Genomic DNA, 255718 nt, shown 5'->3' with positions numbered 1-255718 from the left:
CGTCGGGGACCCTGGGCCTGAGCCGGTCGGAGGGGGCCCCAGAGCCCCTGCCCCCTGGCCGTGTTGTTGGGGAGGGGTCTCGGATGCAGAGAGGAGCCAGCCCAGGGCTTCCAGAAGCTCCAGGTCATGCGGGGGGGTCCCCGAGGCCGTGGCCGGACCCTGCAGCCCAGCCCTGCACCCCTCTGGGCCTCGGGCGCCGGGCGGGGGCCCGGAGCTCCCACACTCAGGCCACTGGGCCTCCAGTGGGGGCTGTGAGCGCCTAATTGATTCAGAAACCGAAGCTGATAGGGCTCAGGCCCGGCCCTAACTCTTCCCCGCCGCCTGCTTGCGAGCAGAGGGAAACTGAGGCAGGCAAGGCCCCAGGGAGGACAGGGTGGGGGTGCGGGAAGGGGCCGGGGTGCAGGGACCCGGGAGCCATGGCAGGGCTCAAGGGGAGGGGGAGGCACAGCGGGTCGGGGCACAGGGACAGGTTGCACTGTTGGAAGGGGTCGTGAGGGCAGGCGCCGCCCACTCCCCCCCCCAGCAGCCCGGGAGGGGAGGAAGCTGGAACCCCACTCGGGCCCCCTCACGGTGGATTCCGGCTCTGTCAGCACTTCGTCCCCCATTGGTGTTATTCCGGGGGGGCTGTGCCGCTCCGCCCCCCGCCTGCCCCCAAGACAGCCCGCAGCCCCTCCCCGATCAATACCCATGGATCTCCACCCCCACCCCCAGCGCATGCCGAGCCCTCCCCGAGCGGGGCCCCCAGCCGCCCGCCCACCCCGGGACGCCCCGCAGAAGGCCAGGGTCACGTGCCAGAAGCCACGCGGGCAGCCGTGGGCAGGCCCAAGGTGGTGGAGCCTGGACCTTGCCCCCCGCCCCGCGCCCCCACCCCAGAGCCAGAGCCAGGCAGGCTGAGGCCAGAGGAGGGGGGACGGGGAGGCTGCCACGGGAGAGGGTCACGCCCAGAGCCTGTCTGGTTGCCAACGGAAACCAGACATGAGGTAATGGCCAAGATGAACTTGAACTTGGCTGGAGGTGGGCGGCTCGGAGCTCAGGCGCCACTTCCTTGCGATGGCCCAGCGGCTGCCGCGTTGCCTGGTTCCCGGGGGCGCCAGAGACACGTGGCAGGGGTGGGTGGCAGCCCCCCCCCCCCGCTGGCCCTGGAGTCAAGACCCGGGTCTGAGCTGCCCCCAGCCGGCCCTGGAGAAGAGGGAGGGGGGCCCGAGCCGCCCCCAGGTCCCCTGTGCCGCTGCTGGGCAGCTCCAGGCTCAGCAGCTCCTCTGTGAAATGGGGCTGGGGGTTCCTGAGAGCCAGGCTAAGGGGTCCGCCCTGCGCGGGGCTGGGGGCGGGGCTTGCCATCTGCACGCTGGTCGCCTTGGGCAAGTCTGCTGCCGGCTCCGAGCCCCTCTCTTCACAAAACGGGGGGGGGGGGCGGGAACCCTGGTCCAGGGCTCGCTGGGAGCCCCTTCCCCCCGGAATGTCTCCCCGAGGGTTAGCACGTGGACACGCAGCCGGCCCGGCGCACGCTCCCCTGTCTTCCCCAGCCGTGCGGGCTCCCGAGCCCGTCCCGGACCGTGGCTTCCCGCAGCCGCAGGACTGCCCCTCGGGGATCCCGATGCGGTGTTTCTGGCAGCCTCGCCCGCCGGGTCGGGGGCGCCAGGGCCTGCCCACGCTGACCACGCGTCTCTCTCTCTCTCCCTCCGCCGCCCAGTCCTGGTACCTGGGATAACACGGTCCTCGCCCCGCACCCCTCCGGCACCCCAAGAATCCCAGGGGGCAGCACAGCCGGCCCCCTCCGAGCAAGCCCAGCCCGGCGGCGAAGACAAAACAAAACCCACACAGGCGGAGGAGAAAAACCGAACCGAGACACGCGTTGGGGAGGGGCCAGAAAGACCCCCACCCGCCCACGCCGCCCAGCCCAGCCGAGCAGGCAGACCGCCGAGGCGCCGGACTACAGCGCTGCCCCGCGGCGGCGGCGCCCGCCTGATCTCCGCACCTGCTGCTCCCACAGGGCCGGGACGGAAGCACGCGCGCCCGCCCGCCCCTCCCCCGGCCCCGGCCGCCCAGGTCCAGGTGAGCACCGCCCGGCGCCCGCGCCCGCGCCCGCGCCCGAGGACCGGGCCATCGGGACACCCAGCGACGCCGCCTCTCCTGCGCCATGGGGACATCGGCCGCCCCCACCCACACCCCGTCTCCCCGTGGATGGCCTCGGCGAGAGGGGAGGCGGGCACTTGGGGCGGGGCGCGGCAAGGACCCCAGCCGCGGGCAGCCGAGACCTTGGTGGAGGGCAGGGGTCGGGCAGAGGGGCTGTGCGGGGAGACGGCCGGCGGCGCGCGCCCAGCGCTGGGCACCTGTGCCCCTCTTCCGCCCGGGACTCGCTCCTGCTCGCTCTCTCGCTCGCTGGGGGTGGGGTCTGCCCGCCCTGCCCGTCCTGCTTGGAGAAGTCTATGCAATTGACACCCCACCCGGCTCGGCGCCCTGGGGAGGGACCCACGTTGCACACACTGTAAGAAATGCACTTTCCCAGGGCGGGGCGGGGCGGGCCGCGGGGAGGGGGCGGTGCCCGTGGGAGGGGAGGGCCGCCCCCTCCAGGTAGCCCCTGGGGAGGAGGCGCCAGAGCGAGTGGTTTAAGTGCCTGACCCCACCCTTTGTCCCTCGGGACACCGAGTGGCCACGGCGCAGCCCCGCCCATCTCGCCCCCCCCCCCCCGCCGCCACCTCCAGCCATCGCTGTGCCCCACCCAGAGCTAGAGATGGGACCCCAGGGGTGGCGCTGGGCGCCCGGCCTGCCCTGCTGGGGCGCCGGGGTGGGTTCCGGGGCAGCCGGCGTGCGCCCCCAGCCTCCTCGGCCAGTGCCTTACATCCTGGAGCGACGCCCCCTGGGGCCCCCCAGCCCGATGGGGCCACCGTTTGCACTTTCACCCCTCCACCCAACGGGGCGCGGCCGGGGGTCCCAAGGAACTGAGAGGGGGCGGGTGGGGCAGAGCGGACCCCTGGGCTCTGGCGGGAGGGGGCGGGGCGGCGCCGGCGGGGGGAGGGAGGATCGCACGCGTTTTTCCGTTGAGCTGCGCCTAAAACACTAAGTGAGGGACGCCGGCCCCACCCGCACCCCCACCCCTCCTGGCGGGGGAGGGGAGGCCGGCGAGGGGCACGAGGTGTCCTAGGGCCTGGGAGCCCGGACGCGGGGACCCCCTCCTGGCCTGGCCTCTCCCGACTTCCCGCCGGGCAGCGCTGGGGGGGGCGTGTCCCCGCCCCCGCCCCTCCTGCCCCAGCGGCCCCCAGCCGGGCCTGGGCGAAGCCCCTCGTCCCGAAAAAGGTCCGAGACCCCGGCCCGCGCGGCCCCCCCCAGCGGTGCATGGTGCTTGGCGCGGGAGAGCGCAGCCTGGCTCTCGGCGTCCGCGCGACGCGTGCATGGCAAACCCGGCTCGCCCTCCCCGCCCGGCTCCTCCTACAAAACAAAACAAAAAAAAAACACAAAAACAAACAAAAAAAGATACAAAAAAAAAAACCTGAAAAAAAAAAAGCCCCAAACCTCCCTGTTTCCTGATTTGCACGGATTTCTACCACTTGAGGTGCCTTGCCTTGGAGACGGCGCCCGCGCCTGGGCGCCCAGAGCTGCATGCCCGCTCTGGTCCCGGCGCCGACGCGACAGACGCCGGCCGCGCGAACGGATGTATTTCTGTCCATAAACAGAAAATAAGAATTTTTTTTTTTAAAAAAAGAACAAAAAAAAAAAACTGAGCTCACAGCGAAGTCGCAAGGCAGCGGCCCCCACCCGCCCGCCCCCGCCGCTGCACCTGCTGGCCACTCCCGGTGCTCACCCGCCGCCCCCGCCCCCGCCGGAGCCCCCCTCCGGCTGGTGACTCCCTGGCTCAGGGTCCGAGTGCCGCCCGCGCCACGCCCTGCGACCCCGCCCTCCCGCCCCAGGCCCCGCGCCCTCTGGGTGGGGGGCGGCTCTGTCTTCCAGCCGTGAACAGCAGGTGTCGGGTAAGAGGCAAAGACCTGACATATGCAATACGTGTCTGTCCGCCCGCGCGGCCTGGCTGCGGGCTGCGGGGCTGCGGGGGGGGGGCGCCCGGCCCCGCGCCCGCTCGCATCGTCTCGACCTTGACCTGACCTTCGTGTTCTTTGTCTTTCCATTCTGGTTTCCTTTGCTTTCCACTTGACCAAAGCTAAGACAATAGCCAGATGGGGGGTGGGCAGGGGTCTCCAAGCGGCCTGGGCCCTGGGGAGTCCGGGGCGGCCTCGCCCGCCGCCTCCGCCATCAGACACGCAAGCCCCGGCCCTGGGCCGCGTGGGCAGCCCAGCCAGCCTCGGGGGACGGAGCGAGAGCTGGCGGGCGGCGACCTGCTCCTGGGCCCGGACGCCCTCCCAGGCGGCCTGCGGGACCCCCGCCCCAGCTCGGTCATGGGGGAAGGGGCGTGCGGAGGTTTTGTTCTTGTGTGAAACAAAGATCTTCCCAAACCAGGCCCCGCCCCCGGGAGAAGCTGGTGGGCTCGCGGAGCCCCCGCCTGACCCCGCCGTGGGTCTGGGGAAGGGGCACGGGGAGGCTCCCCCCACTCTATGCAAATGGCCCCTCCCCCCGCCCGGTCCAGAACCCAGGACCGACAATCAGTGGGGGGCAGCGCCGAGGGGGCCCAGGCGGGCGGGGGGCGCCGCCCCCTCCCCCAGACCCCGGCCCGGCGGCTGGCGGCGGCCTCTCCCCCGGCGGCCCGGGCCTGGACTGTAGACACGCACATGTATGCAGAAGCGCACGTACGCGTTCTGGAAGCTTCTCTCTCATAGGTCCCACGCGGCCACGTTTGACTCCGGCTTGCACGTCGCCCTCGGTCCCCCCGCAACCCCCCCCCCGGACCTGTCCGGGAGCAGCCCCTCCCCCACCCGTCCGTCCCCCGTGGGGGGGGGCGCCGAGCGTCGCCAGCAGGAGTTGCCGCGATACCAAATTCGACTCTTGCTAAGCAGTGCCTGACACTCTGCTGGCGCGGCTCGCCTTCCTCCTCCTCCTCCTCCTCCCCCGCCCCCGCCGGAGCGGGCAGAGGCCGCCCCCACGGCAGCCCCGCGCTCAGCTCCCGCCCCAGACACCAAAGCCCCCAGCGGCGCCCCCCCCCGCCCACCGGGCAGGGGCGCTGTGGGGGGGGCTCCCCTCCCCGGGGTCTTCGCCCTCCGGGGTCCTGGGTTTTTTGGTTTTTTTATTTGTTTCCATTTTGTATTTTTCTGATATTACCAGAATAGTTTACTCTGTTTCGTGCTTGCTACACGCGCGCGCGCACGGACACGCACGGACACACACGCAGACACGCGCGCACACGGACACGCATGCACACACGCGCCCATGCACACAGCCACACGTGCACAGCCACGCACACACGCATGCGCACAGACACGCTCACATGCACACAGGCACCGATGCAGACACGCGCGCATGCGCACAGACACGCTCATGTGCCCACATGCCAACATGCAGTCACACACGCATGTGCACACGCTCACATGCAGTCACGCACGCGCACAGGCTCACACGCATGCGCACACAGACACGCATGCTCGCACGCAGTCACACACGCATGCGCAGATAAGCGCATGCACACACACACACACACACACACACACGTGCTCAGCGACTTCCATCCGGAGAAGCCGCCTCCGGGCCTGCGCCGCCCCCGCCGCCTCTGCCCGGCGGGGAGGGGCCGGGCCCGCGACCCCGCGACCCCGCGACCCCCGGGCCGCGCCCGCCCTCGCCCCGTGTACTCCGCAGTCAGCCCCTCCCGGCCGCCCTGCCTAGGTACCATTTGCAGAGAGTCTCTGGCTGTTACGTTTGTTTCCCTATGCAAAACAAAAAAAAATGAAAAAAACGGGGGTTCCATAAAAGATTCAATAAAAGGCAAAAAAAAAAGGAAAAAAGAAAAAACTGTATAAAAATTAAACAAGCTATGCTTCGACCCTGGCCTCCGCGCCTGCTCTCTGGGCTCCGTCTGCGCTCCGTGGGTCCCCCTGGGGGGCGGGCGCTGCGCTGGGGGGCGGGGTCGGGTCGCGCCCCGCCCCGCCCCGCCTTGGTGGGCGTCCGCGCGGCCCACGCTGTCCCCCTCCTCCGGGAAGCCCGCCAGGTCTGCGGAGCACCTGCTGTGTGCCAAGCCCAGGGGCTCGGCCTCCACGCAGACTCCAAGGACGGGGCCCTGCATACAGCTGGCGCTCCCTAAGTGCGCGGGATGCCTTCTCTGTGTGTCTCTCCTGGCCAGCCCCAGGCCCAAGTCAGCCGTGGCGGCAGCACTGAGCCGGCCCCCAGCCCGGCAGGGGGGCGCGGACAGGGCCTGGGGCGCCCCCACGGCCCCCACTGTGGCGGACGCAGGCCAGGGCCGGAGCCTCGGGAACTCCAGGGTGGGAAGTGGCGGAGAAAACACGCGTGGGTGGGGTGAAGGGGCCTCAGCGGGGGCCGGGCAGAGGCCGGTCCAGGTGGCGCCAAGCTTGGCGGGGTGGGGGCGCCTCACGGCCGGGGGTGTGTGCGGAGTTGGGGGCGGGGGTCTGCCAGCCGCTGGGTCGCTCAGGGCTGGGCCGGGAGCCCCATCGGAAGTGGGGCAGCCAGGACTCGAACCCGTGCCGGCGTGGGTTCCGGCGCCGCGACCTAACCTGTGCCGGGGTCCCGGCTGCTTCCTCTGCGCCGCGGAGGGCCCGGATTCTGGGATGCGAGGCGGGGCATCTCTGGGGGGCTGCCTGGAGGAAGAGGGGGGCCTGCGCCTAGAGGCGCCCCCCAGCTCCAGCCCCCACTCGGTTCCGTCTCTTCGTGGTGGAGACAACCCCCCACCCCGCCCATCTCCCAGGGGGCAGCGGAGACCCCTGCAGCCCTGAGCAAGGGGGAAGTGGGGCGCCCTCGCGTGGGCGCCGGGGGCCAGCCCCCCTGCTGTCCTCGCGTGGGTGGGTGGGGGGTGACCCGGGTCCCCTAGGAGTTGGGGGAAGCCGGTGCGGCGAGCGAGGCCCCAGTGGGGTCTGATCGGCCCCCGCATCAGACGGCGCGGCCTGCAGTGACCACGGAGACCGAGAGGGGGCGCCAGCTCGGCCCCGGGCCCAGGGGCCGCTCCACCTTCCCGCCCCGCCCTCCGGCCAGCGAGGGCGTCCACGGGCTCTGTCCTCGCGCGGGTCCGCAGGCTGTGGCTGACAGCATTGCGGGGGCGGGGCGGCAGGCGCAGGCGCAGATGCGCCCTGAGCGCGCACCGTGCGCCCGGCCTCGCCGCTCCACCGCGCTCAGGCCCTGGCCAAGGCCCCGCAGGCGGGCGCGCGGTGCGGGGGGACGCGGGGGACCCTCCGCGGGGAACGCCCTCCCCCGGGCGCGACCCGGGCCCCAGCCCGCCCTCGCGCCGCAAGCGCCGGTGCCCGGGCCGCGACGGGGCGCGCGCGGCGGGGAAGGGACGCTCTGCGCTCCAGCCGCTTTATTCGGGGTTCCCGCCCCCCGGTTGGGTGATCCGGCGCCGCTCGCCCAGGCCCAGGCCCGCCCTCGGGAGCCGCGGCCGCCCGGGGCGAGGTCCAGGGCCGGGAGGGCTGGGGGCAGGCGGAGAGGAGCCGGGGCGCGGGGAGCCCGCGGTGCAGGGAGCGCGAACGCTCGGCCCGGCCCGACCCTGGAGTCGCCCGGCCGGCCGGCGTCAGGCAGAGGGCGCGCAAGGCGGGCAGGAGCAGGTGCAGCTCGGTGGGGCCGGCATCCCGGGGGGCTGCCTGGAGGCGGCGGAGGCGCCCTCACAGGGCCGTCTTCTTTGTTTTCCCGTCGTCCCCGAGGGCATCTCTCCCCTGCAGCTCCAGGCCCGGGCCGCCCTCTCCGTCCTGCGCTTCCTTCCGCTTCTTCTTCTTGGATTCTTCGCTGGGGGGGCACAGAGCGCACGGTGAGCCCCGCCCGCCCCCGGGAGCCCGCGTCCGAGTTTATCTGAAGCGGGGCCGGGGGCACCGTCCATCCGCTGGTCCCAGACACGGCCCGGGCCGGGAGGAAGCCGCTCACGTGGGCGCCCGCACAGCCTGAAGGGGAGTCCGGAGGCCAAGCCAGCGCCGGGCCACGCCCCCCATCCTGGGGTCCGGGAGAGGCGGCCCCCGCACTTCCTCTCCTGCCCGCACGCACCCCTGAGCCCCCCCACCACCAGAGGGGCCGCATCTGGAAGCGGCGGAACCAGGGGAGAGGGCCCGGCGCTGGGGCACAGCGGGTAAGGCCTCCGCCTGCACTGCCCGCATCCCACATGGGCGCCGGTTCGAGTCCCGGCTGCTCCACTTCTGGTCCAGCTCTCTGCTGTGGCCTGGGAGAGCAGTGGACGATGGCCAGAGTGCTGGGGCCCTGCACCTGCGTGGGAGACCCGGATGGAGCTCCTGGCTCCTGACTTTGGATCGGGCCGGCTCTGGCCATGGTGGCCATGTGGGGAGGGAACCAGCGGGTGGAAGACTCTCTCTCTCTCTCTCTCTCTCTCCCCCACCTCCACCCCTGTATCTCTTTGAAAATAATAAATAAATCTCAAACAAGACCACAGGCGCCAGGCCCCCGCCCCTCGCTGGACGCCACCATCCGCTGCGGCCGCCCAAGGCCAGGGCGGCTCGGAGGCTGCGATGGAGGAGGAGCCGATGGCCAGCCCCGAGCGGGCAGCAGCAGGGACCAAGGCCCTGGGCCCGGGACAGCGGCAGGAGCAGGAGGAGGGGCGGTGGCGCAGAGCCCCTTCCCGCCCGGCGCCCGGCGCCCCTACCTGAGGTCCAGGTCTTGGTACGGGTTGCTCTCCACCCCGAAGGCCGCCGCCTCCTCGTCCTCAGCTCTGCGGGCAGAGGGGGGCGCAGCCTCAGCCTCGGCGCCCCTCCCCCACTCCGAAGACGCGGCGCGGGGCGGGGCGGGGCGCCCACCTGGCCTTGGTGCACCAGATGCGGTTGACCAGCAGCACCACGAACACGAGGAAGAGGAAGCCCACCACGGCCGCCAGCCCCACCAGCCACGGCTTCAGGCGGCGCCCGGAGGCTGTCGGGGAGGGGCGGGTCAGGAGGGAGGCCGGGGGCCCACGGGGGAGGGGGTGGGGGCTTCCAGGGGGCCCTGCCGCCGCCTCCTCCCGCTCTCCCGGGCCTCAGTGTCCCGCGGTGGGAAATGGGGGCGTACCTAGCCGTGATCAGCCCCGCCCCCTTACCCTCCTGGGCGTCCACGGGCGACAGGAGCAAGGCCCCCAGGACAAGGAGCGTCCCCAGGGTGTCCATGGCCACGCGCAGAGCGAGCGGCGGCGGCAGCGGGGCGCACAGTGCGGGGCGAGCCCCAGCGCGGCCCTGATAAGGCGCAGGTGCGGCGGGGGCGGGGCTGCCGGCTCCCCCTGCGTGGTCACCCCCAGGACGGCAGACTCTGAACCTGCGGTAACGATTAACTCGGGGCGCCCCTGTCCCGGCGGCTCGCCCTCTCCACCCCTGTGCCGGCCTCGCCGCAGGCCCCGCAGCCGCCGGCGTCTCGCGGCTTGGACGGCAGGGACTCCCGGGACGGATGAGTCAGGCCCGCCCCCCGCTTTCCCCTTGGCCCCCGCTTGATCAGATAACCCGGCCTCTCCCCGGGCAAAGGGAGACCCCACCCCACGGGCCACGGGCGCAGCCAGGGCCCAGGCACGCGGCGGGCAGCCTGATGGGAGCGGGGCGTCTTTTATGGAGCGCCGACTGTTTACGTGGTGCCTCCTGTCCCAGAGGAGTCAGGATGGACAGGGCGGGGCCTCGGCCATCGCGGCCGGGCAGGTGCGGGGTCTGGGGCTCCCAGGGTGCTCCGGGCTCCCCTCTGTGGGCTGCGGGAGTCGCTGGTTTGTTGTTTTTTTTTTTTTCCCCTTAAGCTTCTGTTTATTTATTTGAAAGCCGGAGTTACAGCGAGAGGGGGGACGGGGAGCAGGGTCTTCCTAGGCTGGTCCCCTCCCCAAACGGCTGCGGTGGCCAGGGCGGGGCCAGGCGGGAGCCGGGAGCTCCCTGCGGGTCTCTGGCGCGCGCGGGTGCGGGGCCCGAGCCCCTGGGCGGTCGCCGCTGCTCTCCCGGGGGGCGCGGGGTCTGAGGTGGAGCGGCCGAGACCCCAGCGGGCAGGGGGCGACTCCTGCGCCCTTCCCCGAGCCCCGGAGCGCGCCGGGAGCCGCAGTGTGCACGGGGTAGGGGGCGCGCACGGCCGCGGGGCGGAGAAGGCGCGGGCGTCCGTCGCACGGGGGTCCCGGGGCGGCCGCCGGCCGCCGCCTGAGGCTCCCAGCCCCGAGCGTGCCGGCTCAGTCCAGCCTCCACAAGGAGCCGCGGGCTGGGGGGTCCTTGAAGGCGATGGACGGGCGGCGGGGGTCCCGGGCCGGCGGCTCCGCCGGCGCCCCCTCGCCGGCCCCGCCGGCCTCCTCCTCGCCCCGCCAGGCCAGGGCCAGCTGCAGGTCCAGCTCCTCCAGGTCGTCGCCGGCCAGGCTGGCGCGCAGCTCGCGGGGGCCGTCGTCCTGCTCCGGCTTCGGGCCGAAGGCCCAGTCTGCGGCGGGCACCTGCTCAGGGCGCCCCGGCCCCGCCCCGGCCCGCCTGCCCCGCCCCGTCCCACCTGGCCCGCATGGACCCCACCTGCCCCGCCCCCTCCGCTCGCGCCCCACCCCGTCCCCTGCGTGGCCCAGCCCCGCGCCCTGCCGGACGTGCGCTTGGGCAGCAGCTCACCGGCCAGGTCGTGGGCGAGGTCCTTGATCAGGTGGCCGACGATGGCGTAGGCCACGGCCACCACCAGCAGCGTGGCCATGAGCAGGTACAGCGCGTACCTGGGCAGGCGGATGGCGTCCAGTGGGGGCGGCCGGTACTCCTCATACAGCGGCGGGGCCGCGGTCCAGCCCTCGGCCGCCGCCGCCTCCTCCGGCATGGCTGCTGCCCGGAGCGGGAGAGGCCCGGAGGTGACCCACGCGACGGAAGTCTTAGAGGACTTGAGCTAAGAGGATTGATCGGGGAGCTCCCATCCGGCCGCCATCTGCCCGGATTAAGCACCTAGCAAATCGCCTCCGCCCGCAGGCCCCTCCCTCGCGCTCCTCCAGCCGCGGCCGGGCCTCCCCGCAGCTGTCCCTACCCCAGGGCCTTTGCGTCTGCTGCCCCTGCCCCCTGCGAATGCCCCTGCCCCAGACGGACGCCCCTCACGCTGCATTGAGGCGAGACCTGGAGGGGCGGGGGAGGGTGCTCCTGGCAGAGGGCAAAAGCCCCGAGGCGGGACCCAGCCCGCGGCGTCCGTGGAACCGCGGGGAGGCCGGCGTGGCCGGAGTGGGGCGACCTGTGGGGCTCAGGCCCGCCTCGGAGGCTCTCGCGCGCCCTCTGGTGGCTGCTGCAGGGAGCGCGGAGGGCCGCTGGACCGGCGCTGGGTGTGGGGCCGGGGGCTGCCGGGGGTCGGGGCGGCCCCTCCGCCCCGTGCGGGGGCTGTGCCCCCTGGGGAGCAAGCGCTCCGCATCTCGGTGGCTCCCAGCGCCGCGCGCTGCTCTCGCTCTTGCGGGAGAAGGGTTCGTCTGTGCGTGGCGCCGGACCCAGGCAGTGGGGGAACTGGCCAGCGGGCAGGCAGCTCAGAGACAGCGGGTGGACAGGTGACAGGGTCTGGAGGGGGTCTCACCGCCTCTGCCCTCATTCGGGGGCCCTTGTGTCCTGCGGGCGCGGCCGGGCGCGTGGCGAGGGCACCTGTGCCGGCCACTGCCTCCCACCAGTGCGCACCAGGGAGCAGGTGCTGGCTCGGGGGAGGTGACCCCCGAGGGGCAGGAGGCAGCTCGGGTGCTAGGCCCCTGCCACCCGCGGGCACACCTGGGCTAGTTCCTGGCGCAGCCGTGGAGAGGAAGCAGCGGTGGGCGCGCCTGCTCTGTCCCCTGGGTGCGGGGACGCCCCCCACCCCAGGCCCAGTCCACATCCGGGCTACTCTAGATTTATGGGTTTCTTAGACACACAGGGGGACAGGAGGAGACCCCTCATCCCCCAGTTCACTCCCTAACTGCCCAGGGCCGGGGCCCTCCGGGGTCCCCACCGGGTGCCGGAGCCCAAGGCCTTGGCCATCATCGCTGCTTCCCGGTGCAGGGGGCCTGGGGTCAGACTCCCCCCAGGGATGCCAGCGTCCAGCCGGGGCCCCAGCTCTACCCGAGAGGCGCCCGGGCTGTGTCCCCGACCCGCCTGCACAGAGCCTGGGGAAGCAGGGCTGGGGAGGGGGCGGGCTGGCTCCGAACGCCCCGCCCCTACCCGGCGGTCCGATTCCCCCAACACACGGGAGCCTCCACTTCGCAAAAATAATTTAATGTTCCGCGTGGGCAGCACCCCGGCCGCTCGTGACCCCACCGGTCCAAGCAGCGCCCACCTCCCCAGCCCCTGCGGCCCATTCTGGGCGGAGCCCGAGCCCCGTAGCCCCGGCTTCCCTCCAAGCTGGGCCTCGGCCCCCGGGTCACCCCGTGTCCCCCACGAGGCCCCGTGCCCCGGAACTCGCACGGTGGAGCCCTGTGCCAGGCCCGGGGGGGGGGGGCCGCAGGACGCACAGGTCCGGGGCTGGGAGGGGGACAGCAGCGTCTACACCTGGGGAGGCGCGGGAGAACCAGAACCTCCGGGGGCGAGGCCTGGAGCGGGGCGTGAAGGGTCTGGGGCGGGACCCTCTGGGGGCAGGACTGGGACCCTCTGGGGTGGGGGCGGGGAAGCTCCAGGACACAGCTAGACGTGCTCGGGGCGGGGCTTGGCCGGTCCGGGCGGCCCCTCTGGGCGGGGCTTGGCCGTTTTGGGGGCGGGCCCCTCTAGGGGCGGGGCTTGGCCGGTCCGGGGCGGCCCCTCGGGGCGGGGCTTGGCCGGTCCGGGGCGGCCCCTCGGGGCGGGGCTTGGCCGGTCCGGGGCGGGGCTTGGCCGGTCCGGGGCGGGGCGGGGCCGGTTTGGGGCGGGGCCGGCCTAGCTCGCCCCCGCCCGCAGCCGCTCCAGCCCGTCCGCGTACTGGAAGGCCGCCCCGCGCTCGTGCTCGTACAGGTCCAGCGCCACCTCGCAGCTCTCCCGCACCACGCGCTCCGGGTCCGCCGCGTGCGCCCGCAGCGCCTCCAGGCAGGCGGGCTGGGCGATGGCGCCCAGGGCCTCGGCACACTCGTGCCGCACCATCGGGTTCTCGGCCGCGCGCGCCAGGACGGCCGCCAGCTGGGGCACCGCCGCCTCGTGCCGCAGCTGGCCCAGCACGTAGCCCACCTCGTGGCGGAGCAGGGCGCTGCGGCAGCGCAGGCCTGCGGGCGGGGGCTGGTGTGAGTCCCACCCCCACCCCGGGGGAGCCCCGCGCCCGCCCCACCCCCACCCCGGGGAGCCCCGCGCCCACCTCACCCCCACCCCCGCCCACCCCCGGGGAGCCCCGCGCCCACCTCACCCCCACCCCCGCCCTCCCCGAGGAGCCCCGCGCCCGCTCACCCTCGGCCAGCGCCAGGGCCGCCGCCTCGCCGCCGGCGTTGCGCAGGGCGAACATGGCGCGGTAGCGGTCGAAGAGCGGCCTCGCCTCGTCCAGCAGCGCCTCCCGCAGCCGCCCCACGTCGCGCTCCTCAGCGGGCGGCGCGGGGTCCACGGAGAGGTAGGGCCCGGCCGCGGGCTCGGCGCCCTGCTGCAGCCACTCCAGCCGCCGCACGGCCAGCTGGCACGTCTCGGCCACCTGCGGGGGGGGGCCAGCTGTCGGCGCGGGGGGCGGGGGCCCAGCTATCCGCCATGATGGGGGGGCCGAGCTGTCGGCATGGGGGGTAGGGACCCCAGCTCTCCGCCATGATGGGGGGGCCGAGCTGTCGGCATGGGGGGTAGGGACCCCAGCTCTCCGCCATGATGGGGGCCGAGCTGTCGGCGCGGGGGGCAGCGGCCCCAGCTCTCCGCCATGATGGGGGGGCGAGCTCTCCATCACCGCCAGGGCCTGGCGCGGTCCTGGGTGGGCGAGGGCCCCCACAGCTGTCTGCCATCGCTGGGGTGTCTCGGGGCAGGGGTCAGAGGCGCGGTGCGGTCCCAGCCGGGATGCGGGGAGCCCTGGACACGACCGGCCACGTCCAGGACAGGGACGGGCGGTCTAGGGGTCTGCGCGTCGCCCGCCGTCCCCCACCCCCGGGCGTCCGCGGGGCGGGGCCTCCTCACCTCGGTCACGGGGTCCGTGGAGTACTGCTTCAGGAGCTCCAGTACCGAGGGGTCGCCGATGGCCCCCAGGGCCTCGCCTGCAAGCAGCGGCCCAGAGCTCAAGGTGGCCGGGAGCCCACGCAGCCCCGCCCCCTCCCGCGTCCCCCTTCCAGGGGGCGGCGCCGCCCCGCCCCAGGCCTGCACCTGTTTCGTGGGGCACCGTGGGCTCCCGGCCCGCGACGCGCAGCACGGCGACCCCGCCCCCGGCCCGCCCCGGCCCGCACCTGCTTCGTGGGGCACCGTGGACTCCTGGCCCGCGCCCCGCCCCCGGCCCGCACCTGCCCCGCACCTGCTTCGTGGGGCACCGTGGGCTCCCTGCCCGCCCGCCCCGGCCCGCACCTGCTTCGTGGGGCACCGTGGGCTCCTGGCCCGCGTCGCCCCGGCCCGCCCCGCCCCGCCCCCCGGCCCGCCCCTGCCCGCGCCCCGCCCCGCACGCACCAGCCTCGTGCCGCACCATGGGCTCCTGGCCCGCGTCGCGCAGCACGGCGGCCAGCACGGGCACGGCGCGCGCGTCCTGCATCTGCCCCAGGCAGTAGGCCAGCTCGTGCTTGAGCAGGGCCGAGTCGTCGGCGAAGCCCCGCGCGATCCACGCGATGGCGTCGGCGCCCCCTAGCCCGCGCAGCGTGAACAGCGCCCGGAAGCGCGCCTGCAGCGGCTGCCCCGCGTCCAGCAGCGTCCGCCCGATGGCCTCCAGCTCCTGCTCGGTCACCATGGCGCGGCCCCGGCGAGGTCTGGGGGCGGGGCACGAGAGCCGGGTTGGAGGCGCCCTCGCCCACCCACGGCTGCGCCTCCGCCAGGCTCCATCCTCCCGGCCTCTCCCTTCCCTGATGGCCTGTGGCTTCCCCTGCGCCGGCCGCTACGAGCAGTCCGCTGCCGCCTGCCCGGGACTCAGCCCCCCGGGGGAGGGGAGCAGGGCGCGGACGCGGCCGGGGACGCCCACCGCTCTCCTCCCGACCACGTCTGGGTTCGAGCCCCAGCTCCGGCGCCAGCAACCTGCGAAGCGCACGCTGGGACACGCAGCCGCCTCCGAGCCGGGCTCACGGCCCTCCCCACGCTACACACCGGCCGCGGCCCCAGGAAGCCCACTCCCCCCTGGAAAGGGGCCGCCCCGCACCGGACCCAGGCACCCACGGCCCCTCCAGTCCGGGCCCCGGACTCGCCAGCGCCCGGAGGGAAGATGGCCGGCCCTCGGGGGCCCCCAACCCCCAGCCGACGAGGGCCCCTCGGGCGCCGTCCCGTGCCCGCTCTCACGCCCAAGCCCCACGCGCGCTCCCCGCCGTTGCGACCCCCGCCCCGGCCCGCGAGACGCAGACCCCGGCGGCCCGCACCTCCTCCGGCCGCGGCGCTAACAGCCAGCTCCGGAGGTCGCCATCTTCCGCGCACGTGACCGGGGCGGGCGGCACCAATGCTCCCCCCGGGGGGGGAACCGAGTCAAAGGACCCCGCGGAGGGGGAGGGCCCGGAAGCCTGACTCGCCAACAAGGGCGGCACTCGAGCCGCCACAGCAGCACAGTTCGGGACTCGTCCCCCAGCAGCGGCAGGGCTACGTGGGCCCCGTCCCCGGAAGCAGGCTTTGCGCGTCCTCCCCGCCGCTCATGGTTTCGCCCACTCAGCCGCAAGGCTGGCGGGCGCGGCCTGCGACGGAGCATGCGCGGCGTCCCGGGGCGTGGCCAGGCCCGGGGCGTGGCCAGGCCCGGGGCGTGGCCAGGCCCGGGGCGTGGCCAGTGGCGTCCACCTGCGGGACGGGCGAGCCGAACCATGGGGTTTGCGGGGTGCAGCAGGACCCTGGCCAGTCCGCGGAGGTCTTTAGGTCCAGGGCCTTTCGGAGGAGCCCGTGGTCACCGCCATGGCGGATGGCCCGGACCGTGCAGACCCTAAGATGAGGCTTGGTGCCGGCACTGCGCGCAGACCCCCACCCCGATTGCGGGGGGCGGCAGTGACCCCCCCGGCCTGGGCCCCGCACCCACATGGGAGACCCCCTGGAGTTCCCGGCCCCTTGCTTTTATGGGCGCAGTCCCGGATGTTGCAGGCGTTTGAGAGGCAGGGTTAGAGACGGGGAGAGAGGTCTTCATCCGCTGGTCACTCCCCAGATGGCCGCCTGGCGGGGCTGGGCCTGGCCGGAGCCAGGAGCTCCTCCCGGGGCTCCCACGCGCTTCCAGGGGGCCACGCACTCGGGCCATCAGCAGGGCGCTGGATCGCAGTGGAGCGGCCGGGCCTCGACCTTGTGCCCTACGGGATGGCGGCGCTGCTCGGACACTGCGCCGGCCGCGGCTCTTTTTCAAGAATTGAGGGAAATTAACGCAAAACCTGAGAATGCCAAGAGGTCAGTTTGCGGGGAGCTGAGCCCTTGCCTGTGTCCCCGCGTCCCGCGCCAGTGCCCGGCGGAGCCCTGGAGGAGCGGAGCATGCGCCGGGCGCTGGGCCCTGCACCTGCGTGGGAGGCGCGGATGGGGCCCCCGGCTCCGGGCTCCAGCCAGGGGGCGGACCACAGGTGGGTGGGCCCCCAAGGAGCGGACCAGCCCCCAGGGAGCGGACCACGGGTGGGCGAGCCCCGTGTCTCCAACGCTGCCTTTTAAATAAATGAGGGGGCTAGTGACCGCGGCTTCCGGCTGAGGCTGATGCTCCTGGGGACCCCCGCCCCAGGGACCCCCCAGCCGCACGGCTCTCCCTGGGGGCCGGAGCTGCAGGAGGCCGACTCGGGGACCCCCGAAAGCCAGGCAGGACACCCGGAACCGGGCCTCCAGGCCCCGCAGAACCGGGGGACACCTGCCCTGGGCCCAGCTCCGGCCGCTCTTGCCCGTGGCCCCCGTGCACCCGGCCGGGCCCCTGGTAGGTGCATGTGGGCCAAGCCCCCCGCCCATGGACGGTTCCCGGCTGTCAGTCACAGCCAGGGGCGGGCGTTGGGAAGCCCCTGGGGTCCCCCCACCCGGGGCTCAGCTCCTGGCGCATGCGCACCCGGGAGGCATGGGGCGGCCCAAGTGCGGGGGTCCCCGCCTCCCGGGGCCCCGGCCCCTGCCTTCCAGGCGGGGACCACTGCTCAAAATGCCTCTGCCATCTGGCTTTCAAGGTTATTTTGTTTATTTGAAAGGCAGAGTGGGGGGGTTCTGTCCACTGGGTCACTCCCCAGGTGACCACAGCAGCCAGGGCTGGGCCAGGCCGAAGCCAGGAGCCCGGAGCTCCATCGGGGCTTCCACGCAGGTGCAGGGCCCGGGGCTCGGGTAGGGGGTGGGGGCGTGGTAGGGCCCCCCCGCTGTGCACGGGGGGGGGCGTTTTCTTGGGAATTCAGCCGCACGCGGGTGAGAGACCTTCCGGGGCTCCCGGCCAGGACACCAAATAAACCTTAAAAAAAAAGTATTCTTTTACTACTGCTTTATTGAGATGTAAACCACAGGAGTCGCGCGACCATCCCCACGTCGACATGAGAGCTCCCCCCAGCCCCGTCAGCACCCCCACCTCCCCCCCAGCCCCGGTCAGCACCCCCACCTCCCCCCCAGCCCCGGTCAGCACCCCCACCACTCCCAGCCCCGTCAGCACCCCCACCTCCCCCCAGCCCCGTCAGCACCCCCACCACTCCCAGCCCCACCAGCACCCCCACCTCCCCTAGCCCCGGGCGCCAACTGCCTGGGCTGGGGGTCTCCTGGGGGTCTTTTGCTTTTTTTTTTTTTTTTTTTTTTTTTTAGCAGAATTGAGCCCTTCCATCCTCTGGGTCACTCCCCAGACGGCCACAGCAGCCATGGCCGAGCCGGGCGGGGCCGGAGGCTCCTGCACTCTGGGCGCCACCCGCGGTCTCCCCAGGCGCATAGCAGGGCGCCGGCCCCGGAGGGCAGCGGCGGGACTCAAAGACCCTGCACCGCATCCCCGGCCCCCGTGGACCCCGCTGACCTCAGCCCCGCCTCCCGTGGCCCCCGCTGGCCGCAGCCCCGTCCCAGTGGACCCTGCTGGCCTCAGCCCCGCCCCCCGTGGGGCACCGCTGACCACAGCCCCACCCCCCGTGGCCCCCGCTGACCTCAGCCACGCCCCCGTGGCCCACACCCCGGCTCTGGCTCTGTTGCGGCCACGGCTGTCTCCCAGAGGCTGTGGGGTCAGTGGCCGGCGCCTGGACCCCGCGTCGCTGCCCCTTTGCGCGTGTTCCTGAGAGCTCAAGGTCAGATCCTGGACTCAGCTCCGCGTCTGCGTTTCTGTGTTTCTTTACGCATTTGAAATGAGGTTAGAGAGAGGCCTCCCGTCCGCTGGGTCACTCCCGCATGGCGCCCACAGCCGGGCCCGGCCAGGCTGGAGTCAGGAGCCGGGAGCTGCCCCCGGGCTCCCACGCGGGTGCCGGCCGAGCCGCGGCCCCTAGCCCCCCAGGCCCACGCAGGTGCAGGCGCGGCCCCCCAGCCCTCCAGGCCCCAGCAGGTGTGGGCCGAGCCGGGGGCCCCCCAGCACCCATGCCCCAGCAGGTGCAGGCTGAGCCACAGCCCCCCAGGCCCACGCAGGTGCGGGCGCTGCCCCCGAGTCCCCCAGGCCCACGCAGGTGCAGGCCGAGCCCGGCCCCCCAGCCCCCCAGGCCCACGCAGGTGCAGGCCGAGTCCGGCCCCCCAGTCCCACGCAGGTGGGGGTGCGGCCCCCCAGCCCCCCAGGCCCACGCAGGTGCAGGCGCGGTCCCCCAGCCCCCCAGGCCCACGCAGGTGCAGGCCGAGCCCGGCCCCCCAGGGCGCAGCAGGGAGCAGCCGGGGCTCGAACCCAGGCCCTGGAGCAGGGCTTTGACCCGCCCCCGCCTGCTTTGTGCTGCAGCGCCCGGGGCGAGCTTGAGGAGCGACGGCGAATGAATGAATGAGTGGATGGACGAATGAATGAGTGAGTGGATGAACGCCACGGCGGTCGCTCGCAGCCCCGCACGCCGGGTTCCGCCTGCGCCCGTCACGGCGGTGAGCGTGTGCGGTCCACCCCGCGCCGCGCCCGCCCTCGGGAGACCCCCGCCCGCCGCCCCGCGCCCCGGCGAGCCGCTTCCGGCTGCGGTTACCCTGGCAACGCGTGGCGCCTCGCTTCCTGTATTGATTCGAATCGCCGCGACGTCACGTCCTCCCGAGATGCCCCGCGCGCGCAGGCGCAGTCGGGCGGGGCGGGCGGGGCGCGGCGGCCGCCGGGGCGGGGCGGGGCGTGGCCGGGGCACGCAGCGCGGCGACGCGGGGGCGTGGCCGGGCCGCGGGGGCGCGCGCGGCGGAGGGAGGGAGCCGGGAGGCCGCGGACAGCGACCGCCGCCATATTAGGCACCGCGGAAGCCGGGGTCCCGTCAGCGGGGCCGACGCGGGGCCTGGCGGAGCTGCGGGGGCCGGAGGCAGGTGCGGCGCGGCGACGGGAGAGGCGGGGCCGGCGGCAGCCAGCGAGCGGCGGGACTGAGCCAGGTGAGGCGGCCGCGGTGGGGGACCCGCCCCCCGGGCCCGAGGCGCGGGGGGCTCGGCCGCGACCCCCGGGGACTCCGCCGGCGGCGCGGGCCCCTCAGGGAGCCCCCAGCCCCGCTGAGTGCCGCCGCCCAGGCTGAGCGAGCGCCGGCGACCTCAGCACCCCTGCGCCGTGCGCCCCCAGCCCCGACGTCGCGGGCCGCGCGGCGGGACCCCCGCCCCGACCCCCGCGGCCGGCCCCCGTTGTCCTGCTGCAGCGTCAGCCGGGCCCTGCGCCCCGGGACCGGTCCCCCCCCCCGAGCGAGCCGGGCCCCCCCGGCGCCCCTCCGCGCGCGCCGGGCCCCCACCTGTCACACCTGCCCCAGGTGTCCGCTGCGCCGGTCGCCTAGAGCCGGCCCGCTCCATCCAGCTGCGGGGGGGGGCGGGTGTCCGCACCCCCTCCGCCGGCCGCGACCCCAGGCCTCTGGCAGGGGCAGCCCCCTCCCCAGTGCACCCCTAGCCGCAGGGGCGGCCCGGTGGGGCGGGGGCTGGGCGGAAGGGCCCCTCGGGTCGGTCCCGCAGTGGTCTCCTGTGTGCGCCCAGTGACAGCCGCCTGGGGTCTCCCGGTGCGGTGCCGGCCTCTGTTAGGGACGGAGGGGCCGGGCGGTGCGGGGCGACCTCCCGGGTAGAGTCGGGGCGGCGGGGGTTGGACTGGGGGCTAGGGGCTGGATTGGGGGCTAGGGGTCCTGGGGCTGGATTGGGGGCTAGGGGCTGGGGCTGGGGCTGGGGCTAGGGGCTGGATTGGGGACTAGGGGCTGGGGGCTAGGGGCTGGGGCTGGGTTGGTGCTGTGCTAGGGGCTGGCGCTGGCGCTGGGGCTAGGGGTCCTGGGGCTGGGTTAGGGCTGGGGGCTAGGGGTGCTGGGGCTGGGGTTGTGCTGGGGGCTAGGGGTCCTGGGGCTGGGCTGAGGGCTAGGGGCTAGGGCTTGGGGACTTGGGGGCTGGGGCTGGAGTTGGGTTGGGGCTGGAGTTGGGATGGGGCTGGGGACTGGCGCTGGGGCTGGGGGCGCAGTGCCCCGAGGCGGGCACAGGTAGAGCCGGGCGGCCCCGGGGCCGCTGCGCGCCGGGACTTCCGGGTCTGCGAGGCCCGAGCGGTTGTGGCCTGGGCAGGTGCAGCCGCGGGAGGTTTGGCCCCGGGCACTGGGCCGTGTCTGGGACGTTGGTGGCTGTCAGCGGGGGGTGCAGCCGGCCTGGAGCAGGTGGGGTTGGGGCCGCCCCCCCTGCACCCTGCAGGGCCCAGCACGCTGGGGGCCGCGGGGGGGGGCGCTCGCTCCTCGCTGTCTCCCGTGGGCGCCCTGCGGGACGGGGGTCAGGCACAGGGGCGTTCCCGCCCCGCGCGGCCCTGGGGGGGATGCTGGAGTGTGGGGCCCACTCCCCGCCTGCGGCGTCCCGTGGTGCCCTGCGGCGTGTGCGTGGAGCTGCGTGTTCCCAGCGCCCCGTGGAAGCCGGGTCCCCGCAGCCCCTGGCGACCTCTGACCCCTCAGCTGCGGGGGTCGCCTGCTCCACGCCCGCGCGTCGTCCGTGTTTGGGGCTGCGTGCTGCTCCGCCGCGCGCCTCCCCTCCTCTCCCTCGGCCTGCGTGGGCAGAGGCGGCTCTGTGCCCTGAGTGTTGGTGGCCAGGTGCAGTTTGGCCCGGGCTCGGTCGGGCTGGGGGCGGCAGGCGGGAGGGGCGCCGCGGGACCTCGCTCTGTGCCCGCAGTGGCCACAGTGAGGAGGGGGCTGCGCGACCCAGAGTGCCCCCGGCGGCCCGGGCAAGGCTGAATGAATGAATGAGGGAGCCTTGTGCGCCGCTGGTGGCTGCCGGCCTCCCCCGAGGGAGGGCCTGCTCCTGGTGCCTCTGGCCAGCCCCTGCCCCCCAGCCCTGGGCACAGCCCTGGGTCTCCGGCCCCTCCCCTCTCCCAGGGAGCCCAGCAGAGGCCGCGCCTGGGGGAGAGGCTGCCTGGGGCCCCTCCTGGCCCGGGCGGAGGTCTTGTGGGCTGAGGCCGGGCCCCCAGGTCCATGGTGATGGGCAGGAGGGGCCAGGCCGGGTGGGAAGCAGGTGGGCGCGAAGCTGGCTGAGGTGGCCCCGCGTGGAGGGGCGGCCACGCTGACCACGGCCTCCCGCCGCCCCCGCCTTTCCTGGGCCTGGGTCCTGGCCTGGGCGCCCTCAGGGGAGAGCGCTTCTCTCCCGCCCCCCGCCCCAGGCAGTGGGCAGCCGGTGGTCAGCCGGGCAGAGATTCGGGGGGGGGGGGCTGTGTGCCCTGGCGCCGGCCCCCAGCGCAGGGCCTGTCCTGGCTCCGCCTTCCCGCGCGGGGTCGCCCTGGTGCCAGCCAGCACCTCGGCCGCCCGGGAGTGGGCAGGGAGGGCGCCTGCCCATGGCCCTGGGAGGCCCGGCTCCGCCGGTGCCTGGGAGAGCCGCCGGGACCAGTTTTTCCGGGTGAGCGGGGCCGGGAGGACTCCGGAGAGCCAGGGTGCGCTGCCTCGGGCAAGGCCGGGCGGCGGAGAGCGCGGCTGGCGCCCTGTGCCCCCTGGGGCCCTGGGACGCGCGTCCCCTGGTGGGACGGGCCAGCCCCGGGCCAGGGCGCGACCTCTGCACCCGCCACTTGGTGGGGGGCCTACAGTGAAAGGTCCCCAGGCCGCAGGGGGCGCGGGGCTGCCCGGGCGCTGTGGACGCTGGGCGGGGCGCAGCCCGGGGTGTGGGAGCCGCCAGTGTCCCCTGAGTGGCCAACCGTGCCCTGCGGACCTCGGGGTTACCCCCAGAGGGCCGCGGGGGGCAGGCGGGGCGGGGAAGTCCCCCCTCCCCGGGTGCAGCCCCGTCCTGGCCGGCCCTGCCCTGTAGGCCACTTGACATTCGCCAAGTGCAGCCCAGTCGGGCTGCTGATTCTGCGAGGTCCCTGAGCGGTCTGGACCCGGCTCCCCAGCCCTGGGAGCCGTGGTGGGCGGAGCCCTGGGCCTGGGAGCCCTGGTGGGCGGAGCCCTGGGGCCTAGGAGCCCTGGTGGGCGGAGCCCTGGGCCTGGGAGCTCTGGTGGGCAGAGCCCTGGTGGGCGGAGCCCTGGGCCTAGGAGCCCTGGTGGGCGGAGCCCCAGCCCTGGGAGCCCTGCCCTCCTGGCCACACCCACTTCCCAGGGCCAAGGCCCCGCCCCTGCCCGCCTCCTGGTCTGCGCCCCTGCTAGAGGAGCCCCTTCTCACAGCAGCCGGGGTACCCCCACCCCTGGGTGCTGGGGCCGAGATTCCGCCCATCTCTGCCGCCCGGTGTGTGTGTGTGTGTGTGTGTGTGTGGTTTTTGACAGGCAGAGTTAGACAGTGAGAGAGAGACAGAGAGAAAGGTCTTCCTTCCGTTGGTTCACCCTCCAATGGCCGCCGCGGCCGGCGCTGGGCCGATCCAAAGCCAGGAGCCAGGTGCTTCTCCTGGTCTCCCATGGGGTGCAGGCCCAAGCACTTGGGTCATCTTCTGCTCTCCCGGGCCCCAGCAGAGAGCTGGATGGGACGTGGAGCAGCCGGGACTCAAACCAGCACCCGTGTGGGATGCCGCCTGCAGCGCTGGCTCCGCCCGCTGCGCCACACACCAGCTGGGGTCCTTGGTTCTAGTCTAGAAGTGACGGGCAGCCGGGCTCGGCGTCCTCCCTGGGGCCACCTCTGCTCCGCCCCCGTGCCCCCCAGGAACGCTTGCTGGGCACAGCCCCTCCCCCAGCGCGCCCCCGTGCCCCCAGGAACGCTCGCTGGGCACAGCCCCTCCCCCAGCGCGCCCCCGTGCCCCCCAGGAACGCTCGCTGGGCACAGCCCCTCCCCCAGCGCGCCCCCGTGCCCCCCAGGAACGCTCAATGGGCACAGCCCCTCCCCCAGCGCGCCCCCGTGCCCCCAGGAACGCTCGCTGGGCACAGCCCCTCCCCCAGCGCGCCCCCGTGCCCCCAGGAACGCTCGCTGGGCACAGCCCCTCCCCCAGCGCGCCCCCGTGCCCCCAGGAACGCTCGCTGGGCACAGCCCCTCCCCCAGCGCGCCCCCGTGCCCCCCAGGAACGCTCGCTGGGCACAGCCCCTCCCCCAGCGCGCCCCCGTGCCCCCCAGGAACGCTCGCTGGGCACAGCCCCTCCCCCAGCGCGCCCCCGTGCCCCCCAGGAACGCTCGCTGGGCACAGCCCCTCCCCCAGCGCGCCCCCGTGCCCCCCAGGAACGCTCGCTGGGCACAGCCCCTCCCCCAGCGCGCCCCCGTGCCCCCAGGAACGCTCGCTGGGCACAGCCCCTCCCCCCAGCGCGCCCCCGTGCCCCCCAGGAACGCTCGCTGGGCACAGCCCCTCCCCCAGCGCACCCCCGTGCCCCCCAGGAACGCTCGCTGGGCACAGCCCCTCCCCCAGTGCGCCCCCGTGCCCCCAGGAACGCTCGCTGGGCACAGCCCCTCCCCCAGCGCCGCTTTCCAGGGAGTTCCTAGAAATGTCCCAGCGCCTCGTCTCCCGCTCTGGAGCGGCTGCCTGTGTGGGTGGGCGCCGCCGCAGCTCCGGCTCCTGCGGGGCGCGCGTGCTTGTGTGTGCGCACGTGTGTCAGTGTGTGCACGTGTGTCAGTGTGTGCACGTGTGTTAGTGCGTGTGTGGGTGTGCGCACGTGCACACTTATCTGCATGTGTGTCAGTGTGGTGTGCGCACGTGTGTGTGCGTGTTAGTGTATGTATGTGCACGTGTTAGTATGTGTTAGTGTGTCTGTGTATGTGCACGTGTTCGTGTGTCTGCATGTTTCTGTGTGTTTCTGTGTGTGTGCACACATGTGTGTCTGTGTGTGCGCGTGTTCGTGTGTCTGTGTGTGCGTGTGTTTCTGTGCGTGTGCACACGTGTCTGTGTGTGCACGTGTTCGTGTCTGCGTGTTTCTGTGTGTGTGCACACGTGTGTCTGTGTGTGTGCACGTGTTCGTGCGTGTGTCTGTGTGTGTGTTTCTGTGCGTGTGCACACGTGTGTCTGTGTGTGCACGTGTTCGTGTCTGCGGGTTTCTGTGCGTGTGCACACGCGTGTCTGTGTGTGTTCGTGTGTCTGTGTGCACGTGTTCGTGTGTCTGCATGTTTCTGTGTGTGTGCACACGTGTGTCTGTGTGTGTGCATGTGTTCGTGTCTGCGTGTTTCTGTGCGTGTGCACACGTGTGTCACTGTGTGCACGTGTTAGTGCGTGTGTCTGTGTGTGCGTGTGTTTCTCGCGTGGCGCCCTCCCAGCAGCGCGCAGTGCCCGGCCGGGGAAGGGGCTGCCCTCACCGTCTTGCGGAGGCCTCGCCGGCTCCCGGTGCCCGTGTGTGCGTCCGCTGCTGTCACCGTCGGGCGGGAGACGCCACCCCTCCTCCACCCCCACGGGTGCCTGCGACAGCAGCGTGAACCCCGCAGCCGCGCGCTCTGCCCAGGGCTCTGCGTGGGTGCAGGGACCCAGGCACCCTGAGCCCGCGCGGCCGCCTCCAGGGTCTGCGTCAGTGGGCAGCTGGACTCGAACCCTGGCCCCGGCGGTGGGCTCCGCGCTCTTCAGTGGGGACCTGCGGTGCTCCCCGTGGGCCCTTGTGACCCTGCGGCTCCTGGGGCCGGCCACCGCCTGGCGATGGCAGCGTGTGCGGGGTGGGGGGAGGCAGTGGATGTGGCCGGGAGAGGAGCCCCGCCCGCCGCGCCCGGACCCGGAGGTCGCTGACTGCGCATCCCTGACCCGGGCCGAGGGCTGGCCAGGGACCCGGCCACTCTGCGCATGCTCTGCGGGTCGTCCCCTGCGGCTGTGTCGACGGCGCCCCCTGGTGGCTGCTGTGGGCGGGCTGTGGGGACAGGGGCCGCGGGGGGCCGCGGGCGTCCGCACCGACCAGCACCTGCGCTGAGCTTTGCCCCTTTGTGGGTCTTCTGTCACCAGCCCTGGGCCGCGCCTGGGGGCTCAGGCCCAGGACCGGCCGGGGGTGCCCGGGGACAGTGATGGCCCTGGGGGGCGGGGCAGCTGGTCGAGAAGCTGCGGCCAGGAGCGCCGTGTGCGGAGCTGCCCAGGGCACTCCGGGCCAGGCCACTGGCCGCGCCACCCTCCGGTCCCCACACCGGTGCAGACGGCGGAGTCTGGCCCGAGGCGGGGCTGCTGACTGCCTGGTCGACAACTCCCTCTGAACCCCCCAGGCCCCTCCTGCCACCTAGGCTGGGGGTGAGCGTGTGGTGGTCAGAGTGGACCCCTGACCCCCGCGTGCCAGCAGCCGGCTCCGGCGCTGACCCCGGGCCCCTCCCTCGGGGTCTGGCCTGTAGCCGGGGCTCCCTGCAGGGGATGCAGAGCGGCCCGGCCACCCCCGGCTGTCTCTGGCTGCCCCCTCCTTCCCAGTGCTGACCTCGCCCCCTCCCTCCCCCAGGTCAGCTGGGGCCCGCGGGCCGCGCCCCGCCCGCCATGGACCAGGACTACGAGCGGCGCCTGCTGCGGCAGATCCTCGTACAGAAAGAGAACACGGTGCCCTGCGTGAGTCCCCGCCCCGCCGGGCCCCGCCCCGCCTGGCCCCGCCCCCGGCCGGGCCCGCCCGCGACCAGCCGCACGGGGGGCCCTGAGGGTTGCTGGGCGAGGCAGAGCAGCCGGAGAGGAGCAGTGCGTGGTCCACGGACCGCCCCTGCGGCCCGTGGGGGCCAGGGTGGCCTTGGCTGGGCCAGGCGGACACAGGGCAGCGAGGGGCGTGGCCCAAGAGCCAACCTGCGCTTTCTAGGGTCCCGCCCGGGGCAGCTTAGCCTGCAGGGATGGAGGCGGGGGCGGGGCAGAGGGGCGGGGCCTGGCGTGGGCGGGGCTGCACTCCCCGTCTCCCTGCTCCAGGGCGACCACCGGCGCCTGTGCCTAGCCAGCGACGCCCGGTTGGCTTCTTGGGTTTTCAAGGTTTATTTATGTATGTGTTTGTTTGAAAGGCAGAATTAGAGAGGGAGGTCTCCATCGCTGGGTCACTCCCCACATGGCCGCAGCAGCTGGGGCGTCCCGATCTGAAGCTGGGCGCTCCACCCGGGTCTCCCACGCAGGCGCCTTAGCAGGGAGCCGGGTGGGGAGTAGAGCAGCCAGGATCGAACCGGCGCCCCTGTGGGATGGCGCCGCTGTGGGCGGCCTTTACCCACAGCGCTGGCCGCCCCTCCTGCTGCAGTGGGAGGTGCAGGGCGGACCCCCGGGCTGCTCTGGGTGGGGAGTGGGCTCGCGCCGGCTTGGGCTCCCCTCGGCCTCAGCCCCTGCATTTGCGGAGGGCTCCACCTGCTGCCCCCATGCGGGCCGGGGGGCGGGGTCCCAGGGCTGCACAGGCCCCGCCCCTCCTCCATGCGGGGTCCGGGGGGCGGGATCCCAGGGATGCACAGGCCCCGCCCCTCCGCCATGCGGGCCGGGGGGCGGGGGCCCGGGTCCCAGGGTAGAACGGCCTCGGCCCCACCGTGCAGGTCTCGGAGCTGCGGCGGACGCTGACCCCCGCCAACTCCCCGGTGTCCTCTCCCAGCAAGCACGGCGACCGCTTCATCCCCTCGCGGGCGGGGGCCAACTGGAGCGTGAACTTCCACCGCATCAACGTGAGGGCGGGGCCGGAGCGCAGGGAGGCGGGCCTGGGCGGGGCCGGAGCCGAGGGGCGGGGCCTTCACGCGGCACCTCCGCCCCTGTCCCAGGAGAACGAGAAGTCTCCCAGCCAAAACCGCAAAGCCAAGGACGCCACGTCGGACAACGGCAAGGGTGAGGATGAGGAAGGTCTGCGGCCCCCCCCCGCCCCGCCCTGCCACGCCCCGCCTCACCGCCCCGCCCTGCCTCACCGCCCCGCCCCGCCTCACCGCGCTCCCGCCCCGCAGACGGCCTGGCCTACTCCGCCCTGCTCAAGAACGAGCTGCTGGGCGCCGGCATCGAGAAGGTGCAGGACCCGCAGACGGAGGACCGCAGGCTGCAGCCGTCCACGCCCGAGAAGAAGGGGCTGTTCACGGTGTGTGTGCGCGTGCGCGTGTGTGTGCGTGTGCACGTGTGGGTGTGTGCAGACGGAGGACCGCAGGCTGCAGCCGTCCACGCCCGAGAAGAAGGGGCTGTTCACGGTGTGTGTGTGCGTGTGTGTGCGTGTGCACGTGTGTGTGTGTGCAGACGGAGGACCGCAGGCTGCAGCCGTCCACGCCCGAGAAGAAGGGGCTGTTCACGGTGTGTGTGTGCGTGTGTGTGCGGGTGTGTGTGTGTGTGTGTGCAGACGGAGGACCGCAGGCTGCAGCCGTCCACGCCCGAGAAGAAGGGGCTGTTCACGGTGTGTGTGCATGTATGTGGGTGTACATGTGTGTCCGGGTGTACATGTGTGTGCCCGTGTGTGTGCGCCTGCCCGCCCGGCGCCCCCACTCAGCAGGCGACCCCCCCCCAGTATTCCCTCAGCACCAAGCGCTCGAGCCCTGACGACACCAACGACGTGTCGCCCTACTCCCTGTCCCCCGTCAGCACCAAGAGGTGGGCGCGGGGCGCCGTGGGGGGCGGGGGGAAGAGGGTGCCGGGGGAGGGGGGACTGAGCCCGTGGTGCCCGGGGATGGGGGACTGAGCCGGCGCCGCCCGGGGACGGGGGACTGAGCCCGTGACGCCCGGGGACGGGGGGGACGGGGGACTGAGCCGCGCCGCCCGGGGACGGGGACTGAGCCCGTGACGCCTGGGGACGTGGGGACGGGGGGGGGGGGGGACGGGGACTGAGCGTCGCCGCCCGCAGCCAGAAGCTGCTCCGGTCCCCGCGGAAGCCCGCGCGCAAGATCTCCAAGATCCCGTTCAAGGTGCTGGACGCGCCCGAGCTGCAGGACGACTTCTACCTGAACCTGGTGGACTGGTCGGCGCTCAACGTGCTCAGCGTGGGGCTGGGCACCTGCGTGTACCTGTGGAGCGCCTGCACCAGCCAGGTCACGCGGCTCTGCGACCTGTCGGTGGAGGGCGACTCGGTCACCTCCGTGGGCTGGTCCGAGCGGGTGAGTGCGGGGCGGCGCGGCGCGGGGCGGGGCGGCGCATCCCCGGCCCGCGTGACGCCCGCCGCCCTCCCCCAGGGGAACCTGGTGGCCGTGGGCACGCACAAGGGCTTCGTGCAGATCTGGGACGCGGCCGCGGGCAAGAAGCTGTCGGTGCTGGAGGGGCACACGGCGCGCGTGGGTGAGGTCCCCGGCGTCCTCCAGGCCCCGCCCGCCGCCCCATGCCCCCCCCTCCCCCACCGACCTGGCTGACCCCCCTCCCCGCCCAGCCACCGCCGGCCCCGTTCACCCCAGCACCCTCTTCCCCGGCCCCGCTGACCCCCAGACCCCCTACCCGCCCAGCTGACCCCGCCCCCCGCGCAGGCGCGCTGGCCTGGAACGCCGAGCAGCTGTCGTCGGGCAGCCGAGACCGCGTGATCCTGCAGCGGGACATCCGCAGCCCCCCGCTGCAGGCCGAGCGGCGGCTGCAGGGCCACCGGCAGGAGGTGTGCGGCCTCAAGTGGTCCACGGACCACCAGCTGCTGGCCTCGGGCGGCAACGACAACAAGGTAGGGGGCGGGGTGGGGAGGAGGCTCCGCCCCTGGGCGTGGTCCAGCGCGCGCCCTGCCCCCAGCTGCTGGTGTGGCTAAGGACACCAGGGCGGGTGAGGGTGCCGGGAGGGGAGGGGAGGGGAGGGGAGGGGAGGGGAGGCCCCGCCCCGGGCGTGGTCCCAGCGCTGCCCCTCCCCCAGCTGCTGGTCTGGAACCACTCGAGCCTGGCGCCCGTGCAGCAGTACACCGAGCACCTGGCGGCCGTGAAAGCCATCTCCTGGTCGCCGCACCAGCACGGGCTGCTGGCGTCGGGCGGCGGCACGGCCGACCGCTGCATCCGCTTCTGGAACACGCTCACGGGCCAGCCGCTGCAGTGCATCGACACGGGCTCCCAGGTGTGCAACCTGGCCTGGTCCAAGCACGCCAACGAGCTGGTGAGCGGGGCGGGGCCGGCGGGCGGGCGGGGGCGGAGCGGCCAGGACCCCGGGCCGGCGGGGGGGGGGCGGGGGCGGGGCATGGGCCCAGGACCCCAGGACGGCGGGGTGGGTGGAGGCGGGGGCGTGGGCCCAGGACCCCGGGCCGGCGGGGTGGGCGGGGGCGTGGGCCCAGGACCCCGGGCCGGCGGGCGGGGGGGGGGCGGAGCGGCCAGGACCCCGGGCCGGCGGGGGGGGGGGCGGGGGCGGGGCATGGGCCCAGGACCCCCTGTGGGCGCGCGGAGGCGGCCCAGGCCCGCCGTGACCCGCCCCGTGCCCCCGCGCCCGGCCCAGGTGAGCACGCACGGCTACTCCCAGAACCAGATCCTCGTCTGGAAGTACCCGTCGCTGACCCAGGTGGCCAAGCTCACCGGGCACTCGTACCGCGTCCTCTACCTGGTGAGTGGGCGGGGCCGGGCCTGGACCTGGGAGTGGGCGGGGCCGGGCGCGGACCGTGTCCTGTGGGGGGGGGGAGTGGGCGGCCCCGCCGACCTCGCCGACCCCGCTGCCCGCCCTCCCCGCCCCGCAGGCCATGTCGCCCGACGGGGAGGCCATCGTCACCGGGGCCGGGGACGAGACCCTGCGCTTCTGGAACGTCTTTAGCAAAACGCGGTCCACCAAGGTACATGCGTGCGCGTGCGCGGCAGCGCGGGCTCGCCCCCCCCCCCCCCGCAGCGGCCTCAGTGTCCCGCCCCGCCCCCCGCAGGAGTCCGTGTCCGTCTTGAACCTCTTCACCAGGATCCGGTAAAGCCGCGGCCGAGGCCCACACGGACCCACGCGCACGCGCACTCGGCTGGCGCAGCCGGGCGGGGGGAGCTGGCCCGGGACCCCGGGACCCCAGGAGCCTCATTAAACGCCTGATTGCACCGCGGCCGCCGTGTCTGGGGGGAGCGCGGGCCCGGCCCTGCGGCCACGGCGCGAACTGGGCGCGTGGACCCCGCCCGCATCCCGGACGCGCGAGCCGCAGGCGGACGAAGCACTGGACACGCGCGGGGACTCGGGGCCCGCCCGCGCGAGGCCGGGCGCCTGGGTGTGCGCGAGCCGGGGCCCGGTGACTGCGGGGGGTGGGCGCGGACCCCCGGGGCGGGGCCCCCGGTGGGGGGCCGGACTCCGGGGCGGCGTGCGGGCCGGGCGCCCCGGGAGCGGACGGGGCGCCGGTGCTCGCGGGGTTTTGTTTACATCTCTGTGGTGAAATACACTGACACGCAACCCACCCTGCGCGTGACCGTGGGTCTGTCCTCGGGCGGCCCTGTGCGCCGTGCGCCGCCCCGCACCTGCTCCGTGTCGCTGGCGGGTCAGGCGGCCACGCGGGCGTGGGCGGGGCCGGAGCGCTGGGGGGCGGGGCTGGGGCGCTGGGCGGGGCGGCGCTGGGGGGCGGGGGCGGGGCCAGGGCGCTGGGAGGGCGGGGCGCTGTCCCGCGGTCCTTGTTGCCCGGCACCCGCCGGCCTCTGCCTGCGTCAACAATGGCCCGGAGGCCCCGAGCGAGAGCGGCCCCCCGCGGCTGGCGTGCGGGCGCCCGCAGGCGGCCATGCAGACCCCCCGGCGCGAGGCTGCCCGGCCCTACGTCCCCTCCGCGACCCTCGAAGTGAGCTTCCCGGCGCCGCTGTCCAGGTGAGCCCGGGCACTGGGGGCCGCCGCGCCGAGGCTGCGGGAGGGGACGCGGCCCTGGGGCGGAGACAGCGCCTCTGTCCCCGGCTCCCCCACCCCCACCCCGACTTCCCACTGCCCCGGATGGCGCCCCCCGGCGGGCACCCACACTCGAGGCTGCTGCGGCTTGGGGCCAGCTGCGTCCCTCCCGGGGGCTCCGTCCTGGGGCCGCCTCGCAGACAGCCTGACCCCCGGGCTCCCGGGACAAAGGGTGCGAGCGCCCCAGGTGTCCGTGTCTGGCGCAGCCGGCCCCAGCACGCGCTCTGGGAGGAGCCGCCTGCAGCCCACGGCTCTCGGTTTTCTGTTTTTTTGCGGGTTCTGTCCACGGCCTCCTCCCCCAGGAAGCCTTCCAGGCTACCAGCCCAGGGCATGTCCCCCGGGGCCCATCACAGCTCCTCTGCGCCTGCCTCGGGCCCCTCGCTCCGGGTTCACCTCCCAGCCAGGGGTCTCTGAGAGCCCGGCCTCCGCCTCTGCCTCCGCCCCGGAGCCTGGCAGCCGCGTGGGGACAGGGGACGGCCTGGGCAGGGGTCTCCTCGTCCCCCGGAGCTGCGCGGGCCGCTCAGCCCCCTGCCCCGGCCCGCAGCGACGACTTCCTGTCCCTGGAGGGCCCCTGCTGGTCCCCCGCCGTCCAGCAGGCCACGCGCTGGAAGTACACGCCCACGGGCAGGGACGCCGCCGGCCAGCTGTGCTACACGGGCCTGGCGCCCCGGGGGCCCCGGGAGGACTGGCGCGCGCTGGCCGGGGCCCCCGACAGCCCCTTCCGCGAGGCCCACGCCCGCTGGCACGGATGCCACCGGCACCGGGAGCGCAGCCTGCCCGCGGGTGAGTGCGAGGCCCCGCGCCCGCCCTGGGCACGCGCCGCGCCCGCGCCGCCCTGACGCCCCGCCCCGCCCGCCCGCCCGCAGCCTACACCCAGCACCTGCGGGAGGCCGCCTGGCACGACCCCGTGGTCCCCGCGCAGTACCTGCACCCCGGCGCGCGGTGGGGCAGCGCGCTGTGCAGGGACCGGCCGGCGCGGGGCAAGGAGTATGGTGAGGCTGGGCGCGCGGGGCCAGGGGCGGGCGGGACCGGGGGGCCGGGCCGCCCTGACCCTGCCCTTGGCCGCAGAGGTGCGCCGGAGCCGCTTCGGGGCGGAGCCGCTGTGGCGCGCGTCGGACTACGTGCCCTGCCTGTCGGCGGCGCAGCGGCCGCCCTACACCGCGCAGAGCGTGCGCCACTGGGGCCTGGACGCCCACAGCCCCTCGACCGGGCCGCGGCCCCTCCTAACGCCCACCCTCTGATAAAGGCCCCGAGCCCCGCGCCAGGCGCCCCGCCTCTCCCGCCGCAACGCAGCCTCGGGACGGCGGGGGGGGGGGGGGCAGAGGCCGCGCGAGCTCGCCGCCCCCGGGGGGGGGGGAGGGTCCCAGGCACACAGGAGCCAGGCCCGGTCCTCGCGCGCGCGCGCGCAGCTCTTTATTGGCGCCCTGGGCAGCACCGGGGGAGCCCGCGGCCCCCCACCCCCGAGACAGCGCCTGCAGCCGTGCGTGGACGCGGTGCGCAGTGCCAGGGCTCGGCCGGGTCACGGGCGCTCGCCGGGCTCCCCTGCAAGCCAAGAGAGGGGGCGTGAGGCGGCGGCCGGCGGGGACCGCCACTCCCCCCCCCCCGCGGGTCCTGGGACTCACGGCTCCGCAGGCGGATGGGCCAGACCAGGAGGCTGCACAGAGACAGGGTGGCCGCTGCGCCCACGCCGCCGGTCACGGCCACCATCACCCAGTGGTAGAAGCCCACGCAGGCCTTGCAGCAGAGCTCGGAGCTGGGGGCGGGCGGGGGCTGAGCGGACCGCGGCCGTGCCGCCCCCGCCCCCCGCCCACGCGCCGCAGCTCAGCCCCTCCGGGGTCCCCGGCTCACCTGCCTCTCCCTCCTCGGGCTGCTGGCCCCCCATCGGCGCCCCCTCCCACCGTGCCCCCCGCAGCCGCCGCCAGAGGGCGCGCGCCCGCACGGCTCCCGCCCGCGGTGCACACCTGCGGCCCGCCCCGCCCCTCGCTGCACCTGCCGCCGCGGGGCCACCCGCCCTCTCCCCAGGGGCACTCACGGGCAGGGGTGCAGGCTCTGCACGGCCATGACGGCCAGCCCGTTGGCCACCTTGTCCGAGAAGCTCATGGCGCCGTACACGAAGGCTCCGCTGTGCTGCGGGCGCAGGGTCGGGGGTCAGCAGCCAGGCGCTGGCACCCCCGCCCGGGTCCCGGCCCCGGCCCCGGCCGCCAGGCTCACCGTGTACGGCCCGATGAGGTCGGCGGTCATGGCCAGCGAGGTGACCAGGATGGTGGCGCAGCCGGCGCCCAGCAGCACCGCCGCCGCGTACACGGCCGCCCCCATCGCGCCGGCCAGCGCCACCCAGGCGGCGAAGGCCAGGATGGCCAGCAGGCCCAGGAAGTAGGTCAGCTGCGAGGGCCGCGCGGTCAGCCGGCGGGCGGGCGGCGGGCAGGGGCTGCCTCGTGCGGGCCCGGCCTCCCCGCCCACGTGCGCACGCCCACTCGCCCTGCTTCCCGGAGCCCCGCCCGGCCCCGCCCCCTTCGCGGGGCCCCGCCCACTCACGTTCCTGCCGATGCACTTGTTGATTGGCTTCATGAGGAAGGAGGAGAAGAAGCCGCTCAGGTACATGAGCAGGGGGATGGTCGCGATGAACTTCTGTGGGGGCGGCGCGGGCTCAGGGGGGCGCGGGAGGGGGCCCGGCCAGGCCCCGCCCCGCCGGCCCGCCCGCCCGCGCGCGCGCGCACCTTGGGCAGGTGCAGGGAGTAGGTGAGGTACATGGCCATGTAGGTCTGCGACAGGTTCACGATCAGCCTGGTGCTCATGTACAGCAGACCGACCTGTGGGCAGAGCAGCAGGAGGACCGCCCGCTCAGGCGGCGGACGCGCGCCGATACCGCCCCGCCCGGCCCCCCGCCCCGCCCCGCCCCGCACCTGGTAGAAGGCCGGCTCGCGGAGCCAGTGCGTCCAGCGCAGCGCGGCGCGCGGCCGGGCGGCCAGCAGGGGGCTGTGCTCCTCGGGCTCCTGCAGCGCGGGCCGGCGCCGCTCCCGCGTGCCCACGTGGAACAGCAGCGAGAACACGGCGCCCACGCCCACCACCAGCAGCGAGAGGTTCTGCGGGGCGCGCCGGGCGGTCAGCGGCGGCGGGGCGGGGCCTCCGCCCGCGCCCCGCGCTCACCCGCACGCCCTGGGCCCCCGCCCGCGCCCCGCGCTCACCCGCGCGCCCTGGGCCCCCCGCCCGCGCCCCGCGCTCACCCGCGCGCCCTGGGCCCCCGCCCGCGCCCCGCGCTCACCCGGAACACCCGCACGTCCTGGGCCCCCACGCCGCCGCCAGGCGCGGGCCCCGGCTGTCCGGCGCCCTGCAGGTGCAGCAGGAGCCAGGCGGCGCCGAAGACGGCGATGTTGGCCACCACGGTGAAGGCGTACCTGCGGGGGCGGGGCCTCAGCGGGGGCGGGGCGCCAGGCCACGCCCCCCGGGACCGCCCCTCTGCCCTTCCATCAATAAAGGAATCTTTCAAAAATGCATGCATCTCCGGGTGCGCGGGGCGGGGCGGGGCGGGGCGGGGCGGGGCCTCGGCGGGGCGGGGCTTCCCGGGCCCGCCCCGCACCTGAGCGCCGTGAGCTCCACTTTCTCGGCGTCGCTGGTCACCAGCTCGGGGATGAGGCTCAGGTGCGCGATCTGCGTGGCCGCCCAGCCGAACTGGAAGACCACGATGAACGGCCCGTAGTAGAGCAGCGCCGCCCACTCGGGCGTGGCCGGCCCGCAGCCCAGGCACGGGCTGAAGATGAAGGGGAAGGAGAGCAGGACGCACACCGTGCCTGCGGAGGGGGAAACTGAGGCACGGGGCCGCCCACGCCCCGCCCAGCACTGCCCCCACCCCCGGTGGCCTGCAGGGGCCGGGCAACCCCGCCGCAGCTCAGGAAAGACCCGGGAACCCCCGCATGGGGTGCCCACCAGTCCCCCCGGGCCGAGCCCACCCGGCCCAGCCACACACACACACACACGCGCGGCCGACGCACCCGGGCCTCAGGGCCTTTGCACGCACTGTCACGGGGCTGACTGGAGACGCCCCGCCCCCCACCTCCCGTCCTTCCCTGCCCGACGTCAGCCTCCGCGGGCTGGGGCCGGGTCCTCCCAGCCACTTCCTGTCCCGGGACAGAGCGGACGCCTGGGTCAAGCAGAGCGCGCTACGCTCCCCATTTCCCAGACGAGAGAACCGAGGCCGGGGGCAGAGCCGCAGAGCTGGGCCCCCGCCCCGTCTTCCCGCCTGGAGAGTCGGGGGCCGCGGCCCCGGCTTTCCCGCTCCGGGCCCCAGCGGGGGCCTCCGCCCAGGCCCCACCCCGCAGCCCCAGAATCGGGAAATGAAAGCAGAGCCGCTGGGGGGGGGGCGCCGGATCGTGGACCCTGGACTCGCGGGGCCAGGAGCGAGCCCAGGCCGGGTTAACCATTGCCGGCCGCGCGGGGGGCCGCGTGTCCGACCCGGCCGGGGCTGCGGGAGGATTAGGAGCTAAGGCGCTGGGTACGGCCACCTGCAGGGCCGGCATCCCCCAGGGGCGCCGGTTCGAGTCCCAGCTGCTCCACTTCCGGTCCAGCTCCCTGCTGGGGCCTGGGAGAGCAGAGGATGGCCCAGGTGCTTGGGCCCTGCACCCATGGGAGGCCTGGAGGAGCTCCTGGCTTGGATCGGCCCAGCTCCGGCTCCCACGTCCCTTGTCACGGAGCCTGGGCTCCGGTGGCCCTGGCATCCAGCCGACGGGCACCCCGCGAGGCATCGGGGGTGGCCCGAGCTCTGGAGCCCGCGGGGGACCTGGCAGGACCTGGCTCGGCTGCTGGGGCGTTCCCTGCCTCTCAGACCACGGAGTGTTGTAGAAGTGAGTCGTGTGTGAGGCCGGGATAGCGCTCGGCCTCCCACCACACTCCTACACACCCTTCAGAACCCCAGGAGGGTCCCGCAGCCCCGTGGGCCCCGTAAGGGCAGCGGCGGCCTCCACCGGCCTCGGGCTTGGGGTGAAATAGAGAAGTGGGCGCCGTTGCCAGGGAGACCACCCTGAAGCCACCTTATCAGGGGCCACCCTGCTTCCTCTGCGAGGGAGCCTCCTGGGTGCCCCCGAGACCCACCCTGGGCGACCCCTCCACCTCCTGGGACCAAAGGAGGCTGCCCCCTGCGGACGAGCCGGCTGGGAGCTGCCTCAGGCCCTCTGCGTGTGAACCACGGCCCCCAGCAGGGACCCCTCCCATCCGCCTCACCCCAGCAGTGTCTGCCCCAGACAGGCCCCCCAACCCGCGCCGCCCCGCTGGGGCCACGCCCCCACCGCCAGCACCCAGGGCCCCTCCGCCCTTATCGGTGTGCGCCCAGCAGAGGCTGTCCCGCCCCTGCACCCCATGCCCCTGCCGGGAGAGGCAGAGCCCCGCACAGACCCCCGCCCACAGCTCGGCCCCAGGCCCCAGCCTCAGTCAGACAGAGCTGTCCGGGGGGCGGGCAGGCCAAGCCAGACAGACTGACGGAGGGGGTCCTGGGCCATCAGACCCAACCCAGGGGCAGGGCGGGCGCCGGGGGTCGGACAGACCAAGGAGGGGGCCCTGGAGGGTCGCCCTGGCGCACGGGGGGCCCGCAGGTCAGACAGCGGGGCGAGGGGTACGGGGGAGCTCCGCAGACGGCCGGGCGCCGGACAGACGGACAGACGGGGGCCCAGGCACACCGGCGAGGGCGGAGGCTTACCGACCAGGTGCCAGGCCTTGCGCGGGCCGTAGCGGACGCAGCGGCCGGCGGCGCGGTCGGCCTCGTAGCCCACGAGCGGCGTGCACAGCCCGTCGGCCACCTGGCCGAGCAGCAGCAGCAGACCCGCGCCGCGCGAGCTGTAGGCGCGCACCGAGTGCAGGTAGAGCAGCAGGTAGGTGAACCACATGGACGCGCACAGGTCGTTGAGGAAGTGGCCCACGGCGTAGCTGAGCCGCGCGGCCACGGACAGCGGCCGCGGGGTCGGCCCCGGGCCCATGGCGCGCGCTCCGCGCTCGGGGGGCCGCCCGGGGGCCCCCGCCGCGCGCCGGGCTCGCCCCGCTCCGCCCGCGCCCGCGTCCGCGTCCGCCCCGTCCGGGCCGCCCGCGATCGCCGCTGCGGCCGCGCCCGCCACGGCCGGGAAGCCGCGGCCGGGGTCAGGCGGGGCGAGGCGGGGCCGTGCAGGGGAGCGGCGGCCGCGCCCGCCAATCAGGCCCGCGCGCCGCGGAACGGGCAGCCAATCACGCGTCGGAGGGGCGTGGCCTCGCGCGCCGGCCCGGCCCGTGCTCGGGCTCCCCGGCGGGTGGTCCTAGCGCCGGGCGGCCGCTCGCGGGGTGGGCGGGCCCCCCGCGCCGGGGTGCGCCCTTCGCCGTGGGCTGGGGAGGGGGCGTGCAGCGGAGCAGCGGGCGCTCCTGAGCCCGCCCCAGCCTGGGTTTGGGGTGGGAGCCCCGGGCGCCCTGGGGGAGCGCTCCCCTGCGTGGGCGCGCGCACTAATGAGCTGGTAATTAGGGCGACAATGATACTAATGGGATAACGGTGCTAAAGCCGCGGCCCGCCGTCCCGCGCCCGGCGCCCACGTGGCGGCCGCGGTGACTCAGTGCCCTGTGGCCCCCGCCCGCCCTCGTGCAGCCGCGCGCGGTTTCAGTTTCCCCTCGCGGGGAGATTTGGGGACTGGGATCCGGATCCGCTGCCCCGGGCGACCCCGCCCGCCCGGCTGTGGCAGAGAGAGAGAGAGGGAGAGACCCCTACCCAGCTGTGTGGGGTTTCCCCGTAGTCCCCATTCTTGGTGAACTTTTTAAGAAAATCTGTGTATTTTCATTTTATTTGGCAGTGGTTCGGTGCCCAGATGGCCGCGTTGGCCCCGGGCTGGGCCAGGAGCCAGCCCTCCATCCGGGTCCCCCACGTGGGTGGCAGGTGCACACTTGGGCCAGGGGGGCCGCCTCCTGGGGTGTGCAGCAGCCAGAGCTGGAGCCGGGGCCGGGCCCAACCCGGGGCCCACTCGCAGCTCAGCACTGCCCCAAGCAGCGGCCCCCCCAGTCCCTTGAGGGTCTCAGGGCCATGCCCAGCCCTGGTGAGGGTCTCACGGCCCTGCCCAGCCCTGGCACAGGTCTCACGGCCACCTCCAGCCCCGGTGCGGGTCTCGGGGCCACGTCCAGGCTGTTGTCTGTCCACAGCCTTCCCCGGCCCTGCGCTGCCCCCTCAGAGCCCCCTCCCCGGCCCAGTGCTGACCCAGGCACTGGCCCCAGCAATTGTCCACCCCAGACAGGAGGGGCAGACCCGGTGTCGCCAGGGAGCAGCAGGGAGGAAGAAGAGGGAGGCCTGGGGGAGGGGCCAGGACACAGATCCCAGGAGGATCAGGACCCCAGGGCCGCTCCCTTGCACATTCCCGGAGGAGAAGGAGCGAAAGCTGACTTATTAAACAGCGGGGGCGGAGGGGGCGGCGCTGTGGGCCTGAGGGCTCAGCTTCCCCCTGCGGTGCCACATCCCACGTGGGCACCGGTTCCAGTCCCGGCTGCTCCACTCTCGATCCAGCTCCCTGCTGTGGCCTGGGAGAGCAGTGGACGATGGCCCAGGTGCTTGGCCCCTGCACCCGGTGGGAGACCCGGATGGAGCTCCTGGCTCCTGGCTTCCGCCCAGCCCAGCCCTGGCTGCTGTGGCCATCTGGGGAGTGACCCAGAGGGTGGAAGACCTCTCTCTCTCCCTCCCTCCCTCTCTCTCTCTCCCCCCCCTCCCTCTCGCTCTCTCTCTCTTTCTCTCTGCTTTTCAAATAAATAAAGTTGAAAAAAACTAAAAACAAAAAGGGAGAACAGGAGGCAGCCAGGAGGAGAGCGGAGCCGGCGCAGAGAGCCCGTCCCGAGGTGGGAGGGTGAGGCGGCTCCCGGGGGCAGGTGCAGGGGGAGGAGGTGGGATGTGGTCTGCGTCTCCTTGGAGCCTGGTCCCGGCCAGGGCAGGGGTCCCCGAGTGTGTGGGGGGCTCGGTGGGGCCTGCAGGATCAGAGGGAGGAGGCTCAGAGCCGAGGGAGGCGGCAGGAAGGAGATGGGCACTCAAGCCCCAGGGTAGGGGGGACGCCTGGGTCAGCAGCGTCCCTCGGCCTTTGATGTGGGGCGGCCGCGTCCCGCTCGCCGGAGATGGGGGGTGTCGGATGTCCCGGGGGAGGGGGCTCCGGTCGGCCCCGGGCGCCCCCGCCCCCACCCCGCCCCGCGCTGGCTTTGATGGGGGCAACGCGGGAGGGGGCGGCCGCTGAGGCGCCGGGCTCTGTCCTCAGATCTGAGGGGCCGGGCCGGGCCGGGCAGGCGGAGCCGGGGCCACACCCGGGGTTTCGGAGGAGCACGCGCCACGGAGCTGGGGGGCGGGGGGGGGCGCGGCCCCGCAGCCCCCTGGCCTCGGCGCTCCGCGTGCTGGGCGCTGTCCCGGTCCCTGGGGAAACTTCTGGAAAGAGTGCGGGCGTCTGGTGCCCGAGACACCAGCGGGGTGGCTGCTGTGGGCATCTGGGGAGTGACCCAGGGGATAGAGGGCCTCCCCCCCTCCCCCTCCTTCCCCTCCCCCTCCCTCTTTCTCCCTCCCCCTCCCTCTCTCCTTCTCTCTCTCCCTCTCTCTCCCTCTCTCTCCCTCCCCCTCCCTCTCTCTCCCTCTCCCTCCCTCTCTCTCCTCTCTCTCTCTCCCCCTCTCCCTCCCTCTCTCTCCCTCCTTCTCTCTCCCTCCCCTTCTCTCTCCCTCCCCCTCCCTCTCTCTCCCTCTCCCTCCCTCTCCTTCCCTCTCCTTCTTCTCCCTCTCTCCTTCTCCCTCTCCCTCTCTCTCCCTCCTTCTCTCTCTGTTGCTCCGCCTTCCAAACACCATCCAATAAACCTGCGAAAGCCACACGGGCCGCGCACTTTTCCCGCGCCCGGGCGCGCTGGGGTCACTGCCCCTCCCCCCCCAGTCCAGGGCGCAGCTCAGCCTTCGCAGGGAGCAGGGTCAGAGCCGGCCCGCGGAGATGGGGTCCCCGGGCCGCGGGCCAGGGCGCTCGCGTCCTCGCGGGAAGGCGCTCAGGGAGACGCTGTGTGGACTCAGAGCCTGGATCGGAGCCAGCGGCCGCCGCCAGGGAACGCGAGGCCGCGGAGGCCCAGCTGCCCCCCCCCGGGGGGGCTGCACCAAGCGTCCCGGCGTCCAGAGCCCCCGCTGAGCCGCCCGGCCCTGGCCCCTCCCTCGCCAAGGCCAAAGCCAGACATGGGGGGGCAGGAAAAGTTTATTTTTTAATTAATTAATTAATTTGAAAATCAGCATTACACAAGAGGGAGAGAGAGAGGGAGGGGGAGGGAGAGAGAGAGAGGGAGGGGGAGAGAGAGAGGGAGGAGGAGGGAGAGAGAGGGAGGGAGAGGTCTTCCCTCTGCTGGGTCACTCCCCAGATGGCAGCAAGAGGCCGGAGCTGCGCCCATCTGCAGCCAGGAGCCAGGAGCTCCATCCGGGTCTCCCACGCGGGTGCAGGGGCCCAAGCACCTGGGCCATCGTCCACTGCCTTCCCAGGCCACAGCAGGGAGCTGGATCGGAAGAGGAGCAGCCGGGACTCGAACCAGCACGCACGTGGGATGCGGGCGCTGCAGGCCGGGACTTTACCCAGGAAAAGTTTTACAAGGAAGCCTGGGGCCGGTGCTGTGGCGCAGCTGGTTTGAGCCGCCATGGGGAGGCCGCATCCCGGCTGCCCCCCTCCCAGCGCCCCCGGCCAAGCGCTGGGCCCTGCACCCACGGGTGGGGGGAGACCGGGTGGAGCTCCCGGCTCTGGCCTGGCCCGGCCCTGGTGCTGTGGGCGCTCGGGGAGTGACCAGCAGGTGGACGACCTCTCTCTCTCTCTCTCTCTCTGCCTACAAGTAAAATAAAATAACTCTTGTTTTTACTGAGCGGACAAGGATGATGGGCAGGGCGGGGCCGGAGCGGGCCAGCTGGCCGTGGCCGAGCAGCCGGGCCCACGCACGGTCCGGCGCAGGCCGAGGTCACGCAGCTCAGGGCCAGGCCCCGAGCTGTGTTTCTGAAAGCAACCCACGCGGCCGCGAGATGAGAAAAGGAATCATTCACTCGAGTCGCAGGCGGCCGGCAGCGCCCCCACGCGCGGGGCCGAAGCCGCTGACCCGCCCAGGTGCCCCGTGGATGGCAGGGCCCGCGCCCGAGCCCGGTGCCAAGACTCGGGAGAACCCCGAAACCTTTGGGAAGTCCCTCGGACCGGAAGGACAGTCCCTACGGCAACGCCAGCCTTGTCCATCACAGCACGGAGGCGGGGCCCGCAGGGCAGTTCCTACGGCAACGCCAGCCTTGTCCATCACGGACGGAGGCGGGGCCCGCAGGGCAGTTCCTACGGCAACGCCAGCCTTGTCCGTCACGGACGGAGGCGGGGCCCGCAGGGCAGTTCCTACGGCAACGCCAGCCTGTCCATCACAGCACGGAGGCGGGGCCCGCAGGGCAGTTCCTACGGCAACGCCAGCCTTGTCCATCACGGACGGAGGCGGGGCCCGCAGGGCAGTTCCTACGGCAACGGCAGCCTTGTCCGTCACGGACGGAGGCGGGGCCCGCAGGGCAGTTCCTAACGCAACGCCAGCCTGTCCATCACGGACAGAGGCGGGGCCCGCAGGGCAGTTCCTACGGCAACGCCAGCCTGTCCATCACGGACAGAGGCGGGGCCCGCAGGGCAGTTCCTACGGCAACGGCAGCCTTGTCCGTCACGGACGGAGGCGGGGCCCGCAGGGCAGTTCCTACGGCAACGCCAGCCTGTCCATCACGGACAGAGGCGGGGCCCGCAGGGCAGTTCCTACGGCAACGCCAGCCTGTCCATCACGGACAGAGGCGGGGCCCGCAGGGCAGTTCCTACGGCAACGCCAGCCTGTCCATCACGGACGGAGGCGGGGCCCGCAGGGCAGTTCCTACGGCAACGCCAGCCTGTCCATCACGGACAGAGGCGGGGCCCGCAGGGCAGTTCCTACGGCAACGCCAGCCTTGTCCATCACGGACGGAGGCGGGGCCCGCAGGGCAGTTCCTACGGCAACGCCAGCCTGTCCATCACGGACGGAGGCGGGGCCCGCAGGGCAGTCCCTACGGCAACGCCAGCCTTGTCCATCACGGACGGAGGCGGGGCCCTCAGGGCAGTTCCTACGGCAACGGCAGCCTTGTCCATCACGGACGGAGGCGGGGCCCGCAGGGCAGTTCCTACGGCAACGCCAGCCTTGTCCATCACGGACGGAGGCGGGGCCCGCAGGGCAGTTCCTACGGCAACGCCAGCCTTGTCCATCACGGACGGAGGCGGGGCCCGCAGGGCAGTTCCTACGGCAACGCCAGCCTGTCCATCACGGACAGAGGCGGGGCCCGCAGGGCAGTTCCTACGGCAACGCCAGCCTGTCCATCACGGCTCGGAGGCGGGGCCCGCAGGGCAGTTCCTACGGCAACAGCAGCCTTGTCAATCACAGCAAGGAGGCGGGGCCCCGCAGCAGAGCCTCAGGGCGTCCGTGGATTCCAGTCTGCGCCGTCTAAATTTAGAACATTCTCGTCACCCCCGAAGGCAGTGCCCAGCCCCTCCCTCAGGCCGCGGCGACCACGCCCCCTTCCTGTCCCCGCGGAGTCCCCTGCCCGGCCGTGGGGCCCCACGCGCGTTCGTGCTCCCCGGCGTGACGTCTGCGGGGCCCGCAAGTACTCGGCCCCGCACTCCGGGCCGCAGACGTCTGTCCCGTTTTGCGGGGAGCCTCGCGCAGGTTCTCCCGCAGCCGCACCCCGGGACTGCCGGGCTGACCGTCCGTGAGCGCCAGCCGCTCCCAAACCCACGCACCCGCCCCGTGGACACCGGACTCGCCCCTTGGTTTGTGCGAGGACCTGTGCGTGAGCAGGCAGATGGGGCGGGGGGCGGCCAAGGTGCCCAGGGTGCCCGAGGACTGACGGCCGTGCAGATGGGGCTGACTCCGGCCCGGGTCTCCTGCCCAGCCCCCGCCTGACCCCGGCCCAGGTCGCCTGTCCAGCCCCCGCCTGACCCAGGCCCGGTCTCGGCCACGCAGCGCTCCAGCCTCTCGGCCACGGCGGGTTTGGCCCCCTCCCCAGCTCTGCGGGTGCTAAGAACCAGAGCCCCCTCGCCCTAGCGACCCCCTGCGTCCCCACGGCAACCGGGGCGGGGCCGAACCCGGATCCGCGCGCGCCTGCTGGCCCTTTAAGAGGCTCCGCCCCGCGCGGCCTCGGACGCCAGGGATTGGCCCCGAGCGCGGCCTCGCGCAGCCGAACTTGACGCGCCGCCCGCCGCCTCCCCGGCCCGCCTCCCCGGCGACTCGGCAGCCGCTGCGGCCAATCGCCGAGCGGCGCGCCGACCCTCATCTACATGATCACGCCCCCGGGGCGGGCCCCGGCCAATCGGGCCGCTCGCCGGGGCCTCATTAGCATGCCGGGGGCGGTTGGTTGGCGCGTCGCGGCGGCCGCCAGGGCCGGGAAAGTTTCTGTGGAGGTGAAAGCCGCGCGGAAGTCGGGGTCCCGCGCAGGGCGGGGGCGCGGGGGGCGCGGGGCGCGGCCGGGGCCGCCTCGGGCCGGGGGCGGGGCCGGGCGGGCCCCCGGGGGCGGCGATCGCCCAACAAAGGAGCCCCCGGCGCCCGCCCTCGAGCGCGTCCCCGCCCCCAGCGCACCCCCCGGGGTCCCGGGCGCCCCTCGCCGACGCCGCGCGTCTGCGTTGCAGGTCCGGCCCGGAGCCGCCATGTCCCACGGCCCCAAGCAGCCCGGCGCGGCCGCCGCGTGAGTGCGCCGCCCCCGCCCCAGCGCCCTGCCCCCTTGGAGGGTTTCTCCCGGGTCGCCACCTCCCCAGCCCGGCCTGCGCCCTGCCCCGGCCCCCTCCCCAGCCCCTCCTGCCCCCGCCCCGCCTCCACCCCTTCCCCAGCCCCGCTCCTTCCTAGGCCCCCTCGGGCTCCCGTCCTGACCCGGCCCGCGCCCCCCGGCTGGGCTCCGTCCTCCCAAGGCCGCCTCTGCGTCCCCTCCCCGATCTGCCCATGTCCCGACCCCGGCGGGCGGCGGTCTGGGCTCCAGGGGCCGGCGTGACCCTGGTGACCCCGTGCCCCGTGGCTGCAGGCCGGCGGGCGGCAGGGCTCCGGGCCCACACGGGGGCTTCGTGGTCGCGGTCAAGCAGGAGCGCGCCGAGGGCCCGCGGGCCGGCGAGAAGGGGTCCCAGGAGGAGGAGGTGAGCACAGGGCCCGCCCGCCCCGTGTGCAAGTCTTGTGGCTCCGCCCACTGCCCGGTATCCGGGGAACACTGTCCCACTATCCCCCCTCGCCCCGCCCACATCCCGGTGACCCCGCCCTTTGGGCGGAGCTTTCCTTTGGGCCGCCTATAAGCGCTTCTTTCTGTCAGAGGCCACGCCCACAATCAGAAGCCACACCCCCAGGGGACCCGCGGTCCGCCTGCCCAGGTCCAGGCCCCCTTGGACCTGGTCCTCCTCCAGCCTGGCCCTCTCGGGGCCCCGGCCCCTGCCCACGCGCCCCGTTCCGCAGCCGGTCAGGAAGCGCGGCTGGCCCAAGGGCAAGAAGCGGAAGAAGGTCCTGCCGAACGGGCCCAAGGCGCCGGTCACCGGCTACGTGCGCTTCCTGAACGAGCGGCGGGAGCAGATCCGCACGCGCCACCCAGACCTGCCGTTCCCCGAGATCACGAAGATGCTGGGCGCCGAGTGGAGCAAGCTGCAGCCGGCGGAGAAGCAGGTGCGGCGGCCGAGGGGCCCCGGCGCGCCCTGGCTGGCCTCGCTCGGTCGGTGCCCGCCGGGGTCGGACAGGGCCGAAGGGGGCACCGGCCTCGGTCAGCGCCCACCGGGGTCGGACAGGGCCGAAGGGGGCACCGGCCTCGGTCGGCGCCCACCGGGGTCGGACAGGGCCGAAGGGGGCACCGGCCTCGGTCAGCGCCCGGCCGGGTCGGACAGGGCCGAAGGGGGCACCGGCCTCGGTCAGCGCCCGCCCGGTCGGACAGGGCCGAAGGGGGCACCGGTCTCGGTCAGCGCCCGCCCGGGTTGGACAGGGCCGAAGGGGGCACCGGCCTCGGTCAGCGCCCGCCCGGTCGGACAGGGCCGGGTCTCTGCTGAACCCAGATTTGCGCGTTAGTTTAAATGTGGAAAACCCAGGCGGGTCCGACGGAGGCCAGCGCTGGTCTGCGCCTGTTGCGAGTGGGGTGCGGGCCGGGGCCACCGAGGGTGCAGCGGGGGCGGGGCGGGGCGGGGCTCGGGCCCACCTGCCCGCCCACCCGCAGCGGTACCTGGACGAGGCGGAGCGCGAGAAGCAGCAGTACATGCGGGAGCTGCGGGCCTACCAGCAGTCCGAGGCCTACCAGATGTGCGCCGAGAAAATCCAGGAGAAGAAAGCCAAGAGAGGTGGGCGGGGCGTGGGGGCGGAGCCACAGCCCGGCCATGGCCAAGGCCACTGCGTGATGGGCGCTGACCCTGCCCCTCCCTCCCGCCAGAGGACTCGGGCTCCGGGCTGCTGAACACCGTGTTGAACGGGTACAAGGTGAGCGCGGCCCTGTGCCCGCCCGGGCAGCAGGCAGGGAGGGTGCGGGGTGCCGCGGGGAGCCGGCCGGGAGGGGTGCGGGGAGCCACGGGGAGCAGGCAGGGAGGGGGCGGGGAGCCACGGGGAGCCATGGGGGGCAGGCCGGGAGGGCGCGGGGAGCCACGGGGACCCGGCCGGGAGGGCCCGGGGAGCTGGCCGGGAGGGGGCGGGGAGCCACGGGGAGCCATGGGGAGCCGGCCGGGAGGGCGTGGGGAGCAGGCCAGGTGGGTGTGGGGAGCCACGGGAAGGGGGCAGGGAGCCGGCCGGGTGGGTGTGGGGAGCCGCGGGCGGGCGCAGGCCTAGGTGCCCCGGGAGCTCCCCCCAGCATAGCCACCTCGCCCCCCGACCCAGGCCGGGGACTGCGACGGCCTGGCCGCCTTCGACGTCCCTATCTTCACTGAGGAGTTTCTGGACCAAAACAAAGGTTGGCGCCCGGTGGTCCCGGCGCGGGGGGGGCGCGGGGAGGGGGCGCGGGGCTCTCCGGGGGGTGGGGAGAGGGTGTGGGGACCCGGCTGGCGGGGTGGGAGGGGCGGGGCCCCGAGGGCCGGGCTGGCGGGGGTCGGGGAGGGGCGGGGCCCCGAGGGCCCGCGGTGCGGGTCGGGGCGCGGGACCCCAGCCCTGACCCGGCCCCCCACGCCCCCAGCGCGGGAGGCGGAGCTGCGGCGCCTGCGGCAGGTGAACGTGGCCTTCGCGGAGCAGAACGCGGCCCTGCAGCGCCACACGCGCACCATGAGCAGCGCCCGCGAGCGCCTGGAGCAGGAGCTGGCGCTGGAGGAGCGGCGGACGCTGGCGCTGCAGCAGCAGCTGCAGGCCGTGCGCCAGGCGCTCACCGCCAGCTTCGCCTCGCTGCCCGTGCCGGGTGCGGAACCCTGCCCGGCCCAGCCCTCAACCCTCAACCCTCTAGCTGGCCCCGCCCCTCCCGGGCCCCGCCCCATCGTCTAGAGCCCCGCCCCAGAGCCCTGCCTCCAGCTTCGCTCCAGCCCCGCCCTCCCTCCCAGCCCCACCCCGGTTGCCCAACCCTCTAGCCGGCCCCGCCCGCCCTCCCGGGCCCCGCCCTCCCTCCCGGGCCCCGCCCCATCGTCCAGAGCCCCGCCCCAGAGCCCTGCCGCTGGCTTCGCTCCAGCCCCGCCCTCCCTCCCGGCCCCGCCCCAGCCCCAACACTCTAGCCGGCTCCGCCCCCCTCCCGGGCCCCGCCCCATCGTCTAGAGCCCCGCCCCAGAGCCCTGCCTCCAGCTTCGCTCCAGCCCCGCCCTCCCTCCCGGCCCCGCCCAGGCCCCAACCCTCTAGCCAGCCCCGCCCTCCCTCCCGGGCCCCGCCCCGTCGTCTAGAGCTCCGCCCCAGAGCCCTGCCTGCCCTGGCCCCAACCCTCTAGCCGGCCCCGCCCCCTCCCGGGCCCCGCCCCATCATCTAGAGCCCCGCCCCAGAGCCCTGCCATGGGCCTGGCCCCGCCCTCCCTCCCTAGCCCCGCCCCCTCCCGAGCCCCGCCCCATCGTCTAGAGCCCCGCCCCAGAGCCCTGCCTCCAGCTTCGCTCCAGCCCCGCCCTCCCTCCCGGCCCCGCCCAGGCCCCAACCCTCTACCCAGCCCCGCCCTCCCTCCCGGGCCCCGCCCCGTCGTCTAGAGCCCCGCCCCAGAGCCCTGCCTGCCCTGGCCCCAACCCTCTAGCCGGCCCCGCCCCCCTCCCGGGCCCCACCCCGGCCCCACCCTCCCTCCCAGGGCCCACCTCACCCTCTAGAGCCCCGCCCCGGCCCAGAACCCTGGAGTCCCCCTCTGCCAGCTGGCCCCGCCCCGGCCCCTGGAGCCCCTCCCTTACCCCTCACCCCCTCCCCCACCCCTGGCCTGCCGACCCCGCCTCCAGTTCCGAACCCCCGCGAGCCCCTTCTCCCGACGACTCCGCCTCTCCCCATCTCCCCCAGCCCCATCCATCCCCGTCCATGTCCATCACCCATCCCCGCCCCCCGCCCCGCCCCCTCGGCCTCAGACGACCTTGTCACTCCCTGACCCCCACCCCCGCCCTACAGTGCGACTGACTCCTCTTGCCCACCCACGCTACCTCGCCCCGCCCCCTGCCCCCCGCGCCCCAGGCTGGCTGACCATCCCCCGCCCGCAGGCACGGGCGAGACGCCCACGCTGGGCACGCTGGACCTGTACATGGCGCGGCTGCACGGCGCCATCGAGCGGGACCCTGCGCGGCACGAGAAGCTGATCGCCCGCATCAAGGAGATCCTGGCCCAGGTTGCCAGGTGGGTCCCGGCAGGCTCAGCCCCCGCCCCGCGCCGGAGGCCCCTGGGGGTGTGCGGCGGGGCCTGGCCCGGTGGGCTGTTCCTCAGACCTCAGGATCCAGGGGCCCCGCCCTGGGCACCCGGCTCGAGATGCGAGGGGTGGGGCCCAGGACCTCACCTCTGCTCCCCCTCCCTTGAGCGACACCTGAGGGCTGGGCCTTGCTCCGGGGCACCTGGGGGCGGGAGGGCCGGCCTGGGGGGTCCCCAGCTTCGAGGGGTGGGGGGGCACCCGGGACCTCACTTCCGCCCCCTCTCCCTTGCAGCGAGCACCTGTGAGGGCTGGCCCCGCCCCCGCTGGGGCTGGGGTCCACCCTCTGGGGCCAGGCCCCGTCCTGCACCTTGGGGGCTGCAGCCCCCCTGAAGTTAACCCCTCTGACGCCCCTCAGCTTCCGGCCTGCACAGCCCTCTAGCGCCCTGGGCGGGACACAGCTCGGGCACAGGGCCGGCCCCTGCCCAGCCGGGGAGGGGCTTGATCCGGCCAAGCCCCCACCCCACCCCCCGCAAGCTGCACGCCCCGCACCACCGGGCAGGGCGGCTCCGCGGCGGCGGCTCTGGGGCCCTGCACCCTGGGGTGGGGGCCGCCCACTGCTTTATCTGGACTGGTTCAATAAAAACAGCGGCTGTTTGGTTTGGAGCTCGTGGGTGCGCGGCCTCCCTCCCAGCAGAGCCGGCTCTGGGGGCTCTGCTGCGTGCGCGGCGCCATCGCAGCCACCTTGAGACGTCATCACCTCCGTCCACTTCGCACAGAGCTGCCCCATCCCTGCACCCTCCCGGCCCCCCCCCCCGCACTTCCCGTCCCCCGCGTGGCCTTCAGCGTCCGCGTCTCCCCGTGGCCCAGCCATCCTGCCCGGGGGTGCCCGCCTGTCCCTTTGGAAGTGGTTTGGGTCACGGCCTGGGACACGCGCATCCCGCAGTGGGGGGGGGGGGGCTGGGGTCCGCCGCTCAGCCGCGGACGCAGCTCCCTGCGCATGCGCGCCCTGGGAGGGCCCCCGGGCCGGGGCCCCGCTGCCCACGTGGGAGACCCGGATGGGGCTCCTGGCCCAGCCCAGGCTGCTGCGGGCAGTAAGTGAATGAAATTGTAACACGCGTTGGGAGAATCGCTGGCAGCCAGGCCGGGGGCGGGGGGCGCGGGGCGCGGGCTCCCCTCGTGCTGTGAGGGCCACTGCACGCCGCCTTATTAGGCAGCGGGGTCGGCCGGCGCCGTGAGTCAGGATGAGGTCACGCTGGACCAGGGTGGGCCCTTATAAGAAGATAAAATCTGCTCCCAGCCACGTGACCACGGAGACAGAGCCGGGCGCTGCGCGTGTCCCCGCCAGGCCAGCGCACCCCGGGATGGCAGCGGCGAGGGGGCGGCTGCAGCCCGGGAGCCTGACTGAGCCGGGGGCCAAGAGCTCCTGGAAATGGGGTTCCAAGAGCCGCTGAGATCGATGCAAAAAAAAAAAAAAAAAACACCACTTCCCTAGGGGGAAATCCCGGCCCCTTCCTGTCCCTGCGGATTCTCGGCTGGGAGACTTCCTGGCGGCCGAGCCCCCCCGCCCTGTGCGTCCGCCCCGGGGGAGGAGCCGGCCGGCCTTGCCAGTGCGCAGGGCAGAGCCAAAGTTCAGGTCCGGAGCAGGAGGGGCGCCTGGATCCGCGCCCAGGGCCTGGGTCCCGCTTCCTGCTCGCGCGCACTCGGAGGCAGCAGCGATGCCCCAATGTGTGGGTCCGCACACCCCTGTTGGGTCCCCGGATGGAGCTCCTGGCTCTGGCCTGGCCCAGCCCCAGCTGCTGTGGGCATCTGGGGAGGGAACCAGCAGATGGAAGACCTCTCTCTCTCTGCATTTCAAATAAATGAATTTTAAAAAATCTGCCCCGGAATTATTTTTTAAAACATGTATTATTTATTTGAAAGGCAGAGTGGTAGAAATCAATCTTCCATCCACTGGGTCACTCTCCAGTTGGCTGCAACGGCCGGGGCTGGGCCAGGCTGAAGCCAGGAGCCCGGAGCTCCATCCGGGTCTCCCACGCAGGTGCAGGGGCCCAGGGACCTGGGCCATCGTCCACTGCTCTCCCAGGCCACAGCAGGGAGCTGGATCGGGAGTGGAGCGGCCGGGACTCAGACTGGCCCTGTGACGCGGGACGCCGGCCTCGCAGACGGCCCCTCAGTCCACGCACCACCGCGCCGGTGCCTGTCCGGGAACTCCCACGAGCACCGGGGTGTTTTCGGCACTGCGTTCCCCACGGACATTTCGCTCGCTCACGGGAAGATGGGCCGAGCCGGGCGCCCAGCACACGAGAGGGGGCTTTGAATGCTAGGGACAGCGGTGGAGCTGGGGCAGAGGGAGGCTGTGGATCCCCCGGGGCGCTGGGGAGAGGGGGCGCAGCCTGTGCAAAGGCCGGGAGGCAGGACATGGGAGGGACTGTCCAGTGTGGCTGCCAAGGGGAGAGAGGGCCCAGGGGAGGCAGAGAGGCAGCCTGGACAGGGCCTTGGGAGGCCTTGGACCTGGCCCGGGCCGGGCCTCCTGAGACCCCCGCCCCCACCTCTCCCTGCTGGCCCCTTGTTTGCGCATCCCGCGGGCAGCCAGGCGTCCCCAGGGAGGGCGCAGCTGGCTCTGGCAGGGCCCGCACACCTGGGGCCCGCGCCCTCTGCGCACCTGCGGTGTCGCCTTGCCCGGGCGGCTCGGGTTCCCGGATCCCCTTACCAAGGCGGCTCGGCTGTCGCGCCCTGCGCCGGGGGAGGGGAGGCCGCAGGAAGCCGCGGATCCGGCAGCAGTGGCCGCGGCTGCGACGACGGAGGCCCCGGAGGGTGGCCGAGCGTCCCCGGCCATGGAGAGCCCCGCGGCCCGCGAGCCCCGGGGGACCGAGCCCCCGCGCGCGCCCGCGCCCCCGCCCGCGCCCCCCGAGCCCCCCGCCGCGCCCCGCGCCCGCCCGCGCCTCGTCTTCCGCACGCAGCTGGCGCACGGCAGCCCCACCGGCAAAATCGAGGGCTTCACCAACGTCCGCGAGCTCTACGCCAAGATCGCCGAGGCCTTTGGGATCGCGCCCACCGAGGTGAGGACCCTGGCACCCGCTCTCCAGCGCCCCGGGGGCAGGGGTGGAGCCCGGATCCTGGACGGTAGATGCGGGGTCCCTGCGTCCTGGATGCGGGAGAGCTGGTCTCCGGCTTTCGGGGCCAAGCAGGTCCCCCGGGGTGCGCGCTCCTGGGACCCGCCAGCCCCACGTTGCAGCCCCTGTGCCAGCAAGGAGCAGGTCTTAGCCCAGGGGATCCCGGAACCCGCTCCACGGACCCAGCCGGGAGCAGACCCCAGCCCTGGTGGGGGAGGCCCTCTGCGGTTGGCTGGGCGCGGCTGGGGGCCGGGGCTGTCTCCGGGTCGCGCCGCCAGGACCGGCGGAGGCGCCTGAGGTCGAGGGGCGGCTCGGGGAGGTTTCCCACCCGGGCCTCGCGCGCTTCGCCTCTAGGGGGCGCCAGCAAATCCTCTCCCGCCCCCAGGGCAGGGAAGGGTTAAACCTGGGAGCGGAGGGGCTGGCAGAGGGGTCTCCTCCTGTGTGGGGGGAGGGATGTGGCGGCTCCCTGGGCCTGAGCCTGGGCTCCCGTCCCCTGCGGGCAGATCCTGTTCTGCACACTCAACAGCCACAAAGTGGACATGCAGAAGCTGCTGGGCGGCCAGATCGGCCTGGAGGACTTCATCTTTGCCCACGTGCGCGGTGAGACCAAGGAGGTGGAGGTCACCAAGACGGAGGACGCGCTGGGGCTGACCATCACGGACAACGGGGCGGGCTACGCCTTCATCAAGGTGCCGGGGCGGCGGGCGGGCGGGCGGGCGGGGGCTGGGCTGCAGGCAGGGGCCCCCCGGGCGGGGGGCGCTCGGCCCCGCTGACTCTCGCTGCCCGCAGCGGATCAAGGAAGGCAGCCTCATCAACAGGATCCAGGCCGTGTGCGTGGGCGACAGCATCGAGGCCATCAACGACCACTCGATCGTGGGCTGCCGGCACTACGAGGTGGCCCGGATGCTGCGGGAGCTGCCCAAGTCCCAGCCCTTCACGCTGCGCCTGGTGCAGCCCAAGCGGGCGTTCGGTGAGGCCGGGGGCTCCGGGGCAGGGGGGCGGCGGCGGGAGGTTCCGGGCGCAGGACCCAGAGGTGTCGCCACCACATGCCGACGCGCTCCGCCGGGGGCAGGATGGGCCGGTGTCTGGCTGGGAACCTGGAGGTTCCGGGGTGTTCTAGAGAGTTCTAGAATGGCGCTTTCCAAAGAGGAGGGGCCGGCGCCACTTGAGATGCCCGTATTCTGTATCGGAGCGCCTGGTTCCGTTCCCGGCCCGGCTCCCAGCGCCGATGCAGACCCCGGGGCGGGCGGGGCGGGGGCAGCAGCCCTGGCTCACGGGGTCCCTGCCGCCCACCCGCGCTGAACTGGGGCCCAGCCCAGCCGCACCCCACCACTGTGGGCATTTGGGAGGCGGATGCAAGCTCTCTGTGTGTCGGTCTCTGAAGTCAATCAAATTTTTAAAAAATCAAAGGAGAGAGGGAGCCGGCGCCAGTGTCCTGGTGCTGGGGGCAGTGGGTGGCGGTCATCCTCGGAGCGACCCCGGCCCCGCCCACTCCGTGCCTGGAGCTCCTCCCCCTCTGGTCTCTGCTGGCACCGCCCCCGCCCCCGCCCCGCCCCCACACTGTTGACGGCAGCAGGCTTGGCCGAAGCCAGAGGACGGGAGTCAGGCGGGAACTGCCTTCTAGAACATTCTCCGTGTCTTCTCGGGGACTTTCCGTGTGGGTCAGAAACCCTGCAGGTGCCTGGTGCAGGGGACAGGCGGGGAGCGTGGGCGCGGGGCCGCCCTCGCCGTGGCTGGGACCGCTGCGGGCAGGCAAACTCTACGCTGACGACGTTTCTAGAAAAATCCTGCAGCCGTGATCCGAGAGAGACCCTCACCTGCTGGTCCCCTCCCCACGTGCTCGCGAGACCCACTCCAGGAGCTCCGGCCGGCCGGGTCTCCTGCGTGGGCAGCCCCCCAGGGGCCAGGCGTGGGCTGCAGCGTCACTCTGAGGGAAGGACCTGGCCTGGGTCCCGGGAGGCGCAGGAGATGCTGGGCCCACACTGCCCTGTCAGATGGCCCGACCTGGGCCGGCTTAGCGCCCGGGGGCGGGACAGCGAGCCCCTCGCGCTGCTCCCTGGACGAGGAGGCCTCGGGAGGGTGAGTCTCTGCACCGGCCAGGCGGCCCGGCAGGGCTCACGCGCTCCCCGCCCTGTTCTCCTCAGACATGATCGGGCAGCGGAGCCGCGGCAGCAGGGGGCCTGGGGACGCCCAGGTGGCCAGCGGCAGGGAGACCCTGCGGCTCCGCGCCGGCGGCGCCGCCACCCTGGAGCAGGCGGTGCGTGCGGGCGTCTGGGCGGAGCCCCGTGTGTTCCCCGAGGCTCGGTCTGCCCGGCCTGTAAAATGGGTCCCAGTCCCCGGGCGCCCCGACTCCGGGAGGCCCCGCCCACGCTTCCCTAGGGGTGGGGGCCTGGAGGGAGCTGGGCTGGGGGGCTCCTCACCGCGCGCTTGCCTCCCCTGCTCCCCCAGCCCAGTCAGTTTGAGGAAGAGGCCTCTCAGAAGGTGGATGACCTCCTGGAGAGCTACATGGGCATTCGGGACCCAGAGCTGGGTAAGGGGCCAGGGTAAGCTGGGGGGCTCCCGGGGGGAGGCCAGCCGGGGAGGGGCGGGGCCCCGGGGCGCGCCTGGACCATGCGCCGCCCCCCCCCGACAGCGTCCACCATGGTGGAGGCGGCCAAGACGACCGCCAGCGTCCGGGAGTTCGCGCGCTGCTTAGACTCCGTCTTGGGCGAGTTTGCTTTCCCGGACGAGTTTGTGGTGGAAGTGTGGGCCGCCATCGGCGAGGCCAAGGAGGCCTGCGGCTAGGCTGCCCCGGGGCCCAGCGCAGCCCCAGCCCGGAGCCCCGCCCCCCGCCCCAGCCCGCCTCTCCAGTGCGGCCCAGCTCTGAGCCCCGGCCCCCACCCCAAGCCAGGCTGTGCACCAGGGGCCAGGCCCACTCTGAGATGGAGCCGCCCTCTGCAGCCCAGCCCGGTGCCCTGGCCAGGCCCAGCTCCCAGGCCACGCCCGGCTCCCAGGCCACGCCCAGCTCCCCGGCCACGCCCAGCTCCCAGGCCATGCCCAACTCCCCGGCCACGCCCGGCTCCCAGGCCACTCCCAGCACCAAGGCCACGCCCAGCTCCCAGGCCCAGCCCAGCTCTGAGACCACCCCCTGCTCTAGAACTCAACCCAGCTCCAAGACCACGCTGAGCTCCAGAGCCCAGCCCAGCGCCGAGGCCACGCCCAGCTCCAGGGCCCAGGCCAGCGCCGAGGCCACGCCCAGCTCCAGGGCCCAGGCCACGCCCAGCTCCAGGGCCCAGCCCAGCGCCGAGGCCACGCCCAGCTCCAGGGCCCAGGCCACGCCCAGCTCCAGGGCCCAGCCCAGCGCCGAGGCCACGCCCAGCTCCAGGGCCCAGCCCAGCGCCGAGGCCACGCCCAGCTCCAGGGCCCAGCCCAGCGCCGAGGCCACGCCCAGCTCCAGGGCCCAGGCCACGCCCAGCTCCAGGGCCCAGCCCAGCGCCGAGGCCACGCCCAGCTCCAGGGCCCAGGCCACGCCCAGCTCCAGGGCCCAGCCCAGCGCCGAGGCCACGCCCAGCGCCGAGGCCACGCCCAGCTCCAGGGCCCAGGCCACGCCCAGCTCCAGGGCCCAGCCCAGCGCCGAGGCCACGCCCAGCTCCAGGGCCCAGCCCAGCGCCGAGGCCACGCCCAGCTCCAGGGCCCAGCCCAGCGCCGAGGCCACGCCCAGCTCCAGGGCCCAGCCCAGCGCCGAGGCCACGCCCAGCTCCAGGGCCCAGCCCAGCGCCGAGGCCACGCCCAGCTCCAGGGCCCAGGCCACGCCCAGCTCCAGGGCCCAGCCCAGCGCCGAGGCCACGCCCAGCTCCAGGGCCCAGCCCAGCGCCGAGGCCACGCCCAGCTCCAGGGCCCAGCCCAGCGCCGAGACCATGTCCAGCTCCAGGGCCCAGCCCAGCGCTGAGACCATGTCCAGCTCCAGGGCCCAGCCCAGCGCCCAGGCCACGCCCAGCTGCAGGGCTCAGCCCAGCCCTGACCTCAAGCCAAGCAGGGGAACCCAGACAAGGGTGGAAGCCGAGCCCCTCTCCGAGACCGGCCCCGGTTCCGGAGCCCAGCCCGGTGCCGGGAGCAGCCCCTGCCGCCGAGCGGGGCCTGACCCCGGGACTCAGGACCCGCCGTCCCGCCCCGGAGCGCTGGTCAGCGTTGGAACCCAGCCGAGGCTGGAGCAGCCCGCCCCCTGCCGCGGCCCAGCTGGCTCGGGGCCCCAAGGCAGCTCCTGCGCCCTGCCCAGCGCAGGGGCCGGAGCCCACGCGGCTGCCCGGCCCAGCCCCCGGCCCCAGCCCCACCCTGCCGTCCAGGTGTGTGCGGGTTCCCAGTCTAGGCGAGGTGACCGGTCCAGCTCTGACGCCGTGTCCAGCTCCAGAGCCCAGCCCGGCGCAGCAGCCCGGCCCCTCTCCAGCGTCCACACCCACTCGGGCACCCCCACAGCGGGGCCCGGCTCTGCCAGGCGCTCCAGCTCTGGAACCCAGACCGACTTCGGAACCTGGCCAGGCTCCGCCGCACAGCCGGCTGCTGGGGCCCTGCGGGGCTCCGGCGCCCTGCCCAGCTCTGGGCGCCGGAGCCCCGCCCCACGCCGCGCCGGTTCCGGAATCCCGCGGGGCCCTGGAGCCCCCCTTGGCTCCCGGTCCCAGCCGAGACCCCTCACGCAGGCCCGTTCTGGGACCCCACTCAGGCCCGGCATTGGCCTCCGCCCACAGACTCTAGGCCTGGATACCCCCGACCTGGGCCCAACCCCCAGAGCCCTGGCTCCAGTCCCTGGCAAAACCGTGGGGCCTCGGCTTCCGCCCTGTGAGCCGGTGTCTGGGGCCCTGGCCAGCGCTGGGCCCGTGCCAGACCCCCCAGTGTCTCCCCTGGGCCCCGGGAAGGCAGCCCTATCCCCCAAGCCTCAGCTGGGGCCCCCGAAGTGCCCCCCACCCCCCACCCCTGTCAGTCCTGGTCCTGCCTCCAGGGCAGACCCCCTGGGCTCCCCCAGTCCCCGGCCGGCCCCTTCCCCCGGGCTGGGGGAGCCGGGGCCAGTAGCGAGGCTGTGATGGCTGCGCGCCCCCAGAAGCCGGTGGTGGGAGCTGGATGGGGTTTCATGGGCCCTGGAGCTAGGGCCGGTGCGGGGCGTGGCTGGTGAGGCCCCACCGGCGGCTCCCGCATCGCCCGAGCCCGGGTTCGAGACCCGGCTGCCCCACTTCCGGCCCAGCTCCGTGCTGATGGCCTGGGAGAACAGCTGTGACGTCCGGAGTGCTGGGGCCCCTGCACCCGCGCGGGAGCCCCGGATGGAGCTCCTGGCTCCTGGCCCAGCCCTGGCCGTTGCAGCCGTGGGGGAGGACCCCGCGATGGCAGACCCCCCCCTCTGTAACTCGGCCTTTCGGATAAATAAACCAGTCTAAACAGAGAGCTGGCTCCCGCTCACAAGGCCAGGGTGCACCCGCTCCGCCCGGCCCGCGGCGCTGCCCCAGGGGCCGCAGGAGGCCGGACGCCTGGTCTCTCTCTCGCCGCGGGGACATCAAGAAGATGCCCACGGGTCGTGCTGGACACGCAGCGGCGGGGCAGGGGGAGGGGCGAGTCGGGGGCCCAACCCTGCCACGCGGGGGCGCTCGGGGTGGGGGGCCCCCCGGGCTGACGACCCTCAGATCAAAAACAAAGGCAGCCAGGCGCGGAGGCGGATTTGGGTAAGACACAGGCCGTCCGAATTCATTTCCGAGACAGCGGCGACCGGGGTGCGGTCTCCCCTGGGGTCGGGGCACCCCACTTCCGGAAGGCGAGGCCCGCCTCCGCAGCCCCTCCCAGGGGCTGGGTCCGGATCCCGCGGCTCAGAGCCACGCGAGTGTCCCTAGTGCTGCCCGGAGCCGGCGCGGGGCTGCGGCCGCAGGGAGACGGCCCTGGCGCGCGCGCTGAGGCGGGGGTGCAGGCGCCGCAGCACGGCCCTGCGGAACAGGATGTACACCCAGGGGTCCAGGATCTGGTTCCAGGTGGCCACGCGGAGGTAGATGAGCAGCTGCCGCTCCGAGGCGCGGGACAGCTGCCCGGCGGGGCTCATGGCCGGCGGGTCCCGCAGCACCGTCAGCGCGATGAAGACCTGCGGCGGGGTGGGGGGAGCGCACTGCGTGAGCCGCCGCCCCGCCCCAGCAGGCCCCGCCCCGACGCTGGCGCCCCGCCCACTAGGAGCTCCGCCCCCAACACAGCACGTCCCGCCCAGCCGCCCCACCCGGCACCCCGCCCCAGGCATGCACCGCCCACCAGGAGTCCCGCCCCAGCCATGCACCGACACCTTCACACCGGCGCCCCGCCCCAGCAGGCCCCGCCCCGATGCTGGAACCCCGCCCACTAGGAGCCCCGCCCCCAACACAGCACGTCCCGCCCAGCCGCCCCACCCGGCACCCCGCCCCAGGCATGCACCGCCCACCACAGAGCCCTATCCTTGCCAAGCCACGCCCGCTGTGGAGCCCCTAACCCCCAAGCCACGCCCCTACACCTGCACCACGCCCATCCCCGCTCCCGGCCCCATCACCACGCCCCTACTCGGCGCCCCGCCCCCACTTTCCCCCTCCCCTCCACGCCCCGCCCCGCGCCCCGCCCCGCCCCTCACCAGCAGCGGCGTCCAGCACACGGTGGCCACCACCATGATGCCCAGCAGCTGCGCCATCATCTCCACCTCGCAGTCCCGTGGCCGCTGGCGGGCCGCGGCGCGGCCGTGGTAGACGCGGCAGAGCGTGGCCACGCTCACGGTGTTGAGCACCAGCGACAGCGCCACGGACAGGCTGCCCAGCAGCGCGAAGAGCAGCCCGAAGGCCACGTCGCCCGGCTCGGCGCCCAGCGTCAGGAAGCACCAGGAGCCCGGGTACTGCACGGTGTAGCGGCCCAGGCCCAGCAGCGGCAGCAGCCCGAGCGCCAGCGCCGCCGCCCACACGAGCGCCACGCTGGCCCACGCGCGGCGCGGCGAGGCGGCCGCGGGCCGCGAGAAGGGCCGCGTGATGCCCAGGAAGCGCTCGGAGGCCATGGCGGCGCCCAGCAGCAGCGGGCACAGCCCGAAGAACACCATGCCCACGCCCATGAAGGCGCAGAGGCGGCAGGCGGGGTCCACGGCGCGCCAGTCGCGCAGGCCGGCGTGGCGCGCCGCCACGATGGCGCCGGTGACCAGCAGCCCCAGGAGGTCGGTGAGCACCAGGCCGCAGAGGAAGGCGTGGAAGGAGGAGCGCGCGGGGGGCGCGGGGCCGCCGCGGGCGCGCGCCAGCACGCACAGCGCCAGCAGGTTGGAGGCCAGGCCCACGGCGCAGAAGGAGGCGGCGAACCAGGGCGAGGCGATGGCGCGGCGCTCGTCGGCCGTGATGTTTGTGGGCCGGAAGCAGGGCCCCGGGGCGCTGGCGTTGGCCCACATGGCGCGGTGGGGGCGGGGCGGGCGTCAGTGCCCCATGGGCCGAGGCGCACCTGAGGGGCAGAGAGAGAGAGAGAGAGGGGGGGGGGGAGACCGAGTCGTCAGTACTGGTGAACTCCTACACAGCCGTCAGAGACCCAGCGCGGGTGCCCCGCCCTGCTTCCCCGACCCTAGCACCTGTGATGGTGGCCACTGTGGCGCCTCCAACCCCACTGACCCTCACGCGTCACTGAGTGACCCCCACCCCTCCCGCAAGCCACTCCGGCACCATGACCTCAGCCTCCCGTGCGGTCACCCCTGGGGCCCCTGGCACAGGCAGAATCTGGACTGGACCCTGGTGACCACAGGTGGCCGTCCCGACCCCCAGGACACGTGCTGGCCCCTGCCCGGCCCCCGGGTCAGCCTCACGGGAATCCGCGTGGGCAGCGCCCAGCCCGGCTCCTCCAGCGGGGGTTCCCCAGGGACTCATGGGCAGCCTGGGGGCGCTGGGGGCCGAGCGAGGGCCGAGCGAGGGCCGAGCAGGAGCCGGGAGGAACCGGCCACGGCCCAGAGGGAGAACTGCAGGGGCGGCCGGGCAGGCGGCTCCGACCCCACCCAGGCCTGGGCTCGAGCCCCGGGGCCTCCGCTTCCCACCCAGCAACCTGCAGGCTACAGTGAGAGCCGCTGCCGCCCACGGGGAGACCCGGCCCCCGCTTCCGCCCTCCCAGGGCTGCTCCGGGCACTGGGGCCCGGGACAGCCGGGGCTGGGCCGCCAGGAGCCAGGGGTCTCCCCCAGCCCAGCTGGGGGGCTGTTAGCGGGAGGAAGAGCCTGGGGCTAGCCCCGCCCCCGTCCCACCTGCCACTCACCCCAATTGACAGGCGGGCCTGTGTGTTAGCGGGAGGAGGAGCCTGGGGCCCTGCCCGCCCCCCACCCCGCCCACACTCACCCCAAGTGACAGCCGGGGCCTGTGTGTTAGCGGGAGGAGGAGCCTGGGGGCAGCGCCCCGCCCCCGGCCCGAGACCACGCGCCCGCCCCCTCGCCCCGCCCACCGCTCACCCCAAGTGACAGCCGGGCTGAGCGTCTACCCCCCCCGACGAGGGTGGGCCTCGGCGGGGACACTGAGGCCGGGCAGCAGGCGCCCCAGAGCGCGCCAGCCTGGCCCCGCCCCCAGGGCGTCGCGTCCGCACCGCCCCCGCCCTAGACTTGGATTCCCCCTGGGACGGGCCGCTCCCTCCCTCCCGCCCTCCAGCCCGGCCCGCGGCCACTGCATCCCGGGCCCCGCCTGGAGGGACAGCCAGTGCCCCTCGTCCCCAGGCCCCAGGCAGGGACGCACACCAGGGACCCCTCACACCTCCCCCACTGGGAACTAATCCCCGCCCCAGAGCCCTGGGCCTAGGGGAGGCCGCAAACCGGCGCCAGGCCCCCCTACTGGGTGCAGGTGCGTGGCAGCCCCAGGCCACAGCGCGGTGGTCTTCCGCCGCATGGCAGCCTGGGACTTTGGGGGTCCGGGCTTCTGGAATATTCCTTACGAGCCCTCCTGCCGCGGGCCCCAGGCTGCCAGCGTCCAGGATATTCCAGGAGACGAATTTCCCGGGACTTCCACGAGAATTTCCCTGGTTCCGGCTCCCGGCTTCTGCCGGAGGGCGGGACCGGGCTGGGGGGGGGCTTCGTCCACGCGGCCCCGGGGCCCAGTGCGACACCGTGGATTTCAATGTCTGGGCGCCCCTCCCCCAGCGTCACCTCCCAGCCCGTCCATCTCCAGGCACACCCCGCCCCCCGCCTGGCCCCGCGCCCCGGGCCGCCCGGCTCCCCCCAGCGCCGGCAGCGGAGGGAGCAGGGTGCACACATGCGCACACACGTGCACACATATGTGCACACACATGCAGGCAGTGCTCCGCACGCACACGCAGGCACACGCACCGGCGTGCACACACGCATGGGGGCCCCTCACCACGCGCCCCGTTTCGGGGAACCTCGTCCTGTGTGTGACACCGGGGGGCCCCTCCCGGGCGCCCCACAGCTCAGCGCAAGCCCTACCACGGCTGGACACGGGGCCTGGGCCGCGGTCAGTACAGCCACAGAGACGGACAGAGGGACACGCGCACAGAGACAGACTCCTGGCCTGGCGCCGGGCGCACACGGACACACCCAGCACCCAATACCCAGCACCCAGTACCTGGCACCCAGCACCCGGCACCCGGCACCCTCAGTCACTGCCGCGCGGGCCCCGCACAGCAGCCGAGCTAGCGGACAGGGGGGTCGGCCCGGGGCCCAGCGCCCACCCGGCACGGTGCGGACGGCTCCGGGGGGGGGGACCTCACCTGGGTAGATTCCGCCGCGCGGGGGTCCGAGGCCGGAGCGCGGGCGAGGGCGCGGGCGGAGGCGGGCGAAGGGCGGGCCCGGCTCTTGGGGGTCCCCGGGAGAAACTGAGCCACAGCCCGGGGCGGGCCGACCGAGGCCGCGGGGCCCTGGTGGAGCGCGTGGGGGCTGGGGATGGCCCGGGGGACGCGCGCACCGGCTGGCGAGGGACCCGCGGGGGCTGCGGCGACCCGGGAAAGGCGGGGGTCGGCCGGGCGGCAGCGTCTCGGGCGCCCGGGACTCTCTGCGGCTGCCCTGCCGCCCCCCCCCCCCACGCCCTGCTCCGCCCGCCCCTGTCGGCCCCGCCCCGCGCTGGCCCCGCCCTCGGGCCCGGGCCCGTCGGGCTTGGGGTCTGCGGCCGCCCCCGCCCCCACCCCGGGACAGAGGCGGTTGCTGGGGGAGGGGGCGCCTGTGGGACCCTCGGGCCGCAGGGCAGGGGTGCAGGGCCGGGGGCGGCCTGGGGTTTCTATCTGGGCTGCAGCCGCCAGCCCCGCCACTCACCATCTGGGCAGCGCCCAAAGCCAGAGGGGGGTGGCCGGGCCGGGGCAGCTCCCAGAGGACGTCTGGGGCCCAGCGCCCAGGGCTCCCCGCCAGGGAGGCTGATGGGGCTAGGCCTGGCATGCTGTTGGTGCTGCATAAATGCAGGGCGGGATTGGGGGGGTCAGGGTACTGGGGGCCGCCTGGGTGCAGGGGGTGGAGCCCAGGCAGTGAGTCCCAGGCTGAGGCCGGGCTGGAGGGGGGGCAGAGGGAGTGCCCCTTAGAGTCTGTCCTGCTGGGGCAGGGTGACCACACGTGACCTTGGCCCTGAGCTGGGGCTCACGCCCGGGATGGCCGGCCTGCCGTTGACCCCACCCAGCCCAGTCCCCTGTGCCCCGAGGCTGAGTGAGCCGGATCCGCCCTGGTCCCCCCTTCTCTGCCATCCCGTCCAGCTCAGCCTGCAGAGGGTCCTTGCCCCGGTCCCTGTCCCCATCCCGTGGCCTGGGCTGGGTCCCCGGGCCCCTGACTCCCCCAGGCCCCGCCGGGTGGGACAGGACACCAGGGCCGCCTGGAAGGACTTGGCCCAGGGCAGCCCAGCCGCTAGCCGGAGGGCGTGGGCCTGGGGCTTTGTGGGTTCCGTAGGAGCTCCCCAGGCTGGGGCTCCCGGGGAGCAGTGGGTGAGAGCCTGCAGGCCCGGGCAGATGTGGGGGAGGGGCCCCGGATGGGGGTGGGGGCCCGGGAGGCTGTTCCGTTCCCACTTCCTCGGCCCTGAGATAATGAGGACAACGTCCCTTCTGGAAGCTGGGCCAGGGTCAGCGCCGTGTCCGAAGCTCTGCGCAGGGAACAGGGCCCAGGGCACCGGGCCACCTGTGACCTCCGACCGTGAGCTCGGGTTCCCCGCACATCCGGGCCCCTTCAATGGGTGGGCGGAGTCACGCTGGCCTGGGGGGCGCTGATGGGAACGAGGCTCTGGATGCGCCCCCCGTGGCTGTGGTTTCCGGTGGGGACAGGAAGTTATTCTTAGTCCCCACACAGCTGGGCAGGAAGGGGCAGGGGGCGGGGCGGGGCGGACACAGCTGCCTGGACCCCAGGTGAGCGTGGGGCCGGCGCGGGCCTGGGATCGGCTAGCGATGTCTGCCGCAGGCTCCCTGGGGGAGGGCTGGGGGCCCGGGGCCCCACCCAGGACCGGAGGCTCGGACCCCCGCCCCCCACGCCGCGGGAGGCGCCAGGGCCTGGGGGGCGGGGCCGCAGGTGTGACGTCAGCCCCTACGCACTGCTGGCCTGCGGTTATTCTAAAATAAAACGTTTATTAAAAAAACATGCGTCTCGGCACAACTCCGCGCAAACAATCCACGCTCTCCCCTAGAAAGTCTCTCAGGGACACGAACGCCCCCGGCGCGGGGGAGCTGGGCGGGGCGGGGTCCCAGCCGGCCGCGCGCTCTGGGGGGGGCGGGGCCCCGGCCGGGCCCCGCTCTGGGGCGGGGTCTCTGCCCCACTCGCTCGGGGGTGGGGATGAGGGCGAGATCTCTTGGCCCCACGCGCTCGGGGGTGGGGGCGGGGTCTCAGCCCCATGAGCTCGGGGGCGGGGCCTCTGTCCCACTCGCTCGGAGGCGGGGTCTCTCGGTCCTCTGAGCTAGGGGTTGGCCCCGGCCCCGGCCCCCGCACCCTGACCCCCGGCCCCCTGCCCCCCAGTCCCCGGCCCCCGCTCAGCGCCGGTAGCGGTAGCGCTTGAAGTGGAACCAGAGCTGGAAGATGCCGTTGGCGAACTGGCAGCGGAAGCCGTGGCGGTGCGAGTACTCCCACTCGCGGCTCACGATCTTGAAGGCGATGTCCTCGTAGGGCGGCCCCGCGTGGAAGCGCAGCGTGGCGAAGTCGCGGTTGTCGGCGCAGGCCTCCAGGAAGTACTCGGGCGTGGCGCGCTTGTCGATGAGGTCGGGGTAGAAGATGTTGAACTTGTAGCCCTGCACGATCTTGGGCGGCGGGTTGTCGAAGTCGTAGTGCGTCTGGTTGTACTTGTTCCACTCGAAGCCCGTGTGCACGCGGTTGAAGAAGCGCGGCTTGCGCGGCCGGTACTTGTCGGCCCACAGGTAGGCGCGGCCGCCCAGGGGCATCTCCACGCCGAACGGCGCCTCGTCCTGGCCCATGCCCTCGCGGGCGCGCCGGAAGAAGATGTCCTCGGCGCTCTCGCTCGCGTCGCCTGCGCGGGCGGGGGGGGGTCGGCAAGGGGAGGCGGCCTGCGGGGGGGGGCCCCAGCTGCCCCCGGCCCTCCGCGGGCCCGCCCAGCTCCCTACGGCCCCGCCCCTCCCGCGGCCCCGCCCCTCACTACATCCCCGCCCAGCGCCCAAAGGCCACGTTTTGCTCCCCACAGCCCCACCCCGCCCCCGTCCCCGCTCCTCCCGCGGCCCCGCCCCCGGTCCAGGGCCCGCCCCTCACCCCCCCGGGCCCCGCCCCTCGCCCCCGGCCCCGCCCCTCGCCCCCCGGCCCCGCCCGCACCTGTGGCCTGGAGCTGCTGGCGCGACAGCTGCAGGCGCTGCAGGTCCTCCTGCGGCTCCAGCACGTGCGCGTCCAGCGGCAGCTCGTGCGCCGACAGCAGCCGCGGGCTGTAGCGGCCCGCGTCGTAGTCGTCCAGGCTCTGCTGGATCAGGTCCTCCTCCATGAGCACCGCCTCGCCGTCCCCGTCCGCGTCCGCGTCCCCGGCGCCCTCGGCCTCCGCGCCCGCCGCGCCCTCCGCCCCGGGCTCCGGCTCCGCGGGGCCGCCCTCAGCCAGCGATGGCCCCGGGGGGCTGGGCGCCGGCTCCTCGGGCTCCAGGCTGCGGGAGAGGCCGGGCAGGTGGGCGGCGGGCGCGGGGAGGCCCGCCCCCGCCCCTCCCCGCCAGTCCCGCCCCCGCCCCTCCCCCTGCCTGTCCCGTCCCCGCCCCTGCCGCCCCGCCCCGCCTACCTGGGGCTGGGGGCCGGCTCGGGCCGCAGGATGGGGAAGAGCGGCTGGCTCTCCACGCCCTGCTCCTGCTTCAGCTTGTACAGCTTCTGCCGCAGGACGTCCTGGTGGCGCTCGCGGAGCCTGCGGGGCGGGGCGGGGCGGGGGCTGGAGCCGGCGCGGGAGGGGGGAGGGGAGTCCCGAGCAAGGCCCTGCAGGGGGGCAGGGGGCGGGGCGGGGCCGTATTTACAGACGGCGCCAAGCACACGGAGAATTCGCACACAGCTCACGGGCCCGTGGAAGCATGCGGGAGCGTGCGGGGGCGGGGCCCACCTGGCGCGGGCCATGTGCGCGCGCAGCTGCTGCAGCAGGCTCTCCCAGTAGCCCATGTCCAGGTTGGGGCCGCCCGCGCGGATCTTGCCCTCGATGCCCTGGAAGATGACCTGCAGCTGGTTGTACGTCTTGCCCTTGAAGACCGACTGCACGTCCGAGCTGACCGACGCGTTGACCCCCTCCCGGCGCTCGCCTGCGGGGGCGGCCGCTCAGCAGGGGCCCCGGGGGCTCGCCCCCAGCCCGTCCCCGCTGCCCCGCCGCCAGCCCAGGCCCGGGCCCGCCCGCCAGCGCCCCCTGGTGGCCGGGCGCCCTCCTGCAGCCGCGCTGGGCGGGACCTCTCCGGGCGCAGTGCCCGCCCCGCCCCGCCCCGCCCCCGCGCGGCCGCACCTGGCCCCTTGCCCGCGGCCTCCAGCTTGCGCAGCTTGGCCGTCTCGTCCTCGGTGATGACCGTCATGTCGCGCCAGAAGTCGGCGTTCTTGCCCTGCTCCAGCTCCATGTACACCTGCGGGGGGGGCGGGGGGCGGGGGCGGTGAGCGGGGCGGGGCCGCGGGCGGGGCGGGGCCGCGGGCGGGGCGCGGGCGGTGAGCGGGGCGGGGGCGGTGAGCGGGGCGGGGCCGCAGGCGGGCGGGGCGGGGCGCGGGCGGGGCGGGGTGAGCAGGGCGGGGCGCGGGCGGGGCGGGGCGGGGCGCGGGCGGGGGCGGTGAGCGGGGCGCGGGCGCGGCGGTGAGCGGGGCGGGGCGCGGGCGGGCGGGGCCGCGGGCGGGGCGGGGCGCGGGCGGGCGGGGCGGGGCGGGCGGGCGGGGCGGGGAGCGGTGAGCGGGCGGGGCAGGCGGGGCGGGGCCGCCGGCGGCCGCACCTGGATGTCTTCCAGCAGGTCCTCCATGTCGGCCACCGTGAGCCCGGTGAGGAACGTGTAGGGCTCGTGCATCTCCACGGCCAGGTCGTCGTCCTCGGCGCTGATGTACTTGGCCAGCAGGTCGATGGGCTTGGCGCGGCCGTCGCGGATGCGGATCTTGGAGCTGCGGGGGAGGGGGCGGCCGGGGCTCAGCGGGGGGGGGGGGGGGTGGGGCCGACGCGCACTGCAGCTTGGCCTGCAGCAGGTGGAAACGGCCCCCTCCTCCGCGCATGCGCACCGCAGCTTTGCTGGCTGCAGGTGGAAGCGACCCCCCCCCCCGCACCCGCACACCGCAGCTTGGCCGGCTGCAGGTGGAAGCGCCCCTCCCCCTGCGCATGCGCACCGCAGTTTTGCCGGCTGCAGGTAGAAGCGCCCCCTCCTCCCGCACATGCGCACCGCAGCTTGGCCGGCTGCAGGTAGAAGCGCCCCCTCCCCCCCGCGCATGCGCACCGCAGCTTTGCGGGCTGCAGGTAGAAGCGCCCCCCTCCCCCCGCGCATGCGCACCGCAGCTTGGCCTGCTGCAGGTGGAAGTGGTCCTCCTGCTCCTCCCACGTCTTGAAGTGCTCCGCCTCCTTCTCGCGCTGCAGCAGCTCCAGCTCCTGCTCCCGCAGCGCCTTCTCCCGCTCGCGCTCCAGCCGCAGCTGCTTCACCTGCGGGCGGGGCCGCGGCCGAGGGCGGGGCCGGAGGTCTCAGGGCGGGGCACGGAGCCTGGGGCAATGCTGAGGACTGAGGGGCGGGGCCGAGGCCTAAGGGGCGCGGCTGGGGCCCAGGTCTGAGGGGCAGGCAGGGGGCGGGACCCAGATTCCGGGGGCGGGGCCGAGGTCTGAGGGGCGGGGCAGGACGGGACGCGGGGGCGGGGCCGAGGGCTGAGGGGCGGGGCGGGACCGGGACGCCTGGGGCGGGGCCGAGGCTGGACCAGGATGCCGGGGGCGGGGCCGAGGGCTGAGGGGCGGGGCGGGCGCGCGGACCTTCTGCAGCTCCAGCCGGTTGCCCTCCTGGATGCGCCGGTTCCGCTCCTTGAGCTCCTTCTCCTCCAGGTGCCCGATGCCCTTCTTCTCCAGCGCCTGCGGGGAGGGGCGCCCGCTGACCACACCGCGCTGACCGCGCCCTAGCGGGGCTCCCCGGAGAGCGGGGAGGCTAGGGCTGCCGGGGCCTGCGGCTCCCTCCTCGCGCACAGGGCCACCCCGTCCCGGGGAGCCCTCAGACCCCGGCCCCGCCCCTCGGAGGCCCCGCCCCTCGGAGGCCCCGCCGGCGGCCCCGCCCACCTTGCTCCAGATGAAGGTGCCCAGCAGGTTGTTGTCCCCGAAGGGGTTGTCGGTGTTGGTGTAGCCCAGGTACTCCTCGCCCCAGCCCATCTTCTCGCGCTTCCTGCGCTCCTTGGCCTCCTTCTTGGCCAGCCGCCGCGCGCGCTTCTCCTCGGGCGTCTCGAAGGCTTTGAGCAGCTCCTCGCGCTGCTTCCGCTCCCGGCGCAGCCGCAGCCGCTCCTGCAGGCTCCGCCGCGGGCTCAGGGCCGCGGGGCTGCGCGAGCGCGCGGGCGACGTGGACGCGGCCGAGGACGAGGACGCCGACGCGGACCGGGAGCGCCGGCGCCCGCGAGCCCCGCGGCCCCGCGGCCCCGCGTCCTCGGCGGAGTCCGACTGCGAGCCCCGGTCCCGGGGGCTCCGGCTCCGCCGCCCCGGCCGCTGCCCCCGGTCGTCCTCGGAGTCGGACCTGCGGGGGCCCGGGAGACAGCGCGCTCCGTGGGCTACAGGCCGCGCCCACGACCCCCGCGGCCCCCGGCCCGGTCTCACGGTCTCACCTGCTCCCCCCGCCCCCGCCCCCCGCCCGGTCTCACCTGCTCCCCCCGCCCCCGCCCCCGCCCTGTCTCACCCTGCTCCCCGCGACCCCCGCCCGGTCTCACCCTGCTCCCCGCGGCCCCGCCCCCCCGCCCGGTCTCACCCTGCTCCCCGCCCCCGCCCCCGCCCGGTCTCACCCTGCTCCCCGCCCCCGCCCTGTCTCACCCTGCTCCCCGCGACCCCCGCCCGGTCTCACCCTGCGCCCCCCGCCCCCGCCCGGTCTCACGGTCTCACCCTGCTCCCCGCGACCCCCGCCCCCCGCCCGGTCTCACGGTCTCACCCTGCTCCCCGCGACCCCGCCCCCCCGCCCGGTCTCACGGTCTCACCTGCTCCCCCGGCCCCCGCCCCCCGCCCGGTCTCACGGTCTCACCCTGCTCCCCGCGACCCCCGCCCCCCGCCCGGTCTCACGGTCTCACCCTGCTCACCGCGACCCCCGCCCGGTCTCACCCTGCTCCCCGCGACCCCCGCCCCCCCGCCCGGTCTCACCCTGCTCCCCGCGGCCCCCGCCCCCGCCCAGTCTCACCTGCTCCCCGCGACCCCGCCCCCCCGCCCGGTCTCACCCTGCTCCCCGCGCCCCCCGCCCGGTCTCACCCTGCGCCCCGCGACCCCGCCCCCCCGCCCGGTCTCACCCTGCTCCCCGCGACCCCCGCCCGGTCTCACCCTGCGCCCCCCGCCCCCGCCCGGTCTCACCCTGCTCCCCGCGCCCCAGCCCCCCCGCCCGGTCTCACCCTGCTCCCCGCGACCCCGCCCCCCCGCCCGGTCTCACCCTGCTCCCCGCGCCCCCCGCCCGGTCTCACCCTGCTCCCCGCGACCCCGCCCCCCCGCCCGGTCTCACCCTGCTCCCCGCGACCCCGCCCCCCCGCCCGGTCTCACCCTGCTCCCCGCGCCCCCCGCCCGGTCTCACCCTGCGCCCCGCGCCCCCCGCCCGGTCTCACCCTGCGCCCCGCGACCCCGCCCCCCCGCCCGGTCTCACCCTGCTCCCCGCGACCCCCGCCCGGTCTCACCCTGCGCCCCCCGCCCCCGCCCGGTCTCACCCTGCTCCCCGCGACCCAGCCCCCCCGCCCGGTCTCACCTTGCTCCCCGCGACCCCGCCCCCCCGCCCGGTCTCACCCTGCTCCCCGCGACCCCGCCCCCCCGCCCGGTCTCACCCTGCTCCCCGCGACCCCCGCCCGGTCTCACCCTGCTCCCCGCCGCCCCCGCCCGGTCTCACCCTGCTCCCCGCGACCCCCGCCCGGTCTCACCCTGCTCCCCGCCGCCCCCGCCCGGTCTCACCCTGCTCCCCGCGACCCCCGCCCGGTCTCACCCTGCTCCCCGCCGCCCCCCGCCCGGTCTCACCCTGCTCCCCACGGCCTGGTCCCTTCTCCGAGACCCCCGCCGCACTCAGTCCCCACCTGCGCTCCCGGCTGCGCCGCCGTCGTCTGCGCCGCCCCTCGCCCTCCCGGCGCCGCCGGTGTCGCCGTCCATGGCTCCCGCTCCGGCTCCGGCTCCGGCTGCGGCTGCGGCTGCGGCTCCGCGGCCTCCGGCCCCTGCGCCCCGCGGACCGCGAGCGCGAGCGGCTGTCCCGACCCATCGGCCGCGACGCTGCCGGCGACGCCTTCCCCAACAGCCGGGGCCGCGCGGGGGCCTTCCTTGGCCGCGGCGCGCTCCGGGCTGCCCCGTCCGCGCCTGACGCGCGGGGGACAGAGCGCTCGCTGCCCGCGCCCGGCAGGCGCTTCTGCTCACGGGCCGGCCCCCCCGTTAGTCGCCGAGGCCCGAGCGCTGGACTTCGGCTCGGCCGTCCCCCCGGGGCGGCGGTGGCAGTGGAGGCACTCGCCCGTCAGGCAGCGCCGGAGACAGCCCCGGCAGGCTCCGCCCACTCCTCAGAGGGCCTCGGGCTGTGGGCGGGGCAAGAGGAAACCAGGAAGTGAAGTGAACCGAGGCGGGACCAGAGCCGAAGAGGCGCTGTTGGGCGGGGCCGATGGGCGGGGCCCGCGGGGAGGCGTGTCCGAAGAGGGCGCTCGGGAAGGTGGCGGGTTCGCGTCCCGACTGCGCCGGACGGGGCGGGTGGGGGGTGAGAGCGCGCGGGCCTTGGGTCTACTCGCTGGGGATCCGCCGACCCATTTTGCGGATGGGAGCCTGAGGTCCGGCTCCGTCTTCCAGCAGTGGAGAGACAAACCGGGGCGGCCGCCGCCACCGCCCAGGCCAGGGTGTGGGTGGGTGGGCGATGGCCCTTCGTGTCCGAGGGTAGTCCTCCCCCAGGTGCTGGATCCGCAGCGGCAGCTTCGCCGGGTACGGGTTGTCATGGTGACGGGAGGCCCCCCCCCCATCCTTGGCAGCATGATCACGCCGCCTCTTGAGTGGCAGGTGCGCACACCCGGGACCACCTGCGTGCGCGCTCTGGCACCGACCGTGTCCCCGAGGGCGCGCGACTTCCGACGCTGGCTCGCGAACTCGGGGTCTGGGAGGGGCCCGGGGTGGGGCCCCCCGGGGAGCCGCTTCCCGTGGCAATTCCTATTCCACCCCCCAGACGCTGCTCGGCGCCCCGATCCCCGCCAGACCCCGGGGGCCCCGAGAGAGCCGGAGAGGGGCTGACGGTGATACCCAATTTATTACATCTCAACGTAAAAAGAGGGGCTGGGGAGGGGGCGGCCACGGAAGCCGCGCTCCGGATGGTCGCGCCCCAGACCGCCGCGGGGCTGGGGACGCGCAAGACGCACAAGGTCTGCGGTTTCGGACAGGGTGGGCGCGGGCGATGCACTGAACCACCAGAGGGGCGGGCGGGGGCTGAGGGGCTGCGGCGACAGTACCGTGGCAGGGCCCCGGGAGCGGGGTATTGCACTGAGCCAGGTGCGGGGGCGGCGCGCGGGGGTTCCCGGCTCGCCCAGGTTCTACAGTACAGGAGTGGGGCGCCGCCCACCGCTCGTGCTAGCAGCCACGGGGGAGGGGCGAGCGGGGGGGTCACCAAGGAGTTTGCAGATCTGGGGGTGGGGGTCCTCGGGCTGCCCGCCGGGAGCCTGCTCAGCATCACGGGCAGGGCGGGCCCCGCCCCCGAAGGAGAGGCCCCGCCCCGATGGCGGGCCACGTCCCCGGCGGCAGGCCACGCCCCCCAGCTTCGCTCTGTAGCCTGACAAGGTCCCCGGGGCTCTCGGCGTCTCCCGCTGGGGGCCCCCCTGGACGCCGGGTCTGGACGCCAGGCTGCGGACACGGCCCCCCATGGTCCCTGCGGTCCCCCCGCCCCCGCTCCCGGGGACCCGGCCCAGGCGGGTGGAGCTGATGGGGCGGGGGCGGCAGTGTGGGAGGTCTCAGTTCCTTGGAGCGGCCCCAGCCCCCCACCGAGGGGGGTTCCCCCAGGGCCGGTGGGCGGGGACCCCCGGGCGCCACCTGTCAGGGCCGGGGTGCACCTGCTGGGGGGGGGGCTTTCCCCCGGAACTCGGCAGGGGCGCCTGGGCCCCCCCCCAGGGCGCAGGGCAGCACTGCAGTCCACGAGGGAAGCCCCCAGGGCGCCTGTCCCGCGGCTGTGCCTGGGGCGCCAGGCGCTGTCCCCTCTGTCCACTCTCGCTGTCGCGCTCCGACCTCGCGGCGTCCGCCTGCCCGGCACGTCCCCGCTGGCGGCCGGAGTGGGGTGGGGTGGGGGTCTTGCGCCGAGGCCCCCAAACCTGAGCGGAGGGCGGGCGGGCTGCGGGGCGGGGGCGGCCGCGGGGGAGACCCGCCTCCTCGCTGCTCCCCGCGTCTCCGGCCTGTGTCCTGGGAAGCCTCCGAGTGCGCCGCGAGGACCCGGAGCGGCGGGTGCAGGGGGCGGCGCTCGGCGGGCGCTGGGGGGCTCGGCCGTGCGCGTCCGTCCAGGGGCCGGCAGCTCGGCCGTGCGCGTCCGTCCAGGGGCCGGGCAGCGCCTCGGGGCGGCGGCGGGCGCCGGGCGCCGGGTCCGGGAGTGCATAGCAGTTACTGCGGGAGAGAGGCTGGGTGAGCGCCGGCGGGCGCGGCCGGGGACCCCGAGGTACTTACCCCGCGGCCACTTACTGTGTCGCTCTCGCCGTCGGAGGCCGCCTGGGCCTGTGTGCTATAGTGAAGCGGGGAGTACACCCAGCTCCTGTCATCGGTGGGCTGCGGGCGGGCGCGCGCGCGGAAGAGCAGGGTGCGAGGAGGCGCGCAGGGAGGAAGGAAGAGACAGGAGAAAATAAAAGAGCCCCCGCGCTGAGCGCCCCCCGCCCTCTCTGACCAGGCCCCGCCCCGTGGCGGCGTGGGGGCAGCAGGAAGCGGTAGCGGGCGAGCAGGGGCAGGACAGCGGGTGACAGACAGGGAGGAAGGGCAGGGGCGGGGGACGGGACCCCGACTCATCCACCGCCAGCTGGCGGCGCCCTCGCCTCGGCCCAGCTCTGCCTCTCGGGGCTGGAGCAGGGAGCCAGGGAGCAGGTGCACCCACGTGGCTGCCGTGCCTCGGACTCCCCGGGCACACGCGTGTACACACACTCACACACGGACCCAGAGAGGCACAGACACACGGACAGACACACAGAGACACACGGACAGACACAGACACACTGACAGAGGCATACAGGCGTATACACACACACACACACACACTCTGCTCCCGGGACCCTGGGAACAGCTCAGCCACGCTCTGGGCTGCCCGGGGCCACTCTGGGCCCAGCTGAGGGCCGGCAGGCGACGCCTTCCCTGACCGTGCCCGCCCCCTCGGGGTTCTCATGCGTGCTGGCCGCGTCCGGCTGGCCAGCCCCTGGCCCTGTCACATCTCGAGCCCAGCGCAGGCCGTCAGCCCGGGGCCTCTCCACCCAGCCTCGCGGAGCCTGCTGCCCGCAAGGACGCTCCAGCCACGGCCCTGACTCCAGGCTGCCCGGGCCGGGGGACCCAACTCCGTGCCTGCTCCGTGGGGGCCCACCGGCCCCCGCCCAGCCCCCGCTCTCCTCGCTGACCGGCCACCGTGTCCAGAGGGTCTCAGAGGAACCCTGAGGGAGGCCCCGTGGGTCACTGCGGGCTGCCCCCCGCCGCCACGTGGGAGCAGGCGGAACGGCCGGACGCGTCCGCCAGTGCGCGGGACGCACCCAGGACCCAGGCTGCACCCGCTGTGCGCCCTCTGCGCAGGTGCCCCCACGCCCAGGGCAGCCTCCTCCTGGGCCTTCGCCCACAGCTGCCCGGCCTCCGGCCCCGAGGCCAGCAGTCAGGCCGGGCGCGCACGGGGTGGGGGGTTGCTGAGGTCGGGGGGCACAGCCCCAAGGGCTTCATGGTTGGGGCGCAAACGCTGGCGCAGGCCTGTCCCCTCCTGTGCCCGCAGGCTCTGCGCAGGTCACTGCGCCCCCGCAGGTCCCTGGCTAGCGACGCCCACGCGGAGCCCTGAGCCCCGCGGCCTCCGCAGGCCTGGGCAGGGAGAGGCGTCCACGCCCACGTCCACAGCCCAGCACGGAGGCGGGCGGGCGGGCAGGGGTCCAGGCAGACCCCGCCACGCCTGGCACCCCGGGGTGCACCTGCTCGGAGCGACACGCGGCACAGCCCTGACCTCAGCCGCAGCCGGACGGCCCCAAGGCCCCTGTAGGAAGCCAGGGGCGCGGGCGCTGGGCAGGGGCTCCTCTCCCGGGCGGCCGGCTGCGGTCACTTACAGTGCCCGAGGCGCTCAGAGTGACGGCCCGCAGTCGGCGATGGCGGGGGGAGTACATCCAGTACCTCCCATCCGTGAACTGGGCGGGCAGGAAGAGACAGCGGGTGAGGCCAGGAGTCGGGCGCGTGGGCGGGCGGGTGGGCGGGGCGGCAGCCGGGGCGGGGCGGAAGCAGCGGCGGGGCTGGGGGAGGGGTCTCGGGCGCCTGCTACCTCCAACGCGGCCCGGGTGCGGGACGCAGACGTCCACGGCAGAACACGGCCCCAGTGGGCGGCCCCTCTCTGGGCCGACGCCTGCCTGTGGCTCCCTGCCCCCCCCCGACCCCACACCGGACATGCAGCTCCTCGGACAGAGGCCGCTCAGGCTCAGGGTCTCCGGGGCCCAGCCTTGCCCGGCAGCCCTCCCGCCGGCCGAGCCGCTCACCATGCCTGCCGCGGCCTGGGAGGAGGCCGAGGCCGCTCCCCACGGCCCAGCACCGGGCGCGGCGGGGCGGCTGTGAGGAGCCGGCGGCCCCCACGTGGAGGCGGCGGCCGTGTGGCCACGCGTGTGCGGCCTCGGCGAGCCAGTGTGCGCACGCGGGCAGCTGCGTGTGCACACGGAGGGCGGGGGGGGGGCACTCACAAAGTAGATGTCGGTGGCCGGCGCGTCCTCCTCGTCCGAGGCCTGGCTGGCGGGCTCCGAGGCGTGGCTGGCAGTCTCTGCCTCCATGGCCGCCGAGGCGGCGCCAGGGGCGGCCTCCTCCCTGGGGACACCGGGCAGAAGCGGGGGCCTGGCTGGACTCCAAGCAGGGACACCGACGCGGGAGCCCCCGGCCATTGCTGCTCTGACCCAGGCCCCACCCCCTGCAGGCCGAACCCCCTTCCTTTGACCAGCGCCTGCCAGTGCCCCCCAGGACTGGCGCCGGGCACAGCAGGGCCCGCATCCCATGTGGGCGCAGGTTCGAGTCCCGGCTGCTCCACTTTCGATCCAGCTCCCTGCTGTGGCTGGGAGGGCAGTGGACAACGGCCCAAGTCCTTGGACCCCTGCACCTGCATGGGAGACCCGGATGGAGCTCCTGGCTCCCAGCTTCCTCGTGGCACAGCCCCGGCCGTTGTGGCCATCTGGGGAGTGAGCCGGCGGAGGACAGCTCTGTCCCCCTCCTGTGCCCAAGCTTCCAACACATTAGATAAGTAAGCTGGCGTTTACCAGGACAGTACTGCCCCGTGACACGGCCGGGGGGGGACGCACAGGCTGCCCGGGCTTGGACATGGCCGAGGCAGGGGGACGCACGGGCCGCCGGGGCCTGGACACGGCCGGGGAGGGGGGACGCACGGGCTGCCGGGGCTTGGACACGGCCAAGGGGGGGGACGCACAGGCCGCCTGGACTTGGACACAGCCGCGGGTGGGAGGCACGCACGGGCCGCCCGGGCTTGGACATGGCCGAGGAAAGAGGGGGACGCACGGGCCGCCCGGGCCTGGACACGGCCGAGGAAGGGTGCAGCAGTTGGCGGCCCCTGCAGGAGACAGGAGACCCCAGCGCGCAGGACGCCCCGGGACAGAAAGCAGAATATGGGGGTGGGGGTGGCGCTTCTTCCAAATCAGAAGCCAGCACTTTGAACGCTGAACAGAGAGACCCTTGAGTGCCCGGCAGCTCAGACCCCCAACAGCCCTCGCCCCAGGGTCTCCCGGCGCTGCGGGCGCTGCAGGGTGTGGAGCGGCCTCGGCCCCCTCCAGCCCGTGCACCTGCAGAACCGTGGAAGCCGCAGAGGCCCGAAGCCCCCAGGTGCCCTGGGGGCTGGGCCGGGACCCGACAGGAGCCCCGGGGGCCAATGCCGGGGCGCCGTGGCTGAAGCCCCCGGACCTGACCCGGGCGCCAGTCCCAGCCGCTCCACTCTGACCCGGCTCCCTGTGGCTGTCTGCGCGGCAGAAGGTGGCCCCCGCGCCCGCGTGGGAGCCCCGGATGCAGCTCCTGGCTCTGGCTCCAGCCTGGCCCGGCCCTGGCCGCCACAGCCACGGGGGCCGCCCCTCCGGCCCACTCACCCCGCCTGCTTGGGGACGATGATCTCCACGCTGCACGCGGGCTCCCCCTGCGCGGTGACCTCCTGCGGGTCCTCCTGGGGCCTGGGGGCGGCGGGAAGCCTCAGGCCCCTCCTCGGCCACCCCAGGTCCCCCCTGCCTCCCGCCGGGCCCAGCTGGCTCTCCTGGGGGGCAAGGGGCAGGGCCGAGGGGGTGGGACGTGGGCGGGAGGGCGGCTCTCACAGTCACAAGGAGCCCTGGGCCCTGTGTGCAGGGAAACGGGGCGGGGCTCCGGGCGGGGAGGGAGGGGCTTGGAGTCTCACCGGCCGTCGTGCCCCGAGGACTGCGTGCGCCGCCTGCGGGAGACCCAGCCACAGGTGAGGGGCGAAGGACGTTCAGCTGCCCCTCCCTGGACCGCCCCGCCCTGGACCGCCCCGCTCCACTCACCTGTCCCGCCCCGCCCCACTCACCTGTCCTGCCCCGCCCCTGGACCGCCCCGCCCTGGACCGCCCCGCCCCGCTCACCTGTCCCGCCCCTGGACCACCCCGCCCCTGGACCGCCCCACCCCTGGACCGCCCCACCCCTGGACCGCCCCGCTCCGCTCACCTGTCCCGCCCCGCCCTGGACCGCCCCTGGACAGCCCCACCCCGCTCACCTGTCCCGCCCCTGGGCTGCCCCGCCCCGCCCACCTGTACAGCCCCACCCCGCCCCTCACCGCCGCCCACCTGTACCGCGGCTGTTCCGACGTCTCCGACGGCGACCGCTCCGGGATGGACAATGAGGTGGACGACAGGGTCGTGGCGATGGAGGCCGTCGTGGCTTCTTCCAAGGAAGGCGGCGTGCAGGGCAGGAGGTCAGGCCGGCCTGCGGGGAGGGGCGGCGGCGGCTCATGCCCTGCACACAGCCCCGGCCCGCACACGGCTCCTGCCCCCACACACAGGGCTCCCCCCCCCCCCCCGCACACAGCTCCCGCTCCGCGCACGGCTCCCCGCCCCCGGACACGGCATCCGGTCCCCGCACACGGCTCCCCGCCCCCGGACTCGGCTTCCGCCGCCGCACACGGCTCCTGGCCCGCACACAGCTCCTGCCCCCCCCACGGCTCCCGCCCGCACACAGCTCCCGCCCCGCACCCCGCGCCCCACCCCGCACACGGATCCCCGCCCCGCACACGGCTCCCCGCCCCCGCACACGGCTCCCCGTCCCGCACACGGCTCCCCGCCCCCGCACACGGCTCCCCGCCCCGCACACGGCTCCCGCCCCGCCTCCCAGGGCGTCAAAATGAAGCCCACAGCCCGAGGGAACGGCCCCCAAGACCCTGACCACTGCCGGGCGCCCTCGTCTGGACTCCGTGGGGAGCCGGGGCGTCCTCGCAGCGTGGGCCCAGCGCCCGCCCGCCGCAGTCACCTTCGTCCTCCAGCGTGGGGTAGCTGCGGGCCCCCCGCAGGTCGTACTGCGCGTCCTCCCGCTCGCTGGGGATCTGGCTGGCCGAGAAGGCGGCCGTGGGCCCCAGGGGCTTCACGGCCAGCAGCGCGCCGCGCCCCTTCTTGGACGGCGAGGACTTGAGGGCTGCGGGGGGTGGGGAGGTGTGGCGGTCAGGGCTGCGGGGGGGCTGGGGGGGAGGCGGTCAGGGCTGCGGGGGGTGGGGGGAGGCGGTCAGGGCTGCAGGGGGGAGGCGGGAGGGCTGTGGGGGGCGGGGGGAGGCGGTCAGGGCTGTGGGGGGCGGGGGGAGGCGGTCAGGGCTGCAGGGGGGATGGCGGTCAAGGCTGACCAGGGCGGGGGGAGGCAGTCAGGGCCGCCCAGGAGCAGGCCCGGGCCGCGCCCAGATCCAGGCTCTGCCCGGCCGGCTATGTGGCCTCGGTGGTCTGCACCATGCCACCCCTGGGCGGGGCACACGGCGTGGGGGGGAGGTCTCAGCCCCCTCTCCTCCCAGAGTGCCCTGGGGCAGCTTACAGGAGTTCTTCCGGAAAACCGTGTTGCTCATGAACTTGAAGAAGCGCTCGGCGTAGAAGCTGGGGCGGTGCACGGAGACCGTGTCCTGCGGGAGATGGCAGGGCGGGGCGCTCTAGTGGGGACCCGGGGGGCGGGGCTGCTCTAGTGGGGACCCCGGGGGCGGGGCACGGAGACCGTGTCCTGCGGGAGAGGGCGGGGTGGGGCTGCTCTAGAGGGGACCCTGGGGCCGGGGCTGCTCTAGTGGGGACACCGGGGGCTGGGCGCTCTAGTGGGGACACCGGGGGCTGGGCGCTCTAGTGGGGACCCGGGGGGCGGGGCGCTCTAGTGGGGACCCGGGGGCGGGGCGCTCTAGTGGGGACACCGGGGGCGGGGCGCTCTAGTGGGGACCCCGGGGGTGGGGCGAGGCCTGCAGGGGGCCATGGGAGGGGCTCCTTTCCCTTTCTCCACCCGACCCCCACCGCACTGTAAACATTCTGCAGGCAGGGAACGGATGAATGAATGCACGAGACGCAGTCTCTAAGCCAACTGCACCCCCCTGCCCACTTGGTGAGCGCAGCTCTGTGGCCCAGGGCCCCCCTTCCTGGGGCCTCCACGCGGGCCCCTGGGTGCCGGGTGAACCTAAGCGGCCAGGATACCAGCGACAGCACGCGGGCTCTGCTGGGCAGACGGGGAGACGGGGAGCTCAGGATCCCTGCCGGCACCTGCCCCCCCACTCCAGCCAGGAGCACCGCCGGCGGGGACCACCACAGCTGTCCCCAGGGAGGGCGGGCTCCCTGGCTGAGCCGTGCTGGGCTCCACCAGCACGCGTGGCCCCTGGGCGAGCTGTGGCCACGGCACCTCCGCGTGGCCCAAGAAGCTGGGAGCAAAACGGTGGGACGTGCCTTCTACCCTCCCCCAGCTCTCCTGCCCCTTCCTGACCAGGCCAGCCTGGGCTGGGAGTGGGAAGCCTGGGCCGGGGGGGCAGCCTGGGCTGTGGGACACGGGCAGTCTGGGCCGGGGGGGGGGGAGCCTGAGCCGGGGGGGGGGGGCAGCCTGGGCTGGGTGGGCAGCCTGGGCCGGGGGGGAGCCTGGGCCGGGGGGGCAGCCTAGACTTGGGGGGCAGCCTGGGCCGGGGGGGGGGGGGCGGCCAGCCTCGCCGGCAGCGGCAGGAGGGCCTTGCAAGCTGGGGCGCCGGTGCGTGTGCGCTGTACGTGTGCACAGTCTGACTGGCTTTCACCCCCCCCACGCTCACAGCAGCCTCGGGGCCGGAGCCAGGAGCCGCACCCAGGTCTCCGGTGGGTGGCAGGGACCCCTCCTGGAGCCACGCCCACTCCCCCAGGGTCTGCACTGCGAGAAGCTGGGGAGAGGAGCGGCAGCTGGGGCTCCAAGGAGGCCGGGCTCAATCCCGCCCCCCCCCCCCCCGCCGCGGGCGCCCCAGGCCCCGGCACAGGCCCCCAGGCGGGCAGCTCCGGCCCTGAGCCGCGCCCGCGCCCGAGAGCAGGACTCACCCCGTCGTGGACGAGCGCCTTCCAGGTGTGTTCCAGCTTCTTGATGAACCTGCAGACAGGGCGGGGTCACCGCGGGGCGGGGTCACCGCGGGGCGGGGTCACCGCGGGGCGGGGCCGGGGAGAGACCCAGAGCCCGGCCCCCCTCTGCTGCCCCGCGGAGAGGAAGAGGGGCCACCCAGGCCTCCCCCTGTGCCCCTGCTGCCCCGCCCCCTGGGTCTGAGTGACAACTGGGGCTCCCAGCACAGGTTGGACCGGGGCTCCCAGCGAGGGCCGCAGCGCGGGGGCGGGGTCCGCTCCTCCCCCTTCCCCACACACGGTCTGCGCTCTGCACCTGGCTCGCTCCCCAAGGCCCACCGCGGCCATGGCTAGGCCGGGCCAAAGCCAGGATCCGATGTGGGGCTCCCACGTGGGCGGCAGGGGCCCCTGCTGCCTCCCAGGGTGCGCATGCGTGGGAGCCGCATATGGCGCGAGAGTGACCGCCCCGCCCCCGATCCCAGAGGTGGCTGAGCAGACCCCAGCGTCCATGTCGGGGAGGACCCGGGCCGTGGGGGGAGCAGACAGGGACCTGGGCCACAGAGAGAGGGGGGAGTGGGCGGGGACCCGGGTCATGGGGGGGCAGGCAGGACCCGGGCCGTGGCCTTGGAGGTGACACCCCAAGTATTGCCCTTGTTCTCAACCCTGGGGGGCAGAGTTGGGGAATCCCTCACCATGCACCAAGGGGGCTATCGGGTCCTGGGGGCATCTCCGGCGATGCCCCAGGGGAGGGAGGAGAGGAGGAGAAGCTGGTGCGACACTCAGGCCCACGCAGGCGCAGTCAGAGCGCAGCCGAGGGGGGGGGGGCGGGGCGGGGCGGGGCGGGCGCTCCACTCAGGCCCACGCAGGCGCAGTCGGAGCGCAGCCCGGGGTGGGCGGGGCGGGGCGGGCGCTCCACTCAGGCCCACGCAGGCGCAGTCGGAGCGCAGCCGGGCGGGGGCGACCCCGGCCCACGCAGGCGCAGTCAGAGCGCAGCCCGGGGGGGGGGGGGCGGGCGGGGCGGGTGCTCCACTCAGGCCCACGCAGGCGCAGTCGGAGCGCAGCCCGGGGTGGGCGGGGCGGGGGCGACCCCGGCCCACACAGGCGCAGGCGCAGTCCGGGCGGCGCGCACCTGTAGGACTGGAGGATGTCGATGATGCCGACGTGCAGCAGCAGGCGCTCGCCGCGCCCGTTCACGGCCGGGATCCCGCCCATCCTGGGGAGAGAGGCCGCGGTCAGCCCGGCGCGGCCGCCTGCCCCACAGCGACCCGGAGCGCGGCCCGCGCGTGCACATGCAGCCACACAGCACACGGCAGGCACGGGGAGGCTGCGGGCTGTTAGTGCGGGCACAGCAGACAGCGGCCGCCGCTCAGGCCACACCACGCCTGCCGGGCTCACCTGCTTGCCCGGGGGCCCCGCGCAGACCCTACGAACACCAAGACCGTCTCAGGGCGGGGCCCGCACCCCGCGGGAAACGGGGACCCCACCGCACCCCCTCCCTTAGGGCCCCCTGGGGACGGTGCGAGGGAACGGAATCGGAGGCCCCTCGGGCTCGGTGGCCTGGCGCTGCGGTGACCAGGGAGGGGACAGCCCTGAGCCTGCCGGGCTCCCCTGAGGACGCTGGGCCCGGGGTGGCCGTCGGGACCGGGACCGGGGCCGTGGGGGGGGCGTGGGGCCGGGGTGGCCGTCGGGACCGGGGCCGTGGGCCCGGGGTGGCCGTCGGGACCGGGACCGGGGCCGTGGGGGGGGCGTGGGGCCGGGGTGGCCGTCGGGACCGGGGCCGTGGGCCCGGGGTGGCCGTCGGGACCGGGGCCGTGGGGAGGGCGTGGGGCCGGGGTGGCCGTCGGGACCGGGACCGGGACCGGGGCCGTGGGGGGGGGCGTGGGCCCGGGGTGGCCGTCGGGACCAGGGCCATGGGGAGGGTGTGGGGCCGGGGTGGCTGTCTTGTGTGTGGGGCCAGGGAGGGTGCGCCACGCCCTGCAGTGCCCAGCACGGCCCCGCCCCGGGGACTGACCCACGCCCAGGCTGAGGGCGCGCCCAGGGTCTGCTCAGCCGCTCAGGGTGCAGGGGGCCTGTGCGTCCAGACCCACCAGCTGGTGACTGCGACGCCCCCGTCGCTGACATGGGGCCCTGGGACCCCGGGGAGGGCGGGGGCCGCCCATGGTCCCATCCTCCTGGGGGCTGAGGCCCGGCCCAGGCCCGCCCCACCTACGTGTCGTCGGTGTCGATGGCCTCGCCCCGCGCGGCGCCGCCCTGGATGGACTCCATGGCCGTGGAGTAGAGCGCCTTCTGGCCCGCCGGCCGCTTCTCGTCCAGGGTGCTCTGGGCGCCCTCGGCCTGGCGCTCGCGCTCCTGCTGGTCAATGTTGTGCACGCCCAGCAGCAGGCTGTAGTCCATGATCTTGAAGCTCTCCAGCACCTGGGGCGGGCGGGGGGCACGGCTCAGCGGCCGCCCAGCAGGGACCGGGCAGGGCCGGCCATGGCGGCAGACCACACCAGACCCAGGCCCGCAGCGGCCGCACCCGGGGCCAGCCAGGGGCCCACAGCCGTCCCAGGGGCGCGGACGCAGGCTGCAGCCCCCACCCCACAACGGCTCCGGCAGTCCCGGCCCCTCCTCTCCAGGAGAGCAGCAGGCAGGAGGGGGTCCCTGAGGGAGGGGGCTCGGGCAGGGGCTGGCCTGGGGGCCTGGGTGGGCAGGGGTGGGTGGGACTCGGGCAGGGCCAGGGGCGGGGTTGGGGCATGGTCAGTGGGCAGGGCCGGGCGCACCAGGCAGTCGCGCTGCAGCGTCTTGAGCAGGGGCTGGCCTGGGGGCGTGGTCAGTGGGTGGGTGTGGGTGTGGTCAGTGGGGGCGTGGTCAGTGGGGCGTGGGCGGGGCAGGGCGCACCAGGCAGTCGCGCTGCAGCGTCTTGAGCAGGGCGCTGAAGGTGTCGGCGTCCAGCAGCAGCCCCTCGGGCATGTCCTGCATGAAGTCCAGGTCCTTGTAGGTGGGGGCGCCCTTCTCCTTCTCCTTGCGGCTGGCGCGCCGCTTGTACGTGGAGCCCTTGAGGTCGAACTTGAGGTGCATCTTGACCACGCGCGGCAGCACGTTGTTCATGACCACCACGCGGATGTTCTTGCCGCCCGACTGCACGCAGTACAGCCCATAGAACTTGGGCAGCAGCGTGCGCGGGTTCTGGTTCAGGTTCTGGGGGCGGGGCCGGGGGCGTCAGGGGCACAGGACAGGCCCCCACAGGCAGCAGCCCCACCCCGGGCCCAGCCCTGCGCTACCCTGGGCCTCTCCCAGCCACGTACCCCTCATCCCAGCCCCGCCCGCCCTGTGGCCCCGCCCCACGTGGCCTGCCCCGCCCTGTAGCCTCGCCCCGTCATGCCCCCCATGCCCCGCCCCCACACCACGCAGTAGCCCCATTCCCTCCAGCCATGGCCCCGCCCATTGTAGACCCTCCCTGCACCATGTAGTAACCCCATCCCCGCCCGCCATAGCCCCGCCCCACCATAGCCCCGCCGCGGCTCCGCATCCCCGCCCCATGGCCCCGCCTGTCTTAGCCCCGCCTCCTCCCTCCATGGCCCCGCCCGCCCCACACCAAGTAGTAACCCATTCCAGCCCGCCATGGCCCCGCCCATGGCCCCGCCCCCTCCACAGCCCCGCCCCACACCATGTAGTAGCCCCATTCCCGCCCGCCATAGCCCTGCCCCATTTCCCGCCCCCTCCATGGCCCCGCCCCGCGGCCCCGCCTCCTCCATGGCCCTGCCCTCGCGGCCCCGCCCCCACACCATGCAGTAGCCCCATCCCCGCCCTGTGGCCCCGCCCCCGCGGCCCCGCCCCGCACCATGTAGTAGCCCCATCCCTGCCCTGTGGCCCCACCTCCTCCGCGGCCCCGCCCCCGCGGCCCCGCCCCGCACCATGTAGTAGCCCCATCCCCGCCCTGTGGCCCCGCCCCTCGCGGCCCCGCCCCGCACCATGTAGTAGCCCCATCCCCGCCCTGTGGCCCCGCCTCCTCCGCGGCCCCGCCCCCGCGGCCCCGCCCCGCACCATGTAGTAGCCCCATCCCTGCCCTGTGGCCCCGCCTCCTCCGCGGCCCCGCCCCGCACCATGTAGTAGCCCTATCCCCGCCCTGTTGCCCCGCCCCCGCGGCCCCGCCCCTCCGTGACCCCGCCCCCGCGGCCCCGCCCCGCACCATATAGTAGCCCCATTCCCGCCCGCCATAGCCCCGCCCCGTTTCCCGCCCCCTCCATGGCCCCGCCCCGCGGCCCCGCCTCCTCCATGGCCCTGCCCTTGCGGCCCCGCCCCCACACCATGCAGTAGCCCCATCCCCGCCCTGTGGCCCCGCCCCTCGCGGCCCCGCCCCACACCATGTAGTAGCCCCATCCCCGCCCTGTGGCCCCGCCCCTCGCGGCCCCGCCCCGCACCATGTAGTAGCCCCATCCCCGCCCGCCATAGCCCCGCCCTGTGGCCCCGCCCCTCGCGGCCCCGCCCCCGCGGCCCCGCCCCGCACCATGTAGTAGCCCCATTCCCGCCCGCCATAGCCCCGCCCTGTGGCCCCGCCCCTCGCGGCCCCCCTCCGTGACCCCGCCCCCGCGGCCCCGCCCCCTCCATGGCCCCGCCCCGCACCATGTAGTAGCCCGGCAGCAGCTTCTGCAGGAACTCAGCCTCCTTGTGCATCACCGTCTTGATGATGAACTCGTCGTCGCTCGTCACGTAGAACAGGGAGCCGCTGGCGCCCGGGTTCGACAGCTCGATGAGCGGCTCGTTGCAGAGGGAGTACTGGGGGCGGGGCCGTGAGGGGCGGGGCCGTGAGCGGGCCTGGGCTGGGCCCACCCCCTGCTCCCCGCACACACCGGCCGGGACCCCAGGAGTACTGCGGGGGCGGGGCCGTGAGCGGGGCGGGGCTGTGAGGGGGGCGGGGCCTGGGCCGGGCCCACCCCCTGCTCCCCGCACACGCCGGCCGGGACCCCAGGAGTACTGCGGGGGGCGGGGCCGTGAGCGGGGGGCGGGGCCGTGAGCGGGGGTGGGGTGGGGGCGGGGCCGTGAGCAGCGGGGGGGGGGGGCCTGGGCCGGGCCCCCGCCTGCTCCCCGCACACGCCGGCCGGGACCCCAGGAGCACTGGGGGGCGGGGCCGTGAGCGGGGGTGGGGTGGGGGCGGGGCCGTGAGCAGCGGGGGGGGGGCCTGGGCTGGGCCCACCGCCTGCTCCCCGCACACGCCGGCCGGGACCCCAGCTCCATCCCAGCCGTGACGGCCGCTGCGCCTCCCTTCCCCCCACTTGGAACCCCCAGGGGCCGCGGGCCGGAGGAGGGCAGCGCGGTCACCGTGGCCAGGGGACAGACGCCCACGCCCCGCGCGGGAGCAAGGGGCTGGTGGGGGGCAGGGGGACAGGGAGCCCCCACCCACGCCGCGTGCCCCGGGGCCGTCCCAGCTGGGGGGGGGGAGCTAGGGCGCGGTGCACGAGCGCCCCCCCGCCCGGGGCCCCCCGCCCGCTGACTCCCCGCCGCTCACCAGGTAGTCGTCCGGCCGGATCCCGAAGAGCTCGCGGAAGTAGCGGAAGGCCACGGGCGCGTAGGTCTTGAACCGGAAGTCCTGGAAGTGGTGGGCAGGGGTGAGGTTGCTGCCTTCGCTGTGGAGAAGGGGCGGGGTCCGTGAGGGCGGGCGGGGCCGGCTCCCCCAGGGTCCCGGGGGGCGGGAAGCCCCGCCCACAGGACGTGAGGGTCCCGCGGGGTCTCGGCCCCCACAGCCACTCCTCGGGGGGCCCGGCCCCTGATGGGGGGGCTCAGCCCCTGGTGGGGAGACATGGACGGGGGTGCCTGCGCGGGAGCGCCCCCACCTGGGGAGAAGATGTCCCCTCACCCAGGAGAGCCCCCACCTGGGGAGATGCCCCCCACCCGGGAGTCCCCACCTGGGGAAGGGCCCCCCGCGGCCCCCACCTGGGGAGAAGATGCCCCCCGCGGCCCCCACCTGGGGAGAAGATGCCCCCCGCGGCCCCCACCTGGGGAGAAGATGCCCCCCGCGGCCCCCACCTGGGGAAGGTTCCCCCACCCGGGAGAGCCCCCACCTGGGGAAGAAGATGCCCCCCGCAGCCCCCACCTGGGGAAGGGCCCCCCTGCGGCCCCCACCTGGGGAAGGGCCCCCCCGCGGCCCCCACCTGGGAAGGCCCCCCCGCGGCCCCCACCTGGGGAAGAAGATGCCCCCCGCGGCCCCCACCTGGGGAAGGCCCCCCCGCGGCCCCCACCTGGGAAGGCCCCCCCCGGCCCCCACCTGGGGAGAAGATGCCCCCCGCGGCCCCCACCTGGGGAAGGCCCCCCCGCGGCCCCCACCTGGGGAAGGCCCCCCCGCGGCCCCCACCTGGGGAAGGGCCCCCCCCGCGGCCCCCACCTGGGGAAGAAGATGCTCTCCACCACGTAGAAGTCCTGCATGAGCACGTCCCGCTCGGGCTTGGAGCTCAGGTTGCCCACCGTGTAGCCGATGCCCAGCTGGATGGCGCCCTTCAGGGTGGACGAGGTGGTCTGCAGGCAAAGCGGCTGTCGGACCCCGCCCCGCCCTGCCCAGACCCACCCCGCACCCAGTGCCACGCAGCACCCAGGACGGGCCCCCCCAGCACCCAGGACGGGCCCCCCCACCCCAGCACCCAGGTCAGGGCCCCCCCACCCCAGCACCCAGGACGGGCCCCCCCCAGCACCCAGGTCAGGGCCCCCCCACCCCAGCACCCAGGTCAGGACACCCCCACCCCAGCACCCAGGTCAGGGCCCCCACCCACCCCAGCACCCAGGACGGGCCCCCCCCAGCACCCAGGTCAGGGCCCCCCCACCCCAGCACCCAGGCTCTCCCAGGGCTTGGAGCTGTAGCGGCCAGGGAGGGGCCCGACAGCAACTCCAAGCCCGCCCTGCACTGCTGGGTTCCAGGTTCCAGACCTGTGTGCAGAAGGGCCAGGCCGGCTGCCCAGGACAGCGTCCAGCCACGGGGCCGGGGCAGCCTGGGGGCGCTGGGCCCTCCTTGTCCGCCCCCAGCGGCCCGGGTGCCCAGGGACAGGCTGTGAGGACACTGCCCCCTAGGGACAGGCTGTGAGGACGCTGCCCCCCAGGGACAGGCTGTGAGGACGCTGCCCCCTGCCCCCAGGGACAGGCTGTGAGGACGCTGCCCCCCAGGGACAGGCTGTGAGGGACGCTGGCCCCTGCCCCCCAGCGGCCCGGGTGCCCAGGGACAGGCTGTGAGGGACGCTGCCCCCTAGGGACAGGCTGTGAGGACGCTGCCCCCTGCCCCCAGGGACAGGCTGTGAGGACGCTGGCCCCGGGGCCCGGCACCGGCACCTTCTTGTACGTGGTCTCCCCAGACGCATCCACGCCGCGGTGGCCCAGCTTCTTCCCGTGGCCCGGCTGCCCGGTCGTGGACGGAACCTGGGGACGAGGGAGCCGGCAGCGTTAGGGCAGCAAGGGGGCCCGGAGGTCCCACGTCTGGCGAGAAAGAGGGGTGCCCACCGCGGGAGGGGAGTGGGCTGGGAGTCCTGAGAAGCCACGGCCTTCGGGGCTCCCAGGGTGCTGGGACAAGGGGCCAGGTGGTGTCTGGGTGGGGGCAGACGCTCCAGGCAGGGACCCCCCCCCCCACTGCCGCTGTCCTGACGGCCACAGGCGACCCTGGGGAAGGTGTGGACCCTCAGCCTGTGGGCCAGCGGCGGGGACGGACACCCACAGGGACACTGAAGCTGGCGAGAGGCAAGGACCACGGCCGGCCAAGCCCCCAGACCCGGCTCTCACTGGCCTCTGAAAAGCTCCGCCCACCTCCCCAGTCCCCTGGGTCAGCCAGTTCTCCCCAGCGGCCACCAGGGGGCAGGCTCATCCTAGGCACTGACCTCGCCCCGGCAGGCCCCCTGGGAACGGCGACCTCCCCACAGCCCCCCGCAGTCCCCCAGCCGTGAACCCAGCAGCCCCGTGCCCGGGGGTCTCTCAGGAGGCCGCAGAAAGGGGGGCCCGTCGCACACACAGCCACGCCCATGCACATGCACACATGCGCGGGGTGGGGTCTCTGCTCCTACACTCCGTGTGCTGCCAAGGGCCCCCAGAAGCGCCCTGGGGGAGGCTGTGGGCCCCACAGCCGCCCACGCCCCCGGCTCCTGTGCCCTGGGCGGCCCCCGAGGGGCGAGCTCCAGGCAGGGTCCGGACCCCGCGCGGCCCTGCCAGCCGGCACGGGGCACCTGCCTGTCAGCCGCGGGCACTCACCTCCGCCAGGGGCGTCTTCCTCTGACCCGAGCCTGTGGACAGAAGGGGGCGCTTCAGCCTGGGGACCCCAGGCCGTCGCCCCGCCCCCAGGGGCGGGGGCGCTGGGTCCCAGGGCCGGTGAGAGGCCACCCGGGGTGGCAGGGGAGCCGAGCAAAACCTCTGGCCCCCATCCCTGTCAGGTGCCGTGGCACAAACGACCGGCTCACAGGGAAACCGAGGCCGCGCTGGGCGGGCAGAACAGTGCACGGCCCGGGACCCCCAGTGGGTCCCTCCCCTGGCTCCCTGCAGGCAGAGGACCCCGCAGGGCCCAGGGGAGGCGTGGGGAGGGGCCGGGCTGCATGGACTCGCGGGGGCGGGGGCAGGGGATGACGGCAGAGACCCCGGGCGATGGGCAGAGGACCTCGTGCCGTGAAATGCGGGGCCTGGGGGGCCACCCAAGTCACAGTGCAAGGGAACCCGACCCCGGCCCCAGAGGCCCGCGCTGCTGTCCCCTCCCCCACACCGGCTTCTGCGCCTCCGGGGCACCGGCCACGGGAGACACAGAGACACCCATGGGGAAGACACACATGGGAGACATGGGGCAGACACACACGGGGGCATGGGAGAGACACGGGAGAGACACAGGAGACACATGCATGGGCGAGACACACGGGGACACACATGGGAGACACGGGGCAGACACACGCGGGGGACATGGGAGAGACACAGGAGAGACACAGGAGACACACGCATGGGCGAGACACACGGGGACACACATGGGAGACACGGGGCAGACACACGCGGGGGACATGGGAGAGACACAGGAGACACACGCATGGGCGAGACACACAGGGACACACTTGGGAGACACGGGGCAGACACACACGGGGGCATGGGAGAGACACGGGAGAGACACAGAAGAGACACGCATGAGAGAGACACACGGGGACACACATGGGAGACACAGGGCAGACACACGGGGGACATGGGAAAGACACGGGAGAGACACAGGAGACACACGCATGGGAGACACGGGGACACACATGGGAGACACGGGGCAGACACACGAGGGGGACATGGGAGAGACACAGGAGACACACGCATGGGAGACACACGGGGACACACATGGGAGACTCGGGGCAGACATACGCGGGGGACACGGGAGAGACAGGAGGCACACGCATGGGGGAGACACACGGGGACACACATGGGAGACTCGGGGCAGACACGCGGGGGACATGGGAGAGACACGGGAGAGACACAGGAGACACGCATGGGGAAGACACACGGGGACACACATGGGAGACTCGGGGCAGACACACGCGGGGGATACGGGAGAGACACACGCATGGGGGAGACACACGGGGACACACACAGCCCATCTGAGGCACCTGGGCTGGAGCTCTCGGGAGGGGGAGGCCGAGGGAGAAGAGAGGGGAAGGGGGAGGGGGGAGGCGGGCACCCGGGGAGGGGACCCGGGCGGGGCTGAGCCGGCAGGCGCCCCCACTGGAAGGGCAGGCAAGGACCCTGGGGGGCCTGGGCCTCTCCGGGCAGCGGCCCCTGGTCTGGAAGTGAGGCCACCCCTCCCCCCACCTCAGGAGACCACCTCTGCGGGGGTCTCCAGCCCCGCCCCCCCACCTGAGTGCTTGGAGTGGCTGCCTCTCCCCAGTGTCTGACAGGGAAACTGAGGCAGGAAAGGACCCAGCCAGGGCCCAGTTCCAGCCCCCTGGGGCCTTGGGTGGGGAATGCAGGCCGTGGCCAGGAGGCCTGGGCACCCGGGAGGGACCCCCAGTCACAGGGGACACCCGACGAGGCCCCCCCAGCTGCCCCTGAGCGCCTGCTGGGTGTGGGGGCCCCGGGACAGCAGCCGGAGGCCCTGGGAAAGAGGGTGGGGGTGTGGGGCCGGGCAGGGGGGACCAGCGCCGAGCCGGCTGCCCTGGGGGCCGAGGCCACGCCCACTCGCGGAGCCCTGCGGGGCCGAGGCCACGCCCACTGAACACCCGAGCCCACCCTCCTCCCTCTGCTCCTGCCCTAGGGCCCCTTGCTCCTCTCTCGCCCCCCCCCCAGTCTGGCTGTGAGGACCCTGGCGCTGGCCCCCGTCCCCGTTTCCCCCACACCCGCCCTGCCCAGCCTCATCCCCCAACAGGGCACCCCCACGCCTGCCCTCAGCCCTGGCCCTGGTGGGGCCGACAGTGGAGGGCGCAGGCAATGTCTGCAGGGCCCTGCCCGTGCCCTAGGCCTGTGGACGGACGGACAGACGGACGGACAGATGGTCCTCTCCCCCCTCCTCCCACCCTCCCCAGCCCCTCCCCTCCGTCCCCTGAGGCAGGAAGTCCCCCCCCCGGGGGCCTCCAGATGGAGCTGGGCCCCCCAGGCCTGCGGCCACCTGTCCACCTGTCCCCGCTCCACAGCCCGGCTCATGGACACAGCCCCACACGAGTCCATCCTGGCGGCCCTGCCAGGCCCGGCTCCCAGCAGCCCCCAAGACCCGCCGGCCGGCCGGGGAGGGGGCCTGGGCGTTCAGCTGAGCGCCCACCCACATCCCCAGCTGCCGGCTCCCGGGGCCCGCACGCCTCCCCGCCGACTCCTCCTGCAGCGGCCGCCGGCCCCTCCGTGAGCCCCAAGGGCAGCCCAGCGCCCACAGTGACTGACAGAGAGACCTCAGCGGGCTGCGCGGAGGGGGTGTGGGAGTGAAGCCCCCCCACGCCCCCCAGCCTCCCCCAGGACCACAGCGCTGAACAGGCCGGAGAGGGCCGGCCGCCCTCGGGTGGGGGGGGGGCTGTGCCGGCCCCGAGGCCAGGCAGGGCTCTGCCTGACACCTGTGGCTGCCGAGTGGACGCCTGTGGCCCCGGGGCCGAGGTGTGGAGAAGTCGGAGCCCACGCGCTGAGAGAGCGAGCGCAACACGGCCCAGCCGCACACGCACGCGGACGCGCTCCGCACACGCACAGTGGCCAAAGGGGAGGAAGCGCCCACGGCCCTGCTGATGGACGGACGGACACACGGTGCGCGCGTCCACGCAGGGGCACCACGCAGCCAGGGGCAGGGGCGTGGCCTCCAGGGGCGAGGCCGGGTGCAGACCCAACGGGGCGGGGCCTGGGCAGCGTTGGGGGCGGGGCCATGGAGGGGCCTCCAGGGGCGGGGCCCGGGGCAAGGCCAGCGCAGACCCCATGGGGGGGCAGGGGTGGGACTTCCTCTCCACCTCTGCACAAGCCACGCCTCTCCAGGCAGATGGGGGTGGCCGGCAGGTGCAGGGGTTCCCGTCAGGCCCCTCCCCCGCCCCAGGGCCCCTCCCCCGCCCCAGGGCCCCAGGCAGGAAACCGGAAGCTGCCCGAGCTCCGCCCAGCAGGGCCGGACCGACATCACGGGCGGCTTCCCGAGGTCCCTCCTGGACGGACAGGCGGCCGGAGCCTGCAGGGGCAGAGTCCACCCCCGCAGGGGTCTTGAGCGTCCCGGGGCCCGGCCGCCGCCGCAGCCCTCTGTCCCTGGCACGGCTCGGGGGGCGCGGGGCTGGGGCTGGGGGCGCGGGCTGCACCAAGCCCTCCCTGGTTCCGGCAGAGGGGAACTTGGGGGGCTCCGGGAGTGTCCCGGGGGGGCCCTGTGTGCTCCCGAGACAGGCGGGGGTTGTCAGGAGGGGCGGCCCCCACGGAGCCTCGGCCGCCAGCCCCCGCCGTGCGCACCCTGGGAGGCAGCGTTGGCTCCGGTGCTGGGCCCCGGCTGCCGCGGGCGTGGGGAGCGGGCCACGCGCGGAGGACCTCTGCCCCCCGCCAGGCCCCTCTGCCACGTGACCCCCACGGGGACCAGGTGGGTGGCGTCCGGGGACCCTGGCCAAGGGCCCCGGCCTCGCCTCTCGGCGCCCACGCCAGGCACGCGTGTCCGTCCGTGCCGCCCCGTGTGCTCCCGGCCAGCGGGCGAGAGTTGGGGCCCACGCGACGTCCTGCGCAGGATAACAAGACGTGGGGGGGGGGCGGAGGTCAAAGGGCAGAAGGCAGCAGGGGCCTCACCCAGGGCCCCCGCGGGGCAGAGGAGGTGCAGGCTCACAGCTCCCCAGGCCCAGTCCCAGACAGCGCGAGAGGCGGGCGGAGCCGCCTGGGTGCCGGGTGCAGAGGGCCGCGCCGGCCGAGGGAGGACACTCACACCTGGGCAGACCCCAGCGGCCACGCTATGCAAAGAGCTCCGGGAAGTCAACAAGAAACCAACTCTCGCCGCAGGCTCCACTCCCCCCCCAGCTCTGACAGATGAGCCGGGAGCAGAGTCCTGACGCCGGGCCTGGGGGGCCCTGGGGGGCGGGGAGGGGTGTGGAGCAGAGACCCAGCCTCACGGGGGGGGGGCACGGCCCCAGCCTCATGGGGCGGGGAGCAGAGCCCCAGCCTCACGGGGGGGGGCACCGCCCCAGCCTCATGGGGCGGGGAGCAGAGCCCCAGCCTCACGGCAGGGGGCACGGCCCCAGCCTCACCCAGGGGGGGCACGGCCACAGCCTCACGGGGGGGGGGGGCTGCCATCCCCAGCCTCCTGCTGGTCTCTCTGATGGGCAGATTCTTTAATTAATTTTATTTGACAAACGGTGCCCACCCCCGGCTCACTCCCCCAATGCCTGCAGCAGCCGGGGCTGGGCAGGCGGAAGCCGGGCGCCAGGAGCTGCCCCGGGCTCCCCCGCGGGCACAGGGAGCCCGGCCAGGAGCGGGGCTGGGCCCCGAGTCCACGGGGAGGCAGGGGTCCCAGGCAGCACTGAGCAGATCCAGCCGGGCACTGTGCGGCACAGCTCCTCCCGGCTTCTCGCTGCGCCCGGCTCAGCCCCTCCCAGGCCGGCCTCCTAATCCAGTCGGTAATCCCGCAAGCGCCGTCCACACCCCGGCCCCTCCGTCCAGCCGGGCTGAGCTGGGAGACGCACCCCAGGCCGCACACCCCTGCCGGGGCTGCTCCTGATGGGGGCCTGCTCCTGGCTCACCCTCACCGCACCCCGGGGCTGCCCGTGGGCGCAGGACCAAGGCTGTGCCGCCGGGGCCCGCGTGGCCCACTCGGCTCCCGGGACGCGGTCACTCCTGGGCTCGGGCGGGGCACCCCCACCCCGGGGCCTATGCTCGGCCGCAGCTCATGTGCCCTGGTCAGCCCCTGGCACTGGCCGGCCCGGTCTTGCTACGGACTTAGCAAATGCTGCCCGTCTAGGGCCGCACGGTGGAGCCCGCAGCCCCGTGGGCATCCCGCCCGCCCGCCTGCCCGCCTGGGGGCCCTCGGGTACGAGCAGGTGCGGCCCCAGTGCACTCTGGGAGAAGGCCCCGTCACAGCGCCCAGCCTGGAGGCTCACACGGAGCCCAGAGCCTGGCGAGGGCCGGGCGGCCACGGCCTCCCCATGAGGGACGGAGGCAGCTGGGTCACGGCTGGATGGACCGACCACAGCGCTGCCCCCTCGTCCCGAGAAGACACCAGCCCCACCCTCTCCGGCCCCAGCTGCCCCCAAGCAGGGCCGACGCTGCTCGGCCAATACCTCCTCCTCCGGGAAGCCCTCCCGGCCACCAGTCCACTCAGCAATTCCCACGGCTCCACCTGCCCCTGCACCTGCCCGGGGGGGACCCGGGCCGCCCGGCCCCTCATGGCTGGCAGTGAGCAGAGCCAAGAAGCCACCGAGCCTTGGTGAGGGTGGGGGAGGGGCGCCCCCCCCCCCGACAGGAGCCTCCCCCCACCAGCTGGACCCCGAGGAGCTGAGGCAGCAAATGCCCGACTCGGAGACCCCTGAGGCTGGCCTGGGAGGCGGGGGCAGGGAGCAGGGCCGGTGGGCTTGGACCCCGAGGCAGGCGGGGGTCTCCAAGCGCTGTGGGGGCGGGGGAAGGTCCCCCCCCCAGGGGCGGCCGCGGGCGCCGCTGCGGGCTCCAAAGGCAAAGCTGACACAAGTCCCCGGCAGATGCTACGCGGGCGGGCGGGCGGGCGGGGGCGGGAGCCGCGGGGATGGGCTCAGGCCCAACACCCGCAGGCAGCCCCGGACCCCCGCAGTGGGCCGAGCGGGGGCAGCGGCGGCCAGCGGGGAGGGCCCCCTGCCGGTTCTGGGCCCCGCCGCCCCCGCCGCCCCCGCGGAGCGCGCCAGACACGGCTGCTCACCCCGTGTGCCCTTGACCCCACCAGCAGGACCCCGGGTGCAGGCCCCACTCGTGCCCTGACACGGCGTGGGTGCAGCTGGGGGCCCAGGCCCACGACCCCGGGGCTCCGGCCCCCTGGCCCCAGCGCTGGCCTCAACCCAACGGGACGGACCCGCGCTGAGTGGGGCGGGGGCCTCGGCTCTCACCGGCCAGGCGCGCAGGGCCGGTCCGCGCCTGGGGACAGCAGGTGCTGCCTGGCCGGGGGTGCTCCCGGCACAGCGTGGGGGGGCAGGGACGCCCACACGGGGGCCGCGGAGCCGGGCAAAGCCGGGCAGACGGCGTGGGGGAGCTGGGGCTGGGGCGGCCCTGACTCGGGGCCAGACTGCGGCCACCCGCCCCTCCCCGCACAGCCCCAGCCCACGCCGCATCTGTCCCCGGTCGGCCCCCGGGGCCTCCGATGAGACACGCGGGGGCTTCTCCAAGCCAGCACGCGGGGACGGGGCTCTCGGGGGCGCAGGAGGGAGCCCCTCGACCCCGGAGCGCCGGCCAGGCCCGGGCGGGCAGCTGGCGCCTTCAACTGGGTCATCCGAGGCTTCCAGATGGCCGCGGGCAGGGGCCCGGAGGGCGCGCCTGCCAAGGAGGCCGGGGGAGCGCAGGGCCGCGGACGCCCGTGGGGGTGTCTGCGGGGACGGGGGGGGGGGCGAGCAGCCCCGGAAACTCCCCCGTGGGCTCCGCGCGCCGCGCCGCGGGGAGGGGCGCAGGGCCCGGGTCCCCACGTAGCCCCCAGGCCGCCCCCGCTCCCGAGGGGTCTGCGCGCCTGACCGCGGTCGGAGGGCCCCCACGCCGACCCGGACGGCCTCGGGGACCCCCGCCCGGCCGGACGCGCCCACGGGGCCCCCCGCGCACGGAGACCAAGGCCAGGGCCCGCGCAGAGGTCGCACCCGGGCCCCCCAGCGCCGCCTCGCAGGACCCCGACTCCCAAGCCCGGCGCGCGACCCCCGCCCCCGCCCCGGGAGGCCGCGCAGCCCCGGCCTCCGCCCCGGGCCCGGACCGTTACCTGCAGCCGCCCCGGCCGCCTCTGGGGGCACGGGCCCCGCCTCGGCGCTCTCCGCCTCGTCCGGCACCTCCAGCTCCATGGCCGCGCGCGCGCACGGGCGGCGGGCGGGGGCCCGAGGCAGCGACCCCTGCTCGGCCGCCGCCGCCGCCGCCGCCGCCGCCGCCGCCGCCGCCGCCGCCGCCGCCGCCGCCGCCGCCGCCGAACAACAAGCGCCGCCGGCCGGAGGGCGGGGGCGGGGCCGAGCGCGGCGGGGCGGGGCCGTGCGTCATCGCGCACCGCGCGCGCCGCCAATCGGGGCGCGGGGGCGGGGCCTGCGCGCCGGCCGGGCCCGGCAGCGCCTCGAGCGCCCCCGCGCGGCCAGGCGAAGCAGGACAGCGGTGTCACTGCAAGGTTTGCGTGCGCAATCGGCGTGGGTCCTAGCGCCGGTGACGTCCTGGCTCCATCCCTGACGTCACGCATCACAATCCCTTACGTCACGCATTACAACTGCAGGTCCCTAGCTGCTTTCTTAAGTTATTTTATTGTTGGCAAGAGAAAAATAATATTTACAACACTTTATACAATTATGTCTATGCCTTAAGGGTTATGCGTTTAGGGGCAGGAGGGGGTGGGCAGGGAATGTTGGGGTGGGCGAGGTCCCGGGCAGGCAGGGGCTTTCGTCCCCACACTCCGTCCCCTCTGCGAGTTCCTGTGGTCCCATTTTGTAGGGCGGAAAGCTGAGGCTGCCCGGCCCGAGCAGGTTGCCCGGTTTCTGGCGCCCCCTGGCGGCTGCACGGGATCCCCGGGGGCCACAGCACCTGCACGCAGGTGACCGGAGGAAGGGCTGGGCCGGGAGGTAATGAGGTGCCCGGCCTCCGGGCCCTCAGGGGTTAACCCGGCACCGCCCACACCGAGAGCACCTTGCGACAGGGCCACAGCCCAGCCAGCCCGCGGCCCCTCCGCTCGGGCACACACCCCGCCCGCCTGCTGCCGCCGGTCAGGCAGGGAGAGGCTGGGGCAGCTGGGGGGACGGGGACGGCCGCGCACGCCCAGGCCAGCCGGGCATCCGGGCCCAGGCTCCCGCCAAGTGCCCTGAGGCCTCCGGGCCCCCGACACAGGTGAGCCCCTCCCCCGCCCGCCGGGCCCAGGCCCAGGCCCAGTGGGCACCGTCTGGACGTGGAGGGGGTGGCAGGGGGCTCCCCCAGCCCCAGGGGCCCGGGACCCCCCAGATGCCGCCCCCAGCCCCAGGAAGCAGGAAGTGCGGGCGCCTGACGCGGTCTCCGAGGGGTTAGGTGAGTGGCGGCCACGGCCATGGCCACTGGCCCGCTGCCCGGGACGCTGCGGGCGGGCACAGAAGGGGGCGGGTTGTTGGCCAGAGGGGCCCAGGCCGGTCCCCGAGGAGGGGGCAGGGCCCCACGGAGCCCTGCAGCCGCGGCTGGCCGCGACAGGTGCACAGGTGGGCGCTCACCTGTGCCTGAGCTCCGGCCCAGGCCAGAGACCCAGGACCCAGGGGACCGGACTGGGCGAAGTGTCCGGTTGCAGCAGCCCCAGGGGAGGCTGCAGGGCAGGCCGAGCCCCGGGCAGTGGGGGGAGGGGCTGCAGCCCCCGTGGGGGTCTGGGCAGAGTCCCCCAGAGCCAGAGCCAGGTGGTCTCCCCTCCCCACCGTCCAGGGCTTGGTCTCCAGCTCTGGGAAGTGGGTCGCGGGGCTGGGGGAGGGGCGGCCACTCACCCGGGCGGCGCGGCGCAGAGGGGGGCAGTGCCAGAGCCCCCAGCCCCCCAGCTCCCAGCTTCCATGTGGCCCCCAAGTCCGAGGAGGGGAATTTGGTTCCGGGTCGTCCCCGGCCCAAGGCCGGGCGCCAGGGGAGAGGTGTTTGCTCAGGGTGGAGCCCGACACCCTTTGGAACCCACGCGGGTGGGTGGGAGGCGGGGCTGGGGGAGCAGCCGCCCAGGGAGCGCACAGGCGCACATTGAGTGCTTACTGTATACAGTTGCGTCCCTGGGGCCTGGGCCCTGCTGGGGAGAGAGGGCAGCGCCAGCACGCGCGGTGAGTGGGCCCTTGTTGAGCCTCCAAGGAGCCGAGCCGTGGGCTCCGCTGACATTCAAAGGGCCTGGGGTAGGGCCGAGCCTGGGGTGCGGACAGAGCCATGGGGAGGCCTGCATGGCGGGAGCAGGGGCGAATGAGGGGATTGAGGGGCGGCGGGGGGCGGGCAGGGCCGTGCGTGGTGGTGGGGGTCGTGGGGCGGGGGCTTTGGGTGGGAGGTGGGAGCCCTGGGGGTGCGGCCCCAGCAGGTGCTGGGCAGCGCCCTCTGGTGGCTGCTTCTGGGCGCACAGGCCGGCGGCTGGGGGCAGAGCAGGTGGAGGCGAGGGGACAGGTGGGGAGGGGGCCCCGAAGGGGGGCCTCGAGTGTGGGCCCCGGGGCGGCCGCCGCCATGGGCATTCAGGGCGGAACGGCCCCCCGGCCCCCGAGACGAGGTGAGGACGCTCAGCGCAGCTGACCTGGGGCCGGGCCCAGGGCCAGGGGCTGGGGCCTCCGAGGGCGGCCGCGCCCACCCCCCCACCGCTGGGGTCCCAGCGCCTGGCGCCCGCTCCTCGCTCATGCACCTGCGAGGCGGCGGCCATGGCCCAGTGCGTGGGCCCCCGCACGCACGTGGGCCACCCGGACAGGGCTCCGGGCTGCCGGCTTCGCCTGGCCCAGCGCTGGCCGCTGTGGCCACGTGGGAGAGACGGGGACGAAGCTCTGCGTCCACCTCTTCCAGGCAGAAGTGGGGGAAGGCCAAAGGAACTGTGGGTGCCGGGACCCCTTCCCTTGAAAGGCGGGGGGCCTCCCATCCACCTGGTCACTCCACAGATGCCCGCAGGGGCCAGGCTGGGCCAGGCCGGGGCCAGGAGCTCCATTCGGGTCCCCTGTGGGTGCGGGGCCTCCTAGGCGCTCCAGCAGGGAGTGGGACATGGGGGGCCGCCAGGAGGCCTCGGGGACCCCACAGAGCCGCGGGTCTGGGCACCCGGCCTCGCCCACATCGGAATGGGCCCCCATGTGCCAGACGGGAAACTGAGGCTGCAATCGGCCCCTTCCTGCCCGGGCTTCTAGAAGGTTCCACACCCCCTCCATCACGGCGCCCCCATCAGGCCCCCGCACCCCCACGGCCTCCGCGGCTGTCTCCCCTCCCTCCGCGAGGCCCCCTCCTCCACCCAGGGGCCCCCTCCCCCCGGCCTCCCTCCCTCCCCCACCCCGCACACGGTGGGCGCTCAGTGGACACCAGCCCGCGAGGCTGCAGTCTCCTCTCAGGTTTCCGGTCCGACCTGTTGGGGTGGCTATGACGTCAGCCTCTGCCCGGGCGGGGAGCCTCCCGCAGGAGGGAGACCCCCAACCCTGCCTGACCCCTACCCCGGGGCCCACAACCCCGCCCAACGCCTGCCCTCTCTGGGCCTCAGTTTCCCCACCGGCGCCTCTGGGGGACCCGCCCTCCTTGTCCTGCCTCCGCCTGCTCAGCCGCGCCGGCACTGCCCCCCTGCTGGTGGGCGTGGGTACTGCAGCTCAGTCTGCCAGTTGCGGCCTGGGCCTGGAGCCCCGGGGGGGGGGGAGCATTTTTTAAAATATTCATTCATTCATTCATTCATGGTGGAGGCAGAGAGATCGTCCACGCTCTGGTTCGCCCCCCAAGGGCCTGCTGCAGGCTGGGGCTGGGGTCCCCGCGGGGGAGGCAGGGCCCAGGGCTGCAGCGCCCACCTGCTGCCTCCCAGGGTGCACCTCGGCAGCCGCTGGGCTCGGGGGCGGGGCCAGGCAGCAGGGGAGGGGAGAGAGGGGTCTCTCTCACTGCCCACAAGGCCCCAGAGGCCGAGGCCGGGCCAGACGGAACCAGGAGCTCCAGCGGGGCTCCCACGCGGGTGCAGGGCCCAGCACCCTGGGCCGTCACGGCCGCTCTCCTGGGCGCACCTGCAGGGGGCTGGGTCAGACGCGGAGCAGCCGGTCCCCAGCCGGTGTCAGGGTCCCCGGTGGCCCCTAAGCTCGTGTTTGAATCCCATTCCCTCCCACTATCTGCGGGCTTTGTTTGGCACACTCTTAACCAGCCTCCAAAGCCCCAGCTACAAAGCCCCTCTCCTCCAGGAAGCCCCAGGATTTCTCCTCCACCGCCCTGCCCTGCTGTTTAGGCCCAGGTTTGCCCTTTGAACTCTGGCCTGGGGTGGGGCTCAAGGAACCTCCCGGGCCAGCCCCGCCTAGCCCTCCCCACGCCCCCAAGGTGGAGGCGCCCTGCGATCCTGGCCAGGGTGAGGCTGAGCTGGCCCACCTCCCTCCCACCCCACGGGTGCACGGAGCCCAGGAGGCAGGCACGGCCCCGGGGCGACGCCGTCCCAGGGGACAGGGTCTGTGGGCCAGCCGCACGTCCCTGGGGTGTCCCCAGGAGCCTCAGAGCGCCCATTGCGCGAGGGACACCCCCCCCCCCCCCCCGCGCAGGTCGCAGGCTCCGGTCCGAAGGCGGCCGGCTTCCGGGCCAGGTCTTCCTTGCGGCCCCGGACAGCGGTCTCCCACTGTGGCCTTGGGCACTGCTCTGCCTAGGAAAACCCGGACCGGACCGGACTGGACATTCCACCCCGGGGCGGGATCCTGGGGCGGGGCCAGGCCGGCTTCCCGGAGGCGTGGCGCCAGGGGCGGGGCCTGGAGGAGGAAGAGGAGCAGGTGCAGCCCGGAGCCGCCGACCGGGCGACCGGGCGGGAGGAAGGCCAGAGCGCGGGGGGGCCCCCACCCACCACGACCCCAGCCTCCCCTACTCCGGGGTGGGGGCCGACTGGCTGCTTCCAGGCCCCCCTGGGGCAGGGGCCGCTGGAGACCCCGGGTGGACCATGGCGGTGAGATTCCAGGCGAGTACCCGCGAGGGCGGAGGGGGAGGGGCTGGGGCTGGGGCGGGGCCGGCCCCCAGGGCCCCCCCCCGCAGGAGGGACTGGGAACCAGCGGGGTGGGGGCCCCTCCGTCCACTCGGCCCCGCGCCGGCAGAGCTGGTCCTGGCTTTGCTGCCGTCTCTGCCTCTCCCTGCCCGCGCCCATCTGTGAAATGGGCCCGCAGCCCTCTAAGGGGACCCCGGGCAAAATGCTTAGTGGGGCCCCCCCCCGCCCCCAGCCAGCAGCGACTGCAGTGCGGGCTGCCCCCAGTGGTCCTGACCGCACTTATTAGCTGCCTGCTGTGTACGCACGCAGCCCTGAGCCGGCGGGACTGGGCCAGGCGGGTCCCGTTTCATGCGGAGCCCAGAGGCTGGGGGTGGGGGCTGGGCCAGTGCGGTGGTCTCTGGGGGGCGGGGTGGGGCCTGAGCCCCCCGCCTCCCACTCCACCAGGTGCAGCTCCCAGAATCCCCTCCCCACCTGGAGAACGCGGCCCCGCCCCTCCTGCCATTGTTCCCCGAGGGGGGGCGGGAAGGGAGCCGCGTGCCCTGCGGCGGGTGTTTGTGTCCAGCAGGTGGCGGGGGCGGGACGGAGGCGCAGCCCCGCCCCCAGGAGCTCACCTGGCAGGGAGGGTCGGGGAGACCCGGGAGACCCGGCTGTGCGGTCCGCGCCGGCCCGTCCCGGGGCTGTGGGGGGCGGGTGACAGCCCGGCCGCGGGAGGCGCAGGCGCTGGGCACAGGTGCGGGAGGGATCTGGGATCGAGAGGGGATCTGGGATCCAGTAGGGCCGAGGCGCCGTCAGAGGGGCGGGGCCGCTCCTGCCCAGGGCCCTGGGGTCTCCGCGGAGCCCACACAGGCGGCGACGCGCCCGGCCACCTGCGCCCTGCGCCCTCGGGGCTCTGCTTCCCGGGGGCCGCTGAGAGCCAATGAGGGAGGCGCTGGAACCCCGGGCTGGAGGGGCGGGGCCTGCTGGCCTGGAGGGGGCGGGGCCGCACTGGGCTGGAGGGGCGGGGCCGCGCTGGCTGGCACTCCGATAATTCCAGCAGAGGTGCCCACTTTACAGAAGGGAAGACAGAGGGGGAGGCGCCCCCCACCCCCGCGTGGCCCCTGCTGCCCAGCTAGCACCTGGCCCGAGGTGTGGGGGGGCGTGGCCTCGCGACCTGGCTCCTGCACTCGATGACCTCGTCTGTCCTTGGACAGGAGAGCCCCTGGCCCTGCCGTCCAGCCTCCCCACCCTGGCCGTCAGCTCCGACGTCTGCCGAGTCCTCCCCCAGGTGGTGCCTCGGTTTCCCCATTTGTAACGGGACATGGAGCTGGGCCTCCACGGAGCCAATCCAATGCGATCGCAGGGAGGGCGCCCCCCGGCATCTGTCCGCCCACGCATCCATCCCCCACCCATCCCCCATCCATCTGTCCATCCGCCCCCCACCCCCCAGATGGCCGCAGCGCTCAGGTCCCCCACGCGGCGGCAGGGCCCTCACCTGCCGCCTGCAAGGAGCTGGCCGTCCCGCTGGACAGCTTAGCCGCGGTGCCGCCCGCCCGCCCCGGGAGGCAGCTCCCCCAGGAGGAAGAGGTCCCGGCCCAAGGCCCTGGGGCGGACCCGGCCGGCGCGCAGGGGGAGCTGCGGGAGGGGCGGGGCCTTGCAGACTGCAGTGGCCCAGGAGGTCAGCAGTGGGCACAGGGCTGGCTCGCAGCTCCAGGGCGCCCTCTGGTGGCTGGTCTGGCCGTGGGCACAGGGCGGGCACAGGGCTGGCTCGCGGCTCCCAGGCGCCCTCTGGTGGCTGGTCCGGCCGTGGGCACAGGGCTGGCTCGGGGCTCCCGGGCGCCCTCTGGTGGCTGGTCTGGCGTGGGCACAGGGCTGGCTCGCGGCTCCCGGGCGCCCTCTGGTGGCTGCGGCGGTGCTGCTCCAGGTTGGGGGTGCGGGGAGCGCACGGGGGGACCTGGGCCTTGACCGACCCTCAGCTCCACTTCCTCCTGCGGTCCCCGAAGGAGCAGAACCCGGCGCCTCTGTCCACTCTGCAGCTGGAAGAACCGAGACCCCGAGCCAGCCCCGCCGGTGCCCCAGACCCAATCAGTGCGGCCTGACCCCTGGGCGCGAGCTCCGTGGGCACCTGGGGACAGTGTCACAGTCGAGCACAGGGCACGGCCGTGCAAAGGCCCCAAGCCCGGGCCCTGCCCCCGTGGGAGGCACCAAGGACTTGTCCCAGCCAGCGGCGCCCCCGGGGGGCACTGTGGGGGCAGCAGCCTGGCCTCCCCCAGGCACACCAGGAGCCCCCCAGGGTGGCAGCCACGCCGGCGGGGGACAGGGCGGGGCTCAGGCCCACCTTTGCTCTCGCCCCCGGCCAGGTGGCAGGCATGGAGGAGATGACCATCTGGGAGCAGCACACGGCCACCATCTACAAGGTGAGGCCTCCCCTCGCCACCCTGGGGGGGACTGGTCCCTGGGGGGCAGCGGGAGTTCTTTCAGCCTCACCCCTTCCCCCAGGACCCCCGCCGGGGCTTCGGCATCGCCGTGTCCGGGGGCCGGGACCGGCCCAGTGGCTCCGTGGTGGTGTCCGACGTGGTGCCCGGAGGCCCGGCCGAGGGCCGGCTCCAGTGAGTGCAGAGGGCTGCGCGTGGGGGCGTGGGGAGGAGGGGCCCGCACGGGCGGAGGCGGGGCGGTCTGCACTCGGGGGAGTGGCCACACCGGGGGCGTGGCCTTGGGCACAGGACCACCCGTGTCCACCCTGCCCTGCCCTTCCAGTGGCCAGCACAGCCCCCAGGCCCCTCTCGGTCGGTGAAGCCCTGGCATCTTCTGCTTGGCGGGAGGCAGGGGGCGCCCGGGGGGGCGGGGGGGCTCCTGGCTCTGGGCCCCGAGCGGCTGTGGGGTGGCATCGCTCGGCCAAGCCCAGGCGCGGGGACCAGGCTGAGACAGACAGACAGAGGCCTGCTGCCCACTGGTCACTCCCCGAGTGGCCGCGACGGGGCTGGCTGGGCAGAAGCCGGCAGCCAGGAGCTCCATCCGGGTCTCCCACGCGGGTGCTGGGGCCCGGGGACCTGGGCCGTCCTCCACTGCTCTCCCAGGCCACAGCCGGGAGCTGGACCGGAAGTGGAGCAGCCGGGACTCGAACCGGCGCCCACGTGGGACGCCCCAGCGCCGGCCCCAGAACCATTTATTTTTAATAGTGAGAAACCTAGTGAGCGTCAGCGCCTGTCGCACGGGGTCCCCCGGCCAGAGCGTCCGCGTGCGGCCCTGGCCTTGCCCGCCAGACCGGCCTCGGGCGCCCCGCGGGAGCCCCCGCCCTCAGCCCCGGCCCCCCCCCCAGGACAGGCGACCGCATCGTCATGGTGAACGGCGTCTCCATGGAGAACGTCCCCTCCACCTTCGCCATCCAGCTGCTCAAGACTTGCAACAAGCTGGCCAACGTGGTGAGCGGGCGGGCGGGGCCGGGCGCGGGGCGGGGCCGGCAGGTGGTTAGGAGACGCCCCGCCCCCAGCAGGTGCTCAGAGACGCCCCGCCCCCAGCAGGTGCCAGCCTGGCTCAGACGCCCCGCCCCCAGCAGGTGGTTAGGAGACGCCCCGCCCCCAGCAGGTAGTTAGGATACGCCCCGCCCCCAGCAGGTGGTTAGGAGACGCCCTGCCCCCAGCAGGTAGTTAGGATACGCCCCGCCCCCAGCAGGTGCTCAGAGACGCCCCACCCCCAGCAGGTGCCAGCCTGGTTTAGACGCCCCGCCCCCAGCAGGTGGTTAGGAGACGACCCGCCCCCAGCAGGTGGTTAGGAGACGCCCCGCCCCCAGCAGGTGGTTAGGAGACGCCCCGCCCCAGCAGCTGTCAGCCTGGCTCAGACGCCCCGCCCCCAGCAGTGCCAGCCTGGCTCAGACGCCCTGCCCCCACTGACCGCTGTGCCCCCCCCGCAGACGGTGAAGCGGCCCCGGAGGGTCCAGCTGCCGGCCACCGGGGCCACCCCGTCTGGCCCGGGCGGCCCGGACTCGGACTCGGACGACGGGCGGCGGCGGCTGGAGGAGGCTGACCACGGCCGCGGGTACGAGGGCGGCTCGTCCAGCGGCTCCGGCCGCTCGTGGGGCGAGCGCTCCCGCCGGGCCCGGGCGGGTCGCAGGAGCCCGCGCGGAGGCTCCGAGGCCAACGGGCTGGCCCTGGTGTCCGGCTTCAAGCGGCTCCCTCGGCAGGACGTGCGCATGCGCCCGGTGAAGTCGGTGCTGGTGCGGCGGCGGGACAGCGAGGGTGAGGGCGGGCGGGGGCGGGGCTGGCGAGGGTGAGGGCGGGGCTAGCGAGGGTGAGGGCGGGGTGGGAGGGGCTTGACAGCGAGGGTGAGGGCGGGGCGGGGGCGGGGCTGGTGAGGGTGAGGGCGGGGCGTGGGCGGGGCTGGCGAGGGTGAGGGCGGGGCGGGACAGCGAGGGTGAGGGCGGGACGGGGCGGGACAGCGAGGGTGTGGGCGGGGCACCAAGGGTGAGGGCGGGCGGGGGCGGGGCGCCGAGGGTGAGGGCGGGGCGGGCGCCGAGGACCAAGGGAGGAGGCGCCCCGGCTCCGCGCCTCCTGCAGCCCGGGAGGGGTCCCCGCGACCCCAGAGGCCTCCCTGCCCCTCCCCCAAGCGCTGGGCCCTGGTGGATGCAGGCGCCTGCGCGTGACGCCCCTCCCCCGGCCGGCCCGGCCCTGCCTCAGTGTCCCTCCCCCAAGCGCTGGGCCCTGCCTCAGTGTCCCTCCCCCGTGCGGCCTGGCCCTGCCTCAGTGTCCCTCCCCCGTGCGGCCCGGCCCTGCCTCAGTGTCCCTCCCCCAAGCGCTGGGCCCTGCCTCAGTGTCCCTCCCCGGCCGGCCCGGCCCTGCCTCAGTGTCCCTCCCCGGCCGCAGACTTCGGCGTGAAGCTGGGCAGCCAGATCTTCATCAAGCACATCGCGGAGGCGGGCCTGGCGGCCCAGAGCGGGGGGCTCCAGGAGGGCGACCTGGTCCTGCAGGTGAGCCGGCGGGAGGGCGGAGGCCAGGCCGGGCTGGACACTGCGCTCGCCAAAGCCGGGCCCCGTCACCGGCCCGGCGCTGCTGGCTTCCAGCCCACGGCCAAATGTCCGTTTCAAGCATCCCCGTGGTGGTGTCGGCGGTTTCTAGTAGCCTTGAGCCTTGCGGGCACCCGCGCCACGTGACCGGCCACCTACAGCCCTGGCTGGGACCCGCTGGGGAGGCCACGCCTCTCTAGACCTGGCCGGGGGTGTCTGATTCCCAAGCGCTTCTGGTCGGAGACTCGGGGTCTCCTCGGGCGGGCGCTGCCGGCGACTGCTGAGGCAACAACCCCCTGGTGGCCTGGGGCAGGTCCCAGAAACCGGGCACGGGGGTACTAGAAACAGACCACGGGGGGTACTGGAAACAGACCACGGGGGGTACTGGAAACAGATCACAGGGGGGTACTGGAAACAGACCATGGGGGGGTACTGGAAACAGACCACAGGGGGGTACTGGAAACAGACCACAGGGGGGTACTGGAAACAGACCACGGGGGGGTACTGGAAACAGACCACAGTAGGGGGGTCCTGGAAACAGACCACAGTAGGGGGGTACTGGAAACAGACCACAGAGGGTACTGGAAACAGACCACGGGGGGGTACTGGAAACAGACCACAGTAGGGGGGTCCTGGAAACAGACCACGGGGGGGTACTGGAAACAGACCACAGTAGGGGGTACTGGAAACAGACCACGGGGGGGTACTGGAAACAGACCACAGTAGGGGGGTCCTGGAAACAGACCACGGGGGGGTACTGGAAACACCACAGTAGGGGGGTCCTGGAAACAGACCACAGTAGGGGGGTACTGGAAACAGACCACGGGGGGGTACTGGAAACAGACCACAGTAGGGGGGTCCTGGAAACAGACCACGGGGGGGTACTGGAAACAGACCACAGTAGGGGGGCACTGGAAACAGACCACGGGGGGGGTACTGGAAACAGACCACAGGGGGGTACTGGAAACAGACCACAGTAGGGGGGTACTAGAAACAGACCACAGGGAGGTACTGGAAACAGACCACAGGGGGGTACTGGAAACAGACCACGGGGGGGTACTGGAAACAGACCACAGGGGGGTACTGGAAACAGACCACAGGGAGGTACTGGAAACAGACCACAGTAGGGGGGTATTGGAAACAGACCACAGGGGGGTACTGGAAACAGACCACAGTGGGAGCCCCTGAAACTCCCAGTCTCTGGGATTACGGGCATCGGGGACCCCCAAGAGCGCTAGGAAGGGGGGAAGGCCCTGCCGTGCGTGCGGGGGGGTGTTCTAGGGTTCCTAGACGGGGGTGTCCCTAGCCCCCCAGCTGCCTGTCTCCAGGCTCCCCGCTCCTCAGCACCCCCCTCCCGGCAGATCAACGGCGTGTCCCTCCGGAACCTGTCGCTGAGCGACACGCGGCGCCTCGTCGAGCGGTCGGACGGGAAGCTGACGCTGCTGGTGCTGCGCGACCGCAGGCGGTTCCTGGTCGACATCCCGCCGGCCGTGAGCGACAGCGACAGCGACGGCGACCGCCACCGCCACAGCGACAGCTCCCTGCTGGAGGGTGAGGGCGGGGCGGGGCTGGAGGTGAGGGCGGGGCGGGGCTGGAGGTGAGGGCGGGGCGGGGGCGGGGCTGGAGGTGAGGGCGGGGCTGGAGGTGAGGGCGGGGCGGGGGCGGGGCTGGAGGTGAGGGCGGGGCTGGAGGTGAGGGCGGGGCGGGGGCGGGGCTGGAGGTGAGGGCGGGGCTGGAGGTGAGGGCGGGGCGGGGGCGGGGCTGGAGGTGAGGGCGGGGCTGGAGGGTGAGCGCGGGGTGGGGCTGGAGGGTGAGGGCGAGGCTGGCGAGGGTGAGGGCGGGGCTGGCGAGGGTGAGGGCGGGGCGAGGGGCGGGGCTGGCGAGGGTGAGGGCGGGGCGGGGGGTGGCGAGGGTGAGGCCCGGGCGGGGGTGGCGAGGGTGAGGGCAGGGATGGAGGTGAGGACAGGGCTGGAGGTGAGGGCGGGGCTGGAGGGTGAGGGCGGGGCTGGAGGTGAGGGCGGGGCTGGAGGGTGAGCGCGGGGCGGGGCTGGAGGGTGAGGGCGAGGCTGGCGAGGGTGAGGGCGGGGCTGGCGAGGGTGAGGGCGGGGCGGGAGGTGGCGAGGGTGAGGCCCGGGCGGGGGTGGCGAGGGTGAGGGCAGGGATGGAGGTGAGGACAGGGCTGGAGGTGAGGGCGGGGCTGGAGGGTGAGGGCGGGGCTGGAGGTGAGGGCGGGGCTGGAGGGTGAGGGCCTGGCTGGAGGTGAGGGCGGGGCGGGGGCAGGGCTGGCGAGGGTGAGGGTGAGGGCGGGGCGGGGCTGGCGAGGGTGAGGGCGGGGCTGGAGGGTGAGGGCGGGGCGGGGCTGGCGAGGGTGAGGGCGGGGCAGAGGTGGGTCCGCCTGCGGGGTCCGCCTGCGGGAGCCCGGCCCCTGGGTGGCCGGGTCGCTCGCTGACTGGACCCCTCCCGCCCCCAGACATCTCGGACCTGGCCTCGGAGCTGTCGCAGGCACCGCCGTCACACGTCCCCCCGCCTCCCCGGCACCGGCCCCGGAGGCAGAGCCCAGAGCCCAGCCCAGCCGGCTCCCCGGAGTACGTAAGCCCGGCCCGAGCTGAGGGGCCCCCAGTGCCACACCCCCGCCTCCCTGCGGCTAACGGTGACGGCCGCTCCCGGGACCCAACTCCACCCCGTCAGCGACCAGCTGGGAGAGAGGGAGAGAGAGAAGGAGAGAGAGGGAGGGAGAAGGAGAGGGAGAGGGAGAGGGAGAGGGAGAGGGAGAGAGAAAGAGAGAGGGAGAGGGAGAGGGAGAGGGAGAGGGAGGGAGAGGGAGAGAGGGAGAGGGAGGGAGAGGAAGGGAGAGAGAGGGAGGAAGAGAGGGAGGGAGAGGGAGGGAGGGAGAGAGAGAGGGAGGGAGAGAAGGAGAGGGAGGGAGAGGGAGGGAGAGGGAAGGAGGGAGAGGGAGGGAGGAAGAGAGGGAGGGAGAGGGAGGGGGAGAGGGAGAGGGAGAGAGGAAGGGGGAGAGAGAGAGGGAGAGGGAGGGAGGGACAGAGGGAGAGGGAGGGAAAGGGAGGGAGAGGGAGGGAGAGAGAGGGAGGAGGAGAGGGAGGGAGAGAGAGAGGGAGGGAGGGAGAGAGTGAGAGGGAGGGAGAGGGAGGGAGAGGGAGGGAGAGGTCGCCCATCGGCTGGGTCGCTCCCCACTTGCCCGCAGCGGCCAGGGCGGGGCACACACGCTCGGCCGAGGCGACCCGGTCTGGTCAGGGGCCTGGGTGCGAGTCCTGCTCCCCGCGGGCGGCAGCGGTGACCCAAGTCCGGACGGAGCTCCCGGGTCCCGGTTCGGCCCCGCCCAGCGCTGGCTGCTGTGCGCACTGGGGAGCGACCCAGCGGGTGGGAGATTGTGTGAGCGGCGGGGACACGTTCCTAAACCCTCCCCGCCGGCCCCCCCAGGGAGCGCCCCGAGCTGCGGCGGGAAAGCCCGCGGAACTCCGGAACCTCCTCGGAGCCCGGTGAGCGCCTGACCTGGCCGGGCTGGCCAGCGGGTCCTGGGAGAGCGCGGGCGGGGCGGGGCGGGGGCGGGGCGGGGGCAGGGCCGGGCGGGGCCGGGCGGGGGCGGGGCCGGGCCGGGCAGGGGTGGGCGGGGCAGGGGCGGGAAGGGGTGGGCGGGGGCGGGGCTGGGCAGGGGTGGGCGGGGCAGGGGCGGGCAGGGGCCGGGTTGGGACGGGCGGGCGGGGGCAGGCGGGACCGGGCAGGGGGGCGGGGCCTGGCGGGGCCGGGTGGGGGTGGGGCCGGGCAGGGGCGGGCGGGGGCCTGAAGCCTGGAAGCCAGCCGGCTGTCCCTCGCAGACTCACCCCGCGGTGGCAGCTACGACGTCTACAGGGTGCCCAGCGAGCAGAGCGTGGACGACCGCGGGTGCGTTCCCGACCCGACCCGACCCGACCCGGGCACCGCCGCCGGCCTGGGCCGCCCCCATCACGCGCCCCGCCCCGCCCCCGTGCCTGTGCGGCCAATGGGGTGCCACGGAGGCCCTGTGGGGTGGGGTCTGCAGCCTGACTCCGCCCAAGCTCAGGCCTGGCTCCACCTCCAGTCTGACTATGCCACGCCTCCAATCTGACCACGTCCATCCCTCAGTCTTACCCCATTCTAGCTTGTCTGACCACACCCACCTCTGGCCAGACCAGGTCTCCAGTATGACCACGCCCCTCCAGTCTGACCACGCCCCTCCTCCCACCTGACCCCGCCTCCACTTTGACCACGCGCCCCTCCGGCCTGAGCCCTCCCCGCCAACACCGGGTCTCCCGCACCCCGCCGCCCCGCAGGTACAGCCCGGACTCCCGCGTCGTCCGCTTCCCCAAGGGTGCGAGCATCGGGCTGAAGCTGGCCGGGGGCAATGACGTGGGCATCTTCGTGTCCGGCGTGCAAGCGGGCAGCGCGGCCGACGGCCAGGGCATCCAGGAGGGCGACCAGATCCTGCAGGTGGCTGGGCGTGTGCACGGCTTGGCGGGGTGGGGCGGGGCGTGGTGGGGCGGGGCGGGGCGTGCGCGCAGTGGGGCGGGGCATGGCGGGGCGTGTCGTGGTGGGGGCGTGGCGTGTGTGGGGCGGGGCGTGCGCGCGGCGTGCTGGGGCGGGGCGGGGCGCGTCCTCCCTGTGGGTCCAGCTCCGACCTCCAGGCCCTGATTTATGCCAAACTTTTAAGTTTTTATTTACTTTGTTATTGCATTTAGTTGGTTATGCCCGACGTGAGTGCTCCCAGCCGCGGGGTCACTGCCAGTGCCCGCGACAGCCAGGGTGGGCAGGCCGAGGCCCGGAGCCCGGAGCGCTACCCGGTCTCGCGAGTGCGCGGCAGGGACCCGGGCCGGGCCACCACCCGCTGCCCCCGGGCGTGTGCTAGCGGGGACAGACTCGCCCCGGGCACCCAGACGGGCAGCGCGCGTGTCCCCTGCCGGCCCGCCGCCTCGGCCCCGGGCACCTGCGGGCCCCGCGCGTGCGCGTCCGCGTGGCTCACGGGCTCGGCGCACGTCCCGGCCCCCGCAGGTGAACGAGCTGTCCTTCCGGAACCTGACGCGGGAGGAGGCCGTGCAGTTCCTGCTGGCGCTGCCCGCGGGCGAGGAGATGCAGCTGGTCACGCAGCGCAAGCAGGACAGTGCGTGCGGGGCGGGGCGTGGGGCGGGGCGGGGCGCAGGGGGGCGGCGTGGCACACCTGCGTGCTGGGGAGGGCTGGGGCCTTGGCTCAAGGCGCCGCCCCCTCCCCCAGTCTTCCGGAAAATGGTGCAGTCGCGCGTGGGCGACTCCTTCTACATCCGCACGCACTTCGAGCTGGAGCCCAGCCCCCCGTCCGGCCTGGGCTTCACGCGCGGGGACGTCTTCCACGTGGTGGACACGCTGTACCCGAGCCCCGGGCACGCACGCGGAGGCTGCTGGCTGGCGGCGCGCATGGGGCGGGACCTCCGCGAGCAGGAGCGAGGCATCATTCCCAACCAGAGCAGGTGCGCCCCCTCCCGGCTTCGACCCGCCCCTCGCCCCTCCCCCGGGACCCTCGCCCCTCGCCCGGGACCCTCGCTCTGACCCTCCCCTCGCCCCTCACCTGGGACCCTCGCCCGAGTCCTTCCCTGGGTGCCCCTGCTCCGGAGGGGAGGAGTCCCTGGGTCGCAGGCAGGGCCAGGCCGGGTGGGGGTCCCCCTGCGGCCGCGCTGCCCCCGCCGAAGGCCGCCCCTGCTCCCCAGGGCCGAGCAGCTGGCCAGTCTGGAGGCAGCGCAGCGCGCCGTGGGCGCCGGGCCCGGCTCGGCCGCAGCCTCCAACGCCCGGGCCGAGTTCTGGCGGCTGCGGGGCCTGCGCCGAGGAGCCAAGAGGACCACCCAGAGGAGCCGCGAGGACCTGTCGGCGCTGACCAGACAGGGCCAGTACCCGCCCTACGAGCGCGTGGTGCTGCGTGAAGGTGGGGCCCGCGCCGCCCCGCCCCCTGCCCTCTCTGCCTTTTCTTTTTTTTGGGGGGGGGGTGTCTTCCACCCACTGGGTCTCTCTCCAAATGCCCACAACAGCCAGGGCTGGGCCAGGCCGGAGCCAGGAGCGCCATCCGGGTCTCCCGCGCGGGTGCGGGGGCCCAGGGACGTGAGCTATCCGCTTTCCCAGGCCGGGTCGGAAGTGGAGCAGCTGGGACTCGAACCCGTGCTCCTCTGTGGGATGCCGGTTTAACCCGCTGCGCCCTGGAGCCGGCCCCTTCACCCACTTTAAAACAAGGCCCAGAGACCCCAAACCCAGCACCTGGGTGGGGGGACCACCTCGGGCGGGGGCGAGAGCTCTGGGCGGGGCCTCGGGCAGGTGCGGGAAACCAGGTGCAGATTTTCAGACTCAGGGCCCGGGACACCGTGAGCCGCTTCCCAGGTGCACGGGCGGGCGTGGGAGCTGAGTGTGGGCCTGGGGGGGTGGGTGCCAGGGCCTCCTGCCCCCAGAGCCGCCGCACCTGCTCCCTGGGCGCCCTGGTGCCTGCAAGGCCCCCGCCCTGGGCTCTCAACACCTGCCCCACAGGCAGGAGCCGGCCGTGCACACGGCGGTCCCAATAAAACTTTATTGAGAGAAACAAGCCAGGGGCCGGGTGTGGCCCGCGGGCTGACTCAGACCCCGCCTAAATGGGGGACACAGAGGCGGCTCTCCGCATCCGTGGCTGCTCCCCTGCCGTCTACACCCACCTTCCGGCCTGGGAGAGGGGACGAGGGTGGAGACGGCAGCTCCGCCCCCGGCTCTGCTGGCGTCCCATTGGCTGGCCCGGGTCACGTGGCTGTGCCTCGCCGCAAGGCCTGCTGGGAGTTGTAGTCTTGCTGGGCAGCCGTGGCCCGGGGACGCCCTGTGGCAGCGGGAAGCCGCCAGCCCCTGCTGGGGTCCTGACCCGAGTCCTGCTCTGCCCCCAGCCAGCTTCAAGCGCCCGGTGGTGGTCCTGGGCCCCGTGGCGGACATCGCCATGCACAAGCTGACGGCGGAGATGCCCGAGCAGTTTGAGGTCGCCGGTAAGGAGCCGGGTCCCAGAGCCCCTCTCCCGCTCTGCCCCGGCGCGCGGCGCTGCCCCGGTGCCTTCGGGGACGCTCGGAGGGACAGTGGCAAACGTGAGGCCCGGGAGCCGCCACTGCCCAACCGCCGCTCGGGCCAGGCCTCCTCTGTGGATTTTGGCACCGTCTGGAGAGAGCCTCAGAATCCTGCTTAACACAGGCGCCCGGTAGCCGCTGCCAACGCCCTCCCGAGATGTTTCCACATCTGGGCTACAGACGGGGCGGGGGCCAGGGCAGGCGGGGTCCCTGAGGGGCATCCGAGGTGTGGCACACAGCCAGGCCCGGGGGCCGGGCAGTCCGACCAGCGGGGTCCACCCTGTGCTGGAATAGTCCTCAGCCAGGAGCAGGGGCCGGGCTCGGCACCTGCTACGGCATCGGGGGGCTGCACCCCGCTCTCGGACCCCAGGGGTGCGGGGGCTGGGCAGCGAGAGCGGCGGGAGGCCGCGGGGCTGTGGGGCGCGGAACCGTGCGCTGGGGCGCGGTCAGGCGTCTTACTCCAGAACAAGGCGGAGGACCGAGGTTCTGAGTCTCCTCCCCGAGACGCTGTCCAGGAGGGCTTCCTGGAGGAAGTGCGGGGCTGGGCTCTGGGCAGGGGCAGGGCCACGTGACCCCGAGGGGCCGCCCTCCTGCAGCCGCCCCCTCCGCCCCTCGCAGAGAGCGTGCTGAGGACCGACAGCCCCTCCAAGGTCATCAAGCTGGACGCCGTGCGGGTCATCGCCGAGAAGGTGAGCAGGGCCCTGCGCCCCCCGAGTGCCGGCTCCGCGGAGGTGGGGGCGTGGGGTCCGCTCTGACCCTGGATTCCTCTCCCCAGCCCCCTGTGCCCCCCCCCGAGTGCCGTCTCCCGCGGAGGTGGGGGCATGGGGTCCATTCTCACCCTGGGGTCCTGTTTCTGTGCCCCCCGAGTGCCGTCTCCCGCGGAGCTGTGTTCGTGGGGTCCACGCTGACCCCGGGGTCCTGTTCCCCCGCCCCCTGCGCCCCCCTGAGTGCCGTCTCCTGCGGAGCTGGGGGTGTGGGGTCCACGCTGACCCCAGGCTCCCTCCCCCGCCCCCCTGCGCACCCCGAGTGCCGTCTCCCGCGGAGCTGGGGATGTGGGGTCCATTCTCACCCCGGGCTCCCTCCCCCGCCCCCCTGCGCCCCCCCGAGTGCCGTCTCCCGCGGAGCTGGGGTCGTGGGGTCCACGCTGACCCCGGGCTCCCTCCCCCGCCCCCTGCGCCCCCCAAGTGCCGTCTCCCACGGAGCTGGGGTCGTGGGGTCCACGCTGACCCCAGATTCCTCTCCCCCACCCCCTGCGCCCCCTGAGTGCCGTCTCCCACGGAGCTGGGGTCGTGGGGTCCACGCTGACCCCAGCCCCCCCCGCCCCCTGTGCCCCCCGAGTGCCGTCTCTCGCGGAGCTGGGGGTGTGGGGTCCACGCTGACCCCGGGGTCCTGTTCCCCCGCCCCCTGCGCCCCCCCCGAGTGCCGGCTCCCACGGAGCTGGGGTCGTGGGGTCCACGCTGATCCCGGGCTCCCTGCCACGCCCCCTGTGCCCCCCCAGTGCCATCTCCCGCGGAGCTGGGGCGTGTGGGGTCCACGCTGACCCCGGGCTCCCTGCCCCACCCCCTGCGCCCCCCGAGTGCCGTCTCCCGCGGAGCTGGGGTCGTGGGGTCCACGCTGATCCCGGGCTCCCTGCCACGCCCCCCTGCGCCCCCCGAGTGCCGTCTCCCGCGGAGCTGGGGTCGTGGGGTCCACGCTGATCCCGGGCTCCCTCCCCCGCCCCCTGCGCCCCCCGAGTGCCGTCTCCCGCGGAGCTGGGGTCGTGGGGTCCACGCTGATCCCGGGCTCCCTGCCACGCCCCCCTGCGCCCCCCGAGTGCCGTCTCCCGCGGAGCTGGGGTCGTGGGGTCCACGCTGATCCCGGGCTCCCTGCCACGCCCCCCTGCGCCCCCCGAGTGCCGTCTCCCGCGGAGCTGGGGCGTGTGGGGTCCACGCTGACCCCGGGCTCCCTCCCCCGCCCCCTGCGCCCCCCGAGTGCCGTCTCCCGCGGAGCTGGGGTCGTGGGGTCCACGCTGATCCCGGGCTCCCTCCCCCGCCCCCTGCGCCCCCCGAGTGCCGTCTCCCGCGGAGCTGGGGTCGTGGGGTCCACGCTGATCCCGGGCTCCCTGCCACGCCCCCCTGCGCCCCCCGAGTGCCGTCTCCCGCGGAGCTGGGGTCGTGGGGTCCACGCTGATCCCGGGCTCCCTCCCCCGCCCCCTGTGCCCCCCGAGTGCCGTCTCCCGCGGAGCTGGGGTCGTGGGGTCCACGCTGATCCCGGGCTCCCTGCCACGCCCCCCTGTGCCCCCCGAGGGCCGTCTCCCGCGGAGCTGGGGTCGTGGGGTCCACGCTGATCCCGGGCTCCCTGCCACGCCCCCCTGTGCCCCCCGAGGGCCGTCTCCCGCGGAGCTGGGGGTGTGGGGTCCATTCTCACCCCAGGGTCCTGTTTCTGCGCCCCCCGAGTGCCGTCTCCCGCGGAGCTGTGTTCGTGGGGTCCACGCTGACCCCGGGGTCCTGTTCCCCCGCCCCCTGCGCCCCCCGAGTGCCGTCTCCCGCGGAGCTGGGGTCGTGGGGTCCACGCTGACCCCGCCCCCCCCCCGCCCCAGGACAAGCACGCGTTGCTGGACGTGACGCCCTCGGCCATCGAGCGGCTCAACTACGTGCAGTACTACCCCATCGTGGTCTTCTGCGCCCCCGAGAGCCGGGCGTCCCTCAAGGCCCTGCGCGAGTGGCTGGCGCCCGGCTCGCGCCGCAGCAGCCGCCGCCTCTACACGCAGGCGCAGAAGCTGAGGAAGCAGGACAGCCACCTGTTCACGGGTAAGCGGGACGTGGGGGGCGGCCGGCGGGGGCCCGGGGCCCCCGGGGCGCGCTGACGCCCCCTGCCCGCAGCCACCATCCCCCTGCACGGCGCGGGTGAGAGCTGGTACCAGGAGCTGAAGGCCGTCATCCGCGAGCAGCAGGCGCGGCCCATCTGGACCGCCGAGGACCAGGTGCGCGCTGTGGGCGGGGCCCGTGGGCGGGGCTCTGCCGGTTACCCCCCCCCCCCGGGGGGGCGCGGGCAGGCGTGGCCCGGCAGACGCCGTCAGGTCAAGGGTCACAGGTTAAGCCTCCCCGTGCGTCAGGGTGGATTTGAGGTTGAGTCGGGGGTCGCGGGGCGGGGGGCTTGGCCCGGGCTCCCGCAGCACCTGCGCCCGCCCCGCAGCTCGACGGCTCGGAGGAGAACCTGGACCTCCCCCACCGCGGCCTGGCCGACAGCTCCGCCGACCTCAGCTGCGACAGCCGGGTCAACAGCGACTACGAGGAGACGGACGGCGAGGGCTACACGGACGGCGAGGGCGTGGACGGCGACGAGGGGCCCCCCGCCCCGGCCCTGGCCCGCTCCTCGGAGCCCGTGCAGGAGGATGAAGCACAGAGCCCGCCGCATCATGGGAGAATCCCGGCTCAGTGGGAGGCGCAGGTGGGCTGGGCGCGTGCCCGGGCGCCCCCTGCTGGCCTGGCTCCCCTCTCACGCCCCGGGTGGAGACCTGCGTGGGTTCAGCCTGGTTTGGTCCGGGCTGTCGCGGGGATCTGGGAGCGAACCGGCCGAGGGCAGGGGTCGGGCAGCCCGTGGGTTGCAGCGTGAGCCCCCCTCTCGCTCTCCTCCAAGGTGGACAGCCCCCGCCCCCAGGCCCAGTGGCGACAGGACAGCATGAGGTAGGCGCCCCGCCCTCCTGACCGGGCCCTGTCCCTGGGCTCCAACTCCGCGACCCAGGACGTTTCTAGAACCACACTGGGCCCTCATGGCGCGCAGCGGGGAGGTCAGCGGGGGCTCTGATGGACGCGCAGGAGTTCGCTAGCAGGCCGCGGCCCTGGGCCGCCCCGCTCAGCCTCCCCACCGCCCCTGGCCCAGGACCTACGAACGGGAGGCCCTGAGGAGGAAGTTCACGCGCGCCAGGGACGCGGAGTCCTCGGACGAGGAGGCCTACAGCTGGGGCCCGGCCACCGACCTGTGACCCCGCCCACCGACCTGTGACCCCCAGGACCGCGCATAAACAGCTTTTCCGGGAGGCCCCGACGCGAGCCTCTGGTTTTTAATATTTTATATCAGAAAATAATGTGGGGGCGGGGGGGTTCTGGGGCCCCGCGGAGGGCGGGGCTAAGGCACAGCGAGGGCCGAGGGCGGGGGCGTCACAGGAACACGGGCTGCTCCTGGCCGGTGAGCAGGCGGTAGGTGGCCGCCGGCATCGTCTTGATGTGCACCTGTGCGGGCGGGGAGGGGGGGTCGGTGAGGCAGGGGCTTGGGCTCGCACCTGGGCCCGGCCGCTGGGGCCCCCCGGGGTGTCCGCCCCGCCCACCTCCTCCGGGGGTCCCCGCCCGCCGCCCGCCCCCACACCTCGTCCCGGGCCTCCGTGAGCAGCTCGATGACCCGCGCGTGGGGCGTGGCCACCACGCTCTGCCCGTTGATCTCGATGATGCGGTGGCCCACGCGCACGCCCCCGCGCTCGGCGATGCCCCCGCGGAGCAGGCTGCAGATCTGGAGCGGGGGGGGCGCTCAGGGGGCCGTGCGGCGCCCCCGCCCCCGCCCCCACCCCGCGCGGGGCCGGCCGGGCCTCACCACGCCGTCTTCCACGCAGAAGCCCAGCTGCTCGCGGCCGTGCGGCCGGCGGACGATGGCGGTGGTGACGGGCGGGCAGCGCACGATGCTCAGCGTCACCGCCGCGTGCGCCCGCGTCTCCTGCGGGGCGGCCGGGCGGGCTGGGCCTCGGTGCGCGCGGGGCCGCCAGCCCGCCCCCGCCGGGGCAGCCCCGCCCCAGCCCGCCCCCGCCGGGGCAGCCCCGCCCCCAGCCCGGGCAGCCCCGCCCCCGTCGGGGCACCCGCCCCCGCCGGGCAGCCCCGCCCCCAGCCCGCCCGCCCGGGGCCAGCGGGCACTCACGCGGACGGCGGCCTGGCACGCGGCCAGCGGCAGCCCCACGAGGCTGCTGCCGTTGAGGGCGGTGAGGCGGTCGCCGATGCTCAGGGCCCCGCAGCGCTCGGCCGGGCCGCCGTGCCGCAGGTTGGCGATCACGGCCGTGGGCAGCAGCGAGCCCCAGCCGGACTCCACGAGCGCCAGGCCCAGGCCCTCGCCCGGGCGCTTCTCGATGCGCACCTGCGGGAGGCACGGCGGGGCTGGGGGCGGCCGCCTACAGGCCGGGAGGGGCAGTGGGAGGGGCTGGGGGCCGGGAGGGGGCGCGTCCCCGCTAGGGGCAGTGGGAGGGGCTGGGGACCGGGAGGGGCGCGCTCCCGCGCAGGGGCGGTGCGGGAAGGGGGCTGGGGGCCGGGAGGGGCGCGCTCCCGCATAGGGGCAGTGGGAGGGGCTAGACCAAGGGGGCACGTCCCCACGCAGGGGCAGGGGGCCCGGAGGGGGCGCGTCCCCGCGCAGGGGCAGTGGGAGGGGCTGGGGAGGGGCGCGCTCCCGCGCAGGGACACTGGGAGGGGCTGGGGGCCGGGTGAGCGCGCTCCCGCGCAGCGGCAGTGCAGGGGGGCTGGGGGCCGGGAGGGGGCGCGTCCCCGCGCAGGGGCAGTGGGAGGGGCTGGGGGCCGGGAGGGGCCCGTCCCTGCACAGGGGCAGTGCGGGGGGGGGGCCGGGGGAGCGCGCTCCCGCGCAGGGGCAGTTTGGGGGGGGCGGGGGAGCGCGCTCCCGCGCAGGGACACTGGGAGGGGCTGGGGGCCGGGGGAGCGCGCTCCGGCACAGGGGCAGTGCCGGGCTGGAGCGGGGCGCGCCCCCGCGCGCGCTCACCTCCCGGCAGTTGTCGCTGTTGGAGAAGTGGTCCAGGTCCCCGTTATGCAGGTGGCCCGCGCTGGCGGCGGCGGCGCTCGGCCGGGTGCCCACCTGGCTGGGGTCGACGCCGTGTTCCCGCAGGAACTGGCTGTAGGCCACGGCGAAGGCCTGGCCGATGGCCTGCGCGACCAGCTGGGCCTGCGGGCAGAGCAGGCGTCCCTGGGGCGTCCCCCCGCCCCCCCATCTGGCCCTCGGAGCCCTGGGCGGGGCCCCCGCTGGGCCGGCAGACGAGCGCGCGTCTGGGTCAGCAGGCTCCTAGCACCCTTCAGCCCCGCCTCCAGGCCCCTCCCCCACCCCGCCCACCGAGCAGGCACAGCTGGCTTCTAGAAGCTTCCCCCGCCCCACCGGCGGCCGCTCACGTCCTCCGAGTGGAACACGTGGCACACCATCCTGTAGGCGGGGCGCTCGCGCTCCCGCGGCCCCGCGCCCCGCGCCAGGCGCCGCCGCACCATGAGCACCAGCAGGTGGCCGATGTCCGCCACGTAGGAGATGGTTTGCAGGGCGTGGTCCATCAGGGCCTCCTGGGGCGGACACGGGGCAGTCAGCCGCGAGCCGCCCACGCCGCCCCGGGCGGGGTCCCCGCCACCGGGGGTACCTGCGACTCGGCCGTCAGGACCTTGATCCTCTTGGTGGACACGAAGAGGTCCACCTCAGTCATGGGCTGCGTCTCCCCGTCGGGGGCCTGCAGGACGCGGGCGGGAGCGGTGGGCACCCCAGACGCCACCCACCCAGGCCGCTCCCGGCCGCCCCTGCGTCCCCGCCTCACCTTGACGCGGTCCACGGCCTCCTGGGCCTGGGCCATGCGCGTGCTGGGGGGCGGGTTCCGCTCGGACAGCAGCTGCGTGGAGCCCAGGTATTTGGCGCCGAAGAGGACGCCGTCCAGCAGGTCCTCGTGGTCACAGGGCCCGGGCCCTGCGGGCAGCAGCGAGCCGAGGGTCAGCTCCGCCCAGGCCCTCCCCCACCCTGGGGCTGTGCACCCACTCCTCCAGGGCCCTGGCCGCGCCGCGGGCCCCCCGAGGGACTGGGACCAGCCTGCTCCTGCTCCTAGAACCCACGAAGTCAGCCCAGAGCCCCCAGGGCCAGCCGGCTCCGCACGGGGCCTAGAATTCTCTGCTCAGCAGGCCCACGGGCCGCTCCTGTCCCTGGTGGACACCTGCCCGGTCAGAGCTGCAGCAGTCCAGCCGCCCCGGCTGGGCCTGGGACGCCGGCGGTTCCGGAGGCCAGGACACGCCAGGCACGCTGCCACGCCCTCACCCACACCTCCAGAGGCTCCACCACACTGACCACGCCCCATCTCATCACAGTCTCTCACGCTGACCACGCCTCCCCACCCCATCAATCAGAGCCTCTGCCATGCCGACCACGCCCCCGCGGCGGCCCCAGTCCAGCTCAGGACCACATGAAGCTTTGGCTCCGAGCTTCTAGAACTCCCAGGCCAGCTAGAACCAGACGGCTCTGCCAGTCGTGGCACAGTGCTCCAGCCCCTGCAGGATGTTCCAGGACGTTCTAGGCGGTGGCAGCTGCTCTTGGGTGCAGAATCCTAGCTCTGGGCACCCAGGGGGAAAACTGGAACCACAGCCCCTGCAGGGTTCCGGCGTGACACCCTGGCCACAAGGCCCGAGCCCAGACTGCAGCCGAACGCCGGCGGACCTGGGCGTGAAAGTGGACGCGGACAGCTCCGCGCCAAGGAGGCCCTTCCCCACGTCCGCCTGGGGGTGGCGCTGTGGTGCGCTCGGCTGATGCCTGCAGTGCTAGGGCGCTGCCTGGGGGTGGCGCTGTGGTGCGCTCGGCTGATGCCTGCAGTGCTAGGGCGCCGCCTGGGGTGGCGCTGTGGTGTGCTCGGCTGATGCCTGCAGTGCTAGGGCGCCGCCTGGGGGTGGCGCTGTGGTGCCCTGATGCCTGCAGTGCTAGGGCGCCGCCTGGGGGTGGCGCTGCGGTGCGCTCGGCTGATGCCCGCAGTGCTAGGGCGCCGCCTGGGGTGGCGCTGCAGTGTGCTAATGCCTGCAGTGCTGGGGCGCCGCCTGGGGGTGGCACTGTGGTGTGCTCGGCTGATGCCTGCAGTGCTAGGGCGCCGCCTGGGTTGGCGCTGTGGTGCCCTGATGCCCACAGTGCTAGGGCGCCGCCTGGGGGTGGCGCTGTGGTGTGCTCGGCTGATGCCTGCAGTGCTAGGGCACCGCCTGGGTTGGCGCTGTGGTGCCCTGATGCCCACAGTGCTAGGGCGCCGCCTGGGGGTGGCGCTGTGGTGTGCTCGGCTGATGCCCGCAGTGTTGGGCGCCGCCTGGGGGCGGCGCTGCGGTGCCCGGGTGGATGCCCGCATCAGCGCGGTGGGGTCCCGGCGCCCGGCTTCTCACCAGCTCCCGCTAACACAGGCCTGGGGGCGGCAGCGCCGGGCCCTGCACCCGTGCAGGAACCCCCGGTGAAGCTCCCGGCTTCAGCCTGCTCCAGCCTGGACATTGCAACCATTGGGGGATGACCCAGCGGGTGGAAGACCCCTCTCTCTGCCTTTCAAATAAATATTTAAAAAAACGTGGAAAACTAGAACGTTTAAAACCGTCTGTCGTATTTTTTTTCGGCCGAGACTGGGCCAGGCCAAAGCCAGGAGCCAGGAGCTCCGTTCTGGGCTCCCGCGCGGTGCAGGGCCCCCAGCACCCGGGCCCTCACCGCCGCCTCCCAGGGCACTGCCAGGGGCTGGGCGGGAAGTGGAGCAGCCGGGACCTGAACCCGCGCTTGGACGGCTCCACGCGGCATCACGGCGCCCGCCCCGCCACGTCCTCGTCACCTGTAGCACTATTCTAGAACACTCCGGCGGAGTCGGGGCGCGCCGCACGGTTCTCAATGCCTCCAGCGGTCTGGAGGAGGCGCAGAGCCGGCCAGCCCTGTCCAGGCCCCGGGGCCTTGCTGGGACAGGGGCAGCCGCCCGTCCTGAGCCCGGGGGAACAGCTGTGCTGCCTGTGGGCCGGGGTCTCTGCTGAGCGACAGCCAGGTTGCTTAGCAACAGGGACACACGTCGGTGACGTCATCGTCACGGGGAGGACCCGCCCCACGGAAGTCCATGCAGTCCCGGGGACCCCTCTCGCGGGCGCGGCCCCGGGCCCCAACGCTGTTCTGATTTTTTCCCGCAGTGACAAACGCAAAATCCAGGGCAGGGGGTTGGCCTGGAGGTGAAGCTGCCGGCTGGGACGCCCTCGGCCCACATGGCTCGGCCCGGGTTCGAGTCCCGGCTCCACGTCCGGTCCAGCTCCCCGCAGGTGCACAGCCCGGGAGGCCCGGATGGAGGGAGCTGCAGGCTCCCGGCTTCGGCCTCGGCCAGCTGCAGACTTCCGGGGGCGGGGGGGGGGGGAACCTGCCCCTCCACGGCATCTTCTCTTAAAAAGGCCCCCAGGGTGCACCTGCTGCAGCCCCGCCCCTACTGGCTCCAGCACACCCGCACGGCCCCCTCCCCGCCCCGGAGTCCGGAGTCCGGAGCCCCTCTCCCAGGACCCCTCAGGACCCCCTCGGGGCCCGGACTCACCCTCGGGGAGGGCGGGGAACGACGCCAGGCTCTCCGGGCTCTGGAAGACAGAAAGCTGCGTGCCCGGCTCGGGCCCGCTGGACGGGGCGGGCGGCTCCTCGGGCCGCACCAGGGGCGCCGTCTCCAGCCAGGGCTCCGGGGAGCTGCCCGAGCTCCGGCTGCCGCCCTGCTCCGCGGCCTCCGTCCACTCCGGCGGGGCGGGCTCCCCGGGGCGCCGCAGCAGGTCGTCCCGGGCCGCCTCGGCCGACGGGAGCCCGTGCACGTCGGCCGTCCCCAGCGCCGCCTGGCCGTGGCCCGTGGCGACGTGCGCTCCGCCGGTGCGCGGCTCCCCCAGATCACCCGGCAGGGCCTCGAGCCGCCGCGCCAGGTCCGGCACGGCTGACCCGGCCGGTGCCGTGCGCCCGGGGCTGCTGGGGCCTCCCCGCACGGGGTCCCACGGGGCGTCGGGAGTCTCCGGGGGCTCCTCCAAGGCCATGGCTGGGGGCCCTGCGGGGGGCTGCGGGGCTGCCAGGAACTCCATGGCGGGACCCCGGGCTCAGGCCGGCACCTGCATCAGGCTGCAAGGTAAAGACGGACACGCAGGCGTCGTCGGGGTCTGCCTGGGCCCCACGGAGCAGGACTGAGCCCTGGGACCCCACTTCATAGAGACCCACTGCGCAGAAGGGACAACTGAGACACACGCCGGCCCTTTAAAGGGCTCTGCTCAGGCCAGCCTGGGATACTCTGAGTCACCTCCTCTTAACCCATGAATCGGAATCCGGGGCGACCCCAACGCCCCGCACCCAGAGGTGCCCGGGATCCCCGCCCCCAGCCCCCACGACCCCCAGCCCCCCCCAGGACCCCAACCCAACGCTCACACCGCAGCCCGAGACTTCGGACTCAGAACCCCCAGGCCTCATAGCAGGCACCCGGGACACCACGGGGCAGCACCCGGGACACCACCGGGCAGCACCCGGGCTCCGAGCCGCCCCCGCCACCCCACGATCCACGCAGACCCCTGACCCCAGGCGCCCAGCTCGCCGGGACACTCACTGCCCAAAGCGAGGCCGACTCCGCCGAACACGGCCCCACCGGGAGCCCGCGCTCCCGGCCCGCCCTGGCTTACGCCGGGTGTCCTCAGCCGCCGCCGCCGCTTGTCCACTCCCGGCCGGGGCGCCGGCAGATCGGTCCTGGCGGCACCCGTGCCTACTGCGCATGCGCGGCGCCGCAGGGCCTGCTGGGACATGTAGTCCTCGCGTGCCGCCTCGCGTCGCGGGTTCTAGTCCTGCAGTGGACGCTCGGGGCTGACCTCGCTGGGCTGTTGGGACCCCGGGCCCGCTGCTGACGGACTTCCGGCCAGCTCGCAGTAGACAAAATGACGCGCCCGGCCGTGTCGGCCTCGAGCCTGCGCTTGCTTCCTCACGCACGCGGTAGAAGCGGCGGCCGCCCCTCACTGCCGACATTACCCGTCGACCCGCGGGCTACCCGTCCAGCAGCGGGTTTTGGGCATTCACGTCAGGAGTACACAAGGCGCGTTTCCAGGAAATGATGGGGAACTAAATAGGCAATGTCCGCCATCCAGGGTACGTCTACCAACGTTCAAAGATGCCACAGTGCGGACACAGCCGGCCCGAGCCCGGGAAGACTACATTTCCCAGGAACCTCCAGGGGCCTACAACTCCCAGGCAGTCGCTGGGCAGTGACATAACCGGAAACGCGCACGGGCAAGCACTCGGCATACGTCATGGCGGCCAGAAGCCTGTTCGGGGCTACCCGGACCTGGGCCTGCTGGGGAGTGCGAGCGCTCCCAGGTCCCGTCGCCCCTGAAAAACTCGTGGTCCGGGGTTATGCCAAGAAACCAGGTGAGCCGGAGTAAACCGGGACCGAAATGGGGCCGGTGCGCACACGGGGAGATGGGTAGTGCGCAGGCGCCGGCTGAGGAGGTGGGGCCTGGGAGGCAGAGGCGGGGCCCCTGCGCAGGCGCAGTGCGAGGCGCCGCTCGGAGCGCCGGCGTCGGCCTCCTGAGGGAGCGGTTGGACGCAGTGCGCAGGCGTCACCGGCAGTGCGTGACCGCGCAGGCGCAGTATGGGGGGAGCGCGGCGAGTTCGCCGCCGGAAGTTCTGGGTGAAGCGAGGTTACGAGGAGGTGGCTGGACGCGGCCCGCCGGAGCGCCGAGGCTGAGGGGACGCGGTGGCCGCTGCGGGAGGGGTCCGCTCTGAAGGGAGTGCTCGAGGTCACGTGTGCGGACTTTGGGCGTGGCGTGCGACGGGGCACCTTGGCGTCAGCGCGCATGCGCATCCGGAGGACCCGGATGGAGCGCCCGGTGCTGATGGCCGAGGGCACCTGGGGGCGTGGCCGCTCTTCCTGTCGCTTTCAAATAAACTAATTTAAAAATCATTTAAGTAGGAAAAATCCCTCCAGAGGTGCGGGGCGGGGAGGTGACCGCTGGCCCGGGGGCGGGCGGCGCGGGTCCGGGAGGTGTCCGCGGGACAGGTGCGGGCCGGGCCCGGGAGGTGTCCGCGGGACAGGTGCGGGCCGGGGAGGGAGGCGGCGCGGGCCCGGGAGGTATCCGCGGGACAGGTGCGGGGCGGGGAGGGAGGCGGGGCGGGCCCGGGAGGTGTCCGCGGGACAGGTGCGGGGCGGGGAGGAAGGCGGGGCGGGCCCGGGAGGTGTCCGCGGGACAGGTGCGGGCCGGGGAGGGAGGCGGCGCGGGTCCGGGAGGTGTCCGCGGGACAGGTGCGGGGCGGGGAGGAAGGCGGGGCGGGCCCGGGAGGTGTCCGCGGGACAGGTGCGGGCCGGGGAGGGAGGCGGCGCGGGTCCGGGAGGTGTCCGCGGGACAGGTGCGGGCCGGGGAGGGAGGCGGCGCGGGTCCGGGAGGTGTCCGCGGGACAGGTGCGGGCCGGGGAGGGAGGCGGGGCGGGCCCGGGAGGTGTCCGCGGGACAGGTGCGGGGCGGGCAGGGAGGCGGCGCGGGTCCGGGAGGTGACCGCGGGACAGGTGCGGGCCGGGGAGGGAGGCGGCGCGGGTCCGGGAGGTGTCCGCGGGACAGGTGCGGGCCGGGGAGGGAGGCGGCGCGGGTCCGGGAGGTGTCCGCGGGACAGGTGCGGGCCGGGGAGGGAGGCGGGGCGGGACCGGGAGGTGTCCGCGGGACAGGTGCGGGGCGGGCAGGGAGGCGGCGCGGGTCCGGGAGGTGACCGCGGGACAGGTGCGGGCCGGGGAGGGAGGCGGGGCGGGTCCGGGAGGTGTCCGCGGGACAGGTGCGGGCCGGGGAGGGAGGCGGCGCGGGTCCGGGAGGTGACCGCGGGACAGGTGCGGGCCGGGGAGGGAGGCGGGGCGGGCCGGGAGGTGACCGCTGGCCCCGCCGGCGCTGATCCGCCCGCCCCCTCCGCAGTCACCAAGGCGGGCAAAGGCGGCGCGGCGGGCGAGGCCCTGCGGGACCCCGAGGTGTGCACCGACCCCGAGCGGCTCTGCACGCACGCCATGGGCGTCAACATCTACAAGGAGGGCGCAGACGTGGCCCTGAGGCCGGATGCCGAGTACCCCGCGTGGTGAGTGCCCGGCGCCAGTGTTGCCAGTGTTCGCTGTGCAAGCGTTCATTGCGCGTTTATTGAGTGTCCCCCGCGGGGCCGACCCTCCCCCAGCTCAGGGCCGCGCCCGGGGCGGGCTGCCCCCTGCCCGCGCCCCCCACCCCGGGCTGACCCCGCACCCACCCTGGCCCTGACCCCGCATCCAGACTGAGCCTGGCCCCGCCTCCAGCCTGACCCCGCCCCCAGGCTGAGCCTGGCCCTGCCCCCTAGCCTGACCCCGCCCCCAGGCTGAGCCTGGCCCCGCCTCCAGCCTGACCCCGCCCCCAGGCTGCCCCTGCCTTCCCCCAGGCTGACCCCCGCCCCCTGCCTGACCCCGCCCCCAGGCTCTTCGAGATGCACCTGGGCGCCCCCTGGCGGCTGGAGGAGCTGGACCCCGAGACCCGCGCCTACTGGCGGCTGCTGCGGAAACAGAACATCTGGCGCCACAACCGGCTGAGCAGGAGGAAGACGCTGTAGGGCGGGGCTCCGCGGGGCGGGGCTGCGCGGGGGGCGTGTCCCGGCTCTGTGTGGGGGCGCCGGCCCAGTAAAGCCGCTGGACGCTGAGCTCCGCGCCGTGGGTGCTGTCCGCGCTCCCCTGGGCGCCACCGGGCCTTTCGGGCGAACGGGGGTCCCAGGGCTGGGGGCCGGGCCGGGCTGGCTCTCTCCAGCTGTTTCCGGATCCTTCCTCCTCCCGGGTGGGGCGTGACGGCCACGTGCAGAGCCCGCCCCCGCGCCCGGCCTCAGGTGCCCCCGCTGTGTCAGGGGCGCCCCAGACCCGCCCCTCGCCGAGACCTGAGCCCCTCCAGTCGGGGACGTGGGGCGGGGGCGGGGTCCTGAGGGCCTGGAGCCCCCGGGAGGCGGTCCCCTGGCGGGGGGCGGGGCCAAGCGCAGGTGGCCCTGGCAGATGAGACCCCCGCGGCCGCGTCCTCCTCTTGGGGAGGCGGCGCCGATTACCGCGTCTGGCCGCCTGCGACCGCCGCGCGCCGGCCCTGGCCTGTTTCTCCGCTAGGGAGCGAGCCCGCCGCACACAGCTGCCCGAGGGCTGGGCTGGGGCGGGCACATGGGGGGCGGCCCTGAGCGGGGGCGAGAAGCAGAGGGGTCCGGGGTCCCGGCCACGGCAGGAGCCCACCGCTTGGGTCCCCTCTGCCGGGGTGGGGGAGGGCTTGCCTACGGCTGCTGTCCCCGGGGCGCCCGCTTCAGGCCGGCGGCCAGGCCCTGTCCAGCGCCTGCGCGTGCTCCTTGGCCAGCAGCCTCAGGGACGCCTCCTCCAGCGCGAAGCCGTCCACCAGGCCTGGCCCCAGGGCGTGCGCCCCCAGCGGCACCTGCAGCCCCAGGCCGGGGCCCAGCAGGCGGGGCAGCCCCGGCATGGCCGCGGGCGCGGGACCCAGCCAGGGCTCGGAGGGCAGCAGTGCGGCGGGGGGCCGGGCGAACTGCCGTGCTGGGGCCTCGGGGCTGCCACGGCTCCGGAGCCGGACTCCAGGCGCTCTTGGCGGTACCACTTGGTTCGGCGGTTCTGGAGCCACACCTGGGGGGGTGGCAAGGGGCTGCTGAGAGCGCGGCCCCCGCCTCGCCACTCCACCGGCCCTGGGGACCCCGGCAGACCCGCCCCAGAGGGCCCCCCCCCGCTGCTCACTCTCAGGCCAGCTGCTCACCCGCGGCCCCGCGGCCCCCATCCGTCCCCCCCACCCCGTCGCCGCACCCAAACTTGGCCGGGAGCCCCAGCCTCAGGCCCGGGTCTCCAGAAGCCCGAGGCGGGCGTCGGTGTCTGCGCGTACCTCCTCCCTGCCCCGGGCGTCGGGGCGGGGCCGGCCTCACCTGCACACGCACCTCGGGCAGGTGCACCTCGGCCGCCAGCTCCTCGCGGCTGCACACGTCGGGGTAGTGCGAGGCCTCGAAGGCCCGCTCCAGCTGGTGCAGCTGGTGCGTGGTGAAGGTCGTGCGCTCCGGCGCCGCTTCCGGGGGGCTTCCTCGCCCGGCCCCGCCTCGGGCGCCGGCCCCTCCCCCGCGCTCAGGAACATGGCGCCCCGCCTGGCGGGTGGGCAGCCGGAGGGGCCCGGGGAGCCCCTTCCCCGCGGCGTCCGCCTGGTCCCTCTGGCCAGGCCCGCCTCTGCCTGCTGTCCTTGGCTCCCCGCCGCCCCGGGTCTCTGCCCCTGTGCCCAGGAGTGCCCCACCCCCACCCGGGCCGCAGGAGGCTCACCTGTGCCCGGGGCTCGCCACCCACGGCCCCGGCCCCGGCCCCGGCTCACGCAGGCCAGCGGGCGGGGCGCCCGGGATTAGCGCCCCTCCCCGCGGGCGCCGGCTGGCCTGAGCCGAGGGCGGGACCGGCCGCGCTGCTGGGGACACGGCGGCCTCGGCGGCCTCGCCGGCCTCGCACACAGAGCTTTGTTTCCAATATCCATTTATTTGAAAGGCAGGGGGGGGGGGCGGTCCTCCATCCGCTGGGTCACTCCCCAGCGGCCGGAGCTGAGGGAGGGAGACCCAGGCCTGGTGGGCGAGATCCTTCTGGAGTGCCAGCCCGGCGGGGGGCGGCGCACACGCGGGCGGCCAAGGGCCGGGCAGGGCAGCGCCGGCTGACTGCCGCGGGGGCGGCTCGGGCGCCGGTCCGCTTAGGCGGATTAGGGGCGGGGGCTCCTCCGTCCTGCTGGGGCGCTGCCTGCCGACTGTTTTCATTTTCTATTAAAATCCTTTATTGGAAAGGCGGCCGCGGGAAGAGGTTGTCCGCCTGCTGGTTCATGCCTCAAACGCCCACAGCAGCCAGGGCTGGGCCAGGCAAAGCCGGGAGCTCCATCCGGGTCTCCCGCGTGGGTGCACGGAACAGTAACCGCCGGCTGCTGGGGTGCGCATGCGCGGGGAGCTGAGGCCGCCCGGGGCTCGACCCCAGGCCCTCGGGTGTGGGATGCGGGCGTCCCACCCTGCAGCATCCAGCGGACGCAGCCCGCCCGCGCCCGTTTGCCGGACAAGGCCCGGGGTGGGGGGCACCTGCCGGGACCTCTGCGGTGGGCGCCCCAGGGCCCGCAGGGTGGGCAGCCAGCACCTCCCAGAGGTCCGGCTCTGCCTGCTGGGTCCCTGAGCTCTGGCCTGGATTTGCCCACGGGGGGGGGGTCGCCCCCAAACTGACAGCACAGGCTGGGGGGTGCCCAAGCCCCGAAGGGCCTGTCACCCATGGGTGCTCCCGGAAGGGGGGTGGGGTGGGTGAGAGGTGGGGGTGGCGAGTGGAGGTGCCTCCCTCCCTCCCCCGGACGTCCCCTGGTCCCCTCACTGTCGAGGGGGTCTTCCCGGGTTGGGGTTTTGGTCCTCAGCTCCCGCACAGGGCGGAAGGCCTGGGCTGGCGGGGTCAGGGGACCCCGGTGGTGTGGGGTGAGCTCTCACAGGGAGCCTGGCCCGCGGGGGTCAGGTGGCATGGAGCCCCCCAGCGCCCCCTCCCTGGGTCGAGGACTTGAGGTTGCCGTGGCACCCGGGCGTCCCGGGCGTGGGGCGGGGAGCCTTAGACTCGGGGCGGCTGCTCTCCCAAGACCCCCAGCGGGGATCCCGTCCCAGGGTCCCACGGCGGGGTCCTTGTGCCCCGCGGCCACCTCGCGGACAGGACCAGGGCTCCTGGGGGTCCCTCCTGGCTGAGGGGCGGGGACCGGGGCGGCTGGGACCTCGAGGCCCGGCAGGCGGTGGCTGGGGGCGCAGCCCACTGATGGCCGCCCAGGGTTGGGGGAGGGTGGGAGGCCTGGCTGCAAAGCAGGCCGGGGGTGGCCGGGCACAGGGGGCGGCGGCCCCCAAGAGACGCACACGCCCTGGGTCCTCGCAGTCGGTGTTTATCGGCGTCACAGCCTGGGGTGTCCGGGGGCTGCCGCGCCCGCGCCTGGCCCGCAGCCCACTCCGCGCCCCCCGCCCTGTGTCCTCGGGGGGCAAAGGTCACGGCTCCTGGCTGCGCGGGGCGCCGGAGGGGCCGGGGTCCTGCCCGCCGGCGGCGGGGGCGGGGGCGGGGGCGGCCCGCAGCTCGCGCGCCAGCTTCTCCACCAGCTTGCGGAAGGGAGGCCGGCGCGCGGGCTCCGCCTCCCAGCAGCTGCCCATGAGCGCGTGCACGGGCCCCGGGCAGCCTTCGGGGGGCTCCATGCGGTACCCCTTCTCCACGGCCTCCGACACCTCCTTCAGCGACTGCGGGCGGGAACAGGCCGGTGTGGGCGGGGGCCGGGCCAGCGGCGCCCCCGCCCCGCCCGCGAGCCCGCTCACCATCTTGGGGTACGGAGCTCGTCCGTACGAGAACACCTCCCAAAGCAGCACCCCGAAGCTCCACACGTCCGACTTGCTGGTGAACCTCTGCGGGGGGGCCCGGGTGAGGCGGGGTCGGGGTCTCCCTTCCTCTGAGCCCCGCCCCCCGCCGCAGGTGTGCAGCGGGGGTCCCCAAACCCCAGGCCCGGCGGGAGGCTCACCCCCTGCCTGAGCGCCTCGGGCGCCGTCCACTTGACCGGCAGCCGGCTCGAGTCCAGCCCCTTCCTCTCGGCCTTGGCCAGGCCGAAGTCGCTGACCTTGGCCACCAGGTCCTCGGACACGAGCACGTTGCGCGCGGCCAGGTCGCGGTGCACCAGCCGCTTGGCCTCCAGGTACTCCATGCCCTCGGCCACGTGGCTGCGGGGGCACGCGGGTGTCAGGCGGCGCGCGCCCCCCAGGCTGCCCTGCCCGGCCCGGCCCTGCCCGGCCCGGCCCGGCCCGCCCCACTCACAGGGAGAACTGCAGCAGCTGCGCCGTGCTGACGAGCGCGCGGCCGCGCGTGCGCAGGAAGTTCACCAGGTTGCCCTGCGTGGGGGGGGGGGCGTCAGCGGGCGGCCCGGCGCGGCCCCGCCCCCCGCCCGGGCCCCGCCCACCTTGCTCAGGTGCTCCATGACGAGGTACAGCCCCTGGTGCAGGATCACGCCCAGGAGCCGCACCAGGTTCCGGTGTCTCATCTTCCTGGGGGGGGCGGCGGGGTGAGGGCGCCGGGCCCGCCCCCCGCCCCGGGCGCCGCCCCCGCCCCGCCACTCACGTCATCACCGCCGTCTCCTCCAGGAAGGCCTGGGCCGTGACGTCACACCTGATGTTCTTCACGGCCACCTTCTGCCCCAGGTACTCGCCCTGCAGGACGGCTGGGGGCGGGCGGGGTCAGCCGCACGCGCCCGGTCCCCCCCAGCCCCTGCGCCCCGGCCGGCTCCCCGCTGAGGCACCTGAGCCCCTGCACCCACGGGGAGCCCCGGACGGAGCCCCCGCCCCGGCTCCAGCCACTTGGGGGCGACGCGGCGGACGGGAGCGTCCATCTCCGCCTATCAAGTGACAGAGAAGCGCGCAGCCGCCCCCCCCGGCTCCCGCCCCCCGCACCCCCTCACCTCCGAACTCCCCCTCTCCGATCTGCGCCCCCAGCGTCAGGTGCTGCAGGTTCAGCAACCAGCCGGCTGTGGGCAGAGCCCCGTCAGGGGGTCGCGGGCCGCCCCAGGCCCCTCCCCGCCCGGCCAGAGACCGAGGGAGGACCCCAGGCCGCGCGCCGGCCCCAGAGGACCGAGGGGAGAGACCCCCACTCCCGGTGCCCAGCACAGCAGCGGGAACGGGGCTCGCAGGCGGCTGCCCGTTGTGTACGGAGGAGCACTCCCGGGAAGGGGAACCGAACGCCCGGCGGCGCCGAGGGCAGCGCGCGGGCGGGGCTGGCGAGGGGGCCGGGCCGCGGCGGGTGCGCGCTAAGGCGGCCTCCAGGGAGCGAGGACTTGGGGGTCCCCGAGGGAGCCGCGCTGGGAGGGGACCCCGAGGCTGGGCCGGGCCAGGGAGGGTGCGCGCTAAGGCGACCTCCAGGGAGCGAGGACTTGGGGGTCCCCGAGGGAGCCGCGCTGGGAGGGGACCCCGAGGCTGGGCCGGGCCAGGGAGGGTGCGCGCTAAGGCGACCTCCAGGGAGCGAGGACTTGGGGGTCCCCGAGGGAGCCGCGCTGGGAGGGGACCCCGAGGCTGGGCCGGGCCAGGGAGGGTGCGCGCTAAGGCGACCTCCAGGGAGCGAGGACTTGGGGGGTCCCCGAGGGAGCCGCGCTGGGAGGGGACCCCGAGGCTGGGGGGGGGGGAAGGCCGGGGCGCGCGGGCCTACCCTTGGCCAGCTCCTCCTCGGCCGACCTCGTGCCCTGCTTCCGGCGGGGTTTCCCGAGCTTCGTGCAGATGGCGCCCTTGGTCCGGCTGTAGTGCTGCGGGGCGCGCGGCCGTGAGCGGGCGCGGTCGGGGCGCCCGGGCTGCGAGGTGGCCGGTTTCCATGGGAACGGGGAGAGGAGGCGGGGCGGAGCCCGGCTGGGGCGGGAGGCGGGACCGGGGCGTGTGGGGAGGCGGGACGTGGGCGGGGCCTTCGGGGGAGGACTCCTGGCCGGGGAGGCGGAGCCTGTAGGGGCGGGGCCTGTCCGGGGCAAGGCGCGCGGGGGAGGAGCCTTGCTGGGTGGGCGGGGCCTGGCCCGGGGGCGGGGCCCGGCGCGCACCTCCACCATGTCCATGAGGTTGCAGAAGCACGCGCTCTCGTCGATGGTGAGGCGGCCGTCGCGGTGCAGCACGCGGTAGTGGATGACGTCACGGCCGAAGCTCACGCACAGCACGTAGTCCCCGGGGTGCCGCGCCGACTCGCGCACCAGGAACAGCCCGTCCTCGGGCGGCTGCAGCTGCCGCACGGCCTCGGGCCCCGAGATCTTCCCGTGGAACCACCTGCGGCGGGGCGGGGTCAGAGCGGGCGGGGCGGGGCCGGCCGGGCTCGCCCCGCCCCCGCCCCGCCCCACTCACGGCATGAGGCTGAGCCTGGGGTCGGCGGACAGGGCCTCGCGCTCGCGCAGCGCGCCGGCCGCCAGCAGCCCCTCCTGGCCGCTGGCGTGGTGCTTGGCGCGGTACCAGCTCTTGCTCTGTGCGGGAGGCGGGAGGCGGGCGTGGGCGGGGTCCGGGCGGCGCGCCCCCGCCGCCGCGCACGCGCTTACCTCGCAGGCCTCCAGGATGGTGACCACGTCGCCCTTGCGGAAGGCCAGCTCCCCCGGCTTGGGCCGCGAGTGCTCGCACTTGGTGATGCACTGCGTGCCGGGGGCCCAGCGCCTCTGGCCAGGGCGGGACGCCGGGAGACGCGCGGGCAGGGGGACGGGCGCAAACCCGGGGCGGGGGGCGAGAGAGAACCGAGTCAGGACGGGAGCGAGGGGACCCCGGAGCTGGGGGCGGGGGGACGGCGCCGCCGGGTCCCGCACCCCCGTCCCCGGGCATGGCGTGGGCTGGGGCCGGGGGCACGAGGCCGGGCACTCACCGTGGGCATCCTGGCTGAGACGGGCAGCGAGGCCAGGCCAGGAGACGGGGGCTCACCTGGAGCGGGGTGGGCACGGGACAGAGCCGCGCTCTGGGGTCGGGAGTGCAGCCGCCCCGGCCGCCGCTCAGGGTCCAGAACCCCAAGACACACCCCACCCGGCCCGGAGGCGAGGGACTTGTACCCCCGGCAGGGTCACGGCCGTGACCTCACTCTGCCACGATCCCCCAGGGGACTCCGTGGCACCCAGGGCGGCGCAGGCTGCTGGCCAGGGAGCAGTGGCCGGGCCCAGGCCCGGCGCTTCCTCTTCTGTGAGTCGGGGGCGGATGAGTCAAGGTCATTCCCGCGAAGGTCTGACCCCGGGGTGCAGCGCGGCCCCGTGACCCCCACCCCATCCCCGGGCGCCCGCGCTGGGCGGCGACGCGCCCCCTCCCCCCACCGCCACAGGTGGCTGGGCACCCGGTGCCCAGGAAGAACCCACGCAAACCCAGCGGCTCGGGGGCGCCAGGGGCCGGCCACCGGTGCCAGGAGGGCGCGCACCGGGAACGCGCGCACCTGTGGGGCCCCCGCCCCGCCACGCCCCGCCACGCCCCGCTCTCGAACACCTGGGCGGTAGGCGCACGGGCGTCTCGGCCGCACGCAAGAGGCCCTCCCTCCACGTGGGCGCACGGGGCACGCCGGCGCCCCCTGCACCCAGCCCAGCCCGCGTCCGACCGCCGCCGGCCCCGCGCGCGCCCCCGCGAGCCGGGGTCCCCGGGACGCCGCTCCGCCCGCCTCCAGGTCCGCCGCCCCCTCCCCGGCCGCCGCGCTCACCTGCTCAGGGGACGCCCCCGGGCCGCGCCCCACGCCCGGCCCCAGGCGGGTCCCCGCGAGCCGGCAGCGCACCCCGAGGCGCTCCGGGCTGCACAACTTGGAGCAAGTCGCTCCGTTTCCTCATTTTGGGGCTGGGGGGGAGAGCCGGTCGGGGAGCAGGGGGGTGGTGGCGGGCGGCGCCCGGGAGGCCCCCGCGGGTCCTAGCGCCGGCCGCACTGCGGTCCGCTTCGCGCGCGCGCGCGCGCGCACCGCCGGCCCCTCCCCGCCCCGCCCCCGCGGTCCCCGGCTCCTCCTGCGGGGGCCGCGTGCGGGGGTCCGGCAGGCGCCGCCCGCTCGCGCGGGGTGGAGGGGCGAGCTGCCCGTCCGGAAAGGCCAACAAGTCCAGCCTTTTCAGTCCGGCCCATTGAAGAAATAAAATTCTCTTAAATTTACATGAGAGGCAGGGCGGGGCCACGCCCAGAGGGCCCCCACAGCCAGGGCCGCGCCAGGCCGAAGTCGGGAGCTGGGGACTCCATCCGGGTCTCCCCCGTGGGTGCAGGGGCCCGGGCACCTGCGCCATCGCCCTGCCTCCCAGGGTGCGCACAGCAGGGCGCTGCTGCCCAAGCGGGGTGCGCGCCCCAACCCGCCCCCTAGGGGCCGCCTTGCTCACGGCAGCAGGCGCTGGGGTGGGGCACAGCGCAGCGGGCACCAGGGGGCTCTGAGCGCCCAGGCCCCCTGGTGGGGCGATGTGTGCGAGCGCCACCGTGCACGCGCCCAGGGCCCCGGCCGCCCCCAGCACACCCTGCGGCCCGCGCTCCACGCCACCACGTTCTCTCTGGGGTCCGTGTCAGTCCCCCCCCCCCGCACCCCGCGGACGCGGGAGGAAGTCAGGGAAGGAGCAGAGGGGCCTCAGGCGTGGGGCCGGCGTCCCAGGGCACCGTGACTCCTCTCGGGGTCACAGCCACAGGCCGGGGACAGGAGGCGTCCAGGACGTGGCCTCTCGCAATCTCGACTCGGTGGCTCTTCCTGTTTCCCCTGCCCCCCAGCGCGAGCCGGCCACGCACCCCGGCCCCTTCCTCGCAGGGAGGCCCCCTCGCCAAGCAGCCAGGGGACACGGAGGAGACGGTAGCCCTCCCTCCCCCGTGCCCCACGTGCAGCGGCCCCAGCGTCTGCCACTCACCCTCCTGCGCCCGCCCCTCTGGTTCTCACCACTGGCATCACCCAGGTTCTCGCGAATCCCGCAGGACGCAGGGGCCACCTCCCACCCCGGAACCCCGACGGCTGAGGCCCAGGCACTTTGAGGAATGGGGTGAGGGTCGGCAGCAGAGGGAGAAGCCGACCGGTCGGGCGAGGCCAGGAACGCGGCCTCTTGGCGCCTGAATGAGCTCCATCGGTCCCATCTGCATTCCAGCCCACGAGAAGTGCGAAGGGGCAGCGACAGGTGCGCCTCTCTCCACGTCCCACTGGGTGGAACCCAGTCAATGGCCACCCTGGGACCAGAGCCCAGGGGAGATGGTGAGGCCAGCAGCACCGGGCAGCTCTTCCTCCAAGCCAGTGGGCGGGCCGCTGCCCCAGGGCCTCTGCCCAGTGCGCTCCGCGGGGCTGCCACTCAGCCGCCGCCTTCCCGGCTGGGTCCCCTGCAGGCCGTGGACGAGGCTGGTGCACAGCGTGTCCGCAGCGCGCGCTCCAGGCAGGCAGCGGTGGGGCTGAGCCGGGCGGCGGCCGGCGGCCAGGCCCCACTGCCCCAGTTACCACGTCTTTAAATTTAGCTCCCCGCCCCCTGCCAGGGGACTCCGCGGGCTCCTTCCAGGAAAAATGCAGCCAGTGCCCGCCCCGCCACCGGATGGAGGCTGCCTGAGCCCCCACCCCCGCACACATCACGGCCCCCGCGCCCCCCTCCCCCACACCCCCGGGGTCACGGCCATCACCCTCCAGGCACCAGCCGGAGCCGCACAGCCTCCGACCGCGGGGCCTGGCCCATGGCCCGCCGGCACCGAGGCGAGGGGCAGGTGACAGGCGTCCGTCAGGGCGAGCTCCGAGCCCCTGCTCCAGGGCTGCGTCCCCGGGCACGGGACCCGCAGGTGGGGCGGGCAGAGCTGCACGCCCATCAGCGTTTGGAAGCCCCCCCAGCGGCGAGCCCCTTGTCTTCCCGACCTCCGCATCTCCGGCTCGGTCCTCTCGGCTCCCGGGAGTTGGTAATCGCCAGGGTTTCAGGCGTCTGCGGCTCCGCCCCCGACCCCCCCCCCCCGGCTGTGCACGGGCCCGTTTTTGGGCACGCGAGGCCCTCCCTGCCCTCCCTGTGTGCGTGACCTGGGCCCTGGGCCCGCTTCCCCGCCCGCCTCTTGGAAGTTTGCGGCCTTTTCTGGCGCCCTGGGGGCTCCGTGGCGTGTGACAGTGGACACTGCTGGCCTCCCTGGGTCCGACACCCAGTCTTGTCGCCCCCCCCCCCATTCATCTTTTATTCTACTTTGCGGACTTTTTAAAAAAATTATCTGAAAGGCAGTTACATAGAGACCGTCCATCCACTGGTTCACTCCCCAGATGGCCGCAGCGGACAGCACTGGGCCAGGAGCGTCCTCCGGGTCTCCCACGTGGGTGCAGGGGCCCAGGCGCTTGGGCCAGCTGCAGGGAGCCGGACCGGAAGTGGAGCAGCCGGGGGTCTCCAACCTGCGCCCACGGGGGCAGCCGGCGGGAGCGGCGGGTGCCCGCGCCCGGGGCGGGGGGACTGCGAGGGGGCCGCGCGCGCTCTTTGGGACGGCCGTTGTGCACACGTGGGCTGCTCGCCCAGCGCCCGGGCTGGCGAAATTCGCAAACCTCCTCCCCTTTGGGGGGCGGCTCACGGCCATGGGATCCCAGCGCCCAGCAAGGCATGCAGGCGGCCGGACAGGCCACGCTCTCCACGCGCGGGACGTGGACGCCCACAGCGCGGGGCGCCCAGCAGGGGCGAAGCTCTGACGCTCGCTGAGCGCCCCGAGGACGTCTCAGCCCGGGAGAGAAACGGGCAGAGGCCACGCGTGGGCTTCACCCACGGGGCACGTCCAGGACAGCGGGCGCGCCGTGGCCGGAGGCTGGGAGGGGCGCTGCAGCGTTCTGGAAGCAGCGCTGGGGCGGCCCGGCCCGGCCGTGGGCCTTCGGGGAGCGAGCTCGTCTCCCTCGCCCTGCCTCCCCAATAAATGCAGAGGGCGCTGGAGGGCCTCGCGTTTCCTCCTCTATCTTCCTGCTTGTCGGGTTTTTTACGGACGGGGGCGCCCCTCGCGCGAAGCCGCCACGCCGGCCTCCAGCCGCTGCCCATCTCCCGCCCGCCCTGCCCGCGGCCCTCCCGGCGCCGGCCCGCTCACCTGCGGCATCTCCGCGGGCGCCGAGGCGGGCTACGCGGCACCGGCTGGCGGCATCGCCTCCCCGGGCCGCGCCTCCGCGGGCCCGCGACCTTGGGACGCAGCCGCCGGCTCCGCGCTCCCGCTTCTGTCTCCCGCACCGCCCGCCAGCCGGGCTGCAACCCCGCCCCCACGCACGCGTCATCCCGCCCCCACGCGCCGCGTCGCCTAGCAACCGGCTCCCCGCCCGCACCCGCAGCGGTCGGGATTCGTGGCGCCGGGCCCGGGGTGCCCGCGCTCCGGAAGGCAGACACTGCTGCAGCGGGGGCCGGCGCGGGGCAGCAGGACGCGGGGGCTGGGGGCGGGGCCGAAGCCCGGCGGAAGCTGCTTATTGGGGTGTCTGCCGGCGCAGGGGGCGTTAGAACGGCAAGTCCAGCCTCGGGCGGACTGTCCGGCCGCGGGCCCTAAGGAAGCCAGGGGGCTCCGGGTGGGGAGCGCCGAGCGGAGTGGTCGGGCCGCCCGCCGGGGCCGGGGTGAACAGGGAGGGCTGCGGGGCTCGGGCACGCCCGCCCTCCACACAGAGAGCCCGCTCCGGCCCCGCAGGCCTCCCGGCGGTGTGGCCGCGTGCCCGACTTGCAGCGAGGACAGGGACAGCCCCGGGCAGAGCCCCTGGACTCCCCCCGACCCAGCCCAGCCCGCACACAGCGCACGGTGGCGGCTGAAGACGTCTCCTTTATTGCCCCGGCCCCCGGGAGCCGCCGGGCCCTGTCTCAGGGTGGACCCTGTCCCAGGGTGGGCCCGCATGCGCGTCCCCGGGCCAGGAACGCTCGCGAGGGGCGGCCGTGCCCGCAGCGGGGCGGGAGCTCCCACCCTGGGCAGCCCTGACCTCCAAGGCACTCGGCGGTGCGGGGTGGGGCCCGGCCCGCGTCCTCCCCCGGCCTCAGCCACCCCACCCCGGGGCAGGGCGGCGGCTGCGCCCCTCATGGCGAGTCCGCGCCGGGCAGGGGGCAGGGCAGGCACGCAGGGGCCCGGGCAGGTGCCGCGTCTCCCGGGCGAAGCGCGAGCGTTGAGAAGAGCCGGGGGCGGGGCCAGTGTCGGGGCGGGGCGGGGCCAGTGTCGGGGGCGGGGCCAGTGTCGGGGGCAGGGCCGGGGCCGGGTGGGCGGGCGGGCGGTTGGTTGGCTCAGGCGAGGCCCTGCGCGCCGGGCCGGCCGCGCTTCTTGTCGGCGTTGGCGGCGGCCTCCCTCGCCTTGCTGGCCTCGCGCTCCCTCTTGCGGAAGCGGACGCCGGGCCTCCTCTTGGGCAGCGGCAGCGGCTCCATGCCCAGGACCTTGTGTATCTGGCGGAAGACCAGCATGCGCAGCGCGTGCTGCGGGGGCGCGCCGTCAGGGCTGGGGGCGGGGGCGGGGGCAGGGGCGGGGGCGGCCGCCTGCACCCCGGCCCCGCCCCGGCGCGCCGCCTACCTGCGCGCTGGCCGTCACGTCCTCGCGCTGCTGCGCCGTCATGGGCTCCAGGGCGTCCATCGGGTCCTTCTCGCAGGGGTCCTGCAGCCCGGGGCCGTCTTCACCGGGGAGGGGGCGGCAGGGAGAGCGAAACCGGTGACTGCGCGTGCGCGGGACCCCCTAACCCCCCCCCCGCGGTCACTGAGAACCACTCGGAGCCCCGGCCGCGCCCGCCCCGCGCTGACCTGCGAGCAGCGTCCCGGTGGCCACGTACTCCAGCACGCGGCGCATGGCGTCGCCGGGGCTCAGGGGCCTGGTGGCGCTGCTCAGAGCCCTCTCCACCAGCAGCTCCATGGCCTGGGGGGAGGGGGCGGGCTCGAGGGGCAGCGCGGGGAGGGGGCCCTGGGCGCTCCTCCCGGGGACAGGGCGGCCACTGCACGCGCCTCGTGTACCCCGCCCAGGGCCCCTCTCCCGCAGGGCCCCCCAGGGCACCAGAGGCGGTGGTGGGGCCGGGGGCGGTGCTGCCGCGGCCGCGGTCTCGCGTGCCAGGGCAGAAGCAGGAGCTGGGACAGCGTGCGTGGGGCGGGCCCCTAGGAGGGGGTGGGGCTGGGGGCCGGTGCGCACGCGCCCAGGGAGGGTGCACGGACAGACGGGCACACACTGTCCCCAGGAAGACAGGGCCGGCCTCGTCGTCCCCCCGCCCCAGGAGGGGCTCGGGCCGACTGACGGTGCTGGTCGGGGCGACCCCGAGGCCAGCGTGGAGCCCGGATGGGGCCAGCTCTGGGCAGGGTCTGCGGCTGGAGGCCCCACCCCGACCCTCTTACCCCGGGCGGCAGGGCGCCCTTCCCCGTGGGCACGCCCCTCCCCCGCCTTACCCAGGGCGGCAGGGCCCCCCAGGTGGGCACGCGCTGGCACAGGTCCCGCAGCACCCTCATGACGACAACACACGGCTCCAGACCGCTGGCCCGGGCCTGCGGGGAAGCAGCGTGAGCCGGGCCGGGCCGGGCTGGGCCCCGCCGCAGGGGCAGCCGCACCCCCCTCCCGCGGGCGGGGCCGCCGACCTGGAACCACTTGGCGCGGCGCAGGGCGGCCAGGGACTCGAGGCACGTCTCGGCGCTCAGCAGGTCTCGGGGTTCCGGCTGGGGCGCCGCGGGCTCCGCTCCTGGGGAGACGCCCCACGCCCCGCTCAGCCGCCGCACGCACACAGGCCTGACTCCGCAGGCCGCCAGCAGCCCAGCGCGGGCCTCGGCTCCCCGGCCCCACCCCGTCTCCCACAGACCGGCCAGCCCAGCCCGAAGGCGCAGGCCGAGCCCCGGCGGATGGAGGGGACGGCGGGCTGGGACCCGGAGACTTCTAGAACGAGCCGGGCCGGGACTGGCTTCCCTCGGGCTCCTCCGGCCCCCCCCCCCCGGCCCGCGCCCCGGGCAGGTGGCACACGGGGCCGCCCGCACCTGCGTCCGCGGAGGAATCCTCTCGCACGAGCGGCGAGGTGACCGCCACGGAGACCTGCATCCGGGGCTCTTCGCAGGAGGAGATGATGATGTTGGCGTCAGGGTCAGAGGACACCTCGTACTTGTCCTCGGCCACCACCTGCAGGGCGGCGCACGGTCACCCCACAAGCCTCCCCCAGGCCTCCACCTGGGCGGGGACCCAGACCCCGCGCCAGCGCCAGCACCTCCCCAGACGCGGAGACGCTGGACCGAAGGCCGGCGCCGCCCCACGGGAGTGCCCGCCCCCGCCGTGCCTGCCCGCCCCACGCGCGCTCACCAGCAGCGTCCGGGGCAGCAGCTCGGCGATCCTGCGCAGCAGCGTGTGCGTGGGCTTCTCCGAGCACAGCAGGGTCAGCTGCACCCGCCGGTCCCCCCGCAGCAGGAGGCCCTTGGCCAGCGCGCCCACGCGCATGACGCCTTTCAGCACGCGGGCAGACGGCGCGATGGCGCTGCGGGACAGAGGGCTGCTGGGAGGGGGACTGTGCCCCTGGGGAGGACTCTGTTCCTGGGGGAGGCGCTGGGGGCCCCGCAGAGGGCGGTTTGGGGACGCAGCCGCCACCCCGGCCCCCGGCGCTCAGGGCTCCGCCGTCATCAGCTGGGGGGGGGTGTGCCGGCCGCCCCCTGCAGGCACCCTCACCTGTACTGGCCGCCGCCCTCCTCGCGGGCCAGCGTGTCCGACACCAGCTTGAGGGCCTGCTCCGTGTGCGCCACGGCCCTCTGCACGGCCAGCAGCTCCTCCTCGGTGGGGTAGATGATGGAGTGCTTGAACAGCACGTACCGGTCGTTGCTGGTCTGCGGCCGCCAGCCGGGCTGCGGGCACAGGCGCGGGCGGTGTAGCCAGGCAGTGCTGCGGGGCCGCTCGCCGCAGCGCTGGACACACCGGGGAAGGGGCCCCACGTCAGGATGCAGGGGGCGGCCCACACGCTCTCTAGGTCTCCCAGCACCCACCGAGCACCCACCCACCGGAAACGGGGAGGCCCCGGGCCTGCCCATGAGCGGTGGGGGCGGCCAGTCCGGCGGCAGGTGCGGTGGCTCCTCGTCTGGGGGCGGCGGCTCCTCCGGCCACCTGCCGCGCGCTTCGTAGCACCTGCGGACCCAGGTGGGGACAGGTGAGGGCAGCGCCGGCCTGGATGCCCAGGGCCTGAGCCCCGCCCACCCCTCGGCAACCCGGGCCCACGCTGTCGCTTAGCCCCAGGAGGAGTGACCACTGGGCGCTGCTGGGGCTGGCCAGCGTCCCCCAGGGGCACGAGAGGCCCAGGCCCCTCAGATCTGCCGCTGTGTTAGCCGCAGGCCCCGCGCAGGGGACAGGAAGGCCAGCGCTGCTGTGGCAGCCTGCGGGAGTCCCCAGCCGCACAGGACCGCGTCCGCCACCGGGTGCTGGGAACCGGGGTGCAGCAAGGCCGCCCCCGGGCGCCGCCCACCCCGGGCCCTTCACGCGTGCGCGGGGCGGGGCGGCCAGGCCCCGGGGCAGCCGCACACCTGCTCTCCGCTTGCCAGCGCCGAAGCGCCTCGAGCCGCTCCCGCGCCAGGCGTCTCTGCGAGCGCAGCCGCCCCTCCAGGAGCCGGCGCAGCCGCGGGCCGGACTTGCCGGCCACGGGCAGGTCCGCGTTCACCTTTCTCTGCGGAGGGAAGGCGGGCGTGACGCCGGGCACCGGTGGGGGTGGGGGCGCGGGCGCCTGTCCCCAGGCACCAGAAAGCGGCGGGACGGACACGTGCGGAGACTGGACACGACCCGGCACCGCGCGCCTGCCCCGCCCCCGCCCCGCCCCCTCCCGCGGTGCATCAGACCTGCCCACGGCCCCCTTCCCGACACACCCTGTACTGCAGCCGGTGCCGCCGCCCCTTCACGTGCATGTCCTTGGCCTTGGGGTTGTTGAAGCTGCACTCGCACAGCTTGCAGTAGAAGCGGATCACCTTCCCCTGGTTGTTGTACACCTGCGGCACAGCCCGGCTGAGCCCCTGCGAGGGCCGCCCCGCCCCGCCCCGCCCCCCCCCCGCCCCCACCGCGGCCCTGCCCCACCCCACACCCAGGCCAGCGGGCCCCGCCCCCCGCCCAGGCCCCGCCCCTTCCTTCTGCTGCCCCCCACGGGGTCCCCAGTGGCGAGAGCCTGCAGGGAGGGCGCTGAGCCTGCTGAACCGGGGCGTGCACGTCAGGCTGGCCGACCCGCCTGCCCGCTCCGCGTCACCGGGCGCTCGCTGGAAGGCCGGCCCGAGAACGCCCCTCCCGAGGGGACAGGATGGCCCTGGGACGCCCCCCAGTCTCCCTGGCACCCGGGTCAGCTCCAGCGGGCTGCCCTCCGGGCGGAGGGGCGGGGCGGGACTGCCAACCTCAGGGGAGACCTGCACGCGTGCCCCCAGCCCTGACCCACCTCATCCACGTAGTCCGGGCCCACCGCCTGCGGTTCCTGCTGGCCAGCGGAGCCTCCCTGGGCCGGCGGGGCTTCCGGTGCCTTGGACCTGGGGCAGGCCTTCCCCTGCTGTCCGCTGCTGGCTGCCTTCGGCTCAGGAGGTCCTGAGGGGACCCTGTGGCGGTCACTGCCCCAGGCCCCCCACCCTGCTACCACCAAGGCCGAGAGCAAACCCAGGCGGCCCCCGGCCAGCGCAGGAAGGCAGTCCACGGCCGGACCCCGAGTCCCAGCCCTGGGGAGGTGGGGCAGCCCGCACCCACCCCCACCTGCGGGTTCCAGGGCTCAGTGTGGGCCCCGCGGCCCTGCCCTGCGCCATCAGGCCCTCTCCCGGGACAATGGGGTCTCTCGCAGGGGCCCGCCCACTCCTGGGGCACCGACTGCGGTAGTCGGGGTGCGGGGGGGGGGGGGGTCACGTACCCGCCGGCTCGGCCTCCGTGCCGCTCTCTGGGGCGGGGGCAGCCTGGGCCGCGCCGGAGCTGCTTGGTGCCCCTTCCGAGGCGGGGAGCGGCTTCCCTGGCTTCGCGAGCGGCTTGGGGACCTGCGAGAGACCAGCCCCTCGGTCAGGGCCACCTCGGGCCTGCGGGCCACGCGGCTCCAGCGCCCGGGACTGCTTCTGCGGGACGCAGCGGTGTGGACGGACGTGCGCTTAGGGCTGCGAGCCAGGACACGGCCACAGCAGAGCGACCCGTGGGGGGCGGCAGACACCTGGGGAACCCCGTGTCCGCGCCAGGACTCTGGCCGCACGACGGCGCCTCCCAGGCTGCCGGCCAGCGTGGTCCACGCCACACGGGGCCAGCCTGCGGCCGAGCAGTACCGCGTTCGTGGCCGAGGCCCAGCCCTGCCTGACCGCAGACCCCGGGAGGCGGCGGGGACCGCGCCAGCCCGCGGCAGAGCTGGCCCCAGTCCAGTCCCTCGCGCAGGGAGCGCCCAGGGTCCCTCCAATCACTAGGTAACATGCAGACAGCAGCCGGGGGGACGCTCCCAGCAGGCTTGGGGGGCACTGAGCCGCTCTGCGGGAGGCGGGCAGCACCCATGGGCGCTGGGCCGAGGCTGCCGTCTCCACGTCCCCAGCTGGCCACCGCGCACCCGCTGGCTCTGTGTCCAGTGCTCCGCCCCAGCCCTGGGTCTCCCTGCTGTCCGCCCTGGCGCACCGGCCTCAGGGCAGCTGGGGAGAGGACCTGGGCCTGCGTCCAGGCAGGTGAGGCCCACGAGGGCAAGGGCAGGGGGCCGCGTTCCACGAGGGAGGGGGGCTCAGTACGTGGGGAGGACAGGGGGGACCGGCCAGAGGTGACCTTGCACGTCATTGTTTTCCTTTTCTTTCTTTTCTAAGATTTGTTTGAAAGGCAAAGTTACAGAGAGGCAGAGGCAGAGAGAGAGAGAGAGGGAGGGAGGGAGGGAGGGAGGGAGGGAGAGAGAGGGAGAGAGGGAGAGAGAGAGAGAGGGAGGGAGGGAGGGGGAGAGAGAGGGAGGGAGGGAGGGAGGGAGAGAGAGAGAGAGGGAGAGAGAGAGGGAGGGAGGGAGGGGGAGAGAGAGGGAGGGAGGGAGGGAGGGAGAGAGAGAGAGGGAGAGAGGGAGGGAGGGAGGGAGGGAGAGAGGGAGGGAGAGAGGGAGAGGGAGGGAGGGAGGGAGGGAGGGAGGGAGAGAGAGAGAGAGAGAGAGAGAGAGAGAGGGAGAGAGGGAGGGAGGGAGGGAGAGAGAGAGAGGGAGAAGGAGAGAGAGGTCTTCCATCCACCGGATCACGCCCCAGATGGCCACAGTGGCTGCAGCTGCGCCAATCTGAAGCCGGGAGCTCCATCCGGGTCTCCCACACGGGTGCAGGGCCCGAGGACCTGGGCCGGAAGTGGAGCAGCCAGGACTTGAACCGGCGCCCCTGTGGGGTGCGGGCCTGCAGGGGCGGCTCTGCCCGCTGCGCCACACGCCGGCTCTTCTTGCAGGCTTTCCAACAGCACAGGAGACGCTGCATCAGGCTACAGACCCCTGCCCTCAGCGAGCGTGCGGGGGGGGGGGTCCTTCTCCCAGACCTGGTGCTTCTGCACAGTGAGCAGGGGCCGGGGGCAGGGCAGGCTGGGCCCCACGTGGCGTGGGGGCTCGGGAGGGACGGCTCCAGGCCCTGGCACACAGGCCGCAGGGCAGCTGCACCCCGCCGGCCCTTCCACGTGCGCCCAGCAGGTCCAGGCGCTGCCCCGGGTTCCGTCTGGGCGCGAGGTGGGAGGGTCAGCGGACCTGCAGCCGGCCGCACACCCAGCTCCTCCCCTTCTCTACAAAGCAGCCGGGGCGGCTGTGACAGGGAGCGGGAGGCGGCGGTGACCACTGGGCCCCCAGTGCCTGCAGGTGCCCAGACGGAGTGGACAAGCCTCACAGAGAACCCCGCCAACTCGGCAGAGCCGCGCGCACAGCGCCCACAGGCCTCCAGGCTGCGCATGGCCTCGCTCAGGGCCAACACCAGAGTGCGTGCCCACGACACCCAGCCTCGGCCTCTCCAGGGGGCGCGTGCCCACAGGACCCAGCCTCGGCCTCTCCCGGGGGGCGCGTGCCCACGACACCCAGCCTCGGCCTCTCCAGGGGGCGCGTGCCCACAGGACCCAGCCTCGGCCTCTCCTGGGGGGCGCGTGCCCACAGGACCCAGCCTCGGCCTCTCTGGGGGGTGCGTGCCCACGACACCCAGCCTCAGCCTCTCTGGGGGGTGCGTGCCCACGACACCCAGCCTCGGCCTCTCCAGGGGGCGCGTGCCCACGACACCCAGCCTCAGCCTCTCTGGGGGGCGCGTGCCCACAGGACCCAGCCCGGCCCCCCCGGGAGGGTACAGAGGCGGGGGCCAGCCTGCCGGGCGGAGGCAGCCGGTCTGCCCCAACCCCTGGGAGTCCCAAGCACACACAGGGGGACCTCAAAACGCTCGTGGAGGGCCGGACTGTGGCACAGCAGGTTAAGCCGCCACCGCGGGCCAGCGTCCCACTCGGCCCCGGTCGGAGTCCCGGCTGCTGCACTGCCGATCCAGCTCCCTGCTCATGCGCCTGGGAAGGCGGCAGAAGACGGCCCGAGTCCCGCGTCCCCGCCACCACGTGGGAGACCCGGAGGCAGCTCCTGGCTTCTGCCTGGCCCAGTCCCGACCATTGTGGCCATCTGGGGAGGGAGCCACGACAGAGCCCCCCCCCGCCTGTCTCTCCCTCCCTAACTCTGCCTTTCAGGCTCTCTAACGAGGAAGCGCGTGGAGAACGGAATCGCAGGGTGCAAGTCTGGCCTCCGAGCCCGGCGCTCTTCCCCAAGTTCCCACAGGCCATTCCACAAACCAACGACGCGACCCGCTGCGCCCAGACTGCTCCGCGCTGCTGGGACCGCCACGGGCACTGGTCTGCGCGCGAGAACAAGGCCCGGCCAGCCGATCGCCCCACACAGCGACAGCACCAGGCAGGCAGAGGCCAGGCCCGCAGAGGGGCGCTGCGCAGAGCCGGGAGGTCCTGGCACAGTCTCCCTCCGCTCGCTCTGCCTTCCAGACATGCAGTTCTTTTTTTTTTTTTTTTTTTTTTGACAGGCAGAGTGGACAGTGAGAGAGACAGAGAGAAAGGTCTTCCTTTGCCGTTGGTTCACCCTCCAATGGCCGCCGCGGCCGGCGCACCGCGCTGATCCGATGGCAGGAGCCAGGAGCCAGGTGCTTTTCCTGGTCTCCCATGGGGTGCAGGGCCCAAGCACCTGGGCCATCCTCCACTGCACTCCCTGGCCACAGCAGAGGGCTGGCCTGGAAGAGGGGCAACCGGGACAGAATCCGGCGCCCCGACCGGGACTAGAACCCGGTGTGCCGGCGCCGCTAGGCGGAGGATTAGCCTAGTGAGCCGCGGCGCCGGCCAGACATGCAGTTCTTAAAGACGGAACCACAACGCAGGGCCCCGGCAGTCCCGCCCCAGGCCCCGCCCCTCCCGGTGGGCAGGTGGGCAGCCCTTCCCTGGGAGCCCCACCCGACGGGCTCGCAGCCCCAGCGAGGGCACGCCCCCCAGAGGCCGTGCGCGGCCCAGTCCACGCCAGGTGACAGCGTGGGGCAGGGTCCCCGGGGCTCGCCCACCGAAGCAGCTGACCTTGTTGAGGGCACAGGCGCGGGGCTGGGGCTGCCTGGGGGTCCTGGGCTGCTGCGCAGGGCCGGCCTCGGGGCTGCCTTCCGCGCCGTCACAGGGCGGCTCTGGGCCAGGCGGCGGCCAGCAGGGGCTGGCTGCGGAGCCCACGGGCGGCGCGTCTCCGGGTCCTGCGGGCAGAGAGGGGCGGAGCTTCACCCAGGAGGGACAGATGCTGGGGTGGCCCTCGAGGCCGTGGGAGGCGTGGCCCGAAGACAAGGGACGGACACGTGGCTTTGCCTTCAGGGACCACCGTGCAACGTGCTGCACGGTGAAGCCCAGGGGCCGGACAGCGAGGGGCCCCCAACCTCGAGCCCGGGCTGTGGGCGCCTGGACGAGCCCTGGGCAGCGGAAGTCACCGTCCCGCCCCGGGAGGCGCTGGGCTCCACCCCCTCAGCCCAGGCCTGCACCTGCGGGGCGCGGGGCCGCCGAGGAGCGCCTGGGACTCCAGCCGGAGGCGGGGACGAGCCCGCACCCCGCGCCCTGCGCCCCGCGCCGGGCAGGCAAATACCCACCCGGCTGGCAGAGTGAGTCCTCGGGGCCCGTGAGCCGGGGCTGGCGGGCGGCAGACGGGCAGCCCTGCTCGTCCCCGGGGCTCCTGGCGGCTGGCGACTGACCACAGCTGTCAGTGTCCTGCGTGAGGGTCTGCGAGACAGAGAGAGAGAGAGAGAGAGAGACAGTGACGGGCGAGCCGACACCTGCCCGCACCCCGCACCACTGTTCCCCAGCGCTGGGCCTGCTGGGGAGAGAGGTCGGGGGAGGAGCCAGGCGGAAGTCCTGGGGGCTGGCAGGGGCATGGACAGTACAGGGGGAAGGAAGAGGCTGGGCCCTGCGGACGGCAGCCAAGGGGTGGCCACAGTCGGCGTGGGAATGCAGCGGCCAGGCCCACAGGCCGTGCCCCGTGGGCGCCGCCCCCCACTCCCGTCTGGAGGCGGGGACACGCGGGCTCCCGGCCGTGGGTGCGAGACGCTCGGCAGGTACCTGGCAGCCGGATGCACCGGTGGGTGCAGGCTCTGGGCCTGAGCAGGACGGGGCAGCCGCGGGGCTGACGCTGGGGCCTGTCCCGGGGTCCGGCTGCGCGGCCATGGGAGGCTGGGGGCTGGAAGCACACGACACAGGGCAGGCGGGTGAGACGCTGGGCCAGGCCACGACAGGCGGGGGGGGGGGGCGCCACCGTGCCCAGCCTACGGATGAGGCGACGGAGGCACCGGTGCGGAAGGGGTCAGCCCATCGGCGGCTTCGCTACCTGAGCATCAACCCCACATCGCGGGAATTTAAACGTCGGTTCTACTTATTTGGGTCACAGAGCTGGCCGGGCCAAGGCAACCGCAGGCGGGCTCGGAGCTCGAGCCCCAGACGGGCGCTGCTCTTGGGACAAGGGGTCCACCACGGAGGTGGGCACAGGCCTCTGGAGAGGGGCCGCTCTCGGCCGCCAGCAGCGAGTGACCACGGGGCAGCGCCGCATGGCCGCCCCCACGGACCAAACCCCGTGCCGACCCCAGGCACGCCTGCCCCTGTAACGTCACTGGCGCTTCCTGTCCTTTTTTTTTTTTTTTTTTTTTGCCAGGCAGAGTTAGACAGTGAAAGAGAGACAGAGAGAAAGATCTTCCTTCTGTTGGTTCACCCCGCAAACGGCCGCTACTGCCAGCACACCGCGCTGATCCGATGGCAGGAGCCAGGTGCTTCTCCTGGTCTCCCATGTGGGTGCAGGGCCCAAGCACCTGGGCCATCCTCCACTGCACTCCCGGGCCACAGCAGAGAGCTGGCCTGGAAGAGGGGCAACCGGGACAGAATCCGGCACCTGACCGGGACTAGAACTGGTGCCCATATGGGATGCTGGTGCCGCAGGCAGAGGATTAGCCTACAGTGCCACAGCACCAGCCCTTTTTTTTGTTTTCGTTTTTTGTTAAGATTTATTCATTTGATGGGGCCGGCGCTGTGGTGCAGCGGGGAAAGCCACCGCCAGCAGCGCCAGCATCCCACATGGGTGCCGGTTCGAGTCCCGGCTGCTCCACTTCTGATCCAGCTCTCTGCTGTGGCCTGGGAAAGTCCTGGGGCCCCTGCACCCTCATGGGAGACCAGAAAGAAGCTCCGGGCTCCTGGCTTCGGATCTGCCCAGCTCCGGCCGTTGCGGCCAACTGGGGAGTGAACCAGCGGATGGAGACCTCTCTCTCTCTAACTCTGCCTTTCAAATAAATAAATAATTCTTAAAAAAAAAAAAAAAAAAAAAAGCACATTCCAGGCCACAGCACCTGCGAGGGCTGGACGCTGTGCGTCCCAGGGCTCCGGCGTGGGCCGCGCGGTCCCAGCGTGGCAGCACCGGGAGGCGGCCCTGGAGGGGGCGCGGGGAGCTCCGCGTGCGCAGGTGGGCACCCAGCACCCTGCTCCTCGGGACGCCCCCCACCGCTGCGGCCCGGCTCCAGCCCTGGCGCCTCCACTTCCCACCCAGTGCCCGGCTGACCCAGACCCTGGGAAGCGGCAGGGACGGCCCGTCTCCGCCTGGGAGAGCAGATGGAGCGCCGGCTCCCGGGTCAGCCTGCTCAGCCCCGGCTGTTGCAGCCGCTCTGGGGAAGGAACCAGCAGGCAGAAGCTCGCTCTCGCTCTCACTCTCCCTCCCCCCCTCGCTCTCTCTGCTGTGAGACACTCAGAGGGGGAGGGCAGGGCTGGGCGATGAGGACCAGGCAGGGCCCCCCGCCCCCACCCTCGCCTGGCCTCCCCGCGGGCGGGGGTCCCGGGGCCGCCCTCTGCCCTCCGCCCTCCGCCCTCCGCCCTCTGCCCTCTGCCCCCTGGCGCTGCTCAGCGCTCTCTGGCATTTTCAGACCCTGACAAAAGCGGGGCCTCCGCGCGGCAACACGAGCACCTCTGTTCCGGGGGAGGGGGAGGGCAGGTCCCAGGGCGAGGACGGGACGGCCCGGGGGGCCTGAGGTGGGCCTGAGGTGGGCCCTGCGGTGTCTGGGGGAGCCCACGTCCCTGCTGATGCGCCAGGGGGGCCGCACCACCTGCGCAGGAGACCCGGATGGAGCCCCTGGCTCCTGGCTCTGCCTGGCCTGGCCCAGCCCTGGCCGCTGTGGCCACGCGGGGAGTGACCCAGCAGGCCACGGGCGTCCCGGCTGCTCCACGCCCAGCCCAGCCCTGGCTGACGGCCCTGGGGAGACCGGGGAGCCCCTGGCCCGGCTCAGCCTGGCCTGGACCCCGCGGCGGCTGCCGTTTGGGGGTGGGTGAGGCAGAGGCAGCTCTCTCTGCCTTTCACAGACAGACCTGGGCAGTGCCCGCCAGGGATGGACGCCTGCTGGACACCTGCTCCCGCCGCTGCACCTCCCAGCGTCCCCAACTCGGGCGCGCACCCCAAAGCGGAGCGGGGCGAGCACTTCCGGTACGGACTCAGGAGCGACTGCGGGGGCGGGGCGGCGCACAAGCGAGGGGGCGCTCGGGACCTCAGGACGGAAGCCCACTCACCCCCATCCGGCGCGGCGGCGGAGCCCGCGGGAGGCCGGCGCGCACCACTAGCCCTGCAGAGACCCCCACTCCCCAGGCCACAGGAAGCAAGGCCGAGGCGGCCAGGCCCTGCTCTCGGGTCTGTCCCAGCAGTTGGTTTCAGAAGCGCCCGGCTGCAGGGCAGCGGAGGCCGGGCACACAGCCGGAGGCCGGCACTCCGGGATCACGCAGCGCGGAGCGAGCCCGGGGCCCAGCCAGACGCGGCAGGAACGAGACGCCCCCGCGCGCTCGCCGGGCAGAGGCGGCCGGAGCCGAGAACACCGCCGGACCTCAGGGAACAGCAGGGCTCAGGCACCAGACAGCGGCTACAGTCCAGCCGGGCCCTGCAACCACGGAACGCGGTGCCCCGGTCCACGTGCTCTGTCCCCTCTGAATTCCACCCTGAAACTCCCTGCCCCCACGACAGGCGGGAAGAGCGCGCGCAGGGCCGCGGCTGCGCGTCAGGTCTGGGGGTCCGCGGGGCGAGGCCTCCGGAGCCCCCGGCCCTCCACGGCCGAGCCACAGCGACCACGTTCCCGCGTGTCTCGCCCGTGGACGTGTGCTCGACTGAGCTATTCGAAGGCAGGGGAGGTCGCCCACCCGCTGTTCACCCCAAATGCCCACAACAGCCAGGGCGGGGCGGGGCTGTGCCAGGTGCTCCATCCGCGCCCCCGCGTGCGCGGCCAGAACCGGCCCCGGTCACCGCCCCCGCGCCCCTGCCCGCGTCCCGATCACCGCCCCCGTGCCCCTGCCCGTGTCCCGGTCACCGCCGCCTCCCCCCTGCCCTCGTCCAGGTCACCGCCGCCCCCTGCCCTCGTCCAGGTCACCGCCGCCGCACCCCTGCCCTCGTCCAGGTCACCGCCGCCCCCCTGCCCTCGTCCAGGTCACCGCCGCCCCCTGCCCTCGTCCCGGTCACCGCCGCCTCCCCCCTGCCCTCGTCCAGGTCACCGCCGCCCCCCTGCCCGCGTCCAGGTCACCGCCGCCACCCCCCTGCCCACGTCCAGGTCACCGCCGCCACACCCCTGCCCACGTCCAGGTCACCGCCGCCGCGCCCCTGCCCACGTCCCGGTCACCGCCGCCGCACCCCTGCCCTCGTCCAGGTCACCGCCGCCTCCCCCCTACCCACGTCCAGGTCACCGCCGCCTCCCCCCTGCCCACGTCCCGGTCACCGCCGCCTCCCCCCTGCCCTCGTCCAGGTCACCGCCTCCCCCCTGCCCTGGTCCCGGTCACCGCCGCCGGCCCCCTGCCCACGTCCAGGTCACCGCCACCGCCCCCCTGCCCACGTCCCGGTCACCGCTGCCGCGCCCCTGCCCACCTGAGACCCGTGCGCGCTCAGTACAGCAGCGGCCAGCGCGGGACGACACCTGGGCGCCAGCACCCCTGCCCGGGGTCCGCGAGTCCACAGGAAAGCGCGCAGCAGGGCGGCGGGCACCGGGCAGGGGGGTCACCGCTGACGCCCCTCCCCCCCACGCCTGAAACCCGAGCGCTGGCCTCGGCGCCCCTCCGACGGGCACACCGACTCGGGCGGGGGGTCCCCTCCCCCAGGGCCGGAAGCACCAGGGCCGGAAGCACCAGGGCCGGAGGCGGGCGCTGCGGAGACCCACGCGGCCGGGCACTCCGGGCCCGGCGGCTCCCGCCCGCGGAGCGCACCCCGGGGAGGCAGTGCGGGCCCAGCCACCCACGTGGGAGCCTGCGCTGAGTTCCCGGGGCACGGGGCGCCCATGTCCCTCCAAGCTGATTCAGTTCAGCCTGGGCAGCGGCCTTGCCCGCGCCGAGCCCCTCTCCCGCCGAGGGCTCGGCCCCCCGGCCCCCGGCCCCCCACCCCCATCCGGCCTGCCCCGAAAGCGGTCAGCGCCCCCCCGCCCCCTCCCCCGCGCCGGCTACTTCTCCTCCCCCCACCAGGGGTCGTCGTGCCCGCCTCGGCGCAGCCCCTCGGAGACCGACCCTCCCCCCGCCACGCCAGACCCAGGCCCCTCTTGGCCGTCCGGACGGGCGCCCCGGCGCCAGCCTCCCGCCCCCACGGCCCAGCCGGGCCCCACTGGCACGCCGCCTCGCCGACCCCTCGGGGCCCGGGCCGGGGGCGGGAGGCGGGCCGGCCGGGGGCGCGGCGCCGCGGGCCGTTACCTGGGCTGCGGCCCGGAACACTGACTCGCCGCCATCTTAGCGTCTTCCTCGAGCCGCCGGCCGTGACGTCACCGGCCCCGCCCCCGCGCCGCGTGCCGCCGGCGCCGCGCGGCCCGCCCCCCGCGGAAGTCGCCCCTTCCCAGCCACTCAGAGCGGCGCTTCCCCACGCAGGCCCCGTCCAGGCCGCAAAGCCCCGCCCCCTCCCGGAGCCCGCCGGCCTTTAACCACTGGGACGCGCGGCGCGGCGCGCAAGCCCCGCCCCAGGCCCCGCCTTCCGCCTAACGGCTCGGGCCCAGTGGGCGGGGCTCTGCGCCCGGGCCCCAGGCCCCGCCCCCGGCCGGCGTCCCACCTTCCTGTCGCGGTTTGGGCGGGATCTCGGGACCGCGCACCCCTGACCCGCCTGGACAGGAGCGTGGAGATGCCGGCTGCTGACCTGGTCCTTGGGGCATAAATAAATAATTTTGCGAACGAGTGTGACTCTGCGAGAGCTGCTGGCACGGACGGGGCCGCGGTTCACTCCCCAGACGCGAGCCTTGGGCGGCAGGGACCCAGGCACCCAGGCCATCACCTGCTGTCCCCGGGGTGCGCATCACAGCCGGAGCCGGCAGCGGAGCGGGCACTGGGACCCTGCGCTCCCACGCGGGGAGGGCTCCACGGGGCGGAGTAGGGGCTCCACGGGGCGGGGGGAGGGCTCCACGGGGCGGAGGGGACTCTACGGGGAAGGGGGAGGGCTCCACGGGGCGGGGTGAGGGGCCCTGCGCTCCCACGCGGGGTGAGGGCTCCGCGGGGCGGGGTGAGGGGCTCCACGGGGCGTGGGGAGGGCTCCACGGAGCGGAGTAGGGGCTCCACGGGGGGGGAGGGCTCCACGGGGCGGGGTGAGGGGCTCCACGGGGCGTGGGGAGGGCTCCACGGAGCGGAGTAGGGGCTCCACGGGGGGGAGGGCTCCACGGGGCGGAGGGGGCTCTAAGGGGAAGGGGGAGGGCTCCATGGGGCGGGGTGAGGGGCCCTGCGCTCCCACGCGGGGTGAGGGCTCCGCGGGGCGGGGTGAGGGGCTCCCACGCGGGATGAGGACTCCACAGGGCGGGGGGAGGGCTCCCATGCAGGGTGAGGGCTCCACGGGGCAGGGGGAGGGCTCCCACGCGGGGTGAGGGCTCCACGAGGCAGGGGGAGGGCTCCCACGCGGGGTGAGGGCTCCACGAGGCAGGGGGAGGGCTCCACGCAGCCCTGACTGCTGCCCCTCCCGCCTGCCCCTCAGCTCCCTGACCCTGGAGGACGGGGGGGGGGGGGGGGGCCTCAGATACAAGCAGGCGCCGCGGGGTGGGGGGCAGGCCCGGAGGGGGGGGGGCTCGTTCCGCTTGGACAGAGCCACGGAGACCCCACGGGCTGGGGGAGCCACGCGGGGGACCGCGCTCAGGGCCCTGTTCCATCCGTGTACTGACCCTGCGTGGCAGCAGCCTGGGACGGGAAGGTCTGGCAAACAGCGCCCCCCCCCCGCCCTGGCAGAGCCCCCCCGCTAATTACACATGCCCCTCCCCCACTACACCCGGCCCCCCATTGCACACGGCCCCCTCCCCCATTACACACGGCCCCCTCCCCCACCACACACGGCCCCTCCCCCACTACACACGGCCCCCTCCCCCATTACACAACAGCCCCCTCCCCACTACACATGGCCCCTCCCCCACTACACACGGCCCCCTCCCCACTACACATGGCCCCTCCCCCACTACACACGGCCCCCTCCCCTGATTACAGAACAGCCCCCTCCCCACCACACACGGCCCCTCCCCCACTACACACGGCCCCTCCCCCACTACACACGGCCCCCTCCCCCACTACACAACAGCCCCCTCCCCACTACACATGGCCCCTCCCCCACTACACACGGCCCCCTCCCCCATTACACAACAGCCCCCTCCCCACCACACACGGCCCCTCCCCTGATTACAGAACAGCCCCCTCCCCCACCACACACGGCCCCTCCCCCGTTACACAGCCCCCTCCCCCGTTACACAGCCCCTCCCCCATTACACGGCCCCTCCCGGCCCCTGCCCTTCTAACAGGGACGGGCGCGGCCCCCCGCACCAGGGCGGCGTGTTTCAGGGTCTCTGGGTTGCACAGGCTTCCTCCCTAATTGTTCTTTATCACCAGCATTGCGCTGAGTGCGCGCCACACCCAACCGCACGCAGTCCCCACGGCACAGCTCACACAGGGCGGCGGTTCCGGTGCCCGGAGCCCTCCCCCGCGTGGGAGCTCAGAGTCCCCGACCCCGCCCGTGGGGCCCTCCCCCGCGTGGGAGCGCAGCTCTGCTTCCGGCCCCGTGGGGCCCTCCCCCATGTGGGAGCGCAGGGTCCCGACCCCGCCCGTGGGGCCCTCCCCCGCGTGGGAGCGCAGGGTCCCGACCCCGCCCGTGGGGCCCTCCCCCGCGTGGGAGCGCAGGGTCCCCGACCCCGCCCGTGGAGCCCTCCCCCGCGTGGGAGCGCAGCTCTGCTTCCGGCCCCGTGGGGCCCTCCCCCGCGTGGGAGCGCAGGGTCCCGACCCCGCCCGTGGGGCCCTCCCCCGCGTGGGAGCGCAGGGTCCCGACCCCGCCCGTGGGGCCCTCCCCCGCGTGGGAGCGCAGGGTCCCCGACCCCGCCCGTGGAGCCCTCCCCCGCGTGGGAGCGCAGCTCTGCTTCCGGCCCCGTGGGGCCCTCCCCCGCGTGGGAGCGCAGCTCTGCTTCCGGCCCCGTGGAACCCTCCCCAGCGTGGGAGCGCAGGGTCCCGACCCCGCCCGTGGAACCCTCAGGGTCCCCGACCGGCCCGTGGAGCCCTCCCCCGCGTGGGAGCGCAGGGTCCCGACCCCGCCCGTGGGGCCCTCCCCCGCGTGGGAGCGCAGGGTCCCCGACCCCGCCCGTGGAGCCCTCCCCCGCGTGGGAGCGCAGCTCTGCTTCCGGCCCCGTGGGGCCCTCCCCCATGTGGGAGCGCAGGGTCCCGACCCCGCCCGTGGAGCCCTCCCCCGCGTGGGAGCGCAGGGTCCCGACCCCGCCCGTGGAGCCCTCCCCCGCGTGGGAGCGCAGGGTCCCGACCCCGCCCGTGGAACCCTCAGGGTCCCCGACCCGGCCCGTGGGGCCCTCCCCCGCGTGGGAGCGCAGCTCTGCTCCCCCCCCCAGCGCCCTGCGAGGCGGTGGCGGCCCAGGCACGGGCCCTGGGAAGAAGCCCAGCCCGGGCTGTCGGGGCGTTTGGGGGTGAACGGGCGCTCGCGCGGGCTCTCGCTCTCTCTGTATGTGTGTGTCTGCCTCTAAATAAACATCTATATAACACAGACCGCAGACACGCGGAGCAGCTCGGCGCACGGCATTCAGCACCACGGGCAGCTCCTAGGGCCCGGCCGCCCTGGCCAGCCCCCGCCCAGCGCGCTCCTGCTCACCCCCACCCCCGCGCCCCGCTCACACCGGGACACCTTCCCCCTGCCCCCTCCAGGCTGCCTCTGGACGAGGCCAGACGCCCTTGCCCGCGCCCTGCACGGGCAGCGGCCTGGCTGTCCCCTCCCAGGGTCTCTCGGGACAGGTCCACGTCTCCAGCCAGGACGCGGGAGGCCCAGGCCCGTGGGCTCTTTCTTCCCTTTGGGACCCATGGCCCTGCGTGGGGAGCAGACCCCGTGCAGCGAGCGAGGCCACCGCCCACGCTCGGGGCCGCCGGAGGGCCCCAGAGGAGCCGGCGCGGCGCGGGGTCCCCCTGCCGCGCGCTGCCGCCCTGTGCGGAGGCAATCCCACCGTCTGGAAATTCACATTGCAGCAAGGCGAGGGGCAGAGACCAGGAGAAGTAGGAAAAGCAGCAGCCAGCCCCGTGTCGCGCGGACTCGGCGTCCCACACCAGCACCGGTTCCATCCTGGCTGCTCACCTCCCCGCTAATGCTCCCGGGAGAGAGGCCGTGACGGCCCAGGTCCTTGGGCCCTGCACCCGCGTGGGAGACCCAGCTCCTGGCTTGGGCCTGGCCCAGCCCTGGCCGTTGTGGCCATTGGAGGAGTGAACCAGCAGCTGGAAGATACTTCTCTCACTCTGCCTTTCAAATAAATAAAATAAATCTTTAAAAAAATATATGGGGGCCGGTGCTGTGGCGTGGTGGGTAAAGCCCCAGCCTGCAGCGCCGGCATCCCATATGGGTGCCGGGTTCTAGTCCCGGCTGCTCCACTTCCAGTCCGGTTCCCTGCTGTGGCCTGGGAGAGCAGTGGACGATGGTCCAAGCCCTTGGGCCCCTGCACCCGCGTGGGAGACCCGGATGGAGCTCCTGGCTCCTGGCTTCGGATCAGCCCAGCTCCAGCAGCCATTTGGGGAGGGACCCAGCGGGTGGAAGACCTCTCCCCTACCCTCTCTCTCTACTTCCAGACAAAGATTTACTTACGTATTTCTTTTCTTTCTTTTTTTGTTTTATTCTGAAACATGGGTAGACCCATTTATATGGGGAATTTGACACAGAAGAGAGCCAGTATTTTTTTTTTTTTTTGGACAGGCAGAGTTAGACAGTGAGAGAGAGAGAGAGAGAAAGGTCTTCCTTCCGTTGGTTCACCCCCCAAATGGCCACTACTGCCGGCACACTGCGCTGATCCAAAGCCAGGAACCAGGTGCTTACTTCCCGTCTCCCATGGGGTGCAGGGCCCAAGCACCTGGGCCATCCTCCACTGCACTCCCGGGCCACAGCAGAGAGCTGGCCTGGAAGAGGGCAACCGGGACAGAATCCGGCACCCCGACCAGGACTAGAACCTGGTGTGCCGGTGCCACAAGGCAGAGGATTAGCCTAGTGAGCCACGGCGCCGGCCACTTAGTATTTCTTTAAACACAGAGTGACAGAGACGGAGAGTCAGAGAGGGATTTTCCATCCGCTGGTTCACTCCCCAATAGCTGTAATTGCCAGAAACTGGCCAGGCCAAAACCAGGAGCCAGGACTCCATCCAGGTCTCCCATGCGGGTGCAGGGGCCCAAGGGCTTGGGCCATCGTCCACTGCTCTCCCAGGCCACAGCAGAGAGCTGGGTCGGAAGTGGAGCAGCTGGGACTGGAACCGGCGCCCATGTGGGATGCCGGCATTGCAGGCTGGGGCTTCACCCGCGGCGCCGCAGCGCGGGCCCATCGGCAGGCAGCTTGCTCTCATAAGTAAGGACCTGGTCATTGGATCTGGGGCCCGCCCTAATCCAGGATCTCTCACTTAATTCCATCTGCGAAGGCCTTTTATCCAAAGACGGCTGACCGCACACGTCCCCACTGACTCGCAGCTGTGCCTCTGTCGGGGCCGGCGGGCACCATCTGGGCCCCCGCAGGGCCTCAAGGTGGACAACCGGCGCGGGTAGAGGGGCGGTCAGCACCCTTCCCCGTCTCATTCCATCCGGACACGTGTCATGGGGGAAGGGAGGCCCGCACCACGAGATGCCTCACCCCTACATCCCTCAGCCAGGGAGTGGCCAGGCCGGGGCAAGGCCACTCCCCGTCCAAGTGCAGGTGCCTGGCCCTGCCCCTCGCCTCCCGGACCCCAACTCCCCCGCGGGGCAGCGCCCAACTGCAGGGGGCGCCGCGCCCAGGGCAGCTCAGAGCCAGCGCGCCAGAGACCCTCCCGCCTCGCTGGCCCCAGCCCGGCTCCTTCCACGGCAAGGGGCCTCCAGGCGCACCCACGCACAAGGGGCTGGTGCGGCTGGGGTTTCCCAAAGGCAAGGAGCCCCACGCCCGCGCCCCCTGTCCCGATGGAGCCGGGCCATCGCGGCCGTCGGTTTCCCCAACGCGCCCTTGTTTTGTTTTTCAATCCGAGGTGCGCCATCGGGACCGCGTCTCTGCGGCTGCCCCCGGCGCGGCCCTCGCGGATGCTGCCCGCGCAGCCAATGGGGAGCCGCGGATGCGGGCAGGGGCCGCGCGCTCCGCTCGGGCCCGGCCCCGCCCACGGCCCGCCCCCTGCCCTGAACACCGAGCGGCTCCCGCAGCCGCTTGCGGGCAGCCCAGCCCCTGCCAGCCGCGAGCCGCGAGCCGCGAGCCGCGAGCCGGGAGGACAGACCGCGGAGGCTTCGGAGCCGCGGGGACCCGGCACGCAGCCGCCGCTGAGCCAGCGCCGCCTCCCCCTCCCGGACAAAGGCGCCCCCGCGCCCCGGGTGACCTTCCCGGAGGTAGGGTCCGCCCTTCAGAGCGGCTGTCCGCCTCGGTTGTTCGGCGGGCCCGCGCTTTGTATGCCAGGGCCAGGGGCCGCCGCCGCCCCGCAGGTGAGCGCCCCCTCCCCCGCGTTTAGCCAGGGGCTGCGTTCTCCGGCCCCAGTCCGCCCCCTGCGGCGAGAGCAGGGGTCTTCGCGAGCCCGGCTCGGCCGCTGGCACATCCTGCAGCCAGCCGGCCCTTGGCGAGGGCCACGGTTCCCCCACCCCCACCCCCGCCCCGGCACCATTTTCAGAGTCCGGGCCCGCACGCCGAGGAAATCCTGTGGCCAGCGGCGCGGGAGCGAGCTGACAAACGTGTCGCAAGGCAGCGCTCCGGGTGTCGGGAGGGACGAGGGCTCCGGAGGGGTGCGCGCCTCGGGGGGCCCGCCGCGCCCCGGGCCTGGGGGTGGGGATCGCGGCGCCTGCGTCTGGGCTGGGGGACCCCTGGGCGGGTGCGGGGCTTGGTCACACCCGGCTCAGGATCCGGCAGCGCGGACAGCAAAAACAGCCCAGGGCCTCCCGGGGAGCCCGGGCCTCTGCCCACCGCGGGCAGTCACCTGCGAGCGGGACGGGGGCCGACGCTGCCCGGAGCGGAAGCCAGGAGCGATTTTCCCCCTGGGCCGCTTCCAACCGGCCCTCCTCCATGAATGAGTGACGACATTCCGGGGAGGGGGCAGGCGGTGCTCCGTGCTTGCTCTCACCTGAAGCCGGGAGAGGCCCCACTCTGACTCCAGCCCCCTCTCCCCCCCAGCCCACCTGCCTCGGGCCTCAGGCCGCGCCCCCGCCTCTCCTGCCATCCCATTCATACCCCAGGCGGCCAGCCGCGGGGGCTGCAGGGACACACCCCATCTGTGGTGGCAGCCGGGGTGGGACGTCACAGCGCGGGTGCTGGGTGAAATGTGCCCAGGGCAGAGCCCAGAGCCGTTTGTGGTTGGGGGTGCCTGGAAGAGCCCCTCCCTGGAAGACAGGGTCTGTGGACCGGGGGGCCAGCGCATTGGCCAGCGCAGGGGGCACAGCTGCACCAGCCCCCCCCCCGTCCCGGGGGGGGGGAGTGGACAGACATTGTCGAGTGTGCTCCAGGCAGGGGGAGTGGGCCGCAGGGTCCTGGTTTCAAAGCGCAGGACAGGTGCGGGGGGCAGGTCCCGAGGACCCAGCAGGGAGAGGGAGGCTCTGGGAGGGGCACTTCTCTGCTCGCCCCCTGCCCTGCACCTGCCTGGTCAGTTCCTCAGGGTAAAACTGGTTCTGTGCGGCCGGCAGCGCGCTCATCCCCCCCCCCCCGTTTCCGCCCACCCTGCCTGCGTGAGCCCTGGCCTCAGCGGCTGTCAGGAGGCGGGCAGGTGGCTGGGAGTGGACAGCACGGCTGGAGTGGCCCAGGGCACCAGGGGAAGCTTAGGTGTATCCCCGGGTGGGGGGGGATGGGTCTGCCTGGGGCGTGGCCTTCACTGGAGGGGGGGGAGCCGGCCTCCAAGTTCAAGTCCACACTCAGCTCTGAGTGTCCCCCCCTGGGCTTTCACCTGGACCTGGGGCTGCCCCCTGCTGGATTCCCGCCTAATGAGACCCATTCCCCGGCCCTGCAAGGCCCAGCGCTGCTCGGAGCCGGCGCCGCCCCCGCGTTCCCATGGGGACCACGGAAGCCACCCTCCGCATGGAGAACATGGACGTGACGCAGGAGTGGCAGGACGAGGAGCTGCCCAGGTAGGCCCCCGCTCCCCGACTCCTGCCCGTGGACGGTTCCTGGGCCACGAGGGCGGCCAGCCTGGCTCCTGTGGGACCTTGGCCTCGTCCCCCGCAGCTCCCCTGGGGCCCACGGCTCTGTCCTGACCCCTGTCTGTGGCCTCGGGGTGTGCGCCGTATTTGCTAAATTCTGTGAGATGGGTTTCCCCGAGAACCCCGCCCTGCGCTGTGTAGGAACCACAAGGCTCCTCCAAAGCCACCTCACGGCCGTCACCGTATTCCTGGCCGCGTTCTGGGTTCCTGGTGCCCGGGTGAACCCAGGCGGCAGCCGGAAACACCAAGTCTCAGCTCTGCCCCGCCGCCCTGGGGAGCCCCACGCGGCCTCCTCACCCCCTTGCTGCCCGCGTCCCTGCGCGGCCTCCTCACCCCCTCGCTGCCCGCGTCCCCGCGCGGCCTCCTCACCCCCACCGCTGCCCGCGTCCCCGCGCGGCCTCCTCACCCCCTCGCTGCTGGGGGCCGAGCCCGGGTCAGGCTGGGGTCGTCTGCTGCAGCTGGATGCCGACCCCGCCACCTCACACGCCATGGGAGCCTGTTCTAGGCTGCGCCAGTGCACGCCTGCAGCGGGCTCGGGCCATGAGGCAAAGCGCTGCCGCTGGCCCAGTGCACGGCGCGGGCTCATGGCTGGTGGTGTGGGCTCGTGGCTGGTGGGAGCAGCTCGTGGCTGGTGGCGGGGGCTCGTGGCTGGTGGTGTGGGCTTGTGGCTGGTGGGGGGGCTCGTGGCGGGTGGTGGCAGCTTGTGGCTGGTGTGTGGGCTCATGGCTGGTGGTGGAGCTCGTGGCTGGTGGTGTGGGCTCATGGCTGGTGGTGTGGGCTCATGGCTGGTGTGTGGGCTCATGGCTGGTGGTGGGGCTCGTGGCTGGTGGTGTGGGCTCATGGCTGATGGTGGGGGCTCATGGCTGGTGGTGGGGGCTCATGGCTGGTGGTGTGGGCTCATGGCTGGTGGTGTGGGCTCATGGCTGGTGGCAGCTTGTGGCTGATGGTGTGGGCTCATGGCTGGTGGTGTGGGCTCATGGCTGGTGGTGTGGGCTCATGGCTGGTGGTGGAGCTCGTGGCTGGTGGTGGAGCTCGTGGCTGGTGGTGGGGCTCGTGGCTGGTGGTGGGGCTCGTGGCTGGTGGTGGGGCTCGTGGCTGGTGGTGGAGCTCGTGGCTGGTGGCAGGGGCTCGTGGCTGGTGGTGGAGCTCGTGGCTGGTGGTGGAGCTCGTGGCTGGTGGTGGGGCTCCTGGCTGGTGGCGGGGGCTCGTGGCTGGTGGTGTGGGCTCGTGGCTGGTGGTGTGGGCTCATGGCTGGTGGTGTGGGCTCATGGCTGGTGGTGGGGCTCATGGCTGGTGGCAGCTTGTGGCTGATGGTGTGGGCTCATGGCTGGTGGTGTGGGCTCATGGCTGGTGGTGTGGGCTCATGGCTGGTGGTGGAGCTCGTGGCTGGTGGTGGAGCTCGTGGCTGGTGGTGGGGCTCGTGGCTGGTGGTGGGGCTCGTGGCTGGTGGTGGGGCTCGTGGCTGGTGGTGGAGCTCGTGGCTGGTGGCAGGGGCTCGTGGCTGGTGGTGGAGCTCGTGGCTGGTGGTGGAGCTCGTGGCTGGTGGTGGGGCTCCTGGCTGGTGGCGGGGGCTCGTGGCTGGTGGTGTGGGCTCGTGGCTGGTGGTGTGGGCTCATGGCTGGTGGTGTGGGCTCATGGCTGGTGGCAGCTTGTGGCTGGTGGTGTGGGCTCGTGGCTGGTGGCCAGGGCAGGAGTGGATGAAGGGGGCAGGTGGGGCTGGGGCCAGCATTGCATAAACAGGAAGTCGCTGGGGTCCCACAGAGCCAGTTCACCTCTGCCTGTGATGGCGCCTCCCACGAGGGCCCACCTCCACTTTTAGGAGTTTACGTGCAGGGCGGAACAACTGAGACAGAGAGAGCCCTCCAACTGCTGGTTCACTCCCCAGTGCTCACAACGGCAGGGGTGGGGCCAGGCTGAAGCCAGGAGCCCCCTTGGGGGGCAGGATGGGGGGTGGGCACCCTCGGGGTCACAAATCACGTGGGAGGGACATTGTGTGCACTCGCTGTGGAGACCAGGGTCTGATTCCTGCGCGTGGACAGTGCACAAGTGCCCCCCATCCCTGCTGGCCCATGTCCAAGAGGGGGCTACAGAGAGAGAGAGGGAGAGAGAGAGATGGAGAGCTCCCATCCGCTGGTTCACTCCCCAAATGCCTGCAAGGCCGGAGCTGGGCCAGGCGGAAGCCGGGAGCCAGGAGCTGCATCCGGGTCTCCCACGCGGGTGCAGGAGCCCAGGCACTTGAGCCACTGCTGCGTCTCCCAGGGTGGGCGCGCAGGGCGCTGGGACTGACCCCAGGCACTCAAATCTGGGGTGCAGCGTCCGCACTCCGCCCAACCTCTGCGGCTCCCGGGGACTTAGACCCCGCGCAGGGCCACACCGAGTGCGCTCACGCCTTTACTAGGAGCGCGGCCCGCTGCCTCTTCCCGCCCCAGCCCCGGGTTCTGGCGACAGAGGGGACGCGCGCGTCTGCACCTGCCCGGAGAGCGGGGGTGGGGCCCTCTCCCCCGGCCCCCAGCGCCCGGAGACAGGGGCGGCTCTGTGAGCGCTGGCCACCAGCGACAGGGCTTCCCCCGCGGGCGCCCGGCTTCCCCGTCTTGGAGAGCCGGAGACCAGCTGCTGCGCACAAAGGCGCCTCTGTCAGGGCCGGACAGGCCCGGGTCTGTGCCTCGCTGTCCGGATCCGCCCCCGGGGCCGAGCTGGGGAGGGACTCACGGCGCACTCTTCCGCCCAGACCTGCTCCGCCCGCAGGCATTCACGCTGCGGGCCCCAGGCACGGCCTGGGGGACCCCCACCCCCACCCCCACCCCCCGCGCCGCTCCCCGTGCTTCCCGGGGCTCAGGGCTCTGCACCTGCGCGACCAGCCGCCAGGGGGCGGCAGACAGCAGTGACCACGGGGAGGGCGGAGGATCAAAACCGAGTGGACGCCCAAAGGCAATGGAAGCACCTGTCCACGCGACCCCCACGCGGGACTTCCCGCGCAGTAGCAGGAGCCGCACGAGCCAACAGAGGGGGCAGACAGGGCGCGGGGAGCACTACGCAGCGCCAGGGCCTCAGCTCGGCAGGACGCCTGCTGCACCTGTTAGCACATTTCAGCTCAACTCTCGCTTCAGAGCAGCTTGTACATTTTATTTAATTTTTTTTTGACAGGCAGAGTGGACAGTGAGAGAGAGAGAGAGAGAAAGGTCTTCTTCCGTTGGTTCACCCCCAACATGGCCATCACCGCCGGCGCACGGCGCCGATCCGAAGGCAGGAGCCAGGTGCTTTTCCTGGTCTCCCATGGGGTGCAGGGCCCAAGCACTTGGGCCATCCTCCACTGCACTCCCGGGCCACAGCAGAGAGCTGGCCTGGAAAAGGAGCAGCCGGGACTGGAACCTGCGCCCTATGGGATGCGGGCGCTGCAGTGCCGGCCCCCCAGATATCTCCTAAGGAAACAAGAGGGGATGAAATAAACATTCCCCGCCCCCGCCTTCCGGCCGCGGGAGTCTGCTGACTCGGCAGAGCCCTGCAGCTGGGATGTAAAAGGCCCAGCGCAGAACCCGGCGCCAGGGACGGCCCGGCTGGGAGCTGGCAGGGGCGCGCGGGGCAGCCCGGCCCTCGGTTTCTCCCCGCAGCCTTCCCTCCGGGTCTCTGGGTCCCCGTGAACGGAACAACGCTGTCTCCCAGTCCAGGCCTCGCCGGGGTTGAGAGGATCTCAACCGGCGTTGGCCGGTCCATCTGAGAGGCCGTGGCCCCACCCACGGGCGTCTCGAGCGCTGGGCCACCACCTGTGCCCCCACTCGGATCTGCTTGGGCTGCTCCCCCCGGGACCCCGCGGGACACTTCCTGGTCCCCTCTCGCGGCCGTGGGAGAACGGGTCAGGGCTGCAGACGGCCCCTCGACTGGCCAGACGGGCGCTGGTCTTCAGGGGGAAGACACGGGAGCGGGGAGCCCGAACCCCAGTCTCAGAGGTGGAAGACGTGCGCGGCCCCTGCACCTTCTCCCACCCGCGGCCACCACCCCATCCCCCGTGTTTATCTGGCGGCTGGGCCGCGGACCCCACGGCTGACGGTGACGCAGCTCTGACACACTTGTCCCTGCACGTGAGGGACAAGGCCCCAGGGACAGCGGGCGCTCAGCCTAGCGGTGAAGCCCCTGCTTCCTTCCTCCTCCTGAAGGTTTGTGTGTTTATTTAAAGGCACAGCTACGCAGAGAGAGGGCGAGAGAGAGGTCTCCCATCCGCTGGTCCACTCCCCAAATGGCGGCAGTGGCCAGAGCTGGGCCAGGCCACAGCCAGGAGCCGGGAGCTGCGTCCGGGTCTCCCACGTGGGTGCAGGCCCAGCACCTGGGCCGTCCTCCACTGCCTTCCCAGGTGCATTAGCAGGGGCTGGACAGAAATGGAGCAGCCGGGACGGGAACTGGTGGTGTGACAGGTGGCAGCTCCACCTGCTGTGCCGCCGTGCTGGCCCTAACAGCGGAGAGGACATCTGCATTCCAGGTCCCAGTCCTGGGTCCCCTGACTCAGCCCCCGGCCGACACCCACCCTGGGTCCCCCGACTCAGCCCCCGGCCGACGCCCACCCTGGGTCCCCTGACTCAGCCCCCGGCTGTCGCCCACCCTGGGTCCCCCGACTCAGCCCCTGGCCGACGCCCACCCTGGATCCCCCCGACTCAGCCCCCAGCTGACGCCCACCCTGGGTCCCCCCGACTCAGCCCCCAGCTGACGCCCACCCTGGGTCCCCCCGACTCAGCCGCCAGCTGATGCCCACCCTGGGTCCCCCCGACTCAGCCCCTGGCCAGCACCCACCCTGGGTCCCCCTGACTCAGCCCCCGGCCGGCGCCCACCCTGAGTCCCCCCCTGACTCAGCCCCTGGCCGACACCCACCCTGGGTCCCCCCGACTCAGTCCCCGGCCGGCACCCACCCTGGGTCCCCCCGACTCAGCCCCCAGCCGACACCCACCCTGGGTCCCCCTGACTCAGCCCCCGGCCGGCGCCCACCCTGAGTCCCCCCCTGACTCAGCCCCTGGCCGACACCCACCCTGGGTCCCCCCGACTCAGCCCCCGGCCGACACCCACCCTGGGTCCCCCCGACTCAGCCCCTGGCCGGCGCCCACCCTGAGTCCCCCCCCGACTCAGCCCCTGGCCGGCACCCACCCTGGGTCCCCCCGACTCAGCCCCTGGCCGGCACCCACCCTGGGTCCCCCCGACTCAGCCCCTGGCCGGCACCCACCCTGGGTCCCCCCGACTCAGCCCCCGGCCGACACCCACCCTGGGTCACACTGACTCAGCCCCCGGCCGGCGCCCACCCTGGGTCCCCCCGACTCAGCCCCCGGCCGGCACCCACCCTGGGTCCCCCGACTCAGCTCCCAGCTGATGCCCACCCTGGGTCACACTGACTCAGCCCCCGGCCGGCGCCCACCCTGAGTCCCCCCCTGACTCAGCCCCTGGCCGGCACCCACCCTGGGTCCCCCTGACTCAGCCCCCGGCCGGCGCCCACCCTGAGTCCCCCCCTGACTCAGCCCCTGGCTGACGCCCACCCTGGGTCCCCCGACTCAGCTCCCAGCTGATGCCCACCCTGGGTGCCCCCGACTCAGCCCCCGGCCGGCGCCCACCCTGGGTCCCTGCCACCCGCGGGGGAGCCCACGCCGAGCTCTGAGCTTCGGCTCCCTCAGCCTTCCCAGGCACCGGGGGTGGCCCAGTGGACCGGAGCTCTGCCTCTCACGCTGAGCATGAGCTAGAGAGCACAGCACTCCAGGACCAAGGCTGCAGGCCCAGCGCAGAGGACTCCACTCGGATTCCCCAGGCCTGAGCAGCGCCGCAGCCCCCAGGGTTGTGCGCGTCCGCGACTCCCAGCCCGCGCGCGGGCTCGCCGTGCTCTGCCCCAAGCAGAGAGGCGCTCGGGCCCAGCGCTAAGTGCGCTCTGTTCTTGTTTGTCTGAACCCCTCGGCCGGACCCCGCCTGGCCACGCCACCCTCCTCTGGCTGGACGTTCCGGCGGCACTGCCCGGCCCGGCCGACGCCGCAGGCCGCTCCGGGAAGACACGGGGACGGAGTCGCTGGGCAGCGCGGCGGCGGACGCGGCCTGTAAGTTTCCGCGCGCGCCAGGCGTGTCTCTGCCGGGGCTGGGCCCGCAGACCCCAGAGGCCCTGCCGGGAACGGGAACGGGACGGGAACGGGGAACGGGGCTGCCGGACTCCGGGGCCTGCGGGGGAAGGGCCGCGGGGGCGTGGCTGCGCGTGCCGAGCCACTCAGCCTGTCTGGGCCCCCGCCCGTTCCTCAGCTGCCAATCACAGCAAGTGAGCTTGTAAGGGTCAAAGAGGTGACGCGGGGCTGGCACTCAGCCCACAGGCCACGCCCCCATCCCCACAGGCCACACCCCATTCCACAGGCCACACCTCCGGCTCACAGACCATGCCCCCGCCCCACAGGCCACACCTCGCCTCACAGACCACGCCCTCGCCCCACAGGCCACTCCCCCAGGCCACAGGCCATACGGCAGCCTACAGGTCAGGGCCCCCACACCCCTGGCCCACAGGCCGCTCCTCCAGCCTGTAGGCCACACCCCAGCCTGCAGGCTGCTCCCCCCAGCCCCCAGCCCCACCCCCTGTCCCCGGGCGGGGACCAGCCCTCAGTGTCCCGGTCACTGCTGGGCCCTCCCTGGGCGCCGGCCAGGAGAGGAGGGACCCCGGCGTCACACACAGCTCCCAAGCCCAGCCCGCGTCCCGCTGAGCCGTCTCGGCCAGGCAAGGTCTGGGACGCAGGCTGTGCCCCACCGGGCAGGTGACCTCCCTGCCGGGCCACTCCCGAGTCCGCAGTGCCGCGCACGCGCACGCACAGTGACGTGACCATCCTACATTTTTCTACGTATTTATCTGAACGGGAGACGGAGACACCCCCCCCGCCCCCCGGGTCACTCCCCAGACACCGCGACGGCCAGGGCCGGGCCAGGCTGGAGCCGGGAGCCAGGAGCGCCATCCGGGGCTCCCGGGCAGGTGCAGGGCCCAGGGTGCGCACGCGCGGGGCCGGTGGGCGGTGGGCGGCAGAGCCGGGACGGGCGGCACCTTCGCCGCTGCAGCCAGCGCCCACCCCCTGCCCGGCCCGGCCCTGCCGCTCCGCCTCCTCCGCCCGGCGGGCAGCGCGGGCAGCGCGGGGCCACGGGTCCTGTCGGCCTCTCCCCAGCCCCGCCCGGCGCACTGAACTTCAACGGAGCCCACCGGAAGCGCAAGACGCTGGTGGCCCCGGAGATCAACATCTCGCTGGACCAAAGCGAGGGCTCCCTGCTGTCCGACGACTTCCTGGACACGCCCGACGACCTGGACATTAACGTGGACGACATCGAGACCCCCGACGAGACCGACTCGCTCGAGTTCCTGGGCAACGGCAACGAGCTGGAGTGGGAAGGTACGGGGGGGGGCGGGGGGGGAGAACCGGAGTCGGCCAGGGCGCGGGGGGGGGGCCGGGGGCGTACCGGTATGGGCCAGGGCGGGCGCGGGGTGGGGTCATGGGGGCGTCCCGGTGTCGGCCAGGGCGCGGGGAGGGGGCCCGGGGGCGTCCCGGTGTCGGGCAGGGCGCGGGGTGGGGGGGCCGGGGGCGTCCTGGTCTCAGCCACGGGCGCAGGGTGGGGAGGCCACGGGCCGGGGTGGCAGGGGCACGGGGTGGTGGGGGCCGGGGGGCCACGGAGCGGCGCGGGGTTCACGAGCACCTGCCGCCAACACGCGGGTCTTCCCTGAGATCCTCGAAGGGGACCGGGGCACGCGGCCTGCCCGGCGTTGCGAGCGCTTGCTCTGGGCGCTGGGGACACGGCCCCGCCCACGGGCGTGGGCAGCCATGACACCGAGGGCAGGGCGGAGTGTGGGTGCAGCTGGCAGCGAGCGGGGGGCAGGGACACTGCTCCAATCCTAGGGAGCCCAGGACGACCTGGCCCCTGTCCACACTGCCCCGGGGGCGGAAGCTCGGGCCAGGGTAACCGAGCGGGGTCCCTGGAAAGAGTGCCCGGGCAGGCCTGGGGGGTGGCGAGGGTGGAGGGGCCGGGCAGGGGCCGGGGGAGAGGGAGAGGGAGGCAGGCGCGGGTCTCACAGCCCCAGTGGCCACAGCCAGGGCTCTGGCGGGAGGCGCGGAGCAGGGTCGGCCAGGTATGATGTCAACACGTGTGGGGAGGTCTCCCGGTCTCGGTCAGGGAGGAGCGGGAGAGTGGGGGCGGGTGGGGCCCAGGGAGGAGTGAGTGGGCAGGTGGGGCGGGGCCCAGGGAGGAGCGGGAGGATGAGGGCGGGGGCAGGAGGGACTTGGCTCCAGGATTTCGGAGAGCGGTAAACACATCCGCTCTGGCGATGGCACTCTTCCTAGGTTTTCATTTGCTTTTCTGATTTATTTGAAACGCAAAGTCAGAGAGAGAGAGCGAGCGAGCGCGCTCCCATCCGCTGGGTCACTCCCCACATGGCCACCACGGCCGGCGCTGGGCCAGGCTGGAGCCAGGAGCAGGAGCTCCATCCGGGTCTCCCACGCGGGCACTTGAGCCCTCACCGCTGCCCCCAGAGTGCGCATGCGCAGGGAGCTGGCCCCGAACCCAGTCTGACCCGGGATGCCCCTGTCTCAATCCCCGCACCAAACTCGGGTCCCGAGGTCCCCGCTGGACGCGGCCCCGGCAGAGCGAGGACGGCCCCGGCGCTCAGCGGCAGAGCGGAGCCCGAGAGCCCGAGAGGGGAGCGCCGTGTGCGGGACCCAGGGCAGGCCCAGAGGGCGCCCGCTCCCCCCATCAGATGCTGGGTCCCTCCCCAGCTCTGCTCCCGACTCCGCCCGCAGGGGTGCCAGGGTGCTCCCGGACAGCTCGGGGACCCGGACGGCGCTCCCGCCCCCGCACGGCAGGCCCGGGGGACCCGCACGGCGCTCCCGCCCCCGCACGGCAGGCCCGGGGAGGGACCGGAAGGGAGCCGCGTCTGACTTCCATGGCACAGCGTGGACCCCAGTTCCCCCTGCTGTCAGCAACGTGGCTCTGCCGAGGGGTGGGGGACGCGGAGCAGCCCACCGTGACCCCGGCCCGCCGGCTGTTGGCGCCCGTTGAAGGGGAAGAGGCCCAGGGCCCGGTGAGCCAGGTCCTGGCAGGGCACAGGCGGCCAGGGCGGGAACGAGGGCGGCCGCGAGAGGCCGGCGCGCCCAGCCCAGGGTGCTGCTTCCAGACGACACCCCGGTGGCCACCGCCAAGAACATGCCTGGGGACAGCGCGGACCTGTTTGGGGACGGCGCGGCGGAGGACAGCGGCGCAGCCAACGGGCGCCTGTGGCGCACGGTCATCATCGGGGAGCAGGAGCACCGCATCGACCTGCACATGATCCGGCCGTACATGAAGGTGGTCACGCACGGAGGTGAGGCCCCCCCCCGGGGACCGGCGGTCACCCCGGAGGTCAGACCCCCCCCCGGGGACCGGCGGTCACCCCGGAGGTCAGACCCCCCCCACCCGGCACCCGTGGTCACCCCGGAGGTCAGACCCCACCCGGCACCCGTGGTCACCCACGGAGGTCGGACCCCTCCCCCCGGCACCCGTGGTCACCCCGGAAGTGAGGCCCGGGTACCGGCGGTCACCCCGGAGGTCAGACCCCCCCCCCGGCACCCGTGGTCACCCCGGAGGTCAGACCCCCCCCCGGGTACCGGCGGTCATCCCCGGAAGTGAGGCCCCGGGTACCGATGCTCCCCATGGAGGTCGGACCCCCCACCCCGCACCCGTGGTCACCCCGGAGGTCAGACCCCCCCCCCGCACCCGTGGTCACCCTGGAAGTGAGGCCTCCGGGTACCCGTGGTCACCTCGGAGGTCGGAGCCCTCCCTCCGTAGCCGTGGTCACCCCGGAAGTGAGGCCCCTCCCCCGGGTACCGGTGCTCACCCACGGAGGTCGGACCCCCCCCCGCACCCGTGGTCACCCCGGAAGTGAGGCCTCCGGGTACCCGTGGTCACCCCGGAGGTCAGACCCCCCCGCACCCGTGGTCACCCCGGAAGTGAGGCCTCCGGGTACCCGTGGTCACCTCGGAGGTCGGAGCCCTCCCTCCGTAGCCGTGGTCACCCCGGAAGTGAGGCCCCTCCCCGGGTACCGGTGCTCACCCATGGAGGTCAGACCCCCCCCCCCGCACCCGTGGTCACCCCGGAGGTCGGACGGACCCCCTGCCGGGCCCGGCAGCCCCTCGGTGCCCCGCCGCGGGCGGAGGGTGGAGCCTGCGTGGCTCGGCTCGGCGACGGCCGCCCCCCGCCGCTCTCCGCAGGCTACTACGGCGAGGGCCTCAACGCCATCATCGTGTTCGCCGCCTGCTTCCTCCCCGACAGCAGCTGCGCGGACTACCACTACGTCATGGAGAACCTCTTCCTGTGAGCGGGGGCGGGGCCGGGCGGGGAAGGAGGGGCCGGCATGCGGGGCGGGGCCAGGAAGGCGGGGCCGGTATTGGTGGGGCGGGGCCAGGCGGGGAAGGAGGAGCCTACATGTGGGGCGGGGCCAGCGGGTGGGGCGGGGCCTGCATAGGTGGGGCGGGGCCAGGCGGGGAAGGAGGGGCCGACATGTGGGGCGGGGCCAGGGAGGCGGGGCCGGGCGCGAGGAAGGAGGAGCCGGCATGCGGGGCGGGGCCAGAGGGACAGGTGGGGCGGGGCCGGGCGCGAGGACACGCTCACCCAGACTCTCCCCTGCTGGCCCCACTCCCGCGGCTGGGCCTTCCCCCTGGACCCCCGGGGCCGCCGCCCCCACACACGTCCATCACCCACACCATCATCACCTTCATCACCGCCGACACTACCGTGAACACCCACGCTGCCACCCTGATCCCCAGCCCACCCCCAAGACCTGCCCGGCGGGGGCCGAGGGGCTGGAACACGGCCCCCTCCCCAGAGCCCGCGCCCCTCCCCAGAGTCCCCGCCCCCTCTCCAGAGCCCCGGATCCTCTCCTCGGAGCCCCCCACCCCCCCTCAGGACCCCCGCCCCTCCCCAGAGCCCCCTCCTCAGGACCCCGCCCCCTCAGGACCCCTGCCCCTCCCCAGAGCCCACGCCCCCTCCCCAGAGCCCCCGCCCCCTCTCCAGAGCCCCGGATCCTCTCCTCGGAGCCCCCCACCCCCCCTCAGGACCCCCGCCCCTCCTCAGAAACCCCGCCCCTCCCCAGAGCCCGCGCCCCCTCAGGACCCCCGCCCCTCCCCAGAGCCCCCGCCCCCTCCCCAGAGTCCCCGGCCCCCCCTCCGAGCCCCGCGCCCCCTCCTCAGGACCCCCGCCCCTCCCCAGGACCCCCGCCCCTCCCCAGAGCCCCCGCCCCCTCAGGACCCCCGCCCCCCCTCAGGAGCCCCGCACCTCCCCAGGACCCCCGCCCCTCCCCAGAGCCGCGCCCCCTCCTCAGGACCCCCGCCCCTCCCCAGAGCCGCGCCCCCTCCTCAGGACCCCCGCCCCTCCCCAGAGCCGCGCCCCCTCCTCAGGACCCCCGCCCCTCCCCAGAGCCGCGCCCCCTCCTCAGGACCCCCGCCCCTCCCCAGAGCCGCGCCCCCCCTCAAGACCCCCGCCCCCTCAGGACCCCCGCCCCTCCTCAGAGCCCCCCGCCCCTCCCCAGAGCCGCACCCCCTCCTCAGAGATCCCCGCCCCTCCCCAGAGTCCCCGGCCCCCCCTCCGAGCCCCACGCCCCCTCAGGACCCCCGTCCCCCCTCAGGACCCCCGCCCCTCCCCAGAGCCGCGCCCCCCCTCAGAGCCCGCCCCCCCTCCGAGCCCCGCGCCCCCTCCTCAGGACCCCCGCCCCCCGCCAGAGCCGCGCCCCCCCTCCGAGCCCCGCGCCCCCTCCTCAGGACCCCCGCCCCTCCCCAGAGCCCCCGCCCCTCCCCAGAGCCCGCGCCCCCTCAGGACCCCCGCCCCTCCGAGCCCCGCGCCCCCTCCCCAGGGCCCCCGCCCCCTCAGGACCCCCGCCCCTCCCCAGAGCCGCGCCCCTCCCCAGGACCCCCGCCCCCCCCCAGAGCCGCGCCCCTCCCCAGGACCCCCGCCCCTCCCCAGAGCCGCGCCCCTCCCCAGGACCCCCGCCCCTCCCCAGAGCCGCGCTCCCCCTCAGGACCCCCGCCCCTCCCCAGAGCCCCCGCCCCTCCCCAGAGCCCCCGCCCCCTCAGGACCCCCGCCCCTCCTCAGGACCCCCGCCCCTCCCCAGGACCCCCGCCCCAGGACCCCCGCCCCTCCCCAGGACCCCCGCCCCTCCCCAGAGCCGCGCTCGCCCGAGCGGGACCCGGATCCCGAGGCCCGGGGGAGCCGGCGCGGCCGCCCTGACCCGCCCCGCCGCCCGCGCAGCTACGTCATCAGCAGCCTGGAGCTCCTGGTGGCCGAGGACTACATGATCGTGTACCTGAACGGCGCCACGCCGCGCCGCAGGATGCCGGGCCTCGGCTGGCTCAAGAAGTGCTACCAGATGATCGACAGGAGGTGAGGGCGGCCGCCGGCCCTCAGCAGCCCTTGGCTGGCGGACGCGTCCCCGGCGCCGCCTTCCGCCGCCCACATCCGCCGGAAGTGTGCCCTGGCCCACACGTTCCCCGCGGCGTCCGCGGCCCGGGATCGTTGGTTCCGGGGCCTGCCGAACCGACGCGGCGGCCCCACCCAGCCCCTCCTCCGCTGCGCCCCCGGGCTGGGCGCCCCCACCCCCGTCTACCTCCAGAACCTGCCCTTCCCGGCCTGAAGCCCTGTCTGCCGGGGAACTCCCCCTGCCCGGCACCCCGCCCCGCCGCCTGTCTCCGGGGCTCCGCGGGGTTTGGGGTCCCGCAGCCGGGTCCCTCCTCTGGGCGAGCCGGCCTCCCGGTCCCGCCACGTTGGGGCAGGCGCCGCGTCCCCTTCCTTGTTCAGGCCGGGTAGTTTGCGCCGCTGTTTGTCCACTCGGCTGCCGGTGGGCAGGGGCGGCTGCCGTCCCTGGGCCGGACACAGAGCAGCTTCACAGTCCAGCTCGTTCCGGCCACCCTAGATGGCGGCGGGGGCCGGGGCCGCGGGGGCCTCAGGGTCACTGGGGCCGCCCAGACCTGGGCCCCCGCTGAACCGCTGCTCCCCTACCCAGCTCGCGTGGGGGTGTTGGCCACTCGAAGGGGTGTGTCCTTGTCCCCCTGAAGACCCTCAGGCCCGGCTGGGGGCGGGGAGGTCAGGGCGGTGACCTGGGCTCTGCCCCCCCCCCTCTCCCAGGAGCCAGGTGACCTGGGCTCTGCCCCCCCCCCGGGAGCCAGGTGACCTGGGCTCTGCCCCCCCACTCTCCCGGGAGCCAGATGACCTGGGCTCTGCCCCCCGCCCCCCACCCTCCCGGGAGCCCCCTGGCGTCCTCGCTCCCCCACAGGTTACGGAAGAACCTGAAGTCGCTGATCATTGTGCACCCGTCCTGGTTCATCCGCACGGTGCTGGCCGTCTCCCGCCCCTTCATCAGGTGAGCCTGGGTGCCCGCGCGTCCCAGCTCTGCACGGAGACCCCGTTCTCGCCTGCTGCCGCCTTTTAAAATTCCCTGTGAAAGGCAGAGACGCGGACGGACAGAGGTCCTCCATCCCCTGGTTCCAACCTCCCCCAAATGCCCACCGCGGCCAGGGCTGGGCCAGGCGGGAGCCAGGAGCTCCATCCGGGTCTCCCACGCGGGGGCAGGGGCCCAGGGACTTGGGCCATCGTCCACTGCTCTCCCAGGCCACAGCAGAGCCGGACCGGAAGTGGAGCAGCCGGGACTCGAACCGGCGCCCATGTGGGATGCGGGCGCTGCAGGCGGGGCTTTAAGCCCCTGCGCCACAGCGCTGGCCCGGGGCTGATTCTCACCTCTTAGTGTGGCCCCCGCCCAGCCCGGCTGTTGCAGACATCTGGGAGCGCACAGCGGATAGGAGCTAGTGGGGGGCAGGAGCCAGGCGCCCCCCCCCAGGCCACACCAGATGGGGCGCGCGGTGCCGGCCAGCCCGGGAGCACCCGCGCCGCGCCGGGCGCCAGCTGGACGCTCCTACTGGCCCTCGGATGACCGGAACATTGGGAGTGAGCGGGCGGGGGCGGGGGCGGGGGCGGGGGCGGACGTGGAGTGGGGGGGCGGCCACGCCCCCAGCGCCGGGCGGACTTCCTCCTGGGCCGAGTCCACAGAGCTGTGGGAGCAGCCGGGGCCCCCAACACAGGGGAGAACCTCCCAGTTCCCCGCCGACCGCAGCGGGGCGCCCTGATTGATCCTCGGGGCCCCCGACCAGGCGGCGGGGACCGGCTGGCCGCCGTCTCCCCGGCCCAGGCCAAGCGCACGGAGCGCCCGGAGCCCGGGATGACCCAGGGCCCGGCTGCTGGTTTTCCAAAGATTCGTTTATTTCTCTGAAAGGCAGAGACAGACGGACAGACAGACAGACCCTTCGTGGTCGCCAAAAAATGTTACCGGAGAAATTGCAGGGTTCTTGTCTTCGCGCAAGAAAGAATTCGGGCATGAGACAGAGAGTAGTGGAAAGCAGAAGTAGCAAGGTTTATTAGGGCAGGGACATCCGCAGGAACGGACGGCGCCTCTCCAGACAGGACCTGAGAGAGGGTGCCCGGTCTACATTTGGGGGGAGGGTTTTCAGGAGATGGGTCTCTGTCTTCACTCGTCTCCTCCTGAAGCAAAGGAGTTTATGGCTATAAATATTAAGCTCCTATCTGAGTTTTCCCCTGAAGGTACCAGACAGGTCGCCGGCGCCATCCTGGGTTCAGAGGGAGGGTGAGCAGGGCCCCTGGAGAATGGGGGTCCGAGCAGGGTGTTTGAGATGCAGATACTGGGCTGCACCTGGGAGACTGTGGGAGATTTGTCAGGCAGGAGGGGCGGGGACCCCAGCTGGCAGGGTATCGGTAGGAGGGGGCAGGGCAGGGTGCGGAGGCTGGGCTGCCCCTGGAGCACTATCGTGATGACTTTGAGATGTAGATGCGGATGCTGGACCCAGTGGCGGCCTTTGTCACACACACACACACACACACACACACACGTAAGCTAAATCCTGCCACTCTCTCTCCTTCCGCCTCTGCCCCCCACCTGCCAATAGGTAAATAAATAATAAATAAATCGCACAAAATAACGGAGGGGGCGGGCACGGTGGTGCAGCGGGTTGAGCCGCCACCTGGAGCGCCCACATCCCAATCGAGTGGCCGCTTTGAGTCCCGGGTCCAGCTCCCCGCCGGTGCGCCTGGGCCCCCGCCTCCCCCGTGGGGGACCCGGATGGGGCTCCGGGTCCCGGGCTGCGACCTGGCCCAGCCCTGGTCCTCACGGGCCTCTGGGGGAGTGACCGGTGGGTGGAGAAAGGGCCTCTGTCTGCCCCCCCCCCCCGTTCCTGTTCTGCATTTTAATAACAATAATAGACGCTAATAATAATAACAACAACAAACTTCAGCCCGAGTGCATAGCCACACAGCCCTGGCCAGGTCTCTGGAGGCACCGGACAGCTGGGAGGGGGGGGCGACAGCAAGGCTGCCCTGGGGCGTGAGTGAGTCAGCAGCCCTGGCCCACAGGAGCACGGCTGCTGCTGCCCCGGGCGGTGACCAGGCGCCCATGACCGCTGCTGCTGCCCCGGGCGGTGACCGGGTGCCCATGACCGCTGCTGCCCTGGGCGGTGACCGGCGCTCATGACCCCTGCTGCCTCGGGCGGTGACCGGCGCCCATGACCGCTGCTGCCTGGGCGGTGACACTGGCGCCCATGACCGCTGCTGCTGACCCGGGCGGTGACCGGGTGCCCGTGACCGCTGCTGCCCCAAGGGCGGTGACCGGCGCCCGTGGCTGGAAGCAGCACTACACGGGGGGTGGGCGGGGAGCCGGGCGTCCTGTGACTGCCCAGCTGTCGCCTTCATCCACGCGACTCGGCAGGGCGCGCGAGGGTCAGGTCGGGGCTGGAGGCGGGCAGTGGGCGGGGCGGGTGGTCTGGACGCGGGGGCCTCCTGCGTCCCCCGCGTCCCCCGCTGACCGCGCGCGTCCTCCCGCAGCGTCAAGTTCATCAACAAGATCCAGTACGTGCACAGCCTGGAAGACCTGGAGCGGCTCATTCCCTTGCAGCACGTGCAGATCCCGGACTGCGTGCTCCAGTGCGTGACCCCAACCGCTGCGCCCGGACCCCGCGGGGAGGGCGCCGGGGCTCGGCGGGGTCAGCTGCCGCCCGTGCCCGCCCGGGGACGGCGCGGTGAGTGACGGCTTCGGCTTTCTTCCAGGTACGAGGAGGAGCGGCTGAGGGCGCGGAGAGAGAGGTGGGTGCTGAGCGGGGGCTGCGGGCGCTGGGGCCAGGCTGGCCGTGGTCTGGGCGGCCCCGCAGACGGGACCGAGGTCCACCCGCCCCGCGGCGTCAGGGCCTGGCCCAAGCCCGACTCCCAGCTCCCCGGTTTCGTGGCCCGGGGACGTCCAGGCGCAGCCCGTCCCCGGCGCCGTCGAAGCCACGTGCGAATCCGTGTTGGGCTCCCACGTGGCAAAGACTCCCTGCGCATGCGGGCTCCCTGCGCGGCCCTGGCTGCCATGCACCTGCCACCGATGGCTGCCGGGATTTCAGGGTTAGCCCAGGCCTACCCAGCCCTTACCCGGTCTCCTGGACACACTCCCATCCCTTCCAGGGAGCTGGGCAGCCGGAGGGTTCCCACCGGGGTCTCAGGGACACAGGACCCCCGGGCTCAGAGAGGGCGAAGCACCCGCCCAGGGTCACACAGCAAAGAGGGTGGACGCTAAGCCCCGGGCCCATCAGGGAACGTCCCGCCCACGTCCGCTCTTCCTGCCCATCATGGGCTCTGTTTTCCTTGAATCTTACCTCTGGGGGTTGCTATGGTCCAAGGCCGGTGCAAACGTGGGGAGGGGCGTGGGGGGGTGGGTGTGTGCGCGCGTGCGCGCAGCTCAGGAGCGTTAACCACATCCCCAGCGCTGTGCGGCCCTCGCCGCCGTTGTTCCAAAACCTTCTCCCCTCCCGGGCTGAAGCCCTGTCCCCCGGCGGCTCCGCGGCCTCCAGAGAGCCCCTGGGCGCGAGTCCCGCAGGGTGGCCCGGTGGCCGCCGTGCCCGGATCCCTCCGCGTGGCGCCGGGCGTCAGCATGGCTCCCCTGTTCGGGCCGCGGGGTACCCCGCCGCAAGGTGGCCCGGCGGAGGTGTGCGCTCGCCTGCCCCGGCCCCTGGGGGCCGCGGCCCTGCTGTGGGGGCGGCGCCCCGCGTCTCTGCGGCCCTGCGCTTCCGGCTCCCGGATCCTCCAGTGTCCACTACAGCCAGGACCAGGCCAGGCCGAAGCCGTATTTCCCCTCCCACCCCGGAGGCTCAGCAGCGCGGCCCCAGTGGCTGCAGGAGGCCGCTTGGGGCCCAGAGACACCTGCTTGGCTAAGGCCCCGCCCACCTCCCCGCCCCTCCACCCCACCCTGCGGGCCCCACGCCTTGGTGGGGAGGGCAAACCGCCTACAGCTGTCCCCAGGCGGGAGCGGCCCCCGGCCGGGCCCTCTGCCCCTCAGCGCCCGCTCTCCGTCCGCAGCGCCAGGCCCCAGCCTGAGTGTGTCCTGCCCAGATCCGAAGAGAAGCCGGAGGCAGAGCTGGCGGAGGACAGGTGAGCGAGGGCGCAGGTGACCCGTGGGGGGCGGGTGACAGCAGCAGTGACCGCGGGGTGGTGGGCGAGGCCCCCGCGTGGGGGAGGCACCCCCGGGACGCCCCCATCTCTGTCTGAGCGCCTGGTTCCGGTCCAGGTCTCTGCTCCCGCGCACCTGGGGGCAGCATTGATGGCCCCCGGTGTCTGGGCCCTGCACCCACGTGGGAGCCCTGGATGGGGCTCCGGGCTCCGGGCTCCGGGCTCCGGGCTCCAGGCTCCGGGCTTCAGCCTGGCCCAGCTCTGGCTGTTGCGTGCATTTGGGGAGTGACCCAGCGGATGGACGACCTCTGTCTCCCCCTCCCTCTACAACTGTAAAGATTTATTTATTTATTCGAAAGGCCGAGTTACAGAGAGGCAGAGTTGGGGGTCCTTCCATCCAGGGGTTCACTCCCCAAATGGCTTCAATGGCCGGAGCTGGGCCAATCAGAAGCCAGGAGCTTCCTCCGGGTCTCCCACGCGGGTGCAGGGCCCCAGCACCTGGGCCATCGTCCACTGCTCTCCCAGGCCACAGCAGGGCTGGGTGGGGAGAGGAGCAGCCGGGACTGGAGAGGCCCTCCTATCAGGCGGGGGCATCGCAGGCAGAGGCTTAGCCTGCTGTGCACACCACCAGCCCCAAAACTTGGCCTTGAGACTTGAGCTGGTGCCCATTCTGGTGTCCCACGCAGTGGCTTTACCCACTTACATCACTGCGCCAGCCCCTCGAAGCTCATTTTTAAATATCGTATTATTTAAAATTACTATTAATTATTGAAGAAGCAGAGAAATAGTTATTTAAATAGAGATCTAGGATTTTAAAAAATTATTTATTTATCTCTTTATTCTGTAAAGCAGAACGAGAGAAAGAAAAAGAGGCCTCCTATCCATTTATTTTTATCTATTTCTTTCCTTTTGCTGGAAAGGAACACACAGATCTTCCAGGCTGCGGCTCACTCCCCACATGCCCACAACGCTCAGGGCTGGGCCAGGCCAAAGCCAGGAACCCAGAACTCCAAGCAGGTCTCCCACACCCACAGGCGTGGCGGGCACCCGGGCTGTGACCGCCGCCTCCCAGGGCGTGCCTTAGCAGGAGGCTGGACTCAGCAGTGGGTCTGTCAGGACTCGAACCCAGGGCACTCCCGCGGGGGATGCGGGCAGCTTCGCCCCAGCCGCGGCGGTGCAGGGCCTCAGCTCTGTCCCGGCAGGTGCACGCGGCCACAGGAGCCACCCCGCCCCTCGCACAGCTCCCAGCCTGGAGCAGCCGGGAGAGGGGGGACGCCAGGGCGCCCGTCCAGGCAGTGATGCCCAGCTCCCTCCCCTCTCCCACAGGTCCGCTGCGGCCACGGACGACCAGGAAACCAGGTGGGTGTGCCACGGGGCGGTCTTGGGGACGAGGGACAGCGCAGCCGGCGGGGCAGGGAGGCACAGGCACGCCGGCAGCCTCTGTGAACAGCTCCGTTCTCGAGGCTGTAACCGCAGCCCACAGACCCGCTGACTTAAAAACCAGAGAGATTTACCGGGCTGGGAGGTGGCGAGGGCACAGGGCGCCTCTGGGGACGGGCTGGGCTGCGGCGTGGGTCACAGCGGAGCCAGCCCCAGGACCTGCCCCGGGCTCCGTGGTCTGTGAGAGGGACCAGGCAGCTCCGCCAGGCTGCGGGACGCTCAGGTCGTGGTGGGTGGCCCCGGGACCACGTGGTCCGACTTCCCCGAGTGACGGTCAGTGACCATGCTGCGATCTTTAACACGGGTGGGTGGGTGTGTGGGTGGATGCGTGGGTGGGTGGGTGGATGGGTGCATGAGTGGGTGGGTGTGTGGGTGCGTGGATGGGTGGTTGGATGGGTGCATGAGTGGGTGGGTGTGTGGGTGCGTGGATGGGTGGATGTGTGGGTGCGTGGGTGGGTGGGTCAAAGCTCTCTCCAGTGTGACAAGGACACGACTCCCCAGGGCCTGCTCTGCTATGAGTGGGACCCCTGCAGCGCCACACCTAGACGGCGAGTGGCAGGTGGCACCCTGGCCGCGGCGAGCTCGTGGGAGCCCACTGGGGTCTCTCGGGACTCCGCCCCTTCCGCGGGGCCTCTCCGCCTCTCGGCGGGCTGAGCACGCGGCCGGTTCCCCCTCCCAGCCTGTCCTGAGGTGGCGAACGTCTGGGGAAGAACGCGAGAGTCCAGAAGCCGAGAAACCTCCGTCCGACCCCAGCCCGGCTGTCCCCCCGCCTCGCCTCGCCTCGCCTCGCCCCGAGTCCCGGTCTCCCCGCGCCGGCCCCGCGCCGGCCCCGCAGCCCGCGTCCTCTGCTCTTGGAAGCTCCTGACCGAAGCAGTATCCGCGCCTTCCGGAAAACCAGCCCGGCTCTCGGCTCCACCCTCCACCGCCCGCAGCTCCGCCCCCGCAGAGCGCGCGCCTCCTCCCGCCCACCCAGCAGAGCGCGCGCCACCTCCCGCCCACCCAGAGGAGCGCGCGCCTCCTCCCGCCCACCCAGCGGAGCACCCACCTCCTCCCGCCCACCCAGCGGAGCGCGCGCCTCCTCCCGCCCACCCAGCGGAGCGCGCGCCTCCTCCCGCCCACCCAGCAGAGCGCGCGCCTCCTCCCGCCCACCCAGAGGAGCGCGCGCCACCTCCCGCTGACCCGGCAGAGCGCGCGCCACCTCCTCCCCACCCAGCAGAGCGCGCGCCACCTCCCGCCCACCCAGCGGAGCGCGCGCCACCTCCCGCCCACCCAGAGGAGCGCGCGCCTTCTCCCGCCCACCCAGAGGAGTGCGCGCCTCCTCCCGCCCACCCAGAGGAGCGCGCGCCACCTCCCGCTGACCCGGCAGAGCGCGCGCCACCTCCTCCCCACCCAGCAGAGCGCGCGCCACCTCCCGCCCACCCAGCGGAGCGCGCGCCACCTCCCGCCCACCCAGAGGAGCGCGCGCCTCCTCCCGCCCACCCAGAGGAGTGCGCGCCTCCTCCCGCCCACCCAGAGGAGCGCGCGCCACCTCCTGCTGACCCGGCAGAGCGCGCGCCACCTCCTCCCCACCCAGCAGAGCGCGCGCCACCTCCCGCCCACCCAGAGGAGCGCGCGCCACCTCCCGCCCACCCAGAGGAGCGCGCGCCTCCTCCCGCCCACCCAGAGGAGCGCGCGCCTCCTCCTCCCCACCCAGCGAGCCCTTGCTGGCCGGCGCGCGGCTCAGGCTCCTGACCCTCTCTCGCCTGGCCCCGTCCCGAGGGGGAGCCGCAGACGCCAGCCAGCGCCGTGGCTCGGTCTGGATTTGTTACTGTGCCTTTTCCTTCCAGACGCCAACCCCGGGGCGCCCTCACCCCCTCCCCGCCTGCAGCCCACAGCCCGGGTGGGCGCTCAGCCCCTGCGACCCCCAACTCCCCTGGCGGCTGTAGAACCACGCCCTCCCCTCAGTCTAGAACATTCTTAAGCCCCTTGACCTTGGATGCCTCCCCAGGGGGAATTCCCGGCCAGCACCTCCTTCCGCCTCCTATGAGCTGGGCCCATGGCCCCGGCCAGCTCCTGATGAGAGCTGGTCATCTGGAGACAGGAGGACACGGGGCAGTGGACACTCTTGGCACTCGGGAAAATTGGTGATCGCCGTGGCCACCTGTGTCCCAGGCCCGGCCCACGAGGCCAGTCTCCCGTGGGAGAAAGACAGACGTTCCCCACGTGGTCTGAGCCCTGTTGAAGCTGTGAGCTGGCGGACCTGGAGCCCTGGGGGAGCAGCCGGTCGGTGCCCGCCGGCAGTGCCCAGCCCCGGTCCCACCAAGCTGAACCGGCATGTTTTCTGGGCCCTCCTTCCGCCTCTGACGCTAGTTCTTAGCAGAGCCCGGAGAGGGTGGGCCAGTAGCCCTAGGTGCCTGCGATGGTGGGGGGAAGGCTTGCAGAGGGAGCCGGGGTGCCCAGCGCCGAGTCAGGCTAGCGGGCCGGCGCCAAATGCCAGCAGCCACAGCCGGAGCCCTGCAGTGCCCACCATGGGGGTGGGGCCAGGCTGGGCCGAGGACACTTCTGCCTTCCACGTCGTCCAGGAGAGGCTGGGACACGTAGGGGCCTGATGGGTTGTTGGGTGGGGGGGTCTTCAATTTGTGTTTGCTGAGGATGAGGGCAGGGGTCGTGTCCAGGGCTGGATGTGTCCGCTGGGGCCTGAGGCAGCAGGAGGTGGCCACAAGACTCCCAGGGCTGTCCCCGAGGCCCCGTCCCCTGGGAGCGCCCTGCCCCCACTCTGCTCCCTAAGTGGACGTGCCCGGAGCTGCAGCTGTGGTGGCCCGGCCCGTCTGGGGTCCCCACGCAGCCCGGAAGACTCCGAGGGGCTGTCCCACCCCCACCTCCAGCGGAGGAGTGTCCACCCAAGCCAGCCCGTGGGACAGAAGCGGCCACGTGTGCCCCCCAACTGTGACAGCGGCCATCGGGTCTCCCTGGCGCGTGGGGAACCAGCAGGCAGGCCATCCAGTGCCTACGCCGACACCGCGGCGACCCAAAGTCTCCTCGTCGCCCACAAGAGCTGCCACGGGCACCCCCGTGTGACGCCCCTTCCAGGTCACCAGCAGCCACGGGGAAGATGGAGGCCCCGGGGCCAGCCGCTGCCACAGAGGGGAGAAGCCCGCGCAGGTCAGCCCACGCAGGGCCGGCCGCCATGTGCGCTGCCCAAGGCCTGGGTTCCTGACCAGTCTGGGCCCAAATGCAACGGACCCGGAGCCCGGTCACTGTCCGGCGGGGCTGCAGCCTCCGGCTGTCAACAGGGACTCGTTCCCCAACACCCCCTCCCCCGCCGCCGCGGGGACTCCTGGCCCCCACGCCCCTCCGCCCGACGACAAGGACGAAGACGGGGCCGAGTTCTGCGGAGCTGGGTCCTGGGGAGACCTGCGCCCGTGAGCTGGGGAGGGGTTGACATGGACACAGTAAAGCACGCGCCGGTACCGTCTTCCTCCGCGTGGTCTTGTCCCAGGGCCGGGGGCTCGGGCGTGGCGTGGACGCAGAGCCGTGTCCATTCACTCATCCAAAGGAATAAATTGAGGGGTGGGCGCTTGGCATGGGAGGCGCCTGCGTCGCGGGCTGAATCGCCGCTCCACTCCCGACTCCGGCTCCCTGCGCAGAGCCTGGGGGCCGGCGGACGGCATCGGGGGCTGGGGAGGCCGGGCTGCGCACCTGCAGGATGGGAGGGGTGCTGCCGCCACCCCCACCTGGTCCACCCCACCCCTGGGGGCCAAACGCTTCAGCCTGCACCAACCCGAACAGTAGCAGCTGAGCCCCGCCCCCCAGCGGGAGTCCCGTGTTACCCAGGAGACAGGCCCAGCGAGGTGACGCCCCCGCCCCCAGCACACAGACAGGGAGTGAGACCCCCGCAGCCTGCCCCTGAGCCACCCCTCCCACAGCCGGGGACCCTCAGCCCTCGGCCATCTGCCTGGATGCAGACTGCCAGGCGGGGGGGGGGGGGGGGGCAACGGGACTGCCCACCCCTCCCCCACGACTCTGGGACACCAAGGCGGGAGTCGCCCGTTTCTGCCCACGTCATTGCCCGTGGGTGGCCGGGATGCACCCTCTGTGCCGCCCCCTCCTCCCCTCCTCCGTGAGGTCAGCAAGGCCAGGTGGACTCGCGGGGCTGGGAGGGGTGGGGGCCCCACCAAGGGCCTGGTGACCCTGGACGTGGCTTCAACACCTCCCTCTCCCTCCCTCATCCGCTCATTCGTGGGTCCTCTCACTGATGGGTGGTGCGGTGGGGGTCCAGCCCCTCACCCTGCGCCAGGCCTAAGGGGGGGGGGGGGCTCAGCCTAAAACTCTCCGTCCCAGAAGCAGTGACCCCGCCCCGATGGCCCATGCACGCGTCCCCTTCCTGTCTCTGGACTCGCCTGTCCTTCCTCTCGGCTGACCCTGGGGGCGTCCTGCCCAGCCCCCCTCTGGGACCCTCACAGCGGCCTCCGGCCGAGGAGGAGCCCACGGGAGCCTGGACGCTCCAGCCACTGAAACTCGGCCAGAGGTGCCAGCCGGCAGCTGGGCGCCCGCTGGGCAGCGAGGTGACGGCGCGGTCACGGCGCCGGCCCCGGCCTCACTGCCAAGGGCGGTCACTTCTCCTTCTGCCCCTGGTGCCCTCCCCCAGGGGCCCCTCAGCACCACGTCCCTCCTGCCTGGGCCACTCCACGATTTCATTTCTTTCTTTATCTGAAAGGCAGAGTGACAGAGGCACAGAGATCGTCCCTCGGCCGGGTCACTCCCCAAATGCCCCCATCCGCCAGGGCTGGGCCAGGCTGAAGCCGGAGCCAGGGCCTCCATCCGGGTCTCCCACGTGGCCGGCAGGGGCCCAAGCGCTTGAGCCCTCCCCTGCCGCCTCCCAGGGCGCGCATGCGCAGGGAGCTGTGGGGGGGGGGCTGCAGGAGGCAGAGCCAGACACAGACGCGGGCAGCCGCGTCTTAACCCCTACAATGCTGAGTCCGTTTGAAAGACGGAGGAGGGCTCTGAGCTCCGCTGTTGTGTTCTGGGGGATTCTGGGGGAACCCCGGTTCTGGGCCCCCAGCTGGGCCACTCGGCGGGCGCAGGAGGCGGCTGCAGCCCCAGCCGGGAGACGCCAGGATCCTGGGCCCGAGGGTCCTCGCCCTTGGCAAGTCCCCGGGGGCCACGCACCCAGCAGGAATCCCACCCACTCCGCTCCTCACCAAATTCCCCCTCCGCCCCGCCCCCGGGGTGCTGCATCACCCCCAACTGCCCTCAGCAAGACCCGCGGGACCCCTGAGCGTCTCCCTGGGGGCCCCAACAGCTGCGGGGAGTGCTGTTCAGGCTTCGTTCCACCCTCCCTCGGCCACCCCCTGGGGGCCGGAAGTGTCCCTGCTGAGCCCGGCTGGGGTGGGGGGCGGGAGGCCAAGTTCCCTCCCCCGGCGGGCAGGCTGCCTTCAATTCAGGGTCAGGCCGGGAACACACGGGGCAGAGGTATTTTTAGGGCTCTCTGGCCAGGAGCCCCGAGGAGAGACGGGGAGGGGGAGCCGGGCAGGGGCGACCCCCACCCCCACCCGGGCCTCCCGGCTGGCCCGTGACTGATCTGGGCGAAAGGCAGCCGAGCTATTTCCGTCCGGCGGCGACAGGTGCACGCTGCGCGCGCCTCCCCCCCCTTCACCCCCGGGGGGCCCTCGGAGCCTATAAAGCCGCGGGGTTTTCTCAATGAAGCCGGGACGCGCCCGGAGCGCACTGCGGGGTCGCGCCCAGCTGGGCCGCCTGGGAGTCACCCGCTGTCCCCGCCGCCCCTCCGTGAGAGAATGAAACTCGTCGTGGGCATCGGAGGGTGAGCGGGCGGGGGCCTGGGGAGGGGGCCCTGTGGGAGTGCGCAGAGCGCCGCCCCCTGCCCCGCAGCCCCCGGGGTGGGGGAGCGCGGGCTGCCTCCCGCTGTGACAGCCAGGCCGGAACCCCTACATCAGGGTGCTGGGACAGACCCCACTAAGGTGCTGGGCACAGCCATGGGGCCGGGGCTCCCCCAGGACACAAACTGCCCCCTTTAGCACTGAGACACAGGTGGGTGTGCGCAGTATCTGGCCCTTGTCCCCCTGATGGACCAGGGACCCTGTGCTTTCCGGGGTGGGGGGCAGCCTTCCCAGCACGGGTGCTGTCTACCTGGCCCGCCCAGGGGCGCTCGGAGGCCTTGTCCCACGGCCACTGGGACGGCCATCCCTGCGGCTAAAGCTCAGAGGGCGGTGAGTGGGTCAGCCAGAGACTCCAAGAGGCCGCCTGGTGCCCTCTGTCACCGGGCGCTGGGCGTCCTGGCTGTCCCGGGCCGGTTCCCCGGGCGCCCGCCGCGTGGCCGCCGCCTTGGCCTCCATCTGTGTTTCCCTTCTCTGCCACACAGCCGGTTGCACCGCGACACCTGCGTGTCGGTGGAACATGACCTTAACACATCACTTTGTCTTGGTGCAGAAAACCATTGCCATCTCCCGGAAGCTCCGGGGACAGCGGGCGCCGGGAGAAACCCGGGCGTGGGTGGGCCTCCCCAGAATTTCACGCCCCAACCAGGGCAAGGCCTCCCTGGGCAGGCTGGGGACCGATTGCTACTTTGTTACAAATCTGTCTCCACATTTGGCTCTTACCAAAAAAAAAAAAATATATAATAATAGTATATATATAGGAAGTCACCGACGGGCGTGCGCGGGGCGGTGCGCGGGTGGAGGGGACCCCCGCCGGCCTCACCCGCGCCCCTTCCGCAGCGTGACCAACGGCGGCAAGACCACGCTGACCCAAAACCTCCGCAAGGCGCTGCCCAACTGCTGCGTGATCCACCAGGACGACTTCTACAAGGTGGCCGCCCCCGGCCGGGCTGGAGGAGGGGCAGGCAGCGGCTTCCACCCCCCCTGCCTGCCAGACCAGGACACCCCCACCCCCACAACCTCCACTGGCCCAGGGGCTACATGGGCTTCCTCGCTGCTTCGTGCGGGGGGGGCGAGGCGTGAGGGCCCCCGCAGAGCCGCTTCCCCTCCCCCACTCGAGGTGGGGGTGGGGCACGCGCTGAGCCCCGCTCGCCTCTGTTTCAGCCCCAAGACCAAATAGCCATTGGCCAGGACGGCTTCAAGCAGTGGGATGGTAAGGACGAGGCCCCGCCCCTCCAAGGCCCCGCCCCTCCAAGGCCCCGCCCCCGCACCACGCCCCCTTCTCCTTCCCCCCAGTGCTGGAGTCCCTGGACATGGAGGCCATGCTGAGCACCGTGCAGGCCTGGCTGGGCTGCCCGCAGAAGTTCGCCCGCGCGCACGGGGTCAGCGTCCAGCCCGACGCCGCGGACACCCACATCCTTCTGCTCGAGGGGTTCCTGCTTTACAGCTACAAGTGAGCCTCGGCCGCGGGTGGGCCTGGGGGCCCTTCCAGAACCCCGCCCCGGCCGCTGCGCTGCGGCCCCTCTGTGCACGGCCGCGCGGGGGCGGCGGGCTGACCGTGCGCCCCCGGCCCCGCCAGGCCCCTGGTGGACTTGTTCAGCTGCCGCTACTTCCTGACCGTCCCCTACGAGGAGTGCAAGCGGAGGCGAAGGTGGGCGGCTCCCGAGGGCGCGTCCTGGGGGACATCAGCCGTGAACCCCAAACCGGAACAGGCCCGCGGGACCCGGGGCCGCGCCCCAGAGGTGCCCCCGCGCTGCCCCAGGGGGTCAAAGTGCGGGAAGCGGGGGTGGGGGGCGGTGCCCCCGGCCCACCCCTGGGGTAGCGCTCATCTCCCTGTAGCACCCGGAGCTACGCGGTCCCCGACCCGCCCGGCCTCTTCGACGGCCACGTGTGGCCCATGTACCAGAAGTACAAGCGGGAGATGGAGGCGGAGGGCGTGGAAGTGGGTGAGTGCGGGCGGGGGCCCCCGCCGAGGGCGGCGCCGGCCCCCGCGGCCGTGACCCTGACCCCCCTGGTTCCAGTGTACCTGGACGGCACGCAGTCCCGGGAGGCGCTCTGCCGGCAGGTGCTAGAGGGCATCCGGAACTCGCTGCTGAACCGGGCCGAACCGGGCCGAGCCGGGCCGCAGGGCCCCGACGCCAGCCCCGCCGGACCCGGTGTGAGCGCGTGCCCGCGGGGGGGCGGCCGTGCCGCGCAATTAAAGCCGGCCCTGTTTTTATAACCCTCCGCGTGTGGCGTGTTCTGTCCTCTCTGCTCGCTCCTTGTGGCCCCTGCTGCCGCGTCCCCCGTGGGGGGCTGCCTCGGGGGTCTCCCCAGACAGGACATTTCCGGAGAGGCCTCGGCCTGCAGCCGGGGAGTTGGAGCCGGACCTGGGCGGGCCCTGGGCTCGCTGGAGCGCGTGCCTGCGCCTTGCACCTGTTCAGGGCTGTCTACTGCCCCGAGGCGTGGCGTGGCGTGGCGTGGCGGGCCGGCGCTGCGCCTGTCCACTCTCCTCCCCTCCGCAGGGCCCACCTTCTGCCTAGTGGCGGTCACTGCGATGAACTGGTCTTTTGTTAGTAAAAATATTTATTATTTATTCGAAAGGCAGAATGAGGGTGAGAGAGGGCAAGACAGGCAGAGAGAGAGAGAGGGAGAGGTCTTCCGTCAGCTGGGTCACTCCCCAGATGGCCGCAACTGCCCAGGCTGGGCCAGGCCAAAGCCAGGAGCTCCATCCGGGTCTCCCAGGCGGGTGCAGGGCCACGAGCACTTGGGCCGTCCTCCGCTGCCTCCCCAGGCCACAGCAGGGAGCTGGATCGGAAGTGGAGCAGCCGGGCCTGGAACCGGCTCCCATAGGGGATCCACACACAAGGCTGGCCCCGCTGTGGACTCTTGCCTGTTTTTCTGTGTCCCTGTTCTCCGTGACGGAAGCTGATGTGACCTCCATAAGGACATCTGGAAGCTTCCCTTGCCCTTAAAATGCCCATAAAGCGCACAGCCCCTGGGTGGAAGCCGAGCCCAGCCCCTCGCCCTGAGCCCATCCAGGACCTGCCCGAGCTGTGTTACTGAGAGACCCATTTCCTGGGGTGGGGTGGGGGGTGCTGAGGCTGAGCCGCTTGGTGGAGCTGGGATTCGAACCAAGGTCTCCCCATACTGCCTTCTTTTTGCCCAGAGTGAGAGACCCCAGGCTACGGTACCAGGGGTTAGGGTGACACCCCGTGGCCGGCTGTGGAATTGCAGGCATCGGCCCTTGCACCCGCAGAAGGGGGGGAAAATCCAGGCAGGCAGGCAGGCTGGGGGGAAGCCAGAGAACATCTGGAAGTTTTGGGGGGAACTGGGAAAACTGCCATATGACCCAGAAGTTCCCTCCTAGGAGCGTGCCCGAAAGAGCTGGCTTTGGGTGTGCAAACCAAACCCCCACGGGAATGTTCTCCTCCCAGGGGTGGCGGGGACTCTGCTGCCTTCCCAGGCCATCGGCAGAGCGCGGGGTCGGAAGGGAGCAGCCGGGACTCGAACCGGCGCCCTGTGGGACTCATGAGCGCTTCCAGCCAGGCCCAGCCCCGGCCGTTGTGGCTATCTGGGGAGTGGACCAGCAGATAGAAGACCTCCTTCTCGCCGTTCTGACCTGGGCCAGAAACTGTTAGAGGGGGGTCGAGCCCCTGCCTGCGAGCACAGCTTCCCTCATGGGCGCCGGTTCGAGTCCCGGCTGCTCCACTTCTGATCCAGCTCCCTGCTGATGCGCCCAGAAGAGTGGTGACGGCTCCAGAACCTGGGATGGAGCTCCTGCCTCAGCCTGGCACAGCCCTGGCTGCTGCAGCATTCGGGGTTGGAATCCCCCCCCCTCTCCCTCTCCCTCTCCCTCTCTCCCTCTCTCTCCCTCTCCCTCTCTCCCTCTCTCTCTCCCTCCCTCCCTCCCTCTTCCTCCTTCTCTGGATCACTCTGCCTTTCACATGAATAAAATACACATTAATTTTTAAAAAGAGAGAAGAGTTTCTTGTGTTTTTTTTTTTTTTTTTTTTTTTTCTTGGCCGAGGGAGAATTTAATTTCTGACACTTGCATGTTACGAATTCAAATGTCAGAAGCTATATATAAAGTTTTATTGGCGCAGGGCCACAGCCCTGGGGACACGCGGCTCCTCCGGTCAGCCAAGGCTCCGAGCCCCCCGCCCTGAATGGCCAAGCCTTGCCCTGGGGGCAGGCCCGTCGCTGGGGGCCCTGGCTGCCGGCCACCGGGCCCAGAATAGACCAGGATGGGACAGGGTCGCCGGAGGCCGGGGCTGCCTGGTCATTGTCATTGAATGGATGAGCACAGCGGGCGCGCAGCCTGCGACAGGGAGATGGGAGCCGGGCCAGCCCGGGGCTTCCTCGAAGGCCGCCCGCGGAGGCAGAGGGACCCGGTGCCCCGCGCCCGCCACGGCCGTGGCCCCGCCGCACCGGGGGAGCCACGAAGAAGGAAGCGCGCCGCGCGGGCAGAAGTGGCGTGGGGGTGCGGGGCTGGGGGGCGGTGTTTCCCGGGGACGGAGCGTCCGGCTGGGAAGGTTGGATGGCGGCCGCGGCTGCCCGCCCTGGGAGCTGTGTCTCTCCGCGGGAGCAATGGCCCGGTCCCTCCTGCCTTTCCCAGACCCGTCCTGGTTCTATCCGGGAAGCCCCCAGCCCCGGAACACAGCCCCGGCCAATGCCGGACCCCGCGGCCCTCCAGCCCCTCCCCCAATCCAGCCCCACAGAGCCCGGGGATGGCCTGGGGGCTCTACCCTGTGCCCGGCCCTCTCCCTGCCCCGGCCAGGGCCAGCGCGGGTGGCAGGTGCTCCCGCCTACCCCAGGCCCCTCTGCGGCCTGGCTGACCTACTCGTTGCCATGGCGACGGGCCCTGCACCTGCCAGCCGGCCTGCCCCGGGGGAAGCTGAGTCCAGGTCCGAGGCCACCCCTAAGCAGCGGATTCAAGAGCCGAGGCCCCCAGCTAAGGAGACCGGGAGGCCGGGCCGTGTCCGCGGGTCACCTCTGGGCTCCCCGGACCCTCAGCAGAGCCAGCTGCAGCCCCTGCCCCCCACCCTGAGTGGGGATTTCTGATGTGACCACAACCCCCAGAACTACTGAAGCCAGAAATGCTGGCTACCCGGCCGAGAAACCCTCCCTGGGGACGCCCAGGGCCAGGATTCCAGCCTTCCAGAACCTTCCAAGCCGAGAACCGGCCCCTCAGCGCCTCTCACCCCAGGCCGGGCCCCTGCCCCAGGGGGACCTCGGTGGCTGTCACTGCACGGAGTGCTGGGGGCCCGGGACGCGCCCGTGGGCACAGAGCCCAGGGCAGGTAGCCGCTCCTACTCGCCCCGGGGCTCAAGGGGCTGGGCATGGGACATGGGTGCAGACCAGGCCCCCAGCCCCGCCCCCCCCCGCAAGCTGCCCCCCCCCGCCCTGCCACGAGCCCCTGTCCCGTGGCTGACACCTCCCTGGGCCAAGCCCTGCCCTGCCCGACCCCCGGGGAACCTGCAGAAGTCAGCCTCGCTGGGGGCCCTGCGGTCACACCTGGGGGCGGGGCAGCGCCCTGGGCTGCGGCCCCGCCAGGCACAGCCACCCCTTGGCCAAAGAGGGGAGAAAGAGCAGGCCGCCCCTCCCCCGCCCGGTCTATTTCAGGACCCCACCCCCACCCCCATGCATCTGTCTCCCACATCAGGTATCACTCAGCCGCCCGGGGCTGGGGGCCAGGCTGCAGGGGGACGTCGGAGAGGGCGGCTGTGGGCCTCAGACCCCCGCCATGGGTCCCCCAACTCCACCAGGTGCAGTGTGTGGGGGGTGCCAAGAGTTGGGGTCTCCTCTCGGTCCTGGGCGGACATGAGGCCCCCCGGCCCCTCCAAGGTGAGGGAGGGGTGGGGGGTGGCTCCTGGGGCTGGGAGGTGACAGCTCCGGGTGGGGTCGGGGAGCTGGAGGGACTCACAGGATATAAATAAACCCGCAGAGGTCTGGGGGCCGGGAGGGGGGGCAGGGCGGGGCCCCCACCTCAGTCCTCCCTGTCCCCCGCTCCCCCACCGCAAAGCACGCATGCACGCCTGGGGTCTGTGGCTTCTCCCTGGCTAAGCAGAGGGGAAGTCAGGCCCGGCCCCCCGCCCCGCGCCCCTCCCCGGCTCCCCCTGGCGGGGAGGGGCTGGCGGGCCTCTGTCGGGGGGTGGGGGTCTGGCTGGGCCACTTGTGTGTGTCTCACGTGTGGGCCCCGGGGCGGGGGCAGCCGCGTGGTTTGGGTACTTACTGTTCTTTTTGTCTCACAACAGGGGCTGGAGGAGCCGCTCCGGCCGCCCCCGCCGCATTTATAGCGCCCGCAGCCTGGTTATTAATAGCGCCCGCCACGGCTTGCCCTTGTACGGGCAGCACCGGGCCGCCGCGCCCGCGCCCGGCTCCGCCCTCTCCTGCACCTGCTCCTGGCCCGGCCCGGCCCGGCCCGGGCCGCGCGCGCACAGGGCGCCCCAGGACCCAGAAGGGCGCGGTGATGGCGCCCCCTGGCGACGAGGGGGAGACTCGCAGGACAGCCGGCGCCCCAGCCCCAGTGCCCGGTCCCGGGAGGCAGCAGGAACTGGGGTCCCTGCCCCCAACCTGGGTGACCTGGGCTGGGTTCCAAGTCCAGATCCGAGCCTCGGCCTAAGGCGTAAAACGAAGGCCCTCACGGGACGAGGCCTCACCTGGGGCCGGGTGTGGCTCTAAGACCCCCCCCCACCACCACCAGCGCCGTGGGTGGCCAGCGGGGGCCCCTGGCCCGGGCCGTGGGCTGCTGTCCGGCTCCGTCCCTGCCGCCTGGGGGAAGCGGTGGAAAGGCCGGCGGCGCCGCGGAGCGCCCTCCCTGCCCGGCCTGGGTGCTGGGTTCCGGGTCGTTCCACGTCTACCTGCTGTGCTGGGCTTGGCTGAGGTCCCGGGCCCGGGCTCAGCCGCCGCATCCGCGGGAGGAAGCAGAGGGTCGGAGGGGAGGGGCTTCCGGAGCCCAGCTGGCCTCGTTCTAAGATTTTATTTTTAATTACTTAATTGAAAGGCAGCATGAGAGCGAGCGAGCGCGCGAGCATCCGCTGGGTCACTCCCCAAATGGCCGCAACGGCCAGAGCTGAGCTGATCCGGAGCCAGGAGCTCCATCCGGGTCTCCCACGTGGGTGCAGGAGCCCAAGGACTTGGGCCATCGTCCACTGCTCTCCCAGGACACAGCGGGGAGCTGGACCGGAAGTGGAGCAACTGGGACTCGAACCGGCGCCTGTATGGGATGCCGGCACTACAGGCGGTGGCTTCAGCGCCGGCCCTGGGCCTCCTTCCACTGGGCAGTCCCAGGCGGCTAGTGTATCCCCAAGGGGACGGCACAAACCCCACAGGGCGCGCCCGGCAGGCCCTGCCACATGGGCCCACGCCGAGTCCCTGGTGATGGAGGTCAGGGGTCAGAGGGGCCCCCCAAGGAGAGCAGAGGGAACGCGGACGCCCAGCGCCACCCCGGGGCTCGGCCACACAGGGCCCCGCGACCACGAGGCCGGCAGGACGCGGAATTATCCGTCCGGGCCCAGTCCCCAGCGGCTGCTCTGTCCACACCGGGTCCAGCTGCCGCCCGGCCCTCCGGCGCCCCCTAGTGGCCGTGTCCTCCAGGAGGTCCAGCTGTGCCTTGGGCGGCGGCCGTGACCCCCGCCTTCCCGCGCCAGCAGGGCTGGAGGGGCCGCCTCAGCACGGAGGCCTGGGCGGGCTCGGGCCTCGGAGTCCCTCACCGCGCGTCTGGCTTGGCCCGGGCGCCGGGTTTCTCGGCGGCTGTGAGCTCCTTCAGCTGGCAGCCATCACCGCCCCAAATGGAAGCCCCGCCCCGTGGACACCGCCCCCTCCCCGCCCCACCGCCTGGCGACCACCAATCCCCTCCCTGTCCGTGTTGGTGGGGCCCAGCAGGTGTGGCCTTTGTGGCCCCCCCGTGCGGGGCTGCTCCGCGCTGCGCAGGGCCCACGCCGTCGCCTCCCCACGAGGCTGTGTGAGCGCACCCCGCGCTCCAATCCGTCCCGGGGGCCCCGTCCGCGCCCCCACCCACCCCCAGGGGCCGCCCCTGCCAAGCCGAGCCACAGACGTAGCCGGCAGTCGGGTTTTATTTCTCCGAGCTTGACAGGAACATGGCGTGGACATGCACACGGGCACGGCGGGACTCGTGGGGGGCACACGGCGGGGACCCCAGCCCGGGTCTGCGCCCCCCGCCCACCCGGCCCTGCCCTCAGGCGGAGGGCGGCACCTGGCGGCGGCGGGCGGTACTGCGTGGCCCCAGCTACGGGCCCCGGGGCCCCTGGACCCCTGCCTCCTCCCAGCGATGGGACCCGGGCTTCCGCTGCGGCGCCCTGGGGGGACGTGTCCACGCGGCCCCGAGCACGGACAGGCCCAGGAGCAGCACCGCGGACGTCACTGGGGACGGGCAGGGGCCGTGGCCACTGCCACCGCGCGACGGGCGGCACCTGCCCTCCTCCCAGGGCCGTGGGGGGCCCGACTGCTCGCGAGCTCCCCAAGAAGGCAGCCCCCGCCCCGCCGGAGCCGCGAGGGGGGGGGGCCCCGGCGCGCAGCCCAGCGCACAGCTAGCGCAGGCCGCACTCCCCCGCCTGCCGCTTCTCCTGCTCCAGCGCGCGCACCAGGTCCTGCACGAAGCGCACCTCGGCCGCCACCTGCTCGGCCAGCGCCTCGTAGCGGTTCTCCAGGCGGCTGAAGCGGCGCCGCAGCCCGCTGGCCCCCAGCAGCGCGCCCCGCGCCTCCTCCTGGGCCTGGCGCTGCAGCGCCGCCGTCGTGTGCAGCTCCTGGCGCAGGCGCCGCAGGTCCTGGCCCAGGCTCGCGTGCTCCTCGCGGTACCAGGCCTCCTTCTCCTCGTAGATGGCGCGCAGCGCGTCCACGTCGTCGTGGCACAGGCGCCGGCCGCGCGCCAGCTCGCGCAGGCCCTCCTCGGCCGCCGCCACCTCCTCCAGCACGCGGGAGAAGCGCTCGAAGCTGGCGTAGCTGTTGTTGGGGGGCATGCTTGAGTGCGACTTGATGGTGTACTCCTTCAGGCGCGCCGTCCTCAGCCGCCGCCGCTCGGGCCTGCGCCCGCCGTCCTCGCTGCTGCGCACGTTCCGCCGCCGGATGGCCTGCGGGCAGCGCGCCCTGAGCCCAGCCCGACCGGAGCCGCCGCGCCCCGCCCCGCCGACGCCCCGCCCACTCAGAGCCTCGCGGGCCCCGCCCCCTCAGCAAGGCTCTGCCCACTCTGCCTCACGGGCCCCGCCCCTCAGCCTCGCGGGTCACGCCCACTGACGGAGATTCGCCCGGCAGGGAGGCCCCGCCCCCTCAAGCCTCACGGGGCCCCGCCCCCTCGGGAGGCCCCGCCCACCCAGGGAGGCTCCCGCAGCAGCGCCCGCCCCGAGGGACCACAGGAGCAGCACAGGCCCCGCCTCCAGAGAGCACGCGCTGACCCCCGCCCAGCGACCCCGTCTGAGGGTCGGGGGTGCCCGGCGCAGCGTGCCGAGGTCTCCACGGGCTCAGGGCCACCCCGGGGTCGGGGGGCGGGGCGAGGACGCCCCGCGGGCCCCGCCCACATGCCTGGGACCCTGGTCCCCGGCCCCCAGCCCCCAGCCCCTCACCTTGATCCAGGAGTGCTCCAGGCTCTGGGCGATGGTCATTCTCCTCCTGGAAGAGCCCCGGGCCCGGTCACAGGTGCCCCCCGCGGCCCGACCGCCTCGGCCCCCCCAGTGGCCCGGGACCCCGTCACCCCGTCACCGGCCAGAGACGCAGGCAGACGCTCGGGGAGGCGGGGGGCAGGGAGCTGTGTTGCCAGGATTCTAGATTTTCCTGGGAGAAACCAGTCTGGAGCCGTCCACAGGAACGACCGCCCCGCGGGGTGGGGTGGGGTGGGGGAGTCCCGCCCCGCGGCCCGGCCCCTACTTGGGGTCCTTGACCAGCAGCCGGCGGATGAAGTCCTTGGCCAGCTCGCTCGTGTTGCTGAAGTACTCCTCGTCGAAGTCGTAGTTCACGGCCGAGATGTTGGTCAGCGTCTCCTGCTTCGTCTCCCCCAGGAACGGGGACGCGCCGCTGAGGCTGCCGGGTGGGGGGGCTCGGTCACGACGCCCGCCGGCCCCCGGCGCCACCAGCCCCACACCCCGGGCCGACCCCCCAGACACGGTCGGGGGCCCACGTCCCGGCCCAGCCACGGGGCCCTGTGGGCGGCACAGGCGAGACGCAGGCCACCAGCCGCTGCCGACCCCCGAGCAAGGATGCGGCCCGCCCGTGCCCTCCCCTCGGGGCGGGGGCAGCGAGGGCAGACGCAGAGGTGGGGGGGGGAAACAGGACAGGGGCGAGGGGCAGGGGAGGGGAAGGGGCGGGGCAGAGAGCTTCTTGCGGTGGGGGTGCAGACGGGCAGGGGAGGGGGCAGAGGCGGGGTGGGGGTGCAGAGGCGGGGTGGGGGCGGGACCACAGAGCGTCTTGGGGTGGAGGCTCAGCACCCCCGAAGCTCACAGGGAAGCCAGGGAGGCTGGGCGCTCAGCAGGGGTCCCCGACGGCCCCACCGCCGCCCCCGGAGCTGGGTCTCCCTGGCCCGGCCCCGGACAGCGCGCTCCGTCCCGCCTCCCGCAGCCGCCCCAGACGGCGCCAGCACTCACAGGATGTAGGTGATGACGCCGATGCTCCTGGGGACAGACGGGGGCGTGAGCACCAGGGCCGCCCGCCCATCCACGGGGCCCAGGCTGAGGCCCGGGGCCGCCCCTGCCGCCCGCCCATCCACGGGGCCCAGGCTGAGGCCCCGGCCCGCCCCTGGCCCCTGCGCACCCGCCTGCCCACCACGGGGTCCAGGCTGAGGCCCGGGGCCGCCCCTGCGCGCCCGCCCGCCCACCACGGGGTCCACGCTGAGGCCCGGGCCCGCCCCTGCACGCCCGCCCGCCCACCACGGGGTCCAGGCTGAGGCGCGGGGCCGCCCCCGCGCGCCCGCCCACCCGCCCACCACGGGGTCCAGGCTGAGGCCCGGGCCGCCCCTGCCCGCCCGCCTGCCCATCCACGGGGTCCACGCTGAGGCCCGGGGCCGCCTGCACAGCGCTGGCCGTCCCCGGGGGCAGCCCCGTGGGCTCCGACACTCCGTCCCCCGGACACGGGCACACCCGCCGCCCCGCCGCCCGGCCGCCGCGCTCACCACATGTCCGCCTCCAGGCCCAGGGGCTCGTAGTTGACGATCTCGGGAGCTGCGGGGGGGGGGACATGGCAGCCTCAGGGCCCAGCCTCCCGCGCTGGCCCGGCACCCACGCCCCGCAGCAGGGCCCGCGCCTCACCCACGAACTCGGGCGTGCCGAAGATGTTCTTAAACTCGTTGCCCGCCTCGATCCGGTGCGCGATGCCGAAGTCGATGAGCTTGATGCGGGGGTTGGGCGCGCTCTTGTCCAGCAGCATGATGTTCTCGGGCTGCGGGGAGGGGCTGCCGCTGCCCAGGCCGCCGAGCCAGACCAGCTGCCCAGGGCCCCGCCCCCGGGCCCCGCCCCTGCGCCTCTGCACACCCAGCCCCAACCCCGTCTCGCCTCTACCTATCCAGCCTCCGCCCTGGCCCTGCCCCCTCACCCCGCCCCCTAAGCCATGGCCCCGCCCCACACCTCCACCCACTCACACCAGGCCCCGCCCCTTCGCCTCTACCCATCCTGCCTCCGCCCTAGCCCCGCCCCTTCGCCACACCCATTCAGCCCTAGCCCCGCCCCTTCTCTGCCTACCATGCCCTGGCCCCACCCATTCAGCCCTGGCCCCGCCCCGGGCCCCGCCCCTGCATCCCGCCCACTCCGCCTGCGCCCCACCCCCGCCTCGCCTCTACCCATCCACCCTCCGCCCTGGCCCCGCCCCCGCCCCTTCACCCCGCCCCCCAGCCATAGCCCCACCCCCACACCTCCACCCACTCACACCAGGCCCCGCCCCTTCACCGCTGCCCATCCAGCCTCCGCCCTTGCCCCACCCCTTCGCCCCACCCACTCAGTCCTGGCCCCGCCCCCGCACTCCCGCCCACTCCGACCCGGCCCCGCCCCTTCGCCCCACCCACTCCACCCGGGCCCCGCCCCCGCACTCCTGCCCACTCAGTCCTGGCCCCGCCCCAGGCCCTGGCCCCGCCCACTCCGCCCCGGCCCCGCCCCAGCCCACTCCGCCCCGGCCCCGCCCCGCCCACCTTGAGGTCGAAGTGCGCGATGCGCTTCGAGTGCAGGTAGTGCACGCCGTCCAGGATCTGCCGCAGGAACTGCGTGGCCTCGTCCTCCGTCAGCGACTCCTTCTCGGCCAGGAAGTCGAAGAGCTCGCCGCCCGAGACCAGCTCGAGGATGAGCACCACGTCCGTGCGGTTCTCGAAGACGTCGTGCAGCGTGATGATGTTGGGGTGCCGCACGCAGCGCAGGATGCTCACCTCGCGCTCGATCTCCTCGCGGCTCACGCCGCGCCGGCTGGACGACAGGCGCCGCTTCTTGATGAACTTGGCCGCGTACTCCTTGCCCGTGCCCTTCTGCCGGCACCTGCGCACGATGGCGAACTGGCCGCTGCGGACGGGGCAGGGCGGGGCGGCGCGGGTCAGACACGGCCCCCAGGGCCGCACGCCCAGAGGGGTCACCAAGGGCCCTGAGGCCGTCTCGCCTGGAGGGGCAGGGCGAGGGTCAGCTCCTCCCAGGGGCCCAGGGCTGCACGCCCAGACATGGCCCCCCCCAAGCGGTCACGCCCAGAGGGGGGCTGCACAGGGACGGGAGGGGCGAGGGGTCTCTCTGGGGACAGGACAAGGAGACAGCAGTGCTGGCCACGCAACGGAGACGCGGGACTGCACACTTGCAAGGGGCGGAGCGTGGGGCGTGAACGAAGCCGCTTCGGAAAACAGGGGCCTGCACACCCTCGCCCCACACCGACACCGGGGACCCCGAGCTCTGGCCGGGGACACCAGCCTTTAACACAATAAACACGGGGCTGGCGAGTGGCGTAGTGGGCAGGGCCGCTGCGTCCCACGTGGACGCCGGTTCGAGTCCCGGCTGCTCCACTTCTGGTCGGTCCAGCTCCCTGCTGTGGCCTGGGAGAGCAGTGGACGATGGCCCAGGTGCTGGGCCCTGCACCCGCGTGGGAGACCCGGATGGAGCTCCTGACTCCTGGCTCCAGCCCGAGTGAACCAGTGGGTGGGCGATATTTCCTTCTCTTTCAAATAAATAAAAATGCTCTTTAATTTGAAAAAGCAGAGCTCCAGGGCCGGCACCGCGGCTCAGCCCGCGTCTCCCGAGCGCCAGTTCAAGCCTCAGCTGCTCCACTCCCACCCGCACTGCCCACAACGGGAGAGCAGCGCGACGGCCCAACTCGCGGTGGGCATTTGGGGCCTGACCCAGGGAACGGAAGATCTGTCTCTCTCTCTCTCTTTAAAAAAAAAAAAGTTCTTTATTTGAAAGGCAGAGAGAGAGAGACAGAGAGAGAGACAGAGAGAGGGAAGTGGCTGCTCCACTTCCATCCAGGGCTGCTGTGGCCTGGGAGAGCAGTGGACGATGGCCAGGTCCTTGGGCCCTGCACCCGCGTGGGGGAGCCGGCTGGAGCTCCTGGCTTTGGATCAGCCCAGCTCCAGTCACTGAGGCCATCCATAGAGTGAACCAGCGGATGGGAGACCTCTCTCTCTGTCTCTACCTCTCAAACACAATAAATAGGGCCGGCGCCGCGGCTCACTAGGCTCATCCTCCGCCTGCGGCGCCGGCACCCCGGGTTCTAGTCCCGGTCGGGGCGCCGGATTCTGTCCCGGTTGCCCCTCTTCCAGGCCAGCTCTCTGCTGTGGCCCGGGAGTGCAGTGGAGGATGGCCCAGGTGCTTGGGCCCTGCACCCCATGGGAGACCAGGAGAAGCACCTGGCTCCTGCCATCGGATCAGCGTGGCAGCCATTGGAGGGTGAACCAACGGAAGGAAGACCTTTCTCTCTGTCTCTCTCTCTCACTGTCTAACTCCACCTGTCAAAAAAAAAAAATAAAATAAAATAAAATAAAATCTTAAAAAAAAAAAAAAAAAACTAACTAAATAAATGAAATGTGAAGCGAACACCAGGCCCGGCACAGGTGCCCCGCGTCTGCGCGGTTCAGTGCTCGGCTCCGGCCCCCTGACCGTGCGGCTCACAGCCTGGCTCCCGGCCCCAGACGGAGCCCCACCCCCAGTGCGACCCGGCCCAGCCCCGCCCGACCTCTGCCTCCCACACAGGCGACTGCTTTAAACACAAGCTAGGAAAAGGGGGGGGGGGTGCTGGGGCGCAGCGGGCAAGGCCGCCCTGCAGTGCCACCATCGCCTACGGGTGCCGGTTCGAGTCCCGGCTGCTCCACGTTTTTTTTTAAGATTGATTTATTTATTTTAAATGTAGTTACAGAGAGACAGAGAGAGGGGTCTTCCATCCGCTGGGTCACTCCCCAGATGGCTGCAACGGCTGGAGCCGCGCCAGTCAGGAGCCAGGAGCTCCATCCAGGCCTCCCACGCGGGTGCAGGGTCCCCAGCACGGGGCCCGTCCTCTGCGGCCTCCCCAGGCCACAGCGGAGCCGGATGGGACTGGAGCAAAGCGGCCCCGTCCCCCATCGAGGCCGTCTGGATCCCAGCTTCCCTAGCACTGCGAGCCGACGGACGGATGGACGGACAGACGGACACGGGGGCGGGACGGCCCAGGAGCCACCGGGGACACAGCCCCCGCTGGGACGGACGCACAGCCGGGGTGGACGGCCGAGATCTCGGACATGAATCCAGGGTGGGAACAGAACCACACGGCCCATGGGGCGCGGGTTCGAGTCCCGGCTGCTCCACTTCCACCCAGCTCTGCTCTGGCCTGGGAGAGCAGTGGAGGACGGCCCAGGTCCTGGGCCCCTGCACCCGCGTGGGAGACCCGGATGGAGCTCCTGGCTCCTGGCTCCGGATCGGCCCAGCTCCAGCCGTTGCGGCCATCTGGGGAGTGACCCAGCGGATGGAAGACCTCTCTACTTCTCTCTGTAACTCTTTCAAATAAAACAAATCTTAAAAACAAAACAAAAGGATGCGCAGAGTGGAGACGCAGCCCCGGTTCACGCGTCGAGCCCGCGAGTAAACGTTTCAGAACTAACTTCTGCCCTGGTCCATCGCACTGACCAGTCAGGTCCATCAGGTCAGACCCAACCTGGTACTTTCTAAAACTGATTTGAGAAGAGCCGGCGCCGCGGCTCACTAGGCTAATCCTCCACCTTGCGGCGCCGGCACACCGGGTTCTAGTCCCGGTCGGGGCGCCGGATTCTGTCCCGGTTGCCCCTCTTCCAGGCCAGCTCTCTGCTGTGGCCCGGGAGTGCAGTGGAGGATGGCCCAGGTGCTTGGGCCCTGCACCCCATGGGAGACCAGGAGAAGCACCTGGCTCCTGGCTCCTGCCAGGATCAGCGCGGTGCGCCGGCTGCAGCGGCGGCCATTGGAGGGTGAACCAGCGGCAAAAAGGAAGACCTTTCTCTCTCTGTCTCTCTCTCTCACTGTCCACTCTGCCTGTCAAAAAAAAAAAAAAAAAAAAAAAAAAAAAAAAAAAAAAACTGATTTGAGAAGCAGAGTTGGGGGGGGGGGGGTCTTCCATCCGCTGGGTCACTCCAGAGGCCGGAGCTGGGCGGGTCCAAAGCCGGGAGCTCCATCCGGGTCTCCCACGCGGGTGCAGGGCCCAGCACCTGGGCCGTCCTCCCCTGCTCTCCCAGGCCACAGCAGAGGGTGGGATCGGGACTGGAGCAGCCGGGACTGGAACCGGCGCCCCTGGGGGATGCGGGCCTGCGGGTGGCTCAGCACACAGCCCCCCCACGGCGCCGCCCTCAGATTTGTATCAAAACGGATACACGTTCAGCCTGCTCACACGGCCTGCGCTGTTCTGTGACACTGACTGAGAGCCGCCGCTTCTGTGTTCCTCCCTTTCACTTGAAAGGCAGAGAGAGAGTGACAGACGGGGACAGAGGCATAGGGAGAGATGGGGACAGAGACAGGGACAGAGGCAGACAGGGACAGAGACGGGGACAGAGACGGGGACAGAGGCATAGGGAGAGATGGGGACAGAGACAGGACAGAGCCAGACAGGGACAGAGACGGGGACGGGGACAGAGACGGGGACAGAGCCAGACGGGGACAGAGACGGGGACAGAGACAGGGACAGAGACATAGGGAAAGACGGGGACAGGGACAGAGATGGGGACAGGGACAGAGACAGGGACAGGGACAGAGACGGGGACAGAGCCAGACAGGGACAGAGACGGGGACGGGGACAGGGACAGAGACGGGGACAGAGACAGGACAGGGACAGGGACAGAGACAGGACAGGGACAGAGACAGGACAGGGACAGAGACAGGGACAGAGACAGGGACAGAGACAGGACAGGGACAGGACAGGGACAGGGACAGGACAGGGACAGAGGTCTTCCGTCCACGGTGCAGGCCCCAGATGGGACCACAGCCACTGCCGGCCTGGCAAGCCAGGGCCGGGGCACACTGCATGCGGGTGGGGGCAGGGACCCGGTCCCGAGCCCCCTCTGGGGTCGGAGCAGCTGTGGCGGCCCCGACGGCTTCTGGCTGCCCTCCTTAGCCCGGGTCGACCTGCTCACGGCGCCCCGGGCTGAGGGTCACTGGGTCCAGACAGGGGCGAACTCGGGGGTCGGAGGGCGCATCCGGCCGGCTGCCCGGCTCCTGCGGGTGGGGCGCGTTTCCCGTCTTTGCCAGCGGCCCGCCCCGATGCAGCAGCGGGCAATGACGTCACTGACGATGACGTCACGGCCGGCCGCGGAGTCCACAAGGCGGGGACTCGGGCAGGCAGCTATTTACATTCCCCACTGGTGACGTCACGGGGCAGGGCCGGGGGCCGCAGACTGGCCAAATAAGGCTGGGGATTCACAAAGGGGGCCGGAAGGGGCGGGGCTCGGCTTCCCCGCGTGGGGAGGGGGCGCCGCTCACCTGCCCAGCTCCTCCCCCATCTCATAGTGGTCCTCCACGGCCTCCTGCCGGAAGGTGGACATGGCGGCGTCCGCGTCCGCCGGGGACAGCGCCGTCATGGGCCCGCGGCGCCTGCACGGCGGCCCTGCAGGAGACAAGGAGGAGGGACCCGCGCTGAGCTGTGCCGGGCACGGCAGCCCCCGCCCCGGGCCCCCAGCCCCGCGCCGCGGCCCGACCCCGGCCCTGCACCCGCGGGGCGCCGCGCCAACGACCCCCGCCCCGGGCCCGCGATTCCGGCGGCCGCCCACAGCTCGGGCAGGGAGGGGCGCCCCTGAGACCCTCGCCAGCCAAGCGCCCTCCCCAGGGCCGGGACGAGGGCGCCCGGTGTGGGCTCGGAAGCCCCTACCCCAGAGACTTCCTCAGGCCCCGGGCTTGGGCGCCCAGTGTCCACTCTGATGCCCCCCGCCCCAGTCAGCCCGCGGCCGGCCGCACCTGCGTCTCCACGTCGCCCTTCCCGCGTCTCGCCCTCAAGCCCCCGGCGGAGCCCAGAGCCGCCCCTCGCGGACTCCCCGCCCCTCACTCCCCCGCGGCCACCACGCCCCTCGCAGGCCGGCCACCGGGGCGTCCCCCGAGTCTCCTCCCGGCCTCCCTCCCTCCGCTCCCGCTCCGCAAACGCGCCCCGGCGCCATCCGGCCCTCAGCCTCGGCTCCAGCCGCCTCCGCACCCTCTGGGTCCCGAGTCTGCGGCCGCCTCCTCTCCCGCCGTACTGACCGCCACCGCCGCCACCTCCTCCGGCCCCGCGGCTTCGGACACCGCAACGCGCCTGCGCCGACGTCGCCGCGCCGGCCTGCGCCCGCCCCGGGGGCGGCCCTCATCGCTCATGGGTCACCACTTCCTTCCGCATCCCGCCCACCGCACCCAGATGCGACGCTACGATTGGCTGACCGGCTCATCTTCCATGACCTCATTGGCTAGAACGGATGCTAGTCAACCTGACGGAAAGCTGACTTCCGGCACCCGGAACGCGGCCTTCCTGCCTCTCCGGAGCCGGGTGCTGGAGCCGTGCCTCCCGCCCCCGCGGACCCCGCGGACCCCGCGGACCCCGCGGACCCCGCGGAGGGCGACTCCACGGCGCAGACCCGGGCGGCCGCCGGGGCGGCTTCAGTGCGCGCAGCAAGCCCCCCCTCGGTGAAATGGCTCCCTCATGCTAAGTGCGCAAAGGTGCAAATGACGTCAGCCAGCGTCACGGGGCCCCCGGTGGACCCCTGGACGGACCGCCTGGCTCCTGCCTTGGGGAGAAATCCGGCGGATGAAACTCTAACCCACGACCTCATCTGCAAACACGTGACTTCAGCTCCCGTCTCTGGGTCTCTCCCCCACGGGTGGCGGCGGCCGTTTCTTATGTCCACTTAGCCGTTTTATTACCAACGGAGACAGTCTCCTGCCCACGGGTCCACTCCCCGAACGCCCCAACAGCCAGGGCCAAGGCCAGAGCTGGAGCCAGGGCTGGGTGTGGGCCTCTGACACGTGGGTGTCCCGGCCGGCAGGGCCTCCCGGGGCTGGGGCGGGCGTCACAAGCCTGCCCCCGACGCCCACCAGGTCACTGCCCCGTCCACTGCGGGCCAGGAGCCCGGGCTCGGCGCCACCGCCGGCTCTGCTGAGGGAGCCCCCACCCCCGGAGGTCTGAGGACAGGGACCTGGCCGCCCCCACCCTCCCCGCCCCCAGTCAGGACAGAGTCCGTGCTCCCAGGGCCCTCCCAGGGCAGCGTGGGAGATGCCGCTCCTGGCCGTTCCTGCGGGTGCACCCTGGGGACAGCACCTGGCTGGTGGCCAGCGCCTCAGGGAGCCCAGGGCCCCTCCGCTTCCTTCCCGGCCGCACCCGTCCAGCCCCCTGCACCGGGCACCAGGCTTCCCGGGACCCTGGGCGTTCCAGGGCAGAGCGGCGCCAGCGCGGCGTCGGCCGAGCGAGAGGACGGAGCCCGGGCGCTGTGCATGGTCACCACTCCATTTATTCCTCCACGGCGCGCGCTGCAGGACGCGGCCCGCCTGCCCCTCCCGGCTCCGGGGAGACGAGCTGCGGGCGCCGCCCCCAACCTCTCGGCGCGACCCTCCTGGAACCCTGCACGTCCACGGTCCCGGAAGAAACGAAACGGGTCGGGCGCCCCCCGCGGCCCCTCGGCCGAGTCCCTGCGCAGAGGGCGCGCTGCCGCCCCGAGTCCGGAATAAATACGGGAGCCCGGAGCGCGGGGGCGGGCCGGCGGGGGCGGGGCGCCGGCGGGGCGGGCGGCCGGGCCCTACAACTTGTCCAGGAAGTTGTCCAGCGCCGGGATGCCCTCCTTCAGGCCCTTGCGCTTGCGCGTCTCGGCCACCACCTGGCTGGGGCGGCTGCTGTTGTCGAAGGGGTCGCCGGGCAGGATCTGCCAGTGGTCGAACACGCACTGCGGGAAGGCCTGGCCGCCCGTGTTGGAGCGCAGGTCGGCGGTGAAGCCTGGGGCGGAGGCAGGCGGGTCAGCAGGCCGGAGCTGCGGGCAGCGTCCCCTCGCGCCGGACAGTGCCCGCCGGGCCCGCGACGCTTGCCGCCCTCAGCCCGCCCCGCGCCAGGGCTCACCGAAGGACTCGTTGACGGGCAGGTAGGCCTTGACCACGAACATGGGCGTGCCGGCCACCTGCGACTCCTCGAACACGTGGCCGCGCTTCCGGTTCAGCACCCCGTAGATGCCCCCGACCACCTGCTCAGGGCACTGCGGGGAGAGGGGCCCGGGTTGCGGCGGGGGCGGGGGGCGGGGCGGGCGCGGGGCGGGGGCGGGGCAGGGGCGGGGCGGGGGGCGGGGCGCCGGCCTCACCTGGATCTCCACCAGGTAGATGGGCTCCATGAGGCGGGGCTGCGCGGTGAGCACGCTGGCGTAGAGGCAGCGCCGGGCCGTGGGGATGATCTGGCCGCCCCCGCGGTGGATGGCGTCGGCGTGCAGCGTCACGTCGTGCACGTCGAAGCGCACGCCCCGCATGTTCTCCTCGCACAGCGCGCCCTGGGGGAGGGGCGGGTCAGGGCGGCGCCGCTCTCCCCGCCCCCGGCCCCGCTCTCCCCGCCCCCCGGCCCCGCTCTCCCCGCCCCCCGGCCCCGCTCTCCCCGCCCCCCAGCCCCGCTCTCCCCGCCCCCGGCCCCCGCCCGGCCCCGCCCGCCTCACCTCCTTGGTGGCCCACTGGAAGCCGGCCACCACGCTGTCCTTGATCTCGTTGAGGTACTGCACCCCCTTGGTGATGTCGGTGAGGATGTTGGGGCCGGTGCCGTCGGGCCCGAAGCACCAGATCTTGCGGGCCTCGGCCACGTCCCACTCGTACTTCTCGGCCAGGTAGCGGGCCCGCTGCTTGAGCTCCTGGCGCGCGGACACCTCGCCCTTGTCGATGTCCTCGGCCAGGCCGTCGGGGAAGGGGCGCGCCTTCATGTACAGCCGGTTGTGCTTGTTGGGGGACTTGGAGAGGCACATCACGCTGGACTCCTCGCTCACCGTCTCGCGGTAGGACACCACCGGGTCGGATTTCTGCAGGCAGGCCGGCGGTCAGGCGCTGTGGGGCGGGGGGGGGACAGGGGCGGGGGGGACAGGGCAGGGGGGACAGGGGCGGGCAAGGACAGGGCAGGGGGGAGGACAGGGGCGGGGAGGACAGGGCGGGGGGGACAGGGGCGGGGGAGGACAGGGGCGGGGGGGACAGGGGCGGGGAGGACAGGGCGGGGGAGGACAGGGGCGGGGGAGGACAGGGGCAGGGGAGGACAGGGCGGGGGGGGGACAGGGGCGGGGGAGGACAGGGGTGGGGGAGGACAGGGCAGGGGGGACAGGGGCGGGGAGGACAGGGCGGGGGAGGACAGGGGCGGGGGGGGGACAGGGGTGGGGGAGGGCAGGGCGGGGGGGGGGACAGGGGCGGGGGAGGACAGGGGCGGGCATGGACAGGGCAGGGAGGACGGGGCGCGGCCCCGCACCTTGATGGGGATGCAGGCGTGGTCCTCCTCCAGGTCCTTGAGGCAGATCTCCAGGTGCAGCTCGCCGGCGCCCGCGATGATGTGCTCACCCGACTCCTCGATGATGCACTGCGGGCAGGGGCTCGGCACGTCAGCCGGCCCGGAGCCCCCTCCCCGCTCAGCCAGCCCGGAGCCCCCTCCCCGCTCAGCCAGCCCGGAGCCCCCTCCCCGCTCAGCCAGCCCGGAGCCCCCTCCCCGCTCAGCCAGCCCTGAGCCCCCTCCCCGCTCGGCCAGCCCGGAGCCCCCTCCCCCCGGCCCCGCCGCCCGCCCGGCCCCGCCGCCCACCTGCACCATGGGGTCCGACTTGGCCAGCCGCTTCAGGCCCTCCACCAGCTTGGGCAGGTCGGCCGGGTTCTTGGCCTCCACGGCCACGCGCACCACGGGGCTCACGCTGAACTTCATCACCCGCATGTTGTGGGCGTGCTCGAAGGTGGTGATGGTGCCCGTCTTCACCAGGAACTGGTCCACGCCCACCAGGCCCACGATGTTGCCGCACGGCACGTCCTCGATGGGCTCCACGTAGCGGCCCATCATCAGGATGGTCCTGGGCAGGCCGGGCGCAGCCCGTCAGCGCGGCGGCACCCGGACACACAGCACCGCCCACCCGCGCCCCTGCAGGCCAGCCCCGGCCACTGCGCGGCGGGCTCACTGGCCGCCACCGCCCGGGCGCTCACCTCTGGATCGGCTTCAGGTACAGGTCCTCCTTCTTGCCGGGCGTGTAGTTGGGGCCCATGATCCTGACCTTGAGGCCGGTGGACACCAGCCCCGAGAACACGCGGCCGAAGGCGTAGAAGCGGCCCTTGTCGGAGGTGGGCACCATCTTGGAGATGTACATCATGAGGGGCCCCTTGGGGTCGCAGCTCTTGATGCCCATGGCGGCCTCGTCGTCGGGCGGCCCCTCGTACAGCAGCTCGCAGCGGTACTTCTGGGCCGTGACGGGCGAGGGCAGGTGGATGGTGATCATCTGCAGCAGCGCGTCCCCGGCCGGCAGCCAGCGGCGCATCACAGCCTGCGGAGGGCGGCGCAGGGCTCAGGGCCCGCCGGGCGGCTCCCTGTCCCCTCCTTCCCTGCCCCTCCGTGGGGCGCCCTGCGGGGCCCTGGCGGGCCGCCCACCTTCAGCAGCGGCTTGCCCTCCTTGTCCTTGTCCTCGCTGTCCAGCTTGATGTCCAGCTTCTCGATCAGCTTCGCCGTCTCCTCCTTCTTGAAGTTCATGATGGCGTCGAACACCTGCGGCCGGCGACACCGCGCCGTGAGCCCAGCGCCGGGAGGGGGCCCGCATGCCGCTCCAAACCCAAGCCCTGGGCCCCCCCAGCCCCCGGCCCCGCCCACCTTGAAGATGGGGTCCAGGATGAGCTGGCAAAAGGTGCGCGGCAGCTTCTTGCCGTCGGGGCTGGTGGCCGACTTGCTGAACTTGCCGTTGGACGGGTCGAAGTACCTGGAGCGGGGGCAGGGGCGGGGGCCGTCAGGTCTCAGCCCTGCTGCTGCCTGCCCGCCCGCCCGCCGCCCCTCCGCCCCGCGCTCACCGGTCACCCCACAGCTTCTTCATCATGTCCTCCACCTTCTTGGCCCGCTCCGCCGGCCCCAGCTGGCCCTCGCCTTTGGCTGCGAACTTGGCCACGTACATCTCAGCAAACTGCTTCAGCGTGAAGGCCCAGCCGTGCAGGCCGGACCCGAAGCCCACGGTGCCCAGCACGGGGTCGATCTGGGGGAGCAGGGCGGCGCTGAGCGGCCGTGGACGCGGCCGCCGTGGGCCCCGCCCCGCCCTGGCACCCCGGCCTCAGACGCGGGCTGTCTTCACCAGAGATCAGGTCAAAGTGAAGAAGTCTCGGTCATCACGGGCTGCCGCCCCCGGCACGCACCATGATGTTGCCCATGGGCCCGCCCTCGCCCTCGGCCCGCCCCGCGGCACGCACCATGATGTTGCCCATGGGCCCGCCCTCGCCCTCACCCCCCCCCCGCCCCCAGCACGCACCATGATGTTGCCCATGGGCCCGCCCTCGCCCCCACCCGCCCCGCGGCACGCACCATGATGTTGCCCATGGGCCCGCCCTCGCCCTGGCCCCCCGGCTGCCCCGCGGCACGCACCATGATGTTGCCCATGGGCCCGCCCTCGCCCTCGCCCCCACCCGCCCCGCGGCACGCACCATGATGTTGCCCATGGGCCCGCCCTCACCCCCGGCCCGCCCCGCGGCACGCACCATGATGTTGCCCATGGGCCCGCCCTCACCCCCGGCCCGCCCCCAGCACGCACCATGATGTTGCCCATGGGCCCGCCCTCACCCCCGGCCCGCCCCCAGCACGCACCATGATGTTGCCCATGGGCCCGCCCTCACCCCCGGCCCGCCCCGCGGCACGCACCATGATGTTGCCCATGGGCCCGCCCTCGCCCTCGCCCCGCCCCGCGGCACGCACCATGATGTTGCCCATGGGCCCGCCCTCACCCCCGGCCCGCCCCGCGGCACGCACCATGATGTTGCCCATGGGCCCGCCCTCACCCCCGGCCCGCCCCGCGGCACGCACCATGATGTTGCCCATGGGCCCGCCCTCACCCCCGGCCCGCCCCCAGCACGCACCATGATGTTGCCCATGGGCCCGCCCTCGCCCCCAGCACGCACCATGATGTTGCCCATGGGCCCGCCCTCGCCCCGCCCCCGCCCCCGGCACGCACCATGATGTTGCCCATGGGCCCGCCCCCGCCCTCGGCCCGCCCCGCGGCACGCACCATGATGTTGCCCATGGGCCCGCCCTCGCCCTCGCCCCCGCCCCCGGCACGCACCATGATGTTGCCCATGGGCCCGCCCCCGCCCTCGGCCCGCCCCGCGGCACGCACCATGATGTTGCCCATGGGCCCGCCCTCGCCCCCGCCCCCGCCCCCAGCACGCACCATGATGTTGCCCATGGGCCCGCCCTCACCCCCGGCCCGCCCCGCGGCACGCACCATGATGTTGCCCATGGGCCCGCCCTCGCCCTCGCCGTAGGTGGAGATGATGACGTTCACGTTCTCCACGATGCGCTGGAAGGTCTGGTACAGCTCCTCCGGCTCCAGCTGCAGCTCCAGCAGCGCGCGGTCCATCTTGTTCATCATCAGCACCGGCTTGATGCGCTCGGCGATGGCCTGGCGCAGCACCGTCTCCGTCTGCACGCACACGCCTGCGGGGCCGCGGCTCAGTCCCGGCTCAGTCCCGGCCCGGCCTCACCCTGCCTGCCTCACCCCGCCCTGCCCCGCCCCGCCCGGCGCCCCGCTCACCGGACACGCAGTCCACCACCACCAGGGCGCCGTCGGTGACGCGCAGGGCGGCCGTGACCTCGGAGGAGAAGTCCACGTGGCCGGGGGAGTCGATGAGGTTGATGAGGAAGCCCGAGCCGTCCTTGCTCTGCTTGATGAAGTTCAGGTCGTTCTCCGAGAGCTCGTAGAACAGCGAGATGGCCCTGGGGGGGGGGGGCCGGGTCACGGTGCAGGCGGACACCCCCAGCCGGGCAAGGCCGGCCCCACCCGCACCTGCCGCACCTGCCCCTCTGCTCCCCGGGGGCCGGCCTGCACCACACGGGAGCCGGGGACGCTGGGGCCAGCTGACCCTCTCGGGGTCGCCCTGGGCCCTGACCACAGGGACAGCACAGGAGCTGATGCCCACGCGGGGGCCTGTGTCCCTGGGGGACACAACCGTCCATGCTGCAGTGGGACAGCCCGCCCCCAGGGGTCCTAGACCCCACCCCCTCTCTGCCCAGCACTCCTGCCCTTGCCCAGGCCACCTGTGGCCAGCAGCGCCCTGCCCGGGGCCAGAGGCCACTGGGGGGGGTTGATGACGCAGGCACGGCCCCGCCCCCGAGCAATGCCGCCCCGCCCCCGGCTGCAGACCAAACAGTGATGAGGCCCCGCCCCCGGCCGCGTGCCCCCAAGACCCCGACCCCTGACAGTGATGCAAGCCCCCCTCCACCGCGCACCCCGCCCCCGGCTGTGCCCCCACTGTGGACCTGACAGCCTGTTAACCCCTCAGGGCCCGGCGCGGTTGGCGGGTTGGGGGGGTGCACCGGGTCATGGCCTGGGGGCGGCGGGCGGCCCCCACGCGGGCGCAGGCCTTCCGTGCAAAAGCCCCCGGCTGCGCGCCCCCCAGTGGCCCTGATAGTGATGCACCCCGCGCCCGGACGTGCGCCCCCAGGACCCTGACCCCTGACAGCAATGCAACCCCCCCACCGCCCTGACAGCGATGCGCCCCGCCCCCGGCCCCGGCCGCGCGCGCTCACGTGGACTTGATGGTGATGCACCGCTCCTGCTCGTCCTTGCGCGTGTCAGTGAAGCGCGTCTCCCCCGCGCGGGCCGAGGCGATGATGCCGGCCTTGCACACCAGGGAGTCGGTCAGCGTGGACTTGCCGTGGTCCACGTGCGCGATGACCGACATGTTGCGGATGTTGGCCTTCTTGTCCATGATGGCCCGGATCTGGTCTACGGTGAAGTTCACCTGCGCGCGGGGAGGGGGCGATGCCAGGGGTCCAGGAAGCTGCCGGGCGGGGGTCGGCGGCCGCGGGGGCCCCGCCGCGAGCCCCGCCCACCGCCCCCAGCCGGCTGCCGGGCTGTCACTCACGACAGCAGCCGGGGAGGGCGACCCCCGCGCGTGACAGCAGGTGCAGCCGCCCCCGCCCCCCGGGGCCACCCGACCCCGCTGCCCACTCGGTCCAACAGGGCAGCTTCCGGGTCGGCAGGTGCACGGCGACACCTCGCGGCTGCCACGCGGGCGAAGGTCAAGGGCCGGGCCACGGTGGCACCGGGCGTCCGCGGGAGGGCAGCCCGCCCGCGCCCCCCGCAGCCCCGCCGCTTACGTAAGGCGCCCGCCGCCCCGGGCCCGCGCGCCCGCCGCATCAGCACGCCCGGGCCGCGTCCCCGCCGGGCGCCCCCGCGAGCCCCCAGCGGCTGCCCCGCAGCCGCGCGGCGCGCAGTCATGGCGCCGGCCGCTTCCCCCGGCCCCGAGCCCGCCGGCCCCGCCGCCGCCGCCGCCATGTCTGCGCTCCCGCCCCGTCGGCGGCCGGCGCGGCAGCGGCGGGCGCGCGGGGCCCCCGCAGCCGCCCCCAGGCGCCGGGCGGCCCGCAGCGCTCACCATGGTGGCGGATGGCGTTGGATTCTCCCGAGCAGACCCGAGCGAGGCAGGTCGCGCCGAGGATGGCGGCGACGGCGGCGGAAGAGAACGCTGACGTCAACACCCAGCCCTTTATAGGCCGACGCCGGTTGGGTGGGTCACATGACCGCGAGGCGGGGGCGGGGCGAAGGCGCTGGACGCGCAGGCGCACAGGCGCCCGCCGCCTGTTAACCCCTCAGGGCCCGGCGCGGTTGGCGGGTGGGGGGGTGCACCGGGTCATGGCCTGGGGGCGGCGGGCGGCCCCCACGCGGGCGCAGGCCTTCCGTGCAAAAGGTGCAGGTGCACCGGGGGAGGAGCGCGCAGCAGGCTGGGACAGACAAAGCGCCCGTGTTAGCTTGCACGGTGCGGAACATTTTTGTTAAGACCCTGTGAGCAGGGTCCCTAAAGTGTCACTTTCCTGATTTGGGAATTACGTAAGGGGCTCGCGCAGGGGGGAGTGGGTGCCTGCGACGCCCGGTTGCTGCTCCTGCAGCTGCTCGCGTGTCGCGGCCCCAGGGACTTATCTTAAAAAAGAAAAAAAAAATGTTGTGTTTTGCAAAGATGCATCGACTCTGCTGCCCCGAAAAAACGCAGCGAACGTCTCCCAGCAGGGGTCGTGGGAAAATGAGCCTTCTTAAAAAAAAAAAAAAAAAAAAAAAACACGTGCGTGGATCCCCGCGCCCCTGCGATGCCCACTTCCCGGGTGCGGGGCGCCCAGCGGCCGTCGCCCAGTCCCCGGAGCCCGGCCTGCGCCGTGCGGGCCCCGCGGCCGGCGGCTCCCCACGCACGCCCCGTGCGTTCCGCCTGCTCTCCAGCGGGCGGCGCGCGTGGACCGCGGCGCGCGCGTGTCCCGAGGTGACCCGGCTGGAGCCGCAGCGGCCTCCGGGGGTGCCCGCCGCGGCTTTAGTGCTATTTACGTTCTGCATCCGAGGGCAGCGCCCCCCCTGGGGACCCTCCCCTCGCCGTCCGTGGGCGACAGGCTGGGGCAGGGGCCGGGGGCGTCCGTGGGAAGCAATGCGGGTCGGCCCCGCAAAGACGCGCGCAGCCCAGGTCGTCTCCGAGCAGGGGCCGGCGCCGCCCTGCGGTCGCCCCCGCACCCCCCGCCCCGAGCGGACGCGGTGCGGGGCCGTCGAACCCCACGACCCTCTGCCCTCGCCCCCAGCCCCACGAGCGGAGGAAGCCGCAGCCAGAGCCGGGGTCTGCAGCAGCACGCACGGGCCGGGCGTGCAGGGCGGGTACGCGGGGGCGGCGGGCCGGGGGAGGGAGGAAAAAAAAAAAAAAAAAACAACCAAAAACCCAAAACTCGGCTCTGCAGGGCGGGCCCAGTGCGCGTGCGCGGAGGCCGCAGCAGCGACCCCTGCCGACCCGAGGCCGCCACTGCGCGCCCTTGGAGGCTGCGGTTTTCCTGGGGAGCAGCCCGGGGCTCCTCGTAATTCGTTAAAACACACTCGTTCTAAGAATTTGCGACGCGGACATCTCGAGCAGCCGGTTCACGCCGCCCGGGACAGCCGAGGCTGGGCCGGGTTAATTAATGGATCACGAAGCCCGCCTTGCCGCTGTAACCTCCCAGGTGCCCCTTACAGTCGGTGGACGCCCCCACGCCCCCCCGCCTCCGGAGTTCAAATCCTTCGCCCGGGGGCCAGCGCTGTGGCTTAGCACGTGAGGCCTGCAGGGTGGACATCCGCTGTGGGCGCCGGTTCAAGCCCCGGCTGCTGCACCTGGGAGAGCAGTGGACGATGGCCCGAGTCTGGGCCCTGCACCTGCTGGGAGGCCCGGGTGGAGCTCCTGGCTTCAGGCTGGCCCAGCGCTGGCCGGCATTTGGGGAGTGACCCAGCAGATGCCAGACCTCTCTCTCTCTCTCTCTCTCCCTCTGCCTTTCAAGCAAATGTAAATAAAGATTTAAAAAAATTAAAGTGTCCCTGCCCCTCAGGCCCGGGTTAGGGCGGTGGATTAGAGCCGGCAGCAAACCCAGCTGCCTGAATCTGTTTTGGAGGCGCCCTAAGGGCAAACAGGTGCGTGGGGCGGGGCGTTCGGAGGCCCCGCCTCTCCTGCTGGGTCCAGCGAGGCCGGCGGTGAAGCCGCGGGAGACCCGGAGGTTCCGCACCTGCGCGCCGGTCCCAGCCCCCGGCTCCTCCGGGTTTCAGCTTCCTGCAGGGCGGCCGTGGGGGCTCTAGCACCAGGGTCCAGGGTGGAGCTCCGGGCTGGGGGCTGGGGGCAGGGGCGGGGGCGGGGATGGACCCTGGGGAGATCTGGTCCCTGCCTCCCTTTAAATTAGATGACAATAAATTGTTTACCAATTAGGCTGAAGCTGGGGCCTGCGCTGTGGCTCAGTGGGTGGAGCCACAGCCTGCAGGGCCCACATCCCACAAGGGCGCCGGTTCGAGTCCCGGCTGCTCCACTTCTGATCCCGCTCCCTGCTGTGGCCTGGGAGAGCAGTGAGCGATGGCCCAGGTCCTCGGGCCCCCGCACCGGCGTGGGAGACCCGGGTGGAGCTCCTGGCTTCCGCCTGACCCAGCTCCGGCCGTTGTGGCCATCTGGGGAGTGACCCAGCGGATGGAAGACCTCTCTCTCTCTCTCTCTCTCTCCCCCTGCCTCTCTGCAACTCTGCCTTTCAAATCAATAAATAAACCTAAAATAAAGAAACAAAAATGAGCCAGCGCCGCGGCTCACTAGGCTAATCCTCCGCCTTGTGGCGCCGGCACACCGGGTTCTAGTCCCGGTCGGGGCACCGGATTCTGTCCCGGTTGCCCCTCTTCCAGGCCAGCTCTCTGCTGTGGCCAGGGAGTGCAGTGGAGGATGGCCCAAGTGCTTGGGCCCTGCACCCCATGGGAGACCAGGAGAAGCACCTGGCTCCTGGCTCCTGCCATCGGATCAGCGCGGTGCGCCGGCCGCAGCGCGCCGGCCGCGGCGGCCATTGGAGGGTGAACCAACGGCAAAGGAAGACCTTTCTCTCTGTCTCTCTCTCTCACTGTCCACTCTGCCTGTCAAAAAAAAAAAAAAAATGAATGAAGAAGCATTTGTGAAAGTGGACTGGGGGGGGCAGTATCAGAGGGACGCTGTAGCCAGGGAGATCCGGGATGGCTTCCTGTAGGAGGTGACCAGAAAGGCATGGAGCTCACGGTGGGAGAGCAGTCGAGGGGCCCTGGGGTTGTGGCCCTGGGGCGTCCAGAGAGCCGGTCAGGCTGTCCCCACTCTGCAGACGGGCTGGCCAGCAAGAGCGGCGCTTGGAAGCCACACGGCCCACCCAGCGCCGCCGTGCAGCCACAGAGAAGCCGGGCACCCGCAGGTGCGGTGGGGGTGCAGCAGTGGGAACCCCGTGCCACTCCCTCGGCGGATGGACACTGGGCCTCCCGGGCGGACACTGGGCCTCCGGATGGACATCGGGCTTCCTGGATGGACACTGGGCCTCCCGGATGGACACTGGGCCTCCCGGATGGACATCGGGCCTCCGGATGGACACTGGGCCTCCCGGATGGACATCGGGCCTCCCGGGTGGACATCGGGCCTCCGGATGGACACTGGGCCTCCGGGTGGACACTGGGCCTCCAGGGTGGACATCAGGCCTCCCAGATGGACACTGGGCCTCCAGGGTGGACATCGGGCCTCCGGGCGCGCTGGCGTCCCACCGTGCGTGGGAGCCGGGGACTCAGTTCCTAGGGTGCCGCTGAACAATTACTCTCCCAGGGGAAAGTCCCAGACGCCAGCTCAGCCCCGCAGGGAAGGACTCCGGCTGCCATCTTTGCCTGCCTCGGGTGTTACCCTATCCGCAGGGTCCAATATGGCGGCACCCTGCTGTTCACCCTCCAGCCAATGGGAAGAGGGAAAGAAGCAGGAAGTGGACAAGCCACTGCCGCCATTGGCCAGAAGTTAATCATGTGACCAGACCCAACCACAAAGGACGCTGGGAAATGTAGTCTTTGCAGGAGGCTTGCGTGGTGCCCAAAAAATCAGTTTTATGGCAAAGATCATGGAATAAACAGGCCAGGGAGGACAATCAGCCATCTCCGCTCTCCACCCATGGAACTGCAAGGAACTCTGGGGAGGTGTTTGGTTTTTTTTTAAAGATTTATTTATTTATTTGAAAGTCAGTTACAGAGAGAGAAAGAGACAGAGGGAGAGGTCTTCCATCCACTGGTTCACTCCCCAGATGGACACAACGGCCAGAGATGAGCCCATCCGAAGCCAGGAGCCAGGAGCTCCATCCGAGTCTCCCACGCAGGTGCAGGGGCCCAGGGACTTGGGCCGTCCTCCGCTGCTTTCCCAGGCCACAGCAGGGAGCTGGGTCGGAAGTGGAGCAGCCGGGACTCGAACTGGCGCCCATGTGGGATGCTGGCCCTGCAGGCGGCCGCTTTACCCATTACCCACAGTGCAGGCCCCTGGGGGAGGTTTGCCCCTTCCTGGGACGCCTAGCACAAATTCCTTTGCAAAATCTGATAGATTTTAAAACTTACGTGGAGGGCCGGCGCCGCGGCTCACTAGCCTAATCCTCCGCCTTGTGGCACCGGCACACCGGGTTCTAGTCCCGGTCGGGGCGCCGGATTCTGTCCCGGTTGCCCCTCTTCCAGGCCAGCTCTCTGCTGTGGCCCGGGAGTGCAGTGGAGGATGGCCCAGGTGCTTGGGCCCTGCACCCCATGGGAGACCAGGAGAAGCACCTGGCTCCTGCGTTCAGATCAGCACAGTGCGCCGGCCGTGGCGGCCATTGGAAGGGAAACCAACAGAAGGAAGACCTTTCTCTGTCTCTCTCTCTCACTGTCCACTCTGCCTGTCAAAAAAAAAAAAAAAAAAAAAACACTTACCTGGAGGGCCCGTCTTGTGGCACAGCGGTAAAGCCACCACCTGTGATGCCGGTGTCCCAAATGGCTGCGGCTCCACTTCCCACCCAGCTCCCTGCTGTGCCTGGGAAGGCAGCGGAGGACGGACCAAATGCCCGGGCCCTGCACCCGCGTGGGAGACCCGGATGGAGCTCCTGGCTTCAGATCAGCACAGCTCTGGCCGTTGTGGCCATCTGGGGAGTGACCCAGCGGATGGAAGACCTCTCTCTCTCTCTCTCTCTCTCTCTCTCTCTCTCTCTGCCTTTCAAATAAGTAAATAAACATTAAAAGGAGTGAACTAAGTCAAATTGTATGTGCTCTTATTTTTTCTGTCTTTCTATAGTTTTCCAATAACATAAAGTCCTGATAGTTTTGTTACAAATGACATCATTTAGATGTTGCTTGAAATTTTTATTTAGAAATAATACAGGGGCCGGCGCTGTGGCACAGCAGTTTAACGCCCTGGCCTGAAGGGCGGACATCCCATAGGGGCGCGAGTTCGAGTCCTGGCTGTTTCACTTCTGATCCAGCTCCCTGCTGTGGCCTGGGAGAGCAGTGGACGATGGACCAGGTGCTGGACTCCTGCACCCGCGTGGGAGACCTGGAAGAAGCTCCTGGCTCCTGGCTCGCATCGGCACAGCTCCGGCCACTGCGGCCAACTGGGGAGTGACCCAGCGGATGGAAGACCCCCCCCCTCTCTCTCTCTCTGCCTCTCCTCTCTCTCTCTCTCTTTCTCTCTGTCTCTCCTCTCTCTGTGTAACTCTGACTTTCAAATACATAAATAAATCTTAAAAAAATACTGCAGCCACTTATTCCCTTATTTATTTGGGGGGGGTAATCAAGAAATGGAGAGAGAATTGGAGAGCCTGGCCACCTTCGAGTTCACCTCCCAGCGCTTCTCATTTATTTATTTATTTATTGACAGGCAGAGTTAGACAGTGAGAGAGAGAGACAGAGAGAGAGGTCTTCCTTTTGCTGGTTCACTCCCCAAATGGCCACTACAGCCAGCTCTGTGCCGATCCGAAGCCAGGAGCCAGGTGCTTCTTCCTGGTCTCCCATGCGGGTGCAGGAACCAGGATCAGGCTGGGACCAGGATCGGGGCTGGGACAGAACCAGGGCCGGGACAGGACCAGGGGTGGGACAGGATCAGGCAGGGACAGGATCGGGGCCGGGACAGGACCGGGGCTGGGACAGGACCGGGGCTGGACAGGATCGGGGCTGGACAGGATCAGGTCCGGGACAGGATCAGGGCTGAGACAGGATCAGGTCTGGGACAGGATCGGGGCTGGGACAGGATTGGGGCCGAGACAGGATCGGGGCCGAGACAGGATCGGGGCTGGACAGGATCGGGGCTGGGACAGGATCAGGGCTGAGACAGGATCAGGGCTGGACAGGACCAGGCGGGGACAGGATCGGGGCTGGGACAGGATCAGGTCTGGGACAGGATCGGGGCCGGGACAGGATCGGGGCTGGACAGGATCAGGGCCGGACAGGATCGGGGCTGGACAGGATCGGGGCCGGGACAGGATCGGGGCCGGGACAGGACTGGGGCTGGGACAGGATCGGGGCTGGACAGGATCAGGGCTGGGACAGGGCTGGGACAGGATTGGGGCTGGGACAGGATCGGGGCCGGGACAGGACCAGGGCTGGGACAGGATCGGGGCCGGGACAGGACCGGGGGTGAGACAGGACCGGGGCTGGGACAGGATCGGGGCTGGACAGGATCGGGGCTGGACAGGATCGGGGCCGGACAGGATCGGGGCCGGGACAGGACCAGGGCCGGGACCGGGGCTGGACAGGATCAGGCCGGGACAGGACCGGGGCTGTGCCCTGTCTCCATCAGCTGTGGTGCTGCGAACACTCCTGAGCCCAGGTGAGCACACACAGCGGAGGCTGACCGGCCGCAGGTTCCGGCTGAGAACGCGGAGCCCACGGCCAGCGCGGGTCTCTCTTCCCAAGCCGCTGCCATGGGTGGCACCGTGGAAGATGACGCCTGGGACGCGCGCAGCCCGTATGGGAGTGCTGGCTCCAGCTTCGGCCCGGCCGCGGCCCTGGGGGGCCGGGATGGAGCTGCTGCCCCCACCCCCGGCTTCAGCCTGCTGGCCCTGGCTGCCTCGGAGCTGGGCAGGTCCCAGCCGGACAGGGACCCAGGGCTCGCCGTGGACACCGGCCCGCGGCGCCCCGGGGAGGGGGGTCCCGCGTTCGCCCGCCCGGGCCCAGCCCGGGGTGCAGCGCCCGCGCCCCAGCTGCGCGCCAGGACCCGGATGTGCAGCGCGCGGGGCGCCAGGGGCGCTGAGCGCGCACCGCGCGGCGCTGCAAGGCGCCCACTGCACGCACTGGCGGCCGCAGCGGTTGAGCAACCGTCCCCTCCCCCGCCGACGCCGGGGAGAGTCCAGGCACGCACCTGGCGACCGCCGCGCGCCGGGAGACGCGACACCTGGCCGCATTGTTGTCGCCCGCCACCGCCCCCTCCCTTCGTCCCTCCCCAGAGGCGACCCAGCACCCGGCCCCACCTGCGCGCGGCTCCTGCCCCTTTAAGAAGCCAGACCACGCCAGGAGTGGGCGTGGCCTCCGGGATCAGAAGGGAGGGGGGCCGCATCCGGCTGTTCTGATTGGCTCGAGGCCCGGGCGGGGCCGCAGGCGCTTGCGCAGTGAGTGGCAGCGCGCGCCGTGGGGGGAGGAGCGTGCGCGGGTGCTAATTGGCCCGAGCGGCGGCCCCGCCCGCGAGTGGCGGTCGGTCACGTGACGCGACGGCTGGGGGCTCCCGGCGCGGGGGACGCTGGTGGCCAAGATGGCGGCGGAGCTGGTGGAGGCCAAAGTGAGTGAGCGGCGGCGGCGGCGGCGGCGGCGGCGGCCGGGGCGGGCGGGCGGCCGGGCGAGGGGGCGGGGACCCGGCCGCAGGCCGCGCTCTGCGCCTTCCGCTCTGGCGCTCCCGGGGCGGCCGGGTCCCCCCGGCCCGGCCCCCGCCCCCGGCCCCGGGGCTCAGGGTGTGGGCGGGGGGCGGGGAGGCCGGGGGCGGGGTCCCAGCCTCACCCCCGCGTTCCCGCCCGGAGCCCGTCCGGGACTGGAGGCGGGGTTCCGTGCAGCCCACCCGCGCGGCCGGGGGCCGGGGACCCCTGCGGAGCGGGCGCAGGGCCGCGCCTCCCTGCGGACGGCCCGGGCTTCCCGCTCGACTCCTGGGCGCCGGCCGCGGGTGTTCGCGCCTCCCCGCTGCGGGGCCGTTGGGGGCCGGCGGCGGGGTCTCGAGCCCCCACGCCCCGGCCCGGCAGGTCGCGACTCCGGGTGCTGACCCCTCGGCCTCCAGTGCCGGCATGCGGGTGGGGGGTCCGGGCGCGGGTCCGGCCCCCCGTGTGGGTCCCGGAGCTCCAGCCCCTCCTCCGTTCCTGCCCAGGGACCCCCCCCCCCAGGCGCCCCGGGTTCAGTGTCGGGCGCTGGGCCCCGCCGCGGGGCCGGATTTGGGGCTCGGGGTCCCCTCTCCCCGCCCCCCCTGCGCACCCTCCGCGCAGGCCCCTCCCCCCGGCGCCCCCGGGGGTCTGGTAGACACGTTTCTCTAGCGAAAGTTGTGGCGGTGCGCGCTCCGTGTGCGTAGACGGTGCTCTCTCCCGGGTCCGGGACCTCATTGAACTCTGTGGGGACAGAGCCTAGCGCCAGCGTCTCGCCTGCCCCGGGTGCCCCCCCCACCCATGCAGCACCCTGGCCTCTGTCCCTTCCTCTCCCAGAAGCCACCAGGGAGGCGGGGGCCCCTGCGCGAGGCCCCGGCCTGTGAAAGCTTAGCCCCGCGCTGAGGTGTAGACGCCACCCCCCCCCCCCCCCGCGCGGTGCAGCCCGTGCCTCGCCTGGGCCGGGGGCTGCACTGGGCTCTGACCCCCGCGGGGCGCGGTCCCGTGCAGGGCTGGGGGCCACAGCGCCCGCGTGCCCTCTGCCCCCGCCTCGCGGTGCAGCCCGTGCCTCGCCTGGGCCGGGGGCTGCACTGGGCTCTGACCCCCGCGGGGCGCGGTCCCGTGCAGGGCTGGGGGCCACAGCGCCCGCGTGCCCTCTGCCCCTGCCTCGCGGTGCAACCCGTGCCTCGCCTGGGCCGGGGGCTGCACTGGGCTCTGACCCCCGCGGGGCGCGGTCCCGTGCAGGGCTGGGGGCCACAGCGCCCGCGTGCCCTCTGCCCCTGCCTCGCGGTGCAACCCGTGCCTCGCCTGGGCCGGGGGCTGCACTGGGCTCTGACCCCCGCGGGGCGCGGTCCCGTGCAGGGCTGGGGGCCACAGCGCCCGAGTGCCCTCTGCCCCCGCCACGCACGGTGCAGCCCGTGCCTCGCCTGGTCCGGGGCTGCACTGGGCTCTGACCCCCGCGGGGCACGCTCCCTGTGCAGGGCTGGGGGCCGCAGTGCCCCGTCCCCCCGCCCGCGTCCCCGCTGCCCCCGCCACGCACGGTGCAGCCCGTGCCTCGCCTGGTCCGGGGCTGCACTGGGGTCTGACCCCCTCGGGGCGCGGTCCCGTGCGGGGCTGGGAGCCGCAGCGCCCCGTTCCCCCCACCCCGCGCGGTGCAGCCCGTGCCTCGCCTGGGCCGGGGGCTGCACTGGGGTCTGACCCCCTCGGGGCGCGGTCCCGTGCGGGGCTGGGGGCTGCAGCGCCCCGACCCGCGAATGGGTGCAGATGTGGCCTGGGTGCAGGGGGCTGTCCTGGGGAGGGCGTGACAGGCTCGGCTGATCCGGGGGGCTCCTGAGGCAGGTTTGGGGGTGCGGCCTGTGGGGTCGCTGTGCTGAGAGTTCACAGCCTGTGCAGGTGTGGGGGGCCACTGTCTGCTCACAGAGCTCAGGGGGCCGCCCCGGGCGGGCTCCCACCCAGGCCCCAGGCTGCGCTGTTTGCGGGCAGAGGTCTGGTGGGGGTGGGCCGTGGCCCCGGGCGCCCCCTCCGCCTGCCGCGGTCACGCGCAGGTTCCTGGGCGGCGGCGGCGAGCAGATGGCAGCGTGAGGGCGCCCGCGGCTCCGGATGTCCAGCCCGTGCGGGGGACTCCCGCGTGCAGCGCGGTGTGCCAGCCTTGAGCCTCTTCCAGAAGCGACATCTTGTCCACAAGCCCCCCCCCCGCCACAGGAAGTCAGGCCGGGAGGGGCGGCGTCTCTGACCCCAGAGCTGGCCGGCACCCCCAGGCAGCGGCCCGCTGGACAGCGACGGCGCCCAGGCTGAGTCCGAGGAACCGTGGGAGACTCCGGGCAGGCCACGGCCCCTTCCCGCCCCCGTTTCCCCACCTGCCCGAAGGGGCCGGGCGGCCCGGAGCCCCCTGCGGGAGGAGCCGCTGAGGCTGGCTGAGGGTGGGCGCAGCCAGGGCCCCGGAGCCCGTCCTCGGGGCCTCACTCCAGCAGCCGGGGGCGGGAGACCCCAGGCCGCCAGACGCTCGGGGCAGCCGGCCGTGTCCCCGCGGCGGCCCTGCTCTCTCCAGGCCCGGGCACCTGCTTCCCCTCTGCCCCTGGGGGTCTCTCACCCAGGCCGGTGTGGGGGTTAGTGCAGCGTCCTGCCGGACAGCCCAGCTCAGACACAGGGCCCGACCTCGCCGGTGAGACCGTGCCCGCCCGTGGGCCCTCTGGGCGCTCCGCTCAGCCCGGCTGGCCCCGGGGACAGAGCCAGGCCCAGGGGACAGAGCCAGGCCCAGGGGACATCCGGTGTTTTAGAGTGCGCCCAGCGCCCACGATGGCCTTACCCGGACAGCCGTCTGGGCCAGTGTCCGCCCTCTGCGGGGGGGCACCGAACGGGCTGGGGCAGTGTAGGAAGAACGCAGGGTGTGGATTTGAATCCCGGCGCTGCTCTCCCGAGTGGACGCCTGCTGTGTTAAGGGCTATTTTTTGTTTGTTCAGAAGAGTTACTGAGAGAGGTAGAGACAGGTCTTCCATCCGCTGGTTCACTCCCTGGTGGCCACTGCAGCCGGAGCTGGGCCAGGGACTTCGGGTCTCCCACGCGGGTGCAGGGGCCGAGGACTTGGGCCATCTGCTGCCTCCTCAGGCCACAGCAGGGAGCTGGATCAGAAGTGGAGCAGCCGGGACTCGAACCGGCGCCCATAGGGGACCGTGGCACTGCAGGCCGGGGCGTTAACCTCCGTGGCTCTTTTAGGGGTCACAGCTCCGTGCGTGGCTGCCCCTGCCGTGGGCTGACCGCTCTGCCTGGCAGCTCTGGGGTGGCCGGGCCCGTGCCTGGTAGCTCTGGGGTGGACTGGGCCCCATGCCTGGCAGCTCTGGGGTGGACTGGGCCCCATGCCTGGCAGCTCTGGGGTGGCCGGGGGCCCCGTGCCTGGTGCCTGGTAGCTCTGGGGTGGCCGGGCCCCGTGCCTGGTGCCTGGCAGCTCTGGGGTGGCCGGGGGCCCGTGCCTGGCAGCTCTGGGGTGGCCGGGGGCCCGTGCCTGGTGCCTGGCAGCTCTGGGATGGCCTGGGGGCCCGTGCCTGGTAGCTCTGGGATGGCCTGGGGGCCCGTGCCTGGCAGCTCTGGGGTGGCCTGGGGGCCTGTGCCTGGCAGCTCTGGGGTGGCCGGGGCCCGTGCCTGGCAGCTCTGGGGTGGCCGGGGCCCGTGCCTGGCAGCTCTGGGGTGGACTGGGGGCCCCATGCCTGGTGCCTGGCAGCTCTGGGGTGGCCGGGGGGCCCGTGCCTGGCAGGTCTGGGGTGGCCGGGGGCCCGTGCCTGGTGCCTGGCAGCTCTGGGATGGCCTGGGGGCCCGTGCCTGGTAGCTCTGGGATGGCCTGGGGGCCCGTGCCTGGCAGCTCTGGGGTGGCCTGGGGGCCTGTGCCTGGCAGCTCTGGGGTGGCCGGGGCCCGTGCCTGGCAGCTCTGGGGTGGCCGGGGCCCGTGCCTGGCAGCTCTGGGGTGGCCGGGGCCCGTGCCTGGCAGCTCTGGGGTGGACTGGGGGCCCCGTGCCTGGTGCCTGGCAGCTCTGGGGTGGCCGGCCCGAGCCGCGTGACCGCCCTGGGGCGCCCGGCTGAGCGCCGCGCATGCGCTTCCCCCGCAGAACATGGTGATGAGCTTCCGAGTGTCCGACCTGCAGATGCTCCTGGGCTTCGTGGGCCGCAGCAAGAGCGGCCTGAAGCACGAGCTGGTGACGCGGGCCCTGCAGCTGGTGCAGTTCGACTGCAGCCCCGAGCTCTTCAAGAAGATCCGCGAGCTCTACGAGACGCGCTACGCCAAGAGGGGCGCCGAGCCCCTGCCGCAGGCGCCGCGGCCGCTGGAGCCGCTGCCCGCGCACGCGCCCTACGAGCGCGCCGCCGCCGGGCCGCGCGCGCCGCTCTCGGGCCCGCACATTGACTACCCCGTGCTGTACGGGAAGTACCTGAACGGACTGGGACGCTTGCCGCCCAAGACCCTCAAGCCGGAAGTGCGCTTGGTCAAGCTGCCCTTCTTCAACACGCTGGACGAGCTGCTGAAGCCCACCGAGCTGGGTGAGTGGGGCGGGGCCGGGCCACAGCCCGCCTCCTGCTGCGGCGCACGCGCTGGGGTCCCCTCGCCCGTGGGGACCGCAGGCCGTGAGTGCCCGCGGGCAGGGCCGGGACTGGTGAGCGTCGTCCCCAGGGAGCGCGGGCTGGGGGCGGGGGCGGGGCCGCGCTTCCTCTGCGTGCGCGTTCCCGCCGCCGTGTGCCCAGCGGTGGTGCCCCAGGAGGCCCGTCTTGTCTCCGCCCACTGCCCGTCGCGCTGGACGCCCGAGTGCCTGCCGCACGTGTGCCTGGTGCCAGCCGCAGCACGGGGCGCCCGGCAGAGGTCAAAGCCCCTGACCTTGCCAGCATCCCCTCTGGCCGCCCCTGCCGCGGCCGGGCCCCAGGGCCCCGCCGTCTGGCACCTTGCGTCTGGCCCCCGCGCCCTGGGCCTCTGGGAGCCGCGCCTGCCCTCCTCCCTGCCTGCTGACCCAGCGTCCCGCCGGGCAGCCGCGGCCCTGTCTCGTGCGCTCGGAGAGGAGCTGGGTGGGCAGGGTGGGGGCGCCGACCCCTCTTCTCTCAGGCCCGGCCAGGCCGCTGCAGGGGCCCTGCCTTGTGGCGGGACGGGGGGCGGGAGGCGCCGGTGGGGCCCTGGCCTCCCCGCTTTCTCTCTGCCGGGGCCTTTGGGGAACCGCCGGACGCAGCGCCACCGGCCTGCTCCCTCTAACCTGGGCGCCGGGAGCCCCCCCTGCAGCCCCCCGGGACCTGGGGAGGAGCCGGCCGGGTCCCAGGGCCGAGGCGAGGCTGGGTGTGCAGCCGCGGGCAGGGGGCTGGGCTGGAGGTGACTTTGAGCCGGCGGCCGCCTCCCCTGCCTGCCCGCCCGGCTTCCTTCCTGCTCTGCCCCACAATGCACTGCTGTGCCCCAGCCCCCGGGGACCCCGGTCACCTGATCTCCGGGAGAGCCCGCTCCCCTCTACCGGGAAAGACTGCGGCGGCCTGGAACAAAGAGGCCGCCCCGCCCCGCCCCTGCCTGCCGGGGTGCACCCTCGCGGCCTGCAAGGCTGCCCACCCCCACGCAGGGCCCGGCCCTCCCCGCTGTGGCCTGCACACGGACTGCGCGGGGACGGCTCGGCCCCCCCACGGCCGTGACCCGCGACCACAGGCTCGCCCGCTCGGCTGTTTCCCCGGAAGAGCCGGAGCCCGGTGGGCAGGAGCCATAAATCACCGGCGACGGGCGGGCTGGGGGCGGGGAGGCGCCGCGGCAGGGCCTCGGGAGACAGCTGCCCACCCCCCCCCGTGGACGCGCGGCCGCCTGGCCGGACCCAGCCCGCCCAGGCAAGGGGAGCCGGGCAGAGCCGGGGCCCGGGACGGGACGGGCTGCCGGCGGGCCCGCGGCCAGGCAGGAAGCACAGCAGGCCGCCCAGAGCTGCTTCCGGGCCTCGCGGGGGCCCACGGAGCTGTGGGCCGGCCCTGCGGCTGCGGGGAGGGGTCGGTGCTCGCGATGGAAGCCCATTCCTGGGCGGCACAGGGCCCCCGGGACACGCTGTCACACAGCAGCCTGTGTGTGAGGAGGTGGCGGCCCGGTGGGCTTCCTGGAGGAAGCGGCAGCCCACACCTGAGGGGCGCGTCTCCGTGAACCAGGCAGAGGAGGACGGGCGTGTGTGTTCCCGGCAGAGGGGCCAGGGAGGGCAGCGGCCTGGCGGCGCGAGAGGGCCCAGCGCGGCTCTGAATGGAAGCCATTGTGAGCCGGGTGTGGGTGCTGGGAGGAGGGGTGCGGCTCTCCCTGCAGTCCGTCCGTCCGTCCGTGTTCGCTGGGAGGGCGGAGCCTCCACTGCCGGCTCCCGTCCCCGGGGCTGCCTCTGCTGGGCTGGGCTGGCCGGACGGCGCCCAGGGCTCCCCCGCGGGCGCGGGCCCGGGCTCTCCCAGGCGCACTCGCAGGGAGCCGGGTGGGAAGTGGAGCCGCAGGACCGGGCGCTGCAGGCCCCGCCTCCCGCAGACCCTCCGCCCCGCCCACGTCCAGGCCTCCCGCAGACCCTCCGCCCCCGCCCACGTCCAGGCCTCCCGCAGACCCTCCGCCCGCCCACGTCCAGGCCTCCCGCAGACCCTCCGCCCCCGCCTCCCGCAGACCCTCCGCCCCGCCCATGTCCAGGCCTCCCGCAGACCCTCCGCCCGCCCACGTCCAGGCCTCCCGCAGACCCTCAGCCCCCGCCCGCCGCTCGGTGCCGACGCCCCTACTGCAGCCAGCAAAGCCTTCCCTGTCTTCCCAAGCTGTATTTTATTCGAGTTAGAGTTACAGAGGGGACAGGCAGAGAGAGGTCTGCATCCGCTGGGTCGCTCCCCAAATGGCCACCGCGGCCAGGCTGGGCCAGGAGCAGGGCTCCATCCGGGTCCCGCGCGGGCGCAGCACCTGGGCCCTCGCGGCTGCTTTCCCAGGGCTGGGGGGGGGGAGGGGCCGCCGGGCTGAGCGCCCGCGTCCCAGGTGGCTGGACGCCCGCACGCCGCCGGCCCCTGCGTTTCCGTTTCCCGTCGGCACAGTGAGCCCTGACCCGGCACACGGGGGGGGTGGGGGGTGGGTGCAGCGCGGCTGTGGCAGGGCTGTCGGCGGTGAGCGCCTGCGCCTCCGGCCGCCGCCGGCCTGCGCCCGCCCCCCTCCGTCCCTGGGGCGCACCGAGGCCCGTGGGGTGCAGGGCGCTGGCTGGGGTCCTGGCGTAGGTCTGAGCAGCGCCGGGCCGGCCGCTCGGTTCCCCGTCCCTCGGGGTGCACTCCGTCCTGGGTGTCTGTGCTGCGGACGCTGGGGAGCGGCCAGTGCGGCCTGGCCAGGGGAGGGGGTGAGAGCTCGGGGGGGGGCCTGGGAGGGACGAGCAGGCTGGGTGGAGCGTGCCGCTCACCCCGAGGGCAGAGGCGTGGCCGTGGGGAGACCTGCCGGGGTGCGGCCTCACGGGAAGCCGGGGCCTGGATGCGGGGTCCGGAGGCCTGCGGCTTTCCCGTGGCCCAGCTCCGTGGTGCTGTGGGTGGCCCTCTGCCATCTGCATCGCGTCCCGGCTGCTCGCTCCTGACCCAGCTCCCTGCCGACGCGCCCGGGAGAGCCACAGCAGACGGAGCTGGCGCCTGGGCCCCCGCGCCCCGCGGGACACCCGGATGAGGCTCCTGGCTCCGCTGCGGCGCAGCCCTGGCGTGGCGGGCGTTGGGAGTGAACCAGCAGGTGGAAGGCTCCTTCCTCTCTGTAACGCTGCCGTTCCGATGATACACCAGTCTTCAACAAGTTCGTTATTGGAACGGCAGAGTTAGCGGGGAGGAGGACACGGCACGAGGTTATCTTCCGCCCCCTGGTTCACTCCGAACAGGACGGCCCAGCCAGGCCAGAGCCCGGAGCCTGGAACCCCATCGGGGCCCAGGGCCCTGCGCCATCTGCCGCGTGGGAAGTGGAGCCGCCGGGGCTCGATCCTGCGGCCGCGGTGCCCGTGCGCCCCGGAGGCCTCCCTCCGTCCCACCCTGGAAGAGGGGCTCCCGGCAGCGCTGGGCATGTGTGCAGCTGGCCCAGGCCTCAGCGCCCCAGCGCGGTGTGGCCGTTAGCACGGCCGCCTCCCTGGTCCCGGGTGCGAGCTACAGACGCAGCTGGGCGCCCAGAGCAGCCGCGGGAGGCCTGCCCGCGCCTGCTTTCCGTAGTCGCCTGTGCTCGGGGCTGAAGGTCCGAAGGTTCTAGAGCCGGGCCAGTGGCACCGCGGCCTGTGCTCCCTCGCCCGGTGCCCTCCTGTCCCCGGCGGAGCTGGTCCCAGGCCCGGCGGTGCTGCGGAGCCGGGAGCGGGCCAGGCCGTCGCCGCCACGGAGGGGGGCACTGCAGCACGCAGGTCCCCTGGGGCCTGCCACGGGCACAGAGACCACGCCACGCGGCGGCACCGCCGTCTGGGCGGCCGGTGGGCTCTGGCGACGGCTCCAAGGGACACTGTGTAGAGGCGCGTCCCCCGGGCCGTCCCCTCCACTGGACGCACCGCGGCGTCGGTCACGCCACCAGATACCCTGGGGCCCGCGGGAGCCGGCCTGGGCTTTCCCATGCTGGGTCCCTCCCCCGATGGCGGCCACGCCGGGGCTGGGCTCCATCTGGGTCTCCCACCGGCGTGCAGGGGCCCAGCGCGTGGGCCCCCACCACCACCCCGCCGCCTTCCCAGACGCATCGGACAAGGGGCCTGGAAGCCGTGCAGCCTGGGTTGCGTGCTGACCGCGACCCGACCCCGCGCGGTCAGTGTCTGTCGCCCCGGCTCCGTTCCTGCCGCGCGTGCACGACAGCCGGGGGTCCGTGTACGGGGACGACAGGCGGCCGTGTCCCGCTGTGCGGCGCGCCCCTCGGTGGAGGTTCGTGGGTTGTGGGAGGGGCGTGTCGCGGGCCCCACCCTCCAGGGCGTGCGCAGCCGTCGTAGCCACGCCCCTCGCTGTCTGTGAAGGTTTGCGCCGCAGGAGCGGACGGCGCGCTGGGGCCGGGGCGGGGCCCAACCCCGGGGGCCACCTTGTGCTGCCTCACAGCAGGGGGCGCCCCAGCCGGGCCTGCCGCCGTGGTGGCCCCGCTGCCCCCGGCACTGGCCACGGCTTTGGCCATCCCAGTGGCTGTGGAGAGGTGTCGAGGGTGTTTCTCATTTATTTGAAAGGTGTGGGGGGGACACCGGCTCACTCCACAGACGCCTGCGCCCGCCAGCTCGAGGCCAGGCCGGAGCCGGAGCCGGGAGCCCCGCCCTGTTGTCCTGGGGCTGCAGGTTCCCCAGGGCCGGGGCCAGGCAGCGTCGGCAGGAGGCTGCATCGGAGCTGGCCGGGGCCTGTGTCGGGCCAGGTGTCCGTCTCCCCGGTCTCGCCCTCCTACCTCAGATCCCGGGGCCCAGAGCAGGAGGGCGCTCCCAAAAATTTGTGGAGGGGCCGGCGCTGTGGCCTAGCAGGTTGAAGCCCTGGCCTGAAGCGCCGGCACCCCATATGGGCGCTGGAGTCCCGGCTGCTCCGCTTCCGCTCCAGCTCCCTGCTGTGGCCTGGGAGAGCAGTGGAGGACGGCCCAGGGCCCTGGGCCCCCGCACCCGCGTGGAGACCCAGAGCAGGCTCCTGGCTCCTGGCCATTGTGGGCATCTGGGAGTGACCCAGCGGATGGAAGACCTCTCTCTCTCTCTGTAACTCTTTCAAATAAATAACATAAATTAAAAGAAAGTTTGGAAAATTGAAGTAGACGGTAAGGGTGTTTTGCTGCAGAAACAGAATGGAAATGCATGAGGTGTTTTTCACAATATGCGTGTTTCCGGTTTTAGGATCGAATGATTTCAAAGTCAGGGTTGCAGAGAGAAGGGGTTCCCCATCTACCGTCCCCCCCCCCGATCCCCACAGTGGCCGGGGCTGGGTCTTCCCGGTCTCCCACGCGGGGACAGGGCCCCAGCAGGGAGCGGGATGGGAGGTGCGGCGGGCGCCTCACCCGGTGCGCGGCAGGCGGCCCTCGCTCGGCGCCTGTCTGTGGGCACGTGCGTCCTCTCCCCTGGCTGCTGGGTGCCCCGGTGCCGCCCCGGCCTGGTCCTCGCTGGCGCCCGCAGCCGCGTGCGCCGGGCTCTGCTCGTCCCCTGCTCCTCTGCTGGCTTCGCCGCCCCTCCTTCCTGCCTTGCGCGGACTTTCCCTGGTTTCTCCCGGAGGCGGTCCGCGTGGTCCTGCCTTCATCTCTTCCCTTTCCCAGAAGCCCCGCAGCGGCCGCCGGCCTCCCACGCTGCCTGGCCGGCCCGTCCGGGGCGCTGTGGGCTCATTCCCGCCGCCCGCGCCTGCCAGTCCCAGTTCAGAGGGAGGGGCCTCGGCTAACCCTGCCTCCGCCCAGCGGCTGCCCGGTGACCAGAGGCCCCGCGGGAGCCAGCCCGGGGCTGCCCGGGCCTCGCCTGATGTCGGCGGGAGGAAGGCGATGCGCCCCGCGGGCGGCTGACCCCAGCCCTCTCCAGTCCCGCAGAACAGCGAGAAACTGCAGGAGAGCCCGTGCATCTTCGCCCTGACGCCCCGGCAGGTGGAGCTGATCCGGAACTCCAGGTGCGCCCCCCCTCCCCTCCCCTCCCCTCCCCGCCCCCTCCCCCTCCCCCCCAGGCAGGTGGAGCTGATCCGGAACTCCAGGTGCGCCCCCCCTCCTCTCCCCCCTCCAGTCCCCCTCCTCTCCCCTCTCCCCACCCCCGCCCTCCCCTGTCCCAGCAGGTGGAGCTGATCCGGAACTCCAGGTGCGCGTCCCCCTCCCCTCCCCCCTCTCCCTTCCCCCCTCCAGTCCCCCTCCCTCCCCAGGCAGGTGGAGCTGATCCGGAACTCCAGGTGCGCCCGGCGCCCCCCCCCCCCCGCGGCCCGCTGCCCGCCGGCCCCAGGTCACGGCGCCGCAGACCCCACGGCTGCCCCGGAACCGTGCTCCAGGCGGGGCCTTTGTCCCCGTGGCCGCCCCCCCAGGAGACCCTGCCGGCCATGGGTTCCTGCACGGCTCGCTCCTTAGGGCCGAGAAGACCCCACGTGGGAGCGTGTACGCGGGGTCCGGCGCACCCCGTCAGCCGGGCACCGCCAACTCCGGAACATTACGGCACCCCAGACAGCCCCGCCCCCACGAGCGGTTGCTCCCAGCCTCTCCTCCCCCAGCCACTTCCTGTCCCTGGATTCGCCAGGCCTGGACGTTCCTGCCCGGGAGCCCACAGGGTGGCGTGGCCTCTGCGTCTCTCCCTGGGCGTGACGTCCCCGGGGCCCCGCGCTGCGCGAGCGCCGTGTGTGCCCCGTCCCTGGCCGCCAGGGTGTGGCTCTGTCCAAGCTCGCCGCGTTCCCTGCGCAGGCCTGCGGCCCGGCTCCCACAAGGCTGCCCAAGGCTGGGGGCGGACCTGGGCAGTGACCCCGCCTCCCTCCCTCCCATCCCCCACAGAGAGCTGCAGCCCGGAGTGAAAGCCGTGCAGGTCGTGCTGAGGTAGGCCGGCGCCCCCCCCCCGCCCCCCGCCCCGCCCGCCTCCCCCCTGCCTGGCCGCAGCCCCCACAGCCCCGCTGTCCCTGCAGAATCTGCTACTCGGACACCAGCTGCCCGCAGGAGGACCAGTACCCGCCCAACATCGCGGTGAAGGTCAACCACAGCTACTGCTCCGTGCCCGTGAGTGCGCGCCCCTGCGGGCGGGCGGGCGGGCGGGGTGGGCGGGGCGTGGCCTGAGCCCGCCTCTGCCCGCAGGGCTACTACCCCTCCAACAAGCCCGGCGTGGAGCCCAAGAGGCCCTGCCGCCCCATCAACCTCACACACCTCATGTACCTGTCCTCGGCCACCAACCGCATCACCGTCACCTGGGGCAACTACGGCAAGGTGAGCGCCCCCCCGGACCCGCCCCCACCGCCGCCCTGCTGGGACACACCCCCCACCGACGCCCTGCTGGGACACGCCCCCACCGACGCCCCTATCACACCCCACCCCGCCCTGCTGGGACACGCCCCCACCACACCCCACCCCGCCCTGCTGGGACACGCCCCCACCGACGCCCCCACCACACCCCACCCCGCCCTGCTGGGACACGCCCCCACCGACGCCCCTACCACACCCCACCCCGCCCTGCTGGGACACGCCCCCACCGACACCCCCACCACACCCCACCCCGCCCTGCTGGGACACGCCCCCACTGACACCCCCCACCCCACCCTGCGGGTACCCGCCCCACTCACCCCCCCGCTGACGCCCCCGCCCCCCAGAGCTACTCGGTGGCGCTGTACCTGGTGCGGCAGCTGAGCTCGGCGGAGCTGCTGCAGCGGCTGAAGACCATCGGGGTGAAGCACCCGGAGCTGTGCAAGGCGCTGGGTGAGCCCCGCGGCGGGCGGGCGGGCGGGCGGGCGGGGCTCCCAGCGGACCACGCCCCGGGCTCCGCATTCACGCCAGGGCGGGCGGGCTCCCAGCGGACCACGCCCCGGGCTCCGCATTAGCGCCAGGGCGGGCGGGTGGGCTCCCAGCGGACCACGCCCCGGGCTCCCAGCGGACCACGCCCCGGGCTCCGCATTCGCGCCAGGGCGGGCTCCCAGCGGACCACGCCCCGGGCTCCGCATTCGCGCCAGGGCTGGCGGGCGGGGCGGGAGGGCCACGCTGGGGGCTCCCAGCCCTGGGTCCGTGCAGGGGCCTGGAGGCTCTGGGCCTCCTACGACATCCCGTGCCCAGGCAGGGAAAGGGAAGGGGCCGGGCCCCGCCCCTGTTGTCCGGGCTCAGCGAGGTGGGGGCTGCAGGAGCCTCCTGGGCCCCCACAGCAGGGTCACGGGGGTGGGGGGGCTGCCTGTGCTGTCACTCATCCCCAGGGGGTCTCCGGGGTGGGGGTGGGGGTCTCCGGGGTAGCTCTGCCCAGGTTCTCCAGGAAAGCCCGAGGGCCGGGACGCGTGCCCCTGGGCTGGGCCTGGACCCAGTGGCCACTGGCAGCCCTTGTCCCAGACGCCACCAGGGCCCTGGGCCGGCTGGAGAAGACCCGAATCCCGACCTGCCTGCCCCTGCCCTCTGCCCTCTGACCTCGCCCTCTGCCTCCCCCAGTCAAAGAGAAGCTGCGGCTGGACCCGGACAGTGAGATCGCCACCACCGGCGTGCGCGTCTCCCTCATCTGCCCCGTGAGTCGCCCTCGGCCCCGCCCCGCCCCGCCCCCGCCGGCCTCGGTGCGGGCCGGCCGGCCGCTGACGCCCCACTGCCCCCAGCTGGTGAAGATGCGGCTGACGGTGCCCTGCCGCGCCGAGACGTGCGCCCACCTGCAGTGCTTCGACGCCGTCTTCTACCTGCAGATGAATGAGAAGAAGCCCACCTGGACCTGCCCCGTGTGCGACAAGCCGGCGCCCTACGACCAGCTCATCATCGACGGGTGAGTCCCGGCGCCGGCCGGAGTCTGGCTTCTCCCACGTCAGGCAGGGCCTGGCCCCGGCCTCGTGGCTGAGCCGAGCCGATGGCGGGCGTGGCCCCCGCGGCGGGCGGCCACCAGGGACGGGCCCTCTGTGCCTTGGGAACCTTCGCTCAGGTCTGAGTTTCCAGAAACTGAGCCCTGTTGTCTGCAGCACCTGGCGCGCCCCTGGCCACGCCCCCGCCCGGCCCCAGCCAGCCCCGGCCACGCCCCCGCCCGGCCCTGGAGCCGCCTCTGTGTGCCCGGGAGGCAGGGCCCGGCCTGGCCTTGTCCCCCTGCCCTGGCACCACCCTGGGGCACCCCGAGGGGCCAGCGCGGCCTGGGTGCCCTCCCGGAAAGGCTGAGCCGTGGCCCGCACCCTGCAGGCCCTGTGGGCGGGGCGGGGAGCCCCCCGGCGCCAGCGCGTTGGCCGGGCCTGAATGGCGGCGCTGTTCCCAGCCCGCAGCTGCGCGCCTGGCGCCTGCCTTCCCCCAGGGCCGCTCGGGCTGGGGCAGGTGTCGCGGCAGTCACGTGGCCTGCGTGCAGCCAGGGAGTCTTCCTGCAGGTCCGTGGTGCCGCCCTGTCTGGCCCTGGCCCAAGACCCCGGCTTCAGGAAGCCCCCTCGGGAGGGGTGCGTGGTGGACATGGACCTGAGCTCGGCCTCTGGGCAGGCGAGAGGGGGATGCAGGCCAGGGCTGTGCGGTGTAGGAGCAGAGCTGTCTTGGGACCCTGGGGGGCCCTGTGGGGAGGCCTCGTGGGCCAGGCTCCAGGCCCTGCCGGCCTCGGGTGAGCAGCACCGAGCCTCAGCCGCCCGCGCTGCGTGGCCACGGCTCACGTCGGCATGGTGCAGCAGGTGCCTACCACGCGCTGTCCGCGCGCGTGCCTGTGTGTGCGTGCGCGTGCGTGTCTGGGGGCTGCGCAGCTGAGGCTCGGGGGCTGATTCGGGGTCCCTGTGGTGAGGCGCCCCGGCCCCGGCCCCGGCCCCGGCTCCCGGGAGGTGCGGGTGGGCGGGCGGCAGCTCCTGGGAGGTGCGGGTGGGCGCCCGGCCTCAGCGCTGCCCGCCCGCCCGCCGCAGGCTGCTCTCGAAGATCCTGAGCGAGTGCGAGGGCGCGGACGAGATCGAGTACCTGGTGGACGGCTCGTGGTGCCCGATCCGCGCCGAGAAGGAGCGCAGCTGCAGCCCGCAGGGCCCCATCCTGGTGCTGGGTGAGCCCCGCCCCGCCCGCCCAGCCCCGCCCCGCCCGCCCAGCCCCGCCCCCAGGGCCCCATCCTGGTGCTGGGTGAGCCCCGCCCCGCCCGCCCAGCCCCGCCCCCGCCGAGCCCGCCCCGCCCCCAGGGCCCCATCCTGGTGCTGGGTGAGCCCCACCCGCCCGGCCCCGCCCCCGCCGAGCCCGGTCCGCCGCTGACCCGCGCCCGCCGCTTTCCGCAGGTGCCTCCGAGGCCAACGGGCTCCTGCCCACCCCCAGCTCCAATGGCGGCGGCGGCGGAGGAGGAGGAGGCGGCGGCGGTGGCGGCGGCGGTGGTGGCGGCGGCGGCGGTGGCGGCGGTGACGGCGCCGCGCTGGGGGGCGCGGGCGGCGCGGCGGGCGCGGCGGGCGCGGAGAATGGGAAGCCGGGCGCCGACGTGGTGGACCTCACGCTGGACAGCTCGTCGGAGGAGGAGGACGAGGACGAGGAGGAGGACGAGGAGGAGGACGAGGACGAGGAGGGCCCCCGGCCCAAGCGCCGCTGCCCCTTCCCCAAGGGCCTGGTGCCGGCCTGCTGACGGCCGGGCGGCGCGCGAGTTCTGGTGCTCTCCACGCGAGGGGCGCGGCGCGGGCTGGGGGGCGCGTTCTTTCCTTTCTCCTGTTCGTTTTGCTTTTCCGCCCCTTTCCCGGCTCCTGACGCCTGTACCTCTGGACTCTTCTCGCGGGATTAAAAATGTAAAACGACAAAAAACAAGCAAAGGTACAAAACCGAAAAAACAGGAAAATGAAACAAAACAAAACCAGGCTGAGACAGCACGCGGCGGGCCGCCCGCACCGCGGCGTCCGGGGCGCGGGGGGCCTGGCGGGGCCGGGGGCGCAGCCGCCGCCGCCGCCCGCCCGGCCCGCCCGCACGGCGACTGTCGCTTCGCTCCCCCTGCGGACGCCCGCGCCGGGACCCGCCCCGCACCGGCCCACCGGCCCGGGCAGCGCCGCCACGAAGCCATGTGCGGGGCGGGGCGGGGCGCCCGCAGCCCCAGACGCTTGTTCCTCTGAAAGTGCAATAACTCGGTGTCGCGCGGCCCCGCCCGGGGCGGCGCGCGGCGTGCGGCGTGGGGGCTCAGTTTAGCCAGCTACCTCGGTAACTCCAATTCAGGTTCACTTCCCGCGGGGCGCCAGGGCCCGGGCCGCCTCGCCCTCCTCCTCGCTCTTGGGTCCCCCTCCCCCGGGGGCCGCCCGCGCCCCTCCCCCGGGAGCCTCTTCGCTCTTCCAGCAGGACCAGCCCCGCCCGGGGCGCCGGGACCAGCCCGCCCGCGCCCCCCCGGCAGGAAGCAATACCGTTTCAGGTGTGGAGCGCACGCGGCGGGCGGGCGGGCCCAGTCGCGCTGTGGACACCCGGCCGCCGTTTTCTAATATTTGTATTCTAATTTAATTGTTTTTTAAAAATGCAAATAAAAAAGGTCGAGGTGAAGCCACCGCGGCGTCTGCTCTTGGTGACCGTCGGCGCGTCCGTTTATTCCGTTCCCTCTGGCGGCAGGCAGAGCCGGAGTTCGACGGGCGTGGGGGGGCCCAGTGGGGGTCCCCGCACGCCGCGGACCCCGCGGCTGTTCCGGGAGCGAATCCGCACAGCGCGAGTGGACGCGGGCCCGGAGGCTGGGGCCGCCCGCGGGGCAGAGTTGCTTCGGGACGGGGGCAGGGGCAGGGGCGTTCCAGGAGCCGCTGAGTGCTCGCTCGCGCGTCCGGGGCGGCGGCGGCGGGGGCGGGGGCGCGGACACCCTGGGGGTCTGCATGCGGAGGCCTGGGCCCTGCTCTGGCGGGAGACCCGGGGGCGCACCCCGCCCTGCCCTGGTGGGAGACCCAGACCCGGGGGGCGCACCCCGCCCTGCTCTGGTGGGAGACCCAGACCCGGGGGCGCACCCTGCCCTGGTGGGAGACCCAGACCCGGGGGCGCACCCCGCCCTGCCCTGGTGGGAGACCCGGGGTGCACCCCGCCCTGCTCTGGTGGGAGACCCGGGGTGCACCCCGCCCTGCTCTGGTGGGAGACCCCGGGGCGCACCCTGCCCTGGTGGGAGACCCAGACCCGGGGGCGCACCCCGCCCTGCCCTGGTGGGAGACCCAGACCCGGGGGGCGCACCCGCCCCTGCCCTGGTGGGAGACCCGGGGTGCACCCCGCCCTGCCATGGTGAGAGACCCAGACCCGGGGGAGCACCCCGCCCTGCCCTGGTGGGAGATCCAGACCCGGGGGCGCACCCCGCCCTGCCCTGGTGGAAGACCCAGACCCGGGGGCGCACCCCGCCCTGCCCTGGTGGGAGACCCAGACCCGGGGGCGCACCCCGCCCTGCCCTGGTGGGAGACCCAGACCCGGGGGGCGCACCCTGCCCTGGTGGGAGACCCAGACCCGGGGGCGCGCCCCACCCCGCCCAGCCCTGCCGCCGGCTCGACCGCGAGCGGGCAGGTGGCCCTCGGGAACGGGCGTTGCCAGGCAGGGGACAGGGCGGCGCCAGAAGTGGACCCAGCTCAGCCCAGGGCCAGGCTCGGGGGCCACGGGCGCAGCCTGATGGCGCACAGCTCCGTCCTGGAGGGCGGGGAGGGGGTCGGCAGCGACCCCTGTGAGCCCCTCAGGGGGCAGCACCGCGGGACCCTGGCTAGCCCCTCCCAGCTCCGACCACCACGGTGGCCGCCCGCGGGGGGCTGTGGGCCACCTCCCAGTCCCCAGGTACCTCCGCCAGGGCTGGGGACGGAGCCCCGGGGCCCAGGGGGGCGTGGCGTGGCGGGGACCCCACCCTCCCCCCCCCCGCCCCGTCGCCCCCCAGGAAACACACAGAACACGAATCAGGCACGCAGGCGGCAGCGGTCATAACAGGCTGCGTTTAGTGGTGGTTTTTTCTTTTTTATGTACAAGAAAAATGAATTTTTTTCATCTTTTGTTTTTATTACTTTTTTAAAGCTTCTCCCCCCACCCCCAAAAAGTGCATTTTTTAATCAATTTTTTTTCTTTTTTAAATCTCCCCACGCTTTATAAAGACTCTCGGATGCTCCGTGGAATGTCTGCTCTGTGCTCTGGCCCCGCCCGCCAGGCCCGGCCCCCCCAAGTCCAAGGCACCTGGGGGGTGGGCCGGGGAGGCGGGCTGGGGGCGCGCCCGGCCGCCCCTCCCCGGCCGCCCCCGCGGAGCGCTGCGTCCTCAGGCCCCGCCCCTGCCGTCGGAGGCCGCAGCTCGGGACCGCACGCCACCTCCGGGGAGGGAGGCCGCTTCCTCAGCTTAAATAACTTTTTAAAATAAAACTGCAAATATAAATATCTTTCTTTCTCAAAAAATAGGATTTTTGCTTTTTTTTCCGTTGGTTTTTAAATGGTTTTTATTTTTTTTCCTTTTTTTTTTTTCCCCTTCCGCCTGCGTCACCTCCCACAGCCCCAGCTGCCCGCACTGGCCCTGTCCTGGGGCAGAGGAGCGGGGAGCCCTGACCGCGCCTGGTCCCGCCACGCGGCTGCACCTGCGTGGCCCCCGGGGGTCCCCAATAGTGCAAACGTCACCCTCGCCCCCAGGACGGGCCGGGAGGCGGCAGGGCGGCTCCATCCCGCGGGGGCTGGGCCTGGTCCGGCTTTACATTCACTGGTTTGTGTTTTTGTATATTTTTTTTAGATATTTTTCTCTTTTTAAATTTTTTTTGTTTTGTTTTAGTTTTTTCCTTAATTTCAAAAGGCGAGGCAGGAGCAGCGGCCGCCCTAGCAAGCACAGGTCTCCGCGGGGGCTCCGGCTACGCCCCGCCCGCGCCCCGCAGCGCCCCGCAGCGCCCGGGCCTGGCCCTCATCCCGCCCTCGCACGCACGCACGCACGCACGCACGCGGCCTCGCCAGGATGGAAATGACAATTCCGCTTTGATTTTTTTTCTTTTTTTTCTTTTTTTGTACCAGGCAGTTTAAAAAAAAAAAACACCCAAAAAAAATAATAAAACACACACGGAAAAAAAAAACCCACAAACAACCACACAACGAGAAACTCGTCCCGCTCTCCCGGCCAGGCCAGCGCGGCCCGCGGCGAACGCCCGAATGGTTCCTGAAACGCGAGATTCAGCAGTATCTTTGGCAACACTTTTATCACGACCTTAATTTAAAGAATAAAAATAAAATCGATCCACGTCTATATACAGTATGTGATTGCGGGGGGCGGGCGGGGGCGCGGTTAAGGCAGAGTGGGCGGGCGGGGCGGGGAGCGGGCGCAGGTGCGGGCCGGGTTAGTGCAACCCCCGCGGCGGCGCGCGGGGCGGCCGCGGCCGGGACTCGGGCGTGGATTTGGAGTCGGTTTATTGCGAGCGGGGCGGGGTGCGGGCGAGGGGACCTCTCTGGGGGGCGGGAGGGAGTGGGGGTCCCTGGCCTGTTCCGTCTGCGCTGCGGGGCGCACGCCAGGCCGGGCCCGCGCCGCGCGGCCTCCGAGCGGGATCCTGAGACTTCCGGGGTGGGGGGCGCGCGGGGGTGGGGAGGGAGCGAAAACCGCCTTCTTTTCCGCAAGTTTCCCTTTAAAAAAAAAAAAGAAAAAAAAAAGAGGACGAGAAGGACGCTTGTCACGGAGGAGGGGGCACCCAGGCCGCTGCTGGCGCGCGGGGCGGGGGTCTCAGCTGGGCAGCGCGCGCACTCGCGGGGTCCCACGCCGGGCGTTGCATATGCGGGAGGAGGGCGCGGGGCGCGGGCGCCTCCCCGCCCCCGGACCCCCGTCCGTGGCCTGCGGCTCGGCCAACGCCGGGCCTTTGTGGGGGTCGGAGGTCGGGGGAGGCGGGTGCCGCCCCGGGTTACAGTCAGTGCCTTTGAGTAAAAAGAGGGGGCGTGGGGGGTGTAAGGCCCTGGGGGTGGGGCCCCGCCGCGCGCCCCGGGGCGGCACCGTGGGCAGGGCCGCTCCCTGAGCCCCCGCGGACCCCGGGGACGCCCCTCGCCCCTCGGGGCCCCGACCCCGCTGCTCCGCCCTGGGGAACACAAGTGGATTCGCCATTTGCGCTGGGTTTTTTTTTATTATTATTATTTTGTACAAAAATAAATCGACTTTTAGGAATTTCTTCTGCTTCCTCTCTCGCTCGCTCGCTCGCTCTCTCTCTCGCTCGCTCGTTCCTTTTTTTTTTTTTTGTCTTTTCAATTTTTCATAGAAGTTGATTGCAATTTGTAAACATGTTTTTAAATTAAGATTTAACATCTAGTACCCGTTCTCTGCGGCTGGCTGCCTGCTCTCTCCTGCTCTGGCAAAGATCTGCGCTGTGGGTGTCGGTTTTTCTGGGTTTTGCCTTTTGTTTTTTTTATTGCTTTTTGTGACATCAGGACTCCGGCCTCGCGCCGCCCGCCCGCCCGCCCCTGCCATCGCGGGACCCTGGTGCCCGGGGCTCGGCCGCCGGCCTCGGGGGCAGGTCTGCTTTATATATATCTATATCTATATAGAGATCCATATATAAATCTGGTTTTTAAGGAAAGAAAAAAAAAGGGGGGAGGGAGAAAAAAAAAACCTCTAAAAAGTGCTTTAAAAAGTGGGGGCGGGGGGCACGGACAAAGTCGCAAGTTTTTGAATGGCCAAACGCGGGGTGGGGGCGGTGGGCGGCGCGGGGCGCGTGCGGAGGGGGTCCCGCCGGTCCTAAGTGCCGTGCAGAAGGGCCCCCCTCGGCCCCCGGCCCCGGCCCCGGCCCCGGCCCGATCGCCGCCGCGCGCTATCTCTCCGGGTTGGGAATAAATACATTTGTGTCTCGGCGGCCGGGAGAGCCGGGGGTGCGAGGCCACGGGCGGGGGGCGGGGAAGCGGGGGGGGGGGGTGGAGGGGGCCCCCCTTAATAAGTGCCCTGAGGAAGGAGGGTTGGGGGGGCTGGGGACCGGGCCCCTTTTAGCGTCCGCTCAGAGCGGACAGAAAGCATTTAAAGTCTCCTCTCAAAGACGCGTGGGAACCAGCGAGGGGCGGGGGAGAGAGGCCGACCCCAGGCCCCGGGGGTTGGGGGGCTCGGGATCCTTGGGGACCACGGACACCCCGACCCGAGCCCCGGGAGCCCGCGGCGGGGGAGGTGGCGGGAGATCCGAGAAAAGCGCTAGCTACCCTAGGCTCGGTGCGCTCATATATATATATCCGTATATATATATATATAGATTATAGATATCTGTATATAGATAGATTTGCTGTTCTGTGTTTTCGGGGGGTGGTGGGTGATTTTCGCTCGCTCTCTCGGGTGTCTGCGCGCGCGTTCGTTTTTCTGTTTGTTTTTTTTTTTGGTTTCTAGGCGAGTCCGGCTGCGAAGGGACCGTCGGCGGCCGCGGCCCCCGGGCCGCCCCCGCCGTCGCCGCCGGCGCCCGCTACATTCAAGCGGCCCAGCCCGTCGGGGCTGGCCTCGTCCTCGTCCTCGTCGTCCTCCTTAAAGTGCTTCTCGCCGTTGCGCCGCGCGTCCGGGGAGCCGGGCGCGGCGGGGGCGCCGGCGGGCGCGGGCGCGCCGGGGCCGGGGTCGGGCCCGCCGCCGCCGCCGCCGCCGCGCGCGCGGGGCTTGCGGCCTCGGCGCGAGGGCACGCCGTTGCAGCCGTCCTTCTTGAGGTGTCTGTGCAGGTGGTCGGAGCGCACGAAGGTCTTGCAGCAGCTGTCGCACTGGTAGGGGCGCAGCCCCGTGTGCACGCGCATGTGGTTCTTCAGGTCGTAGTTGTGCGCGAACGCCGCCCCGCACTGCTGGCACAGGTACGGCTTCTCGCCCGTGTGCTTCCGCATGTGCACCTTGAGCTTGTCCTGCCTGCGAACGGGGCGGGAGGGGGCGGCCGTGGTCAGCGCGGGGCGCTCGGCCAATCGGCGCGAGAGGGCGTGGCCGGCGGGGCGGGGCCCGACGTCCAGCAGGGTCCGGGAGTGGACGCGGACGCCCGCCCGGAGCCAGCCCTCTAGGGCCGCCCGGCCTCTGCCCCCGCGAGAAGGGATGGGCCGGCAAGAGGCGGCAGCCGCCCTGCTCGCCGCGGGCATTTATGGAGCGCCTGCTGAATGCCCGGCCCTGCTCGCCCGCTGAAAGTACCACCAGGAGGAGAGGGGGTGGCCGGGGTGGGGGGCGCCATTCTGCTCTCAGCACTCTCAGGCCTGCAGCCCAGGCCAACCGGGGGCAGCTGGTGGCCCCGGTAGCCGAGACCTCATCCCAGGGCGCAACCAGGCCCCCCACCCCCGCCCCGACAGGGCAAGCGCCAACCGGCCTCAGGGTGCCTGCAGTGCGCATCTGCCCCGGTCTCCCCCGAGGGGCCCCGCACCACCGCCGCCGGGCTCCCGTCCCCTGACTGGGGGTCACTCGGGGCTCGGCCTGAGGCCCACAGTGCTGGTCTCCGCGTCAGGCCCGGGCGTTACTGTCCTGCGTGGGGGCCCCGAGCCCCCGAGACGTGGCCGTCCTGCAGGGGAGCGCGCGAGGCGCCGAGTGCACCTGCCAACAGCGCGCCTCTAACTGCGCCTGCGCGGCCCTCGCCGCCGGGGCACCGTGCCCGGCCACGCGGAGGGGTCTGGCAGCCCTGGCCCTTGCTCCCCACGGCCAGGCCTCTCTGGCTGTCTGCCCCTCTCACATGCAGAGGACTGACGAACTCCTATCTATCCCTCGGAACTCTACCTCGAGGGCCCCTCTCCGGCTCTGCCCACCCCCGGGGACCCAGCGCTGGTTCCGGGCCCTGCGCGTGCGCGCCCTGCGGACGCCGGTCCTCACTTCCTGCACAGCCCCCTCGCCGCCCCCAGGCTGGGAGGCCCAGAGAGGGGCGGCCGCGCGCCAGGGGTTGCACAGCAGGCCGGGCTGGGGGCGGAGGCGGAGGCAGCCCCGGTTTCGTCACCCCAAGCCCCAGCCTGGGGTAATTATAGCCCCGGCCGCCACAGGCCCCGCTTACTCAACGCACGGGCGTGAGTCACAGGGCCCCTGGGCCGGGAGGGCTGGGGCCCCGGGTGGGGGGCGGGGGAGCAGGTGGGGTTGGGGAGAGGCCTGTTTCCCAGGCCGGCTCGGGCTGGGGGTGCGCCGGGACAGTCCACGGCCCGCGGTTACAAGGCCGGGCGGCGGCTGGGTTTGGGGCTGGGCACCTCAGCTCCCGCACCTGCGCCCAGAGACCCCCCCCAGCGCAGGGCCCGCAGCCACCCCAGGAGCCCCTCCAGGCCTTTGGCACCGCAACCCCACCGACGGCTGGGCCAGGCCAGCAGCCAGCGCGCCTGCCTGCAGCCGGCGCCCTTTGACCCCCGCCTGGCACTCCTGGGCACCGGAGTCCAGCCACACCCTCCCCTCCTGGCCTGCTGGGGAGGGGGCCGCAGCGCTGGGGAGGGGGGTCAGTCCCGGTTCCTGTCCCCGTGGGGCGGGGCTGGGAAGTGGGGACAATGGCCCCTTTCTTCCGCCTCAGTGGGCGTGGCTGGGGAACCCCAGGGCGGGGGGCAGGGGGTGTTGCTGAGTCACCGGGCCTGGCCAGGCCCCTGCCTTCCAGCCCCCGCCCTGGGTCCACAGGCCCAGCCAGCCAGGTCGCAAGCTCCCCTCGCCCGGCCTTGACCTCTGCGGCTCGCACCCAGGTTCCGGGGGTGTTCCTTCCCCACCCGCTGCCAGGTGCGCGGGCCTCAGGGCCTTTGCACAGGGCGCTCCCTGCCAGGAACACCCCTTCCCAGGGCTCGGCCGGGCCTCCCAGCTGCTCCCCCCGGTGCCCACCTCAGAACCTGGCATACAGCAGGGGCTTCATAAATGTCGGCCCAAGAAAGCAAGCTGCACAGCACCGAGAAAGACCCACAGCGACCGAACCAGCAGAGCCTTCGTGCCCCCGCTGTGCGGCCCGCCATTACTGCACCTGCTCCCGCGCCCTCCACGCCTGCGCCCTTACCACCCGCGCCTGCTCCCGCACCATGCGTCCATGCCTGGGCCCACACCGCCCGCGCCTGCTCCCGCGCCGCCCGCGCCTGCGTCCACACCGCCTGCACCTGCTCCAGCGCCCCCCCCCGCTCCTGCGCCCGCGCCTGCACCCACACCTCCTGCACCTGCTCCCGCGCCTGCGCACATGCGGCCCGCACCTGCCCCTGCGCCCACACATCCTGCACCTGCTCCCGCGCCGCCCGCACCTGCGCCCTTACCACCCGCACCTGCTCCCGTGACGCCCACACCGCCCGCACCTGCGTCCACACCGCCTGCACCTGCTCCCGCGCCGTCCGTCCGCACTTGCGCCTGCGCCCACGCCTCCTGCACCTGCTCCCGCGCCTGCGCACACGCCGCCTGCACCTGCACCTGCCCCCGCGCCTGCGCACACGCTGCCCGCACCTGCTCCCGCGCCGTCCACCCGCGCCTGCGCACACGCCGTCCGCCCGCGCCTGCGCCCACACCGCCTGCACCTGCTCCCGCGCCTGCGCACACGCCGCCCGCACCTGCTCCCACGCCGTCCGCCCGCGCCTGCGCCCACACCTCCTGCACCTGCCCCCGCGCCTGCGCACACGCCGCCCGCGCGCTCACCTCGTGAAGCGGACCTTGCAGATGCTGCACTCGTAGGGCTTCTCGCCCGTGTGCGTGCGGATGTGGCGCGGCAGCTTGCCGGCGCCCTGGATCACCTTCTCGCAGATGGGGCACTTTTGGAAGGCCTTGGCGCGGATCTTCTTCTCGCCCTTCTGCGACCAGGCCGGGTAGACGTCGCCGTCGTGCGCGCCGCTGAAGTACTTCAGGTAGTAGTCCATGACGCCCTTGTCGTCGGCGCGCGACTCGTCGTCGCTGTCGCCCGCCGCCAGCGCGCCCGCGCGGCCCACCGACGACATCATCTGCTGCAGCAGCGTGCTGGCGGCCAGCCCGTCCGCGTCGGCCGCGTCCCCGTCCTCGCCCTCGGCCGCGCCCGACAGGAAGCCGGGCGAGTCCCCGGGCTCGGGGGCCGCCTCGGACAGCGAGGCCGCCTCCTCCTCGCCGGCGCGGCCGTAGTGGCCGTTCTGCGTGGCGGCCGGCGGGGCCCCCGGGGGCGGAAAGAGGCCCCCCGCGGCGGCGGCGGCGGCGGCGGCGGCGGCGTCCTCGTCCCGCTCCGGCCACAGGCCCGTGTTGCTGTCGCCCTCGTCCCCGTCCCCCGCCGGGGGCCGCTCGCCCGGGGGCCCCAGCCCGTAGAAATCCAAGCCGTTGCAGTCGCCGGCGGCGGCCGCCGCCACGGCCTCCTTGGTGGCGTCCAGGTCGTCGTCGGAGGCGCCGAAGGCGGACCAGGGGAAGGCGGCGGCGGCGGCGGCGGCGGCGGGGGGCAGGCTGTTCATGGGGTTACTCTGGAAGAACTCGAGGTACTCCTTGGCGCGCAGCAGGTTGCGCTGGTCGGCCTCGTCGCCCAGCTGCGGCTGGCCCGCGTCGGCGCCCGCGTCGGCCGCCAGGATCTGGCGGTCCAGCAGGTCGGCGCACACGTGGCTCACGGCCGGGATCTCGAGCAGGCGCGCGGCGCTCAAGATGTCGCCCACGTTGGCCGTGCTCACGGTGAGCGTGGCGGTGTAGGCGAAGTCCATGAGCGCCGTCAGCGCCTCGGCGCTCACGAAGTCGATCTCGTAGACGTTCTGCTGGTCCACCACGGCGCCCGACGTGAACAGCTTCTTGAAGTACTGGCTGCAGGCGGCCAGCACCGAGCGGTGCGTCGGGAACTCGCGGCCCTCCACCAGGATGACCACGTCGCACAGCAGGCCCTGCGTGCGCTGCTCGTTCAACCCGCTCAGGATGTCCGTGCTGTGGTCGGGGAACGGGATCCCGATGGGGCCGTCCACGCCGCCGGCCATCTTCCGCGCCGAGACCTGCAGCGCCGGGGGGGGGGGGGGGGACAGGGCTGCGGTCAGCACACCCTCCCTGGCCGCGCTATCTTCTAAGCCTGAACAGCCCCCCCTCCCCCACGTGGGAGGACCCAGGCCCGGGACCCTCCCTGACCCTGCGCCGCCCAGGTCTGAGTCAGCTGTCGGGGCTGTGGCCCCGGCGGCCAGCGGGCCAGGCGCACGGGCACCATGGGCGTACCCCAGTGACTCCACTGCCCCGGGAGCCCCCAGGACCGGCTGAGCCCCGGCAGTGAGTAACAGGGAGAAACCGGCCGCCGCCCAGCCGTCTCCCCTAAGCAGGGGCCGGGGGCCTCCCGCCCGCCTCTTGCTGCCCACCGCCCTGCCGGCAGCCCCTCCCCGGCTGCACTGCTTGGAGCTCTGGGCCTCAGTCTCCCCACCTGTCAAATGGGCAGAGGCCTCCGGGCCGCAGCCCCCCCCCCCACCCATGACTCATCCGCCCACTTGGGCGCCTGTGCAAACCTCTGGCTCCTCTCCCTGCCCCCCGCCCTCCGGGGAGCCCCGCGCCACCCAGCACCACTCGCATTCCTCCGGGCCGGCAGCAGGCTCGCAGGCCACGGCCCGGGGAGGGGGCCCTCCGCGAACCACGACTCTCCCCCGGCCCCCGAGCCGGGCAGGGCAGCCCAGCCTCAGCCTGGGGGTGCTGGGCTTGGGCCTGGCCGGGGAGGCCCAGCGCTGGTCCCGAGCAGGACCCAGGCTGGCCCTCGGCGCGGGGGTCCGGGCCTCGGGGCCGACACAGAGGCCTTTGTGCGGGCCTGCACGCTGCCCGGGACTCTCCGGGCGGCCCCCGCGGCCCGCCCCGTCCCCGCCCGCCTTCCCGCCGCCAGCGCCCAGGCACCAGCTGCTGCCCCCCCGCCGCCCCCCCTCATTCTGCCAGCCTGGGGTGGGGAGGGGGAGGCTCAGAGGTGGCTGTCGGGGGCAGGGGTGGGGGGCGGCCCCGTGCGAGCCTCGGAGGAGCCCCCTTTGGTGGGTGCCACCCCCTGCCACCATCTGCCGTCTGGCCCCGGGCCCCGGGCCCCGGGGAACATGTGGGCAGATGGGGCCCGGGATCAGACGCGCCCTGGCCCCTCCTCGCCCCCACACGCGGGGGTGGGGGGCGGCCTCCGACCCGGGGCCCCCTCGGGAGCGGCCGAGGCCACCTCCAGGGGCTCTGAGGTTCGGCCCGAGGTGGCCCAAGTGACTCACCCCTGCGTGGCCGCCGCGCCCCTGCAGCACCACCGCCCTGGCTTCCTCCCAGCGGCCGGGCTCTTGGGGCCAGGGGCCGCCGCAGCCCTATTTTAAGTGCGAGAGCCCTGGGCCTCTGCCCTCTCCCAGGGCATCGGCGCTCCCCCGACCCGCAGGCCGGGCCTGTCCCCACTTTGCAGGAGAGAACGCCGAGGCCCGCGGGGCTCCGGTTCCGGCAGAGGGCACCCCCCCCTTCCTGGCCAGGGACGGGAAGCCGGGCTCGGCAGACACCTGACCCACACCCTCTCTCTCCAGGAACCGGAGCCACCTGCAGGCCACGCCCTGGGCCACCATCCCCACCCAGGCCACTTGAGGGCCCCACCCCGCCAGGGTCCCCAGCTTTCGTCACAGCCCCGCGCGCCTCCGTGGGATTTCCGGGGCTCGGTGCAGGGTGCTGACTCGGCGGCCGAGGGGCAGGCCCCGGCAGGCCCCTCCTGGGCTGGAGGTGGGGCAGCCTCCTCCCCTGGGGCCGCTCCCAGGCCCCCGAGCCGGCCCTCCCCAGGGCGGCGCACAGTAGGGGCGCAGCCCCGCCCCCCGCCAGTGCAGCCCAGGGTCACCAGGCTGTGGCTCTTCCAGGGCAGGGGACCCTGGCCCGGGTCAGCCCCTCCCCGTGCCCCGGAATTTCGGAGGCTCCCAGAGGCACGAAGCCCGGCCAAGGTCACCCAGCGGCCCCCGGCCAGGTGAAGGCGGCGGCAGGGGGCGAGCGCCCAGTCCCAAGGTCACAGGGCGCGGTGTGCAGCACCCCCAGACGTGGCGGCCACAGTGGAGCCCGGCTGCTCGGCCCAGGCCGTGTGGCCTCCCTGAGCCCCCGTTCCCTGGGGGGCTGGGAGTGGGGTGTCCCAATGGTGGCAACGGGGCGCTCATGCAGCCCAGCCGGGCCGGCCCCTGCCCGCCTCGTGGAGGGGAGCTTCCGGACGGCACCCCGGGACCCAGCCAACTCCCCACCCGGGCACAGAGAGGGTGGGCGGCCCGCCCACGGCCACACAGCCAAGCCCGGTGCGCAGGTGCGGCTGCCAGGCCCGCGCCCTCGTGGCCAGGCGGCCTGTGTTGCAAGGTTGGTCCCGAAGGGTTACCCCGCCCCGACCTGGTGCCAATCCCGGCCTGGCCCCGTCCCCAGCCCGGGGTTTAATGGGCCAGGAATGCCGTGTCTGGACTGGGGGCGCTGAGGGCACCGGGCAGCTGCCGGCCGGCCCCCTGCCCACTCTGGGCACCTGCCCTCGCGGGCGGGAGGGCCGGACTCCGGAGCGAACAGGCCCTCGGCCATCTTACGAGTCCATTTTATTGCCCTAAATGGGGAGGGGCTTCCTGCCCGGGCCTTAAAGGGCCAGAGGCAGGAAGGCTGCGGGCCCAGTGGGAAGTGTGGGGGTGGGGGCGGGAGGGGCGGAGATGAGGTGGCCGCGGGCCGCCTGTCTGACCCCCAGCCCACGGGCGGGGCCGAGCCACCCTGTTCCCGTGTCCCCAGTGCCGTGGTGGGCTGGGAAGCCCAGCGCTGTGAGCAAAGCTGGGTTCCAGGAGGCAGCCTTGGTGAGCCGGAGCCGTCCACTGTGAGAGGAGGGAGTGAGCTTCCCGTCGCAGGGGGCAAACAAGGCCCGGCTCCGCAGAAGCCCATGGCTGCGCGCCCTGCCCTCAGCTCCAGCTGCACCTGCTGCCCAGCATGCCCCACGAGGGGGCTGGCCGACCCCCAGAGCCTCTGACCGCCCTCCCTCCCTGCCTCCCTGCCTGTCACCGGGAGCCACCGGCGGCAGCCTGAGCAGGTGGCGGGCACACAGCCTGGTCCCTCCCGGCCGACACATCCTGCAGGGAGGTCGGACCAGAAAGGCGTGGGTGGGGACCGAGTGGCCGTCCACGGCCTGCTGGGGGGACAGATGGAGACGCCGGTCCTGCGGCCACGCTCTTCCCGGTTCCCGGCGGGAGCCTTCCGCGCCTGACTTGGGGTTTGGGCCCCGGGGGCAGGGGAGAGGGGCCGACTGGTCGTGGGCCCCACGGGGCAGGGGGCCGTCAGCACCGCCCATCGGGCAGAGACTGGCCCAGGGTCACTCAGCGGAGCTGGGACTGAGCGCAGGCCATCTGGCCACCTAGTCCTGCCTAACGAGTCCTCCCAGGGCGCCCCGCCCCCGGCACACTGCCCCCAGCTACCAGCAGGGGACAAACCCCAGCCCGCACCCGGGGGGCTGTGGGGCTGAGGAGGGCCGGGGAAGGGGGAGCTCCCACAGGGGGCCTGCGGCGGGGTCAGTCCGAGAGGGTCCCCCAGAGTCCCGGAAGGAAGCCGGCGCGTGACGACCGAGGGGCCCGAGGGAATCTCCCCATTGTGCTGACCGGGACAACCGAGGCTGGCGGGGTGGGGCCTCGGGCTGGGCTGGGATTGGGCCACCCTGACCCTCGCCCAACCTCATTCCTCGGGCCCCAGCCCCGGGTCCCCGGGCTGTCGCCGGCAGGTGCCAGGTGGACACTCGTCCAACCCCCAGGCAGGTCCGTGCTGTGCCCTGAGCCGACCTGGGCGCTCCCTGTCCGGCTGCCATGGGCCCCACCGGACGGAGGGGGTCCCCTAGCACCGCAGCCCCCCGCACGCCCCGCCTTGGGGAGCTGACCTCTGCTCCCCTGGCCTAATGGGGGGGAGGCTCGGGACCCTGTGTGCCCTTGGCGGCCTCCCTGCCCTCTCTGTGCCTCAATGTCACCTTTAGGCACCGGGGCTTCCTAGGCAGACAGCTGCCTGCAGCCCTCGGGCAGGACGTGGGGGGACCACAGGGGCCAGGTCCAGCCCGGGCGCGTGACCTTGGGCCACGGCTGCCGCCCCCGGCCCCACAACGGCACCTGCTGGGAGGCCGCCCCCTGGACCCACCAAGGACCCCTCCCCAGGGGGGCCCAGGCTGGGCTCGGCCTCTGCTGAGAGCTGCGTGGCTCCCGGCCCGGCCCGGGGTGCTGAGTGGCCACCACGCAGCCAATCAGAGCTGAATAATAAATACCCCCCCCAGAGCGACCCACGAATTAAAATTTCAGTGTCCCCGATAGCTCCTCTTTCATTCATGGGCTCCCGCCCCCTCCCCCGGCTCGTCGCCACAGCGATGGCTGGCGGTAAACAGAGCCCCGAGCCCGCCCGAGGTGCCCGGCCGGGGCTGATTAGGGGCCCCAAGGGGGGGCTGCCCTCGCGGGAAATGCCCGGGCCCCCCGCCTGAGCTCCCGGACCTCTCCCAGGCCGGCTCTGCCAATAGGAAGTGATCGGCGGGCGGTGGGGAGGCCACCCCCCCCAGCATGGGAGCGGCACCCTCGGGGTTACGCCCTGGCCCTGATCTGGGTGGGTGGCGGGGTGACATGGAAGCCCGGGCGCCCAGTCCCCAGAGGCAGCCGGCAGGCAGGGGGGCGGCCGGCCAATCCCGCCACCCATGGGTGAGCCAGGTGGGCGCCGCGGGGGGGAAGGGGCACCCACAGCTCTCTCACTTCCGCCGGCTGCCCAAGGAGGGGGCAGAGGCGCTGCCTGCCTCCCCTGGCCCCAGGCAGCCTACGGCATGCATTCCACCAACACCAAGTGGGCGCCGACTGCGTGCCCGGCCTGGCTGGACAGCACCCGCGGCTGCGGCCCCGGGGGCTCGCGCGCAGAGCGGCCCAGAACCCGCAGAGGCCCAGGCCAGCCGGGGGCGTCCGGGCTGCACCGCGCGGCGCAGCCCCCGGGACAGGCTCCCGGCCTCGGGGCTGGGGGAGGGGGCCGGCTCTCCGGCCAGGCGGGCGAGGGGGAGGGCGAGAGGCCAGGAGGGGGCCGGATCCCACCCTCTCCCCCCCGCCCATGCCCGGGCTCCGCGGTCGCACGTGGTGGTGGCGTCAGGGGAAAGGGGGGGGGGTCCGGGCCGGAGGAGACGGGGTCACGCGCTTTGGGGGCGCGGGCGGGGGAGCGGGGCACCATATCCCCCGACCCGCGGTCCTCCGTGTCCGCGGGTCCGGGCCGAGCCCGCCGCGCGAGCAAGGACAGGGGCCAGGGGCCAGGCGGGTCCCCCCACCCAGGGCTGAGTCAGGCCCGGGCGGGGGCAGGAAGCGGCCCCCTCCCCCGCCCGGCCGCAGCGCGCGGCCCCCGCCCGGCCCCGCCGCGCGCCCGCCCGCCCCGCGCAGGGGGCTCCTACCTCCTTCCCGGGGCAGCGGCGAGGGGGCCCGGCCCCGGCGGCGGCGGTGGCGGCGGCTGCGGCTGGGCTGGCTCCCTCCGAGGGGCCGGGAGGCGGCAGTGAGCCTGGCCCCGCGCCACCCCCCGCCGCCGGCGGCCAATCCCCACCCGGGCTGGGGGGAGGGCGATGCAAATTACCCCGGATCTGGGTCCGCCCGCCCGCCCGCCCGCCCCCCCACGCCCGGCCCGGCCTGCGCTAGGCCGCGCATCCCCGGGCTCGCCTGCGCCGCGCGGCCGCCCGGGCCGCCACCCTCCCCGGGGGAGCGCCGGGAGGGTGACCCCCCGGGGCGGGGGGCCGAGGGGAGGGGGGCTGGGGACGGTTACACAACTCGGCGGGGAGGGGCCCCGGGGCGGGGAGGGGGCCGGCCCGCGGGCCGCGCAGCCGGAAGCCGGGGACCGCCACCGGCCCCCGGCGAGGGGAACCCGGCTGCAGGCCCCGCCCCCGCGCCGGCCCGCCCCGCCCCTCGCGCCGCGCCGTGCCAGCGGCCGGCGCGCATTGGCCCGCCGGCCCGCCGCTCACCGCCCCTCCTCCGCACCGCCCCTACCCGCGGGCCGCGGCGGGCCGCCGGCGCGGCGCACCCTGGGACTTGGAGTCCGGGCCGCCGCCACCCTCCGGGCGCGCGCGGCAGAGCAAACTACGACACCCAGAAGCCCGCGCGGCGCCTCCCGCCCACCCGGACACCCCACCCCTTCCCCCTCCTTTGCAAAGCCCCCCTCCCTGTTTTTTCAGCCCCCTCCCCCCCATCCCCCATGGAGCTCCATCCTGGCCAACTCCAACGTATGCACGCAGCACCGAAAGGCCCCCCCCCGGTGGGGGGGCGAGAGCGCCCCCCAGCCCCAGCTGCAAAGTTAGCACGCGACGCGCCCCCCTGTGTCCCCACGCCGGCTCCCCCCCCACCCTCAATGCAGCCCCGCTCCCCCTCCCCCGCACTCCTCGGGCCCGGGAGCCCCGAAAAGCCATGCACCCGGGCGTGGGGGGGGGAGGGCTGGCGCACCAGCCCGTGCACTTGGCCCGCGAGCCCCCTGCCCGGGCGGCAGCCCCCCCACCCCGGCCCGCGGCGCCTCCGGCCCCCGGGCAGCCGGCCGCCCGCCACCCCCTCCTCCTCCGAAACTTGGGGAGCGTCCCCCGGCCTGAGCGCAGCGGTGGGCGCAGCGCCCCCCGCCCGTGCCGGGCCGCGCCGAGCGCCGCCTTACCTCACGGGGCCGGGCCGGGCCGGGGCGCGCGGGGCCGGGGCCCGGGGCTGGGGCTGCGCTCCTCGGCCGCTCGTCCGGGGGTGCGCGGCGCTCGCTGTCCCCGCGCGTGTCCCCGCGTCGCTCCCTCGCGCGGCGGCGGCGGCGGCGGCGTCACGGCCCCTACAGTAACCGTACAGTACAGCCAAAGCCCCGTATGATGCTCGCGACTCCCTTCCTGGTTTCTCCGAGGGCAAGAGGGGTCCTCCCTTGTCTTAAAGGTGCCGCAGCCGCCGGCCCCCCCCGCCCGGCCCCCCCCCCCGGCCCGGAGGCGAGAACAGGCTCGGCAGGTCCCCTCTTGCCACGTCTCTGCCCTCCCGTGGGGCTTCGCTCGCTGCGCGCCGGGGAGACCGGGCTGTTATTAGGCTGTGCCAAGTTGGGGGGGGGTCCGGCGCGCCCCCCCTGCCCTGACCTCTCCGCCCCGCTGCGCGGCGCCGTGCCAGCGCGCGGGCTTATCTGGCCCCAAAGCTCCCCAGGGCGCAGGGAGGGGGGGAGCGGGCCCCCCGGGGCGGGGGGGCGGGGGCCTGCAGATAAACAGGCCCCCAGCCTCTGCGCAGGGGCGGGGTGCAGGCTGGGGGGGCGCGCGGGCTTTGCCCCCGACGCCCGGGGCGGGGCAGGGTGGCAGCGGCGGCGGGGGCGGGGAGCGCGCGGTGCGCACTGACTGCGAGAGCCGACGCGGGCGGGCGGGCGTGGGTCGCGAGGCCCTGGCGGTGGGGGGCTGCGAGGGTGGGGACCCCCGCCCCCGCCGCACGCGCCCCGCCGGGACCGGGCGCCCGCCCGCCTCAGTTTCCCCAGCGGCGCAAGCGCGCCCGCGGAGGGCCGGGGGGCGGCGGCGGGGGGCTCGGGGCTGGGCGCGCGGGGGCTCCCCGGGCTGCCAGTGGAATCGCCAACCTGCCGGCTCGGCGGTTATATAAAGGCGGCGCTGCACCCGCCGCCCAGGGCCGTCGCGGGGGAAGGGGTAGGCGAGGGGCGGGCAGGGCGGTGGTTCGCTGAGCTCGCCAACTTCCCCCACCCGGCTGCGGGCCGCTGGGCGGGCCGGGGACGCCCGGGGCTTGCGGGCCGCTCCCGCAGCCTGCGTGGCCGGCGAAGGGCGGAGGTGGGGACTCGCCAGGCGCTGGCGCGGCCCAACTTTTTTTTTTTTTTTTTTTTTTTTTTTTTAATTCTTCGCCCCTGTCCATTTCGCCCACTTCCTCCCCGGCCGTGGGAGCGGTCCGGCAGGGAACGGGGGAGGGGCGGCTGGGGACGTGCGGCGACAAACAGCGTGACCCAGCCGGCCCGGCCGGCCGCTGCTGTGCGCAGAGGGTGTGCGGGGAGCGCGGGGCCGCGGCCGCGAGCCTCAGTTTCCCCTCTGCGCGTGCATGCGGCCGCGGCTTGCGGCGGCCCGGGGCCCGCCGCCTCACCCCCCTGCTATGCTCAATACTCATTGTTATCGATCGCTATTCTCAGCCAGGTCCGCCGCGGGGGGAGGGGGGGGTGGGAGATGGGGGGGCTGAGTTTTGGCCCCCGCCTCCTCTCTGGCAGTGCGATCGCGCGACCCTTCCACACCCAAACGGGCTGCAGGCGCTTTGGTGAAAATAATTTGATAATTTGGCTTCGAGGGGATGGGGGGCAGGGCGAGGGGCAGCCTAAACCAGCAGGTGTTAGGGAAGGGCCAGGGCCAGGGCCAGGGTGAGGATGGCCCCGCGGGCAGTTGGGTGCTTGTCCCGGCCCCCAGCCGGTGGGACAGAGGCACGGCCACAGGTGCCCTCGCTCAGGCTGCCGCCCCTGAACTGGCGGCTGTGGCTCAGCCCCTGGCCCTCCGGGCCCCGTCCCCGCCCGTCCCCGCCGGCGCGGCTGTCCGCGGGAGGGAGGGAGGGAGGGAGGAAGGCCCCACCACCTTCGCAGCCTGGCTGGGGGGCTGGGCGTTGAATCGTCACCGGATCTCCCCGCATCGTGAGCCCCAGCCCCGGGGCCAGCGGGGGCCTGGACGCTGCCCGCAGCCGGGGCTGACGGCGGGAGCTGGGCCCTCCGTGCGCTCCACGCCGGCCGGGGCGGCTGCACTGGCCCCTCAGCCCGGCTGTGCACCCGCCCTCAGACCTAAGAAAGCGGAGACGGAGACAAGCCAGCTGCCCCTCTGCCCCTCGGAGTCCCGGCGGGGCTTCCGAGGGCTGTGACAAGGGAGACAGGAGATGGCGCAGGTGTCGGGCCAGCCAGGCAGCGCCTGAACCGGGAAGAGCCCTCGGCGCGAGCTGGGGCCGCGCTGTTGTGTGTTACCGCTAAGGACAACATTGTGTTGTCTGGATCGTGTCCCCAGACGTGAGCATGCATTATTTTTATTATGATTTGAACAAGAGAGAGAGAGAGAGAGAGAGAGTCTTCCATCTGCTGGTTCACTCCCCAGATGGCCACGACGGCTGGGGCTGGGCCAGGCCGAAGCCAGGAGCCAGGAGCTCCATCCGGGGCTCCCGCGTGGGTGCAGGGGCCCGGGGACTTGGGCCGCCCCCTGCTGCCTCCCAGGGAGGGCAGGGAGCTGGAGCCGGGAGCAGGGCCGGCGCTCGCTGGAACCCAGACCCTCTGCTGTGGACGCAGACCCCGTGGGCCGTGCCCCGACTGCTGTGTGCAGGCCGGCCCCACGCAGGCCATGTCCAACGGAGCGTTTTCCAGGGGGTCCGGAGGGCGCTGGGGGCCGCGAGAGGCCTCAGAGCCGTCATCTGCTTCTTAGAATAAAATTAAAAAAAAAAAATCCATCAGGCACCGTGACATCTCGTGCCTCCGGGACTCGGCCCAGAAAGTGAAAGGGAAACAGAGGAGAAGCCGTTGGCGACCGGGGCTCTGCGGGGGTCCCGGGGCTCTGCGGGGGTCCCGGGGCTCTGCGGGGGTCCCCTGTCCCCGGCCCAGAAGGACCCCTCTGTCACAGAAGTAGCGGACGTGGCTAAAACGGCGCCAGGATTTGAGTAGCCGATTCCTGCACAGAACACAGGAAAAGAGCCCCGGACCTCGGTCACCAGGGAGATGCAAATCGAAACCACAGCGAGACGAGACGGCAGCCGATGGCACGGACCCCGGACGCTGGAGCCCGGTCCCGGCCGCCGGCGGGGCCGCAGCTGCCTTGGGAAACAGCCGGGCCGGGGCTGGCGCGCCTCCTGCTGCAGTTCCACTCGGCGGCTACAGGAAGCACCTGCCCCCCCCCCCGCCCCCAAGCCTGGATGAGAGTCCCCACAGCCGCGAACGGGACACAAGCCAGCCGATGTTGACTGGGGAGGACTCGGGTGGAATACTACACGGCCAGGAACAGGAGCGAGGCTCTGACGCTCGAGGCGGTGTGGGGGGACCCGGGGACCTCAGGCCTGGGAGAGACGCAGACGCGGACGGCCACGTGGCGTGGGCTCCGTGACAGCGCACGGCCAGAACTGGCGGATCCAAGAGGCAGGAAGTGTCGGTGGCTGAGGGAGGGGGTGAGGGGGGACGGATAATGAGGACTAGGCTGGGGCCTGCGCTGTGGCCTAGTGGGTGAGGCCCCCGCCTGCACATGGGCGCGGGTTCGAGTCCCGGCTGCTCCACTTCTGATCCAGCTCCCTGCTGTGGCCTGGGAGAGCAGTGGACGATGGCCCAGGGCTGGGCCCTGCACCCGCGTGGGAGACCCGGATGGAGCTCCTGGCTCTGAATCAGCCCAGCCCTGGCCACTGCAGCCATCTGGAGAGTGACCCAGCCGATGGAAGACCTCTCTCTCCCCCCCCTCCCTCTCCTCGTCTCTCTCTCCCTCTCTCTCTCCCTCTCTTCTCTCTCTCTCTCTCTAACTCTGCCTTTCAAGTAAATAAATAAAATCTTTTTTTTTTTTTTTTTTACAGGCAGAGTGGACAGTGAGAGAGAGACAGAGAGAAAGGTCTTCCTTTTGCCGTTGGTTCACCCTCCAATGGCCGCCGCGGCCGGCGCACCGCGCTGATCCGATGGCAGGAGCCAGGAGCCAGGTGCTTCTCCTGGTCTCCCATGGGGTGCAGGGCCCAAGCACGTAAGCCATCCTCCACTGCCCTCCCGGGCCACAGCAGAGGGCTGGCCTGGAAGAGGGGCAACCGGGACAGAATCCGGCGCCCCGACCGGGACTAGAACCCGGTGTGCCGGCGCCGCTAGGCGGAGGATTAGCCTAGTGAGCCGCGGCGCCGGCTAATAAAATCTTTTTAACAAAACAGTAAGGACCAGGTTTCTTTGGGGTGATGGAATGTTCTGGAATTGGGTCGTGGTGCTGGAAGAAGCTACCACGTTGTGCCGGTGCATTGTGGGGGCCGGCACTGTGGCCCACAGAGTCCCGGCTGCGCCACGTCCGACCCCGCTCCCCGCTGTGGCCTTGGAGAGCAGCGGGGCCGGCCCAGGGCTGGGCCCCTGCGCCCGCGTGTGGAGGCCGGGATGGGCCCTGGGCCTGCCCGAGCGACAGTGGTCATCCTGTGGCTTAGGGAACCCTGGTCTCCTTGGCCTCACGGCCACCCCCGATCCACGTCTCCCGCGTGGGGAGCCCACGCACCCAGCCACGACCTGCGCCCCACCCCCGGGCACGGTCGCAGGCAGCCGGGCCAGAAGCCCCGGGAAGCCGAGACTCGCGCCAGGCGCTCGGAACGGGCCGTGCCCATCCCAAGGGGCGGCTCAGCCCACGGGGCCACAGACATGCACACGCGAGGACACGCACACACGCGAGGACACACGCAAGGACACGCACACACACGCAAGGAGACGCATATACGTGAGGACACATACACGCAAGGACACGCACATGCACACAGGGACACACACGCAAGGACACGCACACACACGAGGACACACGGGAGGACACGCACACACGGGAGGACATGCACACACGCGAGGACACTCACACACGGGAGGACACGCACACAGCCATGCGTGCGTGTGCAGCCCGGCCTCCCTGTCTGGCCCTCAGTCCACGGCAGCAGGTGCCACGTCTCAGCCCCGGGCAGGCGGCCACGTGTCCTTAAGCTCCAGTGGCCGTAGCGAGCCCCCGGGGTTGACAGCTGGTGACCCGGGGAGGCGGCTGGGGGCCTTCCCTGGCTGCTGCCGGGGTGGGGGGACTTGGGGCTGTGGGCTCCGGGGACCCCCTCGGGGAGCAGAGGGGTTCACACCGGGGCCTTGGAAATCTCAGCCGAGGGAGGGGGCTCCCGGGAGACGCAGAGCGGCGCTGACACAGGTCAGAAACCGGAAGGGGCGCCCGGCTTGACAGAGCCGCCATGACAGTTCCAGAACCTTCTAGCCGGCCGCTGGGCCTTCCGGAAGGCTGCTCTGTTGGGTCAGCCTGGCTCCCTTAGCCAGGAGCTCTTCGGACAAAAGTGGACCTAGCAGGCCAAGCCTCCCCGTGGGACACTGCCCCCGCTCCACGTCCCGGGCTCCACCTCCCACCCGGCCCCCTGCCGCGGAAGCCGGCCCAGGTGCGTGGGTCCCCGGCACCCACGGGGGAGACCGGAGGGAGCGCCCGGCCCCCGGCTTCAGCCTGGCCCGGCCCTGGGCAGTGCGGCCGTCTGGGGAGCGAGCCCGTGCCTGGAAGATCCCTCTCTCTCTCACTCTGCCTTTCACATCAGCAAATAAATGTTTAAAGTGTCAGACAAACCTTGACAACAGAATTGAAGACGTGTGGGCAGCTTCACTGAGCTCCTAACCAAGACGTTAGAACAGACTTGGGGGACAGACACGGGGGCCAGTGAGGAACGGGCGCCTGCGTGTCGGAGCCCTGAGTTCGAGTCCCGGCCCTCCTCCTGTCCGGCTCCCTGCCCAGGCCACCCGGGGAGGCGGCGGTGACGGCTCAGGTGCCTGGGCCCCTGCACCCGCGTGGGAGCTCCCGGCCTTGGCCTGGCCTGGCCCGGCCCTGGCTGTTGCAAGTCTTTGGGGCCGGAACAGCGGATGGAAGACCTCTGTCTCCCTCTGTCTCTGTCACTCTGCTTTTCCAATGAAAGAATAAGCCTTATCAACAAACAAAACAGCCAGGCGGCCTCTGGCATTCCCTGGGGCTCCCCTGTGGGTGGAAGCCCCTCCCACCAGGGCTGGCTGGTGCGGGGGGACCCCAGGGTCCCTCCCAGACTGACATCTCACCAGCACAGGCAGCCTGGTTGGCCCTCGGGGGCTCCCCCACCCCTGTGTGCAGGCTGGGCCATTGGCACCTGCTGGTCTAAGCAGCCGCCCGTCCCAGTCCAGCAGGTGGGAGAGCTGGGGGCACCCTGACGGCACAGCTGACCCTCCTGAGCTGAGGGGCTGTCCACTGGGGGAGACTCCACCTTCAACCAGGTCAGGGTCCCTGAGTGCTGGCTGCCCCTCCTCCAAGGTCCGTCTGTCTGGGGACACTGTGGCTGTCACAGCTCTGAGGTGGGGCGGGTGGAGACGGGGGACGCAGCTCCAGGCTGGGTGGTGCCCTGACGGTCCCAGTGTCCACGGTGCGGGCGGGGGCCCAGGCCAGCCCCAACCTCACCCGCTCGGCCCGGCTCCCGGCGGGGAGCACGTGACCGCGACCGACGGGGTCCCAGCCTTTTTTTTTTTTTTTTTTTTTAATCGCCGCAGCTTGGAGCGGCTCCTCCCTCGGGGGCCGCGCGCTGCCACGTGGGGCCGGGGCTTCAGTTTCGCTCGGGTGTCGTTGGTTTCGCTTTCAGGGCTGGGGCGGCAGAGCGAGAAGAGGCAGCCGCGAGAGGGCCGGGGCCGGGCAGGCGGCCGCGGCAGGTGCAGGGCGGCGGGGGCCGGCGGCTGGCGGCGCCGCGCGCCACCTCTCGGGCCAGGGCGCCGCCACCTGCCGGCTGCTGCCCCGCCCGCGGCCCGGGGATCCGGCAAGGTGTGGGGGGGGTCAAGGTCAAGTCCCCACCCCCGCCCCCCCAGCGCGACCTTGGCGGACCACGAAGCCCCGTCCTGGTTTGGGGCCGCGATCTCTCGTCGCCCACCCCCGGGGCCGGCGGGGAGCCCCGCGCAGGGCGCGGGTGCGGGGTGGGGGAGGGATCAAAGGGCGCCCCACGGGCGGGGCGGGGCAAGGTCCCCGCAGAGCAGGATGTCGGCCGCCCGCGCGGGACCCTTGGCCCGCAGAGCTTCAGGGAGAGGCCCCGCGCCCTGCGGCGGGGCCCGGCGTGCGGGCGCTGCTCCCGCCACCCCTGCGGGACCTCAGAACTGCTCCGTCCCCGATTCTCGGTGCCCGCCTGCGCCACACCTGCCGACCGGACCTGGCGCTCTCACCTGGGGACAGGGCGTGGCTTGCTCCCCGCCCCGCCTCCAGCCCACCCGGAGGTCCTTCGGGCGGGCAGGGGTCCCAGCCTCGCCTGCGCTGGGCCCTGGGGACAGACCTGCCAAACCCTCGCCTGTGTCTCCGCGGGGGCCTAGGCTGGCAGGTGCTTGGAGGGTCCCCAGGGGTGTCACCTGCGTCTCCCTGGACACAGCCGGGTGTTTCACAGCGTGTTATTTATTAAGTAATCGCACACTGATTTTTCTAAAGGCATCCATCCGCTGGTTCATTCCCTAATTGCCCTCCGCTGGGGCTGACCAGGCCGAAGCCAGGGGCCAGGGGCTCCATCCGGGTCCCCTGTGTGGGCGGCAGGGGCCCCAGCGCTTGGGCCCTCACTGCCGCCTCCCAGGGTGGACATGCGCAGGGCGCCGGCGTCAGAGGCCGGAGCTGGGACTCGAACCGGGTGCTCTGGGTGATACGGGATGTGGCCGTTCCAACCGCCGGCGGCCGTAACAGCTGCACCCAGCGCCCCGCCCGCAGGGTCTGAAGCCGCTTGACACCCTGCTGGGTTCACCTGTTCAAGGTGTACAGCTCTCGATTGCGCAATCGCCGCCGCGACCACATTCCGGAACATTCTCGTCACACCACCGCAGCCCCGTCCCCAGGAGCAGTCACCCCCGGCCCCTGCCCCGGCGGCCACGCGTCCCCTTCCTGTCCCCGCGGTGCAGCCCACGCGTGGCCTCTGTGTCTGGTCTCCCCCTGGGCGTGACGCCCGAGGCCCCGCCCCCAGCCCGCGCCTG

General features: G+C 73.4%; 24 protein-coding genes, 1 long non-coding RNA gene and 1 other non-coding gene across 52 annotated transcripts in view; 10 read left to right on the top strand and 16 right to left on the bottom strand.

The window, feature by feature from the left end:
* Positions 1–5917, top strand: part of NFIC (nuclear factor I C) — a 50381-nt gene extending 44464 nt beyond the window's left edge. For all 4 annotated transcript variants that reach the window (XM_070058615.1, XM_070058617.1, XM_070058618.1 and 1 more), the window contains one exon: positions 1691–5917. Coding sequence is in view for 1 of the 4 variants with exons in the window: in XM_070058618.1 (XP_069914719.1) it covers positions 1691–1708 (18 nt within the window). In the remaining 3 variants the exon portion in view is untranslated. The remainder of the gene's footprint in view (positions 1–1690) is intronic.
* A 1467-nt stretch (positions 5918–7384) lies between these two features.
* On the bottom strand, positions 7385–9436 carry SMIM24 (small integral membrane protein 24). Its single transcript, XM_070058623.1, has 4 exons — positions 9110–9436; positions 8835–8946; positions 8684–8749; positions 7385–7821 (listed from the first exon to the last, which is right to left on the bottom strand). Exons 1-4 carry the CDS (start codon positions 9174–9176, stop codon positions 7701–7703), a joined length of 366 nt encoding a protein of 121 aa, XP_069914724.1. The 5' UTR covers positions 9177–9436; the 3' UTR covers positions 7385–7700.
* Positions 9437–9755: 319 nt separating this feature from the next.
* On the bottom strand, positions 9756–10954 carry SMIM44 (small integral membrane protein 44). The gene is made up of 2 exons (XM_070058622.1): positions 10614–10954; positions 9756–10437 (listed from the first exon to the last, which is right to left on the bottom strand). Exons 1-2 carry the CDS (start codon positions 10807–10809, stop codon positions 10199–10201), a joined length of 435 nt encoding a protein of 144 aa, XP_069914723.1. The 5' UTR covers positions 10810–10954; the 3' UTR covers positions 9756–10198.
* Positions 10955–12187: 1233 nt separating this feature from the next.
* On the bottom strand, positions 12188–15642 carry DOHH (deoxyhypusine hydroxylase). 2 transcript variants are annotated; one of them, XM_070058619.1, is made up of 5 exons: positions 15401–15642; positions 14511–14803; positions 14034–14110; positions 13335–13569; positions 12188–13156 (listed from the first exon to the last, which is right to left on the bottom strand). In XM_070058619.1, the coding sequence occupies exons 2-5, from the start codon at positions 14782–14784 to the stop codon at positions 12837–12839; spliced, it is 906 nt and encodes a 301-aa protein (XP_069914720.1). In that variant the 5' UTR covers positions 14785–14803; positions 15401–15642; the 3' UTR covers positions 12188–12836. The 2 variants fall into 2 exon arrangements, with proteins under 2 accessions (XP_069914720.1, XP_069914721.1); XM_070058620.1 differs by lacking the exon at positions 15401–15642 and adding an exon at positions 15233–15341.
* Positions 15643–17135: 1493 nt separating this feature from the next.
* On the bottom strand, positions 17136–19170 carry LOC138845573 (uncharacterized). The gene is made up of 3 exons (XR_011382819.1): positions 19073–19170; positions 18077–18256; positions 17136–17409 (listed from the first exon to the last, which is right to left on the bottom strand). It is a non-coding gene; the product is annotated as an uncharacterized lncRNA (long non-coding RNA).
* Positions 19171–19253: 83 nt separating this feature from the next.
* Positions 19254–30579, top strand: FZR1 (fizzy and cell division cycle 20 related 1). Of its 2 annotated transcripts, none has more exons than XM_070058611.1 (13): positions 19254–19454; positions 25798–25901; positions 26843–26968; positions 27062–27140; positions 27239–27366; positions 27784–27866; positions 28117–28366; positions 28442–28544; positions 28727–28911; positions 29094–29327; positions 29661–29765; positions 29896–29988; positions 30073–30579. In XM_070058611.1, the coding sequence occupies exons 2-13, from the start codon at positions 25833–25835 to the stop codon at positions 30112–30114; spliced, it is 1497 nt and encodes a 498-aa protein (XP_069914712.1). In that variant the 5' UTR covers positions 19254–19454; positions 25798–25832; the 3' UTR covers positions 30115–30579. The 2 variants fall into 2 exon arrangements, with proteins under 2 accessions (XP_069914712.1, XP_069914714.1); XM_070058613.1 differs by having other exon boundaries at positions 19255–19454; positions 27062–27125.
* A 151-nt stretch (positions 30580–30730) lies between these two features.
* TEKTIP1 (tektin bundle interacting protein 1) lies at positions 30731–32312 on the top strand. The gene is made up of 4 exons (XM_070058621.1): positions 30731–30977; positions 31597–31835; positions 31919–32044; positions 32121–32312. The coding sequence occupies exons 1-4, from the start codon at positions 30895–30897 to the stop codon at positions 32291–32293; spliced, it is 621 nt and encodes a 206-aa protein (XP_069914722.1). The 5' UTR covers positions 30731–30894; the 3' UTR covers positions 32294–32312.
* Positions 32313–32436: 124 nt separating this feature from the next.
* Positions 32437–37163, bottom strand: MFSD12 (major facilitator superfamily domain containing 12). The gene is made up of 10 exons (XM_070058614.1): positions 36739–37163; positions 34630–34840; positions 34315–34447; positions 33956–34135; positions 33770–33862; positions 33588–33680; positions 33264–33434; positions 33085–33179; positions 32675–32805; positions 32437–32594 (listed from the first exon to the last, which is right to left on the bottom strand). Exons 1-10 carry the CDS (start codon positions 37013–37015, stop codon positions 32572–32574), a joined length of 1407 nt encoding a protein of 468 aa, XP_069914715.1. The 5' UTR covers positions 37016–37163; the 3' UTR covers positions 32437–32571.
* A 6200-nt stretch (positions 37164–43363) lies between these two features.
* On the top strand, positions 43364–48441 carry HMG20B (high mobility group 20B). Its single transcript, XM_070058610.1, has 10 exons — positions 43364–43459; positions 43685–43740; positions 44071–44179; positions 44490–44693; positions 45232–45352; positions 45442–45488; positions 45879–45951; positions 46171–46386; positions 47636–47768; positions 48071–48441. The coding sequence occupies exons 1-10, from the start codon at positions 43397–43399 to the stop codon at positions 48081–48083; spliced, it is 1035 nt and encodes a 344-aa protein (XP_069914711.1). The 5' UTR covers positions 43364–43396; the 3' UTR covers positions 48084–48441.
* A 1844-nt stretch (positions 48442–50285) lies between these two features.
* Positions 50286–53805, top strand: GIPC3 (GIPC PDZ domain containing family member 3). The gene is made up of 6 exons (XM_051829653.2): positions 50286–50837; positions 51395–51580; positions 51681–51861; positions 53036–53148; positions 53340–53421; positions 53524–53805. Exons 1-6 carry the CDS (start codon positions 50613–50615, stop codon positions 53673–53675), a joined length of 939 nt encoding a protein of 312 aa, XP_051685613.2. The 5' UTR covers positions 50286–50612; the 3' UTR covers positions 53676–53805.
* Positions 53806–56570: 2765 nt separating this feature from the next.
* TBXA2R (thromboxane A2 receptor) lies at positions 56571–61152 on the bottom strand. The gene is made up of 3 exons (XM_051829654.2): positions 60580–61152; positions 57493–58331; positions 56571–56982 (listed from the first exon to the last, which is right to left on the bottom strand). The coding sequence occupies exons 2-3, from the start codon at positions 58279–58281 to the stop codon at positions 56737–56739; spliced, it is 1035 nt and encodes a 344-aa protein (XP_051685614.1). The 5' UTR covers positions 58282–58331; positions 60580–61152; the 3' UTR covers positions 56571–56736.
* Positions 61153–62380: 1228 nt separating this feature from the next.
* Positions 62381–68693, bottom strand: CACTIN (cactin, spliceosome C complex subunit). Its single transcript, XM_051829655.2, has 10 exons — positions 68462–68693; positions 66501–66945; positions 66204–66299; positions 65740–65885; positions 65197–65359; positions 64728–64842; positions 64341–64533; positions 64032–64151; positions 63587–63903; positions 62381–63290 (listed from the first exon to the last, which is right to left on the bottom strand). Exons 1-10 carry the CDS (start codon positions 68638–68640, stop codon positions 62800–62802), a joined length of 2265 nt encoding a protein of 754 aa, XP_051685615.2. The 5' UTR covers positions 68641–68693; the 3' UTR covers positions 62381–62799.
* Positions 68694–69638: 945 nt separating this feature from the next.
* Positions 69639–93592, bottom strand: PIP5K1C (phosphatidylinositol-4-phosphate 5-kinase type 1 gamma). 4 transcript variants are annotated; one of them, XM_070058593.1, is made up of 19 exons: positions 93410–93592; positions 86305–86336; positions 85399–85485; positions 84467–84597; positions 83594–83711; positions 82711–82863; positions 80986–81285; positions 80315–80520; positions 79235–79318; positions 78091–78139; positions 76604–76688; positions 76058–76219; positions 75379–75517; positions 74977–75009; positions 74678–74758; positions 73280–73400; positions 72662–72739; positions 71067–71150; positions 69639–70991 (listed from the first exon to the last, which is right to left on the bottom strand). In XM_070058593.1, the coding sequence occupies exons 1-19, from the start codon at positions 93486–93488 to the stop codon at positions 70989–70991; spliced, it is 2025 nt and encodes a 674-aa protein (XP_069914694.1). In that variant the 5' UTR covers positions 93489–93592; the 3' UTR covers positions 69639–70988. The 4 variants fall into 4 exon arrangements, with proteins under 4 accessions (XP_069914694.1, XP_069914698.1, XP_069914697.1 ...); XM_070058597.1 differs by lacking the exon at positions 71067–71150; XM_070058596.1 differs by lacking the exon at positions 72662–72739 and having other exon boundaries at positions 93410–93591.
* Positions 93593–94319: 727 nt separating this feature from the next.
* Positions 94320–114334, top strand: TJP3 (tight junction protein 3). Of its 4 annotated transcripts, none has more exons than XM_070058591.1 (21): positions 94320–94506; positions 100606–100662; positions 100745–100854; positions 101565–101667; positions 102156–102480; positions 103105–103208; positions 104606–104795; positions 105715–105829; positions 106683–106741; positions 107078–107144; positions 107552–107708; positions 108267–108375; positions 108487–108718; positions 108956–109167; positions 110138–110233; positions 110927–110997; positions 112887–113097; positions 113170–113270; positions 113483–113737; positions 113927–113973; positions 114170–114334. In XM_070058591.1, exons 2-21 carry the CDS (start codon positions 100615–100617, stop codon positions 114270–114272), a joined length of 2715 nt encoding a protein of 904 aa, XP_069914692.1. In that variant the 5' UTR covers positions 94320–94506; positions 100606–100614; the 3' UTR covers positions 114273–114334. The 4 variants fall into 4 exon arrangements, with proteins under 4 accessions (XP_069914692.1, XP_069914691.1, XP_069914689.1 ...); XM_070058590.1 differs by lacking the exon at positions 94320–94506 and adding an exon at positions 94537–94680; XM_070058588.1 differs by lacking the exon at positions 94320–94506 and adding an exon at positions 95350–95432.
* APBA3 (amyloid beta precursor protein binding family A member 3) lies at positions 114317–120822 on the bottom strand. 3 transcript variants are annotated; one of them, XM_070058603.1, is made up of 10 exons: positions 120621–120786; positions 119589–120145; positions 116844–116989; positions 116673–116759; positions 116437–116598; positions 116036–116215; positions 115193–115405; positions 114875–114994; positions 114653–114793; positions 114317–114519 (listed from the first exon to the last, which is right to left on the bottom strand). In XM_070058603.1, exons 2-10 carry the CDS (start codon positions 120106–120108, stop codon positions 114448–114450), a joined length of 1641 nt encoding a protein of 546 aa, XP_069914704.1. In that variant the 5' UTR covers positions 120109–120145; positions 120621–120786; the 3' UTR covers positions 114317–114447. The 3 variants fall into 3 exon arrangements, with proteins under 3 accessions (XP_069914704.1, XP_069914705.1, XP_069914706.1); XM_070058604.1 differs by having other exon boundaries at positions 116527–116598; positions 120621–120763; XM_070058605.1 differs by lacking the exon at positions 119589–120145 and having other exon boundaries at positions 120621–120822.
* A 472-nt stretch (positions 120823–121294) lies between these two features.
* Positions 121295–123696, top strand: MRPL54 (mitochondrial ribosomal protein L54). The gene is made up of 3 exons (XM_051829017.2): positions 121295–121429; positions 122958–123114; positions 123477–123696. The coding sequence occupies exons 1-3, from the start codon at positions 121312–121314 to the stop codon at positions 123607–123609; spliced, it is 408 nt and encodes a 135-aa protein (XP_051684977.2). The 5' UTR covers positions 121295–121311; the 3' UTR covers positions 123610–123696.
* A 231-nt stretch (positions 123697–123927) lies between these two features.
* Positions 123928–125353, bottom strand: RAX2 (retina and anterior neural fold homeobox 2). The gene is given in 4 exon segments (XM_051829018.2): positions 123928–124585; positions 124588–124657; positions 124948–125075; positions 125078–125353. Coding segments are annotated over 4 exon segments (528 nt in total). The 5' UTR covers positions 125151–125353; the 3' UTR covers positions 123928–124328.
* A 1566-nt stretch (positions 125354–126919) lies between these two features.
* Positions 126920–134673, bottom strand: MATK (megakaryocyte-associated tyrosine kinase). 5 transcript variants are annotated; one of them, XM_051829011.2, is made up of 13 exons: positions 134521–134673; positions 130394–130449; positions 130080–130193; positions 129892–130007; positions 129597–129816; positions 129221–129314; positions 128481–128546; positions 128144–128243; positions 127986–128070; positions 127844–127917; positions 127554–127749; positions 127354–127440; positions 126920–127278 (listed from the first exon to the last, which is right to left on the bottom strand). In XM_051829011.2, exons 2-13 carry the CDS (start codon positions 130400–130402, stop codon positions 127036–127038), a joined length of 1404 nt encoding a protein of 467 aa, XP_051684971.2. In that variant the 5' UTR covers positions 130403–130449; positions 134521–134673; the 3' UTR covers positions 126920–127035. The 5 variants fall into 5 exon arrangements, with proteins under 5 accessions (XP_051684971.2, XP_051684970.2, XP_051684972.2 ...); XM_051829010.2 differs by having other exon boundaries at positions 129892–130193; XM_051829012.2 differs by lacking the exon at positions 130080–130193 and having other exon boundaries at positions 134521–134672.
* A 535-nt stretch (positions 134674–135208) lies between these two features.
* On the bottom strand, positions 135209–169895 carry ZFR2 (zinc finger RNA binding protein 2). 3 transcript variants are annotated; one of them, XM_070058592.1, is made up of 17 exons: positions 169748–169895; positions 144916–145033; positions 144450–144579; positions 143902–144065; positions 140252–140372; positions 139796–139938; positions 139242–139361; positions 138906–139045; positions 138390–138513; positions 138064–138236; positions 137704–137875; positions 137388–137526; positions 136998–137098; positions 136812–136907; positions 136182–136293; positions 135958–136055; positions 135209–135863 (listed from the first exon to the last, which is right to left on the bottom strand). In XM_070058592.1, exons 2-17 carry the CDS (start codon positions 145018–145020, stop codon positions 135678–135680), a joined length of 2124 nt encoding a protein of 707 aa, XP_069914693.1. In that variant the 5' UTR covers positions 145021–145033; positions 169748–169895; the 3' UTR covers positions 135209–135677. The 3 variants fall into 3 exon arrangements, with proteins under 3 accessions (XP_069914693.1, XP_051684968.2, XP_051684969.2); XM_051829008.2 differs by lacking the exon at positions 169748–169895 and adding an exon at positions 149533–149683; XM_051829009.2 differs by lacking the exon at positions 169748–169895 and adding an exon at positions 148724–148878.
* Positions 155437–179815, top strand: ATCAY (ATCAY kinesin light chain interacting caytaxin). Of its 2 annotated transcripts, none has more exons than XM_070058609.1 (13): positions 155437–155655; positions 157255–157371; positions 163441–163499; positions 164595–164816; positions 166589–166774; positions 167661–167763; positions 169693–169824; positions 170714–170800; positions 173326–173424; positions 173548–173583; positions 174832–174903; positions 176248–176280; positions 177041–179815. In XM_070058609.1, exons 2-13 carry the CDS (start codon positions 157295–157297, stop codon positions 177048–177050), a joined length of 1116 nt encoding a protein of 371 aa, XP_069914710.1. In that variant the 5' UTR covers positions 155437–155655; positions 157255–157294; the 3' UTR covers positions 177051–179815. The 2 variants fall into 2 exon arrangements, with proteins under 2 accessions (XP_069914710.1, XP_069914709.1); XM_070058608.1 differs by having other exon boundaries at positions 155438–155748.
* Positions 179816–181037: 1222 nt separating this feature from the next.
* NMRK2 (nicotinamide riboside kinase 2) lies at positions 181038–186192 on the top strand. 4 transcript variants are annotated; one of them, XM_051828932.2, is made up of 7 exons: positions 181038–182161; positions 183075–183165; positions 183399–183447; positions 183531–183687; positions 183814–183885; positions 184074–184180; positions 184256–186192. In XM_051828932.2, the coding sequence occupies exons 1-7, from the start codon at positions 182136–182138 to the stop codon at positions 184453–184455; spliced, it is 702 nt and encodes a 233-aa protein (XP_051684892.1). In that variant the 5' UTR covers positions 181038–182135; the 3' UTR covers positions 184456–186192. The 4 variants fall into 4 exon arrangements, with proteins under 4 accessions (XP_051684892.1, XP_051684893.1, XP_051684889.1 ...); XM_051828933.2 differs by lacking the exon at positions 183814–183885; XM_051828929.2 differs by having other exon boundaries at positions 184074–186192.
* A 4081-nt stretch (positions 186193–190273) lies between these two features.
* DAPK3 (death associated protein kinase 3) lies at positions 190274–199942 on the bottom strand. Of its 2 annotated transcripts, none has more exons than XM_051828926.2 (9): positions 199794–199942; positions 199091–199214; positions 194341–194701; positions 193469–193598; positions 193333–193381; positions 192809–192835; positions 192096–192248; positions 191795–191840; positions 190274–191305 (listed from the first exon to the last, which is right to left on the bottom strand). In XM_051828926.2, the coding sequence occupies exons 2-9, from the start codon at positions 199186–199188 to the stop codon at positions 190766–190768; spliced, it is 1404 nt and encodes a 467-aa protein (XP_051684886.2). In that variant the 5' UTR covers positions 199189–199214; positions 199794–199942; the 3' UTR covers positions 190274–190765. The 2 variants fall into 2 exon arrangements, with proteins under 2 accessions (XP_051684886.2, XP_051684887.1); XM_051828927.2 differs by lacking the exon at positions 199794–199942 and adding an exon at positions 199562–199707.
* Positions 199943–201060: 1118 nt separating this feature from the next.
* EEF2 (eukaryotic translation elongation factor 2) lies at positions 201061–208327 on the bottom strand. Its single transcript, XM_051828925.2, has 14 exons — positions 208172–208327; positions 207324–207538; positions 206329–206510; positions 206020–206231; positions 204605–204783; positions 204411–204516; positions 204195–204308; positions 203756–204090; positions 203367–203625; positions 203043–203150; positions 202255–202608; positions 201913–202095; positions 201678–201810; positions 201061–201557 (listed from the first exon to the last, which is right to left on the bottom strand). The coding sequence occupies exons 1-14, from the start codon at positions 208172–208174 to the stop codon at positions 201364–201366; spliced, it is 2577 nt and encodes an 858-aa protein (XP_051684885.1). The 5' UTR covers positions 208175–208327; the 3' UTR covers positions 201061–201363.
* Positions 204857–204921, bottom strand: LOC127485702 (small nucleolar RNA SNORD37). Its single transcript, XR_007912622.2, has one exon. It is a non-coding gene; the product is annotated as a small nucleolar RNA SNORD37 (small nucleolar RNA).
* Positions 208328–215659: 7332 nt separating the features above from the next.
* On the top strand, positions 215660–231893 carry PIAS4 (protein inhibitor of activated STAT 4). The gene is made up of 11 exons (XM_070058606.1): positions 215660–215818; positions 219977–220403; positions 226319–226403; positions 227260–227301; positions 227388–227478; positions 227554–227682; positions 228063–228168; positions 228880–228953; positions 229038–229198; positions 230289–230419; positions 230643–231893. The coding sequence occupies exons 1-11, from the start codon at positions 215792–215794 to the stop codon at positions 230975–230977; spliced, it is 1608 nt and encodes a 535-aa protein (XP_069914707.1). The 5' UTR covers positions 215660–215791; the 3' UTR covers positions 230978–231893.
* A 1357-nt stretch (positions 231894–233250) lies between these two features.
* On the bottom strand, positions 233251–248262 carry ZBTB7A (zinc finger and BTB domain containing 7A). 3 transcript variants are annotated; one of them, XM_070058600.1, is made up of 3 exons: positions 247712–248262; positions 239825–241113; positions 233251–237130 (listed from the first exon to the last, which is right to left on the bottom strand). In XM_070058600.1, the coding sequence occupies exons 2-3, from the start codon at positions 241096–241098 to the stop codon at positions 236632–236634; spliced, it is 1773 nt and encodes a 590-aa protein (XP_069914701.1). In that variant the 5' UTR covers positions 241099–241113; positions 247712–248262; the 3' UTR covers positions 233251–236631. The 3 variants fall into 3 exon arrangements, with proteins under 3 accessions (XP_069914701.1, XP_069914700.1, XP_069914702.1); XM_070058599.1 differs by lacking the exon at positions 247712–248262 and adding an exon at positions 246480–246950; XM_070058601.1 differs by lacking the exon at positions 247712–248262 and adding an exon at positions 242332–246438.
* Between the last annotated feature and the right edge of the window lie 7456 nt (positions 248263–255718).

The sequence above is a fragment of the Oryctolagus cuniculus genome, chromosome 16 (genome assembly GCF_964237555.1).
Source record: "Oryctolagus cuniculus chromosome 16, mOryCun1.1, whole genome shotgun sequence".
Lineage (NCBI taxonomy): Eukaryota > Metazoa > Chordata > Mammalia > Lagomorpha > Leporidae > Oryctolagus > Oryctolagus cuniculus.
This window is presented reverse-complemented; position numbering and strand designations above follow the sequence as displayed.

What these genes read in the sequence shown, in the direction of transcription:
- SMIM24 (XM_070058623.1), bottom strand. Translation starts at nt 9,176, where the DNA reads ATGGACACCCTGGGGACGCTCCTTGTCCTGGGGGCCTTGCTCCTGTCG. An exon ending in ATCTGGTGCACCAAGGCCAG is followed by an intron (nt 8,750 to 8,834) that starts GTGGGCGCCCCG and finishes CTCTGCCCGCAG; the next exon opens with AGCTGAGGACGAGGAGGCGG. An exon ending in TACCAAGACCTGGACCTCAG is followed by an intron (nt 7,822 to 8,683) that starts GTAGGGGCGCCG and finishes GTGCCCCCCCAG; the next exon opens with CGAAGAATCCAAGAAGAAGA.
- SMIM44 (XM_070058622.1), bottom strand. Translation starts at nt 10,809, where the DNA reads ATGCCGGAGGAGGCGGCGGCGGCCGAGGGCTGGACCGCGGCCCCGCCG. An exon ending in CCTCGCCCACGACCTGGCCG is followed by an intron (nt 10,438 to 10,613) that starts GTGAGCTGCTGC and finishes TGCCCGCCGCAG; the next exon opens with ACTGGGCCTTCGGCCCGAAG.
- DOHH (XM_070058619.1), bottom strand. Translation starts at nt 14,784, where the DNA reads ATGGTGACCGAGCAGGAGCTGGAGGCCATCGGGCGGACGCTGCTGGAC. An exon ending in CATGGTGCGGCACGAGGCTG is followed by an intron (nt 14,111 to 14,510) that starts GTGCGTGCGGGG and finishes CGCTGCTTGCAG; the next exon opens with GCGAGGCCCTGGGGGCCATC. An exon ending in GGCCCTGGCGCTGGCCGAGG is followed by an intron (nt 13,157 to 13,334) that starts GTGAGCGGGCGC and finishes CCCCGCCCGCAG; the next exon opens with GCCTGCGCTGCCGCAGCGCC.
- FZR1 (XM_070058611.1), top strand. Translation starts at nt 25,833, where the DNA reads ATGGACCAGGACTACGAGCGGCGCCTGCTGCGGCAGATCCTCGTACAG. An exon ending in CAAGGGTGAGGATGAGGAAG is followed by an intron (nt 27,141 to 27,238) that starts GTCTGCGGCCCC and finishes CCCGCCCCGCAG; the next exon opens with ACGGCCTGGCCTACTCCGCC. An exon ending in CCAAGCACGCCAACGAGCTG is followed by an intron (nt 29,328 to 29,660) that starts GTGAGCGGGGCG and finishes CGCCCGGCCCAG; the next exon opens with GTGAGCACGCACGGCTACTC.
- TEKTIP1 (XM_070058621.1), top strand. Translation starts at nt 30,895, where the DNA reads ATGCAGACCCCCCGGCGCGAGGCTGCCCGGCCCTACGTCCCCTCCGCG. An exon ending in TTCCCGGCGCCGCTGTCCAG is followed by an intron (nt 30,978 to 31,596) that starts GTGAGCCCGGGC and finishes CCCGGCCCGCAG; the next exon opens with CGACGACTTCCTGTCCCTGG. An exon ending in GGCGCGGGGCAAGGAGTATG is followed by an intron (nt 32,045 to 32,120) that starts GTGAGGCTGGGC and finishes CCTTGGCCGCAG; the next exon opens with AGGTGCGCCGGAGCCGCTTC.
- MFSD12 (XM_070058614.1), bottom strand. Translation starts at nt 37,015, where the DNA reads ATGGGCCCGGGGCCGACCCCGCGGCCGCTGTCCGTGGCCGCGCGGCTC. An exon ending in AGGACGTGCGGGTGTTCCGG is followed by an intron (nt 34,136 to 34,314) that starts GTGAGCGCGGGG and finishes CGCGCCCCGCAG; the next exon opens with AACCTCTCGCTGCTGGTGGT. An exon ending in ACCTCATCGGGCCGTACACG is followed by an intron (nt 33,180 to 33,263) that starts GTGAGCCTGGCG and finishes CTGCGCCCGCAG; the next exon opens with CACAGCGGAGCCTTCGTGTA.
- HMG20B (XM_070058610.1), top strand. Translation starts at nt 43,397, where the DNA reads ATGCCGGGGGCGGTTGGTTGGCGCGTCGCGGCGGCCGCCAGGGCCGGG. An exon ending in CAGCCCGGCGCGGCCGCCGC is followed by an intron (nt 43,741 to 44,070) that starts GTGAGTGCGCCG and finishes CCGTGGCTGCAG; the next exon opens with GCCGGCGGGCGGCAGGGCTC. An exon ending in CCGTGTTGAACGGGTACAAG is followed by an intron (nt 45,489 to 45,878) that starts GTGAGCGCGGCC and finishes CCCCCGACCCAG; the next exon opens with GCCGGGGACTGCGACGGCCT.
- GIPC3 (XM_051829653.2), top strand. Translation starts at nt 50,613, where the DNA reads ATGGAGAGCCCCGCGGCCCGCGAGCCCCGGGGGACCGAGCCCCCGCGC. An exon ending in CGGGCTACGCCTTCATCAAG is followed by an intron (nt 51,581 to 51,680) that starts GTGCCGGGGCGG and finishes CGCTGCCCGCAG; the next exon opens with CGGATCAAGGAAGGCAGCCT. An exon ending in GCAGCCCAAGCGGGCGTTCG is followed by an intron (nt 51,862 to 53,035) that starts GTGAGGCCGGGG and finishes TGTTCTCCTCAG; the next exon opens with ACATGATCGGGCAGCGGAGC.
- TBXA2R (XM_051829654.2), bottom strand. Translation starts at nt 58,281, where the DNA reads ATGTGGGCCAACGCCAGCGCCCCGGGGCCCTGCTTCCGGCCCACAAAC. An exon ending in TGTGCTGGACGCCGCTGCTG is followed by an intron (nt 56,983 to 57,492) that starts GTGAGGGGCGGG and finishes ACCCCGCCGCAG; the next exon opens with GTCTTCATCGCGCTGACGGT.
- CACTIN (XM_051829655.2), bottom strand. Translation starts at nt 68,640, where the DNA reads ATGGGTCGGGACAGCCGCTCGCGCTCGCGGTCCGCGGGGCGCAGGGGC. An exon ending in CGGCGCAGCCGGGAGCGCAG is followed by an intron (nt 66,946 to 68,461) that starts GTGGGGACTGAG and finishes GGGCCCCCGCAG; the next exon opens with GTCCGACTCCGAGGACGACC. An exon ending in CCAGCAGCTCCAGGCCACAG is followed by an intron (nt 63,291 to 63,586) that starts GTGCGGGCGGGG and finishes CCGCCCGCGCAG; the next exon opens with GCGACGCGAGCGAGAGCGCC.
- PIP5K1C (XM_070058593.1), bottom strand. Translation starts at nt 93,488, where the DNA reads ATGGAGCTGGAGGTGCCGGACGAGGCGGAGAGCGCCGAGGCGGGGCCC. An exon ending in CGCTGCAGCGCGACTGCCTG is followed by an intron (nt 80,521 to 80,985) that starts GTGCGCCCTGCC and finishes CGCCCGCCCCAG; the next exon opens with GTGCTGGAGAGCTTCAAGAT. An exon ending in CGGCCACCGACATCTACTTT is followed by an intron (nt 72,740 to 73,279) that starts GTGAGTGCCCCC and finishes CTGCCCGCCCAG; the next exon opens with TTCACGGATGGGAGGTACTG.
- TJP3 (XM_070058589.1), top strand. An exon ending in CACGCAGCGCAAGCAGGACA is followed by an intron (nt 108,376 to 108,486) that starts GTGCGTGCGGGG and finishes CCCCTCCCCCAG; the next exon opens with TCTTCCGGAAAATGGTGCAG. An exon ending in GCGCGTGGTGCTGCGTGAAG is followed by an intron (nt 109,168 to 110,137) that starts GTGGGGCCCGCG and finishes CTCTGCCCCCAG; the next exon opens with CCAGCTTCAAGCGCCCGGTG.
- APBA3 (XM_070058603.1), bottom strand. Translation starts at nt 120,108, where the DNA reads ATGGAGTTCCTGGCAGCCCCGCAGCCCCCCGCAGGGCCCCCAGCCATG. An exon ending in ACGTGTTCCACTCGGAGGAC is followed by an intron (nt 116,216 to 116,436) that starts GTGAGCGGCCGC and finishes CTCTGCCCGCAG; the next exon opens with GCCCAGCTGGTCGCGCAGGC. An exon ending in CGTGCCAGGCCGCCGTCCGC is followed by an intron (nt 114,995 to 115,192) that starts GTGAGTGCCCGC and finishes GCCGCCCCGCAG; the next exon opens with GAGACGCGGGCGCACGCGGC.
- MRPL54 (XM_051829017.2), top strand. Translation starts at nt 121,312, where the DNA reads ATGGCGGCCAGAAGCCTGTTCGGGGCTACCCGGACCTGGGCCTGCTGG. An exon ending in GGGTTATGCCAAGAAACCAG is followed by an intron (nt 121,430 to 122,957) that starts GTGAGCCGGAGT and finishes CCCCCTCCGCAG; the next exon opens with TCACCAAGGCGGGCAAAGGC. An exon ending in GATGCCGAGTACCCCGCGTG is followed by an intron (nt 123,115 to 123,476) that starts GTGAGTGCCCGG and finishes CCCCGCCCCCAG; the next exon opens with GCTCTTCGAGATGCACCTGG.
- MATK (XM_051829010.2), bottom strand. An exon ending in CGAGGAGGAGCTGGCCAAGG is followed by an intron (nt 128,547 to 129,220) that starts GTAGGCCCGCGC and finishes CTCTGCCCACAG; the next exon opens with CCGGCTGGTTGCTGAACCTG. An exon ending in GAGCTCCGTACCCCAAGATG is followed by an intron (nt 127,279 to 127,353) that starts GTGAGCGGGCTC and finishes TCCCGCCCGCAG; the next exon opens with TCGCTGAAGGAGGTGTCGGA.
- ZFR2 (XM_051829008.2), bottom strand. Translation starts at nt 149,567, where the DNA reads ATGGCGGCGAGTCAGTGTTCCGGGCCGCAGCCCAG. An exon ending in TGCTGCCCCGGACGCTGCTG is followed by an intron (nt 137,527 to 137,703) that starts GTGAGCGCGCGT and finishes GCCGCCCTGCAG; the next exon opens with GTGGTGGCCGAGGACAAGTA. An exon ending in ACGTGACGGCCAGCGCGCAG is followed by an intron (nt 135,864 to 135,957) that starts GTAGGCGGCGCG and finishes GCGCCCCCGCAG; the next exon opens with CACGCGCTGCGCATGCTGGT.
- ATCAY (XM_070058609.1), top strand. Translation starts at nt 157,295, where the DNA reads ATGGGGACCACGGAAGCCACCCTCCGCATGGAGAACATGGACGTGACG. An exon ending in CAACGAGCTGGAGTGGGAAG is followed by an intron (nt 164,817 to 166,588) that starts GTACGGGGGGGG and finishes TGCTGCTTCCAG; the next exon opens with ACGACACCCCGGTGGCCACC. An exon ending in TACCAGATGATCGACAGGAG is followed by an intron (nt 169,825 to 170,713) that starts GTGAGGGCGGCC and finishes GCTCCCCCACAG; the next exon opens with GTTACGGAAGAACCTGAAGT.
- NMRK2 (XM_051828929.2), top strand. Translation starts at nt 182,136, where the DNA reads ATGAAACTCGTCGTGGGCATCGGAGG. An exon ending in ACCAGGACGACTTCTACAAG is followed by an intron (nt 183,166 to 183,398) that starts GTGGCCGCCCCC and finishes CCTCTGTTTCAG; the next exon opens with CCCCAAGACCAAATAGCCAT. An exon ending in GAGTGCAAGCGGAGGCGAAG is followed by an intron (nt 183,886 to 184,073) that starts GTGGGCGGCTCC and finishes ATCTCCCTGTAG; the next exon opens with CACCCGGAGCTACGCGGTCC.
- DAPK3 (XM_051828926.2), bottom strand. Translation starts at nt 199,188, where the DNA reads ATGACGGCGCTGTCCCCGGCGGACGCGGACGCCGCCATGTCCACCTTC. An exon ending in TCGCGCACTTCGACCTCAAG is followed by an intron (nt 193,599 to 194,340) that starts GTGGGCGGGGCG and finishes CCCTCCCCGCAG; the next exon opens with CCCGAGAACATCATGCTGCT. An exon ending in CTGCTGGTCAAGGACCCCAA is followed by an intron (nt 191,841 to 192,095) that starts GTAGGGGCCGGG and finishes GGGCTCTTCCAG; the next exon opens with GAGGAGAATGACCATCGCCC.
- EEF2 (XM_051828925.2), bottom strand. An exon ending in TCCTGGACCCCATCTTCAAG is followed by an intron (nt 204,309 to 204,410) that starts GTGGGCGGGGCC and finishes CGCCGGCCGCAG; the next exon opens with GTGTTCGACGCCATCATGAA. An exon ending in TCTACCTGGTGGAGATCCAG is followed by an intron (nt 201,811 to 201,912) that starts GTGAGGCCGGCG and finishes CTCTCCCCGCAG; the next exon opens with TGCCCTGAGCAGGTGGTCGG.
- PIAS4 (XM_070058606.1), top strand. Translation starts at nt 215,792, where the DNA reads ATGGCGGCGGAGCTGGTGGAGGCCAAA. An exon ending in GCTGAAGCCCACCGAGCTGG is followed by an intron (nt 220,404 to 226,318) that starts GTGAGTGGGGCG and finishes AGCCCTCTCCAG; the next exon opens with TCCCGCAGAACAGCGAGAAA. An exon ending in GAGCTGATCCGGAACTCCAG is followed by an intron (nt 226,404 to 227,259) that starts GTGCGCCCCCCC and finishes CATCCCCCACAG; the next exon opens with AGAGCTGCAGCCCGGAGTGA.
- ZBTB7A (XM_070058600.1), bottom strand. Translation starts at nt 241,098, where the DNA reads ATGGCCGGCGGCGTGGACGGCCCCATCGGGATCCCGTTCCCCGACCAC. An exon ending in TGCAAGGTCCGCTTCACGAG is followed by an intron (nt 237,131 to 239,824) that starts GTGAGCGCGCGG and finishes CCCCGTTCGCAG; the next exon opens with GCAGGACAAGCTCAAGGTGC.